General features: G+C 56.8%; 20 protein-coding genes, 1 long non-coding RNA gene and 2 other non-coding genes across 40 annotated transcripts; 10 read left to right on the top strand and 13 right to left on the bottom strand.

The window, feature by feature from the left end:
• Window positions 1-2139: 2139 nt before the first annotated feature.
• On the top strand, window positions 2140-47580 carry SBNO2 (strawberry notch homolog 2). Of its 4 annotated transcripts, XM_030466179.1 has the most exons (32): window positions 2140-2231; window positions 8951-9165; window positions 10212-10291; window positions 15755-15878; window positions 25705-25869; window positions 29036-29128; window positions 29714-29810; window positions 30131-30291; window positions 30667-30800; window positions 31330-31420; window positions 32642-32785; window positions 33250-33367; window positions 33535-33640; window positions 33821-33974; window positions 34353-34529; window positions 35064-35161; window positions 37256-37338; window positions 38291-38491; window positions 38760-38935; window positions 39758-39889; window positions 40138-40273; window positions 40851-40963; window positions 41482-41553; window positions 41836-41944; window positions 42053-42127; window positions 42449-42592; window positions 42806-42900; window positions 43215-43307; window positions 43489-43620; window positions 43836-43912; window positions 44041-44231; window positions 44603-47580. In XM_030466179.1, the coding sequence occupies exons 2-32, from the start codon at window positions 9043-9045 to the stop codon at window positions 45214-45216; spliced, it is 4308 nt and encodes a 1435-aa protein (XP_030322039.1). In that variant the 5' UTR covers window positions 2140-2231; window positions 8951-9042; the 3' UTR covers window positions 45217-47580. The 4 variants fall into 4 exon arrangements, with proteins under 4 accessions (XP_030322039.1, XP_030322041.1, XP_030322043.1 ...); XM_030466181.1 differs by lacking the exons at window positions 2140-2231; window positions 8951-9165; window positions 10212-10291 and adding an exon at window positions 12101-12119; XM_030466183.1 differs by lacking the exons at window positions 2140-2231; window positions 8951-9165; window positions 10212-10291; window positions 15755-15878 and adding an exon at window positions 17289-17451.
• Window positions 47581-48726: 1146 nt separating this feature from the next.
• On the bottom strand, window positions 48727-50563 carry GPX4 (glutathione peroxidase 4). Its single transcript, XM_030466340.1, has 7 exons — window positions 50480-50563; window positions 50190-50284; window positions 49807-49951; window positions 49549-49700; window positions 49402-49426; window positions 49071-49130; window positions 48727-48979 (listed from the first exon to the last, which is right to left on the bottom strand). The coding sequence occupies exons 1-7, from the start codon at window positions 50546-50548 to the stop codon at window positions 48947-48949; spliced, it is 579 nt and encodes a 192-aa protein (XP_030322200.1). The 5' UTR covers window positions 50549-50563; the 3' UTR covers window positions 48727-48946.
• Window positions 50564-50692: 129 nt separating this feature from the next.
• On the top strand, window positions 50693-52434 carry POLR2E (RNA polymerase II subunit E). Its single transcript, XM_008499190.2, has 7 exons — window positions 50693-50803; window positions 50957-51131; window positions 51247-51362; window positions 51501-51581; window positions 51738-51796; window positions 51919-51997; window positions 52123-52434. The coding sequence occupies exons 1-7, from the start codon at window positions 50747-50749 to the stop codon at window positions 52186-52188; spliced, it is 633 nt and encodes a 210-aa protein (XP_008497412.2). The 5' UTR covers window positions 50693-50746; the 3' UTR covers window positions 52189-52434.
• An 88-nt stretch (window positions 52435-52522) lies between these two features.
• ARHGAP45 (Rho GTPase activating protein 45) lies at window positions 52523-66409 on the bottom strand. 8 transcript variants are annotated; one of them, XM_030466188.1, is made up of 24 exons: window positions 66253-66409; window positions 65753-65995; window positions 64042-64372; window positions 62726-62869; window positions 61741-61825; window positions 61376-61448; window positions 61176-61254; window positions 60959-61096; window positions 60703-60767; window positions 60513-60623; window positions 60097-60177; window positions 59697-59876; window positions 59393-59530; window positions 58969-59159; window positions 58660-58805; window positions 58302-58379; window positions 57856-57954; window positions 57462-57625; window positions 57050-57238; window positions 56539-56676; window positions 55054-55292; window positions 54566-54827; window positions 54143-54245; window positions 52523-54048 (listed from the first exon to the last, which is right to left on the bottom strand). In XM_030466188.1, the coding sequence occupies exons 2-24, from the start codon at window positions 65840-65842 to the stop codon at window positions 53657-53659; spliced, it is 3516 nt and encodes a 1171-aa protein (XP_030322048.1). In that variant the 5' UTR covers window positions 65843-65995; window positions 66253-66409; the 3' UTR covers window positions 52523-53656. The 8 variants fall into 8 exon arrangements, with proteins under 8 accessions (XP_030322048.1, XP_030322053.1, XP_030322052.1 ...); XM_030466193.1 differs by lacking the exons at window positions 65753-65995; window positions 66253-66409 and adding an exon at window positions 65036-65241 and having other exon boundaries at window positions 52523-53545; window positions 53775-54048; XM_030466192.1 differs by lacking the exons at window positions 65753-65995; window positions 66253-66409 and adding an exon at window positions 65036-65241 and having other exon boundaries at window positions 52523-53262; window positions 53775-54048.
• Window positions 66410-66819: 410 nt separating this feature from the next.
• On the top strand, window positions 66820-70391 carry CNN2 (calponin 2). The gene is made up of 7 exons (XM_030466305.1): window positions 66820-66982; window positions 68463-68584; window positions 68860-68926; window positions 69015-69152; window positions 69303-69419; window positions 69709-69855; window positions 69932-70391. The coding sequence occupies exons 1-7, from the start codon at window positions 66920-66922 to the stop codon at window positions 70196-70198; spliced, it is 921 nt and encodes a 306-aa protein (XP_030322165.1). The 5' UTR covers window positions 66820-66919; the 3' UTR covers window positions 70199-70391.
• Window positions 70392-71757: 1366 nt separating this feature from the next.
• Window positions 71758-84240, top strand: ABCA7 (ATP binding cassette subfamily A member 7). The gene is given in 50 exon segments (XM_030466674.1): window positions 71758-71850; window positions 71933-72026; window positions 72254-72395; window positions 72476-72606; window positions 72672-72790; window positions 72862-73041; window positions 73161-73238; window positions 73363-73585; window positions 73717-73856; window positions 73928-74044; window positions 74190-74369; window positions 74443-74651; window positions 74821-74997; window positions 75090-75312; window positions 75402-75623; window positions 75721-75925; window positions 76001-76111; window positions 76266-76437; window positions 76603-76734; window positions 76808-76947; window positions 77033-77170; window positions 77312-77511; window positions 77606-77666; window positions 77892-78094; window positions 78209-78257; window positions 78449-78514; window positions 78624-78781; window positions 78872-78996; window positions 79095-79193; window positions 79397-79508; window positions 79510-79588; window positions 79699-79798; window positions 80014-80046; window positions 80259-80364; window positions 80465-80539; window positions 80643-80812; window positions 80904-81081; window positions 81169-81284; window positions 81488-81632; window positions 81720-81843; window positions 81941-82070; window positions 82157-82277; window positions 82403-82465; window positions 82569-82675; window positions 82856-82997; window positions 83071-83205; window positions 83277-83380; window positions 83464-83556; window positions 83652-83889; window positions 83970-84240. Coding segments are annotated over 50 exon segments (6705 nt in total). The 3' UTR covers window positions 84117-84240.
• A 176-nt stretch (window positions 84241-84416) lies between these two features.
• LOC115599851 lies at window positions 84417-84523 on the bottom strand. Its single transcript, XR_003988650.1, has one exon. It is a non-coding gene; the product is annotated as a U6 spliceosomal RNA (small nuclear RNA).
• Window positions 84524-84790: 267 nt separating this feature from the next.
• On the top strand, window positions 84791-94424 carry TMEM259 (transmembrane protein 259). The gene is given in 22 exon segments (XM_030466353.1): window positions 84791-85508; window positions 87071-87175; window positions 87177-87245; window positions 87247-87282; window positions 87285-87341; window positions 87641-87723; window positions 87725-87753; window positions 89050-89160; window positions 89659-89670; window positions 89673-89702; window positions 89705-89779; window positions 90117-90140; window positions 90143-90216; window positions 91043-91100; window positions 91392-91423; window positions 91945-92076; window positions 92078-92143; window positions 92145-92155; window positions 92515-92614; window positions 93396-93431; window positions 93433-93630; window positions 93632-94424. Coding segments are annotated over 22 exon segments (2190 nt in total). The 5' UTR covers window positions 84791-85274; the 3' UTR covers window positions 94250-94424.
• Window positions 94425-95890: 1466 nt separating this feature from the next.
• Window positions 95891-101558, bottom strand: GRIN3B (glutamate ionotropic receptor NMDA type subunit 3B). Its single transcript, XM_030466673.1, is given in 19 exon segments — window positions 95891-96099; window positions 96592-96704; window positions 96706-96752; window positions 96755-96885; window positions 96969-97036; window positions 97172-97336; window positions 97441-97592; window positions 97800-97915; window positions 98079-98224; window positions 98301-98317; window positions 98320-98794; window positions 98796-98944; window positions 98947-99140; window positions 99142-99229; window positions 99232-99338; window positions 99740-99790; window positions 99792-99993; window positions 99996-100338; window positions 100680-101558. Coding segments are annotated over 19 exon segments (3486 nt in total). The 3' UTR covers window positions 95891-96056.
• Window positions 101559-102477: 919 nt separating this feature from the next.
• Window positions 102478-109117, bottom strand: WDR18 (WD repeat domain 18). The gene is made up of 10 exons (XM_030466280.1): window positions 108853-109117; window positions 108227-108337; window positions 106942-107075; window positions 106426-106567; window positions 105772-105915; window positions 105493-105557; window positions 105253-105377; window positions 103864-104030; window positions 103549-103617; window positions 102478-103346 (listed from the first exon to the last, which is right to left on the bottom strand). The coding sequence occupies exons 1-10, from the start codon at window positions 109060-109062 to the stop codon at window positions 103215-103217; spliced, it is 1299 nt and encodes a 432-aa protein (XP_030322140.1). The 5' UTR covers window positions 109063-109117; the 3' UTR covers window positions 102478-103214.
• Window positions 109118-111521: 2404 nt separating this feature from the next.
• On the bottom strand, window positions 111522-129249 carry ARID3A (AT-rich interaction domain 3A). The gene is made up of 9 exons (XM_030466232.1): window positions 129124-129249; window positions 125921-126842; window positions 125008-125320; window positions 114489-114561; window positions 113484-113667; window positions 113135-113382; window positions 112598-112894; window positions 112421-112510; window positions 111522-112312 (listed from the first exon to the last, which is right to left on the bottom strand). The coding sequence occupies exons 2-9, from the start codon at window positions 126340-126342 to the stop codon at window positions 112113-112115; spliced, it is 1827 nt and encodes a 608-aa protein (XP_030322092.1). The 5' UTR covers window positions 126343-126842; window positions 129124-129249; the 3' UTR covers window positions 111522-112112.
• Window positions 129250-129601: 352 nt separating this feature from the next.
• Window positions 129602-135838, top strand: R3HDM4 (R3H domain containing 4). Its single transcript, XM_030466313.1, has 8 exons — window positions 129602-129701; window positions 131706-131860; window positions 131984-132102; window positions 132347-132470; window positions 132891-132982; window positions 133974-134059; window positions 134151-134206; window positions 134874-135838. Exons 1-8 carry the CDS (start codon window positions 129658-129660, stop codon window positions 134975-134977), a joined length of 780 nt encoding a protein of 259 aa, XP_030322173.1. The 5' UTR covers window positions 129602-129657; the 3' UTR covers window positions 134978-135838.
• A 114-nt stretch (window positions 135839-135952) lies between these two features.
• Window positions 135953-136059, bottom strand: LOC115599850. The gene has a single exon (XR_003988649.1). It is a non-coding gene; the product is annotated as a U6 spliceosomal RNA (small nuclear RNA).
• A 98-nt stretch (window positions 136060-136157) lies between these two features.
• On the top strand, window positions 136158-144413 carry MED16 (mediator complex subunit 16). The gene is made up of 14 exons (XM_008499191.2): window positions 136158-136734; window positions 137093-137200; window positions 137406-137575; window positions 138133-138564; window positions 139259-139364; window positions 140031-140186; window positions 140462-140673; window positions 140932-141138; window positions 141499-141709; window positions 141918-142051; window positions 142140-142332; window positions 142574-142790; window positions 143186-143269; window positions 143840-144413. The coding sequence occupies exons 1-14, from the start codon at window positions 136599-136601 to the stop codon at window positions 143964-143966; spliced, it is 2493 nt and encodes an 830-aa protein (XP_008497413.1). The 5' UTR covers window positions 136158-136598; the 3' UTR covers window positions 143967-144413.
• A 344-nt stretch (window positions 144414-144757) lies between these two features.
• On the bottom strand, window positions 144758-147198 carry LOC103533402 (complement factor D-like). Its single transcript, XM_030466281.1, has 5 exons — window positions 146679-147198; window positions 146327-146480; window positions 145975-146119; window positions 145384-145641; window positions 144758-145222 (listed from the first exon to the last, which is right to left on the bottom strand). The coding sequence occupies exons 1-5, from the start codon at window positions 147181-147183 to the stop codon at window positions 145046-145048; spliced, it is 1239 nt and encodes a 412-aa protein (XP_030322141.1). The 5' UTR covers window positions 147184-147198; the 3' UTR covers window positions 144758-145045.
• A 1486-nt stretch (window positions 147199-148684) lies between these two features.
• On the top strand, window positions 148685-152296 carry PLPPR3 (phospholipid phosphatase related 3). The gene is made up of 8 exons (XM_030466220.1): window positions 148685-148723; window positions 149399-149498; window positions 149658-149843; window positions 149935-150064; window positions 150252-150447; window positions 150534-150591; window positions 150795-150968; window positions 151046-152296. Exons 2-8 carry the CDS (start codon window positions 149424-149426, stop codon window positions 152294-152296), a joined length of 2070 nt encoding a protein of 689 aa, XP_030322080.1. The 5' UTR covers window positions 148685-148723; window positions 149399-149423.
• A 3070-nt stretch (window positions 152297-155366) lies between these two features.
• Window positions 155367-184047, bottom strand: PTBP1 (polypyrimidine tract binding protein 1). 6 transcript variants are annotated; one of them, XM_030466243.1, is made up of 16 exons: window positions 183883-183942; window positions 179625-179655; window positions 172570-172656; window positions 168977-169049; window positions 167880-168052; window positions 166708-166854; window positions 166198-166350; window positions 165384-165494; window positions 164927-165101; window positions 164231-164284; window positions 162871-163013; window positions 160134-160167; window positions 159517-159609; window positions 158972-159188; window positions 158665-158742; window positions 155367-158311 (listed from the first exon to the last, which is right to left on the bottom strand). In XM_030466243.1, exons 1-16 carry the CDS (start codon window positions 183888-183890, stop codon window positions 158179-158181), a joined length of 1710 nt encoding a protein of 569 aa, XP_030322103.1. In that variant the 5' UTR covers window positions 183891-183942; the 3' UTR covers window positions 155367-158178. The 6 variants fall into 6 exon arrangements, with proteins under 6 accessions (XP_030322103.1, XP_030322104.1, XP_030322101.1 ...); XM_030466244.1 differs by having other exon boundaries at window positions 164243-164284; XM_030466241.1 differs by having other exon boundaries at window positions 164231-164320; window positions 183883-183941.
• On the top strand, window positions 183162-204315 carry LOC103533404. Of its 2 annotated transcripts, XM_030466223.1 has the most exons (4): window positions 183162-183209; window positions 194090-194178; window positions 200427-201588; window positions 203117-204315. In XM_030466223.1, exons 2-4 carry the CDS (start codon window positions 194164-194166, stop codon window positions 203962-203964), a joined length of 2025 nt encoding a protein of 674 aa, XP_030322083.1. In that variant the 5' UTR covers window positions 183162-183209; window positions 194090-194163; the 3' UTR covers window positions 203965-204315. The 2 variants fall into 2 exon arrangements, with proteins under 2 accessions (XP_030322083.1, XP_030322084.1); XM_030466224.1 differs by lacking the exons at window positions 183162-183209; window positions 194090-194178 and adding an exon at window positions 200118-200155.
• LOC115599825 lies at window positions 197368-205201 on the bottom strand. Its single transcript, XR_003988630.1, has 3 exons — window positions 204824-205201; window positions 197690-197752; window positions 197368-197575 (listed from the first exon to the last, which is right to left on the bottom strand). It is a non-coding gene; the product is annotated as an uncharacterized LOC115599825 (long non-coding RNA).
• A 357-nt stretch (window positions 205202-205558) lies between these two features.
• MISP (mitotic spindle positioning) lies at window positions 205559-211705 on the bottom strand. 2 transcript variants are annotated; one of them, XM_030466226.1, is made up of 5 exons: window positions 211629-211705; window positions 207570-209698; window positions 206890-207101; window positions 206515-206553; window positions 205559-206206 (listed from the first exon to the last, which is right to left on the bottom strand). In XM_030466226.1, exons 2-5 carry the CDS (start codon window positions 209608-209610, stop codon window positions 206120-206122), a joined length of 2379 nt encoding a protein of 792 aa, XP_030322086.1. In that variant the 5' UTR covers window positions 209611-209698; window positions 211629-211705; the 3' UTR covers window positions 205559-206119. The 2 variants fall into 2 exon arrangements, with proteins under 2 accessions (XP_030322086.1, XP_030322085.1); XM_030466225.1 differs by lacking the exon at window positions 211629-211705 and adding an exon at window positions 210727-210827.
• A 1370-nt stretch (window positions 211706-213075) lies between these two features.
• Window positions 213076-225480, bottom strand: PALM (paralemmin). Its single transcript, XM_030466287.1, has 9 exons — window positions 225381-225480; window positions 219580-219628; window positions 218689-218769; window positions 218446-218576; window positions 217659-217782; window positions 217434-217455; window positions 217197-217259; window positions 216305-216436; window positions 213076-215370 (listed from the first exon to the last, which is right to left on the bottom strand). Exons 1-9 carry the CDS (start codon window positions 225383-225385, stop codon window positions 214790-214792), a joined length of 1188 nt encoding a protein of 395 aa, XP_030322147.1. The 5' UTR covers window positions 225386-225480; the 3' UTR covers window positions 213076-214789.
• A 944-nt stretch (window positions 225481-226424) lies between these two features.
• On the top strand, window positions 226425-228617 carry PRSS57 (serine protease 57). Its single transcript, XM_008499250.2, has 6 exons — window positions 226425-226564; window positions 226820-226973; window positions 227164-227308; window positions 227705-227965; window positions 228038-228246; window positions 228539-228617. The coding sequence occupies exons 1-6, from the start codon at window positions 226495-226497 to the stop codon at window positions 228615-228617; spliced, it is 918 nt and encodes a 305-aa protein (XP_008497472.2). The 5' UTR covers window positions 226425-226494.
• A 2078-nt stretch (window positions 228618-230695) lies between these two features.
• On the bottom strand, window positions 230696-238164 carry FSTL3 (follistatin like 3). Its single transcript, XM_030466323.1, has 5 exons — window positions 238065-238164; window positions 235924-236109; window positions 233068-233283; window positions 231909-232136; window positions 230696-231816 (listed from the first exon to the last, which is right to left on the bottom strand). Exons 1-5 carry the CDS (start codon window positions 238120-238122, stop codon window positions 231764-231766), a joined length of 741 nt encoding a protein of 246 aa, XP_030322183.1. The 5' UTR covers window positions 238123-238164; the 3' UTR covers window positions 230696-231763.
• Between the last annotated feature and the right edge of the window lie 3824 nt (window positions 238165-241988).

Genomic DNA, 241988 nt, shown 5'->3' with positions numbered 1-241988 from the left:
GTTTTGTCTGACACCGTTTCCAGCTCTCACCGTTTGCTTTTGGTCAGGACGTTACAAAACGAGGAGAAAACATCAGAGGAAACCTCCCTGAGAGTTCCTGGGGGATAAGCTGTGATTTGCTTCATTCTGAGCTTTGCACTGAGTGCTCTGCTAAGTCCCCAGGTAAAAAGCCTTTATTTTGAGGCAGAACGGGACAAATTTCTGAGCTTTGCCTTTTTCTGAACCCTGTGACTGCGGGAGGAGGTGGGGGTGGCTCTGAGGGCTGTGTCCCCCCGGGGTCTGCGTGTCCCCCCCTGTCCATCCCAGGCATTTCTCAGGATACATGGGACCCACTTGGGTCTTGGCACGGAACCCAGCGTGCTGGAAAGGCATCACCCAACTTCTGGGAAGCGCTGGGCTTCCCCTGCTTCCCCTTCCCGAGGGAGAGGGCTTCCCAGCAGCGGGAGGGAGGGAAGGATCGATGGGAAACCGGGGCAGGAGGCAGCTCCCGGCTCTTCCGTGGATCCGTCCCCAGGTCCCTGCCCCACGGCAGCAGCAGAACGGGATTCCCCGGAGCCGAAATCCTTCCCGAGCCCGCAGGAACGACCACGGAGCCAGCCGGGATCTCACTGCGGGAACTTTGGGGTGTCTGCTGTCCCCCTCGGATGTTCCAGCCCTGTCCCCCATCAAGTGGGGGCACATCTGAAGCCCCCAGCCCCAGGGCAGAGGGGGGGATGTTCTCCAACCTGGGATGGTTCTGCAGGACAATCCCACCCCATCCCTGCCTGGCCCAGCCCCACCACGGCACCCCCGGGATCCCCCGGTTCTTGGGGTGCTGCTGCTCTGTCCCGAAGCTGTGGGGAGGCTCTGGGACAGCCGGGAGCAGGGTTCCCACCAGTGGGAAGTCCGGGGATTTCCAGGCTGTGGAAAACAAAAACCAGAACAGGAACCGGTGGCATCAGCCCAGCTCAGCCCTTAGGGGTGACAGAGCTGCTCTGCAGCACCAGGGACCTCAAACTCCCATCTCTGTCCCTGTTTCCCTGGGATCTGCTGCCCCCCAGGGACCCGCCTGGCTGGGAAGGGGGTTTATCTTATTTTATTTTATTTTAAAAATTTATTTTAATTTTGTTTTATTTTTTATTTTATTTTCTATTTTATTTTCTATTTGTTTTATTTTTATTTTATTTAATTTCATTTTTTATTTTATTTCTTTTATTTTCTATTTTATTTTATATTATATTTTATATTTTTTATTTTATATTATATTTTATATTTTTTTATTTTTAATTAAATTTTATTTTATTTTCTATTTTATTTTATTTTAAAGCCCTTGAGGAGGGAGGAGGCAAAGACGAGGTGGGGTAAATGGTCCCGTGGAGGGGATGGGGCCAGCCCCGCAGGTTCGGCACGGCTGGATCAGGGCCCTCGGGGTGCAGGGGCAGTGCCAGGGGGGTTGTGGCCACGGCCAAAGCTCCTGCGTGACAAATCCCTGGGTGACAAATCCCTGCGTGACAAATCCCCCCATCCCTGCTACAGCCGCGGGGTCACCGCCTCCCCCTCGGGGCAGGGTCCCCCCCTTCCCTCCCACCCGGTGCCGGTGTTTTCCTTCTTGGGGATGAACCGAACCCAGGCACCACCCGGTGCTGAGGATACCAGAACAGAACCAGAACCACCGGGCTGGGCTTTTTGTTCTCATCCTGGGACTGAAAAGGGGGGAAAAAATAAATCCAACGGGAGATGAAAAATAAATAAATGCCATGGACAGGGAGGGAGTAGCGAGTGAGGGGTTCGGAAGGGTTCGGTTCTCAGCTCTGTGGCTCCGGGGGCAGCGGGTCGGGGTTCGGCTGTTCCCTTCTCGGCTCTCCCGGTTCCCCCGGGAGAAGGGCAGCAGGTCCGGAGGCAAAGGAGGCGGCAGTACCGGCCGAACCTGCCGGCTTCACCCATCTCCCTACGGGCACCAACAGCTCCCGATCGGCTGGACCGGGCCGGGATACGGCGGTACCGGAGCCCCGCAGGTCGGGAGGGTCCCCTCAGCTCCGGAGTCACTTCCCAAGGACGCGGGCTCCGCTTCCCGTCCACCGGCACCGGCACCGGCACCGGCACCGGCACCGGCACCGGCCCCGGCCCCTTCCGTGCCCCCCCGCCCACTTCCGCCCGGAAGTCCGTGTCCCCCCCAAGATGGCGGCGCAGAACGCGGAAGTGCCGAGAGGCGGCGGCCGCCGGGCGGGAGCCTGAGCCCCCCCGGGACGCAGGTAAGGGCCGCCCGCTGCCCGGCACGGCTCCCACGGGGCTCGGTCCCTTCGGCGGGCGCAGAGCTGCGGGTCCCGATCCGTGCGGGCCGGGCCGAACCGGGCTGAGGAGGCGGTGGGTGCGCGGAGGGACCCGAGCGCTGCTGCTGTGGGGCCGCGGGTGTTTCCCCACGCGTGTCCGGGAATGCCCGGGGGATGGCGGGGCTGCCGGTACCGCTCCTGCCGCCCGTCCCGGTCCAAAGCAAAGTTGGGACCCTCGGACTCTTCGGGCTCTCGGTTCCCACGCTCTCCCCTCGGGTCCGTTTGGGGCGAGCGCTGGAGCTGGGAAATCCCCCCGGGGTTCGGGTACCGAGTTCTGTCCGGTGCCGAGCGGGTCTTAATGGCCCAATTAAAGGTCCTCTGAAGATCAAAGCTCTGCTAACAGCCTCCTAACCCCGGTGCTGATAGCGGTCACCCCGTGCTCGGTTCTTTGGGTAATTAAATACTAATCAAGAGCTCGGGAAGTAACCGGGTCAGCACCGGAGCTGAGGCTTCAAACGAGCAGCTCCCAGTTCCCGTTAAACCGGGAAGGGCGAGTTCTGCAGGTTCGGCGCTGGGATCCCCACACCTGGGGGGGTTCCCGGGGCTCCCTGTGCTGGTGCTGCTGGGATTTTGGGGGGCAGGAGGGGAGCTGTGGGTGAGCCCGGGGTCCCCACGCGAACTGAGCTCTGTCTGACCTGCGTGGGTACAGCTGGTGCTGGGTTTTACCTGGAAAAGGATGCTGTGTGTCCAGGGAACACTCTGCATCCCGTGAAGTTGTTGCAGAGCTCATGGGATAGGCTGCCAGCTGGAGGCTTTGGGTGTCTGAATTCTGTCCTTATCTTTTTTTATTATTTTATTTTATTTTATTTTATTTTTACATTTGGGTGGAGGTTTAGCAGCTTAGTGTTTGCACCCTCCCTTCCCCAAAATAACATTTTACCTGGAGCAGCTCAGGGGAGCTGAAGCTGGGTTGGAACCCTCCTGTGAGTGCTGTGCCAGGAGGAACATCTGGATTCTCCAGGGGATGTTTTCAGTCATTTCCAGAGCTGCATCCTGAAAACATCAGAAATCCCAAAGCTTAGCACTGGGCTGGCTCTGCCACCTTGGAAAACGTTTGCTGCTGGAGCTCTCAGAGCTGTGGTGGGTGCTGGGGAGGGGGCTGTGTCCCAGTAACCAGGGGGGTTTAATCTGGGGCTGCTTCCCACACACCTCGAGGGTGTTTTGCCTGTTCTTGGATCCAAGCTCCTGCCTTTGCTGAGCTCTCAGCCCGGCTGAAAGGAGAATTTCCCTTTACAGAGGACAGTGTGGTGCTCAACCCCCAGACCTTGCAGGAGGTGGCGTGGCTGCTGCGTGTCACCACTTCTTTCTTAAACTATTTCACCTTGTTTGATTCTTTTCAAAGCATTCTGGAAGATTGCCCTCAGTCCCACGGGTTGATATTTATTTATTTTTTTTTCCTTTCTCACCTTTATCTCACTCACACCTTTTAAAACCCTAGAAATTCCTCACCTTTTGCTAAAGGCAGTTTCCCCTCAGACTTCACCTTTTTGGGGGGGGTCTTGCATCCTCACCTGCACGTGGGATCAGACTTCTGGAAACTCATTTGTCCCTCCCTGTAGCTGCCTGGATGCAGTGGGTCCCCCCATTAATCCCCCCCCCTGACTTTGGAACAGAACCAGCAGGAACAAGCATCACATTTTGTCATGTGCCAGACATGGGACAGGCTGAGCTGCCAGAGCAGACACTTGCTGGAAAGCTGCAGCTTTTCCATCACAGGTTTTTTAACACTGAAGTCTACACGGGCAGGAATAGTTTAATTTTGATTTCTTTTTATTATTTAAAGGAGCAGGCGTGTGGTGTGTGTGTGAGGGTGGTGTTTCCTGGCTCTGTAGGCATTTTTAATGGTGAAGTTACAGGTTTCTGAAATGGAAGGGCACAGAAAAATGCTGACAGGGATTTCAAGCTTTTGAAACTGTGACACTGTGCTAAAGAGCAGGCTGTGGAGTCACTGATTCCTGCTCTGTGGGTTTTTTTAGTCATGGGAGTCTGGATCTCTCAGGAAAGCTTTCCAGGCTTAATTAGGAGGTTTATATTCTCCCAAAACAGTTTTGGTTTTTTTTTTTTTCAGCTCAGAACTCTTCAGTCTTTTTTGGTAGCACGTTCAAGGTCTGTAAACACGTGGCTGTGGAAGGGGCTGATTCATACAGAAAGTGTGTGGGGATCCTGCTGAAGGTTTGCCAGGTGGGACTGGTGTGGATGTGCTGCCCAGCCCTGGGATGCCAGCCTTCCCTGGGTGGTTTTCCCACCATGAGCAGCTGCACATGAAGCTCAGCTCAGCTCCTCCTGACACATCCTGAGTGCCTTGGAGATTGGAGGGAGAGCAAACTGGAGGGCTGGGGAGCTGGGTTTTCCTCAGGCAGCCCAGTTCTTTGTGCTCTTCACCTGCAGTGCCTCCTTCCTGCTGTTTTGCACTCTGGGAGTGTTGGGGGGTGAGGTGCAGATTCCTTATTTCCTTATTTCCAGATTTCCACCTGAGTGTGCCCAGGGTTTTGTGTGCAGGGAGCTGGGTTTGCTCTGGCTGGGAATTGTCATACCTCTTCTGCCAGGGGGAAGAGCAGGGACTGATGCTTTGCTTGGACTCTGGGTCCCTCTTGGAGCAATATTTTGTTACCCAAAGCAGAAGATCTGAATGTGGAACAGGACCATTGGGGCAGCCTCTGTCTGCGTTACAGCTGCTTCCTTGTGGGCAAAACAGGGGAGCAGGGACCTGACAGCTCTGCTGCTGGAGAAAGAGTCCAGGGAAGCAGGAGAGGGAATGTTCTGGAGTCACCAGAGGCTGAATAAGTGGGAAGTGAGGGCAGTGTAGCAGGCAGCATCCCCAGTTAACTGGAATTGTGCAGCCTGGAGACAAAAGTCTCTGTGAAAGACTCCAGACAGTTTATATCAGAGGACAGAGGAATTAACTCTTCTCTCTGGTGTTGCTTGAGCTGCTGTGCCACAGAATTGCCTGAAATTAGTCCCTGGAAATGTAGGGAATGGCACATGAGAGCAGATGCCAGCAGCAAGGCTCCAGATGCAGCTTTTCCTCTCCCATCACCCAGTCTGATGATTTTGTGTGAGGATTGAGGCTGCTGTGGCTCCCAGGTATCCAGACAGCACCCAGGAGGGTGCAGCACAGCTCTGACTTACTGCCTGGGTGGGACGGCTCCTGTGTTCTTGTAAAGAGGATTTTTCCCCTCAAAAAGGTGTCTTTGATCTCGTTTCCTGTGATAAGGAGATAAAGCTCTTCCTTCTCCTTCTAGAAACACCACTGTCCTTGGAGGGCCAGTCTCATGTGTATTCTTCCTTTCTGTGTTTTTGTAGAGGTAAATGCTTGCAATCTGCATCCATCTCTTCTTAGATAGCTCCTGGTGAAGAGCAAACTTTGGGTTCTTTGGCTTTCAAGTGTAAATTCACCAATCTTGAGAGCAGAGACCTCGGGTGAGTCACCCGGGGTATTTTCTGTTTCTGCATAAACTTCTGCCTTCTTTGTAGGTTCACTTGAGTTTCCTTTTCCAGCTTCAGGCACAGGAACAAACAGTTTGTGTTGCTCTGCACAGAACCTGATCTCACGAAAAAGCCTGAAGTTGTGAGTAGTGGAGAAAAAGAATAAATGGGATTTCCATCCGTGTTTTGACTTCTCCGCAGTGCAGGAATGTGCTGCTTCTGCTTGGGGTGGCATTTTGTGCTCAGATCCTGCTTTTTTGTGTCTGCCAGCTGCTGCTGTAGCTATGCTGGAGCCTGGTGGCAGCCCCAGCAGGGCACCAGGGCTGTGTCAGAAGGGAGGTCCCAGCCTCCCTCCCTTGGTTTTCCTGTTCCATGGGCTGAGTCACTGCCGGTGACATCCAGCCCTCCCCTTCTCATCCCTGGAGGCAAAATATTGGTTGGTCTGAACCACCCAAAAATAGGGTGAGAAGAAGCAGTAAAGAGGAACTTGGAACTTGAGATATGAAAACAGCTTTGAGGAGTTCCTTAGTGTGAAGTTCCCACTTCTCTGGGCAGTTGCACACTGACTGTTCTGAAGAACTCCTTCCAGAGCTGCTCCCATGGGTGCCCAGCTGGTGGGTAACCAGGAGGGGACACAGGATGAAATACTCTGACAAAGGCTGAAGCCCAACAGGAGGAAGTGATTGCATTTACTGAGTGTACAATGAGTTATTTTCACCTCCTGGTTGCAGATTCCATCCATCCCATTGCTGCAGGACCTTTTATTGCTCATGAGGGTTACTTGTCTGTTATGCTGCTGGCCTGATAAATGTCTAAAAAGCTGTTACAAGTTGAAATTTGTGCTCTGTAACCTTTAGGTGTGGTGAATTCCAGAGCAACCTGGGCTGAATAGCAAAACCTTTCTGCAAACTGTTATTAACATTGAAACTGTTCCTATAGCTCAATCAGAAGAACTCCTGGTTTAATCAGTAATGATGACAGGGCATCATCAGGCTGTGCAGGGAGGCAGTTTTGTTATTAAACGTGGGGTGCTCAGCCCTAGAGGAGCAGATCCTGTGGGGTTTTCCCAGGATCAGGTAGGAGTTGCCTGCATGCCATCCCTCTGCAGCAGGGAGATGGCTTTGCAACCCCTGGGCCTCTGTGTTGGTCACTTGGGATTGTTCCAGGGTCAGGGGGGGATGTGGGAATGGGAGCCCTTGGGTTTGCAGGGAACTTGCTGATTTTCCAGGGTGTTCCGTGACGAGGCTGCTGGGAAGGAGGATGGTGAGTGTGTGCTGAAGGCTGTTTCCACTTCTCCTGCTAGCTGTGTTCCTGCCTTCCTCCAGCAGGCTATTCCAGCTTCCTTGTCTCCATGTTTGGGCTCCTGTTCAGGTGGTTTGTTCTGTGCCAGGCAGTGCTGATGGGGATGGTTCCATTTCACCAGGCACTCAGGTTCTCAGCAGCTCTATGACAATCCTGAGCTGGTCACTGAGCAGAACCCTCTTCTGGTTTGGGTTTCCCAGGGAATGTTGAGGGAACTTAATTAAGATGGTCTGAGATTCTGGCAGCTTGATCATCCTCCCAGGTACCTGGTGCTGCTTCTGCTGCTGCATAAACTTCACTCTGGGGAGGAGATGCTCCCCTGTGCTCTCCTAAGGAGATCACTCACACCTTGCTCACTCTTTTCTAACCAATATCTGAGGCTGCAGGGAAGAGGCAGAGATGGAGATGAGGCTGTGGCTTGTTGAACCTCAGGGGTGGCCACTCTGCTCCTGGGGGGCTCTGCAGCCCCATCTCAGCCTTCAGCCCCATGGATCCCCCTGGGGCTGCCTCTCCAGCTGGAAGAAAAGGGGGAAGACTTCCTTAGACTTCCTTAGCCCACAAAGTGGCCTCTGGAAAAAGGTTTAATTTCCTTTGGGAGGCTGTGTCTTGTGCAGGCATTTGTGTGCCCTCAGTTGGTGTAGAGGAGCAGAGGATGCAGATGCCACCAGGGAGGGAAGGAGTCCCTTTCAGAGTCCCTTTCATTTTCCTTTCCATTACAGATGCAGAAATAACGTTGTCCACTGAAAGGTCACTTATTTTTAAAGGGACTCTGACTCAGAAATGGCTTTTTGAAAATACTCCTTCTAGCCAAGAGGATCTTCCAAGTGCTCCAAGCTGGCATGTTTTAAACTGCAGCTTTTCTGCTCGTTCATGACTCTGCTCAGCTGTCATGCCACGGTGGCAGCTGGGGTCATGGGAGGCAGAGGAGGTGCAAGAAAAGATGCAGGGGAAGTAAAAACATCAGGGGTGCTTTTCTCTTGCTCCACTGGTTGCACAGGTTGCTTTCACCATCTCTTTTTTTTTTTTTTTTTTTTTTTAATCCACTAATCCAATTGGAAATTGGTGTCCTTTGGGGTTCTGGAGAATTTAGCAATAAGAAAATCAGGAGTTGCTCTTTGGAGGTTCTGACTGAAGCTGCACTGAAAGCAGTATCTAATAATGAGGTTAATCCCTGCCAGGATGGTCTATTGCTCCAGCAAGCATCACTCTGAAATCCCTTCTTGCTGGCAAGGCAGCTGCTAAGTCCTTACATTTCTTAGATTCATAATATTAATGCTGAAAATGAACTCTCTGGTTTGACCTTTGTGCCTAACAGTGGCAAAAGAATGTGTTGGTGCACACTGAGCATCTGCTGTGAAATTAGGGAGCCCGGGGGGGTGGGAGATGTGGGTGCCCTCTGCCCCCAGGGCTCAGCATCACCCTGAGCACCCCTGGAGCTGGGTTCCACCCGGAGCCTCTCCTCAGGAGAACTGGATTGCCATGGCTTTGCAGAGTAAAGTGCAGAATCTTTTTGCACATGGGACAAGGAAATTCCTCAAGCTAAAACCCATCTGTTTGTCTACTGCAAAAATCACAGAGGGGTGTGGGGATCTGCCAGACTTCCACAGTGAGGCAGGAGAGGTGTGTTTCATGTGAGTGTGCAGGTCTGGGTGAATTCCAGGTGTGGTGATATTTGAGAACTCTGTTTCCTAGTAAAAACCTCTCTTTTATAAAGAGGCAGCAGGCATTTTGCAGGCTGACATCTGTTTACTGATCTCTGAGCTACATTTGGTCTTGGAAGTGGTGGTGGGGGGGGTGTTGTGTTTTTTTTAATTTTATTATTTTTGCGTTTTGTGCTTTTGGTGGTTTTTTTTTGTTGTTTTTTTTTCCTCCCCTTCCATAAAATGTCACTGTGCATTTCTTTTCCACCTCAGGACATGGTGTGGGGTGAAGAGCACAGATAAGGAACCTTCCAGCACTCTCTGGCCTGTTCCACCTGCCCTGAGGACCTGCAGGATCCGGGCTGATGCCCTCAGCACACCCTGCCATGGACGGGGGGAAGAGCTACCAGCACCAGCACCAGCACTCAGGCAATGCCCTCTACAGCATCCCTGGGCTCTGCTCCCAGCTCCCTGGGCCAGGCATGGAGGTGAGAGCCCAGCAGCTCCCCTGGGAGGGTTGGGAGAGGCTGTGGTGGGGCTGAGCAGAACCATTCCAGCCTGGCAAATCCTGGGAGTCCTCGTGTGTGTTTGCAGGAGCTATTTACCAGACTTTCTAGGCAGCTGTCCAGGGGCATGAAGTATTGATTGGGAATGCTGGAGGGCTGAGGGGGAGAGGCTTTCTGCTGCCTTTGAAGTGGGAGGAGGAAAACAAGGCTGGGATGAAAACAGTGCCTCTCATAAAGGTGGAAGGTGCCAGGCTCCTCCAGAAAGGACTGAAAGGTTTACACAGAATTTCAGACTTTGTTTCTTCTCCCTGGGACATGCCAGTTCTATTGCTGGGCCCAGCTGTACCTTTTTTTGAGGGTGGCAGAGATGAATAGGGTTGTATTTGTCCTGATCTGGCTGCTGAAACTAGACCAGTTCCCTGATGGTCTCTCAACAGGGCAAAAAGCAGATCTCTACCCCAAAATACCTTACATGTCCCTGCAGTTTTCTGTTTATAACTCTTGTTTTTGTCACATATAGGAATACAGAGGTCCAGAGGTTTAAAAGAGGCCCGTTTAGCCAAGTGCATGTTGCTTCAAGCATGAGGTGTCAGTGCTCTGGGCACAAAAAAAAAGGCAGTGAAAGGCTGATCCCTAGCAGAGCAATGAGATTCTGTGTTCTTTCCATGATTGTATTGGTACGTGCTGAGCTAAAAGCTTCCTGTTAACTTACAGAGTGTTCAGGAAGGTGGGAAAACAAAAAAGAGAAGAACAATGTCTGGGGGTGTTTGCCTTCACAAGCTCATTCTGAGCCAATGGGTTGGTGCAGGGTTAAGGGGTTGGGAAAGGGGACTGACCCTGGGGTCCTTCTGGAGACAGGGAGAGGACAGGAGGTCCCCAAGGTGGGGTGTAGCACTCCATTTCTGAGAGATGGAGCCACTTCTGCTCCTGGAAGGTGCTGAGGAGACCTCAGTAATAGAAATAAACTAAAAAAATAATAATAAAAAAATAAAATAAGCTCCTGTAATGCTTCTGGTTTCTCCTTCCAGAATTCCGTCCTGGCCGCCGACTCCTGGAGTAGCTGCTACCCTGCCTCATTCCCAGCCTCATCTTTCCCAAGTGAAAACCAGTGAGTGTTGCTCCCCTTTGGATAATCCCCCTCTGCTCTTCCACATCCCCTGATTCAACTGTTTCTTTGCTGCTTTCCCTGTTTACTTTTGTTTCACCAACTGATGGGGAAATAATTGCATCACTCACAGATCTTGTGGCAAACTGCAACATCTTGGAAAAAAGCAACAAACAGCTTTTTTTTTTAACAATAACAACAAAAAAAAAGATAAAACCTTTGATTTCTGGTAAACCTGGAAGCTGCTATAAGGGAGGAACAGCTTTGGTTTATTCTGCATTTATTACACAGAGAGGTTTTAAAAACACCCCATTAGCACAATCGAGCTGGGCAAATGGGTCTCTAGCTTTCTAGAGGTGCAGGTAAGGGGAAGGTGTTCCTGGTGCCACCCAGGTGTTGGGTTTCTGAGAGAGGTGACTTGAAAATGTCACCTCTGTGTGTGTAGGTGGCTGGCAGGTGACTGGGTGCCACCATCTCATGGCTGCCCTGCAAACCAGCCCAGAGTTCAGCGAGAGTCGTGAGTTCTTCCTCTGCTTGTAGCTGATGTTCCCCACTGATAACCCCATCCCACGAGGTGTGAGGTGCTGAGAAAGGGCACGTGGGAGAAACTGTGGCTGATTTGTAAGTAAATTTGAAAGCACAGTCCAGGGCTGTGGAGCTGGGATGGGTTTCAGTAACCTTTGTGTAGTAACGGGGGGGCCCTGTCTGATGGGAGGGATAACACTGGCCTTGTGCTTTCTAGATTCAGTGCAAAACCTTTTCTAGGTTACATGTCCCCATTTTTTGAGGGATCTTTGCATTACAATAAATACTGTTCTGCCTTCTCCCTCTGGGCCCCCAGCCTGGATCAGAAGGTGAGATGTGACCAGAGATGTTCAGGCCAACATGGAGGGGTCTTGTGCTACCCCTGAGTGACTTGGATTAAAACTTTATTGGGCCTGGGAGATGCTGCTGGTTGGGAAGAAGGTTTGAAGGTTGATCAGCAGCTGCTTTGATCTCTTGGTGAATGCAGGGAGTGGCACAGATACACAGGATGTGTTTTTATTTAGGTCAGAGGTGGGAGGAAGGAAAAATAAAAACCAGAACTTAATATCGTGAGCTAGTGACTGGATTCCAGGTGCAGGAGGGTTTAGTTTAACCTCCTTCCTAAAGGGATTTTAGCATCTTTATGGAAAAAGAGAGAGATTCATGCTTGGGAGTGTCAGCCTGGCTGGCAGCAGTGAAGGTCAGCTCCTGTTTGGGGGGATGAGATGAGTTTTATCCCAGTGACAGGGGGGCTGGAACGGGGCAGATCTCCCCTCAGGTTTGCCAGGAATCCATCCTGCAGGTGCTGAGCCAGGGCTCTGCCTTGCTGGTTACTCCCCAAAGTGAGAACTGGAGAGGAGTTACCAGCTCAGTTCAGTCTCTCTGCTCTTAGCCAGCCTGTCTCTGCTTGGAAGAGGGTGTACTTTTTGAGCATGATTCCTGTAAATTACACTTTGTGAGTCCTCAAGAGAGCTATAACAGAATTTCTGTTTTGCTGTATTGAACCACAAGATTAGATTGTGTTTATCTATTGTGTTGTGTGTGGTGTATTTTTTTTTTTTCTTCTTCCTTTGACCATTTGTTCTGGTTTTGCCCCTCACTTTCTTCCTGTTTAGTGCTGCTCCTGTCAATTCTGCTGGAAAAGTTAAAGCCTTGGTCCTGCAAAGACATGCCTGTGCTTAACACAAATGTAAACTTGTTGACTTTGCCATAGTTACTTTTGGAAATGAGGCTCATTGAGGCAATTATTTGCTGGAGGATGATTTAACCAAGGCTCCACCTTGAGCTTCCTGTTTTTTGTATCCAGGTAATTGTAAAAATTACCTTTCAGGGGAAATTTTCTGGATCTCTGTTTCACAAAACCCAAACAAGTCTGTCCCTTTGTGTTTGAAAAGTGCAGGGCTGAGTCCTTCCTTCAGGTGAATTTCAGGTTAGGACATTAAAGGCAATGGAATCCCAGTAGGGGTGAAAACATGGGAAAAAGGGGATTTTAAAGGGAGTTAATTGTAGCCCATGTGTAAAGCAGGAAAATGCAGGTGGCATTAGAGTTAGTGCAAGTTCTCTTCAAAATCCTTACAAAAGAAATCTCATTTGCAAGTGGCTGTGTTTGAACATGGCTTATTCTCATAGCAACAGCTTTGTCCTGAAGCAGGTTTTTCCTGTTCCTTTTCAGTAGTTAACTTTCATGCTAGAGAAATTCTTTAAAAGCTACCAAAGCTGCCTCTTTGTTGCAGATTTTCTTAACCTGAAAAATGTAAACAGTGTCTTAAACCTGCTGAAAGAACAAATGAGGTTCAGGTCCCCTGAAGCTCAGTCCATTTCCAAGGCAATTATCCCTGCCGAGCTGGGCTGCTTCTGCAGCTCTGGGCTCAATGTATTCCTTGCTTCAGGGACATCTGGGTCAGTCCAGCTGGGCTGTTGGAAGTGGTGTCACACATCTGCAAAGAAGTATTTCTCAAAACCTGGAGCAAAGCTTTCTTCCCCAGTTTCCAAAACACACCCAGCCCCCTCTTGCTGTTTTCTTGCCCTTTTCCACTTTGCAACCAGTGCTTGGAGTATTGCTTGCTAAAATGCTAAAGTAGGCTTGGAAACACACAAACTGGTTCAGTGATGGGCAAGAAGAGTGGCAGAGGGATGTCTGGACAGCCTGACATTGCCCCTGATTTCCCCCTGGGATGTGGAGTTTGTGTCTTTGTGTGGAACGTCTGGGAAAAAATACAGAGGGGAGCTCTGCAGGGAAACTGCAACCTGGGCCCAGAAGGGCTTCAAATCCATGGGATGCACGGATGAGCAGCTGGAATGAAGCATGGGTGGCAGGCACAATGTCACAGCAGCCTAAACAAGTGTTCCTATAGCAAGCTGAAGCTGTCAGAATCTGGAGACCCTCCCGGGAGGGACGTGCACCCCAGCGCTCCCCTCCCAGATGTGGAGTCTTCTAAATTTCCTTTCTAAAATGATTTCTGGTTCTCTGGTGAACACCCTTGGTGTCTGAGGGGAGGCTCTTGACCCAGAGCAGCCTCTGTGGAGCAGTTAACCAGTAAGCAGCTCTTTAAGGGTGCTGAGCCCCTGGCCCAGGCTGCCCAGAGAAGCTGTGGCTGCCCCATCCCTGGCAGTGTAGAAGGTTGGATGGGGCTTGGAGCATCCTGGGCTGGGGGAAGTGTCCCTGACCATGGGGTTGGAACTGGATGAACTTTAAGGTCCCTTCTAATCCAAACCATTCTATGATTCTATGAGCTAAACCAGCAGGTATGTGTGGGGCAGCCTTGCTGTGAGGCTGTTTTCCCATCTTTGCTGTTTTCTCATCTGTGCTCTGCAGTACAGCAAGGTTCACAGTCTTGTTTGTTCCATCTAACACTTTTTTTTTCCCCAGTTCATTTTAAGCTAACTTGTCAGAGGCTTTATGCCAGCTCTTCAAATGAGGCTGGATATCTTTTAAGTTCTTATGGAAAAACAAAGGGTAAAGCACAGCACCAGAGATCCTGAAAGGACTGTGCCAGATGCTGCATGCTTGTTGGCTCTCCTGAGAGGGTCTCAGGGCAGTGCACTGAGTTGCTTTGAGCCTGGAAGAGGAAAGCACATCTCACTTTCACAGATTTGAAAACCAAGATTAAAGGAAGCAAAATAAGATCCCAGAGCTGGTCATTCCACAGCAGCTCAGGCCAGGGACTTTGGAGCTGTCTTGGTCTCCTTCCTGTTACCTTAGCTGACTCTTGTCCAGCCCCAGGACTGGTGTAATAGGAGACAGTGTTCACTTTTCTGGTAAAAATAATTTTCCTCTTCCCTGGGTAGTTTGTTAGTGCTGGCTGAGCTCTGTCCTCATGCAAGAGAGACCACAGTGGTTTCAACTTGAAAGCCATTTAAACAAGCTTTTCCCTGTCTGCAAATACAGTGATTCCCAGAATTTAAGCAAGGAATTTCATGTGCTTGAATAGCTGAGGAGGAACTGCAAGGCCCTGCTGCATTGCCAGGGTGGTTCTGTGCAGGTGCTGAGCCCACTTGTGGCTTCCCCCATCCCTGGGTGCAGAAAGGAGGGAAATGGGAATAGAGCTGCTGTTCCTTTCTGAGGGGGTTATCTTTAGTGATGAAAAAAGAGGAGGGAAAGATGTGTTTAGCAAAGTGAGATAACTGTGTTTGCACATAAATATGGATGCAAACGCTGGGCTATTAATGAGCTCCCAGCCACACGTGGCATTTTAATTGCTCAGTAATACTTTGGCAGCACGGCCCTCCCCCAGCTCCACTCCTGGGTTCTTTTTAAATCCTCTTTCTCCCCTCACCCCAGTGCTTCATTTAAGGTTTATTGCTGTGGGTTCTGTAACCCTGGCATGGGGCAGAATGTCCAAGTTGCCCCCAGAGGAAAGCAGTCAGATGGGGGAAGCGTTCTGGTGGTTCCAGCAGCAGCGTGTTGGGTGGCGATTGCCCAAGAGCCCTGACGGGAAGGATTACAAAGCACATTCCTTGCTCCTGCAGGAGAGGGAAAAGGCTTGTGTGTGGAACAGCAGGACCAGCAGGGCTGTAATGCAGGCCAGAGGCTACTCCTGGGAAGGAGGAAGGGAATTGTCTCCTCTTTTGCAGTTCTCACCTCCTCTCTGCTCGGAGGAAGCTGGTGCTGGGGATGTCAGGAGGAAGTGGTGGTGTCTGCCCAGCCCAGGAGGGAGCAGTGGGGAGACCTTTGCTTTTTTTTGTGCTTGTTAGTTCAGCAGAGATCTTGCTTTGTAACAGGGTCTGACCACGTCCATCCATAATTAATCTCTGGGCTAAGAGCTCTGTCTAGGGTTGCATGTCCCTAACCCTTCCCCTTTTATCTCTCTTTAAGCTGAGAGCTCTGAGCAGCAGACCCACGCCAGGGGTGTGCAGAGGAGGGGAGTTTCCTTCCCTGGGTTTCCTTCCCTGGGTTTCCTTCCCTGGGTTTCTTTTCCCTGGGTTTCTTTTCCTGGGTTTCCTTCCCTGGGTTTCCTTCCCTGCCTCTGCTCCCTTGCTGGGCTGTTTCTGGTTTATGGCCCAAACTAGAGCTCAGGTGTGAGATTTCTGTGAAACTTGATGCTTGTCCTTAGGTAGTGGGATGGTCAGGTTCCATCACACCCATCAAATGCTTGGTGCTGGGATATCTCAGGGGCTCAATTTTGCTTTGTTGTCAGGACTGAAATATTAGTTATCCTGCAGGCCATTTTTAAATCCATTCAGTCCTTCCCAGTTTACACAAATTGCTGAGAACTGAATTCTTAACACAGCTTCCCAGGCTCTGGCACTACTTGGGAAGTAGGATATAACTGGTAGGGTTATTATTTTTTGCTGGGACATCTCTTCCGGATCAGCACAGCTTTTCTTGATCTCCTGGATGTGTCATCCCATTGTTGCAGCTTCACTGATGGTGGAGTCTGAAGCAACCTGAGAAATACTCAGCACCAACAGGGAGTAACTGCTTTTCCCATTTCCTTACAGGCAATATTTTAATTCCCCTCATGGTTGTTACATGAATTCCATCAGCAGACCACTTTTCTTGGAAACAAACTATGCATCTGTGGACCCCACTGACTTCTTACCAAAAAATGGTGATTTTCCTCAGGTAAGTCCATAGCTACTGAGGGCTTTGGGGCAGGCTGGTGCTCAGTGCTGATGGGTTTCATCTTTTAGGATTGCCTTATTGAGGGCAAAGGAAGAGTCAGGTCATTATCTTACATTTGTGTGCAATTGGGGTGGATTCTCTGACAGCAGCAATTCAGAAGCTGTCCATGTGCTTGGTAGGACATTAACTGTGGTGAAATTGGTTCTGTCTTTCAAAGTGCTGTTTAGCATCAGCACTGGAGGTGCAGAGGAATCCCCTTTGCTGAAGGGAAAGTGTGACCCAGCCTGGAAGAGCTGATTTTTGGGCAGCTGTTGTGAAAAGGAGACGCTTCCTGGTGTCAGCTAGGTGATAAAAGGGCAGGAGACAAGCCAGGCATAAATGAGCTCAGATGCTTTCCAGAACTAGAAATAATTCTTGTGCCTTTTGGAGAGGAAGTGGTGGCTGGGAGGGAGGTGATCATGAGCAGTTCTGCTTCTGCTTGGATCTTTCTTTCCAAACCAACTCACAACGTTTTGCAGTTGTTGTACTTCAAGTATAGAAACAATAAAGTTTCCTTCTCTGAATCCAACACAGCCAAGCCAGTTCTTTTTACTTGGGTATTGGAGCAGCAGATAGTGCCACCTGCATTCCCATGGGGAACAGAGCATTTGTAGGGGTGCTTCTCTGTCCTGCTTGGTGGTTGTCTGGAAGCCTTTGCTGCTTGGGGCTTTCTGGAGGTTCCCAGAGATAACCCAAGGCAGTGCTGTGTCACTGTGTGTGTGCTCTGAAACTGAGAAACACTGAGTAAGATCTTTGTTAGAGCTTTGGGTTCCAATTTGAAACTGGTGTGGTGGAGCTGGTGCCTCAGAGGGATGGTGCCCAGAATCTGCCCCAGGGCAGGCATCTCGTGTGACATTATCAGAGTGAAATGACACTGGTGGGGAGCTCTGTGGGCTCTGGGAGAGGAGTTCCAGTCTTTAATCACCCTCCAGCTCAAATGGGTTGTTCTGCTGGAGGATGGAGCCAGAGCAGCCTCTCTGATCACTTGGCTTTTGATTTCTGAGGTTTCTACATGGCTTGCCCCTGGTGCTCTCATCTATTGGAACACAGTGAGCACTGACCTGGAAATCCATTGATAAAACCCAGGGCTTTCTGAACTGCTGGTGTTGCTCATCCAAAGAAAAGCTGATGGTTTTTTCACAGGAGCCAGAATTAGAGCCTGAATCTGGTAGAGCAGAAAGCACTTAAGTGAAGGCAGTGGCATCACTCTGGAGTCATCCGGGAGTGTCCTGGAACTTTTCCATCCCTTGCTGCAGCAATATTTTCCACTTTCCTGATGACTTGCTGTCCCAGATGCCGAACTGTTAAATATTAACAATCTGCTTGGGAAGCTGGAACATGCCATTCAGAATGTGTGGGAGCAGCCTAGGTGGTGGTTGCATCTTCCCAGGTGTAGGAAAGCACCTCTCTTTTCCACACTTTCCTGGTGCTGGGGTAGGAGTGGCAAGTCCTGGCAGACTTTGTGCTGCTACAACCATGCCAAAGAGAGGAGTGAAACACAAGAGAGAAGATGAGGAGTTTGCTCCATGCTTTGGTAAGAGATTCTTGACTGAATCTGTGGCAGACAAGGTAGATTGGGAGATTTCTGCCTGTATGGTGCTGTGTGTGCAGGGGCAGAACAGCCTGATGTGAACTTGAGCTGGTTTCCTCCACAATATTTTTGGGTTTTTGGCTTGCTTTTGGGTGATTCATCCTTGCCATTCTATTGGCATTCTTTTTATAAACAAGTGGATTAAACGGAGGTTTGGAAATAGTTATGTGAGGCCGTGCTGGGGTCTGATAGCATTTCTTGACCTTGGAAACTGTTGTCTTAAGCTGAAGTCTTGGCCAGACCCTGTGGTGTTGTCTCCACATGTAGAAAGTCAACTGACTGCAGAGGCCTTAGAAATCAGAGCCCTGAAGAGAAGGAGGTTTGGGGTTCCTCACTTCCTGCTGTTTCTTCCTTCAGCCTCAGGTGCTGGTGAGTTGGAATCCAGTGCCTGGGTGCAGCCAGTCTGCTCCAAAGGCATTTTTATTTTATTGGTGCTAAAGAGGAGTTGAAATTAACCTACTCAAAAAAAAAAAACAAAAAAACCCCACTAATTTTTAAAAGTGCCTCAGTGCACAGAGCTGTGGTGATTTAAGAGAAATCAATGATAGAGTTATTAAATTCTGTGAAAGACTTGGTTCTGGCTGAAATGAAGAGTTTCCTGGAATAGGAAACATCCTGGAGAGCTCCTATTGCTGTCCTGGAGTTATAACTACTGGGAACCCAGAGATTAAAATCAGTTTGAAGGTAGGGAACTGGCTCTGGTGCCTTTGAAGCATTTAGTGACCAAGTTGCTGTACCTGCTCACCCCTGTGTTTGGCACTCCAGGGTTGGGGTTTTGCCTGACACGATTCCACTTCAGTAACTCTGTGGGTGAGATGCCTGATGCTTCCTTCAGCCCTTGGCTGAGATAAATGAGGGCTGTGAGGGCTCATCCCACCTGGTTACAGTCAGCTCCCAGGACACCTCACCCACCAAGGGCTCGTTTTGCTCTGACTTTCTGACTGAACTGCTCTGAGCTGTTCCTGAGGAGCAGGAGACACATCTGGGGTGCTGCTGGCATCATGCTAAAGCAACATCTCCTATTGATTGGGTGAACTGGGCTTTAGGAGTAAATCTGCTGCTTCTGTGTGTAACAAAGAGCTCCTGACACTAACTCTGGTGGAGATAGCTGTGGTTAAATGAGAGTAATTCTGCTTCTGAAGCATCATTTTATGCTTGGCTGTGGATTGCAGCAGCCAGCTGAGATGCCCATGGCCCTAGGGAGGGGTACAAGGGCCTGGGGGGCTCTGGCATCTTCCCTGTTCCAGATTTGTTATTTTTCACCTGTATTGCTACCTTCAAATGGCCACCTCTGGGCAGGGGAGGGCTCAGGAGGTATTGGGGAGGTAATTCAGGCCTTCTGAAGTGCTTGGCAAGCACCATTCCCTCCTCCCCTTCATGCAGCCAGGAAAAGTCCTGGTCTGAAACACAGAGTGCCCTGAAAAAATGCTGGTAATATAATTTAATAGCAGAGCAGTGGGAGACGTTTTAAAATAGATATTTTAATTGAAAGCAGAATTGGTCTGAGTCAGTCTGATGGAGTGAGGTTCCCAGTCTCCAGATGTGCTGGTGGTCACTGCACGTCCTCATCCCCAGTGCTGTGTAAACACCCCCAGGACCCTGCCCCCAGCACCAGCACCTTTTCATTTTTTCTTTTCTTGTCCTCATACATTTGCTATCCCACAAGTTCCTTTATGTCTCCTGAGTTTCCCTGATTCCTCCCAGCCTGAGAGCTCCCCTGGGTGCTTGCTCAGGACCAGGCTGTCTCCTGGTCCTCTCCCCATTCCTTAACCAGCACCTATTGCCTTCCAGATTTCCAGCCCTCAAGGAACTGATCCAAACACACCCCTTGCACACACCAAATATCAGGGCTGGTTATAAAATACCTACCAGCTGCTTCATTCTCCTTCCTCTGAGTGTCTGCTTGAAAAATAAACCATTGTGTGGTCCCAGCCTGGCCAAGGTTCTCTGTGCAGCCAAGCTGGAAGCCACCTTGCTTCCTCTTGCTCCCTTTTGCAGCCTGAGCAGAGGTTCCTGTGTGTGGCAGGAAAGGTTTCTGGTTCTCCAGGCAGCCCAAAATGCAAAGCAAAAGGCCAGGTCCCTCCCTGCAGCAGGCTCTGCCTGGCTGGGTTGGTATCTCTGCTTTCCTAGAAGCTCAGGAAGCTGTTCTGCAGCACGGAGGGGATGCTGTGGAGGTTACAAGCAAAGGAACTAAGTGGGTTGGTTACACCTTTCAGGTTTTCCTGGAAGATGTGAATGCTGGGATAATTCTCCTTCCCTGACCCTGCCTGTTGGGGAGTGTTGTGGAGAGCAGAAGTGCTGTGGCACACCTCCTCCTCCCCTAGGACCATTCCATGTGGTGGTTTTGCAGGGTTTTTTAATCTCATCTTCTGTGATTATATTACTGTGGTCTTGCAAAATCAATTTAGCAGTCCTTGTTATCTAGAACAGTGTCATACCTCTTGCTTCCCTTTGGCAGGCCACTTTTGCTGCCTACATTTTGCCCCATTTGTCCACTACCAGAGAAGGAAGAGGAAATAAACCACCTGCTTTTGGGAGGTTGGATAAATACCAAGACCTTGGGAGTCTTAGGTGAGAGTCGGTGGTTTAATCAAGGTCACACAGCAAGGCAGTCACCAGCATGTCACTAATTAAGACATATTAAAAATTTATTTGGTCTCTTCACTTCGAATGTCTCATTAAAGCACCTATCCCAAGCTCCAGGGCACTTCCAGCTCATTAAGCACAAACTCAGATAAAAGCAGCCCTGAAACCCCACTGCTTTTCTCTACCCCAAGCCCACGGAAACCCAAAGCTTCATTTCCAGCCCAGTTCCTGCAGAACCTCCTCTGGAGCAGCTCTGAGCAGCTCAGGATGCCAGAGGTGTCCTTCCTTCCCTCCTGCCCATGGCACCAGCATCCCAGGCACTGCCTGGGGAAAGGTCTTTTCCTTGCTCATTTGCTTCCTGAAAAAACCCTCTCCTGGACCTGGTGTTTTGCAGGATGGGGCACAGGTGGATCCTGGTTCCTATGAATGTGTTAATCCTGCAGTGGGTTGTGCCATGGACCCTTGGAAGCCAGCCCAGTCCTGGGGTCAGAGAATCACAGAATGTTTTAGGTTGAAAGAGACCTCCAAGCTCATCCAGTCCAACCTTTGACCAACACCAGAAGCAAACTACCAAACCCTGTCCCCAGGGTTGATGTCCTGGGGGTGATTTGCAGTCCTGCTCCTCCCTGCTCATCCCCTGTCCCAAACCAAAACCACCCCCTGCCTTTTGTGTCTCCTGATGCTCAGAAGCCTTGGACATCACCTCTTTTTCTGCTCCCATCTCCTGCAGGCCTGCTGGGGGCTTTGCTGTCTTCTCTCCCTCCAAAGTTGTTTTAAAACATTTTATTTAAGAAGTGCCTCCCAACCGTGGGGTTTTCCAACACTTCCCTAGGGCTCCTGGAGCACTGGCAGGACCATGACCTGCAGCCACCTCTCCTGTCCCTGCCAGGTCCCTGCTGTCCCCTGAGCCTGGCACTGGGGCTGCTGTGGAGATCCAGAGGGGGGGAACCTTTTATACCCAAAGCCAGCAGAGGAGGTCCCATGGCTTTTTTTTCTGCAGGGTGGGCAAATTCTGGCAAATTTTTTCCTTGGGGTGCACTGGAGCAAATTTGGCTTAAACTTAAAACAAACAAACCCCTTTCAAATGTCCCTTTTTTGTTTTTTGGTGGCTTTTTCCCTTCCCCACTAAGAAATTTTGCTTATTTTTGTTCCTAAAACTCTGAAAGTTGTAAAGTCTTGGAGAAAGAAGGCAATGCTCCTGGACACTGAGAAAAAAACAATCTAGAGAAAAAAAAAAGTTAAGAAAATGACTACTCTAGTTTATTTTCTAATTGCAATATTTGGGGTGGGGCAGATACCAAACTGCAAGCACATGGCTCTGGGGGTGGGGAGGGGGCAGAAACTTGTGAATACTTTTCCTAGGTTTTTTTTCAGCTGGGTTTCATCATCTGAGCCCCTGGCAGGAGCAGGGCAGGACCCCCCCAGCCCAGAGCAGGAGGTGTTCTGGGGGGGCTGCTGCTGGGGGAAGGGGGGGAGCTGAGCTCCTGCCCAGCCCCATCCTGCCCCGCTCCCTGCAGCCCCGTTTTGTTTACAGTGGAGCTGTGGTTGAATTACACCACATACAGTAATTCTCATTGCACTGCCAGTAATTTCACTGACTTACCAAGCAGGCATCATTTCCTGAAAGTCAGCCCTTGGACTTAGAGGAAGTCGGAGCTCTCTCCTTCATGACTAAACACTCTATGCAAATTTCCCCAGGCTCAGGACAGCCTCACTCCATGGCTCTCCTTTTTTCCTCCATTTTCACTCCTTTCTTCTCCGTGGTATTTCTGACAAACCCTCGCTGAGCTCTCTCCCTGGCTCTTGCTGTCATGAATGAGGACCTTTCTCCATTATATCCTGAAAAATCTCACTTCCCTGCTTCATCCACCTCCTGCTCTGCCGACAGCAAACTGAACGCTGCTTTAAAATGTCCCAAATGCAGTTCTGGCTAAAGTTCCCATCTCTCTACAAGGTAATGCCTGATTTGATTTGATTTTTCAATTTATTTATTTTTTTCCTTCCCTCCCTCCCTCCCCCTTCCCTTTTGCAATACCCAGATTGTTTTATTTGCTCAGGCTTCTGTGTCCCCTGAATTTCCTGCACTGGCAGCAGAGGTTTAGGAGTGAGGGTTCCCGAGGTGGTGGGAGCTCTGATTGTGTTTTGTGTCCTCCTGTGGTACTTGAGACTGTTCCTGTCCGTCAGAACTTGGTCTCTAACTGCAAAGCTTGGAGCAAGTGGAGCAGCGTGGAGAACTGATCCGAGTGTTTCTGGGTCGTTTTCACAGCTTTCAGGACTTTTATTTTTAAAGCAGATGCTGGGTGCAGAAAAGCAAGGGGGATGCTTCCCAGGCAGAGCTCTGCAAGTTTATTGCCCCCTATTTAGAAAGTTTTGGGGTTTTGGCAGCTAAAAGATTTTCTCTTAGTGATGGAGTGCTCATTTTGCATCTGATAATTCTGGGTTCTGTCTTTCCTGCAACTCACCTGTCAGTGGGGCTGTGTTCCCATATCTGTGGTTTTATGTGCACTTGTATATATGTTTTATACAAACTCCCTCTGAACTCCCTGCTCTGCAGTGATCCCTTGCTGCTGTGCAGAAGTGTTTGTTTCCTCCGTGTCTGGATTGTGAGCAAATAAACCACTTATATTGATGGCTTCATAGCCAAAAATATTTTCAGGGTGTATTCTCCCTCTGGATTTAGACTTCACCTGTTCTTTCATTATTTTTAACAAAGAACTTATTTTGACTGAGGGGTCAGAAGTGTTTCCAGCAGCTGGGAGAAAGAGATCCAGTGTTTGGGTTGTTTTACCCTGACTTTTTTTCTGATCTTTTCTTAGGTTTTGATAACTTTTCAGACTTTTCTGGGGCACTGATAGAAATACTGTGTGCTGCAGTAGCATCGACTGGCGATCCGTTTGTCCTCCCAGTTCAGAAGCCCAGCAGATGATTGTCACTGATTTATCAAGCCACTCTCTAGAGCATCTTCTGAGCTGGAGACCAGACCCTGATTTCTGATCCTCTCTCTCCCATCCTGCTAGGTTGATGTAAGAAAAGAAGGTGCTGTGAGGCCCCAGCCAGCAGCCTGGTGTGGAATGGCCCTTTCTCCATTTTGTAGCAGGCTCCTGGGAACTTCATCTCCAACTTGAGGAGTGAGTTCTGAGCTGGGTTTTCACAGCAGACTTCAAGCTCTCTGCTTCTCTTGGTCCAGGGCTGGGATCTCCCAGCTTCTCCATGTTCACTCCCTTGGGGGAGGCTGAAGGAGCTGCTCCTGGTGGCTCCATGTCCATATAATCTGCTGGAGTAATTAGTCAAGGCAAGGTTTATAATGACACAGGTTGCAGTTATCAGTCTGGCCATGTATTAAACAATTACAGAGCAGTTTGTGCATAAGAAATTCTAATTTACTGGGGTTGCACTGTGCACTCCTCAGGGCGGGGATCACTCTCTTAGTGCTGTTAAGACAATGTAATTAGGTAAAAGACAAATGGGAGCCTCTTTTAAGTTAGTGACTAATGCATTGCAAATACTGCAAGAGGATGGGCTCCCCGAAGTCATTTCCAGGACTAATATTATCCTCCCTCTGCCTTGGAGGCTGATTTCCTCTTCCCTGTTTCAGCCTGGTGCCCCAGGCAGAGGGGAGAGGTGCTGGAGGTGGATCTGAAGAGGGGTGGCAGCCCAGGAGTGCAGGCTCTGGGGACAATCCAGAGGCTGCTGAACTCCTGTTCCTGGGATCTGGAGTCCAGAGGAGGAAGCAGGAGAGTGGTGATGAGCCAAGGGGAGGTGGTGGCTGGTTTGAGGTGGTTCAAGGTTACCAGAAAGCGTCTCTGCAGAGGACGTGGAAGGTTGAGAGAGGCTGCAGACCTTGGGAGGTAGGAGTTAGTGGAAAAAAATTCTCCACAGCCTGAGCAATGTTAGTGAATCCCACACCCAGAGTGCCTGCACAGCACCCAGAGCTGTGGGCTGGATGATCCAGGATGCTCTGGCCACGAAATGCCATATTTAACCCAAGTGTTCTTCTGCTTTCTGCGGTGTGAAACACAGCCCCATTCCCACAGGTCACTTAATTCCGAGATGATAAATCCAGTGCCTGCTTCAGTCTCATGGTTTCTGGGTAATCCTAAAATAGCCACAGAGATATCAGGAGCACGGAGCTGCAGAGGCAGCGCTGCCCCTCTGCCGCGGGGCTGGTGGCACTCGTGTCACACAGCAGCACGAGGAGCTGGCACTGGCAGGAGGCACAGCAGGAGTCCTGGCAGCACAGCCAGTTCCCCTTCAGCTTTTGGGTCCCCCCCATGTGGCTTCTGACAAACACAAAGGTTGCTCAGTCTCTGGCCATGCCTGCCCTGTGCACCAGCCCTCTGGCTCCTGGGGGGTGGCTCTCATCCCAGGCACCAAACGAGTCACATCTGGGGAGAAGGTGAAGGGAAGGTGTCCCGATGGCTCCAAACACTGCAAAACCATAACTTTTGCTAGCAGGGGGGGAGGTCTGACCCTGCTCTTGGCCTGGAGCCCTTAGGAACCACACGAGCGGCTCCGCTCTTCATGATTTGATGTCGGGCAGGGTTAAGTGACTTTAAAAAAAAATCTTTGGCTCTCTTTCTGCCTTGTAGTAGGAAATTGGCCCTTGACTGGAAATGAACAGTGACTTCTCCTCGTATCAGACAGCGTGGCTCTCCTGGCAGCCCTGCTGTGGTATCGCTGTGCCCCCGTGGTTATCTGTCCCAGCAGAGCTGGGCTGGCCCTGTGCTGCCAGCCCTGAGCCCTGAGCCTGCTGAGGAGCTGCAAATCTGGGTGGCAGAGTCCTCTGGGGCACCAAGGAAGAGCTGCTGGTCCCCCGGGACAGGGACACATCTCCAGCAGGACCTGTGTGCTGGAGCTTGGTGTTACTGCTGCTCCTCAGTAAACAGCAGGCAAAGTTTTTCTGCTTTGGGAAAGTTTGGAAGTGGATTTGGTGTGGAAGGAGAGCTGGGATGTGCTGGAGCCAGGGAAGGTGCCAGGGTGTGCTGGAGCTAAGGACATAGAGCAAGAAGTGCTTTTGGGCTATCAGTTCTTGCCACCAGACAAGGAACTGATGGCAGGGAGGGTATTGAAGGCTCTGAGCTGCAGCCTGTGTGACTCAAACCAACCTCATCACTGGGTTGGCACAAAAGCAAACAATGGTAATCCAGCTCAGCACAGGCTCTGGAAAAGGAGCAAGGGCAGAGCCCGATCCTTGTCACCAGAACACATTCCCTTCTTGTCCAGACTGAGAAAGGTTGGCAGATTTGATAAGGTTTATCTGGATGCACACCCGGATGACAGCAGGGCTCCTTCCCCTTACTCCTGGCAGCCTCTTTTTGTGCAGAACCTGGCGTGAGGAGGCTGATTTTTTCCAAAGCCTCCAGGTGTGGCTGTGCAATCACAACTGAACATCTGTGTCCTTGCTGGGTGTTGCTGGTACCCTGTGGGCTCCTGTGCATAAAGGCCATACTGGTGTGCACTGGTGTCCTGTGGTGTCAGGCTGAGGACGTTGCACTCCTCAGCTCACTCTGCCATCACACACAAAGTGGAGGTGGCTGCTGGATGAGCAGAAGGGAGCTCTCTGGTCTTCTCCTCCTGCCCCCTCTCACTATGGACATTTCTCCATTCCAGGATTCTTCATACCTCGATGAGCTCCCCAACAGCAATTCCCTCTTCTCCTCCCCTGCGGATTCCCTCTCGGACATCGCGGATCCCAAGGATTTCCTGCCTGCTGACAGCCTGACCCATGTGCCAACACTATGGGATGTAAACACCCCACAGCAGAACCAAATAGAGGTATGGGCTGCTCCTCATCCATCCTCCCATCAGACATTCCTCCCTCCAGGGGGGAAGCTGCAGTGTGGTGCTGATGTTTTGTGGCTGCAAACATGACTGGAGAAGGGAAAGGGTGACATGGTTACACATCCTTGGGTGTCCTGGAAGCAGAAGAGAACCTGGGCATCCTCAGAGGGTTGTGTGCTCTCTGGGAGTGCTGTGCAGGCTCTTGCTCTTTCCCTGATGGCTGTGGCAGGTGATGTATCCTGAAATATTCAGGATATTCAGGTTTCAGTTCAGGTTAAATTCAGTCCCAGAGCGGCCTGTGGCAGGAGATGGACTCCAGCAAAAACACCACTCCATGGGTCCTTAGCTGTCCCCAGCAGGAGCCACCACCACTTGTTTATTCTCCATGGCAAATATTTTAGTAACAATGACTAAAAACCCAAACTCTGCCTCAGCTGAAGGCTAACACTTTGTGTTTACTTTGTGAGTCCAAGTCCCCCCAAGCTTTTGCATCCCTGAGTTTTCCCGGGCGTGCGATCTCCTGGCAGTCCCGTGGCAACATGTGGTTCTGTGCATTTTTACCAGCCTCCTGCCATCTGGTTTCCCTCATCTGTTGGGACTGATTACTCACTATTGCACAACCTGGTATCACTCACTGTGGGCAGCCAGCAGCTTTGTTGGTGCTGGGAACGTTATCAAACACATTGCTGCAGCTCTGGGTCTCCTCTCTGGCGGCCCTGCTGTTTTCCTTTGTAGGTTTTGTGAAGGCTGGGGGGGGAAAAGCCTTCAACGTGACTGCCCAGGAGGCAATCTGGGCTGCCTGTGCTTTAGTCAGTGTTGTATTTGAGGTTCTGTGGTGTTTAGAGGCTGTGATTTGTAACTAGCAGAGTGTCAGACTGTATTTCCGTGATGCTGCTGTCACCGCTTGGGATGGGATCCTGACTCTGCAGCACTTCTGCTCTGCTGCTGCTGCTCTGTGCCTTGGTGACAGGCTGGCATTGAAGGAGTGTGGCTTGGTGACAGGCTGGCATTGAAGGAATGTGGCTTGGTGGTCCCTGGGACTTGGGAGATCAGAGCTCCTGCCTTGCTGAGGCTCTCTCTGAGATCTCAGGGCACTGTGCAGCCCTCAGTCACCCGAGCTCTTGCTGATCTCTGAGATTTGATCTCAGTGGGAAGAGATGAACAGTCTGAACAAAAGGATTGGCTGAAGACATCACAGGCTCATAAACTGGATGATTAAATAGAAGACAGCTACATCCCCCAAGACAGAGGAGGCATGTGCCTTATCACTCCTGGTCTCCTGTTACTGTTGGTTTTTTACGTAGGGGCCTTTAAATCACTGCAGAAATTGTTCTGTGGTGTCCTGCCCAGGTGGGCTCTGGTTGAGATACTCCATGCCTAAACAAGCTTGTAGCTTTGCATCTGTGGAGTACAGAAAAAACCTTACAGCAGCAAGCTGTCCTAAGTGCAGGAATGGCAGTGAGAACCAGGTACAGGACATGGACGTGTGAGGCTGGCAGAGCAGCTCCCTGAGCTCTTTCCATGCTGTTCCTCACGTCCTGCCCTCGCCCCTTCTTGTCCTCCAGAGCACTTAGGTTCAGATAAGGCCAATTAACTCCTTGGAATTCCGTTTATAAATTACTTCCTTTTGAAAAGAATCTCAAGCTATTTTAAACATTGTCTTATCTGTGTGTTTGCTGCAAACAGAAGTGGATGGGGGGTCCGTTTGGGTGGGATTTTTTTGTTTCTCTTTTTTAATTTGTTTGGCATTTCCTGGCATTAAGTACATCTTTGTCCTGAGATTTCAGTTTCAGCTTTGCATGGGAGGTGGTGGCTCCCAGGATAAATGGATTGCTGGGCTGCCTGATGATTGGCAGCTGCTTTATTAATGTGAATTTCAAGTATGGATTTTTTCTGGCTGTTAAAGGGGACAAACAATCTGTTGCAAAATCTCCAGGCAGTGAGCAAAACTGGAGACAACCATCACAGTGAGACTCTGCAGGGCTGCACATTTCCAGCTGACTCAGGAAGCCTTATCTGGGGTGTCCAGTGCTGCAGCTTTAGGTGGGGTGTTGGTGATGGAGAGGAAGTGGCCAGGCAGAGCTGCCCCTGCCCAGTTATCTGTAAAGAAAGGAGATAAATATCATGTGTGAGCTCTGTTTCCCATGTCAGGAATGGCTGTGGGGGGAAGAGCTACTCCACTGTTCATTTGTTTTTTGCAGGGCTTAGCAGACAAAACACACTTGGCTTCATTTGTAATGAAGTTGTGAAATTTTAAAAATAGTTCCTGGGATCCCTTCTGTCTTCTCACAGCTGTCTCAAGAGTTTTGCTTTTTGTGACACCCGAGGTGAGGCTGTGCCCAAGCTGAGCTGGGCTAGCCAGGATCTGTACTTGGACAAGGGCAGTGCAGCATGTCCTGCCCTCCCAGCACATCTGGGCCTTTCTCTTGACTGAGAAGAAACTTCTGCAGAGCTCAGATTTGTAGGTGGAGATGTTTCACCTGCTCTCCAGATTTGTTGGCACTGAAAATAGCTCTTCCATCCAGCTTCCTTCTGGTAATTCTGACTCAGGCTTCCAGTAATGGAGGGTGTTTTTTTCTTCTTTTTATTTTTTTTTTTTAATTAAAAAAAAAAAAAAGGAAATAATCAGTGTTTATGCTTAAGAACTTCCCATCTTTCACTTCTGGTGGAGTGTGGGTCTTAAAGTCTGGCACTTTAAGCTTGGAGTGGTGCTGCTCCAGGAGATGCTGATGGCTTTGGATGCCCTGAGCTGCTGGGGTCACCTCTCTCCCTGGTGGGAAATGTCAGTGGGATTTTGTTTGCATAGGGGCAGACAAAGAATCTCCTCCATGGTGCCTTCATCTTCATCTTGGAAGCCCTCCTAACTGCCTGGATGATCCAAAGCCCTGAGCTGGTTCCTGGGGAGACCCAGGGAGACCCCAGCCCTGCCAGCCTGATGGGGTCTGGGTGCAGCTGGAGCTCCTCCTGGGTCTTGGGGCTGGGATCCTCATCTCTGTAGATTTCTTAGTTTCCAGAATTATTGCTCAGGGCTTTTCACTCCCAAACAGAACATGCTCAAGTCCACTGGCACCACCAGGGTGGAAGAGCACAGGTATCTTTTCTGTTGGGGTTGGAGGGTGAGGGTTAGACTGATTCCTCACCTCTGCCCTTTCTGTTCCAGCTCTTCTCACCCAGTGGATCCTTCACTGGCTTAAACAACTTGAATGACCACGTTCCTGCTGTCCCCAACACCCCACTCCTCATAAGCTACCAGGTGAGAGCAGTGGTTGCCTGGGGGGGAATTGGCCTCCAGGCTCTTAAGGTCTCAGTGTGGGGCATCACCAGGGACAGACAAGTCCCTGCCCCTTCCCTCAAGCCTCTGACACCTCCCTTGCTGGAACCTCCCTGTCCTAGAGGATGGTTTGGGCTTTCTCCCCAGCTAAACCAGCACAGTGTATCCAGGCTGCTCTTCCTGGAACTGCAGGACTTTGCTGTAATCTGCTGAGTTTGTCCCATGCTGAGTTTGGAGCTGGTTCTGGTTCCTTACACTGGGCCAAATCAGGGCACAGTGGGGCAGAATTTGGGGCTTAGCCCACAGCTCCTCTGGAGAGGGCTGGAAACATCTGTCCCTAATTTGTGTGCACCAGACATTGAAAGTTGCTCTTCAAGCCCTGGCTGGTCCCTGGGGTGGGCTCTCAGATGGTTTCCTTGTGTCCCTGTAGGCTATAAATGAGATTAATTGTGTTTGGAGGGTCTGTGGGTTTGCATAGGGGAGGTTTAAATGGGACTTTCTGGCACTGTGTGTGTCAGGAGCTCAGGCAGAACATTAACATTTGGTCAATGCTGTGGTTCTTCTCAGTCTCAGGCTACTGCAGAGGAGGAAGATGAAGCTGAGGAGGAAGAAACAGAAGAGTTGGGGCAAACGGAGACCTATGCAGAATATGTCCCTTCAAAGTGTGAGTCCCTCCTAACAGTGGACCAGGCTGATCACCTGCTCCTCTTTTTTACCTGTGCATGGCTTGTGATTTCCTGGAGGAACTGTGCCAGTGCACTGATCCTTTGCTCATGCTGTGGTAATTTAACAGCACACTTTCCTGGTGCTTGCTTTTGGGGCTGTTTCTGGCAGTCTGGAATCAGGGAAAAGCAAAGAGCAGGGCTTGGGTTCATCTCTTCTGCTGCTCCTGAGCTCCAGCCTGTCCATGGGAAGGCTGCAATCCTTCTGGAGGTGCCTCGTGGGACTGAAGGACTTGAGCTGTCTGTTTTCTGTCTCCTTTAGCCAAGATTGGGAAGCACCATCCTGACCTGGTGGTTGAGACAAGCACTCTGTCCAGTGTCCCCCCTCCTGACATCACCTACAGCCTCTCCCTGCCCCGCTCCGTGGCTGACAAAGGTTCCCTCTCTGCACTACAGCTGGAAGCCATCATCTATGCCTGCCAGGTACAGGGCCACCTCCTCTGTCTTAAGCTAGAGAGAAACTGCCTTTTGTTTGTTCTGGTGTGTTTTAAAACAATCTGGGATGTAGGTGATGGAGCTTTGGTGTCTGGCATTTTAAATGCCTTCTGAAATGGTTCTTTGAAGCTGGGGGACTTCTCTAGGGTGTATTTCCCCAGGAAGGCAGAACTCTTGGCTTTTGTTACATTTCCCACTTGGCTGCAGCACTTGCTCATTCCTGCTGTTGTTTATCTGAGCAGGAAGTGCCCTGGCACGGATGGGATATGTGAAAGGGTTAAGTGAGGCTCTTACAAGCTCTCATTAAAGCTGTTAGCAAAGGCAAATTGAGTTTAATTTCCAGTTCTGTTCTTGATTTTGCAGCAACATGAAGTTTTATTACCCAATGGGCAGCGAGCTGGATTCCTCATTGGGGATGGTGCTGGAGTTGGAAAGGGCAGGACAGTTGCAGGCATCATCTTTGAAAATTATCTTAAAGGGAGGAAAAAGGCCCTGTGGTAAGTGGTTGTGTTTTGGGGTTTTTTTTTTCACTTCTCTTTTCCCGTAAGACCTTGGAGTTAGTTTGGGTCTGGGAGTAAGGAATTCCTTAGTGCTGATGTTGGCTCTGTAGCTGACTCATGCCTGGGTAAGTCGTTTCCACCTCTTGGTGCCTGTTTGGTGGTGTGGAATGGGAATATTTCTCCTGCAGTGGTGATGGAGAATGAATCACTGTGAGCCAGCAGATTGTGTCCCCCTTGGAGTGCAGCACTGAGCCTCCCTTGCTCTCTTTGAAGCTGGTGGAATTCTATTCCTGGACTTCCCAGGGGTGTTTGTGGGCTTCCCAGGTGCTGGCTCAAGCCCTTGGAGTGTTGGGGTTTTTACTGCAGAGCAGACAGAGCTCGTCCTGAGTGGCAGCCTGGGGCCTGCAGTTGGATCTGTAGGGTGGGCAGTGGGCACTGCCCCTCCTCCTGCTGCCTCAGTCAGAGCTGCTCATCCCTGGGTGTGCCCCAGCCCTGGAGATAACCAGCCCCACGGCTTGCTTTGCAGGTTCAGTGTCTCCAATGATCTCAAGTATGATGCTGAGAGAGACCTGAAGGACATTGAGGCCTCCCACATCCCTGTGCATGCTTTGAATAAGGTAGGGAGGGAAGCTGTGGAGGTGTTCAGCAGGTGGATGGATGGATGGATGGATGGATCTGCTTCAGCAGGGGAACCAACCCCCCCTCCTGCCTGCTCCTGGCTGGTGGCCCTGCCAGCAGCACACAGCAAACTCTTTGCTCTTCCCTTCCCTCAGCTCCTGCTTCCCACTCTGCACTCCTGCTATTTGTGTGTCCTCTGCAGAGCTCTGCAGGGACCATGAAGCTGGATCCTGCAGGCAGTGAGAGACCCCCCAGGGGAGTGCAGAGTACAGCAGGATCTAAACCTTTCTCAGAGTTCCTGAGGAGTCGTGTGGAGGGAACAGCCCCTGTTAGATGTTGGATGTTGGCTCTCCTGGGCTAACATTTCCCAGCTCTGGTTTCAGGGAATCTCTTTTCATGCATGTGGAAGGTACAGATTGGTGTCTGGCAGGGGCTATGGGTAGGTGGTGCCATGGCTGAGCACATCAGGAGGTTTTCAGACTTTATTCCAGCTATTCAGGGATGAGGATGAAGTATTTCTCAAAAGAAAAGAGCAGCAGTTGTGTCCACTGCACTCCTGCCTGCTGCACTGAAACCTTCTCTGGTTTTCAGTGTTCTGAACAACCACCTCATACCAAGGCAGTGGAAACCACATGGATCCAACACCTCTGAATGCACTCCATTAAGGGCCTGAAAGGAATGTTTGTTTTCAGACCCAAAAAGGCTATAAATGGAACTTTCTTCAGATTGAGACCATGGGGTTTTTTGCCTTTACCTTTTATTTTGTTACAGGTGGGACCCGTGACAGTCAGATAGGCAACAATCTCACCTGGTCCAAGAGAAAATTATTTTCTGGAAGTAATTAAAACAGATGGGAGAGCTCCAAACAAATAAACATTCTGAACTGTTGCTTAAAAAAGCAAAGTGACTTTGGTTAGCCAGGGAAGGGAAGTCCTAGCACGGTCTCCACATTTCTCTGTGTGTGTCCAGATGTGCTGACACATTGCTCAGTGGAACTTCTCCAGACCTTTGAAGTCCCTGTCATCACCACATCCCAGTGCCAAATAGAAGTGCTAAAGACATCAGCTACCCACAGCCTTGGTCCCTTCTGCTCTCAGCCTGGGTTTTGTTCTTGCAGGCAGGAGTGTGTGTCCTGCAGAGCCACAGCACACTCAGCAGAATTGATTGTGGGCAAAGAAGAGTCATGGATGTGTGTGCTCTTGTTCTTCCTCTTCCTGCAGATTAAATATGGTGACACAGCTACCTCAGAAGGAGTCCTCTTTGCCACTTATTCTGCACTGATTGGTGAGAGCCAGGCAGGTGGGCAGCACAGGACACGATTAAAGCAGATTTTGGACTGGTGCAGAGAAAACTTTGATGGAGTTGTATCCTTTAATAAAAAAACCTCAAACCGACAGCCAACAAACCCAAAAAGGCTGAAGAGAGAAGAGCTGCATGATTGTGAGTGTGTTTCACCAAGGAACAAAGAGCTTGGGGCCACCTGAAGGCACTGGGAGCAGCCTGGTGCCTGGGGTGGATGTTTCAGTGCTGTGAGCTCACAGATCCCCCCCAGGCTCCTCTCTCCTCCTCCAGGTAGTGGGAAGAATGCAGCTGGGGTTAACTCTTCAGGGTTTCTTCCTCAGCATTACAAGACACACCTTGGGCTTGAAGGGGGAGGGAAGTGACTTTGGGCTCTGAGGAGCACAGGACCAGGCAAACCCAGCAGCTTTCAGGCAGTGTGTGGGACAGGTCAGTCCTGTTGGTGCTGGGCTGGGTTGTATTTTCTGTCTGCTCCCATCCTCTGGGGATGAAAACAGATCTGTTCTCCTTAACTGAGATTCCCCTCCAGATTGTCTTTGATGAATGCCACAAAGCCAAAAATGCCAATTCTACCAAAATGGGCAAAGCAGTGCTGGACCTGCAGAACAAGCTGCCTCAAGCAAGGGTTGTTTATGCCAGTGCCACAGGTGAGCTGCTGACAGCACTTCTGATCTGAGGGATGCCCTTGAGATGTGAGCACAGAGGCCTCTGAGGCACGAGGCCAAATGACTCTGCTCTTAAGAGTTCCCTTTACTTGGGTCAGAACCATTCATGACCTCTGTGGTTTTGTTGACAGTGAGTTCTGTCCCCACAGGTGCCTCTGAGCCAAAAAACATGATTTACATGAGCCGCCTGGGGATCTGGGGGGAGGGCACCCCCTTCAGAGCATTTGATGAGTTCCTGCATGCAATTGAAAAGAGGTGAGTCCCACTCTGCCTCCCTTTCCACGTGGTGTGGGGTTTGTGGCAGCCTTTGGAAGTGGTTGTGATGCCCGAGGACAATATCTGAGGGCAGCTCAAGCCAGAGGGTTCTGCAGAAACCCCTTCCTGGTGCTGCCCTGCAGCAGAGAAAGGGTTTCAGAGCTGTCCTTCCTCTTCCAGGGGAGTTGGTGCAATGGAGATTGTGGCAATGGACATGAAGGTCAGTGGGATGTACATTGCCAGGCAGCTCAGTTTCACTGGAGTGACCTTCAGGATCGAGGAGATCCTGCTGGATGAGCAGTACAAGATTGTCTACGACAAGGCAGCCAAGTTGGTGAGCTGGTCCTGCTGCAGGGATGTTTCCTTGTGCTTTGGGGATGGCCACTTCTGTGTGGGAGGGTTTGAGGACTGTTAACATGGCAACAACTACAAACTGAGCTTGTTCAAAAGGAAGAAAACAGGCACACACACACTCAGCTTATGTAAAAAAAAAAAAAAAAGAAGCATCTTCTACTTTCTTGCTTCTATTTTAAAGTTCCACATTTGCAAAGCAGAGCTTGCAACATGATGCTAATGCAGAGAGAATGACCAGGCTGTTCACCCAGCCCAGCACAGGGGCACAAACACTGATGTGAAATCAGATTATCAGCCTTCTGCACAGCAGGGATGAAAATGAAGACATTAACTCAGCCTTTCTTGGTGTTGTCTGCAGTGGGCAGAGGCCTTGCTGGTGTTCCAGCAGGCAGCTGACTGGATCGGGTTGGAGTCTCGGAAGTCCTTGTGGGGTCAGTTCTGGTCAGCCCACCAGCGCTTCTTCAAATATCTCTGCATTGCTGCTAAAGTCGAGCGACTCGTTGAGCTGGCCAAGGATGAGCTAGCCAAGGACAAGGTGTGGTAGCCCAACCTGCCTGCACTGCCAGCAGCCACCACTCACACTTGAAAAGTGATTTTTTTGTTTGTTTTTTGTCGTGGGCAGCCAAGGGGAGTTAATCAGTGCCCAGCAGTTTCAAACCTCCCTGAGGGTGACTTTCTCTCCACGTTACCCAGTGAGGTGCAGGGTCCTGAGAACATTCACGGGCAGTTAAAATGGCCCTGTCCCCCCAGGCAGCACCCACTGCTCATTTGTGAATACTGAAACAGTATTTGGGGTCACACTGAAGCTAGAAGAGGTGCCAGATCCTTCATCTTAAGCACAGCTCTGGCCTCCTATCCATCTGGGTGTAACTTGGGAATTTTAGGCAGAAACAACCTAGCAGAGGCAGTCAGCTTCTGGAGTGATCCCTCCGGAGGCGTGGGGTTTGGATGCTGAGAGGTTTGGGATGGTTCTTGCTCAGGGGCTGTGCTACAGGCCCAGCAGATACCTGGGGCAGGGTCCAATGTCCAGCTGGTGAGCAGCAGTTTGTCCTCCCTTGTGTCCCTGCAGTGTGTTGTCATCGGGCTGCAGTCCACCGGGGAGGCTCGGACCAGAGAAGTCTTGGATGAGAACGATGGGCACCTGAATTGTTTTGTCTCTGCTGCAGAGTGAGTTCAGATCCCTCTTCTTCTGCTGGGGGGGATGCACGGGAGGCTGGAGGTGTGCTCAGGAGAGCCCTGCCCTGGGGCCACGTCCCACTTGTAGTTCTGGAAATGCAGTTTCATGAGGCCTCACCCTGTGCAAGCTTTAAAAGGAGAGGACACACAGCTGGAGCCTTCAGGCAGTTTCCTCACCTAGAGACTGGATTTTGAAGTTCCCCTTGGTCCAACCCTGTGTGAACAACCTGATCCATCTCCCTACACACATAAAAGAATGAGCAGGTGTAGGAGAGCCAGAAATGTGAGCTCAGATGGTGTTTGTGTGGGCCTGACTCTGGAAAATGAAGAAATGAGCAGGAGAGTCACAGAGGCTGAGGGGAGGATGTGAGGCAGGTGGGGCAGGGGGGTTCAGTTCACCAGTGTTGGCTCAGAGCAGGGTGTGCAAGGCAGCACCAGTGTCCTGGTGGTGTTGGAGCTGAGGGATGGGGTGGTTGTGGCTGTGCTGTGCCAGCAGCAGGACTCGTCCTCCCTTTCAGCAGAGAGTGAGGCTGATGCTCCCCCTTGTTCCTGCACCTCTCAGGAGCATCAGCCATGGCCGTGGGTGCTCCTGCATGATGGGGGGGTTGGGTTGAGTTGCATTTTCTCTGTTCTGCAGGCAACAGGGCTGTTTGTGTTTCCTTTTCAAGTGACTTGAACACAGGTGATGCCAGAGGCTCTGTGTGTGTGTGTGTGTGTGTCCCTTCTTGGGGGGGCCTTGTGTAGGTCTGTGTCACTCTGCTGTCTCCAGTCCATGACTAAAGCCAAATACCAGCTTGGTGACAGTGCATGAGGCGAGTCTGACAGCTGCTTGGATTGATTTGGTCTCTTGGATTGCTTTCTGCATCACAGAATTCAGAGGAATTGAGTCCAGGGGACCTTGTGGTCCCTTTGGGCCTCGCTCAGCTGCCCAAGGAGGAGGAGGCTGTTGGTGCTCATGGACCCTGCTCAATCCTGTCCCCTGAGTGAGAGGCAAGAGCTCTGTGTGTGTGGCTCCTGGTGTCTGCTCAGCCCCCAAGGCAGTGTCCTGGTTTTACAGCACTTTAGGGGATTTCTGGAGAGGAGCGTGCTGGGAAGCAGCAGTTGTTTAAAAGATGCCGAGAATCGGGGTTAAAAATAAAAATCCATTCATTTATCAGTGAGTGGATACCAGCCCAGCCCTTGGAAGGGAAGGAGGGGAGTGCAAATGTTGGGAATCTGAGCCAGATTTCATGGCAGGGAGGCTGCAGGCCTGAGAGTGAGTCCTTGTGGTTAGAGCCCGGGACAAAAGGGCCCCACAATCCCAGCACAGGGCTCAGCCCCTTCAGGGAGCAACACTCCCTGTCTGCAGCCCCTCAGAGTTCCCTCCCTGCTTCCCAAGACTCCCTTTTTCTCTCAGGGACAAGCTGTCATGTCCATACCTCTCAGCTTTTCATTTCAACATTTTTTTTTTTCCAACCAGAGCTCATCCAGCACAACCTCCTCATTGCACTGAGGTTCACCCCCACCCAGCAGCCAGCATTTAAGCATTTGCTCTTTTTATTTGCAGAGCAGCCCACAGACACATTTGCTTTCCACCTCTTATGATTTTTTTTCCATCACCTGAAACCACTATGGATCTGTGTTTTGCCACTTTTCTCTTTTTGGTGGGCAAGCAGGACCCCTTCCTCTCAACCACAGGACTTGGTGGAGCACCAGCTGCTGGTGGGCTCTGCTGCCAGAGCATGGAGAGGGACTGGGATACTGAGACTTACTGGGTTTTCCAGTAGTGATGCAACAGCTTCCCAGTGTAGTGTTTCCCATTTAAAACTCCCTCTTAGTTGCTCCATGAAGCTCTTGCAACTTTGCTTGCCGTGGGGCAGGGCAGGTGGGACCAGGGCTTTTTCTGGTGTTGCACAGCCCTCAGCACCTTCTTTTCCATGTTCCATTTCCACACTGTGGCTGGCTGGTCATGCAGCAGTAACTGTGGTGCAGGATTCAACCCTCTCTCCTGACCTGTGGGGCTGTCACAACTACACGTTGCTACGTGATAACCAGCAGATGTTCCTACTCCTGGTAGCTGGAATAAATTTTGCATCTTACTTTCAGAGGCGTCTTTCTATCACTAATTCAGAAGCACTTTCCTTCAACCAAAAGAAAGAGAGAAAAAGGAACTGGCATTAAAAGAAAACGTAAGAGCACACTCCACTGCCCAGCATCTGACCTCCTGCCTTGCTGCTTCACCCCAGACACTCAGCTTTTTCTTTTTCTTTTTCCCTTCTCCCTACTTCACGCCTTTTGCTGCTCTGCCCTGGTTTTGGTTTGCCCTCCCACACATCTCCTCTCGCTCTCTCTCATCTGGAGGATGTAGATCCTCACCTCCACCATTGCCCAGGAGCTTTGCCCCTCTCCCAGCTGCTTTCTCACCCGGACTGGTGGGCAGATGCCCCAAGTCCCAGCTGCCTGTCTGCAGCAGGGGGTTGGTTCTCCACTACCCCTGACTTATCGAATGGCAGGTGTCCTAGGGGAAAAAAAACCAACCAAAAACCTCTTCTCTGCCAAATTCTTGGCTGTAGCTGCAGGTAAGAAGAGTTTGGGGATTTCTCCTCCAGTGGGATGTGGGAAAAGGGGTAAGAGGGGACAGCAGCACTGGCAGATTGTGGAGGTTGTCCTGACTGGCTGCAGTTGCAGAGCAGCCTGGGCAAGCTGCTTTGTGAACCCTCTCACATGGCAGGGGCATGTCTTCCCATGCTTGGTAGTAAGCAGCATCCCAAAACACCAGCACATTCCTGTGTCCTGCACACTGCTCCAGGGACAGTCAGACCTGGAGGCTTCTGCCCCTGAGGAGCCAGCACTGCTCAGAGCCAGCCATGTGCTCATCCTGACGTCTGCAAACAGCTTCAGCCCCGGCACAGACTGCCTCCTCCTTCCTTTCTCTCTCTTCCTTTTTCTTACTCTCCCCCTTCCCCTCTCACCCTCCTGTAGTTCTGCCCCTACCCAAGAGGCTCTGGCTTTCCAAGATCAGCTTTTCATTTGGGGTGATCTGCCCTGGTTGGTGTTTTCTCCTCCCCAGCTGGTGCTTTGCTCATTGCTGTGCCGCAGGAACCCGGGGTCTCTCCTGATTCCATTTGCTCTGCCTTGCAGGGAAGCAGAGGGGCCGCTGCCCCAAGGCTCTGAAGGGCCTGTGTGACCCCATGGGTGTCATCAAGATCAGTGATGACAGCAGCACTGACTCTGACCTGGGGCTCGACAGTGACTTCAACTCCTCCCCGGAGTCAGTGTTTGAGACGGACGATGTCATCTTCGTCGAGCACACCTACAATGGCTTCAGCAGTGAGGACAGGGGTAAGAGCAGAGCAGGGGGTGAAGGAAGGGGCTGCAGGCAGTGAGCTGATGTGCTCAGTGTCCTGCTGTCACCAGCGAGCAGGAGGGGATCTGCCCTGCCTGCTCCTTTCCCCAGCAGAACAAGGGGAAGCACAGAGGGAACTCGCTCAGCAGCATTTATTGCAGGTCATGGTGTCTTCTCCCGCTCAGAAGCCCTTTGGCACTTTTATTTCCCCCCTCTGTTTTGCAATCACCAGGTAACACTAAGCTTTTGCACTTTATGTTGCAGGTAATTTTCACATGCTGCCTTCTCAGAAAGAGCTGCATGGCCTGAGAGAAGTAGAACATGTGGAAAAGATGAAGCAGGACCTTCTAGCAAAAGTGAAAGCACTGGGCAAAGACCTACCTCGTAATACCTTGGATGAACTCATCAATAAGCTCGGGGGCCCAGAGCATGTGGCTGAGGTACCCCTCACTATCTGGAGTGTGTTTTGGTGGCACTGGGAGACAGGAAGAGGGGGCCAGCAAAGGGGGTTTCTGCTGGACCTGGGTTTCTTCTCCTTCCCCGCAATCTGAAAAAGCTGTTGAGAAATGACTGATGAAAAGTTCAACATGAGCCATCAGGGTTCACTTGCAGCCCAAAAAGCTAACCAGATCCTGAGCTGCATCAGGAGAAGTGTGGCCAGCAGCTCAAGGGAGGGGATTCTGCTCTGGTGAGACCCCACCTGGAGTCCTGCATCCAGTTCTGGAGCCCCTGTTAGAGGAGGGACATGGAGGTGCTGGAGGGTCTTCAGAGAAGGGCCATGAGGATGATCAGAGGGCTGGAGCAGCTCTGCTGGGAAGACACAGAGAGTTGGGGTTATTCAGTCTGGAGAGGAGGAGGCTCTGAGGAGACCTTATTGGAGCCTTCCAGGGTCTGAAGGGGCTGCAAGAAAGCTGGGGAGGGACTGGGATGTCAGTAGTGATAGGACATGGGGAATGGATTCAAACTGGAGGAGGGGAGATTGAGATTGGAAGTTAGGAAGAAGTTCTTCCCCATGAGGGTGGTGAGAGCCTGGCACAGGTTGCCCAGAGAGGTGGTGGAAGCCCCATCCATCCCTGGAGGATTTTAAGGTCAGGCTGGATGGGGCTCTGAGCAACCTGAGCTGTGGGAGGTGTCCCTGGGCATGGCAGGAACTGGGTGAGCTGAAAGGTCCCTTCCAACCCTGACACTTGTATGGTTCTCTGAGCTTCCTTGCTGCTCAGGCAGGTCTCTCCCAGCTGTAATCAGCCTCTCTCCTGGTGCAGATGACGGGGAGGAAAGGCCGGGTGGTGCGCAGGCCCGACGGCTCCGTCACCTTCGAGTCTCGGGCAGAGCAAGGGCTCTCCATAGACCACATCAACCTGAAGGAGAAGGAGCATTTCATGAAAGGGGAAAAGGTGAGTCGGGTTGGAGCTGAGGAAACCTCCACACGGCTGGGGAAACCTCCACCCAGAGAGGGAAAGGAGAGGGGGTGTCCTGCCAGCCTCGGGCCAGCGCTGCCCTGCGGGGTTCTGACTGTGCTGGAAGGTGACAAGGAGCCCCGAGCCCCCCTCCCAGACTTGTCCTGTGGGCTGTTTCTTGAAGCAGTTTTGGAGGTGTCCAGGAGCCCCCCTCCCCTTTTTCACCTGCTGTCTCTCTCCCTTAGCTTGTAGCAATAATCTCAGAGGCCTCCAGCTCAGGGATCTCTCTCCAAGCAGACAGACGGGTGAAAAACCAGAAGCGCCGGGTGCACATGACACTGGAGCTGCCCTGGAGTGCAGACAGGGCCATACAGCAGTTTGGTGAGGACTGAGTCTTCTTGGTCACTGTCCCCTACCCCTGAACGTGGCTCAGCTGGCAAAGCTGTGAGTAGCCCTGGGAAGGGACAGGGCTGGTGACAGTGTTTGGCTGCTGAGCTGTGGCACCTTGGGAACACACCAGGGTGGGCACAAAGCAGTGGGGGAAGTTTCTGTGGACTTGAGGAGTGACTTGTAGTGTGGGAAGGGGGAACACTCCCATTCCTGGCAGCCCTGTCCTCGTCAAACATCCCGTGGGTGCCAGGGGATTTCTGTTCCACCCAAGGGAGGCTCCGCAGGGTGGGGAGGGACATTTTGTGAGCAGCAAAGATAGAATGCACATTCTGGCCTAAACTGGGGGGCCAATCCTCAGCCCCAGAGGGTCAGGGCTATAAACACGACTCTGCCAAGGCCTCAGGGCGATGAATGTGACTGTGACCTTGTCCTTTTCCCTCAAAGAGAGATCTTTGAAAACCAGCATGATGTGGAAAGTTGTCTCAGCTCTCTCAGCTCCTGCTCAGCTTCCCTGCCTGTACCAGACCAGCTCTACCAACCTCTCCTTTCACTTCTCACCTCCCTCTAGGTCGAACACACCGATCAAACCAGGTTTCTGCTCCTGAGTATGTGTTCCTCATCTCTGAGCTGGCAGGGGAGAGGAGGTTTGCATCCATCGTAGCCAAACGCCTGGAGAGCCTGGTAAGTGCTCTGCAGCATAGACTCATGTGCCAGTGCCAGTTCTCTCTGCAAAACTTCCATTTTGGGACCATTTTGGTGTTCTTACCAGCATGGCCAGTATGACCAGTACAGGGGATTGGGTCACCCCTGGCTGAAGGCATTGAAGAAGGCCTTTAGCATCCTGGGTGTTGGGAAAGGAAGGGAAGAATACATAACCAAGGCATCAGGAGGAATTTCAGGGAAGCAGAACCCAATTCCAGATGCTGGAATTCCCCCACTCTTAAAAGAGTGTAAAACCATCTGTTTTCAGAAAGCTGATGAAAATAATTAATGGAATAATTGATTTGTCTGTGTTCAGTTTTTGTTCACTTTCGATAAATCCCCCAAATCCTTGGTTGAAGTGTCCATATTCCAGAGGATCACTGCCTTCCCCAGCACGCTCTTATGCTGGCCTTGTGCAAGAGGGGGCTTTGCCCCTCCTCCTCTGGTGTTTTGCAACAGCTAAAAGTGAGAACTTCTTCTTTGCTCTCTCTTCTTAGGGTGCCTTAACTCACGGAGACCGCCGGGCCACTGAATCCCGAGACCTCAGCAAATACAACTTTGAGAATAAGGTAATTTGGGGCTTTTCTGCAGGAGGCTCAGCCAAAGAGGGGTTGGAGGAGTTGGCAAATGCCTCCAGTGGGAGACAGAGCCTGGAGAAGATCATTGCTGGCATCTACAGGCAGGACCTGGCCTAGCACTCAACTCCCTGCCTGGGCAGCATCCAGAGCTGGGATCCGAGCTGGGCTGTGCTCCCAGGGGGCTGGGAAGGGCACCCAGGGGGGCAGGGGACAGCACCAAGGGGTGGAGGTGAGGGTTCCCATCCCATGGGTGACTCCTGTCTCCTTTCCCAGTATGGGGCCAAGGCTCTGGACCGAGTTCTCTCCACGATCCTCAACCACACTGAGAACAGAGTTCCTGTGCCCAAGGGCTATGAAACAAGGGAGGCAGCATTTTTCCATGGTAAGAGCATTGCTGGCTCAGGGGGTTCTGCTGGAGGAGAAGGAGCCCTGCAAGATGCTGAGGGGAGCCTGAAGCCAAAAGTGACCAGGTTGTCTTTTGCTGTTCCAGAAATGAAGCAAGGTCTCATCTCTGTGGGGATCTGCTGCAATCAGATGAAGTATGGCACTGTCTCAGTGGAGAAGGGTATGTGTCAAGCTTTTCCTGCCCAGAGCAGGGGAGAAATGAAAGAGGTGGGGGTGCCATGGCCCACCCACTCTGCCTGCCTGCCTGGGGGCACAGCCTGGAGGGGTTTCTGTGCTGCTGGGCAGGAGGGGTGCTCTGGGATGCTGCAGATCCCATTTCCCTGCAGCAGCCTTGGGGAACAGTCCTGGGATTTCTCTGTGCTGTGCTGCCCTCAGGAAAGGCACCTGGGGTGGTGGCCTGTGGGGTGGCTCTCTGTGGGAGCAAGCTGGTGGGTGCTGTGCCACATCCCTGCCACATCCCCTCACCCACCCACTCTTGCAGACTGCTCCATCACCAAGTTCCTGAACCGCATCCTGGGGCTGGAGGTGGACAAGCAGAACATGCTCTTCCAGTATTTTTCTGACACCTTTGACTATCTGATTGAAAAGGACAAGAAGGAGGGCAAATATGACATGGGCATCCTAGGTAAGGAGAAGGAAGGGGGGCCAGACCTCCCCCTGCTGCACCCCTCAGGTTCTCTGCACCTCCCTGTGCTGAGTGATGGTGGCACAGGGGCCACCTTGGCCACTGTGGTGTCCCCACACAGCAGAGATCTTGAGGCTTTTGCAGGGGGAGGAGGTGGGACAGGAATGCACACAACACTTTTCCCTTCACAGCAGACTTTTTCCCCTCCTACAGATTTAGCTCCAGGAGTGGATGAGATCTATGAGGAGAGCAAGGAGGTCTTCCTGACCCCGGGACACCCACAGGATGGGCAGGTTGTGTTTTACAAGGTAGGCAGCCTGCTATCTCTGCAGACCAGTCTTCTCCAGTGCTTCCCATTCTGGGGCTGAGAGCTGCTGGGTCCCTCTCCGTGGCTTTGTGCCATGTTTGTGTCACTTCTGCCTTGGCCATCAGCAAGCAGCTGATGCTGGGAGTGACACAGAGGAGCCAAAGGGGACCCTGGGCTCAGGGCTGCTGTACCCAGTCTGGCTCTGCCTGTGTCTTGTCTGCAGCAAGTCTGTGTTGAGGGTGGGATTTGTGAGACAGAACACAGATTCTGCCCTCTGAAGTCACAGAATAATCCCTTTGTTTGCCCTTGTTTTAGATCAGTGTTGACAGAGGCTTGAAGTGGGAGGAAGCCTATGAGAAGTCCCTCAAACTGACAGGATCCTTTGATGGGTTCTACCTCTCCTACAAGGTGGGTCCCTGGGCTCCCCCAGGCTGGCACCTCCGAGTGGGAGAAGGTCTGACCTCCTGCTGGGGGCTGGGAGATGCCTCCAGGAATCCATCCAGAGGGAAGGGGCTTGGTTTAGGGAAATATGGGCTTTGGGGGGGGGAGGAAGAGTCTGTGACTGTAACCATCAGCTGTACCCTGACAGATGAGAGGCTGCAAACACACCTGCCTGCTGGCAGAGCAGAGCCGGGGGAAGAACTTCATCCTCTACAAGCCAAATATTGGGAAGCAGAGCCAGCCTGAGAGCCTGGACAGCCTGCAGAAGAAGTACCGACGGGTAGGTGGGAGCTGCAGCCCCTGGGTGGGGAGAGGGAAGAACTTCTCTGAGCAGGGGTGGCTTTGGGGGAGGACTGGGACCCCTTTGTGGTTCCTCTTACCCCGTGGTGGGGTTGGGCTGAGCTGATGGCAGCACCCCAGAGTCCCAGCCTTGGTCTCAAGTCTCAGCTGCATCTCGGGCAGGGGCAGATCCCTGATGTTGTGTTTCCTCTGCAGGTGCTGCCCGAGGAGGCCAAGGAGCACTGGGAGAGCTGTTACCTCTTCTCCCTGACCAACTGCAACCACGCTGTCTGGTGAGGCCACCACATCCCCAACCTGCCCTGCTCCTTGGGGAGGGGTCTCTGGAGGGGGGGGAAGGGTTAGAAGCTTCCAGTGGGGGATCCTCTGCTGATTTGGGGGGGTTCTCCTGTTGGAACTGCAGGAACAGGAGCTGCAAGCTGATCCAGGAGGGGAAGGAATGCTTCCAGGGCATGCGCCTGAGGCACTACTACATGTTGTGTGGGGCCCTGCTGCGGGTCTGGAGCAGGATTGCCAGCATCATGGCAGACATCACCAACACCAGCTACCTGCAGATCGTCCGCCTCAAGACCAAGGAGCAGAAGAAACAAGTTGGTGGGTGAAAAATGCTTGGAAAGGGAGCAGGGTGTTGGAGGAGAGGGGAGGAAGGGATCTGACAGCCCTGTGCTGAGGGATTTGTTCTGTCCTGGTGCTTGGGTGGCCCCATGGGTGTTGGGGCTGCCCTGGGGTGTGCTCAGGCACCAGGCAGGGGGGGAGCCAGGCCTGAGCTGTCCCCTCCATGCCCACGGGAAGCTGTGCTGCTGCTGCCTGTTCTGGGCTAGCCTCAGAGCTGCTTCTGCTCTCCAGCTGCAGCTCCTCTCCCTGGGCTTGATCCACGGGCTCCAGTCCTGCTGCCACCCCTGTCCCCACAGTGCCCCATCCCTTCCCCAAGTGCTCTGGGGACTGATGCACGTTCCTCCCCCCAGGGATCAAGATCCCCGAGAGCTGTGTCCGTAAGGTGCTGGAGGAGCTGAAGCAGATGGATGAGAACGTGAAGAGGAAGCACAGCCGCCTCCTCCAGACCCAGGAGCAGAGCCCACACTTCCCACTGCCACTGCCCCTCCTGCCACAACCCCTGGACCTCACACAGACCGGGCCTGGGGTCTCCTCCCTGCGTCAGGACGAGATCCTGGACTTGACCTACAGCCCTCCCAGCAGCAGCAGCATCCCTGACGTGGTGATGAACCCCGAGCCTGGCGTGCTCTGCTTCCCCCCAGAGCCCCCCCTCCAGCCACACCAGCAGCACAGGGTGCCCTGCAGCTTCAGCCACCCCCCAGCCTTCAAGAGCTCAGCCCCTGTCCTGCAGGGGAACGTGGCCCTGAGCTCCTCGCTGCAGGACCCTCTGCCTGGGCCTCCCCCGGGACCCCTGCAGGCACTCCCACAGCAGCAGGAAGATTTTGTCCAACAGGATGGGAATATCAACTTCCGAGAGATCCTGGAGGAGATGATCAGGACGTTAAATGGGGCCCCCCAGGAGAACCTGCTCCCCCAGGAGCGCCAGAGCGTGATCCAGTTCAGTGGCCCCTTCCCTGAGTTCTGAGAGCCACACGCTGCCCATCCACGTCCTCTGGCACAGAGGTGAGAGCTGGGGAGCCCTGGTTTGGACTGACCCTTTTCTGTTTTTAAGGGAAGAAAAAAAAACCAAAACCAAACGATCCCTCCAGTTCCTTAAAGCAAAGTTTATTTATCTATAAGATAGAGTCAGACATGTACAGGTTGGTATCTAATGAGCCCCCCAGGCTGGATGGGGCTCTGAGCAACCTGAGCTGTGGGAGGTGGAACTGGATGAGCTTAAAGGTCCCTTCCAACCCTGAAAATTTGATGATTTTAAGTGCTGGGGAGGCACTGAGTGCTTCCAGATTCAGCTGATCTGGACTGATGCTCTCTGCTGTGCTGGAGTCGGTGTGGGACCCTGGTCCTGCCTCCCCCAGCACCCCCCAAGAGCTGGTGCCCCCCTGGGGGTGACCAAACTGTGGCTGCAGCCCCTGCTGCCACCTTCCCTGGGGGCTGCCCCTGCCCTGGACCTCAGGGCTGCTCTGGAGGTCTGGGTCAGGAGGTGGGGATGGAGGAGAGGGAATCCTGACCCAGAGGGGTCGGGAGCCCCTGGAGTGTCCCCCTGTGCAGGGCTGAGCAGGCATTGCTGAGCAGTGAAGCTGATGGTGCCTGCTCTGCCCTCCAGGAGGGGACACCCCCACTTCTGGGGCTGCCAGAGCTCCATGGGAGGGGACAGGAGCTGCACCCACACCTTGGGTGTCAGTGTCACAGCAGAGCTGATGAGTTTGTCAGAGCTCAGCCAGGCCAGGACGAGGGAGGGGAGGGGGATTCCCTGGAGCAGAAGGGCTCCACATCCCTCAGCCCCACCAGGTTGCTGTGCCTGGCCCTGCTTTCTTCCTGCTGTCACCTTGCTGTCCTCTCCCCCGGCCACCTCACCAGTTCTGCCCCGTGGGGCTTTGTCCTTGGCTGGGCCATGGACTCGTGTGTTCAGATCCTGATCCCTGCCCACCCTGCTCAGAGCTGACCCGGGACACAGGGGGAGCTCCCTGGGACACACAGGGATCACTGCTCCTGCTGCAAACTCCTCCAGTACCAAAGAGCAAAGGTGGCTTTGCACAGCACTGCCCCAGAGCACCCCCTGCCCCCCTCCAGCTGCTGCTCCCAGGACACCTCTGCCACCCCCCTGTCCCAGCACCATCTCCCCTCGGCAGGTCCCGGGGAAACTCTCCCTTCTTTTCTCTCCTTGATCCAAGGAATCTGGCAGAAGCTGCCTGCTGGCAGGAAGGCTCCAGCCCCAGCAGCTCCTCCACAAGCCCCCCCTCTGCTCTCCCTTTGCTCAGCCTCCAGGCACCGAGGTGTTCAGGAGGGTGTCAGACCCCCCCTGGCTGCCCCATCCCATCCCTGGGGAGGAGCTGGGCAAGGGGGTGCAGCTGGAAGAGGCTCTGCTGAGGTCTCCCTGCCCTGACAGGTCAGCACGGGGGGGCTGGAGCTCTGCAGTGCCTGGTGGAGACCCCTCCTCCAGGGAGAGAGCCCCAACCCCTCCTTGTCCCCCCTCCCCAGGGCTTGGGGAATGGCTCAGCACCCCCCAGGGAAGGGCTTTGGGTTGGTGCCTGCAGCATTCCTGCTCCTCCCAAGATGGGATCTGCCCTCCCCATGAACACTCTGCACCAGTGGGATCAGTTTTGGGGTTGCTTTGCTCCCTGCCCTTTGTTTGGGGGGGGTCTCCTCCTTCCCCCCCAGGCTCACCCTCCATCCAGGGCCACGTTCACAAAAATCTCCTTACCTCAAAGTCAACACCAAAGATGGGGGGAGCCCCATGTGCCCCCACCCTGGGGGATCTCCAGGTTCTGGGGGTCCCACAGCAGCCTTTCCCTTGTCCTGCACGGAGCCAGGCCTCCCCCCTATTCCCCCCCCCCTTTATTTAAGGTGTCCCCCAGCCCCTCCGCTCCCTCCTGGTCCGGTCGCTGGGCGCCTGCTGAATTCTCAGCAAGGAGAGGAAAGGGCTCTGGGAAAACCCATTTCAGAGAGGCTGAAACTCAGGAACAGCAGGAGGGAGGAATCCTCCACCGGGAGCCTCCCCCCTGGCTTTAAAGCTGAGATTTTAAAATATGCAATTCTCCCTCCCCCATCTCTGGCCAGACAGAGAGCACCTTCGAGGAAGCCCTTCCCTGCCCCCTTCCTGTGTTTTTGTCAGGGTTAATAACAATACCTTTTAACTAAATTATTATGCAGTTGTCCTACTGATTGTATGTATTTTTTAAATGAGTCCCTTTTTTTCTTCCCTTTACACCTTTTTGTTAGCACTTTTTAATCTGCTTGTTGTTTGCCTTTGTTTTTCTATGTGTATTTATAATTAATTGAGATGTACATATGTAAAGAAATTTTTTTTTTTTTAGAATATGTGCCTTTGACTAATAATTCCTGAATTTTCTACTTGCCTCAGAAGGGTAATTTTTCATTCTGCTCAGTAAAAATGGAAAGGAAGCCACCTATGAGATTTCTGCAAGTTCCAGCTCTCTGTGTCTCTCTCTCTCTCTCTGGAGGTGTGGACCTGACCCAGGATCCCATGGGGGAACTTGGGGTCCAGGGTTCCCTTGAGCTTTTCTCCTGTGTCACCAGCTGGGTGGCAGCTGAGGGCTGCTGTCCCCAGCCCCCCCCTGCTCCCTGGGTGTTGCTGGGCTCTGGCCTTGGCTGAGGCTGCTCCTCCCCCAGCTCTGCTGTGGAAAACACAGATAAAGGATCCACTGTTCCTCAGGGTTCCTCCAGCAGGAGCTGGCACATCTTTCCCAGGCACTGCCAGCCCCACTTTGTCCCCGTGGGAGGTGTGGGACAGGGTCAGCTGTGGGTGCTGGGAATGGAGGAGCAGCTCCCCCCTCACCTTGTGCAGCCAGGATGCCTGGGAAGGCTGGATCAGGATCCTCCAGGATGGAGCAGGAGCTTCCCGGCATCTTTGATGTGTTTGGATCAGACCTGGGGAGCTCCTCCCACCTCCACCCTTGGCCCCAGTGCAAGGACAAGGGGAGGTGGGGTGGGTGGGGGCTGTGGGTGCCAAAGGGAGACTCAGCACTCAGCCCAGGCTCTGGGAAAAAGAGGGAAAGCACCTGGGAAGCACCAGCAATCCCCTGCAGAATTCCTGAGCAGGATGGGAGTGCTGCAGTCCCACTCCCTCTGTCTGGACGAGCTCCCTGAGGTATTTCCCTGTGTCCCAAACACAATCTGGTTTTGTTTTGGGGAGGTGTCAGCTCCCGGGGTGCTGCTCAGCCCCCAGACTTCTCCTGTAGGGTGACAAACAACCCCATTGCCTCATCGGGGCAGAGCCCTGTGGGGTCAGGGCCAGGGAGGCTCCAGCCCCAGGGGGTACCCACACACCTTCCTCTGGATTTTTCCCCAATAAATCCCCAGGGGATTTCTGTGCAATCCCCTCTCAGCACTAATGAGGATTACGGGCTCAGGAGTTGTGTAAGGTCCTGGCTCCCCTGCAGAGCTCTCTCCGAGTTCTCACCCAGCACCCCACAGCCCCCACCCCCCCTCTGCCACACAGGGACACAAAACCAGCTGACTTCTAACACATTTATTGCAAGGGGACGCCAAGATCCTGCTCCCTGCCCCCCAGGAAAGGGGCTGCCCGGCAGCATGGAGCCTCTCCCAGCAGGAGCACGCCAGAGGATCAGCTCTGCCTCACCAGGGAGCTGGGTTGAAGGCAGAACATCATGGGGCTGGGGGGGGCTCCACGAGCAGCAGGGGGGCTGGGACCCTGGGGCAGGGGGAGAGCAGCTCTACAGGTAGGCAGGAAGATCCTTCTCAATCACCTGGGAGGAGAAAGGGAGCAGGTGCTGTGAGGACATCACTGCCCCCCAAAACTGAGCCCCAACCCCCCTTGTCCCCCCCAGCAGCACTCACGTAGGGATCATCCATGGGGCTGTACCTCTTCACCACTTGGCCCTCCCGGTTGATGAGGAACTACAGAGGTGAAGCAGCCCCAGGTGAGCAGCCCCAGCCCACCCAGACCTGCAGCACCACGAGGGGGACAGAGCAGCCCCAGGCCCAGGGCTTCAGGGGGCTCCAGGACAGGGCTGGAGCCTCTCAGGGTGCTCCCACCCCAACACCCAGGGCAAGGGGACAGGGCAGAGCCAGTGTGTGAGGATCCCTGCTCCCCACAATACCCCAGGGATGCCCCCACACCCCCCTAAAGGGTGAGGCTGCAGCCTGGGGGAAGGCAGCTGTGCCTTACCTTGGTGAAGTTCCACTTTATTGCACTAAGAGAGGAAAAAACAAGCGTGTGATTGCAGCAGAAAACATTCTTCCCCTTGCTGCAGCCAGTCCCCCCCCCTCCCTGCCCCTGGGGCAGCCTCCACCCCGCTCCCCTGCCCACACTCACTTGCCCAGGGTGCCCCTTCCCTTGGGTTGGTCTTTCAGCCACTTCCAGAGGGGGTGAGCATCGTCCCCATTGACGTCGATCTTGCTGAACATGTCAAACTTCACACCGTAGCTTGCAGCAAATGCTTTAATCTGAGCTTCATCCCCGGGCTCCTGGAGAAGGCAGGAGGAGGGGGGGGACAACCCGGTGAGTGCCCCGGGGCTGGGAGGGTGGGGAAGGGACAGGCAAAGGGCAGCCCAGCCCTGCCCCCCCTCATACCTGCTTTCCAAACTGGTTGCAGGGAAAGCCCAGGATCCGTAAACCCCTCTCAGCGTATCGGGCGTGCATGTCAACAAGCTGAGTGTAGTTTACAGGGGTTTTGCCTCATTTCGAGGCCACGTTCGTGATGATGCAGACGTAGCCTCTGCAAGAATAAGGGAAGGTGAATCGGGAGGAGCGGGGAGAGGCTCCACACCCCCCCGGGCGAGGCGGGAAGGAGCCGGTAAACAAAGCCCTTGTGCGGGGTTATGCAATGGGCTGTGTCCCATCTGCGGCTTCACCACCTCGGACCTGCAACCCCCGGGGCCCCGTTCCCGCAACCCCCGGGGCCTCGGTCCCGCAACCCCCCCAGGCCGAGCAGGCCCCGTCCCTGCCATCCTTACCGGTACTTCTCCAAGGAAACCTCGTTACCGTCGATGTCTCGGGCGTGGAAATCGTAAATGGCCTTGGCCGAGCGCCAGTCCTCCGCCTGGGCACACTGCGGGAGGGGAGAGAACAAACCCCTCGGCACCGACCCCCCCGCACCGGGGGGACCCCGCAGGCTCCTCGGGGAGGGGGCTCGTCCGGCCCCGGCCCACCCAGGCCTCACCCCCTACCCCCGAGGGTCTCCCCCGTCGCCGTGTGCCCTCCCGGTACCCCCGTTGCGGGGCAGCCCCCCCGCTCCCGCACTCACCATGCTCCTTCCCGCTGCCCGCACCGCGGTTGCCGCCGCCCCGCACCAGAGCGCCCGACCCCATCCCATGGCTCTGCCCCGCCCGCCGCCTCGCAGCCAATCAGCGGACGGCATGCCCGGGAAGACACCGCCTCTTTCGGCGTCACAGCCAATCAGCGACACGAAAAGGTGATGGATGGGGAGGTGGACCAATAAGAGAGCGAGGAGGGAGGGTGGACTACAACTCCCAGGAGCCCCCCGCGGCGGCCTGAGGTGGCGGGCGGCGACATGGACGACGAGGAGGAGACGTATCGGCTGTGGAAGATCCGTAAAACCATCATGCAGGTGCGGGAGAGCGGCAACGGGACCGAGAACCGTGAGGGAACGAGTCCCGGGGGGGGGGTAGGAAGCGGTTGGAGGTGCGGGGAGGGAGGCGCGGTGATTGGCGGCCCGGCCCGGCCTGGCGGTGAGGCCTAAAACTGGGGGTGGTCCCGACAGCTCTGTCACGATCGGGGCTACCTGGTGACACAGGATGAGCTGGACCAGACGCTGGAGGAGTTCAAGGCGCAGTTCGGTGATAAACCTAGCGAAGGGAGACCCCGCCGCACCGACCTGACGGTGCTGGTGGCTCACAACGATGACCCCACCGACCAGATGTTCGTCTTCTTCCCCGGTGAGCACAGCCTGGGGCATGGGGAGGGGGCTGGGGGGGTGTCTGAGGGGTTTTGGTTCCTTGGGGTTTAATAGAAGGAGAAAAGAGACTTTGTAAGCTTTGTCTCCCTCCCCAGAGGAGCCCAAGGTGGGAATTAAGACGATCAAGATGTACTGCCAGAGGATGCAGGAGGAGAACATCACCCGAGCCCTGATTGTGGTGCAGCAAGGAATGACCCCATCGGCCAAGCAGGTGCAAAGGGATGGAAAAAACCCCCTCCAAGTCAGGGGTTGTTGTGGACACTGCTGGGTGTTCTGGCAGCAGTGGATCTGAGCACAGGTAGAGCTGTCCCGGGGCAGTGCTGCTGCCTGACACCCTTTCCCTTTCCAGTCCCTGGTGGATATGGCTCCCAAATACATCCTGGAGCAGTTCCTGCAGCAAGAACTGCTGATCAACATCACAGAACACGAGGTGAGCAGTGCTGGGCAGCAGAGCGAGGGCAGGAGGAGCCATTTCCTGTGCTGAGCTGCAGCTCTGCCTGCTCCTGGAGGCTTCCATTGCTTCTCCCACTGCTCTGAGGATCCTCTGCCTTTCCCACCTCCCCATTTCTCTCCCTTTCTGCTGCAGTTGGTCCCAGAGCACGTTGTCATGACAAAGGAGGAGGTGACAGAGCTGCTGGCCAGATAGTATCCTTTTGGTTGTTCCTGCTGGAGGTGACACCTCTGTGTGAGGGTTTGCTGCTTCCCTCAGGGGCTCTGCTAACCAGGGGGGGTTCTGTGGGGCAGCTTCTCCTTGACTGCTGGCCCAGTAAGCTGAGGGAGAACCAGCTGCCCCGGATCCAGGCCGGGGATCCCGTGGCCCGGTACTTCGGGATCAAGCGTGGTCAGGTAAGGGGGAGGCAGCCCCAGGCACAGCTCCCTGCAGGGACAGCAGGGACAGGGAAGGGGTCTGTGCTGCTGAGGAATGGGTCTGTGTGCTGGGCTGGCACAGAACCCTCCCCATCTCCCTGCAGGTGGTGAAGATCATCAGACCCAGCGAGACCGCGGGCCGGTACATCACCTACAGACTGGTGCAGTGAGCAGAGCCCTGGGGGTGCTCTGAGCCCTCTGCATCCTCACCCCTGCCCAAGGACGTTCCCTCAGTTCTGGAGCTTGGCCCAATTCCCTGGCTCCAGCCCAGGTTCTGCTGCAGCTCCGGCCTCAGGACCCGCAGGGGTTCAGCAGCACCCGGGCACTGCAGGGAGGAGCAGGGAGCACGAGGCCTTTGCTTCCCTGTTTTATTTTTATAGGAGTTTGTCTTCAATAAAGGTTTGTGCTCAGAGTTCTCACTGCTATCAGCCTCTCCTTGTCCCAGAGACTCCTGGACTGGGACAGTGCCCACGTTTCTTGCCCCTGATCCAGCTCTTGTGGGTGGTTCTGACGCTGTGGTTCAGACTTGACCTCATTGGTTGCCTCTGTCCTGCCCTCTGGCCCTTGTTTTGAGACTTTGGCTTTCGGGGTGTTGCCCAATCACTTCATTTTCACCTGTTCAAGGTGTCCTGAGGGGTTTTAAAGTTCAGTTTCCTTCCTAGAAATACCAGGAGTGCTTCCTGAGAGTGCCTGCCCTCCTGCAGCCACCCGGGGCTGGAGGTCTCTGCTCTCCAGGATGGACACGAGTTGGAATACACAGATTTTATTATTTTTTTCTGGAAGCATCTCAGCCTGAACGAGGCAAAACACGTAACACAGCTCCACACAGCAGCACAGGCACATCAGAACAACCACAATTCACTCTGAGTTCACACACAGAAGCTCCAGCCCAGCTCCTGCCCCTTCCCACACTCACACCTGGTACCGCCCTGGGAAGGACCTGCTGGAAAAGTCCAACTGTCCTGGGAAGAGCTGGGGAGCAGAACATCTCACAGGTACCTCGAGCTCTTCTCTGGCTCAGTTATAAACCATGAACTGGAAATGATCTTTGGGGTTTGTACCTTGAACCTGCTGGGCTGGGAGGGCTCTGGGGAAGTCCCCGTGTGCCAGAGCCTCATCCCAAGCTCCTGGTCCAGTGGCAGGAGCACAGCCCGGGTACAGGCAGGGGAACAGCAGGAATCAGCTTTTCCTAAGCTTGAAATCTACTTTGTTTCTCTGTGCTTCAGTGCAGAAAAGTCTCGTGGCTTTAAAAAAAAAAAAATCCCTTGGCTCTCCGTGTTTGAACCTTCCAGTTCCTGTGCCAGAGGGAACGGGGCCGTGCTGAAGGTTCTCTCTACAACGCAGCCTCTCACACTGGGGGGGATTCGGGGAGGGGGGATCAGGCCGGGGGTCCCAGGGAGGAGGAAGCAGCTCCCTGGTGACTGCTCCTACATTGAGTCCTGGAGTTCCTTTGGTCACCAGCCCTGGTTTCATTCCCAGTCCCCAGCAGGGGAGGGGTCTGCCCGGCTTCAGCTCCAGGGATGTGCTCTAGGGGGGCTCGGGGGGGTTCAGTGTGAGAGCTGCAGCCACGACCCGCACGGCCCCGCCTGCGGCTGCCACACCAACCCCCGGCCCGAGGCTGCTCCCGCTCGGGGTCTGTCACTGCGTTCCCCCTCCCTGCTCCCGGGGGGGTCCTGGCTTTTGTCCCTTTGCCCCATCCCTGTCCCCAGGGTGGTTTTGTTCGGTGAAGCGGGGCTGCTGCGGGGCTGGCAGGGACCTGGCGGTGGCTGTCGGGGGGTAGTTGTTGTTGGACTGGTTGGTGTTGCGGGGGGTCCTGGCAGCGGGGGGGCTCTCGGGGGGCTCCTCTGCATCGCTTTGCTCCTCTCCAGGGGCTCTGCACTCCGGCTCCGACTGCCCCGCGCTGCAGCTGCGGTTCCGCTGCCCCCGGGGCTCCTCGGTGCTGGTCTCGCTCTCCCGTTTCTCCATCCGGGCTCGGGGCTCCCCTCCCTCCTCCAGCTCCGAGTCGGAGTCGACGGAGCGGTCACCAAGCTCTGGGGGACAGAGGGAGCCCCGTCTGATGCTCCCGCCCAGCCAGGGTGGTCCCACTGCCACCCGTGTCCCCGGGAGGAGCCATCCCCCACCCACCTGCGAACGAGTCGGTGCCGGGAGCCAAATTCCCCTTCTCGGGAGGCAGCTCCAGGAAGGGGACGGGGCTGGAAGGAGCCGTGGGCTTGGAGCTCGCGTGTGCCTGGGAGGGAGAGGAGCAGCGTGAGGGAACATTCCCGGAACGTTCAGTGGAGAAACGAGACCCGGGTAAAGCAGCTGAGCTGAGCTGAGCCGAGCATCCTCCCCACCCCCCGGGCTGTCTCCCCCGAGGCTGTTTTGGGGCAGAAAATGACTCGTGAGTGGAGCAGGGACACAAGTGGGGCTGTGCTAAAGCTCAGTGGGTGTCCACGGGCATGGGCTGGGGGCAGCGTTCCCCAGTGGGGTGTGGGTGTTGGGGCTGCAGCAGGGGCTGTGCTGGGGTCCAAGCATGACTCAGCCCAACACCCCCCCAGGGACTCCTACCCGACCCAAGCAGCCGACCACCTCCTCCTCGCTGTCTGCAGTGTCCCTGCTGGGGGGGGCTGGCATTGCTGCCTCCTTGTTCTCAAAGATGGTTGAGTAGAAGATGATGAGTGCCTCGATGATGCGAGCTTGGTGGGGGTAATCAACCAGTGAGGACAAGGAGATGGTGGCATCCGTGGGCCTTGGGCGCATCAGGGTTGGCCCAAAGACGATGCCCAGGTTGCTCGAGGTCATCTTGTTGTCCTGTTCCACCTCCACGATCCTGGGAAGAAGGAGCAGAAGGAACTTGGAGGGAGAAGGGAGACCAGATGCATGTCCAGGCTGGAGGGGCTGGCAGTGCCCGGGTCCTCTCTTGGGGCACACACCAGTTTTGTGAGCAGCAGAGAAGGAGCTTCAGCCCTGGGTCTGCCTCCCTGCTCCCATAGAGGGCTGTGCTGTTCCCACCAGCAGCTCAGGGATGCACAGGAGCTTTGGAGCTGCCTTCTCACCTTCTCAGGTGCTGCAGGAGGTACTGGAGCGTGGCCATGTTCTCCCAGGGAAGGTCCCTCAGCAGCTCCTTCAGCTTCAGCACCAGGCTCACCACCACCTTGTCTGTGTCAGCTCCTTTGTCCACCAGCTCAGGGCCACCCTTCCCACTCCTGCCCTTGGCCTCTCCACCCTGCAGGCTCTCCTTGGCCAGCCCCATCAGCTCGTTGTACATGCGGAAGGGCATGAGGGGCTCTGGCAGCTGCAAGCAAGAAGAGCAGGGGAGAAGCTGTGGCTGGAGCTCTGCCTCTGCTCCTGGAGACCTCAACTCACTCCTTGCTGCTCAGCTGAGGAAACCTGGGACTTTTCAGCAGCAAGAATCCCACCTGCAGCTTGTCAGCCAGCAAGCTGTGCCCAGAGGGGGTGTTTGTTTATCCATCTCCTAAACCCAGCCTCGTTTGTCCCAGCCAATTTGTACCCCTGAAGTCCAATCAAAAAGCTGTGTTTGAGCACCCTGTGAGCACTCTCTGCAGGGTCAAGGTTCAGGCAGGCTCTTTTTTTCCCTAGAAAAGCCCCTGCCTGGGGTGGGCAGAGCAGCAGCTTCCCTGGAGATGATCAGAAGGAGGAGAGGATGGAGAGGCCGGGCAGGGATGGCTGCAGGGCAGAGCGGGCAGGATGCAGCCAAGGTGGGGCTGTGGTTGGGTGGAAACTCTTGCTTTGAAGTTTGCACAAAGCAACCGAGCAGCGTGCTAACAAATTGGTGGTTTTGCACTAAACAGATGGCCTGGGGACAGGCAGAGTGGGTTTGCTCCCCATCTGGCCCTTTACAGAGGGACTTAAAACCAAGTTCTCTGCAGTGAGAGGCCAGGCTGGGGCTGGGGATGTATTTCTTCCTCTTTCCACTCCACTTTTCTGAGGAGAAACCACAGAGGCAGCTCAGAGCCCGATGGTTACACACAGGAGCCCCCCCAGAGCAGCAGCACCGAGGAGTTAACGGGGAGGCTGCCAAGGAGAAGCCGCTTCCCCTCCTCTGCCTCTGCCGGAGGCTGCGGGATGTGCGGGATTATTTGCATGGCCGCGTTTTGAGTTCTCGTGTTGGCTTTTGGGGGTGGAGAAACGCGGGGAGCCGGGCACAGCCCCCGGGAGAGCCCAGCAAGGGGAACAGCCCTGAGCAGCTCCCAGGGGATGGGAGTGACCTTCACCCATCACTTCCCTTTTCCTCTGCCTGGTTCCCCAATTCACGGGGCGGGAGCATCCGTGCTCCCACGCGTTGTTCCGCGGCTCTGAGCTCTGCCGGGAGCAGCAACCGCAGCTCCTGGCTCTTCCCCACCCCTGCCCCGGGTCACATCTCCACCCCGGACTTACTCCCAGCCGAGGGGACCCCTCACATTTTCCCCCCACACGGCTCCTAAGTTCAGAATTGCTCCTCCCAGAGAGGGTTCGGTGGAGCCGGGTTTGCGTTTGGGAAGTCCCTGTGGCTGCAGCAGGAGGCAGCACCAGCACCTCACCTGCCGCAGGTAGAGCTTCAAGACGTTGCTGATATCGTGAGGGGAGGCCTGGGACAGCTCCACCAGCTCCTTCCCGTTCTCAAAAGCTTGGCAAAGCTTCTCCACACGGGTCTTGACTCCATTAACCCGGTAGATGCCCTGTGCAGGACAGAGAAGTGGAAGAGAAGAGAGACATTTCTTTACAAGTTTGCAGATGACAGTGAGCTCCCAGCTCCCACCCTCTCCTTTTGGGGCTGAAATCCCTCTCAGCAGCCGTTCTGGGACATCCCCTTCCAGCTCAGACCTTTCTGTCATTCCTGCTTCAAAGAAGGAAGCAACAGAAGTGAGTTTCCTAGGTCAAGGTTTGGGGTACCGGGGCCAAATTTATCACCTGGGGCTTTCGTGGTTTCTGCCTCCAGAAATCTGAAAACTGAGTCTGTTGGGGTTCCTGCCCAGGCAGACAGAGGTGGAGGAGGTGCTGGTGCAGAGCCAGGCACCAGCCCAGCAGCAGAGGGAAGGGAGAGGGTTTCACCTTGGTTTTCAGTGCCCGCTTCTCAATCTCAGAAATGCACTTCCTGACGATGAAGGGGATGCCATCCGGGCTGCCCCGGGAGGCTTTGGTGAAGTCTTGCCCAAAAAGCTGCAGCTTCCCTTGGAGCTTCTTGTGCCCGCACTGGATGGCCAAGGTTTCCAGACACTTCTTGTGGCAGGCCAGGTAGCACTGGAGAAGATGGAGAAGTGTGTGGAGGTGGGAGAGAGCCCTGAGAGCACGGAGAGCGTTGAGCAGGAGGAGCAGAGGGGAAAACGCCTTTGATGGAGCCCCACAGGAGCAGGGGAGAACACGTGGAGAGGGAACCACTGGAGTATGTGCAGTGTCACTTCATGGGATGTGTCCTGCACCTCTTCCACCTGCCCAGCTCTCTTTCCACTTGTCCCAACTTTACCTCCTCACATTCTGCTCCCTGGAAGTAAACGTAGCTGTTGCACTCCCGGCACTTGGAAGGGGCCCGGAGCTTCCTCAGCCGGTGGGTCTGGGCAGCCTTGGACAAACCAACGTTTCTGAAGGGCCCTGTTGGAGCCGTCAGCTCTGGGGTGATCTCAGTGATGTCTGGGAGCAGAACACAAGGAAATGCAGCTGCATCCCTGCTCCAGAGGAGGGGAGGGTCAGCAGGACTCCAGCAGGAGGGTGGCTGCCACTGAGAGGACAATGCTGGGTGCTCTGGTTCTCCAGCAAAGCCACACAGTGTCTGCACAGCCCTGGATCAGCTGTCCCCACCACTCTGAGCTTATTCCTTGGAAAAGGAAATGCCGTTGGGCTCCTCCAGCTCGGCCACATACCCTGCTCAAAGGTGGTGGTGGTCTCATCCTTCTCCAGCTCATCGCTGGAGGACATGGGGCCATTGGAAGACACTGACTGGGTTCTGGGGCTGAAGTCACCTGCCAAAGGAAAGCCCATGAGTGGTGAGGTGACTGGTGAAGTTGTGTCCCCTGAGTGTGCCCTGGTGCCTGTGGCTGATGCCCACAGCCAGGAGCCTTGTGCCCAGCACAGCCAGGGCAGCTCTGGAGACACCGAGAACCTGGGAGAGGGCAGGGGCTGTGGGGGGCCCTGGAGGGGGTGGGATGCACAGTGCAGAGGTCCCATCCCATCCCAACACATCCCAACCCTGTTTTCCAGTGAAACAGGGTTTTTCCAGTGGTTTTGCAAGGCAGACACAAGGAGCACTGACAGGTCCTGCCTGACTTGATTCTGGTTGTCCATTGCCTGCCCCATCCTTGGGATCTACCTGTGTTTGAACCTGGGCTGCTGTCACCTTCTGTGACAGAGGTTGGCCAGGATTTATGGACCTGGTGTCCCCTCCCACCTGCAGAGGAAAACACAAAGATCCATTTTTAAATGACCACAGGAAGCTGCCTGGTTTGCTGTGGACAGTCTGGGGCAGGGGCTGGTGGGGCTGTGATGCCCTCAGTCATGCATCCAGCAGGAAGAAGAGAGATGGGAGGATGAGCAGGGGCTGTAAGGTAGTTCTAGCAAAGGCAAAAAACCCCGTGGAATGGAGAGGGTGACCCACAGACACCCCCTTGGTGCCCATGGGGTCCTGCTTTGCTCCTGATGTGGGGACAGCAGGGCCACCTCGGGCTCACCTCTGCGCTCAGCTGCCCCGGCCCCGCTGGGCTGCTCCCTGGCTGCTGCCTCCCCATCCCTGGGCAGCCCCGACCCCTCTGAGCCCGTGCCTGGGGGGAAGTCACCGGTGCTGAAGCTGCCTTTCCGTGTGCGAGCAAAGGGGGACCTGGAGGGCAGAAGGAAAGAGGAAAGGGAACATCCAAGTGGGCGAGAAGGAAGGGCACGGGCAAAGTTCTTCCTGGCTGCTCTCTGCCTGGCTCGGGATGCAGAGGGAATATTGGAGAGGAGAGGGCAGAGGAGCCCAGCCCTGCAGTGACTGCTGTCCCTACCAGGCGTTGTGTGACACGTAGGGCTCGAAGTCGTACTGAGTGTCGGGCTCGTCCCCGCGCTGCAGCTGCCGGACGTGGGACGCGTACTGCTGCCCCGGGTCGTACAGCTTGCTGCTCTCACACAGCGTCTGGAAGTTGACAGGCAGTGGGGCTGTCTGCATGTGCATGATCTGGTAGAAGGAGATTGTGGCCTAAAAAAAAGACACCAAGAAAACCAAAGGTGACCTTTGTGTGGTGGCAGAGGTGGGAGAGGTGGGGGCTCAGGAGCAGCCCTGAGACTCAGCTTTTCAGAGCCTGAGAGAGTGGGGAGAGCTTCGTGTCCTCCTGGACCTCCTTAGAAATGGGGGTGGCCAAGCCTGGTCTGCTGAGGGACAGCTCTGCCCCTCTCCTGAGCAGGGTCCGGCCACCCCCCCACCCCGCTCACCGTCTTGATGACCTGGTCACTCTGTTTGATGACTTCGTGGATCTGTCTCAGGGCGTTCACCTTGGTGTCCTCCAGCTCCTGCTTCTGGGTGTTGGCATCTGCGACGCAGGTCCGGTACGTGGCCATGGCCTCCTCTGCCTGAGCAGTGGGAGAAGAAGAGGTGGAAACGACTCAGAGGTGAGGAGGACAAGGAGAACCTGCGCTTGGACCCTGCTCCTCCAGCTCCAAGGATCCGTGGGGAACTCAGGGCTGTCCCCAGGTGTGGGGAGGTTCTCGCCCAAGTCCAGAGCTGTCGTGTCCCTACCTTGTTTTTGGTTTCCTCCTCCAGTCGCCGCCTCTTGTCCAGGGTTTTGGTGGTGATGCTGCCCGTGGTGTTCTGCTGCTCTTCCTCTGCTTTCACAGCCATGTACTTGGCCTTGTCGTGCTCCTCGCTGCGCTGCATGTAGCTCTGCTTGGCCTTGCGCAGGTTCCCCTCTGCCTCTTGCTGCCAGACAGAGAAGTGACCCAGGGTGAGTTCTGAGCTCTGCGAGGGGCCACCCCCCCCCTGAGCTCCCAGGGACCCTCTCCTGGCCCCATGTTTCCCTGGTGTCCCCCAGCATAGGACAAGCATCCTGGGACAAAGCACCAGATGCTCTCGGAGAGGGGCAGGGATCCAGCTGTGCCCCAGGGGTGCCCAGGGGTGCCCAGGCTGGGCTGTCCCTCACCAGCTTCCTCTGTGCCCGGTGCCACTGCTCCTTCAGCTCCTTCCGACGCTTCTCGTGCTCCAGGCGCCTCAGAGCCAGAGGCTGAATCAGGAGGGAGAAAGAACCCCCGTGGGGTGGGGGGACTGAGGTCAACCCTGGCTGCAAGGAGCTTTGCAAGGAGAAGTTCCCCGTGGGGGTTGTGATGGTTCCCCAGCACATCTGGGCTGGGTTAGGGGCAGGGTTTGTGTCATGGCCAAAAATCCACAGCCTGGGAAGCCCCAGGCAGTTTCCCCCACAGGAGATCCAGCAGGAGCTGCTGGTTTTTTCCCAACCTGGAGGGTTTCTCCTACACCCTCCACCTAACCCCTTGAAGGACCCAGCAAATGACAGAGCCCACCACGGGGCAGATCCATTGGGGTGGCTTCTTGTCCTCTCACCTGCAGGAAGGTTTGGTTCTGCAGGGTGGTGGCTGCCTGCAGGACCGATGTCCCATGCTCCATGTCCTGCTCCAGGGCCAGCAGGTAGATGGACAGGAAAGGCATATTGGTCTGAGAAGGAGAAAACACCCCCCTGAGCCCTGCACTGACAGCCAGGACATGGGGTGGCTTTAGGGACATGTGGCCTCACCTCCTGACTGAGGGTTTGCTTGCAGCTGTTTGCCATCTTCTGAAGCCCTTTGGCAAACTCCATCTCTGGAAGAAAAAGGTGGGAAGTGAAAACCAAATGAAACACCAGGATTTCCCCACGGGTTGGGTTCAGTTCACCACTGTCCTCCCAGCACCTGAGTCCCTCAGAGCCCTGCTGATCGCCGAGGACCTGGACCTGCCCTGAGGGGCTCAGCCCTGCGCTCCAGAGGACCCCCCCAGCTCTCCCCCCATCTCACCCAGCGTGGTCCTTTTCTCCAGGTACCCGATGAGGTCCTTCATGTACTTGGAGATGTTCTTGGCGTACTGGAGGGCAGCATCGACCCCTCCCTCGCAGCGCTGCAGCATCACATCCACCTCCTCAGCCAGAAGATGGCCTGAGAGGGAACAGGAGAGACACTGAGTGTGCCATGGCCACCCTGTCCACCAAACCCTGCACCCGGAGCTCCTGCTTACCCATCTCATAGCTTTCCATGCCCAAAGATGTGCTGCCTCCTCCAGGCCCCGGGATCCCTCCGTAGAGGCTCTCCATGGTCTTTGGGAATTAGAGAAGAAAAGGGACTGATCAGAGATGAGGATGAGGAGCAGATGGAAGCCCAGGAGTCTTCCAGAGAGGCTCTGGGTTTCTGCCTCCTCCATCCATGGACATCACTCACCTGGTTCTGGTCACTGGGTGGGATGGAGAGGATGGTGCTGCTGTCCACTTCACCCATGAGGAACTCGGACACGCTGTGATGAGAGGAGAGTGGGTGAGCTCAGAGGGGAGGATGGACAGTGACAACGTGGGCTGACACCCCACAGCACCTGACCCTCATCAGAGGGACTGGGCAAGGGCTGGGGCTGTGGGAGCTGGAGAAATTGGCAGCAGGAGAGAATCTGCCCAACCCAGGAGACCACCCCAGGACCCAAACCCAATCAGCCCCCACTTAGGGCTGTGCGTGGGCAAGGGGTGGCCAACGTGTCCTGGCTGGGGACCACTTGGGGACCTTCTCCAAGGGACAACTGGCCAAAAGTCCCTTACGTGCTGCTGAAGGACACAGCAATGGTCTCCACAGCCTTCTCAAACTCCCGTTTGTCCGTCTCGTTGTTGGATTCATAATGGAAACCTGGAAATGAGGGGATGGGGACGCCCTGTTACCACCAGCCTGTCCCTGTCTCAGGCAGAAGGACCTGGGGCTCCTGTCAGGGTCTGGATCAGACTCAAGGGAGCAGTGGGTGGAAGGGACCATCCCAAGGGATGATGGACTTTCTCTAGCACAGTGTCTCTGCCCCTCATTTCTCCTGGGACTGACTTTCCTGCCAGCACTGCTGGGATGATGTTTCCCTTTACTGCCATTACCCAGAGCTGTCCCAAACCACCTCTGAACGGACCCATTCCCCCACCTCCCCTGTCCTACAGCCCCTCTGGACCCTGCTCTCCTGTGGGATGGCTGCTTTTGGGGGGGGGGGTGTCACCCATGGCCAAAAGAGGAACCAGTGGGAGCAGAAGGAACCGGCCCAGACGGCGTTTGGCAAACACCCAGGCCCAGGGCTGCTGGATGGCAGAGCCCCCCACCTGCCCCCCACCCCACCTGGGGACAGACTTGGCTCTGTCCCATCTCCTCGTGGGGCTGACCCCACGGCAGAGCTCCTGCCACCCTCCACCAGGCTTCCTGTCCCCACGGTTGCTGCTCTGTGTCCAGGAAGCAGCGCGGTGACGCAGAATGTTGTGCTCTGCCTGTGGTTAGCACAGCGGGCAGGAGGTGGTGCCCTGGTGGGATCTCCACAGACCATAAACACCAGGCCCTGCCAGGATCCCGTTATTTAAGTGTTTTTCCAGTAGCTGCACTTGGAAACCCCCGGGCAGGGTTCTGGGCTCTGTCACTTCTGACACTACAACATCCTTGGCACCAAACCAGACAGCTGCTGCCTTCACCCTCCTGCCTGGCTCTGGGGCAGCTCTGTGCTCAGCAGCCCCCCCGTGTCCCCCCCTGGGGTAGGAGGAGCTGCCAGCCCCTCCATCTCACCCTTGACTTTGGAGATGAGGGTCCCAGCAGCCGTCAGGGTCTCCAGGGTGTTGAGCAGGGGGTACTTGTTGATGACCTGGCGCAGGATGCGCAGCGTCTCACCCAGGCACTCATGGGCCAGTGGCCTCTGGGGCTCCGTGGGGTCTGCAAGAGAGAAGGCTGAAAGGCTGCCCCATGTCCCTACCCCCTGCTCCGTGTCCCTACCCCCTGCTCCATGTCCCTGCTCTCCGGAGCCTCCTGTCTCCCCACAGCACATCCCAGACAGGATTCTGCCAGGCTCCCAGGCCGTGCAGCCCCATTCCCTCATCTTCAGGGCTCCAACCCGGCTGAATGCAGCAGCCCCGACCTTTGAGGGATTTTTTCCTCAGCAGTAACTTTTTCCCTTGAAAGCAGCTTGGGAATTTCCTCCCCGTTTCCTTCCCTCCCTCTCCCCCAGGCATTCCCAGCTGCTGGCAGGGATGCAGTCGGTCAGTCCAGTCACCATGTCCCGTCCGTGGGGTCATTCCTCAGAAATAGACCCCTTTGTGGGCTCCAGCCACCACCCCAGGGATCTGGCCGGGTTCCCCCCCAAAATCAGGGCTGTGTCCTGCAAGTCAGCCCCAGCCTCTCCCCCTCTCGTTACCGTCTCGGGGGCGGCACCTGCGGACTCTGAGTGGGGACAGCAGCGGGACTGTCACCGTCCGGCTCGGGGCTATTCCCTCCCTGCCCAGCAGAGCCCAAACCCTGGAGGGGATCTGGATGCATCGTCCCCTCCGGCTGCCACCCCCGCCCCATGTTCCCACCGGCACAGCATGGGTACCACTGTCGGGACTGGGCTCTGCCGCTTCCCACGGGGATGCGACAGACAACGTGTTTATGAAGCCTGCGCCAACACCACGGCCTCGTGTGCCCCCTCCCCAGCCCCGCCCCGTCCTGGGGACCGCGCCACCGGTGCTGTCCCCTTGGTCCCCGCGGGCAGGGACACCTGACTGCAGCCCACCGGCCCCATCCGGCGAGGGTGGCCCAGGGGATGGGGGGCCCCGGGGGGCCGTGCCCCCTGTCCCACGGGGTTGGGGGGCCCTGGCAGGCAGCTGGCACCGCTGCACTGTAAACAGGAAAGCGAGCGGATGAAAATAGCTCGCAGGCAGGAAGCTGCGTTATCCCGGCTCCGGGCTCCCGGCACCCACCCGCTGCTTCTGCCCACCGCCCGCACGGCCCCCCGGGGGTCCTGCTCCTCTCCTGGCCCCAGACCCCCCCGACCTGCGGACCGGGGATGCTCCCGTGCTGTCCCCGCAGAGGCTGCGGGGCTGTCGGGACCGGGGAAAGCCGGCACTCACCGTCCCGCAGCACCACGTCCCGCAGGTTCTCCAGGGCCTCGGCGAAGCGGGCCACGAACGCCAGCAGCTGGGAGATGTCCTCGGGGTCGATGAAGGGGCCCTCCCCCCCCTCCATGGGGCTGTAAGACGTGGGGGTCCTGTGGCCCTTGGGCACGGCCCTGGGGCCGGCGGTGGGGAGGGGGAAGCCAGCGGCGCTGGCATGGCGGCTGAGGTTGCTGGGACGCTTGAGGGTCCCCACGGCGCTGGGACTGGTGCTGAGCTTGGAGCTGGCGGGGGGCACCTCCCCCGGGCCGGAACCGGGTGTCTCCAGGCACTCCTTGCGGGAGAGATCCTGGGGAACAGGGAGAAACATGAGGTGTGGGTCAGGCACAGCACCCTGGAGCCCTCTGTCCCATCACTCAGCTGCGGTCTGGGGGCTGCAGCTCCACGTGCCGGGGGGGGCTGCAGCCCCTGCATGGCCAAGTGATAGCAGGATCCGGCCCCATGTCCCTTCCTCTTTTTCATCCTGTCCCTTTCACGGCCCCCACCCTGCCAGGGATGGGGTAGGGAGGGGGACACACCCTACGCTGTTTTTGGAGGGCTTTGCAGATGTTTTACAGATAGAGGGAGCCCCACATTTCCAGGGTTAAAATTGTCCCAAAGGGAGGGGCTGGTACCGGCACCCTCTGGGTCAGAGCACCGGCCCAGCGAGGGTACCCAAAGCATGGGGAGGGGTCCCACCATCACCCCTCCAGCAGCTCCCACGAGTGCACTGGGTCTCAGCATTCCTGGACTGATGCTGCCAGAACCATTTTTGCCACTGATGGGGCTGAGACCGAGACAGCCCATGAGGGTGCCCAGGGCCAGAGCGATGGGGGCAGCTCAGCCCCATGCTGCCCCTTGGGGCTGCCAGGACCACTGAGGGGCTAAAGGCCTTCACCCCAAAACCTCTTCCCATCCTCCCTGGGGTGCAGCAGCCCTGGAGACCCCCCCGGTCCCTCCCCACGGGCCGTACCGTCAGCCGCACAGCGGGTGCGTGGGGCAGCGAGTCCAGGCAGCCCTTGGGGGAGCTGTTGTGCCCGGTCCAGCGGCGCCTGGCCCCGCCGGGGCTGTAGCTGTTCTTCCCGGCTGCCCGGCTGAGCATCCCTCTGCCCACCACCCCATAGACCCCTCTGGGGGGTCAGGGACAGGGACGGTGCCGCTGGCCGAGGTGCGGCGGGCGGGTTCTTGGGGCGCAGGCGCGGGGCGGGCAGTGCAGGGAGCCCCGGCTGGCCCCGCAAGGGGGAAATGCTTCCCCCTGCACCCCTCCAGTGCCCAGGGTGTCCCACAAGTAAATAAATACATGACAGAGCCCAGGCACCGGGGCTAACTGAGCCCAGAGGTTCCCCAGCTCCTGCCCCTGTCCCCTGGACACTTTGGGGTTTCTCTGCCCTCCCCATACCCTTGGCTGCTGCCCCCCGTTTCCTCCCCCGCCCCGTGTTGCAGCCTCCTCTTTCCTCATTGGCCCTGTTTGCCCTTTGCTTCCCCCCCAGGGCAGCTGGGGACAAAATCCCCCCCAGGCCCAGTGACCAAGGTCCTTCCTCGGCTCCCTCCTCTTCCTCACTGCCCCCTGGCCGTGCCCATCTCCCCCTTCCCACCCTGCAGCTCTTCCCAGAAGCTTCATGAGCACCGTGACCCCGCAGCCCTCTGTATCCCCCACCCACCCACCAGAGGGGGGACAAGGGACACTCACCGGCAGGGTCTGCGGGACAGGGCTTCCTGCACGGCTCTTCTTGGAGATGGAGGGGGTCTTGATCAGCTCTCGCTTCTTCCGGGAGAACATGATTCCCGGGGGGGGGACCCGGCCCCTGCCCTGGGTGCCCCTGGTCCTGCTGCCAGTGCTCTCCTCACCGTCTCTGCCACATTGGTGGGGGCCCAACTGTCAGGAGGCCGCGTGTGACGCCGCCTTATTTCCTCATCGGCTCCGCAGACAAACCTGAAACAGGAAAAGCCAAATGCGCACCCAGGGCGTGAGGCTGGGGGGCAATGGGGACCCCGGCTGCCCCTCAGGTGGGCTCGGGTGCGTCACCAGCCTTGTGGGGGGTGACCAAGGAGCCCCTGGTGCTCCTGGGGGAGGTGGGGTCACGGTGGCTGTTTGTGGGGGGGTTTTGGTGCTGCATCCCACAGTTGCACTGAGGGGGCTGCAGGAGTGGGGCTGACCCCCACAGGACCTCAGGCCTCTGTGGGATTTACCCCTGATCTTGGGGTGTCTGTTGGTCCATGGAGGAAAAGCCTCATCCTGCAGGGCATCTCTGGAGGCCTTGGGGGAGTGGGGGGCAAGTGGGATGCTAGGCTCCAGGCTCACCCCTATGGGATGTTCCCCCCAGTGGGATGCTCCTGGCCCTGCCTCCCCCGTGGGCTCTTTGGGGGTGCCAGGATGGCCCCGGCCCCAGCTCCCCCCCTGAAGTCACTGCCAGGTCCCCCCTCTCGTGACTCCCCCCGTGGGATGACGCAGGGTGGATCCCGGTTCTGCCCGTGGGTCGGGGTGCACGCGTCCCCGTGTGCATGTGGATGGGGTGATGCACACGTGCGTGCCCGTCTATAGGTGCTTGCGTGTGTCCGTGGGGTGCTCGTGTCGCCAGCAGCCAGGCTGTGTTCCCGAGACGGCTCCATCCCCGAACCGCTCCCCCGACCCCAAGTGCCCCCCGGGTCCCCTCCGGGTCCCGGTATCGGGGTGAGGGACCCCCCCGCGATCCGGCCACTCCTGCCCTTATTTGGACATTTCATCCCCGTCCAATCAGCGCGGGGGGGCCGGGCCCGACACCCTTCCCCCTGCCCCGCCCGGTCCCGCTGCCGCTCCCTTCTCCGGTACCGGCTCCGCACCCCTCACCCCGCTCCGGTACCGGCTCCGGTTCCCGCTATGAATGGCTCCCAGTTCAACAAGGGACCGTCCTACGGCCTCTCCGCCGAGGTCAAGAACCGGGTGAGTGGCGGCTGGGGACGGGGGGGTTCGGTGCCACCGGGCAGGGGCGAGTCAGGGGTCGGAGGCTACCGGGACCACCGGGCGCTGCGGTTCCCGGTGCTCCTGGGGGCCCGGGGAGCCGAGAATCCCGGTGCCGCTGGCGGGTCCCGGTTGCATCCCAGGGTCCCGGAGAGCCGGGAGATCCCGCGCAGCCGGGGGCTCTGAGCGATGGGAGGTGCCGGGGCTGAGTTACCGGTCTCGGGGTGCCCTGGCCCTCTCCAAGGGGTCCCGAGGAGATGTCTGTGGGTACCGGGGCTGGGAGGGGTCCCGGGCATCAGCTGCCGCCCCCACCTCGCCCCAGTCCGTCCTGTGGCTGCTGTCGGTTCCAGCAACCCCCGGAACACCGTTCCCGTCCGCAGCTGGGGCGGGGGGCGATGGCCGCGGCCCCTCCCGCCTACCCGGGCAGGTGACATCTCCCCTCGCCCAGACGGCTGAGGATGGGGCTGGGGACACACACTGTCCCCAGTGCCACCATCCCGGCCCTCCTGTGCCCTGGCAGGGCTCTGCTGCTGTGCTGAGGGGCTATGGCACCATGGGCACAGGGGTCCCGCCGGGACACGGCTGGGAGGACACAGCAGCCCCTTCACGGGGCTGTTCTGGGCTCTAGGGACCGCTGTGGCCCCGGGCGAGCAGAGGTTGAGCTGTGGTCACCGGTGGCCCTGCCCGGTGGCCCCGCGTGGCTGCAGGGCTGTGGCTGTGTCTGGTCCCGGCTCTCCGTGCCCATCCTCGCAGGGGATTTACGTTTCATCCCGGAGCTCAGACGGGTCCCTGCTTGCACCGGGGCTGTGCCAGCGCCGAGCGGGTGGACACGCGCCTGGGCCATGCCGCTGCCTGCTCGGGGCGTTTGATTCAGCAAGACTTGAGCCAGTTGGGCTGCCCCGCTGCGTCTGCCGGGAGCTGACATCACCGACTGGGAACCAGTTAAACCAGTGGCAGCCTCCCGGTCCCTGCAAGCCCTTGCAAACCGGGCACTACGGATCCCACTACGCAGGCACGGCCGGTGTCTGCTCACCAAGCAGCGGGGCTGCATCGTGCCCATCCTGCTGGGCACAGGGAGAGGCTGCCGGGCCGGGGGATGCTGCCGGGGACGCTGCTGGCCGGGGCAGCTGCTCTCCATTTGGGAGGAGGCGTCCGCATTCCTGGCATAGTCGCGGTGACCGAGGAATCCGCGCACTCGGCCCCGCCGGAGGGGAGAGCACAGCGTGGCCGCGGGGATCCCCGGAGCTCGGGGCCGGGTTTGGGGGTTTGCTCCACCACCCTGCAGAGCCTGGGGACCAGCCGGTGTCCCCAAGGCTTCCCGGGAATGTTGCTCGGGATGGGGCTGCTGTCCCCAGCCCTTGCTGCAGTTCTAAGCCCGGGATGGGGAGCCATCCCCCTCCAGGGTTTGGTGTGCACACTGGGGTCTTGTCTGAGCTTCTCCCTTGCTGTCCTCCCCTCCCAGCTTGCCCAGAAGTACGACCCCCAGAAGGAGGCCGAGCTGAGGACATGGATTGAGAGCGTGACGGGGCAGCAGATCGGGCCTGACTTCCAGAAGGGGCTGAAGGATGGGGTGATCCTCTGCGAGTGAGTCCCATACGGTGCTGGGGGCAGCCCTGTGGCCCCCCACTCCCTTTGGATGGTGACAGAGGAGGCCTCTTAGGGACCCCCCCAGCCCTTGGCCTGGGTAGGGTGAGCTGGATCCAGCCATGCCCTCTCTGGGGGGATCCACTGGCTCCTAGGAGCTGGGGGTTTCCTCTGGGGCATTGCTTGGGTCACCCCCAAAGTTCCTGTGTTGGGGGGAGCACTGGGAGGCTGGCAGGCATCTGGGGGTGGGAATCACCTTCCCTTCCCCCCTCCAGGCTGATGAACAAGCTGCAGCCCAACTCGGTGAGGAAGATCAACCGCTCGGCTCAGAACTGGCACCAGGTATGCGGGGACAGCCCTGCCACTCACCCTGCCCCAGCCCCTCCACTGCCACCCCCTGGGCTCTTACCCCTCTGCCCCTCACCCCTAGCTCGAGAACCTCTCCAACTTCATCAAGGCCATGGCCACCTACGGCATGAACCCCGTGGACCTCTTTGAAGCCAATGACCTCTTTGAGAGTGGGAACCTGACACAGGTGCAGGTGTCCCTGCTGGCACTGGCGGGCATGGTGAGTGCCTTGGGAGGGGGCACAGCCCCCGGGGACCACCTGGGCTGACCCCCATCTTGGGGTGCTGCTTGAGGAGCCCTATGGGTCCCCCCGAAGAGGGTGAGAGGAACTGGGACTCTTGTGTCCTTCTTCACTGTACCTCCCCGGCAGGCAAAGACAAAGGGGATGCAGAGCGGTGTGGACATCGGTGTGAAGTACTCAGAGAAGCAGCAGAGGAACTTTGATGAGGCCAAGATGAAGGCTGGGCAGTGCGTGATCGGGCTGCAGGTGGGATGGGGTGCCAGGTGACAGGGGCCCAGTGTTATGAGACCATCAGCACCACCACAACTCCAGTCATGGCTGGGGAGACCCAAGGCTCAAGGTACCCCAAGTGTCTTGAGTATCTGGGACCATCTTGGTTCCATGTCCAGGACTTGATGTCCAGGACCCTGGAGAGGTGGTGACTGGACTGGGTCAGGGGGTGCTGGCTGAGCCCCTCGGGCTGTGGGGGGATGGAGAGGGAGGGTAAAGGGCACGTGTGGGGTGGCACTCAGTCCTCACCAGAACCCCGTGTCAGATGGGCACAAACAAGTGTGCCAGCCAGTCCGGCATGACAGCGTATGGCACCAGGAGGCACCTCTACGACCCCAAGAACCAGATCCTGCCTCCCATGGACCACTCCACCATCAGCCTCCAGATGGGCACCAACAAGTGTGCCAGCCAGGTGAGCCACTGCAGCCATGGTGGGGAGGGACATGGGGGGGACTGTGGCCAAGCCCTGCTCCATCCTGTCCTTCCAGGTGGGCATGACAGCACCCGGCACCAGGAGACACATCTACGATGCCAAGATGGGGACAGAGAAGTGTGACAACTCCTCCATGTCGCTGCAGATGGGCTCCAACCAGGGTGCCAACCAGAGCGGGCAGGTCTTTGGCCTCGGCCGCCAAATCTACGACCCCAAATATTGCCCACAGGGCAGCCAGGGCGAGGTGGCCAATGCTGCCTGTGACCAGAGTGGGGACCCCCCCAGATACCACTACTACTGCGAGGAGGAGGAGGGCTACTGAGCAGGATGTTGCCCAGCCCCACATGGCGCCATCTCATGTACAGACCCTGCTGCCAGCCACATTCCAGCCTCTACTTCTGACATTCCCTCTTTTCAAACTCTTTTTTTCTTTCTATTTTAAATTTTAAAATTAATTTTATTTTTCTGAGCAAGAAAATAAAGACGCCATTTCTAGAGAAGAGACCAGCCAGTTCCTGCAGAGACTGGGGCTGCTTCTTGTCCCCGTGCTGGTGGCACCCAGCTCAGCCCCATAGAGGAGAGGGTGTGGGGTCAGTGCTGGGAGAGACCCCCAGGCATGGGGGAGCCCAGGGTGCTGCTGGACGGGGGACAGGGATTTTGTGTGGGATTCTGTGTGATTGAACCTCCCACAGCCCCACGTAGTGGTGTGACCTGGAAAAGCCAAACTGGAAATGCCTTTTTTGCAGAACTCACAGGGACCAAGTTCCAGAGGCTGCGGTGGTGGCCGTGGCGCTGGGCAGGGACGTGGCAGCCGTGTCTGCAGCTCCCGGAGCCACAGTGAGGGGGTGGCTGGGGCAGTGCTGGCTGCAGTGGCCACATCCAGCACCTCGGGGGGATGCCCGGTGCCCGGCACAGCCCCTCTGCTGCTTTGCCTCCCGGGGAGGGGTTTAATGTGGATGCTTTTTATTGAAACCTTTTTAAAAACCTTTTTAACAGAAGCAGGAGGCAGTTTCTGGTGCAGTCTCCATGTGTTGGGGTTCAGGCTGGGTCCCTCTGGGAGGGTGGGAGCTGCCGCAGACCCCTGAGCCCCGGGGCAGTGGGGGGGTTGAGAGTCGGGAGGCACCGAGAACCGGCTTGGGGGGGGGGTCAGGGGGTGGTAAACGGTGCTGCTGTGTGCCGATCCTCACGGTGGGCAATAAAAAAACTTCCCAACAGATGGGGGGTGCCGCGTCGTCCAGAGTTTTTGGGGTAAAAGACCACAATTCAGAGAGCCGGGAGGGATGCCAAGGGCACCCAACCTCAGGGTGGGGCAGGGCGGAGCAGGGCGGGGGGTGTTGAGATGAGGCGGTGTGTGTGGGTGTATGTAAAAGGGTGTGGTGGGGGTGTAGGTGACAGGGTGTGGGGGGTGTGAGCGGGTGTAGGTGACAGGGTGTGTGGGGGTGTAGGTGACAGGGTGTGGGGGGTGTGAGTGGGTGTGACGGGTATGGGGAGGTGTGGCAGGTCGCCCGGGGAGGTCCAAAGTCAACAACGGAAGCGGGGCCGCGTTCCTCCCCCCCGCCCCCAGAGCCCTTAAGCCCCTCCCGCTGTGACGGAACCGCAGCCGTTCCGCGGTTGCTGCGACGCGCGGGGAGCGGTGCGGGTGGCGAGGCGGGAGTGTGGCCCTGTCCCCATCCCTGTCCCCCTCCCTCGGAGCCCAGGAGGTCTCTTAAAGGGGCAGTGCGGGGGCGGCGAGAGCACTATCGGGGCTCCCGGTTCGGGGGCTGCTGCTGGACTGGGCGCAACTCCGTGTCCCCATTACCCCCAGAGCTGTCCCCATCGTTTAACAAGAAAGGGGGTGGGGGGGCTTAGCTGCGGGAAAGGGCGAGCCGGGTCCGGGGGGCAATGGGGAGCCCCAACCGGCCCCGTGTCCCCGCCGTGGTCACCCAGCTGGGGCTGCTGCTCTGGAAGAACTTCACATACCGCTGGAGGCGGCGGGTGAGCGGGCAGAAGGGTGGGAGGATCCCGGGGGCTGGAGGAGAGCAGGACCCACCCCCCAACCCCCCTCTGTCTCCCCCAGAGCCAGCTGGCCATCGAGATCCTGTGGCCCCTCTTCCTCTTCCTCATCCTCATCTCGGTGCGGAGGTCCCGCCCACCCTTCAAGCAGGATCAGTGTGAGTGTCCTGTGCCCTGGGGGTGCCGGCCCAGACCTTCCAGGGAACCCCCCCATGCTTGGGAGCGCTGTGGGGTGACACCACCCAGCCCTGGGTGACACCAGGGAAGGCAAAACTGGGAGGTGGATATGAGCTGGGGGCTCACTGGCATTTCCCTGCTGGGGGGTGTGTAGGACCCCGGGGGTCCCGTGCTGCCCTCCCCGGACCTGAATCTCCCTCTCCTGCAGGCCATTTCCTCAACAAGGCTCTGCCCTCAGCCGGGCTTGTGCCCTGGTTCCAGGGTTTTGTCTGCAACATGAGGAACCCCTGCTTTCCACACCCCACGGAGGGAGAGACCCCTGGCCTGGTGAACAACTTCAACAGCTCCCTGTGAGTGGCAGGGCTGGGGGACAGCAGGCAGAGGCAGGCAGTGGGGCTGGGGTCTCACTGCCCACCCCGTGTCCCCACAGGCTCTCCAATCTGCTGTCCGAAACCCATGACTTTTTGCACAGAAACGATGGGCTGCAGCTCCTGCAAAGCTTCAATCGTGCTCAGCCCATCCTGATACAGCTCTGGGAGGGCTCAGGGGACGTGGCCAAGGGTGAGCACAGGAACTGGGGGGTGCTGGGGCAGTGAGACCCCCCTGACTGACCCCTGCTTCCTCAGTGCCGTTGGACTTACACATGCCAAAAAGGGAGAAGGTCTTGAAGTTCCTAGAGAACAAAGTTTCTCTGTCACGGGTGGTGGCAGAAATCCTGCTGAAGTCTTCAGTCAACCTCCGCATCGTGAGTATCGGGGTGCTCCCTCCTCCCCGGTCTGCTGGGGGCTGTGGTGTGACCAACCCCCGTCCCGACAGCTCGAGATGAAGGGGCCCACGCTGAAGAGCTTGTTCTGCAACATTTCCAACCTGATGCGGGGGGGCGATCAGGCTCTCAGGGATGAAATACAGACAAACCTCTGTAACATGTCCTACCGCCAGCTCAACGCCATGGTGCACATCTTCCTCACCGAGACCAACATCCCCGGCCTCCTGGCGGTGAGCCCCCAGCCCAGCTGGGTGCTGAGACCCATGGGGTGCTGGTGGAACAGGGGCAGAGACCCCCATTCTTCCTAGTAGGGTTGTGACCCCCTTCCCTTCCCTTGCTCTCCCTGTAGGACCGGATGAACTCAAAGGAGCACTTGATGAAACCCTTGGCCAGATTCCTGCAGGACTCAGCATTCATGTTGGAGGAGGTAGCACCCCAGCCCCCTGCCCCTGCCCAAGTGCATCCCCCCCACTCCGTGCACCCCAGCAGTGCCCCATTCCCTGCTGTGTCCCTTGGTGTCCTGTGCCCCCTTCCCGTCCCCCTGTCCCCAGATCTTATCCATGTACAGCAAGTTTAAACGGGAGGAGTACGCCCGGGCTCTGAGGTCCCCTGGGGCCAGCACCTTGGATGCCCTGCAGCTCATCATCTGTGGGAGAGCTGGGGGCACGGGGCCGCCTGCCCCCTCCCTCAACTGGTACCAGTACAGTGACATCAAAGCTCTCCTGAAAAGCAGCAGCAAGAGGCAGAGACCCAGGAATCGGGATGAGGCCAGCAGTGAGTCGGCTGCGGGGGGCTTGGCTGGGGGCTCGCTGGGCACAGGGCTGGGGCAGCGGTGGGGAGAGGGTAGTGGTGGTGAGGCAGTGGGGAGGGGGCAGTGGTGAGGGCTGCTCTCTGTGCACACCCAGGTCCCTTCTGCAGAGAGCTGTTCCAGAAGCTGGAGTCCAGCCCGTTCTCCAGCATCATCTGGCAGGCGGTCAAACCCATCATCTTTGGGAAGATCCTGTACACCCCCCCCGGCCCTGGCCCTGACAGCATCATGGCCGAGGTGAGCAGGGGGCTGTGGGGGGGACTGGGGGGCTCAGCCCTGCCCTGCCTCACCCCCACCCCTACCCCCAGGTGAACCGGACCTTCCAGAGGCTGATGGCACTGGAAGAGGTGGGAGACAACTGGAAGTCCCTGGGACCCAGCACCTTCTCCTTCTTCAGTGACAGCCTGGAGATGAAGATCCTAAGGGTGCGTGGACTCCAGACCCCTCCTGAGCAGGGGATGAGCTGTGGCGGGATGGGGGTGCCATGAGGTGCAAGGTGGGGGTGTGGTGGTGGGGTGTATGCAGAGCGGGGTGGGCTGCGTTGCCCCCCCAGCTCCCTGATGTTTGCAGAACCTGCTGTTGTCCCCGCGCACGGCACAACTCCTGTCCAAGTTCTTCAGCAGCAGCTCCGTGAATCTGCCCGCGCTGGCCAGGTTCCTGGGGGTGCCGGCGAAGGCCTCAGGAATCACCTGGAAGGAGGTGTTCACCGATGTTAATGCCATCCTGAGCACCCTTCCAGAGTTCTTGAGGGTACGTGTGGCCCTGGCTGCCTGGGTGGGTCAGCTCCCTGAGCCCCACTGATCCCTGCCTGCCCTGCCTGCAGTGTGCCCGCCTCAACAAGATCGAGGCGGTGGCCACCGAGAAGCAGCTGGTGGCCCGGGCCATGGAGCTGCTGGAGATGCAGCAGTTTTGGGCAGCTGTGGTCTTCCAGCCCCCCATCAATGCCACGGCCCCCAAGTTGCCCCCCCATGTCCACTACAAGATCCGCATGAACATCGACAGCGTCATGAGGACTGATGAAATCAGGGACAGGTTGGGAGACATCTTTCCCTTCCCTTCTCTTCCCTTCCCTTCTCTTCCCTTCCCTTCCCTTCCCTTCCCTGCCCTGCCCTGCCCTGCCCTTCCCTGCCCTTCCTTTCCCTTCCTTGCCCTTCCCATGACTCTGGGGGTCCCTCCTCCCAGCACCACACTCTGCCCTCAGGTTTTGGAAGCCAAGCCCCAGTGCTGACCCCTTTGGTGACATGCGCTACGTCTGGGGTGGCTTTGCCTACCTGCAGGACCTGGTGGAGCAGGCGGTGGTGCGGGTGCAGACCGGGACTCGCCCGCAGATCGGGGTCTACCTGCAGCAAATGCCTCACCCCTGCTATGTGGATGACATGTGAGTGGGTGGGGGGTGTGGTGCCCCAACCCTCCTAGGACCCTCTCAGGTGGCCAGGATGGAGGTGGAAGGGTCGGTGCCATCTCCCTCAGGTTCCTCCATCGGCTGAGCCGCTCGCTGCCCCTCTTCATGATGCTGGCCTGGATCTACTCGGTGGCCATGATCATCAAGGGGGTGGTGCACGAGAAGGAGACACGTGTCAAGGAGACAATGAAGACCATGGGGCTGAGCAACGGGATCCTCTGGCTCAGCTGGTTCCTCAGCAGCTTTATCCTTTTCCTCCTCAGCTCTGCCTTCCTTGTCTTCATCCTCAAGGCAGGTTGCAGGACGCGGGGAAGAGAGGGGGATGGCGTGGGGAGCTTGCACAGGGGGCTCCGCCATCTCCAACCTGCCTCTGTCTGCAGGTGGGAAACATCCTGCCCTACAGTAACCCAGCCACCATCTACCTCTTCATCAACACCTTCTTGGTGGCCACCATCAGCCAGTGCTTCCTCATCAGCACCTTCTTCTTCTGCTCCAACCTGGCCGCAGCTTGTGGTGGCATCATCTACTTCTCCCTCTACCTGCCCTACGTGCTGTGTGCTGCCTGGCAGGACTACGTCACCTTCCCAGTGCGCATCCTTGTGGTGAGTGGGTATGGTTCCCCCTCCTCAATGCCCCTCGGGTGCCTTGGGCTGGGGGTTTCTGGGCTGAACCCCCCTGGGCTGGTCTCACCACCCCCAGAGCCTGATGTCACCGGTGGCCTTCAGCTTCGGCTGTCAGTACTTCTCCCTCTACGAGGATCAGGGGGTGGGCAGCCAGTGGCACAACATGGGCAGCAGCCCCCTGCCCGGAGACCGCTACAGCCCTGCCACAGCCATGGGGCTGCTGCTGCTGGATGCTGCTCTCTATGGCCTGGCCACCTGGTACATCGAGGGCATCTTCCCAGGTAAGCACAACCCCCGCCCCACAAGTCCCTCACACCCCCTCAGCCCTGACCCCACTCAACCCCTGTCTGCTGCAGGTCAGTATGGGATCCCCAAACCCTGGAATTTCCCCTTCCTGAAGAGCTATTGGGTTGGAGAGCCAGATGAGAAGCCCCCACTCCACACCATCCCCCTCACTGCTCCTCGAGGTGAGCCCCTTCCCGTCCCAGAGCCATGTGGCCAAGGGCTGGCAATCCTGGAGCAGGGCATGTGCCCCCCACCCCAGGCTTTACCCTCCCCATGAGTGGTTCTGCCCCATGGCAGAGGGTCCTGCCTGGGATGTGACCCTCTGGTTGTTTCCAGCACTTGTGGAGAAGCCCCCTGCCCATCTCCAGCCCAGCGTCTCCATCCGCAACCTGGTGAAGGTTTACCCGGGCAGCAGCCATGTGACTGTCAACAGGCTGAGCCTGGACTTCTATGAGGGGCAGATCACCTCCTTCCTGGGCCACAATGGGGCTGGCAAGACCACCACCATGTGAGATGGGGGCCAGGGGGGGACGGGAGCTGACCCTGGCTCTGCCCCAGTGTGGCCACATTCCCATCCCACCTGTGCTGACCCGGGCTCTGAGTACTGGGTGTAGGATGAAGCACCCCAGCCCTGCTCTCCTTGACCCCCTTTCCCCACCCTGACCCCCTCCAGATCCATCCTGACGGGCCTCCTGCCCCCCACCTCGGGCACTGCCCACATCCTGGGCCGGGACATCCGCTCCGAGATGGAGAGCATCCGCAAGACCATGGGGGTCTGTCCCCAGCACAACGTGCTCTTCGACATGTAGGCAGGGGCAGGGTGGGCAGGGTGGGCAGGGGGAGCAAGACAGCCCCCCAGCTCACCCCTCCTGCCCCAGTCTGACAGTGGAGGAGCACGTCTGGTTCTACGGGCGGCTGAAGGGGCTCTCGGAGGAGCAGGTGAAGGCGGAGATGAAGCAGCTGATCCAGGACACGGGGCTGCTCCACAAGTGCCGGGAGCCCACCAAGAACCTCTCGGGTGGGTGCTGGAGGCAGGAGTGGCTCCCGAGCAGGGGGTCCTCAGCCCTGGCTCCCCCCCTGATGCTGTCCCTCCTGCCCAGCAGCTGGGATGCAGCGGAGGCTCTCGGTGGCCATCGCCTTCGTGGGGGGCTCCCGGGTGATCATCCTGGATGAGCCCACAGCCGGGGTCGACCCCTACTCACGCCGCAGGATCTGGGAGCTGCTGCTCAAGTACCGCAGAGGTCAGGGCTGGGAGGGTTGGGGGGACCCCGCTTTCCCCTCTGTGTGTCTGAGCCCCCCCAGCCCCTGAGAACTGGTGGGTGATGCCCGCAAAGGAGGGGTCAGTGAGGGGGCTGGGGTCCCAGCCTTCTGCCCGCCCCCAGGCCGCACCATCATCCTCTCCACCCACTACATGGATGAGGCGGAGCTGCTGGGGAACCGCACGGCCATCATCTCCCAGGGACGGCTCTGCTGCTGTGGGACCCCCCTCTTCCTCAAGGCCAAGCTTGGCACGGGCTACCACCTCACCCTGGTGATGCGCAAGCCGGGCAGGATGGGTGGCAGCACCAGGATCACCAGAAAGGTGAAGCCCTCGGCCCCCTGGCTGTGGGGGAATCCCCAGGTTTGGGGCCAGGTCCTGCTGCATGGTGCCAGCCTCCCGCTGCTCTTCCCCATAGGACTGGATCAACTTGGACAAGAGCAGAGACCTGGAGCCAGGCATCGAGGCCAGCACCCCTGGTGAGGGTCCCTTCCTGCACACTCAGTGCTGTGGCACCCCCTGGGTGCTCCCCACACACTCCCCATCAGCTGTGGGGGTTGGGGGTCCATCCAGCCCCACACCTGGCTCTCAGCCCCCCTGCACCGGTGGGGAAAGGGTGCAGGGCTTGTGCCAGCTTTGTCCAGTTCATGCAGGAGCCACCAGCTCCTTTCTCTGGTCCCCAGACTTCTCCCTTCTCCCCTCAGATGTGGCCCAGGTATTGGCACTGGTCCAGGAACTGGTCCCTGGCTCCCGGCTGGTGGAGGACATCGGGCACGAGTTGCTCTTCATCCTGCCCTACAGCGGGGCCAGGGATGGGGCATTTGTCAGACTCTTCCGCAGGCTGGAAGCTGGCAAGGACCCGCTGGGTATCTCCACCTACAGCATCTCTGACACCACCCTGGAGGAGGTACCTGGAGAAGCTGCAGCTCTTGTGGTGCCCACACTGCCTGGAGCTCAGCCCAGAGCTGCCTGACCTGGGGGTTTGGCCTCAAGTTTAACCCCAGCCTCCTCCCACCCTCAGGTCTTCCTGAAGGTGACCCAGAACACAGAGCTGGGTGCTGGCACTGCAGGTAAAGGATGGAGCTGAGCACTGTGAGGAGACGCTTAACACCCCTGGAGCAGAAGGGGTGTCCCCAGCACCCCACGTGTCCCTCGCCCTTCCCGGGTCTGGGGTCCCTGCTGGGAGCATCCAAGGGTGCAGGGAGGTGTCACGGGCTGTGGCCTCAGTCCCACCCTCGTGGTCTCACCCCCCTTTTGTCAGATACCAAGAGAGAAGCAGCAGCCCCCAGCAAGGAGAAGGATGTGGAAGCAGAGGAAATAAAGCTGGGTAAGGAGGGGTGGGGGGACGGACACCCCGCCAGCCCCCCGCCCCCTGTGCCCCCCGCACCAGCTCCTCCCCGCCGGGGCCGGGGCCAGTCCCGTCTCTGCCCTTGCAGTGGAGGAGCCCCCGGCCCCGGCCCCGCGGGGGGACTGGGGGCTGCAGCAGCCGTGGGGAAAGGTGAGGGGGGGAGCTCTCCACTGGCAGCAGCTCCGGGCGCTCTTCATCAAGAGGATGCTGCACGCCCGGCGCAGCACCCGCGGCTTCTTCGCGCAGGTACCGCCCCGGGGGTGGTGGAGAGGGGCTGGGGCAGGAGGGTGAGGAGCCCCTCCTGACCCCCGGCTTCCCCCCTACACCTCCCCACAGATCATTCTGCCTGTTGTCTTCGTCTGCTTCGCCCTGTTGTTCAGCCTCATCATACCCCCCTTCCAGAAGTACCCACCCCTGCTGCTCCAGCCCGGGATGTATGGGAAGCAGTTCACCTTCTTCAGGTGAGTCTCCATCCCTGTGCCCATGTGCCCTCTGTGTCACCCACCCCCGTGTCCCTGTGTCCTCTGCTGCTGCTGCCATCTCCCCCTTCTCCTGGCAGCAACGACCTCCTGGGGAACAACGACATGGAGCAGCTCCTGGACGCGCTCCTGGACGAGCCAGGATTTGGCACCATGTGCATGAAGGATGCTGGGATGGGGTGAGCAGCTCCTCCCTGGGACGGGGGGGCTGGTGGGACCTCATCCTCCACCTCTCCCCTGGGAGCAGCCCTGAGATGTGCTGGACCCCCAAGCCTGCCCGTGACGGGGGGTGGTGGCAGATCCTGATGGCTCTGTCTTGCTCCAGGTGTAATGGGGGTCTCCTCTCTCTCTCTCTCTCCCCCCACATGGTGCCGGTGGCCAGGAAGAGGCCGTGCCCCCCAGCTTCCCATCCTGATGGCTTCGTGGTCCCCTCGGTCCCCCCGGCCCTGCTGGCAGCTTTGCAGACACACAGATGGACACCAGCTAACCCGTCCCCCCCCCTGCCGGTGCAGTGAGCTCTGGACTCAATGGGTGTTGCCCACCTGCCCCGAGGGGGCTGGGGGGTTCCCACCGCCCCAGTAACCCCAAACCCCCAGCAGGGCTGGCCCCGGGGCACTGGGTGCAGGGGATGCTGTGGGATGGCCAGCGGGGCTGCGTGTCCATCCAGCCCCTCTATCTGTCCCACCCAGATGGAAAGGGGCACGGGTGACATCCTGCTGAACCTGACAGGCAGGAACATCTCTGACTACCTGGTGAAGACCTACCCCCAGATCATCCGTGAGGAGTGAGTGCTGGGGCCAGGGACACCCTGGGGACATGGTGGGGAGGACTTTGGCATGAGCTGCCACTGCAGCAGGGACAGGGAGGGACACTGGGGACCAAACCCAAACAGGGTCCACAAGGTAAGGGAGGAAAGCAGGGGGTGTTGGCTGGTTGTCAAGGTGCTGCTGTAACATCTCCTGTGGGGTGGGGGTTCTCTCCCCACCCCATTTTTTTCAGACGGAAGGAGAAGACGTGGGTGAGCGAGCAGAGGTGAGCCTGGGGAGGGGCTGGAGCCTTGAACGGGGAGGGGGGGGAGCAGGAGGGTCTCCTGTGGGGTCAGTAAGAGCCCGACAGATCCATCTATGGGCAACCTCATCCCTTGGCTGCTTGCCCCTCACTGTGGTGTCTGGGCAGAAGGGTGCTCAGGGCCAGGAGGGTCTCCCCGGGATGGTGGGTTTGGAAGTGCTGGTCTTTTCCCCCAGGTATGGGGGCTTCTCTCTGGGCTCCAGAAGCAGCCAGGACATCCTGGTGCAGGAAGAGGTTGACAAAATGGTGCTGGAGATCCGGGACATTTTCAACATCACTCCGGTATGGCCGGGGCTCTGCCCCCCTCAGCTCAGCTCCAGCATCCCAGTGCTGAGAGGGCTCTGGCCCGAGCCCACTCCTCACTCCATGTTCCCATCCCCAGGGCAGCCACTCAGAAAAGCTCCTGCTCAACTTCAGCCACTTTGTCCTGGACTCAGCAGCTCAAAACACCATTAAGGTGTGCCTGGGGATGAGGGTCCCACAGGGAGAGGGCCATGGAGGCAGTAGGGTGCAGTGGTGGGACTGGGGAGTCTGAGCCCCTGGGCTCCCCTGTGCCACAGGTCTGGTTCAACAACAAGGGCTGGCACTCCATGGTCTCCTTCATCAACGTGGCCCACAATGGGCTGCTGCGAGGCTGGCTGCCCCCCGGCACTGACCCCACACTCTACGGCATCACTGTCACCAACCACCCCCTCGACCTCAACAAGCAGCAGCTCTCAGAGCACTCCCTGTGAGTGCTGGGGACGGGGTCCCATGGGGCTCAGCTGGGGACACGGGGCTCATCCCCCAATCCTGGCTAAGCCCACCCCACTCTGTGGCAGGTTGCCCACCCGAGTGGATCTGCTGGTCTCCATCTGCGTGATGTTTGCCATGTCCTTCATCCCAGCCAGCTTTGTGCTCTTCCTCATCGAGGAGAGGGTCAGCAAGGCCAAGCACCTGCAGTTTGTCAGTGGGATGAAGCCCACCACGTACTGGTTGGGCAACTTCGCCTGGGACATGGTGCGGGACGGGGACAGGGATGGGGTGCAACTCCCGTGGGGCCAAGTCCCACTCATGAACCCCTCCTTGGCTTCTCTGTGCCCACAGTGCAACTACCTGGTCCCTGCTCTGCTGGTCATCCTCATCTTCCTCTGCTTCCAGCAGCAGTCCTACGTGTCCTCAGCCAACCTGCCCGCCCTGGTGCTGCTGCTGCTGCTCTACGGGTGAAGGGACAGTGGAACCCCGGGGGAGGAGGGGGCTCAGCCCCCTGGCTGGACCCTGGGATGGGGAGAAGGGGGTCTGAGTGGGGCTGGGGGCAGCCCTGGCTGTGGGGTGGTAGTGAAGGGGGGGTAGGGTGCTTGTTCCTCCGCTGTGCCCCTGGACAGGGGGTGCACCCTGACCAGCCCGTCCCTCCCTGCCCCTCTAGGTGGTCCATTACCCCCCTGATGTACCCAGCCTCCTTCTTCTTCAGCACCCCCAGTACTGCCTACGTGGCCCTGACCTGCATCAACCTCTTCATCGGCATCAACAGCAGCATTGCCACCTTCATGCTGGATCTCTCCTTAGACCATGTGAGCCCTGGTCTGCCTCGGACCCCTCTCACATCCCTGCTGGGCCAGCGTCAGGTCCCCCTAACCCTCTGCTCTTCACCCCAACAGAAACTCCATGACATCAACAGAATCCTGAAGAAACTTTTCCTCATCTTCCCACACTTCTGCCTGGCTCGAGGCCTCATGGACATGGCAAGGAACCAGGCGATGGCTGATGCCTTCAAGAGGTTTGGTGAGTGTTGAGGCTGCTCCCCTTCCCCAAAGCCCGGGCAGTGCAGGGCCCTGTCCCAGTGTCCCCTCACTCCTACAGCCCCTCTTGCTGCTTACAGGGAACAAAGGCTTCGTGTCCCCCCTGTCCTGGAATCTGGCAGGAGCAAACATGTTTGCCATGGCCATTGAGGGCATCATCTTCTTTCTCTTCACCCTCTTGCTGCAGTACCGCTTCTCCCCGCGGCCCAAGTGAGGAGCAGCCGTGGGGCAGCCGTGGGGCAGCCGTGGGGCAGGTGGGTAGCCCCTGGAATTGCCCCTGCTGCTCTTGTCCCCAGGTCACAGACTCTGCGGCTTCCCCGGCTGTGGAAGGAGGACAGGGATGTGGCCAGGGAGCGGGCAAGGGTGCAGAGCATGGCCCCGCAGAGCTCCCTCCTGCTGCTGAAGGACCTGACCAAGGTTTGTGCCGTGGGGCCGGGCCCTGCCGCATCCCTCGCCGCGGGGCTGCAGCCTCTGCCGGAGCTCCCGGTGCCACCGGCAGGGACGGGGGGAGCACCTGGTACCACCCGGGCTCTGCCACGCAGGTGTACCGGCACAGGAAGGTTCCGGCGGTGGAGCGGCTCTGCTTGGCCATCCCCCCCGGGGAGGTGAGTGCCGGACAGACAGACGGACAGACAGACAGACGGACAGACAGACGGGCAGAGCCGGGGGCGGGACCGGGGCTGCCCTGAGCGCGGTCTGTGCCCGTAGTGCTTCGGTCTCCTGGGAGTGAACGGCGCGGGGAAGACCAGCACCTTCAGGATGCTGACTGGGGACACTGGGGTGACACTGGGGTGTGCCTGGCTGAAAGGTTACAGGTGGGTGAGACGAGGGGGACCCCGCGGCTGCTTGTCACACAGCACGGGTACCATCACCCCGTGCCCGTGTCCCAGCTGCCTGCTTGCTCTGGGCTGGTCCCTGCTGCGTGCTCATCCCACAGCCTGCTCAGCCTTGTCACCTTGCCCAGTCTGTGCTCAGCTTTGTCCCTGTCCCCACAGCGTGCTCACCAGCCTGCAGCTTGTCCAGCAGCACATCGGTTACTGCCCTCAGTTCAACGCCATCACGGAGCTGCTGACGGGCCGGGAGAACCTGGAGTTCTACAGCCGCCTGCGAGGCATCTCTGAGCAGGACACCCCCAAGGTAGAGTGCGTCCCCCTCCCGACCCCCCCGGCCCAAGGGAACCCCCCCCTCATCTCCTCTGTGTCTCTGGCAGGTGGTTCAGTGGGGCCTCACCAAGCTGGGGCTGGAGCTGCAGGCGGACCAGCTGGTGGGCAAGTACAGCAGGGGCAACAAGCGCAAGCTCTCCACAGCCATAGCCCTGCTCAGCTCCCCACCCATCGTCTTCCTGGTGAGTGGGGGCAGCGGGAGGGTCCTGTGGCAGCACTGCCCGGGCTGGTACCACCTCCAGGGCCGTTGCAGGATGAGCCCACGACGGGGGTGGACCCTCACGCCCGCCGGTTCCTATGGGACTGCATCCTCAGCGTCATCCGGGACGGCAGGTCCGTGGTTCTCACATCCCACAGGTGAGTTCCCAGGGTCCCGGGACCACCTTGGAGGGGAGGCCCCCCCCCTCTGGGGAGTCCCCCTGACTCCTCGCCCCTGGCAGCATGGAGGAGTGTGAGGCACTGTGCACTCGGATGGCCATCATGGTCAATGGGCGCTTCCGTTGTCTGGGCAGCATCCAGCATCTCAAGACCAGGTAATGGGGCTGGGGGCTTGGGGAGGGGTCCGGCAGCCGCCCTTCAGGGATGGGGAAAGGGTCGGGCCCTGCAGTGATGCCCCTCTCCCTGGCAGGTTTGGGGATGGCTACACGGTGCTGGTGCGGGTGGGTCTCCCGCAGGCACAGCGGGTGCACCGGCTGCTGCGGGCGCTGTTCCCCGGCATCGCCCTGAAGGAGCAGCACGGGGGGGTCCTGCACTACCACCTCCCCTCTCGTGTCACCTCCCTGGCCAGAGTCTTCAGCGTCCTGTCAGACTACCGCAGCCGATACGACATCGAGGATTTCTCCGTGTCCCAAACCACCCTTGATCAGGTGACGGGAGGGAAGCGGGGCAGGAGGGTGCAGACACCGGGGTCCCGCGGCGCTGCCCCTCACCCTGCCCTTCCCCACAGGTCTTCCTGCGTTTCGCCAGGGAGCAGACTGAGGAGGAACCCCAGGATGCCAGCACCCCAGAGGACAAATTCCCAGGGATGCTCAGACGCTGGAGGAGGTGGATAACATTCCTGAAGGGCAACACCTCCAAGAACGTCATCGTCTGAGCAGGGACACAGTGCCCCGCAGACCCCTCCCAGGCCATCACTGGGGGTCTTGGGGCTCCGTGGCACCCAGCGGGCACGGGGCTCACTGCTTGCTGTAGAAGAGCAATGAAATAAAATCCTGTTACCGCATGGGGAGGCTCCATCGCTCTAGGGCACACGTGGGATAAGAGAACCCCACGCAGGGGCAGCAGTGGCCACACCGGTCCCATCTCTCCCTTCCCCCGTTGCGGGGGGCGGTGCGGGAGTTCAAGCCGTTCAGCCTGGGGGGTTCCTCCCGAGGCGGGGGTGGGGTTCGGGGAAAAAAATATGGAACGCTTCACGAATTTGCGTGTCATCCTTGCGCAGGGGCCATGCTAATCTTCTCTGTATCGTTCCAATTTTAGTATATGTGCTGCCGAAGCGAGCACGAACTGCAAGGCGGCGCTACAGGTATTTAAACCTCCATCCAGACGTAATTTTATAGACACGGCGGGCAGCCAGCCGCCTGGCTTTTGCCTCACGAATCCACCCCTTCAACAGACCTCGGTCTGTATTTTTGTCTTAACCTTAAATCGTCCTTTTTGTCACAAAGTCTTCGGCGCTTTAGGGAGGAGCGGTGCATGCCGGGAACTCCCCTCATTTGCATGGGAGGGCGGGGCCGGCGAGCGGCCGCCACCGTCCCGGCGTTCCCCGCGGCGTTCGCGCAGGCGCGTTCCCGCCCCGCTGGTGCCGGCGGAGGAAGATGGCGGCGGGGCGGTGAGGGGACGGTACCGACACCGACACCGATACCGGCACCGGGCCGTGCCGACACAGCCCAGCCGCGCTCCGGGACGCGCCGCCCCGGTGACAGACCCGATCCCTTCCCCCTCCATGGCCGCGGGGCCGGCCCAGGAGCCGCGTCCACGTCGGGCCTGCTCGGGCCCCGCCGCTCCCGGGCCCCGCCGAGGCAGCAGCCCGCAAAGCCACGCAGCCTGGCCCGGGCCCCGCCAGGACTGACCCGACCTCCGCTCCGGAGGCGTCCGAGGCCGAGCCGGGGCGGCCACCCCTGAGGAGAGCGGGACGGGGGCAGCTCCTGCCCGGACCCCCGCACCGAGCGGCCCCGGGCCCCTCGCCCCGCATCTCCCCCCCGGTCCGGAACGGCACCGCCAGCGCCCTTCGGCTGCCGGCACAGGGGTCAGGATGTCTGAGAACCAGCCGAACGCCAACAACCACCACCCGGCTAACAACAACGGGGGCGGTGGAGCTGCCGGGGGCAACAACCGCGGGGTCCGCAACCCCAACCTCAACCAGAACCCGCTGATCAATGTGCGGGATCGCCTCTTCCACGCGCTCTTCTTCAAGATGGCAGTGACCTACGCTCGCCTCTTCCCACCCTCCTTCCGACGCGTCTTCGAGTTTTTCGTCCTCCTCAAGGTGAGGGGCAGCGTTTCAGGGAGCAGCGGGCGTTCCTCTGCCCTGACCTTTCATCCCACAAACGCCGGAAAGTTTGGCTCTGCTGGAGGCCGCCGGGCTGAGCTCTGGGGGCTGTTTGTCTGCCAGAAAGATGGGATCCCTGGGGTGCCCACAGCACCAGAGAGCAGGGCTGAAGTTAAGAAGCAATCCCTGGGATGCTTACCAGGCTGGGGAGGGTCAGGCCCAGGGATGTGAGGGGTTTCTGTTTCCATTTTCAAGCAGTCACTGGTTTTGGATGTGTTTCAAACATGAGATATTTAACTGTAGTGTTTTGTGGGAGTCTTTTCTAGAACCCACAACCCCGTTTGAACTTCCTTTCTTTTTGGCCATCAGCACCCCTGGCTGTGCCTGCACAGCGTCCCAGTGCCACACAACAAGGTTTTAACATCTCTTTTTGCTTTTTTTTTCTCTCCCCTGTTGTATAGCTGGGGCCAGGCTGGTGCTGAGGCTGTGGGGCAGAGTGAGTGGTCTGCCTGGCAGTGGTTCTTGCTGCTGGTGATCAGAGCACTCCCAAGGAAGTGAGAGCATTCCCAGGGCCCCCGTGCTGTGCTCAGGGTGAGGTCTGGTTCAGAGCTCTGCTGCCCACCCAGCCCTGACACAGCTCCTGCTTCTGCCAGCTCCCTCGTGGCTCCTCCTGCCACCAGGGAGGTGTTGGGTTTACTTTCCTGTGCAGCTCCTCTGCAGATGTGGTGTTTACCAAGTTGTTTATTCGTAGCAAATAGGTCAGGAGCAACCTTTAGAGAGGAGAAGTGTGTTTGGTTAGGAACCAGCCCTTGGTGCAGGTGGGAGGTCTGAGTGCTGCCTGCTGCTTCTTGGAGCTTCCAGCTGGGAACTTTGGGCAGCTGTGGGGAATGTCCCTCTGGGTTCACCACCTGCACTGTAGGGAACAGATTTTATGAGTCTGGTTTTGGTGTGGCTCTGGAGCTGTCCCTTGGAGCAAGGAGTGGGGATGTTCTCCCAGCTCCACCTCCTCGCAGTGCTGGCTCAGATGTAGAGCTGCTGGTTCTGCCCTGGGCTTGTGCCTCTCCTCCTCCCTGATTGTTGAGGTTTGTTTATTTTTGCCTTTGTCAAGCTGGGCAGGCTGCTCCAGGCTGCATCAGGAAGGTTTTGTGTTGGGGAGGGAGTGGTTGGGAGCCACGGGTGTGTTCCTGGTTTTCTCAGCATGCTTTGGAGCCTCCTGCCCGAGGTGTGGTTGTCTGGGGACAGTGCTGGTTTGTGGGGACCTCACATGGTGCTGGGACACGTGCTGGTGGCAGCTCTGCTCAGAAAGAGGAGAGGAGATTGGGTTTTGCAGCAGTGCTGAAGCTGCCTGATGCTGGGAGCAGTGGGGTTGGAAGGCATAAAAACCTTCACCCAGTTGCAAACCTGTTTGTCTTGAGGTGATGTGGGACCTTTCCACTCGAGGTGATGTGGGACCTTTGCAGGGCCAAGAAGAGGTGGTTAAAAGTGAGGGGTGTGTGTGTGAGGAGGCTGTGAAGGGGTGTTTGGGCTGATGGTCTCTGGTTTCTCCTGGCTGGCTCTAGGCTCTCTTCGTGCTCTTCATCCTGGCGTACATCCACATCCGCCTTTTCCCCGCTCTCCCATCAAACTGCCTGGAGCACGTGAGGGACAAGTGGCCCCGGGATGGCAATCCTGAGGGTGGAGATACAGCGTAACTCCAGCAGAGCCCCCATCATCCTGCAGTTCTGTGGTGTGGAGAACGTTCCCAGGAATGGTGGTTGAACCCACAGCTGAGGAGAGGAGGAGGAAGAGGAGGAAATGACTGTGGATATGTTTGAAAACAGCTCTGTCAAGGTGAAAGAGGAGTTCCTGGGTGTGTGGAGGGAGGGGTTGGTTGGTTGGTTGGTTAGTTGCAGTCATCTTATGTAACACCATGTCCTGCTGTGGTCCCTCGGTCACCTGGAGCAGGGTGTGCTCCTTGGCTCCTCCTGGGTCTCCACGTTAGCCTCTGGTGTTTACTACAGAGAGTAAAGTCTGAGGAAAGTGGCCTCTTGTCCTCCTCCTGGAGGTGAGGTCTGGGCCAGGGGGTGTGGCAGAGAGGGACAAGAAGGGGAAGGTGCTGGTGTGACATTCCTGCTGCCTTTTCCCAACAGTTTGAGCTGGATATCGAGCCCAAGGTGTTCTCAAGCCCTCCCAGGTGAGCAGCACTGAGGCCCTGCCCCCACAATGAACTCAGGAGTGTCATTTAGTGAAGCAGCCACTAAAGGTATGCAGCCTCTGCGGGAGACTGTGTCCGAGTTTGAGATGCTAGCCAGAGCAGGTAAAGACCCCTCACTGCTGTCTGTCCTCCCCTGTCCCTGTCTCTTCCCTGCCCATCTCCTTCCTCCTGCAGTCACCTGAAATGTCTCCCCTGGGGCATTTTCCTTTGGGTGTTGTCTGGGTTATAAAATCAGCCTTGGGCTCTGTCTCAGCACTTGGTGTCTCAGCTGAATGTCACCATCCTCTGGAGGTCTGCAGGGATCCCCACACTGACAGTGCACGTGCCTCCTCCTCCTCACAGGGTTTTGGGGTGGATTTTGGGTCCCTGAGTCAATGCTGCTCCTTCAAACAGTGCATTAATCCTGCAAGCCACCCAGCAGGTTGTGGTGGATTGGGAGGTGCAGCCCCACATCACTCAGGAGATCACCCTGCTCTGTCCTGCCCCTTCTGCAGCTGCTGATGGCTCCTGAGCTCCAGAGGGACATTTAGTGGCTTTGTTTTATTGAAAATGAAATTCTGGTGTTGGAAAACATCTGTTTCTGATGGTTAGGGAAGGAAATCTATTTTTAAAAATCCATCTTTTCAAATGGGTCCCAGATAACCTTAGGTTTTTTTCCCAGGTTTCTGGGGCTTTGAGGAACTTGGCCTGGTGAGAGGTGTCCCTGCCCATGCAGGAGGGTTAGAACCAGGTGATTTTTAAGGTCCCTTCCAGCCCAAACCATCCTGTGGCTGTGTGCACACCTCATTTGGTGTTTGGGCAGACTGTTTCCTTGGAAAAAACGTGTTATGATGCAAAAGGAATGATCATGGTGTTTGCTCTTTAACTGGTTTTGTTCCCAGTTGAGCTTGAATTTGTTCTGTAGTGGGAAACAGAAGATGAAAGCAGGCACAGAGGGCAGTGGGGGCTGGGTGTCAGCCCTCAGTGAGGTGGCTCTGTCAGGCAGTGTCCTGTGTCACTGTCACTCTGGTTACCTCAGCGGGTGCAAAGTGCCTTTTCCTGACGTTTTCCCAAACAATCTGGAAAGCAAGAAATGAGAACAGGAACTGAGTGGTCTGGGGGTTGTCAGAGAGGTGGGCAGGGTTGGACAACCCTCTGCCCTGAGGCTTCCCTGGAGGTTCCAGGGGAAGGGGCTGCAGGTTTGGGGGCATTTGTGTGCGATTTGGTTTAAATTGGAACCCTGGAGTCCGCTGCTGGTTCTTCTTGCCAGAAGGGGGAGAGGAGGAGGAGGAGGAGGGAGGGTTGTGGGTGCTGTTTTCTCTCTGTAACTTTGCCCAGCCTGCAGCTGAGCCCCCTCCCCCTCAGTGTGGCCACAGGAGGAGTACATCGTGGAGTACTCCCTGGAGTACGGGTTCCTGCGCCTCTCCCAGAGCACCCGGCAGCGCCTCAGCATCCCCGTCATGGTGGTCACCCTGGGTGAGTCTGGCACTGAGCCTGCTGGGGGAAGTGGTGGTGGTGAGCCCTGGTGAGCCCCTCCAGAGGGGTTGTCCCCTCTCCAGCCCTGCAGTGGCAGTCACTGGCAGCTGATGGCGCTCATTTTCCACTCAGGAGAGTGGCGTGGGTGAGTGGGATGCTGCCCGAGTGGGAGCTTGTCACAGCCCAGTTTCCTGACTGAGGAGGGAAGAGGTTGGTGGTGCTGTGACAGGGGTGACACTGAGATCTGCTGGCACTCTCTGGTTTCTCTCCTGAGATTTGCTCCCTTGGAACCCATCCCAGTCAGAAGTAAAGTCTTCATTTCTGTGAGCTGGTGCAGCAGGCTGGGTGTCACTACCACTGCCAGTCACACTGGAGTGCAGCTGGGCTGGAGGCTCTGCTGGCACATGGGGGAATGAGGAGAAGCCTCTGCTGGCCACACCACCCCTGTGTTCTGAGGTGTGGATGTTCTGAATGGCTTTTTTTTTGTCTTCTCTCTAGATCCTACCAGGGATCATGCTTTGGGGACAGGTTCAGTCGCCTGTTGCTGACGAGTTCCTGGGTTATGATGACATCCTGATGTCAAGTGTCAAAGCTTTAGCTGAAAACGAGGAAAACAAAGGTAAGGCTTCCAGCAGCTGTGCAGAGCAGTTGGGATGTTTTGTTCTGTGGATACACAAACGTCATCTTCTGACTATTGATTAACCTCCAGAGCAGGGAAACAGATCCCCTGTGTTTGTCTAGAAGATGTGATTGCCAAGGACCAGAACGAAACAAGGAGGGGAGAGGTGGCTTGCTAACGTCATTTCCCACCACCTATTGCATGCACAGCACTCAGGGTGCTGCTCTGAGGAGGTGTTTCAAATCCTTTTCCTTCAGAAGGCACTGGAAAGCTTGTTTCCTGCTTGGTGGGCTCCTCAGACCAAGCTGCTGTGTTTGTGTTTGGTTTCTGTCTCCAGGTTTCCTTCGCAATGTGGTGTCTGGGAGCACTACCGCTTCGTCAGCATGTGGATGGCCAGGACATCCTACCTGGCAGCCTTTGTCATCATGGTCATATTTGTAAGTCAGCAGGAGCTGAGCAGTGCCTGGACTGCATGTGTGTGAGCTGTGACAGCCAGGCCTTGAGCTCTTATCTGTTTGTAGAGCCCAGGGAGTACCAGGTTCTACTCTGGGTTCATTTTGTTTATTTTAATGTAGGCTCTTAAAATTCCTAGCAGTGAAAACAGGCAGAGGAGCAGGAATAGGCTGAAGTGGTGGTTTTGTTTTCAGAGAGGAGATTCATGAGTCTCTGAGTGTGGTTAAACACTCGGGCTGCCGAGGCACAGGGTGTAGATTTTGGTCCTGTGAGACTTTTAAGAACAGCCCTTGCTAAGTCACCAGGAGTGATGAAGATAAAACTCCTGTGGCTGTGTGAGGTGAGGTGGTTGCACGAGACAAGATCCTAAGAGATACCTCAGCCCGTGTTCAGTCTTGGGTGTCTGTCCCTGTGTCTGTCTGTCCTACTGCAGCAGAGCTGAGGGTTCTGGGGAGGTGTGAACTGCTGGGAGGAGCACAGAGCAGGACAGGAAGAATCCCAGATCCAGCTTTTGCTGCTGCTGTTTGGTTTGGCCCCTGCTCAAACATTCCAAATCTGCCTCTTTACAAACAAATTACTGTCTGTTTCACCTGCAGTAATACAAAGATTAATTGCTGTTTGTGAAGTCCTAATTGCTCTTTGGGAAGTGGGTGTGTGTTGGCTCAGATGAAGGAGCGTGGGCAGTGCTCAGCTCACTGTGGAACACAGCAAGTCCCAGTCTGCCTGTGCTTGGTCTCTGCCCTGGCCTGGTGCTGAGGGGTCTCCCCAGACCCCCCCAGCTCTAACACTGCCTCTCCTCTCCCCTGCAAGACACTCTCTGTTTCCATGCTCCTGCGTTACTCACACCACCAGATCTTTGTCTTTCATAGGTAAGGATTTCCTAAGGGGCTGAGGGTGTGCTGGGCACTCTGCCTGCTCCAGCACTCTGTAGCCCATGGCTGTTGCTGTCTGAAGGGTCTGGGTGTCACTGCAGAGGGAATACATCCCCCTGTGCCCCTCTCATTGCCCCCTAGAGATAATCTGTCCTCCTGACAAGTGTTGGGGGCAGTGGACTTCACTGCAGGTTGCTGTGCTTAGAATGGGGGGTAACCTGGGGGGTGGGAGAGTTCCTTGGCCCACAGCCAACTCAGTGTCACTCTGTGTTTTCCCTTCCTGCAGTTTGACCTCTTACAGATGCTGGAAATGAACATGGCAACTTGCACTTCCCCCTGGCAGCTTCCCTCCTCGCACTGTCTATTCTGGAGCCCTAGTAAGCGTAAGGACAGTGAAGTCTCTTCTTTGTCCATGCTGTCAGCCAAGTCCCTTCGGGACCTGTAGAATAATCCAGTTTTCCTGTTGGACGCTGGCATGGGCAGGGTGGTTGGTGGTGTCAGCTCACCAACAAGGGGGATAGGCTCTGGAATTTGGCTGTCCACAGTGAGGCTTGCATTGTTCCTGCTGGGTGCCCCTGGAAATAAGCAAGGCTCATTTGGGAAACCACACAGAACTGGTAGCTTTGTCACCTTGAGTTTTGTTTCAGATTTATCAACTTCTGTGACCACAATTACATTGGTGCAGCTCAAATTAAAAAAAATAAGCAACAGAGCCACCCAACTGTGCTTTCAGAGCCAGCTGATCCCCTGGCCATGGCTGTCAGCAGTGAGACAGCTGTTTTGCTCTCAGCCAATTCCTCCTCTGTGGTCTCTGCTGTGTCCCCAGCTCTGGAGTGACAGAGCTCCTTCCCTGCCTCCCCGTGGCTGAGCTGGTTCACCCTGTGCCCTGCTGACATCAGTCCCCTCTGTCCCCAGGCATGGAAGCCATCATGTCACGAGTTCTTCAATGACACCACCACTGCGTTTTACATCTATCCTGATCGTGTGGCTGGCTGACCAGTACGATGCCATCTGCTGCCACACCAACACCAGCAAGAGGGCACTGGCTCAGGTACCAGGGGGCTGGGGCCTCATTCCCACCTTGTCTCCTCTCCAGTGGGAGGAGCGCAGCTTCAGATCTGTGCCAGCCTCCCAGGCAGGAGGGACTTCTGCTCTCCAGGTCACCTTGGGGACCTGCCTGCACTCACATGGCCCAGAGTGTGATTGCTCCACCTGGGTTGTGCCTGGGGTGTCAAGAGTTGCCTCAGGCCTCCTCCTGCCCCTTGGTTTACCTTGTTCATAGCCAGGCAGTTTTATTACCTGTTAATCTGGAGCCTGCACACCCTGTGCAGAGTGCCCCAGCTCACAACCAAACCCAATCTTTTGTCCTTCCTGCTGCCCTGCCCTGATGTTTGTTGCCTTCCTGTCCAGGTTCTTCTATCTGTACCACTTTGCCTTCTATGCCTACCACTACCGCTTCAACGGGCAGTACAGCAGCCTGGCACTTGTCACCTCCTGGCTCTTCATCCAGGTGAGTGGATGTCACTATTTGTGCTGCATGTCAGTGCCACTGTGTGGGCTCAGTCACTTCTCCTGCCCCAGAGGCTCTGGCTTGCCTGTGGCTGAGCTCAGGCATTGCTGATGTTACAGCACTGCCAGTGGGAGCACAGGGGAGGAAATCACCTGCAGTTTGGGCTTGATCAAGCTTCGTGTCCAGCTGAGTCTGGGCAGCAATCTTTATTTATGTGAGAGATGGAAATAAGCCCTGGTTTGGAAGTGGAACAGCAGCAGGAGGCTGTTGAGCAGCAGGGCTGTGTGGTCACTGGCTCCAGAGCAGCTGTGTGACTGACAGCAGGCTGATGCTGAGTGAGTTTTGGAAGGTGTTAGGGGAGGATTTCCATCCTGTCCTGCTGGCAGGAAACCCATGGAGGATCCTCCTGTGCAGAGGCTGAAGAGAGAGGCTCAGGTCTGTGCAGGGAAGGTGCTGGCCAAGCCTGCTCCAAATGGACATCTCCAGGATCCTGGTTCAGGATCCTCTGTGGGTCTGTCCTGTTCTCTGTGGAAGGGGTGGAGCAGGGACCCTGACCATGAGCTACCTGAGCTCTCCTTGTTTCTCAGCCCAGAACTGACAGCAGCTTGCAGGAGGTCATAGCAGAAGGGCATAAATCTTTCCAAACTTTGGGATATACCTCGGGCTCTCTGAGCAGCCCAGTTCTCCCCCACCTCCTTGACAGCCAGAGGACAGCAGAGGTTTCCCCAGGCAGGCCCACAGCCCACCCCAGGAGTGACTCCTTTCCCTTTGCCTTCTCCAGCACTCAATGATTTACTTCTTCCACCACTACGAGCTGCCCCGCCATCCTCCAGCAGATCAGGATCCAGGAGATGCTGCTGCAGAACCAGCAGGTGGGGCAGGGGACACAGACCACGCCCAGGGACAACCTCAACAAACAACACCACAGCTGCCCCCCGTCGAGGCTGGGGACGCAGGGCCCCCTGACCCCGGGCCCCCGGGACAGCAGTGGCCCTGCTGCCCTGGCTCCTGCCGAGGCCCTCCAGCGTCATCGCCGCCGCCGCCTCCGTGGGCAGCGACCTCAGCTGGGTGGCCGAGACCGCGGCCATCGTCACCTGAAGCCTCCTTCTCTCTGACCTGAGCTCCAGCCTCCTGGAGCCCGCCGTGGTGCACGAAGCCGTGGCCAACGGGAGCCCCAGGATGCCACCCTCCTCGGGTTTTGGTTGCCCGCATCAGGGTCAGCAGCGGACCAACCCCGAAGCGCCCGTGGGCTCCATCACCATCGAAGTCACCTCAGCCCCCGTGGTGGCTGCGGAGGGGGCTCCATCCGGCACCCCCCAGCCCTTCCCTCCCCAGCAGACTGTGTCTGTCGAGGGCTCGGGTGGCCAAGCAAGGCCTAGTGACAAGGACAAGGTGACAGGGAGCCCCCCAGCCCCTGCCCAGGACACTGCTCGGGACAGGCACCCCGGGGAAGCGGGGACAGAGCAGCCCCTGCCCAGCCCCAGCAGAGAGCAGCACACCTGGCTCCAGACCGTGCTCGGAGCCGGACTCGAGGAGCCTGTCCTGAGTCTCTGTGACTTCTCTGGACTGCCAGGAAGACGTTTGGATTTCCTTTGTTTCTATTTCCTCACTTCACCATCATCCTTAACCCATTAATTCCTCTTCGCAGCAGCAGAGTGGCTGGACTGGAATCGCAGCTGCAGGAGAGCCACGGGAGAAACTTGGAGCTTCCTTGCTCCTTGAGGGGAACGAGGAGCTTATGACCCTCCCCAGACACTAGATCTGCTTCATGCCAGAGCAAAGTTGCCAATAACCAAAGCAGAAACCACAAGTTTGACCCACATCTTTTTTCTCCCCTGTCTCAGTCAGTGGGTTTGGGGGGGTGGGAGCTGCCATCTCTGGGTTAGAGCTTCCATCCCTGGGCTGAGTCCTGTGCTGGCAGCCCCGGGGAGGAGCTCTCCTGGGGGGGGCTGTGGGGTTTTAGCCTCTCTTGGATGTGTGAGGCAGAAAGAAATGGGGGCTCCTGGCCACAGGCAAAGGGTCTTAAGTGACATCTGCTGGGAAGGGGACAGGTGACTGTGGGAAGGGGACACGGCAGCAGCTCTGCCTTGCACCAAGGCTGCTGTGGGTGACCTGGTTGGGTTTTCAGTGCCTTGTCCCTCTTGGGGGACAGCTCAGCCCCAGCCTAGAGGAGAGAGGAGCTTCCCCTGGCCTCAGCCTGTGCATGAGAGGGTTCAGCAAGGATCCAAAACACTAAAGCCAAGACATTTCAGCCAATTTTTCCCTGGCAGTAGAGGGGCAGCTGGCTGTGCCAGCCCCTCAGCCAGGGGGGTGGGAATGGGGAGCAGCTCCCCGGGGGGCTTCTGGGTGGGTTTACACTTGGAGTGGAGAGGTGTGGGAGTGGGCTGGGAGGAGAGTGATGCTCGGGGAGGGAGGGGGGAGCATAGTGGACATGGGTAGGGCTGGGAGGTGAGGTGGGGGGACGGGGGCACAGCAGAAGGGTCCCTGACTTCAGCCTTGTCCCCCCACCACCAACAATGTCTCCCTGAGTCCCTCGGGGGGCTCCTTTGTGCATTTGTGGTTTCCATATCAGCACCCCAGCAGCTCGCAGCCCCTCACTTCACTTTTCTCTGCATTCCCAGCCAGGTGCCCCATTTTTTTTTTTTTTTCCCTTGTCTCTCTTTATCTCGGAGCCCCGGGTGTTGCTCTGGGGCACGGGAGAGCTGCTTGTGACCAGCGTGTCCCATCCTGCCACCGCCCTTCCGGGAAGGGGCTCGGAGCCCCGGTGCTGCCTCCGGGGATGGGCCAGGGAGTGCAGAATAAATCGTAGGCTTTTCAGAGGAGTGGGTGGGTGGGGGGGGAGGAAGGGGGTGTGGGGGGAACAAACCAAATGATTTGATGAATGAAGAGTAGAGTTCATTCTATTTAATTAATGTACAAAAATGTGTTTGTATATAATAATAAATATTACCTCTAAGGGCTGCTGTGGTGTCCTGCGGGGAACGAGGATCCTGGGGAGGGGAGGAGAGGGGTGGGCAGAGCCAGTCCAGCTCTCAAGGGTCTGCTGCCCCCCTGGGGGTCACCCCCTGTCCCCCCTCACACCTCGCAGGGGGGTGGCAGTGCGCGTGTCACCGCTGTGTCACTGGAGGGGCTGGCACTGCCCTCCCCCCGGCCCTGTCCCTGGGTGCTGAATTCCGGGGCTGTTGGGGGGATCTTGAGTTCCCAACGCTGAATTCCCGAGGGGCTTTTCCACGCTCGGTGGGGGCCCAGCCACGGGCCGGTGCCGGTGCCGGTGTCGGTACTGGTGCCGCCCATCTCACCACCTGGCCCAGGAGGGCTCCTTGGAGCTGGCTCTGGGATCAGCCTGGCTTTGCCACCCTGTCCTGCTGCCACATCCGTGTGGGCTGGGGGCTGCTCACCTTCCTCCTCTTCATCTTCATCATCATCATCATCCTCCTCACCGTTACTGCTGTGCCGCACCTGGGCAGGGCTGGGCTGGGGGGTCCCTGTGTGGAGGGAGGGGAAGGGTTACACCCCAAGCCTTGCTGCACTTTGGGTACAGCTGGAAGAGAAACCTCAGACTGATTGGGTTGGGTTGGTTTTGGATTTTTGTTGTTTGGTTGGGTTTTTGTTTGCTTGTTTTTCCTTCCTCCTTTTTTTCCCTTTCTCGTCTCCATCTTTTTTTATTTACCTGGTTTAAAAAGCACAGCCTGGCTGGAGGCACTGCCTGCTGCAGTGTGTCCTGTTCTGTAGGGCCCCCCCAAAATAACCCCCTACACTTTGAGCCCCCCAGCACCTGCAGGAGGGAGCAGGGGGGCTGAGGAGGAGCTGAAGGCCCAGGACCCCCTTCAGCCACTCCAGGGCCATTTTCCCTCCCATCCCTCATCCCTTTGCACCTGATCCCACCACAGCTGGGCCGGAGGTTCTGCTCTACCCGGTTCACAGGGATATTTGGGGGGGCTGCCAGCCCCTTCTCAACCCCCCTGCCCCGTGTCAACCTCTGCTCCCGGGGCTCCTCGGGGCCACTCCTGGCAGTGCCCAGCGCAGCCACCAGCTCGCTCCGCCGCAGCAGAGCCGCCCGCAGCTGCTCCCGCATCTCCTGGATCTTCCCCCTCCAGCTCCCGCAGTTCGCTCTCTCCCGCTGCCCTGTCGCGGGCCTGCTTGTCCCAGGGGTCTGTGGGGACCCCTCAACCTGGGGGGGGACTTTGTCGAGCTGGAAGCGCACTCGCCTTCCCTCCTTCCGCAGGGTGCTCCAGGGCTGCCCGCCGCCTGCCCCGGCTGGAGGGTGGCACCTTTTGGGGAGGGGGCAAGAGGGTTGAGCTGGGGAGTCCCTCTGTGCCCCCAGGAAGAGGGGAGGGGAGGCACCCAGCCCTACCTCTGCTCCAAGCTCAGCTGCCGGCTCTTCTGCTCCTCCGTGCCCGTGTTCAGAGCCCGGTGGATTTTCTGTAGGGCACATGGGAAGGATGAGATGGATGGGATGCGGCTTGGGGGCCACCGGGGGGACTGTGACAGCCCAGAGGTTGTGCAAGGGAAGTGGGAGCAGCAGCCCTGGGGGGGTCTCTGGGGCAGCAGCCCCACCTGGCTGGTGTGCAGCCAGTAGTTGAATTTCTTCTTGCGCTTGATGCGGGGCAGGACGAGGCGGTAGAAGATGTGTTCACCCAGCGAGGTGAGCAGGGACCCGCTCAGCCCGATGCAGAGCAGCACGAACAGCCCCGAGAAGTGGTAAATGCCCATCTGCAGGGTCTGGGGGGGATATGGGGGGTATCAGACAGGCTTAGGGGAGGGAAGGGAAGGAGAGGTCAGCATTCCCCAGAGCGTCCCCGAGCAGGGGCCGGGGCTGCCCGCACCTCGGTGACGGCGAAGACGCGCTTGCCGCAGGGCACCATCTTGTACCATTTGTCGTGCAGGGAGGTCGATGAACCCCGAGGACTTGTAGCGCTGATGAACTCGGAGATGTTGGAGGTCAGCGGCGAGTTCTGGGGGAGGCCAATGCCATAACCTGGGCCCGGTGAGGGGAAAGAGAGAGGCCAGAGCTGGGGCAGAGGGGTACAGACTCCCCCCTCAGTATCCCCAGGGCATGGGACCCTCCCCACCCTGCACGGCCCCAGCTGCAAGCAGAGCACACACGTGTGTACACACACTCACACCCATGCAGGTACACGTACAGACACCCCCCTACCCTGCTGCAGCCCCCCCTCCTCCCAACCTTCAATGGCGAAGGGTTTGCCCACGGTGAGCAGTTTGCAGTCGGAGTCGATGGACACCTCATAGTCCAGCAGTGACTTGTCCATGATGAAGGCGTTGAGCTTGGGGGGCTCCGTCCTGCACCAGCACGGGGGCACCCTCAGGGAGGGGGCTGCTCCCCGCTTCCCAAGGGAGCCCCCAGCCTGAGCCCCTTCACTGGGGTGGGGTGGTGGAAGTGGGGTGCAGGTGCACAGGCTGCAGGGAAGGACACCCTCCCTCTTGTGACCTCCCCACCCCTCACTTGAGCATAGTGACACCGGCAGGGGTGGTGGGGACGCTGTGGCGCCGCATGTACTCGTGCATCTCGGGGAAGCTCTTCTTGATGTACTCCTCAGCACTGCTCTCCCAGACCGTGCCAAAGCGGAAGCCCCGTGAGGGGTGATGGAGCTGGAAGGGGACACCAGAGCATCAGCACCCCCCAGCCCCACCTCACCCCCTTGAACGCAGCTGGACACCCTCCTACCTTTGGGTCGTGAATGCTGAGAGCTCCTCAAAGGTCTTGTCCCCCACCATGACGGCTGCCAGGTTGGCAGTGTAGCTGGAGAGCACCAGGAGGCAGAAGATGGCCCAGAGGTTCATGAGGAAGCGGCCGGTGCAGCATTTGGGCGTCTTGCTGGACACGGTGCGCCCAAAGAGGATGGCATAGCAGAGATTGAGGGCTGAGGAGTAGGAGAAGATCTTCATGCGGTTGCGGCCGTGGGGGGTCATGCCGTAGGGGCTCTTCCACTCGTAGAGGGTGAGGAAGAGTGCTGTGGTGTGCAGGGCAACGAAGATGCCCACCCACATGGTCCAGTGCAATGGCCACATGAAGGCCCCGATGGGCGACGCCGTGTCCTTGGTTCTCACCAGGATGCCCAAGCTGGTGGAGAAGAAGGGGCTGGTGAAGTCGATGACTTTGCTCCGTGCTGAGTTGATGCTGAAGGAGGTGACGGCCATGTGGGCCGTGCCACTGAGCAGGGTCCCCCACCAGCCCTGTCCAGCGCCCGTTCTTCCAGGCCCCGTATTTCCCATCGCCAACAATGTAGAGCTCAAAGTCAAAGGCCATGTCCTCAGCCAGCTTCTCCAACAGGTCAATGCAGTACCCGTAGCAGCACTTCTTGTACTCCTGGGCACTGAGCCGTTCTCAGCACCGAGCTCCTCAAAGAGGGCGTCCAACACAGCGGAGTCGTTGGTGCCAGGGTCCAGGCAGAGCTGCCCGGCGGGCAGCTCCATCCTCATCCACTCCCTGGTGAAGACAAAGGGATGCTCCACCAGCGTCACCACCCGCAGCTGGCACGGGGGCCCTTCACCAGGGCTCTGGTGTTTGCGGTGGCTCTTGCCAGGCACCCTGCTCCAGCTCCAGGGTGCCGTGGTGCCAGGTGCCCACTGTCACCCAGGTGGGGTCCCCCGTGAGTCCCTCCGCAGGCTCCAGATCCGGTAGAGCCGCTCCGGCCGCACCAGGGTCGCGTTCTCCACACGCAGGGGCCCCGTCCGGCCCTGGAAGGAGGTGTTGGCCATGACCCTGGTGGGAGGGAGCAGGTCAGAGCTCCAGCATCACCAGGGATTGGCCAGGGGGGAGTAAGGGACAGGGAGCAGAAGGTTCCAGAGATGGGCCCAGCAAAGGGCAGGGAGGAGGAGCAGGAAGAGGCCCTTACACCCTGCAGCTAGAGGTGTTAATATTTATAGAGCTAACTGTGCTCGGGCAGGGTTAGGGAGATGTGAAGTGACACATCTGCCCCCCACAGGCAGCACAAACCATGTCCGGGGGGCAGTGGGGACCAGAGAGGGGGGCGGGCTGAGCCCCACGGTGGGGGCCGCACATGGGCTCTGCACACTCGTACCCCCAACTCTGCCCTCGACCCCTTCCGGTGGCACCCTGAAGATGGTGGAGCAGGAAAGGGGCACCCACAGCACCTTCCTTACCGGGAGAGGAGGAGCCCCGGGGTCTCGCCGCCCGCCCGCCGCCGGTCGGTGCAGGGTCAGGGGTGTGGGCAGCAGGGACAGCTCGGGGTGGACGCGGGCAGCGCTGGCGATGGCCCTGGCCACCAGCTCCACCGCGTCCTGCAGGAAGAGCTCCAGCGGCGGGGCGGCTGACCTCGCCGAAGGCCAGCAGCCCAGGGGCAGCCCCTCGGTTTGCAGCTCGCCGGCGCTGAGCGGGGAGCCCAGCATCCAGTGGACTCCTGCGGCAGCAGCCCCGACTCCTCGGCCGCCTGGAAGATGAACCGAGCCCGCCGCAGGTCACAGCCGAGCAGCAGCACGGGGCTGGAGAGGGACCTGAACCGCTCCCGGTGCTGCCGGAGGGAGCGGGCGGCTCCGGGCTCCTCCAGGTAGCCGAGGTCCAGGACGGTGCGGAGGAAGAGCCGGGAACGGCGGGTCCAGAGGCCGAGGAAGCCGGAGACATCCCAGGGGTGGCAGAACACCAGGTTGGTCTCCTGCCAGTCGCTAGCCTGCAGGACGCTCACCAGCACGTCCACCAGCGTCTCCTGCGAACTCTGCCGCTCCATTTGGAAGTGGAGAGGGCTCTGCCGACACAGAGGGGTGGTGGCTGGCCCCCTGCCCGTGGGAAGGGTCCGCAGGCAGCAGCAGAAAGGGTGCCCCCCGCCCCGGAGCCTCCCTGTGCTCCCAGCTCCGTCCCACCCGAGGTTCCCCTCACCCAACACCCACCCGTGAGCAGAGGGGTGCTCAGGGACCAGCCCGAGAAGGAGACCCCGGGGGGCTACTGGAAGAGCAGGGAAGTTGCCTTGGAGGGGATTGGGTTGGGATAAAGCTGTGGTGGGGGTGGGATGGAGCCGGGACGGGAGCAAGAACGGAGCCGGCCAGAGCAGTCATGGGGGGCGGGGAGGGGGAGCGGTGCGGGTCTCACCTGTGCTCGGAAGGGCAGCGACCCGCGGGTCTCCGGGAGGCTGACGATAGGGACCTGGAGGGCAGTAGCCAGGAAATCGAGCTGCAGCAGCTCCCGGCGGGACCGCGGCAGCGCCAGCACCGCGACCACCCCGCGCCCCGCCACCGCCCAGCACAGCCACCGCGCCAGCGAGCCCGGGTCCCGCGTCGCCGGACCGCCCGCCACCACCTCCAGGCTGAGGTTATGGGGCAGCTCCGCCCCCCCGAGACGCCCCCCGGGGCCGGGGGTCCCGCCGGTGCCGGCGGCTGCGGCCAAGGCTGCGCGGAGGCGGGGGGGGACGGCGGGCGGCAACAGAGCCCCCACGCTCACGGCGGGGCCGGCGGCGGGGTCGTTGCGGGCCGGGACGCGGCAGGGCTGGGGGTGCCCCCCCGCCGCCCCCAGCACCGCCGCCAGCAGCCAGAGCGCCCGCAGCCCCCCATGCCCGCACAGGCTCCGCCGCTCTGCTCCCCGATGGGGCGGGCCGGGGCGGGCCGGCAGCCCCCACCCCCGGTTCTCGCCAGCCCCGTCCCCGAGCGGAGCGGGAGGGTCCGGAGGGGCCGCCCCGGACTCGTGCTGCCTTGCGAGGCACCCCAGGTCCAGCAAAGGAACCCCCGCTCTTGCCGGGGGTCCCCGCTGGCCTTTGGACCACCGGGACCTTCCTCCTCCTCCTCCTTCGGGCAGGCGCCCACGGACAGCGCTGAGCTGTTGCTTGAGCCGGCCCGGAGCCGTAAATTCTCCTCCCTCCCGGTAAATGCCCTGACCCGCCCCTCCATCCCTCCGCAATCGGAGCCGCAGCCACAAAACCGGGGGTGCCGAGGGGTCCGGTCCCTCAGGGTGGGGAGGGGGCGGGTGGCTGGACATGCAGCAGCTTCGCAGCAGGGATGGACGGGAAGGGGGGGATCATCCTCCTCATCTGCACTGAGGAAACTGAGGCACAGCACGGCCCGGGGGGGCTCCCCGGCACCAGCAGGACTGTGAGCTGCAGAGGGACGGAGCCGCCGGGAAATTAATAAGCAAGAGGAAGCGACCGGTGGAGCCAAAACCAGCTGGCAAAAGATATTGATCCCTGAGAAATGTAATGAGTCACAGCTAATGAATTCCCCTGCGGAGATGGGCTGGGGGTGGGGGGCAGAGGGAATCCTGCCAGGGCAGGGGAAGCGCTGGAAGCCTCATTTTGGGGGTGCTGGTCCCCCCCTGGAGCAGGGTCCCCATCCCCAAGCCCCCAGCAGCTCCTTTCCCAGTAGCTCTGCACCCCCTCGTAGCTGAGTGCTGCCTCCTGCCATGAAACAGCCCCCCCCAGACCCTGACCCAGCTGCAGCAGAGGAGGGGGAGCCCCCATCCTCCTGTTCTGCCCCCACCCAGCATCCCAACACCATTAGGAGACACTGAGACAAACTGGGAAGGATGGGCTAGGCCTGGGGGGGGGACATAGGGAAAGGACAGGCTCACTCTGCAGCCCCCGGCCCGGGCTGAGGTCCCACAGCAGGAGGGTGGGGGGGTTGCTGGGGTGGGAGCAGTGGAGTGAGTGGCTCATTAGGATAAAAGCATCGGCAGGAGCTGGCAGGAGCCTGTCCTGCACCAGGCAGCCAATTAAACTGCACCTTAAATCAGCTCATTAGAACAGCTCCGAGGCTGCTGCTGTACAGAACAGGGCAGGGGGGGTTCTATCCAAGGGTTCCCTCCAACACGAAGTCGCTGCCCTGCTCCCTGCCAGGTGGGTCACTGAGCTCCACCCCCCAGCAGGGATTGAAGAAAAACCTCAGGCGTCTTTCACTATAAAAACCAAGTCTTTTTTTATGTAAAAAATAAACCTAAACAAAACCCACAACCCCCACTGCCAGGCTTGTGACAATACAAAAGGCCCAGTCCACAGAACACCGTGAAAACCAAGTAGCTGGATCCAAATATATATAAACTGTGAATTTAGGAGATTGGAAATAGCACCTTGCTGCCCCCCTGACCCTCCCCGAAGTCAGGCCAGTGCCCCAAAACCAGCACAGGGAACCCCCACCCTGTCCCCAGCAGCACCCACCCTGCTCTGGGCACCCCCAGGAGCTGCTCAGCCCCTGCTGTCCCGGGACAGAACAATCCCACAGCAGGATCTGGGCTGGGAGGGATCCTCTGGAGCTGAGCAGCATTCCCAGAGCAGGACAGGCAGAAGGGATCTCCCAAAATCCAATCTCAAACCGGTATTGAGAGAAAAAAAAAACCAAAAAACCAACACTTTTCTGTCTGCACTGCAGGGTCAAGTAAGGAAAAAAAATAAACGAATAAAAGGGGGCGAGGAAGAGACAGGAAAAGAGCAGGAGCTGCCTCCTGAGCCCCTCCTCGGAGCCGTCTGCTCCCAGCAGCGAATCGGGGTGGGAAGGGTCCCTGTGCCCCCCGCAGGCAGCAGCCCCCGCGGGTCCCGCTCCCGTGTCACCGGGCAGAGGCTCCGGCGCCGTCACCTCCTGGCGTGGGGGTGGGCTCCTCCCCAGGGAGGGGCAGGGAGAGGCGGAGAGGGCGGGGGCTGCCTCTTCATTTGGCTGGTTTGGTGATGATGCGAGCAGAGAAGTCGAAGAGGTTCTTGTTGATCTTCCGGAGGGTGCTCACCTCCTCCTCCAGCTCGCTCACCTGGATCGTCAGGTGCTCCTGGTCTCCCACCAGATTCTGTGGCAGAAAAACACCATGGAAAAGGTTCAGGCACGGGGATCCCACATCAGTGAGGAGGCAAGTGATCCCTTGGACACAGCGAAGCCCAAACCCTTTTGTCCTCTCCCTCCTCCAAGTGCAGCCCCTCTGCTGCCAACCCCAGGGCTCATTCCTCCCCCAGGGCTTCACACATCATCCCCAGCCCAGGAGCAGCTCTCACCTTTTCCCTTGTGGAGTACATCTGTGAGTACATCCTCTCTGCCTTCTCCAGGTAGCTCTCCCCAGAGTCCTGCAGGGACCAGACAGGAAACATGGATGCAGAAGACCTGGGGGCTGGAGGAGGCAAAGAAACCCCCAGCCCTGTGTGCTGCTCTCCCTGGCACTGTGCTGTGAGTAGAGGAACCCCGTGGACATTTTCCACAGCAGCAACGAGGCAGCCCCAGCAGTGGGGCAGCATGGAGGGGAAGTTTTGCACCCTCCAGCCCACACCACCCCCACCTGCCCCCCATCTCCCCCTCCTCTGCCATCCCCATACCTGCTGGTGGAGCCCCAGGCGCAGTGTCACCCCCTCAGTCCCCTGCTCGTCGTTGCTCTCAGTGCCCTGGAGGTGTTTGCTGAATTTGGGGAGGGGGACACTGGGCTTCCCATCTGGGTTGAACATGTTGGCTGGAGCCAGCACGATGAAGGCGTTTGTGACCGGACCTGGAAGAGACAAGACAAGGGGATGGGTCAGACTCCCCCCACCCCAGCAGGGTCATCTTGTGCCTGGCACCTGGGAAGCAGAGGGTACAGGGAGCTGCCAGACCCCCTGCCACCCCCCCAGCTGCTGGGCAGAGCCTGAGCCCCTGCAGCTCCACAGCCTGGGCTGCACATCAGCAGTGGCCACTCTCCTCACTGTCTCCTGCAATGATCCATCACACACTCTCGTTTGCCAGAGCTAATGAGTGCTTTAATTACTGCATTTACCCACACAGGCTGCTGCTTTCCATCATGCAGCCTCCTCTGACCCCCTCCCTTCCAAACTCCTGCTCAATGGAGAAACCCCACTGCTGCCTCCCACCCCCCAAACCTCTCCCTATCGGACACAACCCCCTCCCAGCCCCCCAAAACCTCCCACGCTGCCTGCAGACCCCTCCAGCAGCCTTGAGTGTGAGCAGAGCAGCTCTGTCACCATTAATAAATCCCCAACCATCCATCTTCCCCTGGACAAACTCGACAGTGTGAAGGGAAAGGTTAAAAGGATCCAGATGCACCTGAGCTGCTGCAGAGGGAAAGGTGCAGAAGGAGGGAGGAGGGGCTGGAGCCACCCAAGGCTCTCAGTCTTTGCAGAGAGGAGGGACAAAAACACCTCTGAGGCAGACAAAAGCTCCTGTTCCATCACCTCCCTCTCCAGCTAGTGCTGAGCTCAACCCTCCCAGGGTGAATCCCCCCCCTGCTCTGCTCTCCCCACCCTGGGTTGCTGGGCTGAGCCTGTGCAGGTTTGTTTGTAGGGTTCACCTGAGCCATTAGGCTGAGCTCACAGATCTCAGCTTATATTGGATTCACTTCAGGGCTAACGAGCTCACTGGGGTCACGGGCTCAGGCCCTTCTCCAGACACAGCCTCACAGGGCACTCGGGTGCATGTGGGGCAACTGCTCCCTGAGGAAAACAAGGAGGAGGATCCTGGATGTCCTCAGCGACAGGGTGAGATCCATGAGTCACTCCCCAGCAGCACAGAGGGGGTTTGGGTTGTCAGCAGACATGGGTAAGGTCAAAACATTCCTCCAGACAGGGAGGGAGTCCCTAAACGCCTCTGCCCTTCCTGGAGGTGTGAAGTAAGCGGCAGAGAGAGTGCCCAGGGCAGCATCAGGGCAGCTGAAGTGAGACAGCATTGGCCCTGGGCACGCCAGGAGGAATGGATCCCAAAGATAAGGACATGCCTACCTTTGTGATTCATTGTCCTCAGGCACTGCTTGCTCTGGATGTCCCACAGCCGGACTGTTTCGTCGTGTGAGCCCGAGAGCAGGAGGCTGCCATCCGTGGAGACAGACAGACACGTCACCTGGTTCCTGGAATGGGGAAGAGGAACTTTAAAATCAGGATGACCCCCCCCAGGACTGACAGAAACTGGTGAAGGGGCAGACAGGGCAGAGAAGGGCTTGGCAGGTATGTCTGCTCCCTCACCTGTGCCCTTTGAAGACCTTCCCGTTCTCCCGCTCCGTCTGGAAGGTCCGGTCCCTTTGGACCGGCTTCAGGAATGGAGGAAGGAAGGAAGGAAGGGAAAGAGCTGTTTAGAGTCAGAAGTCTGAAGCCAGCAGGTCCATCCCTGTGTCTGGAGGGGGCAGAGGAGCACAGGGGAACCCAGGCCCTCCCACGCCGCCCCAGGCCACACGGGTCACGTAGGTGGGGAGGTGACAATGGCCAAGGGTGGCAGGGAGCAGATCCACAGCCCCACACACTCACCCAGGCACAGAGGTCAACCTGGAAGATGGAGCCATCCATGCCCCCACAGAACATGTGGTACTCAGAGAGGTCCAGGGTCACAGCCATGATCCCCACGTCGAAGAGGACGGAAAGCAGGAGCTCCCCAGAGGAGACTTCCCAGAGCTGGAGGGAGAGGGGGAAGGAGAAGATCAGGATCAGGAGATCAGAAGATCAGGAAGGAGATCAGGGGCTCAATATCACCCTGGACCAACACCCTGAGGTGGGCTGCCAGGTGGTACCAGCAGAACCATGGCAGAACCATGGCAGGGCCCAGATCAGCCTCCTCGTGACCTGGAGATAAGTTTCCCAGGCAGCTCCAGAACAGCCCTGTCAGGGCAGGAGCAGACTGCAGGCTCCACTCCCTATCCCTGGGGACTGCAGGACATCAGGGAGGGGATCAGAGGAGCTGACCCCAACATTCCCAGGGCAGAGGGACTGCAGAGCAAGCCCAGCCCCAGCCCTGGGGCAGGTGCAGGGAAGCTGCCGGGGGTTTGGAGAGGCGAAGCCATTAGGTCTGGCAGCTCTGAGTCATCGAGGAGGCAGCCAAGAAATTCAGCTACTGCAGCCCTCCCTCCCTCCTCCCCTCCTTCCTTCCCTCCCCCCAGAGCTCTGCAGCCCAACCCTGCTCCCTACCTTGGCTGTCTGGTCGAGGGAAGCTGTGGCAGCCCGTGCCAGGGGCCCCCCAAAGCCACAGCAGAGGTCGGTGATGGGGAGGCTGTGCCGGGACCAGACGTGCCGGGGGTCAGGGATCTGGGAGGGCTCTGCCTGCAGCACACTGGGGGTGACAGAGAGGGGGGGCTGGAGCAGGGTGGGTGTCAGGAGGTGGCCAAGGCTCTGCCTCCACGGGAGCCACCAGCAGCACTGAGGACAGAGGCCACTGCTGAGCCTGCTGTCCCAGAGGAGGGGACACAACCCGCTCTGCCAAGCAGGGAAGAAGTCAGAGCCAGATGCCTCAGCATGAGAAAAAAAAGATGAGACACCAGGAAAAACCTCCCTGGATAACAACAGGGCACAGGCTCCTCACCACCAGCTCAGGCAGAGCTGATTCTGCCTCCAGGAAGTGGTGGCTGATCTCTTCTTCTGATGTTCCTCACCCAGATGGTCCCTGTCCCTGTCCCTGGGCAGAGACCTCCCCACCAGCAGTGTTACCTGTAGAGGTTCCACACCAGGGCCAGGCAGTCTTTTGCCCCCGAGAGAAAGTGGCTGCTGTCATCAGTGAAGCAGAGGCATGTGAGGTCCTGGTAGTGTCTGTTCAGGATGGCCAGGAGGTTCCCATTGGAGACCTACAGGGAGGAAAGGGCAGGAGGATACTCAGGAAGAAGCACTGAGACTCCCCAGAACACCACAGCACAGTTTGAGGAGGTTCTGCCCCTTGTTAACCCCAATGATGCCAGTGCCATTTCTCTGGTCAGGGCACAAAGCTGCAGCAGGGATTCCCTGTTCACTGCCACATTACTCTGATGGCTTCTTCCAACCTCCCACAGCTCAGGTGGTGGCTGTGGGGCTGATAAAAGCCATGCTCAGCCAGAGACTGTGTCCCTGTTTGCATGGTCTGGGGTCAACAAAGATTTTAAGGTGGGCGAGGAGGTCCCTAAAAGTGAAGCTGTTCTTGTTGAAAGGCAGCACTGAGGTTAGGGAGGGAAGAAGGAGGCAGGGAAGGAGCCCTGTGTCAAGTAACAGAATCAACTCCCTCTCATTGCCTGAATTGTGCCTAAAAATAAACCCCAGCTGCAGCTCAGTGCAGAAAAGTGGTGTCAGAGGGAAGGCACAAAACGAGGGCTCAGGGGATCCTCTCCAGTTCTGTGGTTTCCAAACAGACTCTCCAAGGCTCCCTCTACCCAGGCAGCTGCTGGCAAGGCTGGGGGCAGGCAGCAAGGGCCAAGCAGAGCCCAGAACCCCCCCACACTGCAGCCCCCACCCTGCATTCCTCACAAGGACTTTTCTTCCAACCTTGCCACCAAAGAAAAACCTGACAAATCACCACAGAGCCACCCAGGTCACAAGGCTCAGAAACACCCCAGGACAGAGCTCTCTGGGTGTGACATTGTGGTGCTTAATCCTGGGGGTCAGACTGAGCCTGCTCCTTCACTGAAGTGCTCAGGATGAGGTGCACTCCCCATATCAAACCAGCACTAATTAAGAACAGAAAGACTGATGACCAGAGCCCAGCACTCTCTGCAGAATCTAGATCACAAGCTGCACACAGATATTAGGTTAAAGTGTGCAAGAGGTGCTCAAGGGAATCTCCTTCAGCTCCTGCCTCCCACAGTGGTTTGGCCACAGAAGGAACAAAAAGCTCTAAACCTCACCCAGCACCTCCTGGGAGAGCTTTGGGGAGCTGCCCCATCACCTGTACACCCATGAGGCCACCAAGCAGCCAGCCCCAGCCCAGGTAACTGGGGTTTACAGACCCAGCCAGCAGCCCCCTCCTCACCTCCCACAGGTAAATGCTCTCAGCAACCCCTGCCAGGATGTAGAGCCCATTGGGAGAAGCTGTCAGGCAGGTCACAGGCCCGGGGCAGATGATCTTCTGCTGGAGCTGGTCCTGGGGGCAGAAAGAACAGAGAGACCCTTGAGTGCAGGCTGAGGCAGGGGAGGGGAAACGAGACCCTGGGGAAGGCAGTGTGTGAGCCGTGTCCTCAGAGTGTCCCAAGTGTCCCCAGAGTGTCCCCAGAGTGTCCCCAGAGTGTCCCCAGCCCACACTGGCACCACCACAGCTCAGGGTCGATGCTGAAGAGGAGGAGGATGGAGGAGCCAAATGGGTGTGTGCAAACCCCACGGAGGGAGGTGGGAGCTGAGGGGTCTCCCCGGGAGGGCTCCGTGAAGGGAGGGGGGGGACATCTGACCACGGCGATGGGGGGGTTGGGAGAGGGCATGGAGAAAGGGGCCCGGGGGGGTCTGTCCGGAGACAGGGGGGGGTCGGTATGGGGAGAGACTCCTCCCCCACCCTGAGACAGAGGCTCTGCAGGGAGCGAACCCCGGCGCATCCCTTCAGAGCCGGGGAGGTCTCTCCGCGGGGCCCGGGGCCACCCCCCGAGCCGAGGCCTCCCGGGCCGGTACCTTCCTCTGCAGCTCCCAGACGTTGATGTAGCTCTTGCCGAGCTGGGCCCCCAGCAGGTGCTCGCCGCCCAGCAGCGCCAGCCCGCGGGGGCCGCTGTTACCGCCGCGGTACCCGGGCAGGGCCGAGCCCGAGTGCAGCTCCCAGACGGAGCAGTTGCAGAGCGGCCCCGCCGCGTCCGACACCAGCGCCACCTCCATGGGCGCCGCCATCTTCGCGGTCCGCCAGGGCCAGAGAGAGCGCGGCCACCGCCAAGAGCGCCGCCCCGAGCCCCGCCCTCCCCGGCCCCCAACAACCGCCCAGAGCGCCGCCCCCGCCCGGCGGGAAGAGCAGCGCGACCCCCCCCGGCCTGGCGGTCCCACCGGCCCTGGGGCACCGCGCAGCCCCCCCGGGACCCCCGCAGCGTGGGGGGGACCCTCTGAGCACCCCATGGACACCTCATGGACACCCCATGGACACCCCATGGACACCACGGAGCTCTGTGCGCACCCCACAGCCACAGGGACCCCCACAGGGGCCCCATAAAGACTCCATGAACACCCCTACAGGGACCCCATGGAGCCCCCCATAGGGACCCCCATAGGGACCCCATGGACACCCCTACAGGGACCCCATGGAGACCCCCACAGGGACCCCCCATAAGGACTCCATGAACACCTCTACAGGGACCCCCCGGACCCCCCCACAGGGACCCCCATAGGGACCCCCCGGACGCCCCCACAGGGACCCCATGGACCCCCCCACAGGGACCCCATGAACCCACCCATAGGGACCCCCTCATAAGGACTCCATGAACACCCCTATAGGGACCCCATGGAGCCCCCCATAGGGACCTCCCGGACCCCCCCATAGGGACCCCCCGGCCCCCCCCACAGGGACCCCATGGACCCCCCATAAGGACTACATGAACACCCCCATAGGGACCCCCATGCACTCCCCATAGGGACCCCCCAGACCCCCCACAGGGACCCCATGGACTCCCCACAGTGGCCCCCCACAAGGACCCCATGAACACCCCCATAAGGACTCCATGGACCCCCCCCCCACAAGGACCCCATAGACCCCCCCCAGGGACCCCATGGCACCCTAAAGCCCTATAGGCACTGCATAGGGACCCCATGGACACCCCAAGACTCACCCTACAGGCACCCCCAGCCCCAGGGGGGGGTCACCTCATAGCCCTACAGGCACTGTGTGGGCACCCCCCAACTCCAGAGACACCCCCAGGACAGAAACTCCAGACCACAACACTTTTTTTTTTTTTTTTTTTTTTTTTTCCTTTTTTAATATTTCCTCAACTTTACAGGGTTACAATTGTCTTAAATATTCTGCAGTTTAAATACAATCTGTATAATAATGTTATTATAAAATGTAAACTTTCAGTGTTTTTATTTTATTTTATCTTCTTTTTTTTTTTTTTTTCTTTTTTTTTTTTTTTTTTTTTTTTTTTAATAATAATCAAAAGTTTCAATACCTGAATGTTTGCAAAACTGAAATATTTCACTGGGGGCCCCGGGTGCACCCAAGGCCGCCGCTCTCAGAGGTAGAATGTGGTTTTTATTCTTTTTCTTTTTTTTTTTTTAAATCTTTTGTGGTTTTTTTGTCTTTTTCTTTCTTTACCTGAGTTAAGATATGCACGCTGGGTCAATGCAGCTGCAGCTGTGTCCGGTCCTTTTCTTTCTTTCCAAAACCCCAAAGAAACTGATTTAAGCTTTTTTTTTTTTTTTTTTTAATTATTTTTTCTTTTTAAATCGATATGCAAAAAAAGAAAAAAAGAGGTGGGGGGTAATATGCTGTCAAAAAAAAAAAAAAAAAAAAAAAAGGGGGAGGGAGGGGGAGAAGGAAGAGGAAAGGAATAAAAATAATTAGAAAATAAAAAAACAACCAACCAACCCAAACCAGTGACTGTACAAATGCAAAAACTCACTAAGAAAATCTAATGCCCACCCCGGGCATGAGAAATCATCCATCCCCCACAGCAAAATCTCTCCTTGTGGGGAGCTGAGCTGGATCCTAACAGCAGGAGCCCCCCCCCTAAAACCCATCCCATGGGCTCCTGGAGCTTTTCCAGCTCTGGAGAGTGTGAGAAAAGGCTGAAAAAAAAAAAAAAAAAAAATTCAGAAAGGCTGAAAAAAAAAACCCCCAAATCCCCTGAGATCACCCTGCCCCAAGTTTAAAATAAAATAAAATAAAATAAAATGAAGGGGGGGTGTTTTATCAGCATGGGACCCCCCCCCCCCTTTAAGCACCTGGGGAAGGGGGAAAAAAAAAAAAAAATCAAAAAAAAAAACAAACCCCTGTGCTTGAGGTGAAAACCTGAGGAATTGAGATACCGAGTTTGGGGGGAAGGTTTCGGTATCAGGTCGTGATTGTGTCTCACGCAGATGTGGGCAAGGAGAAATATAGAAATGGGGAAAAAAAAATGAAATTAATCAGAATCTGGCTGGAAGGAGGGAGAATGATGCTGAGAAAATAAATCCATGGGGCTGGGGGATGCTCCGGGGGTCCCGAAGGACGCGGATGCGTCCTTCGGGACCCCGGAGCATCCCCCAGCCCCCCTGAGATTCCCCAACGAGAGGAGGAAGGAGGTGAGGCAGTTCCCAAGCTCCTGTTTCCCTGATGAACACTCAATATTTAACATTCTGCATGTTAAAAGTTGGATTTTTCTGGGTTTTTTTTTTTTCCCAGAGAATAAAATAGAAGCTATTTACAACCAAAGGACAAGCTCTGAACAAAAAAACACCAACCCGGGAGAGTGAGGAGAGAGTCCTCAAAATAAAGGGGAAAAAAATAAAATATCTCCCGATTTCCAATTATTATTATTATTATTTTTATGCTTTTTGAGTGCTGGGGAAGGGGGGGGTTTCACTAAAGCTCGCGTTGGCAGGCGTCCGTGCGTCTGTCTGGAGGTAACACGAGTTAAAAAAAAAAAAAAAAAAAAAATAATAATAATAATTATTAATAAATGTACAGTGCAAAGTGTGATGTGAGTGAGGTAAAACGGTCCCGGACCGGCGCGGCGCAACGGGACAGCCGGCGGCTCCGGCAAAACCCCCCTGGGCTAAAGCTTTTCTGCCTGGCAAAGGAAAAACCAAGAGGAGAACAAGGGCAGAACCCAACCAGAGCTTGGGGAGAACCCAGTGAGACTCTTGCAAGACCCCAACCAGACCCTGCGGAGACCCCAGCCAGACCCCGGCCCCCTGAGCGCTGCCCGGTGCTGCTGGGGGAAGGGTCTGGGGGTTCTGGGGTTGGGGAGGGGGGATTAAGGCGAAACGTTGTTGGAGGTAGAGCTGGGGGGCACGGCCAGGCTGGCCGGGGTGGTGGGGGGCACGGTGCCACCGCCGGTCCCCACCGCGCTGCTGCTGCTCCGGCTGCCACCACCGTTGCCTTTGGTGTAGGCAGAGGAGGGCAGCGAGGAGGAGGAGGAGGAGGAAGGTCCAGGGGTCTGGGCAAACAGCACACCTGGGGAGAGAGCAGAGGGGCTGAGGGGTTGAGCCGGGGGGCTGTGCCCACACTGCGGCTGAAATTGGGGTGGGGGGAGGCTGGGGGGAGAAGCCCCCAGCCCCTCACCTGTGTAGACGATCCCGTTGATCTCCACGGACATGCTGATGCTGTTGGTGCCGTTGCTGCCCGCGCCGGCGGCCGAGTCCTGGCGGTTCTCTGCCGGGGGAGAGCCGGGTGACCGAGCCCGCCGGGGCCAGGGCCCGCGGTGGCTCTGCGGGGCGGGGGGACGGCGCCGGCACTGACCTGGCGAGCGGGTGCCCTGGCTGTTGATGCGGATGCTCATGGGCAGCTGGGCAGTCATGGCCAGCAGGTTCTGCTGGAGCGCCCGCTGCATCAGCCGCTGCTGCTCGTCCGTCACCAGCGCCAGCTTCTTCTCCGGGGGCTCTCCCGATTCCAGCTTCTCCCGCAGCTGCTCCAGGGCCACGGCTTGGGCGGCCGCTGCCACCTGCACCGCGGCCGCCTGGGCTGCCACCACGGGGTGTCCAGCCAGCGAGACGGGCAGCCGGCTGGGCATGGAGATGGGGATGGGAGAGTCTTCTTCTGCGGGGCAGAGCAGGAGGTCAGGGACGCTCTGGATGGGGACCACTGGGTGCCACCACCCAGAGGTGTCTCCAGTCCCGGCACAACAGCTCCCGTCTGCCTCCTGCCCCCCACATGCCAGAGCCAGGTGACTGGAACTGGGGTCCCTGAAGCCAGCCGTGTGCCCAGAGCCTGGGCAGGGGACAGGACGGTGACCCCTGTGGGGCTGTGACCCCGGTGCTGGGAGGAGGCAGCCATTACCTTTCTTGATCTTCTGGACGGGAGCGATGGAGCCTCCGTTGGTGGCTGAGGCCAGACCCAGTGCCGGCACCGGCAGCTTGGGGGAGGAGAGGAGGCCATGGGTGCCACTGGGCGAGTAGGTGAAGAGGGAGCTGCCGAAGCCCTGCCGGCGGCCTTCCCGCCGGTTGCTGTCGATGGCTGCCTGCAGCTCGTTGGGGTTGCTCAGTCCCCGCTTCTCACATTCGTAGGGGTACAGGTACTTCATGTACCTGCCAGCAGACAGGAGAGGGTGATGGGGCCGTGGCGGTGCCGCCCCCTCCTCAGTCCCCCTCCCCGTCCCCCCCAGTCCCGCCGCGGCCCCGCTGCTCACTGGGTGCGCAGGGTGAAGGCAGCGCTGGTGATGGAGGTGGGGAGGTTCAGTCCCTTGGTGATCTCTCTCCACAGCTTCTTGTTGATCACCTCCACCAGGCCGCCCTTCTCTGTCACCAGCGTGTACAGCATGTACAGATCCAGCACCTGCTTGGCCATGATGGGGATCCTGTTCACGGGGGTCCCTGGGGAGGACAGAGCGGGTCCGGGTGCTGCCTTCTCACTCCCCAGGCAAAGCAGGGAGGGGGGCAGCCAGCGAGACCCTCGAATGGCACAGGGGCCGGGAGGCTGCTGCTCCTCCCTCCCTTCGGGATCCCCCATCTCACCCCAGACACAAAGGAAACAGAAACTCGCTGTTTTCAGCTGCAGCCCCCGAAACAGGGCCGAGGGCGGTTTCGCAGGCTGAGTTATTAATAACAGCACTGGCGCTTCCCGGCGCGAGGGTCACCCGGGGGGGGGGGTCACCCCTCCAGCCATGGGGAAGGGGCTGTGGCATCTTCCCCCTCCTGGGGGTCTCTGCTCTCCTCCTTCCAGGCGTGGGGCTTGGGGGGACCCCAGACAGCTCCAGCCAGCAGGCCCCAGCCCCCCCGTGCCCACGCTCATGCTTCCCCCAGCACTTCCAGCTCTTCTCTACGCAGGAACTGGACCCTCAGCTGGGCAAATGCTTTGTTTTCAGTCCCTCCCACCCCCTACCCCCACCCCGTGCCCACTCCCCAGCCTGGGCCAGGAGGCAGTGGGGGGGATTCACTGCGAGGGGGTGAAGCAAAGGGAGGGCTGTTGGGAAGGGGCTGCGGGTGCCGGATGCGGTGGGGAGCGGGGCTGGAGCGGGGGAGGGATGCGGGCACCAGATCCAGCCCAGCAGGTTTGACCCTGCTGTGCAAAGAGGTTAAAAATTAACCAGTGGCCGGGACAGAGCAGTGACCTCAGGGCTGTAATGAGGGGCGAGGAAATGAGACCCCAGCCCCGGGGGAGCGGGGTGGGTACAGAGGGCTGGGGGGGGGCTCACCTCGCTTCTGCATGAAGCTGAAGAGGTCGTCCAGGAACTCCTTCCTCCTGGGGTCACCATCCAGCTCATACAGCTGCACAATGAGAGGAGAGAAGTGCTCAACAAAACTCCTGATCCTGTCCCCTGAGCCTCGAGCCCCCCCAAAGCAGAATCCCTGGGGTTTGTGCCCCCAGCCTGAGCGGGTCAGCTCAGGGGGTGCCCTGCATGGGGCCAGGGGATTCTGAGGGTCCCTGCTCTGGTGGCTGACCAGGCCGTGCTCCATCAGGAACCCCAGGACAGTGGAGCATTCCCCCTGCCCCTCTTGGAGCTGGGCCCCAAAACACCGGTGCTGAAATTGCAGCCCTGCCCCTCACCTCACCCTGCAAGGCCCCCGGCTCCTCCTGGGAACACCAATCCCAGTTATTTTTAGCATCCACCATGTGCTTGGCACGGAGTGGAGCAATGCTCCAGCACGATCCATCCTCTGCACCTGCAGCGCCGGAGGGAACCGGTGCTGGGAGCTGGTGAGCTCCATGGCGTGCCATGGTGTGAGCTCGTGCCTGCTGCGGTGTGCTCAAAGGGGGTCCCTGGGGGTACAGCCCTGGCAAATGGGGTCTAATGAGGGTGCTGAGCTGCACCCAGCTGCAGGATGCCCTCCCAGCCGCAGGGCACCGCTGGCTGCCACGCTGCCCAGCAGAGCCTGGTCCCCTCTGCATGGCACAGCCAGCACCGAGCGTGGCGGGGCACAGCGAGGCTTGGTGCCCATGGGTCAGCAGCCGTGGGGCTGGCAGCCTCTGCTCCTGCAAGAGCATCTCATGGCACCACTGCCAGAGCAGACCCGGCGGGACGGGCCGCATCAGGCAGCCGGGACGAGGCCTCTGGCAGAGCCGCGCCTCGAGCACCCGGTTCTGCCGGGGCAGCTTTTGTTGGGACCCCACCCCGTGCCCGACAGTCCGGCACATTCCTGACTGATTTATGGCAGCAGGATCGGCCGGCCCGAGCACCGGCATGCCACACCACGCCACGCCACACCACGCCACGCCACGCCACGCCGGCTCTGCCTCGCCCCGGTGCTGGCAGCCCGAGCCCAGCGCAGTTTCAGCCGAGAGGCGGGGGGATGGTGGATAATCCTGCCCACCCTGCAGGGGTGTCAGGGCTTCCCAGACATGGTGGGGATGGACACCACAGCCCCAGCCCCATTTTTTTCAATGACAACTTTGAACAACTGCCAGCGGAGCCGCGGTGGCCGGGAGGGGCTATAAATATTGCCACATAACTCGCCAGGCATGCGGCACGGGGCCTGCACTGTCACCATGTCACCGGCTGGCACACGGGCACGGCCCACCCCAGCTTGGCCGTCACCCCAGCTGTGAGTGGGGGGGTCTGAGACACTCCCCCCACAGCCCCCAGAGAGGATCCGGACCCCTCAGGGCCAAGCTCCTGCCCAGCCGGCGCCAATCAAAGGGATCAGTGTGGCTGCACTGATAAGAGGGGCAGGGCGCTGCCGGAAAGCCATAAACCCCCAGTTCCCCTGGAAACCTCACCCGGCCCCTGCAAACCCCCAGGGAAGGGGCCCGAGCCACTGTCAGCATGGCCAGACCCCTCAGAGACTCTCTCCCACTCCAGCAACTGGTCTGGGGGTCTGGTGGGACCCCAGGACAGGGGGAGCAGAATGGTTTCCCCCCCGGCAGGGCAAGGCTGGGACGCGGCACCACGGGCACCACAGTGTTTTTTGGGCTGTCCCTGACTGGCTGAAGGATGTTGGGCCAGTGCCAATCCAGCCTCCCCCGTTTCCTCCAGCAGCTCTGAAATCCGGAGAAAGGGCTTCCCTGGTGCTCAATCCTGCTGGGTCCTGAGCCTTCCTCCCTACCCTCAGCACTCTGTGGTTCACCCCCAGCCCCTTTAACCCCGCTGGTAGCACCGGGAGCAGGAGGGGGGACGGGGGGGGTCACACACAGCCTATTAACCCACGGAGCTCTAAAAATCGATGAGCTGCTGTAAAAACGTCAGTTCATTCAATTTTTATAACGCCAGCTCTTAAATAACACCGCTCTGCCCCCGCTGCCGGCGGGAGCTGCGCCTGCATTTTGGGAAGCACAAATGTGTCGGTTCATTTACTGCCGTGACCCCCCCAGCCGTGAGCCCCTTCCCCACCCCCTCCCCACACCGGCTCAGTCCCGAGGGGAACGGACACGTTTAAGAGGATGAAAGAAAATTAACCATCAGCTGAGGAAAGCGTGCGCCGGCCGGGCCGCGGGGATTAGCAGCAGCAGGCGGGGGGCTGCCCCTGCCCCCGCGGCCCCGGTGGTCCCGCACCAAACCCCGGTCACGCTCCCGACACCGGGACAGAGCCACGGGGGTCGCCGGGTTGGCCAGGCTCATGGCCTCCAGGCCCTGCCGGCACACCCGGTGTGGCTGCCGGGCAAAGGACGTTTTGCAAGAGGCCGCTTGTGGTTCCTGGACGGATTTCGACAGCTCGGCCGCTGCTCAGCAGCCTCTGCTGCCGGGCAAGGACGTGGCCACCACGGCTGGGACGTGCCCTGGCTGCACCCAGCAGCACCCGCCGAGCTGCCCCGTGCCCCCTCGCTCCCTGGCACAGACAGGGACATGGAAAAGGACAGATGAGTGACTTCCAGCAGCCCCTCGCAGGATTTCCTTGCACTGAGGGGCTGTGTGGCCCGCAGACGCTGAGGAGCAGCGTGGGGGAAAGGTCACACGTTGGGGCTTAAAATAAAAATTGAGGAACAGAAACGCGTTCTTGTTTCGTCAGAGTGTGAAACTGAGAGCGCAGCCGGGCTCGGCTGCCACCGGCATCACCGGACCGAAATCAGCAGGTGCCCATGGCCGGCCGGTGCCAACGCTTTGCCCGCTCCAGCACGGCTTCGGCTCAGCACCCAGCGTGGTACCACATGGGCTCAGTATAAAGGTGACACCGGCTGCCTGGCAGTGAGCTGAGGAGAGGCTGCGTGGCTGCCACCGACTCCATCAATTTCCATTTCGTAATTAGGGAGGCCGAGGGGAGGTGGAAACGACTTAATCTGTAACACAGCTGCCCCGAGAATATCCTCTTACCACCCAGCAAGAGAGCGTGGTGCCAAGGGATGCCGCGGCATGGCCAACCCCAGCCCGGTAGCCAAGGGATGCCCCTGATCTCTCCAGGAGCCCCCATGACTGGGGGACGTGACCCCATGCACCCGGTGCTCCCCCAGCATGGGGCAAACATCCGGTGCCACTGGCACAGCCGCGGTGCTGAACCCGCCTCACCGCCAGCACGACCCCCGGTGAGGTCCAGCCCCACGTCCTTGCGGGCGGCTGGGGACGAGGTGCCAGATGGCTGTTGCCAGCAGATATATAATTAAGTGGAAGAGGAATTAGGAAGGCGTCGGGCGGGTGGGCGGCGCTGACCTCGCCCCCCAGCACCCCGGCAGGATGCTGGCCCGGCGTTTGGTGTGGATGACCGGATTAACGTTGCAAACCAGATCAGGGGAAAATCCCAAGCCCCGTTGGCTTCCAAAGGGCTGGCGGGGAAGGTGGCCCCTCGGCAATGACAGGAATGCGGGAGAGCCCTCGGCACGGGCGCGGTGCGTGCCGGGGGTCCGCAGCGATAACACCCCCCAAGCAACCCCCCCTCCCTGCCCCCAGCCCCTGGCAAGGAGCACAATTAAAGCAGGGAGGGGAAGCGCCATTTAAAGAGGCTCCAAGCGCACGGTCCTGGCAGGGGACTCCCTGTTGGCTCCCGTGCTAGGGCCAGGGGGTCTCCCCAGCTCAGGAGACCTCGCCTGCCCCACCAGGAACCTCAGGGACCCCCAACCAGAGCAGGGTGCATGGGGCAAGCTCTGCAGAGACATCCCGCGTCCGAGTTCAAAACAACCCCCCCCACAGCTCGGTTCCGGGTTTTCAGGCCTCGGGGAATAATTTTCAAGTTTCTTTTCCATCGCCAGGAAGTCACGACGCTTGTGGCTTTCCTTCTTTCTCCTTGAAACCGGTTTGGGTCGGGCATGCTGTGCACGGGGGAGGGACAGACCCCCAAGCACCACAGCTGGGAGGGCAGGGGGGGGGAAGACCCCCTCCCAGGGACTGAATTTCTGTATTTTGGGGGAAAATAGGTAGGGAGAGCCCACCCTGGCAAAGCACTGGTGACAGGTACTAGGGCAAGTGTCTGCTCTGCTTGATTCCAGCCCGGGGTGGTGGTGGGGGCACACGCATTTGGGGGCTCTTTCTCTCTTTCGTTTCTTCCTTCCTTCCTCCAAGTGTCCCCTGGGGACTGTCCCTTTGTCCTGCTGACAACCCAGGGGCTATGCTGGAGGGGGCGGGGGGGTGAGACCGCGCACACTAATGAGTTATTTAACGAAGAATAAACAGGCGGGCGGTGTTTCCTGTCCTGCTCCTGGCCCAGCACACAGCCCCCCAGCCCCCCCACCATCAACAGCGTGCCAGGACCCACAGCCAGGGCTGGAGGGGGCATTTCTTCAGAAAAATAATGTAATTGGTTAAAAGCAGAGTGAAGGGCTGATGGGGAACCCAAAGCAAAGGCTGCGGGTGACACCAGCGTGGTGGTTTCCTGCAAGATGGTGGCTGAGGCCACACAGCCCCTTCCCCGGGCAGGGTCCCCCCAGCGTGGGGGGACGGGGTGTGCCGGGGCAATCACTCCCAGCAAAGGGCAAAGGAGAGTCTGGCTCCGATCCTGCCATAGATAAAGCGCTCAGTTTAGGGACGGGTCACCTCCTGACATCCCCATCCCTAATCCCTGGTGAGCCCCCCCAGAGCACAGCCTTTGGGAAGGGGCAGCAGGGGTGTGTGCCCCCCGCAAAACATCCAGGGCCTCCCCCCAGCACTCCCCAGCTGGGAGGGGGCTGGGACACGGCTAAGCCCACTGACCGGCCCGGTGGGATTCCTGCGGCCGGGGCGCCCGGGGCGTGGGCAGCCGGGGAGGGGGCTGAGGGGCTCAGGCCCTTGCTCCCGCACTTCCCGTCGGCACTATTGTTCTCGCTGGTTCCCAGCATTGTCCCCTTGCACAGGCTGGGACGTGGCCGTGCTGCAGGTGCCTGTTGCCACCAGTGCCCCCTCCTCGGGTTGGGGGCTGTGGCACCCCACGACCAGCAGATCCTGCAGCAGAGGGACAAGCCCAGTCCTGATCCCCGGCCACCACGCCAAAGGTCTGGGGGTCCCAGGACCCCCTTGTTGTCTGGCAGAATCAGGGCAGGGAGTGTCCCCCCACCAAAGGGGGCCCTCCTTGCCATCCCCCAGACCGGGCAGGCGGGAGCAGCCGCACGGGTGACCTGGGAGGACACAGGCCAGCGCCGACACGGCGGGTGTCACCGCGCCGCAGAGGGGGACCTTGAATGGGCGAATTAGTCGCCGTTTAACCTCCCTGACCCGCCATTGTCCGTGTGCCGTCGGCCGCGCTCCCCGCCAGGCCACGGCTGCTCCTCCTGGCCCGACGGCAGCCGCCGGGACACCACGCATGGAGCTGTGGACCGGAGCCACCCGGTGCGGGGAGCTGCGGGGTCTGGACTGACACCGGCTGCCAGGATGGCTGCACCATGGCTGCTTTTCCCCTTCCCGCAGAGGAGGAAGTGAATCCTGCTGCAACCACGCTTCCAGCAGTGGTTTCAGGGGCACGGCGTGCCAGGATCCGGCTGAAATAAAAACCTGTCCCAGCACCAACACACGGAAGAGCTGCCTAGTGGGGGGGCTGGGGATCTGTGCCCCCCACCACGCCAGGGCTGGTGCAGGGGGTCCAGCCTGGCAGCAGCACGGTGGTGTCTGTGGCCTCGCTGTGTCTGTGCATGCCCTTGGCGCTGCCTCGCTATCACTCTGGACCTTGTGCAAATATTAATTCAGTGGAGCTGGGCGGTGTTGAGAAAGCTCAAACCCAGGAGCAACACCCAGGGCCTGGCTGGCAGCTCCACACAGCACCGAACCGGGGAAACCGCGGCTGGAGAAGCAAAGCTTTTCCTAACAGAAAAACGATAAAAAAACTTGGGGTGCCCAGCAAACCCCCGCCTGGGCTGTCCCCCCATCCTCTTCATGCCCTCAGAGCTGGTGAAGCCCCACAGGGCAGGGGGGGATCGAGACCCCCGAGTGAGGACCAAGCGTGGGTGCGGTGGTGCGGGAGGGAGCGGCGGCTTCGTGAGAGCCCAGCCCGGGTTTAAATTCCACCATATGTAAATGATCGTCTTAGCAAGGGGATCGCTGAGAGCAGGAGCAGATGAGTCACCGGCACCGGGGCTTCCACCGCCGGGATTTGTCTAATTGCAAATCTGTTCCTCAAATGCTGGGTCCCACACCTCCGGCTGGCCCCAAGGCTGGGGGGGGGGGGTCCAGGAAAGGACCCGCCGGGGGCTCTCCCCAACCCCCAACCAACACCTGCCCCTCACCCTGGCCCCCGATTGCGGCACCTCCGGCCGGGCCCCAGGACCTGCTGCCATTTCTCCTGCGGTTTGGGCCAGAAATAGGGCAATGGAGCAACGCTGCGGCCTTGCCCAACCGCTGGGCTGCCGGGCGGCTGTTTGCTTTGCTGACAAAGGACTTGCTCTCGTCTCTGCTCTTTTTTTTTTTTTTTTTAAACTTCTTTTAAATAAAGCCTCATTCCTGTTAGTTCAGCTGTGCCGGAGCTGGGAGGTGGCCACCTCCGCTGCAGCCCTTGAGGCAGCCTGGGGGGCTGGGGACTCCAGAGGCAATGCCCAGGCTGGAGGGACCAGAGCAGAAGGAGCCAGTCACCTACCTGGGGGTCAGCCAAAATCAGCCAGGCTGAGCACCCGGGCAGGAGGGACATGTCCCCTGTCCCCTGCCTTGTTAATTATCCCAGGTCTCATTGGGAGCTTCTCACACGGACACCCAGGAGTTGGGCTGGGGGAGGCACTCAGCGGTTAAGCTGCTCTCACCAAGAAGTCCCTGACCCCCAGCCGGGGCTCCAGTGGGATTAGGGCTCCGGGAAGGCTCCCTGAGCACCATGAGCCGATTACCCTCCTGGATCCTTGGCCAGGAACACCCTTCAGCGAGTTGAAGGCATGGGACAAGATGGGCAATGGTTGCTTTTGGGAGGGGTCCAGCTGCAACCTGCCCGCTGCCCCCCAGCCCCTCAGCCTGCTCCAGTCCCCTCCTCACCCTGTTATCTGCCGCCAGCCCATCCAGCTGCTGCAATCACCTCATCCCGGCACCCGGCCCGGGGCCCCAGGGTGCTGCTCTTTATCTGTGCCCCTGCAGCACCGGCCGGAGCAAAACCGCCTTTGGGGTGGGGGGACGGCAGCCCCCAGCCGGAGATGCCTCCCCGGTGCCCCTCTCCCCACGCTGGGGCCCCTCACCCTCCCCGGGGGCGGCTCATCCGCTCGGCTGGCTAATGCAATAAAGCCCTAATCAATATTTTAAAGAAAGTAAATGGACCCTCCCGCCCTCGTTAAGAGGCCACAGGGCCCCTGCTCCCCGCCCCGCTCCCCCGGCCAGCTTTGGGCTATTTAAATACAAATAATCCACAGGAGAAAGGGGTCCAGGGCCTCAAGCCAGGGGGGACACCGAGGGCAGAGGGAATCCCTCGCCCCTCAACCCGAGGTTTCTGCATCAGTCCCTGGGGGTTCTGAGGAGAAATGGGCTTTTCCTCAGACACTCCAGTGTTTCCCCAGGAAAATCCCGGGAAGTGCTGGAGTCCAGCTTCACCCTCGCTGAGGTGGCCAGGTTGCTTTCGGTTTATTTTTATTTTCCCTCCAGCCATTGCCCTTTGAAACACCGTATCTCAGGGAACGCTGCCCGGCACCAGATAAGGGCTGAGGTTTTTGCCCCTGAGGAGGCTCAGGCGTCCCCAGTTGGGACAGCTTAAAAATCTCCCAACCCCCCCAAAATCTGGCACCAGGACCACCCCACTGGCCTGCCTCCCCCCAGCATTGCACCAGCTCCCTACAGCCACTGAAACTTCTAGAGAGGGAGAACAGAGATGGGGGGTCTGACACCAGCCTGTGGTGCCCCCAGTGGGAGACCCCGCTCTGACAGGACACGGTGCTGTGGGGTGCACATTCCCCAGGGAGTGCAGGAAACTCCAAAAAGGGGCAGGAAACTCTGCTGCCCTCACCCAGCACTCCTGGTATTAGTCGGGCACAGTAATATGGGTAACGAAACAGAAAGGTGGGGAGGAGAGTTCTCCAGGGGCAAAGGCAGAGCCCCCCCCAGCCTGGGGCAGTTTTTTCCCCAAGGCCAGCATTACACAGCAGGTTTTTGCAGCACACAGTCTGGCAGAGGTTGGCTGATCCCCTTGTGCTCTGGTGGCTGGTCAAAGCTTGGCTGCGCCGCCAGCAACACCACGGCAGGAGAGCAAACATCAGCACCAGAGCTCCAGGTTGGGTGTCCCACCAGACCCCCTCCTCCCATGGCCAACGGCAGGGACACAGCAGCCCAAGAATCCAAATGAAGCAAGACAGAAGCACGGGGGGACAACATGATGGCATCTCCCCACAGGAGCCCCCTCCCATGCCAAAAATTTCCTTTTTTCTCCACCCGAGGAGCCACCGTGCCTTCAGCAGCCACTGTCCCCCAAGCCCCCCACCGTGCCGGGGGTTCCTTTGTTCTGCCGGCGCGGGCAGCCCCCGGGTCAGGGGGTGAGGTGACCTCTGCCTGCGCAGTAGCTGTCCCCAGGGACGGGGAGGTGCCACGCGCCGGCTCCCTAACCTCCATCACCTCCATAACTCTTCCTCACGCCCTCCCCCCTCAACTGGGCCCCCTCCTCCCCCGGCCCCCCGCAGTTCAAGCTGGCCCAGCCCTGGTTTGCAGGAATCTGTCCCAGATGGGTCAATAAAAAACCCTGTGGTGGAGGATGAGGCACCCAGGGTTTGGGGGACCGGTCGGTCCACCAGCTCTGCACTGCCCGTGGGGACCCCAACCTGCTGGGATGTGGGGAGGGAGAAAGCAGAGTTCCCCTCCTGCCCACGCAGGTGCAGTTCAGCCCTGGGAGGTGCAGGGGGCCACACACTCCCCATGAGCTCGTGGAGAGTAGAGATGGTCCCAGCACCATGGAGCTCCTCTGCAGAGGAAGAGGAACCCCAAAACAGCCCCTTCCTCACCGCAGCAGAAGGCACAGCCATGCTCACAGCACCACCAGATCTCCTTTGCGGGGGGTCCCAGATGCGGTGCCCCAGCCTCCCATGCTGCGGGGGGTCCCCCTAAGGTGCCTCTGCCCCGGGGAAGGGGCAGCAGAGGGGCAGGGAAGGGGTGACCCGCTGGCCGCAGTGGCTGCCTCGCGGCGGCTCTCCCTGTTTACATTCCTGCTGCTCCTTCCCAAGCCTGGCTGCGCCAGCTGGGACAGGGCTGGAGCGGGCGGCACGCGCTGGAGGGTGGCCAGAGGAGCTCCCGGCCAGCACCGTGCCGAGCCAGCCCCTGGCCTGGGTCCAGCGGCCGCGATCCAAGCGCCGGCGTTGACATGCCGGGGAAAGCCTCTCCCGGCTGAGCGCTTCGCCTCCACTCCTACACCCCCGGCACAGCAGTGGCAGCCGCTTTCCTCACCCCGCCAGCTGTTTCCACAATTACCCACCCTGCTGGGCTCCCCCCACAGACCCCAGCAAGCTTTCTGCTGGGAAAGGGGTAGGGAGGCAGGCAGGGGGTCGGTCCCTTCTGCCGGCACGGGCTGGAGGGGCTGAGGATGCGCCACAACTCGCGCTGGTGTCCCCGAGCACTGTGACTGCAGCAGGGACCTGGCAGAGCCTCTGGCACGGGTACAGACTGCTGTGCCAGCGTGGCACGTGTCTGACCACCCAGCCCCAGATTTTCCTGTTGGATCCTGAGGGCTGGGAGCGATCGCTGAGCCTGCGGGCCCGGTACGGCACCGAGACGGTGACAAACAGGAAGATCACGGCTGTGGTATCGGAAAAGCCTTTTCATAGATACGCGATCGAGTCCCCTGGCCTCTCGCTCCCCGAGGGCAGGAAGCACAAAAGAGGGAAACCACAAGATGAGAAGGAGGTGGTGTGGGCGCCAGGGTGCAGGGACACGGGGCAGAACCATCCCTCCTCCCCACAGCCTGGCCGGAGTGCGCCGGGGAGAGTGGCTGCACGCTCCTCCTGCCCCTGTGCGGGGCCACCACATCCAAATGTGCCACCAGACTGCAACAGCCCCTTCCCCCTTTTGGGAGAGATGTGGTGGGCCAAAGGGAAAGGGGCAGGGGCCGTTGCATCCCTCCCAAAAGGCCACGGTGCCCCGGCTGCTCCATCTGGGTCCCATCTGCTGCTGTTGGCTCCCGCCCCTTCCCCCAGCACTAAACTCAGATGTATTTAAACACACACATCAAAGGGGCCGGGCAGCCCCCGGGGAGCCCCAGCACGCAGCACATTTCCTTCTATTAGCCAAAAGCGGGGAGCAGGCAGCTCCAGCGCCAGGGGCCAGGCTGAGCCCAGGCACTAAAACCCCACAGAAATCCCTCATTTTCTTAGTGGCAACAACAGCAGCATGACCCGAGGACCCTGCTGGAGGCCGTGCTGCTGGTAGGACACGGGAATGGGTGGCAGAGCCAGGAAGGGACGGGCACAATGGGGGCACACGCGTCTCAGCGAGCACCTACTTGCTTGAACTGCTCCTCGTAGGTCCAGTCACCGTGGTCAGGTGCCGGTGGGGGGGGCTGTGCCTGGCCCGGTCCAGGGGGCAGCCGCTCCGGTCCCCCCGGCAGCCGCTGCTGCTCGCCCCGGTAGTGCTGCGGTGCCAGGGGCTTGCGAAGCAGCAGGGATCCCGCTCCTGCTCGCACTGCCTCAGCTGAGCTCAGCCCTTCCTCTCCCATGTCTTCCTCCTCCTCGTAATCTTCCTCTTCCTCCTCCTCCTCTTCCTCCTCCTCCTCACCCAGGTCTTCTTCAAAGTCGTCTTCATCCCACTTGCCCTTCCTAGAGCAGGGAGAGAGGAGAGATTTGGTCCCACATCAGGCCGGGACTGGGTTCCTAAGCCAATCCCTGTTCTCCTCCTGCCTGCCCCACAGCCACCCCAGTGCTGTGGAGCTGGGACCACCCTGTTGGTGGGTGGCAGTCCTGGGAGGCACCACTGGCATCCCGGCCGTGGCTCTGGCAGCAAGCAGGGCTCTGCCAGATGGCTCCCAGCCCATTCCCTGTCCCAGCAAGGATGTGGGCAGGGAGAGCCAGCCATGAGGGCTGTGAATAATTCAAAGCACAACCAGGATCCTCTGTCATGGCCTGGGCTCCCTGGGCAGGAATGAAATGTCACCCCATGCCAGCCCGGCACAAGGAATCACGGCTCCTGAGCCGAGCTGCTCTTGGAGCCTCCTGCTCTGGGGTGTCCTGGCAGCTCTAATCCCCCTCCCCACGCTGAGATCTACTCAGCACAGCCCCAGCAGCCTCCCCTGCCACTCCCCTGACCCAAAGGAGAGCCCACATTCCCAGCTGGCTGTGCCAAAGCCCACCAGGGCGACTACGTCCCTTCCCGTTCCCCAAAACCACGAGAACGGCTGCTCTGGACCAGTGCGTACTCACAGATCCTCCTCCTCGGAGCCCATCTCCTGCTGGAACCCACCATCTTCCTCCTCCCCACGCTCCCCCTCTTCCTCCTCTTCCTCCTCCTCCTCGGAGGCCTGGCTCTCATCCGACAGCCCCGGGCTGGACGAGTGGCTGAGGCCGGCGGCCGCTGCCCGCATGGCAGCCAGGGCAGCCATCTGTGCCCGCTGGATGTGCGCACTCTCGGGCTCTGCTCCCTCCTCTGAGGGTGCTGGGGCCGGGTCCTGGCCGCGGCTGCGGGCTGGGATGCTGGTGAGGGTCTGTCCCGGGGCTGGAGGGGGCTGCGCCGGGGGTGGTGGTGTCGAGTGCTGCTGCTGCTCCTGCTGCCGCGCTTCCAGCGCCTGCTGCAGCCGTGCGCGCTGCTGCCGCTGCAGGTTCTCCATCACTGCCTGCAGCTTCATGGCTCTGCCGGCGGCCGCTGGGTCCCCGGGAGGGCTGGGGGCAATGCACCCGGGGGGCAATGCCCGGGAGGGGCTGGGGACAGGGCCTGGCAGGCTGCCGCGCTCCAGTGGAGAGGGGGAGCGTCAGGGGGGCTGCGGGGCCCGGGTTGGGGGTGTGAGGGGAGCCGAGGGTCTGCAATGCTGTTGGGTGTCAGAGCAGGAACTGCCACCAGGTCAGGGCAGAGGGATGTGCTCCCCAGCTCCCTCAGGCTTGTCCTGACGTCTCTTTTGCTCAAGGGCTCCAGCGGGAGACGTGGGCACGTCGGGATCAGGGTACTGCTGCCAGGCAGGTGCTGACACCTCCGAAGGCTCAACAGGCAGCGAGTGCAGCCCAGCACATCGCCCCTTCCCGGGCACCTTCCGGGGGGCGGCAGCCTCGGGGTCAGCGTGGTGTCCCCCACTCGGGGCCAGGTGTCTCTAGTCCTCAGCCCACTTGGCGTCTGGCAGAAATCGGTGCAAACCTGCCAGGAGAAGCAGAGAGAGGGTCAGCGGGACTGGCAAGCAGGAAGGGGTTAAAGACAGCACAGGAGCCTCATTAATCTCGAGCTAATGAGATAGGGAGGCCGGGCTCTGCTGCTGGAGGGGGAAGGGGCCTGCAGGACCCGATAGTCCTGCCCGGCCCTGCAGGCAGCGGATACCGGGGTACGGGGCACCAGCACCCACCGATAACAGAGCAGTGAGCCCCCCACCAGGGACACAGCACATCCCCACCCAGGGACACAGGGAAGCTTGGTCACCCTCATGGCAGGAGCAGGCAGCTGCCAGGCCAGTGCTCAGCACATGTGGTACCGGGGCTCACACCACACACCCCAGCCGAGGGGATCCAAAGCAGTGAGGGTCCCTGTATCCCCATATCAGCCTCCCCCAAGATGGGCAGGCAGACCTCAGACCCATGGCAAGCAGGATGCCACCACCTCCATGTCTCCCCATCTCAGGGGGCTGCAAACTGCTCAACTCTGCTTCACCCCACCAGCACCCCCAGCCTGGAGCCCCCGCGAGTCCCAGCCCCAGTCAGGGCTCTACCTGCAACTCCTTCACCGTGACCTCTTGGGTCTGAAGGCAGCTCGCTGTGCCACGGTGGCTGTGCCACGTACGGGCACAGTCTCAGCAGGGAAAACACCCCATTCCTGCCACCCCAGGGGCCAGTGGAGTGGCACAACCAGGACAACCTGGTGGACACTGGCAGCCCCCACCGTGGGACGGGCCAGCTGGTGGCAGGTGGGGACCAGCAGCTATGGCACAATCCCACGGGTTCTGGGAAGGGGAACCCACTTCCAGCACGGTGCGGTACCGCTGCCGATTGGGTGGCCGGGTCACAGCTGCTTCCCCCACGCCTCGCTGCGGCCACCGCATCCGCTCCCGGCCCCACCACGCTCAGCTCACACCACGGACCTGATGCCACCGCGGGGGGACCCAGACTGCTGCCCCCTCCCAGAAGAGGTACAGCTGGTTGTCTGCTCAGTTTCTCCTTCTCTAGCCTGGCCACCTCCATCTTGGCTTCGGAGGGGAGGCGTTGGGGCACGGGGCTGTCCCCACGCCACGGCCACTCGCCGGCTGTGGCCGCGCAGCCATCCCACGCCATGTCTGAGTTCCGTCCCCCGCGCCTACAAGAGCCGCGAGCAAAACCGGAGCGAAACTCGTCCCCGGCACGTGCTCCCCCCGCAGCCAGCCCCGCCACGAGTCGCCAAATCACCCAACGTGGGCACCGGAGCCGGGAGCAGCGCTGGCTCCACCAGCACTCCGGGCCGTGGCCACGCTGCCGTGTCCCAGGGCAGCCGGAACCTGCCGGGGTGGTGAAGTCGGAGCCCCGGGGACCGTCCCTTGGCGAGGAGCTGCGGCACGAAGGCCCGGTGACCTTGAGCTGTGCCCCTTTGTCCGTCCCGGTGGCTCGGGACAGGGGGAGCTCGGGGTCTCCCCGGTGTGCGGCCGCGCTGGGTGGCAGGCGGGGGATTTCGGGAGGCAGCACCCGCGTCCCGGGGGCAGGTGCTCGAGAGCGACAGCGGCTAAAAATACACGATGGGGGGCGGGGGTGTGAGGGACGGGGCCTTTGTGCCACCGGGGCCGGGCCTGGCCACCGCCGGACCCCACCGGACCCTGATCTGGCTCAGGCCACCCGCGGGGAGGGGGCTCCGGGGACGGCACCAGGATTGCGGGGAATGGGAGAGCGGGGAGCCCGCCCCAGGATGGACGGCACCGGGGAGGCGCTGCGGGAGGGACCCCTGGGCCGTGCGGGAGACTGAGCTCGTCCCCGCTCCCGGCCGCACGTGGCATCGGCTGCGCCTCGCCCGGTGCTGGGACCGGCGGCCCCCCCAGCTGAACCGGGGCACGGGAAGGGCCCCGAGAACTGGTGGGGGAGAGCGGGGAGACGGAACCGGGTTCGGCCCGCAGGTTTCACCCAGCGTAGCAGAGCCCGTCCCTGGAGCACCGGGGGGCTCAGGACGGCTGTGGCCCCAGCCCATCTCCCCGGTCGCGGGCCGGAGAGCCCGGGAACGGCCCCGCACGGGTGAAAGCGACCGGTAACCGTCCGCTAAGGAATGCAGGGGTAGAGCTGTTCCTGCCCAGCAGCCGACCAAGGGGATCCCACTTCCCGCAGGGGCCGCAACACCTGATCCCAAGCTCCCCGAATGCGCGGTGGAAGACCCAACCACCGTTACCGGGGGAGAAAGTGGGGGGGGGGGGAGGGGGGAGCATTCCGGTACCGTCTGTGAGGACGGGTCGGTGTGGCGTCGCGTCCCCACTTACCCGGTGGAGGTCGAACGCCGCGAAGCCGCATAGCAGCCACGGACCGCCCGGGGCTCGGGCTGCGGCGGGGCAGGGGCTGCGATCACTCCCGCACGACAGCAGCGGCGGTGGCGGCGGCTGCGGCGGCTCCTGCTCTGCCCGGCCCCGGGGCTGAATGCCCCGCCCCTTTCTTCCGATTGGCTAGCCACGCCCCGTGTTGCCACGCCCCTTCCCTTCTATTGGTTTTCCACGCCCCGCTCTGCCCCGCCTCGCCACGCGATTGGTCGGATGGTGCCGCCGCATGCAAATGTGGGAAACAGCGCCGCCAGGCGGGCGGGAGGGGAAATGGCGGGGCGGGGGGGGACGCGGCCCCTTTAAGGGTCCCGAGGCGGCGGAGCCCTTAAAGGGACCGCGCCCCCCGGTGGCTACCGAGTCCCGGTGCATATGTGTGTGAGTCCCGTCCCCCCCCCGTCCCAATAACCCCGCCCCGGGACTCCCGTGCAGCCCCACCCCTCTGACGCCACTTCCTGCAGGGAGTCTCCGGTAAACCGGACCATGGTGGTGCTGCGGGGCGATGCGGGGTCGGAGGAGCCTTACCCGTGAGTGGGGGGCTCCGGTTGGATGGGTCGGGCGGTGTCTAGGGGTCGTAAGGGGCGGCCCGGTGGGCTCAGCCCCTCTCGCATCTCCCCCCCCCTCAGAGGGTTCCGGTTGTCCCGAGGGGAACGGGTGACTGCGCTGCCCCGGGAGAGATTTTACCCCCTCGGCTCGGTGCAGGAACGCGCCTGGTGGTGTCAGAGGCTTGAGGCCGTGATTAGGATAATTGCTAATTAGTGTTTACCCCGCTGAAGGTCACAGGCGCTCTCTGGGGCTGGAGAGGCAGGGTGGAACCGGGCCCGGGGCTGCATCCACTGGTGTTGGTGAGGGTCGGGACGGGGCTATCGGGAGCCTGGGGGGCTCTGCCCCGGTCCCTGCCCGGCATCTGGAGCTTTGCTTCGAGCATCGGTCCCTTGTGCTGAACGATAAATAACAAGAACTGGTTAAACCCTTGGCAGAGAACAGGGGGCTGGGGGGCTCTTGCCTGGAGCAGAGGAAAACCTGCTGGAGTTTCTGTGCAGTGGTCCCAAAGGTGCTGGACCCCTCCCTGGGTCCCCTGGGGTGCGGGGGACCCCCTGCACTCGCATGGGGAGGGGTCTGTTTCTGAGGGTCCTGGTGAGGGGCCCAACGTGGGGCTGTGCTGTGCTGCACAGGATGAAGGTCACTGTCATCTGTGAGTCCCCTGAGCTGGGAACGAGTCCCGAGGCTCTGCCCCATGGCAGACGTGGCAGTGCCGGGATGGGTGCCAGCCCCTGAGCCAGCACCAGCACGGCCCCAGAGGCTTCACTGAGCTGGGGCTGTGCCTCTCCCCAGGCCCAATCCGGGGGTCCCCTGATGTGTCCCCCGGTGGCACTCATACAGCTGGTTTTATCACCATTTCCCCCCCCCTTTTGTGTCACCTGGAGGACAAGCCCTCCTCCCCACCCTGCTGCCCCACGGTGATGAAAGCACAGGGAACATTTTCCAGCATTTGCTTGGTCTCTGGCTCGGTGCTGGGTTTTTCTGTGGCACAACCATCCTGGGGCCACGCACGGTGATGGCTCCGGGGAGCGCTGGGCTCACAGCTGCAGAGCTCCCTGCACTCACAGCAGGGTAAGGTGACTCCTGCTATTATTGTTGGGGTTTTATCCACCTTTGTATCAAATCCCAGTCCACCAGTGCTGCCTGCTCTGTTTGCAGCTTGGGTTACAGCTCCCCACCCCTCTGTCAGCCACCCCTGGGGATACGTGTGTCCCTTTTATTGCTTCCAAGGCTGCCTCTGCTGCTGTTTTCTCTGGTTTTGGGGGGGTGGTGTGTTTTGGGAGAGTTTTTGTGTTTTGGGGAGCTGAAGAAAACCCGAGTAGAGCAGAAGGGGAAGCAGCGATGCAGAGCTCAGAAAGCAAGAGAGAAGAGAGTGAAGCTTCCTGTCTTGGCAGGGTTGGGTGAACTTTGAAACCAAAGCAGTTGCGTTTGGTGCCCGGTGAGCTCAGTTTAATTGCCACATGAAATCATCTCAGTTTTAGGATAGTTCCTAGATTGCACGCATGTCTGAGTAACGCCCTGGCTACAGGATTGTTATTGACAGAAGCCAAATGCCTCTGAGCCTACCTGGGAGCAGGGTTCTTCTCCTGGGGGGGGCTGCAGCTTGGTGGCAGCAAAGGCTCCTGCAGCTAGGTGGCTAGGGTCAGCTCCAGGAGGATGGTCACGTCCCTGGAGGATGGTCACATCCCTGGAGGATGGAGAACCAGCAAACCCAACCTTTGGTTGGGGCAGGGTGTAGTGGGGAGCAGCGTAACAGTCCAGAGGGAAGAGCTGGCATCAGGAGTGAGTGTCACTGCTGCTGGCCATGATGGGGTGTCAGGGCCCAACCACAGCCGTGGCCACGTGCCAGCTTTGGTGATGGCAAACGTGAGGTGTGGGGGGTGTCTGGCTCTGGGGGGACCCATGGTGCTGGTGGGGTTGGTCACCCAGAATGCCCCCAGCCCAGGGTCTGGGGTGGGCTCAGTTCCATGTACTGCCTGTCCCCGCAGGAGGATCGAGGACTGCCTGCCCCCCCTGGAGGACTCCCCCGTCCAAGAGGTTCTCCCCTCCAAGAGGAAGCAGTACTACATCAACAAGGCCATCCGCAACTCCGACCTCATCCCCAGGGCCAAGGGCCGCAAGAGCTTGCAGAGGCTGGAGAACAGTAAAGAACCAGGGCTGGGTCTTCCCAGGGTGGGCAGCCCCTGCTCCAAACCCTCTGCTGTGGGAAGAGGGGGTGCTGGGGGCTCAGCCCCCTCTCAGGAGTTTTGCTTTTTTCTCCTCCCAGCTCGTTTCCTGATGACGCTTCTGGAGCGAGATGAATGTGGGAGCGATGAGGGTGAGCTCGCCCCCTCTGCCCCCCCGAGCATCTTCACTGAGGCCTGTAACAACGAGACCTACGTGGAGGTGGGCACAGACACCCCCTGCCCGGGTCTGGGGGGGAGCCCTGGACCAGTCCGTGTGGCTTTGGTGGGACCCGGTGTCTGTACCTCCAACCCAGCACCCTCTGCCTCCAGTCTGAGCTGCTGCTCCTGGGCTGTCCCTGGGGTGGGTGGGTGAGGAGGGGGCTCCTGGGGTGCCAGGGAGTGGCCATGCAGTGAGTGGTGGGGGGCTCCCAGGACACCTCTGCAGTGTGGCCTTGTCTCGTCAGATCTGGAACGACTTCATGAACCGGTCAGGAGAAGAGCAGGAGCGAGTTCTGCTCTACCTGGAGGAGGAGGCTGGGAGGAAGCACAGGAGGAAGCTGCCGGGCAAGAGCAGGGACAAGTGGAAAGGTGCTGGGAGGGGACACTGGGTGGGGACAGCCTCTCCCTTCCCTCCCATGTGTTTTGGGGACACATCCTGCTCCCTGTGCCCTCCGCAGGGCATCCTGCACCTCCCCCGGTGCAGCCAGGGGGCTGATGGAGGCAACCCCTCAGATGCTGCAGCCAGGGGGGATTATGCCCAGCAGACCCCCCCCCTTCCATGAACCCAGGAAAGTTGGTGGGGGTTGGGAATGGCTGGGGTGATGGGCACAGACCCCCAAATCTCCAACACCCTCCTTGGCTGGGGAGGGTGGTGATGCTCCCAGGGTGATTCTGTGCAGATGCAGGAGCACAGGGGGAGGCAGCTGGGGTGCTGGGGGGACATTGGGGTTCTTCTGAGAGGTACTGCTGTGCAGGGATGTGATCTGTGCCCTTCTGTCCCCTCCCCAGCTGCAGAGCACCCCACAGACACCCCCCAGGAGTGTTTCCAGCGCATCAGCCGCCGCCTCCGTGCTACCCTGAAGCGGGGCCGGATCCCCATGGTGAGCTGGGGGGGGCTCTGGGGAGTGGGCAGGGCTCTGGCCATGTCCCACAGGCTGCCTTGACCTCAGAGCTGGACAAGGGCTGAATTTCAGATGAGCTGCTGGGGAATGTGCTCCAGTTCCCGTTTGAGCTCTGCAGCTGGGGCTGACTGCAGACAGACATTCTGCTCCCTCTGTGCACGGCTTCTCCTGCCTCAGTTCAGATTTTTCTGGTAGTTACAGGACACCTCTGCCTGGTTGTGTCCCCATCTCTGCTGGGTGTACAGCAGGTGATGGGTAACCCAGCGTGTTCACCCACAGGGGTAGCAGAGGAGCCTTTGCATGACAGCCTGCATGAGGCTATTTGGGCAGAATTTCAGTGTGTTTTGAAAGGGATCAAACTGCATAAACTGATGAACAGGGAAGCCAGCACATCCTGGTACCACCTGGCTCGGGGACCTGAGCTGCCACGTGCTGGGCTGCTGGCCCCAGGGGTGCCTGGCTCCCTGCCCCCTCCTTGCAACGGGGCTGTTTTCCTGCTCTGTTTGTTTTCCTGGTTCTAATTAGTCTCTTAAAGCAGCCCAGGCTCTTCTTGCCCACTGGCTTCTGCTCAGTTTGTTCTCAAATGAGACTCAGTTCTGCTGCTTGTCCCGGGGGTCACGGTGCTCCGGGGAGCTGCACAGAGCTGAGCGTGTCCTGTTGGGAGAGAAGGAGCTGCGTGGCACGAGGTGTTCCTTGGCACTCCAAGGGCAGGGCTGGCAGGGGATGGGTTCTTCCCCACCTTGAAGGGTGGAGAAGGGGACATGTCCCCTTTCCAGAGCTGTCCCACAAGCAGATGGTGTTCCTGGGGCAGCAGCTCCTCAAGGCAGAACACGGGCACTGCGGGGAGCACGGAGCTGTGTGGAGTTGGAGGGCTGTGCCTATCTCCCCCTGCCTGGCTCCCTGCTTTCTCCCAGTCTGGGGGGGTCCAGCGCTGCCCCCCTTGCTGACAGCCCCAGCCCTCTCCTTGCAGGGGACACTGGAGGGTCTGGAGGAGGAGCTCCTGGCTTTCTTCTCTGTCACCCCTCGCTCCGTCTACACCGCGCTGATGGACAACAGGTATCTGCCCCCCAGGGGAGTGGGGTCCCCACTGTGTGCACCCCATGTGTGGCCTTCCCTGAGCCCTAACTCTGTCCCCATCTTCCCCCAGCTTTGAGCGGCTCCTGCTCCACGCGCTCTGCCAGTACATGGACCTCATCTCTGCCAGTAAGAGCCTCCTGTTTGTTTGGTTTGTTTGGTGATTTGTTTGGTTGCTTGTTTGGTTGTTTGTTTGGTTGTTTTTGGGGGTGGTTGTTGATTTTCCCTTCTCTCCCTCACTATCTCTGCTCTCCAGCTCGGCTTCTTCCTTCCCCCAGCCCCACCTTGTGCTGCAGCTCACAGATAACCAGCTTGGGTGTTGGGTGGCCAGGGATGAAACCCAGCAGCCAGGGTGATGGCCAGGCCCTGCTCTGCCTGCAGGGTGTCCCATTCACAGCCATTTCTCCTCTTGGTTTTGGGTCTGGATGTCTCAAAGCACGAGGCTGCTCGTGGGGCTCCAACCCCTGCAGCTGCTGCCTCCTCCCACACGGAGCAGCCGAGGCCACACCATGCCCATGGGTTTCCCTGGAAGGTTTTGTTGCCAAGGAAGGGGAGGAGAGGCAGTGGGCTCTGTCCCTGTGGAGGAGGCTTTGCTGCTGAGCGTTTCATTAGCAGCTGGTTGTCGAAAACAGCACGAGAGCACTAATGATGTTGAGCCTGGGGTGCGAGCAGGGGTGTGCAGAGGGGACGGGGGCACAGAGCACAGGGGAGGAGGGGAGGCAGCAGGGCTGGGGACACAGTGTTTGGAATCCGTGGGGGGACAGGGCCATTGCTAACTGCTCCCTTTGGCCCCCAGGTTCCAACATCGAAGGGAAACGTCAAATGAAAGTGAGCAACAAACACCACGTCTTCCTGCCCCCCGAGCTCCTGCTCTCAGACTACCTGGAGCAGATGAGCTGATGCCCCAAGATCCTGCCTGCTCCTTACTTCCTCCACCTGCCCCCAGCCCCTCGCAGCCTCCCTGGGGGGCTCATCCTTTTCGCCCCCCCTCCAGGAGCAGGTGTTGGGGTGCAATGCTGTGACTCAGGGGTGAAGCAGGTGCCCATCTGCTGCTTGCCCTGTCCCTGGGGTTCAGCTCTGTGTCCCGGCTGGAGCTGCTCTCCCTGGAACTGTTTGTGTGTCTATTTATAACCCGGGTGCTTTTAAAAATAATCGGGCTGGGCCAAACCCACCGACGCTCCTGGGGTGATTTCAGTCCAGATTTTTCTGCGGTGAAACAGCTCCTGGCAGCTGCTGAGCAAACGCTGAAGCAGCGGAAGAGCCCCAGGGCTGGCGCGTTCCCAGGCTGCGTCCGGCTCTGCGCCCACCCTGGGGTGATGCGTGGGGGTCTCGGCCCCTTCGGGCAGGGTGCAGGCTCCTGGGTGCTCTCACCTGCCAGCATTTTGGCTACACCCCGTTCCCTGCAACACTGCCTGCACCGCGTGAGGTGTTTTTAAATGTAACATAGCCTGTGTTTTTTAAAGTGTGTGTAAATATGTTGTGTGTGTGTGTGTGTGTGTGTGTGCTGGACCCTGCGGCTGCCGGGGGGGCAGTTTAAGGGGCTCCCTGTGTCCCCAGCACACGTCAAGGGCTGCATGCAGGGGGTCGCTGGGGAGCTGTGTCTCAGCCTGCTGCAGCTGCACCCCCTGCTCCTGGGAAGGTCTTTGCGGGGTTGCGTGAAGACACCAACTGCCACCAAGGGAGGGGACCCCCAGGGGCAGGGGGACCCCTCCTCGTGCCTCCTGTGCTTGTCTTGATAGAACAATAAAGCACGGTGCTCCCCAGCGCTGCCTGTGTCTGTGTTTGGGGAGGGGGAACGGGCTCGGAGGGATCGGGCGGGCATGGGAGGGGTGGGAGGCGTCTCCAGAGCACGGCCTGGAGAAGGAGGTGGGAGAAAAAAATATGGAACGCTTCACGAATTTGCGTGTCATCCTTGCGCAGGGGCCATGCTAATCTTCTCTGTATCGTTCCAATTTTAGTATATGTGCTGCCGAAGCGAGCACGAGCTACGCTGCTACCCCGCAGGTATATAACATCCTACAATAAAATGATAGCCGAGATAGGGTGAGCGCACTTCCCTGTGTAGGTTAACGCACTATGAGCTCCCCCAAAGAATCCCCACCTGGAACCATCTCGCCGCTGCGATTTTGCCACAATTTTCCCCCAAATTCTCCCAAACTCTTTCCGCCGCTGTGTTTGTGGGTAAGCGTTCATGCAAATGAGAGACACGCTGAGTGGCACCATCCCTCCCCGCCCTGCCCGGGCTGCCCGTGCCGGTGCCTGACTGCGGGGCGGGGAGCAGCCCGACGGGGCGAGGAACCGGGACCCTCCTCCCGAACCCCATTCCTTGTTGGGGGGCTCGGGCACCCCCGTCCCCAGGGGCCGTTACCCGCTCCCTCATCGCCCCGTGAGGGACCCGGCCCTGTGTCCCTGCACCCCCGGCGTGAGGCCCTTTCCCCGCCGCGGGCTCGGCCTCTGCCGCCCGTGAGCTGCCGGTGCTGCCGGGGAGGAACGGGCGCCCCGCGGGGTCCCGGGTCCGGCCATGGACTTGGCCTACGTCTGCGAGTGGGAGAAAAAGCCGAAGAGCAACCACTGCCCTTCCATCCCCTTGGTGTGCGCCTGGTCCTGCCGAAACCTCATCGCCTTCACCACCGACCTCCGGAACGAGGAGGAGAAAGGTTCGGTGGGTTGGGGGGCGGCTGGGGGAGTCCTGCCCTGGGGAGCCGCTGGTGCCCTGTGCTCTGCCTTGGCACAGGAACCTCTCACCAGCACTGAGCCCTCTCTTTTCCCTCCATTCCTGTGGTTTTGGGGGATATTAAGCTTGCTGGGGAGTGGTTCTCACTGCCAGCCCAGGGCAAGCTCTGCCCTGCTGTCTGGTACCTCACCTGAGAGCCCCAGCACAGTTGTTTCCCTTCCTAAAACTGCTCAGTGGAAAAAAACCATTTTGTGTCTTCCCCGGCATCCTCTGAGGCCCTGTGGGTTTAGAAGCACGAGCGGAGTAACAAGGGACAGGGATTCACTTCTCTTTTCCTGTAGATCTCACCCACATGGTCCACATCATAGACACTGAGCATCCCTGGGATGTCTATTCTGTCAACTCTGGCCACACAGAGGTCATCACATGCTTGGAATGGGATCAATCAGGTGAGCTTGGAGCCCCTCTCCCTACCCCTGTGTCCCGCTGTCCCTATGTCTGTGTTTCCCAAAACAAATCCTCATGGGGAGGGAGGGAGGAAGGGAGATTTCCTGTCACCATGAGTTGTCTCCCTTGGAGCTGTGCTGACGGGGTTTGATGTCCTGGTGGATTTGTGGCTGTCCCCCTGGTTCTGACACGGTGCCGGTGCCGTAGGCTCCCGGCTGCTCTCAGCAGATGCAGATGGACACATCAAGTGCTGGAGCATGACTGACCACCTGGCCAACAGCTGGGAGAACACGGTGGGCAGCGTGGTGGAAGGGGACCCGGTGGTGGCCCTGTCCTGGCTGCACAACGGCGTGAAGCTGGCACTGCACGTGGAGAAGGTTTGTCCCAGGAAGGCTGGCTCAGCCTGCTAACAGAGGGCTGGGGAAACCCCTGGCTGTGGTTCTGCTCTGGGCTCCTGGGGCAAGTCGAGTAGGGGAATTTTTCCAGTCAGCTTCCTCCTTCCTGCTGGATTTCAGCAGGGGAAGGATCCCTCCTTTCTTTCGACACTTTAACTGTGTCCTTAGCCTGGTGCTTCCATTTCCTTGGCCGTAAGATGGAGATAAAAGATGGATGGGTTTGATGCAGGGTTTTGGGAACAGGAGCTAAGCTACTTGTTTAGAAATGTCCAATTCTGTCAGACCCAAAAGGAGAAACTTTACCAAGTCCAAGTTCCCTACTTAGATTATTTTTTAAAATGTTAACTCTTGGAGTGTGCCCCCAAGAGGAGCCTTGCTCTCTCTTTGGGGCTGGAGAGCCCGAGGCACAGGGGGTCGGGGTCAGAGCTGGGTTTGGCCTCAGGAAGGGAGAGGGGAGGTCAGTGGGAGGGCTGGGGTGGGTGAGCTGGGGCCCAGGAGCACCACACACCTCTCCTGTTGCTGTTGATCTTCACCCACAGTCTGGAGCATCCAACTTTGGGGAGAAGTTCTCCCGGGTGAAGTTCTCCCCGTCGCTGACGCTGTTTGGGGGGAAGCCCATGGAGGGCTGGATCGCTGTCACCATCAGCGGGCTGGTCACCGTCTCCCTCCTCAAGCCCAACGGGCAGGTCCTGACCTCCACCGAGAGCCTCTGCCGCCTGCGCTGCCGCGTGGCCCTGGCAGACGTGGCCTTCACGGGTGGGGGGAACATCGTGGTGGCCACGTCCGATGGCAGCAGCACCTCCCCGGTCCAGTTCTACAAAGTCTGTGTCAGCGTGGTGAACGAGAAGTGCAAAATCGACACCGAGATCCTGCCCTCCCTCTTCATGCGCTGCACCACAGACCCTGCCCGCAAGGACAAGTACCCAGCAATCACCCACCTCAAATTCCTGGCACGGGACATGTCCGAGCAGGTGAGGGAGGAGCCTGCAGCCTCTCTGCTTCCCCAGAGCTCTGGAGGTGAACACTCGTGTCCTGCAATGCCCTGGGTCTTCCTGGCTGCTGGTTCTGGGGGTGCCACGAGTCCAGCTGGCACACAGGCAGCGCCTAGGAGGGATGGGGGTGTCCTAGCTGAGCCCTGGTTCGTGGAAAAGCAGCCTGAAAAGCCCTGTCCTTCTTTAGGCTGATTACACTTTGTTTGTTTCCCAGCTCTGGCAGGGGCTGTCAGGGGAGCTCTGCAAGCTGCCAGCAGGCTCAGGGAGGTGAAGCCTTTCATCTGTGGCTCTCAGATTGAAAGCAGCTCTCTCCAGAACACTTGGAGCTCTGGGTCTGTCTTAATTTAGTAGCATAGCTCTATTTGCTGATAATCCCACTCTGTATTAAGTGACTCCATGCAGCCTGACCTCCCTTCTCCTGCCAGGATGGAGAAGGCAGATTCTGCTCTCACTTTGGAGCCCTGTCAGTTCCTGCCCTTTAGGTTTAGTTCACCTGAGTGACATCAGGCTGTAAGAGATGAGGTTGTTCAGGAAGAAGCTCTGCCTCTTCTTCTAGCTGAGACTAAGGAGTTGGGCAATAATTAGCAGAAGGAGCCTCAAAATGGAGGAGGGAGGGAAATGCAATGGGGTGGTTGTCAGGTTTGGTGTCACAGTACAGGTTTCTGTTCTGCAGGTGCTGCTTTGTGCTTCCAACCAAAACAGCAGCATCGTGGAGTGCTGGTCCCTGCGGAAAGAGGGCTTGCCAGTCAATAACATCTTCCAGCAAATCTCCCCTGTGGGTGAGTTTCTGCTCCTGATAGTTGGCAAAACAGGAGCCAGGTCTAAGTGAAAATGCAAGACAGGTTCTCAGATGTGTTGTTGCATGTATAGCATAATCTAGAATGCTGTATTTACTTTTCAGGTGTTCTCGGTCTCGTGCTCTATTCTGTTTGTGTCTTAGGCAACAAATTGCAGGTTTCCAGGAAGTGTTTTGATTGTTACTTTCACTCAATAAAAGCCATTTTCTCTGCCATGCTGTGCAGCCACTCTTCCCACTGGGAGCAGGGCGAGCTGAGCCTTCCAAAGCAAAAAGATGGTGCAGCAGAGCTGGTTTCATCGAGCTCCCCGGGCTGCACGATTTCCCACCTTACTTCAGCTAGAACCAAATGAAATAATGCAGTTTGTTCCAGGGAAATGCAGAAGGATTAGTATACATCGGGATTTTTTAATCTCACCAGCAGCAGAGTCTTCCATCAAAAGAGACTTGGCAAAAGAGTTTGTTGTTTCTGCAGTTGCTGAGATCAGAACAAAATAGCAGGGAAATAAGAGAGAAATAAACAGGGCTGGTGGGATGAGTACCTGATCAGTGCTTGGTCGGGAGCAGGGGCAGAACTTGAGGAGTGAGTGAGTGTGTTTTCTGATCAATTTGTGGAGAGGTTTCTCACTTATTTACTTCCTACTCCAAGTTGGAGACAAGCAGCCCATGATCCTGAAGTGGAGGATCCTCTCTGCCACCAACGACCTGGAGCGGGTGTCGGCCGTAGCGCTGCCCAAGCTGCCCATCTCCCTGACCAACACTGACCTGAAGGTGGCCAATGACACCAAGTTCTTCCCCGGGTTGGGTAAGGACCTGCTGAGCTGCAGCTGCAGCACGAATTGAGAACAAACTGTATGGAAATGCTGAGTGGAAAACTTTGCCAGAGATGGCCTCTCCCTGGCCATCCCCTACGTTTTTTCCGTGGAGGGAGGTGTTCCCTCTGTGACACACTGCGTGGCTTCAGGGTACAAGTGTGCCCGTGACCTTTTGGGTGCTGCCTGGTTGCCCCGTGGGCTTTTGGTGGTGGAGATGTGTCCCAGGAGGTGTCCCTTGCTCAGCCTCAGTTCTCTGCTCTCCCAGGTCTGGCTCTGGCGTTCCATGATGGCAGTGTCCACATCGTTCACCGCCTGTCCCTGCAGATGATGGCTATCTTCTACAGCTCCTCCTCCCAGCGCCCCGTGGACGAGCAGACCATCAAAAGGCAGAGAACTGCTGCTCCCCTGGTGCACTTCAAAGCCATGCAGCTCTCCTGGACCTCTCTGGCCTTGGCTGGCATCGACAGTCACGGGAAGGTATTATGTTCTGTTGTGGGGGGTTGTGAGTTGTTCAGGTTCTCTCTAGGAGGTGATGGATCACTCAGAAAAATGCAGGGAATGTTACTTCCAGCTGTGTGATCCGCGTTAAACAAGTAGGGATGTATCCCTTTACTGCTGGAGCTGTGTCTTTGGGTCAGGAGTGGGCTGCAGTTGGCCCTGTGCCCTGTTCCAGCTTTGCAGAATGTTTTCAGTCTGGTTCTTGACAGGGATTTTCCTTTGCCTCCTCCCATTCAGCTGAGCATGCTCCGCATCTCCCCCTCCATGGGCCACGTGCTGGACATGAACATGTCCCTCCGTCACTTGCTGTTCCTGCTGGAGTACTGCATGGTCACTGGCTACGACTGGTGGGACATCCTGCTCCACGTCCAACCCAACATGGTCCAGAACCTGGTGGAGAAGCTGCACGAAGAGTACATGAGGCAGAACGCGGCCCTGCAGCAGGTCAGAGGGGCTGCAGGTCCCTGGGGACAGGGATGGGGACAGGGACAGACAGCTCCCACTGCCTGGCTGGGCTGTCTCTGGGCAGTCCTTGGTGTGGGAGGAACCTCTCTTTAAGTAGGTTCCATTTTCACTGACATTAATGGGTCTCTACCTGCTGAAACCTCGTGGTGAGGTGGTGGAGTCTATTTTTGGCAGAGATCCTGGGCACAGCAGCACCATTTGTGCCTGTGCAGAGCAGCATTCACTGTTCCTGTCATTCATGTGGCAGAAACAGAGTAGAGAAGAAAGCAGCTTGCATTAATGAGCTTATTCTAATTCTGCCTTTACTTCTGCACTGCTCCTGGTGCCTCTGTTGCTCAGGTCCTCTCCACACGCATCGTGGCCATGAAGGCTTCTCTCTGCAAGCTCTCCTCCAGCACCATTGCCCGGGTGTGTGATTACCATGCCAAGCTCTTCCTCATTGCCATCAGCTGCACCCTGAAGTCTCTGCTGCGCCCACACTTCCTCAACACCCCGGACAAGAGTCCCGGGGACCGGCTCACCGAGATCTGCTCCAAGATCACAGACATAGGTACTGGCTGCTCATCACATCAGGCACTGATTTCTGGGTGTTTTGTGTCAGACCCTTCCCCTGTTAGTTCTTTGTAAAGTGCCATGGCTTCACGGTGACTCCCTGGGTTTGAGGAAGAGGAGGGTGACCTCCCTTGGCACCACGGGGACAGGGGGTGAGGTTGGGATCTTATCTTCCTGAGCCAAGAGTTGTCTTGCTTCTGTTTCAGACATTGACAAAGTGATGATTAACCTGAAGACAGAGGAGTTTGTCCTGGAGATGACCACCTTGCAATCGCTGCAGCAGCTCATCCAGTGGGTGGGAGATTTTGTGCTCTACCTGCTGGCCAGCCTTCCCAACCAGGTGAGAGCTCAGGAGCTGTCTGAACCTGGGGCTGTGGTGGTCTCAGCTGGCTGCCTGCTCATCCCACTCCCCCTTGATTTTCCCTCAGGGCTCTCCCGTGCGCCCTGGGCACAGCTTCCTGCGGGATGGAGCCTCCCTGGGAATGTTCAGGGAGCTGATGGTGGTGATCCGTATCTGGGGGCTGCTGAAGCCCAGCTGCCTGCCCGTCTACACAGCCACCTCTGACACCCAGGACAGCATGTCCCTCCTTTTCAGGCTCCTCACCAAGCTCTGGCTCTGCTGTGAGTGTTTGCCCTGAACAAAAGGATCCTCCTTGCTGGGGATGGTGGGGGGAACGAGTAATTGTTGGGAATGACTTGTGAGTGGGTCTGTGTGCTGGGGAAGGGCAAGTGAGCTGCCAGGGGTATTGTTTTCTGTGCTGGGTTGGCGGGTGGAGGAGGAAACCACATGCAGCTCTTTCAGTCTTGAAAGGAAAAGTTTAAAGATCACGCTGGTTCTCTCTCTGCTTTGTTTTCCGTATAGGTCGTGAGGAAAATCACATAACTGAGCCAGATGACACCCTGATAGATGAATGTTGTCTCCTGCCCAGCCAGTTGCTCATTCCCAACATTGACTGGCTGCCCATCAACGATGGCATTATCAGCAAGCTGCAGAACAAGCAGCTCGTCAGGCTGCAGTTTGGGAAAGCTCCCGGGCTCGTTGGTCACACAGTGTCCTCACAGTTTGATGCCTTTGTCAGGTGCAGAGCCCCCAACCAACCAGTGTGGTGAGGGGGGGGCTTTGGGGTCTCTTTCCAGCTCTGAGGGGTCAGTGGGCTCGGGGGCAGCCATGGCTTTTGGCTCATGCACATGCTGGTGTTGCCCAAGAGCAGTTTGTTCTCTCTGCTTGAATTGATTTCTTAACTTGCAGTGGGCTGAGAGAATGAAGTGCTGAAAAGAGGTGTCAAATGGAGGGGAAATACCCAAGAGTTTGTGATCAGACCCATGGCAGTGTGTGTGGCCTCCATCCCCATGGCACTCTGGCCCAGGCAGTCAAAGCCTCTGTCCTGGTAGCCACTGAAGTGCAGTTTGCTGTCCTGGAAACAGCTTTTAGAAAGTGACATTCTAGAAAAGTTCCTGTTCTTCTTCCTACCAGGGCCCCTGGACAGCCCAAAATCGACCACCTGAGGCGGCTTCACCTCGGGGCATATCCAACAGAGGAGTGCAAGTCCTGCACCAGGTGAGTGCTGAGGGAGCAGCCTCTCCTGCACAGGGGAGGTCTGGGCAGACACTCAAACCTTTCTTTAGTTGCTTAGAAGCTCTTTCAGTCTCATTTCCCCTCCCAGCCAGAGTCCTGGTAGCATTTCACCTTCACTGTGTCTGCAGGAGGAAATGCTGCTTCAAGTGCCCTTGTGCTGCCCCCTTCATCCACCCCCACCAAAGAGCCTGGCTTTCAAAATAATGGTGTGGGGAGCAAACAGGCATCTGATCATGTGTTTGAATTAGCTTTAATTACTGGTTTTAATAGTCTCTGTAGCAGATCATTTTTACAAGGTGATTGTCTGCTGTTTGATGTATAAAGAGCTACTGGGGGCTGTTGCCTTGAGGCAGCCTCTGTTCCAGATAACCTCCTCCCTTCAGATAATTGCTGGCAGGGTTTGAGCTGCTTTTAACCCTCACAAACATCACCTGCAGATGGTGAAATTTCCACCTCAGCCTCCCCTGATCCCGTGCAGACACCCCAGCCCTGCTGGCTTTGTCCTGGCCTCCTGTCCCCTGGGCCTGGTGCCACCTCTCTGCTCCTTTCCAGGTGTGGTTGTGTCACCATGCTGAAGTCACCCAACAAGGTGACAGCAGTGAAGCAGTGGGAGCAGCGCTGGATCAAGAACTGCCTCTGTGGGGGGCTGTGGAGGAGGATGCCCCTCAGCTACTCCTGAGCCCCCCCTGACCACCCGCCTGCCCTGGAGGTGTGTGGGACAAAGGGACAGCAGCTGCTGCCTGCAGGGATCTTTCTGCCAGGGAGAGGGGAGGGAGAGGTCTTGACAAGGAAGAGCCAGAAGGCTTTTCCATCACTGCCTTGGGGAGGGCACTCACCTGGTGTCCCCGGGTGCCCTGGTGTCCCCAGGCTGAGCTACCAGCTCAGCCCTTGCCTGGGGAGGGGGTGGTGATGGGGGGGCTGTGGGTCAGCAACATCCCTGGCAAATGGGGACCAAATACCAGCTCCTTCCCCTAAACTCCCCTGGGAGGGAGGGAGTCTTCACCCTCACCCCGGGCTGGGTTTGAGCAGAACTGTCCCCTCCTGGGATGGGAGTGTGGAGCAAACCCCTGCTCAGATCTCACTGAACCAGCAGCGGTTTTGTAAATAAAAGTTTCTTTGTTTTGTACAAAATCTTGGCTGTTGTCACCCAGGGCCTGGCCAGGGCTGGGGCAGGAGGGTGGAGCTCTGCACCCCGCAGGCCTGCAGGATGTGGCCCCTGAGGCACGGGGCTGTTTGGCCATGGGGTACACACAGTGGGGTGTGGAGGGGGTGCTGAGGGGTCGGTGGGATCCACCTGCCCCCCGAGTGCCCCACACTGGTACCAAGTGAGTATGGGGGGGGCTCTCAGCATCCAGTCAACACAAAGGAGGGGATTTGGCTCAGCCTCTGCATCTCTCCCCCCTTCCCCCCAGTACTGCCTGCAGCCCCCCCAAGCAGGGGGTCCCACAAACCCCCTCCAGCCCCAGCAGCTCTGCAGGAATATTCGTGGCTTTATTGCAGTGCAGTCGTGGCAGTGGTTGGGCAGCGTTCAGCAAAGCCTCTGGCCTGCACCAGCTAAAGGGGGGCTGTGACCCCCTGGCTGGGCCCCGTGCTTGACCGGGGACCCCCTGCCCTTTTTTTTTTCCTGGTGGTCCCCTGGCCCACCCTCCTCCCCACACAGGGGGATGCTCTGCGAGTCCCCAGTCCCCCAGCAGCAGTGCAGGCTCTCTGCCCATGCTGGCAGCAGCAAGCTGTGGCGTGGACACCCGTGGGGGTGTCTCAGGGAGCGTCCCCCTCCCCAGCAGCAGCGGCGGCCATGACACTGTCGATCCAGGCGGCGTAGGGGGCGATGCGGGTGTAGATTGCCGGCTTCCTGTAGTTTCCGCAGACGCGGGCTCCAGCTGTGACCACCCCCTCGGCCACCCCCCCGCAGACCAGGGGACCGCCGGAATCACCCTGTGGGATCTGGAGTCAGCAGCACTGCGGGGGGGGGGTCACTGCCCAGTCCCCAGCCCCCGAGCTGGGGGGTCCCTGCAGCCCCATCACCTCTCCCAGGCTGCGGGGATCCGCCCCGCTCCCAGCCCCCGCACCGTTCCCGGGTGCGGCCGCGGCGGTACCTTGCAGCTGTCCTTCCTGCGGGAGTCGGTGCACATCATCTTCTCGGTGATGGTGCCGTCGTGGAGGGTTCGGTGGTTGCAGACGTCGCGGCTGATCACCGGCCGCTCCACTTGGTAGAGTTTATCGGGCCGGCGGCCGCTGTGGCTGATGGTGCCCCAGCCCGCCACGTCGCACACGGTGTCAGCGGCCACGTCCCGGTCCTCCCGCTGGAACGGCAGCACCCGCACGTGCTCGTTCAGCTCCGCTTTCTCCTCCAGCTGCCACGAAGCAAAAGGGGATCCGGGTCAATGGGACCTGGGCCCAGGTGTCCATGGGGAGCCCAGCCCCGGGGCTTCATGCTCCACCTGCAGCTCCCAGGACGCAGCCTGAGTGAGCCACAAGGATGGTGGGGAAAGTGCAGGAAGGAGGCACTTGGATAGCACCCAAAAGTCTTTGGTGGGGGAAAAGGGGATGGTCCCACAGGACAGGGCAAGGGGGACCGAGCAGTCCCAGCCCGGCCTTGAGGGTTTCAGTCAGTGACCCCACCCACAGGGTCCCGAGGGTCCATGCCTGGTGGGGCAGGAGGAGGGTCCTGGCAGCCCCCAGCCCACCTGTAGGAGCAGGAGGTCGTCCTTGTTGTTGTGGATGTTGCTGCCGGGGTGGGGGATCTGGGTGCGCACCCGGTAGAGGCGTTTGTGGGGCTCTGGCTGTGTGAGAGAGTGGGCACCCAGGAGGACCTGGAAGGCTTTGCCATCCCTGGAAAAGAGACAGCATGTGGAGCAGGGGTTCTGCCTCCCAGGGCTGCCACAGCTCCTAGGGGTCACTGCAGGTGGGAGCAGAGTCCTGGTGCTTCCACGCTGAGGTCTGGGCTATGGACCAGGATTTGGCCTGAGGCCAGCAGCCTCCCCCCATCCCCCCCCAGCAGGGAGCAGCCCCCACGCTGACCCCCTCCCCATCACTCACGTCTCCTCGGTGCAGTGGGCAGCGCTCAGCACCCACTGCTCAGCGATCAGGAAGCCCCCACAGATGTGCCTCCCATCCAGCTGCAGCGAGGCCATGTATGGCCGCAGGTGGGGCTTGGCCTCTGAGCCCCCCAGGATCCGGCCCCGGGGCTGCCCTGGTGCAGGTGGGAGAGAGGATGGGTCAGCCAGGCCGGGACCCCCAGCAGTCCCTTCCTGGTGTCCCTGTACACCCCCAGTGGGCTGTGGCAGCACTTGGCTACAGAATCGGGGGGGGCAGGACCCCCACCCCGTGCTGGGGACATCGCTGCCCAGTCTGCCCCCTCAGGGGTCGCAGGGGGTGTGGGTGCACTCACCATTCACTGTAGCCCCCAGCAGCAGAGCGAGGACAAGGACCGGAGTGGGACTTGGCCCCATGGCCGAGGTGGAGCCCGGAGGTGCCGCAGGGTGCGGGGTCTGCGGGGCGGATGCTGCTCGGCGGGGCTCGGGCTGGTTTTTAAGTCCAGCTTTGGGGCGGCGGCAGGGCAGGAAGGCGGAGGGGAGGGGGGGGGATGTTTCCGTGGCGTGGGCCGAGTGTTTTATAAAAGGGGTCAAGAGTTCCCAGCGCAAACAGCGCGGGAGGGAGGAAACAGCCCGTCCCAGCTGCCGAACCTGGCACCCGCTGCCGGGGATTTCTGGGCTGTTGTTTGCGGTTTGGCTCCTGATGCGCGAAGGCTCCGGCACATGCGGCAGCGCCTGGGCCTGGTCCCAGCCCCCCGGACCAGGGACCCCCGCCCGGCTGCCTGGGGAGGGGGGGTGGTGTGTATTGTGGGTGCTGGGGAGCTCGGTGGGTGCCCAGGGTTGTGGATTCGACCTGAGCATCTCCCGTGAGTTGGTCCTGGAGGCTGGCGAGGGCGAGGACAGTGGGGTCGGGACCACCAGCGCCTTGGGGGGTGTCCACAGGGGGGCTCTCTGCCCTAAGGAGCTCCTGTGAGGGCTGGCGGCAGCGGTGGTGGAGATGGCGGTGTCGGTGATGGCGGTGGCAGCCCCGCTCCTCTCTGCCTTTCTCCCCGGTGCCACTAAGCGGAGCCACCGCCTCGGCTCGCCCCCCATCCCGGCGCATCCCCGAGCTCCGGAGCCGCCCGTCCCCCCCAGCCCAGGCTCGTCCCCAGAGCCCCTCACCCTGCCTCGGGCCTCGCCGAGCAGCGGCCGGGCCGGGGCCAGCGGCTGGATCCCACCCGCCTTCTCCTCCCCTTTCTCCTCCTCCTCCTCCCGCTCCGCCGGGTCCCTTTGTCCGGCTGGGTAGACCCCAGCCCCCCCGCCATCAACCCCCCGCCCCAAGGACCCCCCGACCCCGGCCGCGGACACAGGCCAGGCGGATTCTGGAGGTTCCCGGAGCGGGGGGGATCCCCTGTGAGGGGCTTCAACATCCTGCCCTGCCTCGGGTAGCACATGGCGGACGGGGTCAGACCATGAGGTTGGAGCGTCGCGACATGGTGTCGTGACACGGCCAGCTCTAGAGGCGGCCGAGCCCGGCTCAACCCGGAGTGGGGGGGTCTGCAGGGAGAGCGGCTTAATGGCAGCTTCCAGGGATTCAGGATTTAGACGTTAAATACGCCAGGAGATTTCTGTTCACTTAGGGTCAAAAATGGAACAAGGGCAAGGCCGGTGCCGTGGCGGGGGGTGTGCAGAGCCTGGAAGGAACGCGAGTGGGTGGGCGGTGGGGGCTGGGGTGGTCAGGGGGAGACAGGGGGGCACAGGGTAGGAGCTCCGGCTTGGTTGGGTCTGGGCACCACGGCAAGCGTGGGGCAGCCAGGGTGCAGGAGGACAGGGCGGGGGGCTTCATCCTCCATCAAGAGAGTCCGTAGTCCCCAGGGGGCAAAGGGAGCTGCACGCACCCCTGAGTTTGGGGACGTTGACTTTTGGTAGCCCCCGGGTCAACCGGGGAGGGAGGGGGCTCTGCGGGGCAGGAGGGTCCCCGGGGCGTGATCCCCACTCCCCGCAGCACACGGGGGGAAAGGGCTGACCCGGAGAAGTACAGAGTCCCGGCGAGGGGTGGGACGGAGCCCTGGGACCCCCCAGTGCAGAGCCCAGGGTGCGGAGCAGCTTTAGGGGGTGCAGAGCAGGGCGGGGGGGGCGGTCCTGCTCTCTGCCTCTGGCCCCGCCCGGCCCTTTGTCTCGCCCCCGACCCCCCAGACCTCCATTCCCGGGCCCGGCGGGGGGCTTAGAGCCCCGGTGGGGATCCGAGAGGGGCGGAGCTGGGGGTGGTGGGGACGAGGGGGCGGAGGAGGAGGTGGTGGGGGCGGAGGAAGCCGCCGCTCCCCGCGCTCGGCCGAGCCAAGAGCATCCCGGCTCCGGGGAGCCCCGCCGATCCCCTGCCGCCTCCCCCGCCGCCCCCGGCCCCGCTCCGGCCGCAGCAGAGGTGAGTGGGGGGCGGGAGGGCGGCCGCGGGCTGCACAAAGGGACGCTTTCCCCTCCCCGCCCCGGCCCGACCCCCGCCCGCGGCTGCGGCACGGCCGGGAGCGCCCACCCCCCGGTCCCCATCCCCCGCCGTGGGATCCCCCTCCTGCTCCTTGTTTCCTCCCCCGTTAATAACCTCCGTTAATACCTCCCCGTTACTGCCCCTCCCGCTATTGCCCCCTTTGCTCCATCCCCATTATCCCTGCGTGTGCCCCCCCACCTCCTTTTTGCAGCCGGGCTCGGTAGCAGTTTCAGGGCCTGGGCCCGGGGGCGTTCCCGGGGTCCCCCCATCCTTGGCTCGGCTCTGCGGGCGGCACACCCCCTCCCCACGCCCTCCGCAGCAGCCTCGCCGCCAGTCGCGGTAGCGGCCGCTTGTCGCGACAGCCGAGCCTCCGCCCCACCTGTTGTCACAGCCCCCGGCTCGGCCGGACCCCCCCCCGGGTGCTGGGAGTCTCCTGGGCGGGATACTGTGACACCCCCGTCCCGTCCCGACTGAGCCCATGGCGGTCCTGGTGGGACCAGCCCCTGGGGACTGACATCTTCTCCCTGGTGGGCACCTGCAGGGGGGGGCAGGGGGAGTGAGCCTGGGGCTGCCTGGCCCCCCAAGAACTGGGGGTGATGCTGGTGTCCCTTGTAGGGCCCCTGGCACCTAGCCCAGGACCATGATCCCCCCCAAGGAGAAGGCCAGAGCCCCCAAGGACAGCATGACACTCCTGCCCTGCTTCTACTTTGTGGAGGTGGGTGTGGGGGCCCGAGCCAGGGGGGTCTTTCCCTGGGCTCTGGTTCTGCCGTGGCACGGAGGGGATGGGGTCTTTGCCCCTTTCCATCAGGGCCACGCAGTGCTGGTGCCTGTGGTACCGGGTGGCCCAAGGGTCCTGACACTCTCGCCCCCCCAGTTGCCCATCGTGGCCTCCTCCATCGTGACGCTCTATTTCCTGGAGCTGACGGACCTCTTCAAGCCAGCCAAGGTGGGCTTCCAGTGCCACGACCGGGCCCTCTCCATGCCCTACGTGGAGACCAACGAGGAGCTCATCCCTCTGCTGATGCTGCTCAGCTTGGCCTTCGCCGCGCCCGCCGCCTCGGTGCGTCCCAGGGTGTAAAGCCAGGGCCTGGGGTCCCCGTGCCGGGGTGCTGGGGGCCCGGCAATGCCCTGAGCTGCTGGTTCCTCCCCAGATCATGGTTGGGGAGGGGATGGTTTACTGCCTGCAGTCCCGGCTGAAGGGCCGTGCCGGGGCCGAAGGCAGCATCAACGCTGGCGGCTGCAACTTCAACTCCTTCCTGCGCCGGACCGTAAGGTTTGTGGGTACGTTGTGCCACCGCCCAGGCCAGGGCTGGGGAGGACGTGAAGGCACCCCCAGTGCATTTTCAGGAATGAGCCCGGACCCCAGAAACTGCTCAGGATCTATCCCAACACCTGCAGGTGCCCCAGGGTTGGGTGGGCCCTGGGTGGGACAGGGACTGACCCGCCGGCCTGCTCTGGCCATCCCCAGGTGTCCACGTGTTTGGGCTCTGTGCCACGGCCCTGGTGACAGATGTGATCCAGCTGGCCACTGGCTACCACGCCCCTTTCTTCCTCACCGTCTGCAAACCCAACTACACGCTGCTGGGCACCCCCTGTGACGCCAACCCCTACATCACTCAGGACATCTGCTCAGGCACTGACAAGCACGCCATCCTCTCTGCCAGGTACGTGTGGAGGGCGAGACCCTGCGCCTCAATGCCACCCCCCTGCCCCATCCCAACCCATCCCTCCTGTCCCCCCCTTCCCGCAGGAAGACGTTCCCCTCCCAACACGCGACGCTCTCGGCTTTCGCTGCCGTCTACGTGTCGGTGAGTTCCCGGCACTGCCTGGCACACGTGTGGTAGCACCATCCCTCCCCTTTGGCACATGTACCTTTGGCACATGTACCTTTGGCACCTGCAGCCCCACAGCACCAGGAGCTCCACCAGGGGAGGCTGCGGTGCTGTGATGGCAGCGGGTGCCAGTGCCACCAGCCATGAGTAACAGCCTGTTCCTGCCCCCTTGTCACCAGATGTATTTCAATTCCATCATCTCGGACAGCACCAAACTCCTCAAGCCCATCCTGGTCTTCGCCTTTGCCATTGCTGCCGGCATCTGCGGCCTGACCCAGATCACCCAGTACCGCAGCCACCCCACCGATGTCTACGTGGGATTCCTGATCGGCTCCGGCATCGCCGCCTACCTGGTGGGTGTTGGTCCCCACCCCAGGTGCGGGCAGGGGTCCCCAGGGTGGTCGCTGACCCTGCGCTCCCCCTCTCACAGGCTTTTCACGCCGTCGGCAACTTCCGCGCCCCAAAGGAGAGGGTCCCAGTGCCGGCGCCGGCCAAGGACGCGCTGCGGGCACTGACCCAGCGTGGCCACGACTCCGTGTACCACCAGAACAAGTCTGTGAGCACCGACGAGCTGAACCCAGAGACTCAGATGGAGGAGGCGGCGCGGCCGGTGCCGCGGGAGAAGAACTCTCTGGGCAGCCTGAAGCGGGCAAGTGTGGACGTGGACCTGCTGGCCCCCCGCAGCCCCATGGGCAAGGAGAACATGGTGACCTTCAGCAACACCCTGCCCCGCGTCAACACCCCCTCCATGGATGACCCCGCGCGGCGCCACATGACCATCCACGTCCCCGTGGATGCCTCCCGCTCCAAGCAGCTCATCACCGAGTGGAAGCAGAAATCCCTGGAGGGCCGGAGCATGACCCTGGCAGAGGACCCCACACAGGGCCGGGGCGCTGGGGACGCTGGCGAGGACGTTCCCCCCTCTCTCTACCCCACGGTGCAGGCGCGGGCGGCCGAGCGGGCGGGCGTGGGGCCCCGTGTCCTCATCCAGCCCCGGGCGGGCACCTCGCCCCTGGTGCACATCCCCGAGGAGAGCCAGGCGAGTGCTGGCAGCACGGCCAGTGGCGGGGCGGCTGTGAGGGCCAAGTGGGTGATGGTGGCAGAGAAAGGGGGTGCGCAGCGGGTGGCCAACCCCCCGCGCCTGATGCAGGTCATCGCCATGTCCAAGCAGCAGAGCATGGTCTCTGTCACCCCCAAGCACTCGGAGACGTCCTCGTCCTCCACCAGCTCTGACTCCTCGCAGTACCGCTCGCCCTCGGAGCGGGACAGCTCCAGCATCATCACCATCGATGCCCACGCTCCCCACCACCCCGTCGTCCACCTCTCCGCCGGCAACGGGCCCTGGGAGTGGAAGTCGGGGCCGAAGGGGCCGGAGGGGCCGGACGCCTACGAGCTGGGGGAGATGGGGAAGGATTTCCGCAGCTTCCACCCGGCCAAGAGTGCTGGCGTCTCCCCCGGCTCCTCCATCAGCGACATGGAGCAGGAGGAGCCGCGTTACGGCAGCCTGGCTGCCATCCCGGGGGCGGCGGGGGGCTGCGGGGACCCCCCCGAGGGGCTGCTGGGCACAGCTAGCCGCGAGTCCACGCTGCGGAGGAAGCCGTCGGAGAGGGAGGGGCAGGCGGACAGCGAGGTGGAGCACTACTACAAGAAGATGCAAGCCGGGAGGAGGTTTAAGGACTGAGGCCTCCCCCGTGTCTGGCCCTGGCTCAGGAGGGGTCTGTGACACCGGGGTCCCTCTGCTGGGGGTGTCAGGACGGGGCTGTCTTTGGGGTGATGAGAGGACACGGCAGAGCACGGTCACACCAACCCAGCAGAGATGTGTGTGGGACCCCCCCCATGCAGGGTCCTGCTGCCACCCAGGCAGCTGTGAGGTGCTCGGGGGGCTCTGATCTGCCTGGCCCTCAGGGTTGAGCCAGTCCAGGCACTTTTGACTTTTTTCTCTCTAACAGAGGTGCTGACATGTCTGAGGGGTTGATTTATTCTGGCTCTGGAAGTGACTGTCTGGTGGGGGGGGTGGGCAAATGGTGCTGAAGGGCTTGGGGGGGCTGGATTGAGGGGTCTCTAGGGGAAGGGGGCTGCAGTGGGACAATGGTTGTGTAGGGATTTGTGGATGCTGGGGGGTTATGTGAGGATAGCAAGGGAGGGGTCAGCACAGACCCCCATCCCACACCACTGGGGTGTGTTAGGGAGGATGAGGGGGGATGGTGCTGGGGGCTGCAGGGGGGCATTTGCCCGGGGCTCTGGGCAGATGAAGGCTGTAAATACTACAGGGGTGAAGCAGAGGGTGGGGGTGGGGTCCCAGGGTCCGGGCACTGCTGGGGCCTGCAAAGGGGAAACTGAGGCCCAGCATCATTCCCAGGAGCAGCAGCCCTGGGCTGGGGACCGAGGAGTGAGGGGCTGGGGAGGGGTCTGCAGGCTGTGAATGTGTCTGTCGGGCAATGGCTGGAACTGCTGTGGTATGAAAAGCAAATAAAGATGTGGATGTTCCCTGGCTGGGCTCCTTCACCAGGGTGGGGGGGCTGCTGGGGGCAGGATGGGGCTCACCAGTGTCTGGGGGGGGCTGCTCTGGACAGGCGAGAGCTGAGGGGATGGAGGGGCCCAGGGTACTGAGACCCCCTGAGACCCCCTCACCATCCTCCCGTGCTGATGCCACCGATGCAGTTTTCCACCACGTCGCCGTGGCAACACAGGATCCAGCACCGCGTGGGCTCCCACGCGTCACCACCAGCAGTGGCACAGCCACGAGGCCGGGTGACACGAGGCAGAGCCCCATCCTCCATCACAGCAGAGGATGGCAGCCCACAGCACAGGAGGGACACTGGGAGATGTCCTTTGGTGTCCTGCCTGACACCGCCTCCCCCAGCCCCACGGGGGGTCCCTTTTGTCACGGCTCCTCCATCACCCCCGGGGTGTGGTGGCCACCACCCACAGAGCCATCCCTGGGCACAGGGACAGCCCAGGGTACAGGGCAGGGGTATCTCGTGTGTCGTCGTCCCCCCCCCCCCCAGAAATGGGGTGAAGTGAGGGTGGCACCGAACTGGCACTGCCAATTGGATTAGCTGTGGATATCCCCAAGCCTCTGCCTGGCAAACATATGGATTATCCAGCATAACGCTGGCACGGTGCTGGAAAAGCCACCCGGGGATTAGGGGGAGGATTGCTGGCAGCAGCTCGGGGTGCGGGGGCTGCAGGAGGGGACCTGCCCGGGTAAGGGGTCGGTGACCGGGGTCCAACACCGGCCGGTGGCAGCGGAAGAGTCACAGCTGCAGGTGACCTCGTCTCACCTGGGTCTCACCTGGGTGCAGGTGGCCCAAGAAGGTGACACGGAGCCGCTGGAGACGGCTGAGGCCGGTGGGGACAGCTGTCCTGGGTGGGGGTCTCACAGCCCCCACCCCGCCCGGCTCCATGCGATGAGCGATGGCGTCACTCGCCGCTTCCCGCTGCCTCTGACCCGGCGTTTCCATGGCAACCGCCATCCCCGCAGCCCCCGGTGGCCCCCCAGCCACCGCCACCCCAGCGCTTGGGGACCCACAGGAGCCCCAGGAGCTTCATCCTCCTCCTCCTCCTCCTCACCCGGCCTCCATTCAGGGTCACAGGGAGCAGAACCGGGACCTCCCCGGCCCAGGTCAGGGCTGGCTCTGGGGTGCAGGAGCAGCCCCGTTCCTGCCCTGGGCAGGCAGGGAGGGGACACTGGAGGCTCCGGCACTCCCGGCAGCTGCCGCCATCTCCATGGCCACGCAGCCCGTCCCGCACGCACCCCACAATCGGTATTTGCTTTGCCTGCAGCCAGAGCTGGGAGGCCGTAATTACTGCACCAGGCAGCTAATTAGCAATTCCTGACTCGTCCGAGGGGGACAGGGCTGTGCAGAGGACGCTGCTGGAGGCCTCGCACCTTCCCCAGGGCGCAGGAGGAATGGTGGCTGCAGCTTTGCCACCACCCCGTGAGGCTCCGGAGACACCGGGCCCAGGTTGGGAGATGCTGGGGACACCCCCGGTTCTCCAACCCCCTTTCTGGAAGGTCAGGTTGCAACCTGGCTCTTACAAATTGCTTTGTCCTTTCCCTGCAAGCACCCAACTCCCTCCCTTCCTTGCCCCAAGGGAGCAGAAGCCCCACAGCACCCCAACAACGCCCAGGGGTTCAGGTCCTCACCCAAAAACCAGGACTTTTGGAAAATAGCAAAGGATCCTTCTCTTCAGGGAGCAAAGGGCCAGCCCGGTGTGCCCAGCACAGCTCAGGGTTTGCACATGGGAGTAACCCATGAGTAAGGTAGGAGTTGGAGCAGGAATCCGACCATGGATGTGGAAGGGCAGCACATCCAGTGAGCTGCAACACATCTAAAGCACAGAGTATGACTTGTGTGAGGTGAGAGGGGGTTATGTCATGGACATTAGCTAGAATACATGGAAAGTTTAGGAACATGAAGTAAAAAAAGTGTTGGAGTGTGACAAAGGCAGAGTATCAGTGTGAGGGGCCAGGTCCTTGTCACCACCCCACGCCCCACAGAGACACTGAGAGGGACAAACACTCTGCCAGCCCAGAGGGATGGGAGGAATCAAAAGTTATGTAAAACGAGGCAGCTGAAATTACATTAGAAGGAAAAATCAGAAGCAAAATAGGCACAATAAAAAGATAGGAAAATCAGAAGCGAAGAATACAGAAGAAATTTATTGAAAGCACAAGTACAGACTGGCCAATAACTGCTTTCTACAATCTGAACAGTAAATAATGGAGCTACAGAAAGGTACAAAGGTTGTTATAAAATAGTTTTAATTTCATTTCTTTTTGCATTACAAACATTCTTTGAAAGAGGCAATGGAATTCTGATGTTGTGTATGCTTACCCTCCCCACCCCACCTTCCACAATACTGAACCTGTAATAGCTGTTATCAAAATATACAATACATCTGTTCACCATAAAAAACTGGGTTTTGCTGCCCCCTCATGTCTTACAACAGGTATAAAAAAATTATAAATATGTACACCCTTTTGTTACTCACATTCTTTACATGCAAACACAGGGATCCAAAGGAAAAAACCCACAATTGCCTGGGTTTGGGGTTACCTCAATTAATTTGCTTACATTTTGCAAATTACATCTAGCCTGTGGGTTGACCAAATCCATGTTGAAGGCCACCAGACAGGTTTCACTCCAATGAACCTCTCCCCAGTGCCCCGGGGGAGGCCGATTGAACACATTTAACACAAACCACAGCGGTTCCGCTCGGGTTGCCTGGGGATCCTCAGCCAGGGCCTCCCCAAACCTTCCCCTGGGGAGGGAGAACAGCAAACTGACAGCTACCCAGACCCCTGGATCCACCCTCTGGAGAGGGAAGAGTTGGGAAAAACACCTGGACCTCTCCGGAGGGGTGAAGGGTTGGGAAAAACACCCGGAGCTCTCTGGTGAGCTCGGGGCTGCCGTGACCAAGCTCACCAGAGGTCACCAACTTCTCCCTGCTCCACAGACCCGAGATGGAGCCTCTGGAAGGCAGGGATCAGACCAACCTCATCCCAGCAACCCGAGCTGGACCCTCACTCAGACTCCACACACTTCTCCAGCATAATTCACATCCTCGAGTTCAGGGAGGAACTATGAAAAGTTAAGACTTTTCCAAACACTCAGTGCTAGACAAGTCAAGAGCTCCCACACTAAGCAAGGAAATCGTAACTTGCAACACTAAGACGATTAAAAAACAAACTTTGGTCCACAATTTGCAGAAAAACCCTGAAAAAAAGTACAAGATTCTTTTGTTATTTTGCATCCGAACAGGTTGCAGGTTAGAGGGAAATGTAAGGCAACATCGGATTACACACAAGAGAAGGCAGAATGGCCTGGGAAAGAGTTGTAAGCCAGAAACAAAACAAAATGGTTGTATCACTGAGAAAACAACAACCTGATGCATTCTACTTTCATTTGCCTTCCTATAATTTAAAAGATTTGGGCTTACAGGTTAAAAAAAGTAAAAACTTTAGCCTGGGTCCTTTTAATTCAATTCACAAGCTACTCGTGCTTGTTATCTCCAACACTTTGCTTACCACGTTTTATTGGTTTCATTACATTACTCACCCTCAGTCATGACCTCAGCCTGGTAACTAGATTCCTGCACTACAGTTTCAATTACAAAAAAAAAAAGAAAAGAAAAAAAAAAAAAGAAAAAAAAAAGAAAGTACAGTATACAAGGGTAATACCACAAAGGAGTAAATTTAGATTACGTTTATACCATCTTATCATTCTATAAAAAGGTACTTAAACTATTTCTTTTGCATATAAAGAGATTAGAATATTTGGTCAACTGGAAATATTGCTAGGCACAGATGACAGCAACGGCATCAAAAAGTATAATACAAGAATTAAAACAAAAAGCTCAACTGCTGAAGACATGCTATAAGAATGATGGCAGAGCTACACTGGTCTTGTTAATCTCAAATTAGGGGCACGAAGGTGACTCACATGAACACCTTTCTAAATGTGGGATATCCAATAATTCTCCAAATCCTAGCCAAGTATTTAGATATATATATATACACACACACAATTTTGACAAACTCTTAATGATTCGTCTTCACAAGTGTCCAACAGTGGTTAATTTCATCTCTTGATCAATGCTCTCGTGAAGGGCAGAGCCTGGTGACTCACGGGGACAATGGAATGTGATTTGTCCTGGGAACCCTTCCCCACCCAGACCTTTCTGCTCAGCCTGAATGTTAGGGACAGAGAGAGGATCTCACACGACTCCCACCTGATGGTGAGAAACCCCACGCAGCCTCAGGAGTGGCATGAAGACCCAGGGTACTACTGTGCAGGTTGGGACATCTCAGAGGCAGTGGGATACAACTGCCTCAAGAGTCAAAGCCCAATATTTTCTTTATCCACTTTGCCAGCTTCACTTGTCCTTCACCACAGGCAGCGAGCCAGAGCTCACTCATTTCCCCTCAGCTCTCCCAATCCACTCCCTGCAGGTTCAGATGTTTTCCCCAAAGCAGTGAAGGGCTTAAGGCACAGGACAGCAGATGCACAGTTAAGGTAAGATCAATGCAACTTATTTTTGTGCTGAGTGAGTTGGGAGCTCCTACACACCATGCACTTTGCAAAATCCTGACTCGAAGGCGCTCAAGTGAATTTTACACAGTGGTTTTAGGTCTTTCAAGGCATGGATGGGTAAAGAAAATAAAAAAGGCATCAATGTGAAACCTGATAAACTTGTTAGGATCTGCTTTTTTTGAGGGAGGAGGAGCAGGAGGGGAGGGGAAATTTCCCAGAGCAGGTTCCAAAGTGTAAACTTCAACTTGTGATTTTTATTTGAACAGTCAAGATTGTTACCCATCACCGCAAGGTTAGCAATATGAATTAGATTTAATTTTTTTTTTTTAAAAACCGGTAAACTGATTTATCTTTAAAAAAATAAAATCTCTGGTCTTTTAAGGTCACTTCAGCTGCATTTTTAAAGTGGCTTTTTTTTCTGGAATGATGGAAGTTGAAACCCTAGTGTTCAGCCTTTAAAAGGTCAAGGCTGAACCCAAGAGGTTTTAAGTCAAGTCCATTTTGTCTCAGGCCTTCCAAAGCTTTAAATGGTGGACTTTGAGAAGGACACACGCAGGTGATGATTCTCACCCAGGTCATGATTGTGGAGGTCAATGAGTGACTGAATGGCTTCTTCCACAGAGCCCATCTGGATCAGAGCCATCTTACGGTCCTTCCTGACAAGACACAACAACTCACACTCAGATCTGCTGCATGCAGAGTCCCCAGCTCCATCCAAGGTTTCTTCTTAACAAGGCCAGCACAAAACTACCCAATTATTGCAATTAATACTTTATTTTTATACAAAGGAGTGTATCTGTATGATAAACATACACATACAAACCCCTCACTGCCTTTGTTTTCAACTCATTCTCACCAGGCACCCAAGTCCAGGGTCACTCTGCAGCTTTTTATTCCAGACTCTGTGTTAGTAATAATCCTGTTTACCCTGACTTGAAACTCAAGCTGAACTAAGTACTTCTACCCTTCTCATCCAGTGTAAGAGAAAAAAAAAGTCCCAAATACTTACTGGAAGAATTTGAATCCTTTGACCATGCCACCATTGCTTGAAAATAACATCTTAAGGTCTTCTTCAGTTATTGAAGGCCTGAAATGGAAGTTTTTCCAGTCAAATATACACTTAATCTCTAAACAATTAAAAACCAGCTCTGAGCCTTTTCTCAGTTCTCTTCCAGTAGTTTGAGGACTGAGAGAACCACAGAAAGAAGGGCAAACTCTCTTCCTCTCAGCCAGTAACAGACCCTATTTACTCCCCCACCACATTTACAAGCACTTTTATACACAGCCATCCAGGAACTCCCCATGCAGATACTCACGGGATATTGGACAGATGAAGAGTGGCAGAAGGGGGAAAGATATTTTGGAAATTTTTAGAGCCTGGTTTCTTGAAACGATGTAGAGGAGAATTCCCATAGTCCTTGGTCAGACCATTGTCCTCCTGTCCATCTCTGGGAAGCTGCACTGTCTGGTGCTTGGACAACGTGATACGGATTGGCTTCCCCAGGAGCTTCTGACCATTCAAGTGGCTCATGGCTGCAAGGGTGAGAGACAGCACTGGCTACAAGGGTGTTTCATGGGCTTGTTCACACCAACTTCATCCCTAAGCAGACACCACGTCCTCCAGGAACTGCACAACAGGCACCACTGCTCAGTTCTTCCACTGCTTGTTGTGTTTGCCCTCTAGATGACCCTGCACAAACCAACCTCAGCTTCCCTGGAGCTGCCCCAAGTCCACACTACAACTATGCAGATAATTAAATGCATGGACACATTCAGAAGAGAAGGGGATGCTGATATTAACACTTTAATTAACCACCAGGTCCCTTCGTGCTAACAGTCTGATGCTTTTAATCTTGCTTACCAAGCTGGGCCTGGTTCCCATCAGTCATCTGAACTAGGGCATTCTCTTTCTTTTTAAATAAAATCTTCACCCTCTGCACATCACCATAGACTCCTTTAAAAAGTGAGGAAACAAGAACAGTCTTAGGCAGGGGAAAAAAATAAGAAGTCTCATTCAACTTAATATCAGCTAATCAATCCAACAGCAAAAACATTCATTCACAACCAGAACTGATCTCATTCCAACCATGGCTACTTATTCTGCTCTAATTAAGGAAAATTCTTATGTAGCAGAATAATAATGGAACAATACATTAAAGAAAAGACACTGGGTTTCAGCAAAAAGCAAAAAAATCTTACTGCCAGAAGACTGGACAATTTAGCATGCTATCACAATTTAAAATTTTTTATAAAAAGGCATGCAAAGCAATAAACCATGCATAACTGAACATAAAATAAAGGCAAAACTAAATTAAATGGCAAACTAAGTAAACAACGTAAAAACAAAATTATGCATTCAAAACAAAACAAAAGGCAAACTGCAAACTGTACATTTCTGAAGTATCAAAAAAAAAAATAAAAAAAAAATCTCAAATAAATGAAAAAACAAGGTAATAAAAAGTGTGAATAATAACATACCGAAAAGAATAAAGAGGCATTGGGGTGTAACTCTCTTTAGAGAACAGCAGAGCAAGGCAGCGGAGGGACAGGGAAGAGGTAAGGAATCGAAGGGGAGAGCGAGGTTGCACAAATCGTCCACAACGAGGAAGGGCAGAGTCCCCGCAGGAAATGGCGAAATTGGTTGATGGATGATGAAGTTTTCAAGATGGTTAATATTGAAGGGCAGGTTGGTTTCCGAAGAGCAGGGTTTTTTGGTTTTTTTTTAATATATATTTTTATTTTTTTGGGTCGGTTTTGTGGTGTTTTGTTTTTTTTTTTTGGAAAGGGAATGTTGTTTTTTTTTATTTATTATTATTATATTTTTTTTTTTTCAAGCAACAACAGGAAGCAGAAGTACCGTGCAGTCAGTTGGCAAAGAAATTCCGGATCAGGGGAAGAAAAAAAATTCAGGGATGGGGAGAAAAGAAAAAAGTAGCAAAAAACACAGGTCAGTAAATACATAAGGAAATATGTAGTGTTCCATCAGTCAGATTTATAGAATTCTACATACAATAACTTGTTTACAGAAACAGTTAATAGGTTTTACCTAGTGGAACACAATGATAAAGAAAAGGCATTTTTACTTAAGATATACAAAGAAGTAAGAGACAGTATCATAGGAGTGACTGCTACAGGCTTTAACACTCCATTAAATTGCAATGGAATTCCTTAAAATTTGACTGATTTTCTCTGATTACAAGAACTTTAGAAGAAATTCCTTCCTGGGCCATGTCAAACCCAGCTGTATATTTGCTGCTTTGGGACCAGTGATTCCAGAAAGCAATCCACACTGCAACACTTGGCTGTACCAGACCAAGGAAAGTCCAATTTAGGTACCAATCAGCCCCTGACAGCAAAACACGATCTGGATGAGCAGCTGTGTCTCTACAAAATGCCCCAGAGATGTGCCACAAGTGCTCACTATAACAGAGGTTGGTATTTCACTTGTAGCAGAGGTCTCTTCCCCTGGGCAGGGGGGAACCCACCCTGTGCAGAACCCCAAAACTGATCCTGAAAGGCAGAAGCTCTGCTCCCCTGTCTGCAGGCAAAGCAAAAGTCAGAGCAAGCTGAGACACTTCCCCTCATCACAAAAAAGGAGAAGTGGAGTAATTACAATTTCTGTGATTCTGATTAAGAAAAAAAGAAAAAAAAAAAGTTGTGTTAAGGGCAGAGCAGTCACTCCAGAGAAATACTGTCTCCTAATTAACTGGTTGTGGCACAGGTAAGTTTCTACAACACTGATTATACAGGCAATGGAAAAAGTTTCAGGTCTGTTAGTTCACAGCTTCAGTACAAGTATCAAAGTCTCTCTAGCCCAAAGATAAGCTGGATGGATAGTGAAGAGCTCTTCAAAACCCACAAGGCATGAAATAACTGCTTGTTCTGACCAACCAAGAGCTGTGCACACCCTCCAGACACTGCTCAGAGCTACTGCACAGCTCTTTGTCCTGTCACTGCCATCCAGACAATGCAAAACCATCCCCAGAAACACACACTTGGCAGTGTTACACTGGCCAAAAGCAACTTATGCCAGCTCTTAATGTTGAAGACTTCTGTTTGAACAGCAAGTCATTGAGAGCAAGGCAGAGCTGACAGTTCCTGGAATGGCAGGGAGTTCTGAGGTGGAAAGAGTCATTCATCCAAAGCTGTGTCACAGACCCTGCCATTATTTCATGCCCTGGAGAAAAGAGTCATGACAGATAAAAAGAGCAATCCAAACTACTGAATTAATTGGTTTATCTCATCAAAAGTTAAATATTTTGATCATTCATCACATCCAGGCTTCCCCTTTGAAGCAAAAGAGGTTTTGTGGTTACTCTGACACCACTGGTAAGTTTCACAGCTTTGCAAAGTAGTATTAACTTGTGTGCACAGTCCCAATAGTTAAAAATGCTTTTCAGCAGAGACTCATCATACTCAGCTGCACACACTGAAAGATTCTACACTTTCAATCCAACAAAGAGCCAAAAGCTGACTGAAAAAAAATCCAAGATACCCATTATCAAATTCCCTTATGATGCTGTCTTTCATTGAAGACAACTATTGTTCCAATACCACTTCCTTTATTTTTTAAAATACCCAAATATTTCAACTCACTAAGCAGAATTGAAAATGTAAACTGTGAGTTAAGGGGTTTAGCTAAGGAAAAACTTCCAGGAATCTTGGAAAGGGAAAATGTGCAAGCACATGGCAGAGGAAATACTGCACAGGTAACAAGGTCAAGCTGGCAGGGGTCCAGACACTATACACAGAAAGAGCAAAGGTCAGAACAAACTCTCTCTGTAGTTCTGAATTAATATATTAAGAACTAGAACATGCTAAGGAAAAAGAAAGAATGGACATGACTATTCTGTGACCCAAATGACACTATTTCATGGGAATGGCAGGGAGACTCCAAATAAAAAAAGAGGGAGGAAGGGACAGGCGTTGTAGTCTTTATGGGACAAAAGCAGGTAGGCAGCATCCTTGGCTTTGAACCAAAGAAGAGCAAGATTTTAATTTGAGATGGACTTTCTCATTTCCCTTCAGGAACTAGAGTACTGATCTGCTTTGATTTTAGAGCTGACAGAGCACATCATCTCCTTTTTCTAGTTCTGCCGTTTCCTTTAGGATACAGTAAGATTTCACTTTCAATGAGTTTCAGCACAATGTTCAGAAAGTGAAAGCAAAGGTAACAGAAGGAGAAAAAAAAGAGTAAAGTTAGGACTCCACTAACCTCAGAATTCAGATTGCTAACCAGCAGAACAGGGTTCCCTGCCCCAGTGAGGCCGGGAATGGCAATCCGTCCTGCTGCAGCCGCTGCAGCTGCTGGGATAGCCAAAGGAGGTAGTGCTCCATGAACATTGGGAATTGTCAGGCCTGGAAATTAAAGAGTATTAACCAGCAGAGAAATCAACAGCACGTACTCTAGTGTGTTTGCTGCACCAGAAGGGAGAACAGAATGGTTTCTGTCACGTGCACATCCACATTCAGAACACAGTGACCACGAATGCCAAGAGGAGGCTCCGGTTCTGGTGCTGCAGGGAACGTTGCTGGGTCTCATTTTGCTCTTGCAGTGCCTGGTGCTTAGCAGGTGCCTTGCAGCACTTCATTTCAGACTACAATATTTTGCACGTTTCACAAGAAGCAGAATCAGCACAAAGCCTTGGCTCTGGTGGTGCAGGGAAGGCATCACAAACAGTGCATCTGTAAGGGTCTTTCAATCAGAGCATGCCAAAAATGCTGCGTTTTTAAACCATGCAGATCACAATCAGGTACCATCAGCTACACCTCTTCTTCTGCACAGAAACATTTCAGTTTTATTTCTAGACATTTCTCACAATAACAGCTGGCACCTGGCTGTATGAGCCCTCCTCCAAAGGGAAGAGCTTGAAAGTTTAAGAAACAATTGCTAGCAATCAATAACATTAAGTTCTCCCCATTTCCCAGACTGGACAGTAACAAAATATCAGTGGTTCAACAGTTTGATCTGTGCTTGTTTGTCATAAGCAAGGAAACTCCAGAAAGTTACAAAGAAGTCAATATAGCTTGCTAGAATATGGAAAACAAAGCAAAAATTGTTTAGTCTAGCACTCCAGGGAGTGTATTCACAGGAAAAACCCCAGGCTTTAATCTCAGGCACTTGGCTACTTCTGTAAGTAGCAAGAAGTTGTTTCTTAGGAGCTGTAAACTTCACCCTGCAACTGCAGCAGTGAGGTGCATGTTCAAATCCTAACTATACTAAAAATATTGAGGGGAAAATGGACAAAGGTTCCTTGCTTTTGGCCACATGTGCAGCTGTCAACCTGAGTTCCCAACCTCTGCAACCACATGAGGAAATTACAAAAAGAAAAATGTCTCCTACCCCAATTTCAAGTACTGCCTTTACTGCCTCTCCCATCCTGCTACTCCTATTTTCCTCTTGTCACTGGGACACTGCCTAGTCAGAGGTGCTACAGCTGCAGAGCCCCATTCCTAGCTGAGATTTCATACTGGTTTAGAAGCTATAGGACTAACTCCAACAAAAATATCACTACTTAGCTTTAAAACATGAAGATTCTTCAGCAACAGAAAACCTATATTAAATTTCAACTTACGAAATACAGTACCTGCAGCCTGAGGAATTGCAAAGGTAGGAGGAAATCCAGCTCCTGCATATGGAGAAGGAGAGATTATTCCTGGGGCACCTGGGAAAGACAGATACATTATACAAAAACACTAGCAAAAGAACTCTCTGTTTAGCTGGAATATCTTCATCTGTCCTTCAACATAACCATTTAGTTGGAAGCTAAACCCTAAAACAAACAGTAATTCACAAATGCTTCTAAAGTAAGATTAAACTTCAGGAAATGACAAAACTATTCCTCCTCTATCTCTGCTTTTCTGGAACCACCATCAGAACACAGCTGTTGACCAGAACACAAGCCAGCAGCTTTTTAACCACTGAAGCTGTTTAACCACAGCTCAGTTTTCAAAGCACCCCTTCCAACACCCAGATGATGGGATCCCACCCTGAGGGCAAGACAGCAGATGGCACCAGCAGCACAGCTGGAAACCTGCAGCAGCCCTTACCCAGCAGGAGGGGGACAACCCACAGCAGCAGGCACCCACCCACCCACCCACCTCCCCCAGCTCTTGCTAGGATTTTGCACCAGCCTGATTCAGTGGTTCCTCCATTTCTGTTAAGTCATGTTGAATTCCAGAAGTTTGTACAACCTGATTATGTCCCATCCCCTTTCCCAACCACACACACACAGCACTTATTCGTCCTGCTTTCCTTCAAGAAATCTCACCAAAAGCAGCTGCCATGGTCTGATCCAGAGTGGGCTGGTTATCCCCAGAAGGTAGGTCAGGTCGGGTGTAATCTCTGCTCTTGTCATTATTGTATTTTACATTGAGACTCGTGAGCTTGGAGAAATCTATACGCAGCGTGCAGCAGGCATTGTAGATGTTCTGCCCATCCAGAGACTGCAAGGAAACAAACCACCCTTCACCCACCAAGCATTCATACCAACAAACCTCAGAGAAGCTGTGGCACAACACCCCAGGCACCAGCATGTCCCTGGCAGATGCAGCAGGGAAGGAACTGCTTCCTTCTGCCTCCTCAGCATTCGGCCACACTGCTCTGGGGGGAAACATCCCATTCACCTGAGCCCAACACCAAATCCCCCAGCAGGCTGCAGTTTCTAAGCAAGCCTTAAAGTTACAACAGTTCAGGTGTTCAGCACTGCAAGCACACTCACTACTCACCAGCTTGGCATGCTGAGCACTCAGAGGGTCAGCATATTGTAACAGGGCCTGAAACTGGTGGTTCTTCGTGAACATAATTATTTTCAGCACTGTACCAAATTTGGAAAAAATCTGCAAGATAACATTTACATATTTTGTTATCTCATTCCCAGTCAGTTAAGTTCTTCTTGATCTCTGTTATTAGAAGCAGAAACAACAGAAGTCACCCTCTCACCTTTTTAGCTTCCCAACTTAAACATTTAAGGTTTTAAACTTCACAGTGGATACTGGTTAACTTGTGCCATGGCATCAGATGAGAAAAACACCAGGGGGATTGAACTGCCACCCCCTTGCTGCAGTTTGTTATGAATTCTTACACGGGAAGATTCTCATGCACCTCCAAGAACTGGAGCCTTTCCAAGAACTTCATGGATTCATAAATGCAGCCAAGCTTGTATTTTAAACACAACAAAGATTAAGTTAAGCAACCACAGCAGATAGCAGGAGCTTTCCAGACTGCTGCCTAAAGGACACCTGGACACTGTGTGCTTCCTCCTACCCTTGAAAAAGGACATGTGGCAGCTACGTCTGCTAAACCCTTATCAGATCCTGAAGAGCTGCCTTGAAAACAAGTATTTGTCCCTTGCACTGTATTAGACTGTAATCCAACCAAAATGGATTGGCTATCAAATATCTGGAAATTAAACTCCAGCCAGACTGGGAGCAAACCCAGAAATCATGCAGGTGTCAGGGTCTCCAGAAAGTAGAAATCTGATAGCTCTGTTCAGAACTTCCTCCAGGTCAAACTTCAAGAAGCTGTCATGACATATTTTACCTGATGCAGAACATCTAGAGCAACAGGATAGAAGAGATTCTCAATGATGATCCTCAGGACAGGGCTCTGGCCAGCCATGGCCATTCCTGCATCCACAGCTGCAGGGGCTGCATTCTGAACAGCAGTCACTGCTTGCAGAGCTGCTTGGGCACGCTGCAGAACCAAACCTTCTGTTAGACCCACACTTTCACTTACAAAAATACACATTCAGCTTTTCTTGAGCTTCTTATCTGCAAACTACTACCAGAACTCAACAGTTAGCAGACCGTGAAAAAGCAATTTAGTGCTCCCAAGGCTGGATGGGCAGCTCATTTAACAGTCTGCAAGACTCTGGAAAAAAGCCCTTATAGGAGACTTTATTCCAAAAGTCAGAAGCTGGTGTTTAGCACTTCGATAGTTACACCAGATCTCAAAACCCTCCCAGACCTACACCAGCCCTGCAATCAAAACTGCAGCAGAGAGCTGTCTGTCCCTCCCACCAGCATGACCATGTGAAGAAGAAAAACTAACTGCTTGGTTTGGAGAGTTGTCTGTCTTCAGCTCCTTGTGGTTGGAAAACTGAATGTAGATGGGCTGGTTCCGAAGGACTGGAGTGACTGTGGTGTAGTAGTTTACCATGGTGTTGGCTGCCTCCTCTGTGTTCATTTCTATGAAAGCCTGCACAAAGTCAAAGCCAACAGTGACATTTTACCAAACAGCTCACACGAGGAGACAGCATTAACACTGAACAGCACCCTGCCATCAAGACCCTCAGGAGGAACTTCCAGTTAAACTGTAATTGGATTTGGTTTTTATAACTGCTTTTACATGCAAGTTTTTGAACAAAGAATTAACAACAAAATGCACAACAAGTTGGGATCTTCCCTGTCCAGATTAAGTTAACACATGTACTATTTCAGCCCTGCCCCAAGATCTCCATGCTACATATATTTAGGAAACTGGCAGTGACAGAAGTGTCTGCAAGAACACAGCAATAATCCAGGTTCTTAACATGTGGATGAAGCAACTTCCCATGCTTCTCCTCTGAGCAGTAAGCCCATTTCCTTCTGTACCTTTATAGCCTCCTCTCTACTTCAAAACAAAAATGTAAGGGATTGTAGCAAGCCAGGACATGAAGTACTTACATATAATCACACCATGCAATGTATCAGAGGCACATTTCCATATTAAGATTAAAGCCATAGTATTTTAAGCAATGATTAAAGCTGGCTTGCTTTTTTTACTTCCTAATTTGCAAGACAATTTTAGTTACTGAATTAGTGCACACCTTCTCCATTGCCCAAGAGTGTTTCAGCTTTACACAGCTAATTTCTTGTATCTGCAAAGATGTCCTTAACACGCAGAGTTACACTGCTGGTTACTCAACTGTCAAGCCAGCTGGAGTGAAAAAGGCCAACTCATGTCACTGCTGTCCAAATAATTTACCTGGTCTGTAATTTAAAAACCAGGCATAATGCTAATTATAAGTGACAACCTATAATTATGGGCTTAGCTCCTTGTAGAGCCTGAAAATAGTATTTTCTACAGCTCATGGGATAATCATGGAAAAGTAAAGTAATAGTATGCAGAAGTTATTGACTCCTAATACATGGCAGTTGTTTAAACAACGTGGATCTTGTTTACTGATGACAAACTCATCAAGCCTTTGACACAAGCCCTGCTTTCAATTACAGAAACAATACCTGATTTTTTCCTTTCAACATCAGAAGATTGGTGATCTTGCCAAAAGGTAAGCCCAAAGAAATGACCTCTGCCTCCGTGACGTCACTGGGGAGCTTACGGACATGGATCACCCGGGAGGTCACCCCAGCAATTCTATTATCACCTTTGAATTTTTTGCTGTCGTTTCCATTAGCTGTAAAAAATGAAGAGTTGCTGCTTACTAATAGTTTGAAAGGAAGCTTATTAGGGTTTGAAAGAACACACGCACAAGTTTTGACACACAGTTTGTGCTCCCCATCCAGTTATTACTCTATTACAGAGAAATTCCATACTTCAATTTTAAAGACACATGGTTTTACTCTTTTTTTTTTTTTTTGTAAATTACACACTGTGAGTGACGTAGCTGAATGCCACTGCAGTGGAATCAACTTTCAGTGGCCATTTCACAGCTTGGTTACAGCACACACGTCCCCAGGTTTCTGCTTTGTGTGGGTCTGAGCCACTAGTTCTAGATCACTGCTTTACTCCTTGTCACTTGGGCTGTGGCATTCTTGGCCATGAAGCAGTGTAAAGGGGACATCTTAATGCAAGCAGGATTAAAACAAAAACCAACGTGCAACTTTAGATTAATTGGATGACATATGGCAAAAACTCTCCCCAAAGACATGATCTGCCCCAGCCTGTAAGGCCACAGATTGAAGACAGTGGAAACTCAGAGACAATTTAAGGCACTGACCAGCACACCAAGGGCAAAATTCTGGCCTGAACCCCTAGGGATGGCATCCTGGGTGGGATTACTAACCTCTAGATTCCCAAATAGCAGTAAACTACTGCATGCAGGCAAAATAACCCCATATGAAGTTCAACTGTGTGTAACAGTTAACAGTAAATCCTGCATGTTCTGTGAAGTCATTTTAGCAACTGTCCTGCAACAGTTCTATTCAGTCCACTCCACTTTTAAGGGTATGGGGCAGACATTTATTATTATCAACTCCTACAAAAAGATCAATAAATACTGAAAACAAAGACATTTGAAAATTAAGACTAAGTGGGGGAAAGCAGATGTCCTCCCAGTATTTGAAGCAGTTACAAAGAGGTATTTTATAAGCAACATTACCTGCAGAAGAGTTGCCGCTCATGATAAAGGGTCCGTTAGTAACACAAGCAGTGAAAAGCTCCTCAGCTCCCCGCTGGAAAAGAAAAGATGAAAGGTAAACTGACAACATATTGACTAAATTCTATTCAGGTACTCCTAAAGCAGAATCATTGAGGTTAAGCTGTAAAGAAGCTGAACAGAAGTGTAAGTGAAAACATACTGACGGTGGGCAGTGAACCTCACCTCCATAAATTAAATATAAGAAAGATCCAATTTAGTAATTGAGCAGCACTGTGCAATATCTCTTTTCAGCTAAGCATTAGGAATCTTAGGAGTTGAAGCATTGCTGAGTTGCCTGAAGCCACTAAATGTCACATCGTGCATCCTGTTGTACCTCACAAAACTGATTTCTGACTCCTCAGAGCAGACAAAATTGTCATTCTTTCAGGTTAAGCTAGAACAATACCGTAGCTGATCATGAACAGCAAAACAGAAATGCATCCAGGCATGCATCAAGACAGATTATTTCACAGTGGGTTACCAGCAGCAAGGAAGTCTTAAGCAAAAGACGAGTTACCAAGAAGCTGGTCAAAACTGTTAGTTTATGACTTGGTTATTATAAACCAAAGATGTGGATTTTCCAGACACAAGCAGAAGATGTAACTTGAAGAAAATGAGACCAGAAATAAACTAAGCTCTCTTCCCCTCATTCCTCTAAAAAAGGGGCAGATGAGAAAGAAAACCTACTGGCAAAAAGCTCCTTTTTAAATTTCACAACAGAACTAGGTTCACATATAATTAGGATTCTAGCACAACAGTCTGAACTGCTTTGCTGTCTTCTAGCCACAACCCCCAGAACGGCAGCAACAGCTTCAAGGACAACGGTACCAGGAGGTCTCAGTAAATGCATTAAAGTCAAAAGATGTCTGTCTGACTGTCTCTGAATCCTGGAGCAGAGAAACCCGAGCACCACCAGCACAAAACCTCTGTAATCCCATCCTCTGCTGCCTGCCACACTATTTGTTCTACATTCAGACCAACACAGCTACTGGCAAAACAAGAAGCTGTGAGTAGCACAGCACAGCCCAACACCTTGATTCTTTTGTTCTTCTTACTGCAGCTCTGTGCATTTCAACTCAATGAAGGAAGAAAACAACAGAAAACTCTAAAATTAACTCCTATGAGAGCTGAGACTATCTAATCAAACTGGAATTGCAGAATTACAGAACTGCACTTAATTCTAGGCTTTTTAGGAGCTGCAAGTATAATTCCATCTATTCACACAACGTTCCTGTACACAATGCATGTGTTCCAGGTCCATATAACATTCCCTGTAAAGCCATCCATATCACCTCACCTGACCAAGACTAGTCTAATCCTAGTAGGAGGTACAAAAAACTACCAAGATAAAACAAGTTACTTCCCAGCTCTAACTATACTTACTTAAATAATACAGCTTAAAATCAGTACTTCTGATTTTCAAACAAGTTGAACACAGGACCTCAAATCCCACTGCAGACTGTGAGCAAAGATGATGACAGAAACTGAAAATATTACAGCTCTTTCTCACCATCATCTGCACTGCTCTTACACTGAAATGCCACCCTGAGAGGCCTTCATCAACAGACAGAAAAGAGAACAGAGCTCATCCCTGCCTTGGCTGACCACCCCCGACCTCGATGGAAACATACCCTGCTCCACAGCGTGGCCACCAGAAACTCTACCTGCCACCACTCCTGGTATCTGGTGGCACCTGCAGAAACAGTATCTGCAGGACAACAAAAGCTCTCTGCTTGCTTCCCCAGCAAACAGCCTGGAAAAGTAGGTCAGAGCGAGCCCCACCATGCTGAATTACAGACAGCTTCAGGTTTGGTTTTTTTTTATTCTTTCCCCACTCAAATCTTGAATTTCTTGTTTGACTACTCACTGCTAGCTCTTCAAAGACGGGCTCAAGGACTTTGATGTTCTGAACAGGAGAAATTAGGCCAGGTTCCAAAGCTGGGGTTGGTTGTGCTGCTGCTGGTCACCTACAAGCACTGACCAGGTCCAGGGGCTGCAGGCAGCCAGCGAGGGCTCCTCCTGACAGGGTGACTTAATTAGGAATAGGCCTTTTAACAGCTGGTCTAATTAGCACTTGGATTCAAGTACAGCGAGAGGCAAGCTAGTCTGGGAGGCTATTAGATTGTGATCCCATCCTTTTGATGACTCAAATTAATGCATAATTCCAAGGCTTAAAAAAATAAAAAAATAAATCCACCAGTTTGCTCTTGTGCTTGAGCTGCTGCAAAGACTTCAGGTCTGGGTGCTCTTCACCAGCAAGCAACAGCCTGACCAATGCAGACAGGGGTTTATTGGTCTCATGAAACACCCTGCAGCCAGCCCCAGTGGGCCACAAGCTTTTCAAAGTGTTCTTAAGTAGCAGGTTGGAAATCTGTGCACACGCAGAACTCCAGCACTCCCAGTAGGGATTGGTGTCCTGGTGCAAGCACACTCGGGCAGCCCTTGCACTCCATCATGGAAAGGCCCTGAACAAGCCACATATTTGGCTCTCACGGAAATGATAAACTGGAAAAACAAACATTTATACTATTATGGAAAGAATTTAAATTCTCTGAATTTTAACTTTCCTAATGGCTTGTTTATTTTAAACATTTTCTCACATATTTGAAAATTTACTTGCAGGGCAATCTGACAAGGAATGCTCAGGGCTGCTGGGATTCTTTAATGAGAGAGCAATTTCAAACCCACTCCCCTCTTATCTTGCAGACAGTCTTCACTGCCAGCTGTGACCAGAGCCAGGAGGCAGAGGGGAATGACTGTTCCACATCAAAAGAAGCAGCAGTCAATTTGTAAGCTTCCCAGCTGGAAGTACATGCAAACGAAGAGGGAAGACTGCAGCAGTTGGGAAACTGCAATGATTCAAGGTATTTTCTCTAAACAAGGAATTTTATAGACAGTACATACACAGTACTGTCAAGTTATACCAAAAATTATTCCAGACTCCCTTTAAAAGAATGGCTTTAAAGAAGAAACCTAGGAGAACCACACCAGGTTTGGTGCTGCCACCCTCAGTGGGCATAGACCACGCTGCCTCCAGCACGAAGGAGCTTCATCCAGGGGGACTTTCTCATCAGTGCTTGGTTTTTCTCCATTACTGTTGGAGCTGATTTTGGATGACCAGGAGAAATCTCATTTTGAGATTTGCATTTAGGAGTGACCCAACCTGAGCCTCTACCTGTGGCCTGTCCTTAAACTTGCAGTGATTCCCACCATCTCTTTCCTGACTAAAGAGATGTTGCTTTCCTCTTCTAAGCTCTGAATAAGGTTTAAAACCACGTCAGAAATTCCAAATTCTGCTCCATACCAAACAGCCTAATTCAACACAACCAGAGGAACCAAAACAAGCCTGGTTGCTTTGAAGAGCTTCCCAACCAGGTATCCATCAGGTGTTTTAAACTCTACCATAAAACCCAGTAGAAGAGCTGCTGATTCTGAAGTGTTGCATTATTTTATTGAAGTTGAAAACTATGCAGACCCAGGGAAGGGGAGGAGGCAAGCACAGGGCTGTGTGGGTGCTCAGCTGCTGATATCAACCCAGAACACTACTTTTCTACCTTTTTTATTCTCCGACCACCACGGGGAGGGCCCGGCTGTGCAGCGCTTCGTTCGAGACCGTTCTTCAGACTCTGAAGTTCACATCCCTGCTCACAAGAGGCATTAATTTACGTTGACATTTCTGTTGAGCTAATTCTTGTGCAGCTGGTATTTTTTTTTATATGACGAGATTAACAGAAGCAACAGTGTGCTAGTGGTAACACAGCACTACAAAAAAAAATGGTTTATTTTTACAAAAACAGATCTCCTCTTTCCTGTTAAAGAGAAAAACAAATACCACTTTTGGAATGACACTGCCCAAACCCTACCTAGACCAGGGTAAGGCTGTTGCTGCCAGCAGGATCACCAGGCAGCACACACACTGCCAGGTGAAGCACTGCCTGGGAGTGTTTCTATGACAGCAGCCTCCTCCTGTCTGCCACACTCCTGGCTACAAAAGGTCTGGTGCTCAAAGCTGCATTAACTTCATAAAACACCCATGCTTCCTGCAATCTTGCTATCAGTAATTCTTCAGTTCCCCTTTTCTAAAACAGGGAGAGGAAGTTGAATTAGTCCAGGCTTTCAGAGCTTAAAAAGCAACTGCTAACTTGTACAGTAATTCTAAATTGTCTCTTTTTTGCTGGGTTTCACCCCATACTTTGGAACGAAGCCAGAGACTCTCATCTCCTACCAGTACCCCTACAAATACTACAGAAATTCTCAGCTGCCCTGGGTAATATTTTACCTACTTAAGAACCAGTCACTTATTTTAAACAGATTACAATAAATCAGCTGCATTCTGCCTCTGCAAAAGGCTAGAAACAAACTAAATTGCCATAAAAATACACATTTCAGTGCAAATAGGTGATACTACATGGTAACAATCAATTTTCAGAATGCAGCAAGTGCTACAGGAGGAAAGCAAAAATTAAAGCAAAGGCAAAAAGGGCACATGGGAAGGAAGAGCAGTATGAGAAAGGCCAGCAAGCTACAGGCTAGCCAAGCCTAAGAGCTGAGAAAAAACATTTCTTTCCTTGGCTCATGGGGGAAATGCTACAGAGCAGCAGCATTCTCTTTCCTTTGGATATGGAGCATCTTAGACTGCCCTAACAATTTTACAAGGATGGCAGTGTCCCTCCTCTGTGAGAGGGAGAAGGCTTTGGTCTGTTTCCAAGGAGAAATTAAAAAACCAACCAAACAAAAAACCACCATGTCTGATATTCTTCTGCTCCCCTCTGCCTACACTTGTAAAGGCATTTTGGACCCAGTAAGACGACCATAATATTTTACACACAAATTGACATACAGATCACTGAGAAGCTCAAAGCCATTGCTCAAAGCAGCAAAAATTTTCCTGGAGCACAGAAAGAACTGAGTGTCTCTGAAGTTTGGGTCAAGGGCTCTGTATGAGTTCAGACCCAGAGGAATGGAAGAATGTGCTTTGATACTTCAGTTCACAGCTCAAACCACTTTGTGAAGGAACCAGTAAGAGAAATCCAGTCTGGTGACATCACCATTCATGCTCATGTTACATTCCAACATTTTTCTGCTGAGAGATTCAAGAGCTAGGAATGGAACTAAATTTAAACTACTAGGAAGAGGGATGCCAGTTTTCCTTGTCTTCCACAGGAGGCTCAGCTCTCTGCTGCACCCTGTTTGAGACCCAGCATTTACAATCTGATCAGAACCAACAGCAAGAGGTGGGGGGTGGGAATCTTTTTAATTCACTGAATTGCTCACTGCACCCCTGTATCATTCTTCAAATTCAGTCCAACCCAGCAGTCAGCATATTGCACTGAGAAAACAAACCTGTGGTGGAGGCATCAGCCTATTTGCAGGCTTTGAGTACACTTTGGATTTTAAACCATGCTCTATTCAGCTGGGGCCAGCAAGCAACTGTCCCCACCACTTCAGGCTTTTTGTTATAACCTCAGTCTTGCCTGGACAAGATTGGGTCTATTATCTTTACAAAAGGGCCAGCATGCTCAGCTTCTCACCAAGGTACACATTAGCACCCTGGATACACACACAAACATTTTTAGAATCTTTTAAACTGGGTTAGTTGGTCAGAGCACTGCAAAGGCTTTGGTGTGCACTGGAAAAATCACCTTCCTACCATACATGTGCCACAAGAGCTGGTACTGATCCTATGGTACACAGATTTTTGGCTAAAAGACACTATAAACCTGAGCTTTACAGGAACTGCTGACACATCCTGATGTGAGGTTCTGCAATGAGGGTTTGCAGTGCAGCTCCAGCAGAGGCTGGAGTCAGCAGAGCCAGATCCTCACCCACTCATCTCACCAGCCCCTCCCGGACTTTCTTTCTCAGTCTTTGCTACTATGGAGACAGCCTGTGAAACAAACCTGCCCTTTGAGCAAATAAAAGGTGTGGCCATTCTAAATAGCCCAAAATTCCCCAACTCCAAAGTGCTGCAGTAATGCAGTCATTCTGGCTTTGTAGGGTAGCACACACCCAGGCTTTATGATACACTGCTCCCAAGTTGAAACTTAACCAGTAGTCAACCTTGAGCTTTGTAAATCACTGCAGAGGAGCAGCCAGGTCCTTGGGAGAGCTGAATACAAACATTATCAGCAAAAAAAATACTGCTGGGTGAGTCACTGGGAGAAAATGGAACCTACGAAAGAACATTTTGTGCCCAAATCTGTAAAATGGCAAACTGACCATGGGGGTCTAGGAGGAACTCCATGATAATTCAATCTCATCTAAACTGCAGTTGTGTAATAACTGCAATCTGCTTTAGCAAACATGGAGCAATTGGTACTCAGGGATTTCCAATACACACTTGCTGAACTCAGCACAGTATCCAACAAGTTCCCCTATGAAGCTTGAAAGACAACCTTACTGGAACCAGGTACAATTTGAAATTAAATAATGCTTACTCTGGGAGATGGCAACACCCGTGGCAGCAGCACATTGCCATTTTATAATCTGACCCTAGGGGAAACAGATGGAAGTGACCCAGAGACCAATGTGGGATTAAAAAGATAAAGTTGAATAAATTAATGTATATTACATTTTAAAATAATCAGAGGGCAAAGCAGGCCTGGTACAGCATTTTCTACAACCATTTTATTGAGTGATTTTCATCTGCAACAGGATTCACAGCTTATATAATTTCCAACTCCAAGTAATGTGAGCTCTCTTCCTCATCAAATTGGTGTAGATGTGATGGAGAAAATCCTCTGAACAGATGACATAGCTGATAAGCCTTTGGCAGCAATCTTGCTTAGCACCTGTGCTTCAACCAATACCTTCAATTCCTGTTAAACTTCACATCTATTTAAACAGTTCTCATAATCCAAGCAGGGGCATTACCAGTTCCCTGCAGAGGTGTTACCTACAAACTGGAGACACGGGGTGCACAAATCTGTGTGCAGCACACATTAAGCTGGGTGCTTCACCCAACCAGCTGGCAGGCTGCTTCCCAAAGGCCACACGTGTCCCTGGCTGCTGACATGTGTCTGACATGTGTGATCATGCCTGTTGCAGAGCCACAGGAGTCAGCTTGTTGCAGCCTCTAACTAAAGCCATAGGAGAGGACAGGAATTTCATCACAACATTCTTGGCCTGTTGCCTGAAGCCATAATTACTGTTCCCATGGCAAAGATCCTGGCTTGATCACAAATCACTTCTCTGCAGACAGCCCCTATCACACTCCAGCAACCCCTGTTTTAAAAATTAACTTCTCAAATGCCACAAGTGTGGAGGTTTTTTGTTTTGTTTTGTTTTCTTTTTCCTGGAAGCACTGCCTTTCAGAGTGCACAACCTAATCTAGAAACTACAAGACTTTTCAGCACCTAAACTCTCCTGAGACTGTATCTATCACTTAAATGCCACTTTACAGAGTGCCAACACAACTTCATACTCTTTCTAGTAAGTCAGTCCTACCCAGAGACCATTACACCCTGGAGACATAATGGTATCTCAGCAAACTACAGAAAGGGAAAGGAGGCAGAGTGGTCTTGATCAAATTACTTATAAGAGGCAACTGCAGGGGTCAGACCCAGTACCTTAAGAACACACGTACAGTGCCTCCATCTTAAGGCCATGCTTCCTTCCTTCAAATGTCCTTGACAGACAGCCATGAAATTATGGGAAGAAATGTCTTAAATTATGTGTTTCTCATCTGCAGGACATTCCAGAAGGTTGTGCATCAAGAGCCCCATACCAGAATTGTGATGAGCTTCCTAAACAAGTTCACACACTTCAAACTGAAGAGCCTGGGGACTAGGTTGGATGTGAAGCCCAGGAACAGCTACTACAATTACCTGATTAAAAACAAGACCATCAGGCAGCAGCATAAGCCATGAGAACATCCTGGGGACTTAATTTACAGAAGGCATCCCAAAGAGCTCAGAACAATCACTAGAACTGGGATGGAGTACCATTCCTACCTTCTCTGTACACCATGGCAAGAATGATTAGGTTTACACCTCTGATTATGAACATTTTTCCAGCTGAAATTTTCCTGTCTAATCTAGCAGCTCAGCCAGAAAGCTCTCCTGCAAGCACAGTTCTCAGCACAGACACTCACAGAGCAGCCCCATCTCCACCTGCACTCATTTTTATGAATGTTTTATGAAGTCAGTACATCACAAAACTGGAGCTCCACAGGATGAAGTTATCAAGCAATTACAGAGAATATCTGCTTCTGAAGGGGGGGATCAGTTAATCCTTGAAGTGATCTGAGTGATGCCCCAGGGATCAAACAAATGCTGATGGATGGACAGAGCTCTATCACTGGAGTTATTTCAGCAAAGACAAGACTGAAATGGTTCTGTGGTATTTCAGAAACTGCTGCAGTCCCTTCACACTACTTATTGGAAAACCAAAGGAGGAGAGATGGAAGTAACACACAGAAGCATCAACAAAACTTCAGAAGGGCTGCAGCCAATGAGAGTTTACACTCACCACAGAGAGAAGTCTTTTTAAGAAGCCATCAGCTACAGTGTTTTGAAGCAGGGCTGCCTGTACCTCTGTGCATGAGTTCTAGAGTCAGAGATCTGTAGTTCAGAAGCAGCAGAGAATGGGGAAGCTGTCTGGATGTAGCAGCCCTGCACACAGCTGCAGAGTGCAGGCTAAGAGAAGCCTTCATTTTGGTTCTAGCTGTGCAGCAGACAAGATTCTGACTTACCTAAGCAAATCTACACCACCTATAACATGTTACACCATCACATTTTAAGAATGTACTTCTACTGCATGATCTACACTGGCATTTCAATGTCTTATTTCAACATCATCAGATAACATGGCTATGTCAAAAATAATTTTTAAACTTACCTTCATCAAGATGATACAACCTCCCTTTTTGCTTCTGCCACTCTTAAGTTTTGAGTCAACTTTTTTAAAACCTGCCTGGTCTAACTTGACAAGAAACCTCATTTCTATGCACACTTGTGTCTCACACTGCACAACTGGCATAACTGTTGATGCAGCTCTGTGCTAGAAGTGAAAGCACCTGCATGGGATTCCTCCCACCCTCAATTTAGACATCTCACTGTACTGCACTGAAATCACCCCCAAGATGAGAGTGATGAGGCATATGCAATACCACATCCTGAAGCTTTTCAAGACTCACTGAGGACTACAATTACAGTTTTAGAAGCTTCCTGGTCAAGTTGTTATGTAAAACCACTTCTTAAAGCTGCAGAAAGGTAAAGTTGTAAATTACACATAGTTAAAATTGGGAAGACTTCTGTCTAGATTAGCAGTGCTCTGGAAGATCTTGTATCAAACTACCCTACAGCAGCTAAGGGATGACTGACTCCATTTTTTATTATGGCTATGAACTAGTAACCAGCCTTATTGTCCAGGCCCAAGCCTTTTATCCTCCTCCTCTGAGGGCAAACTGAACTCCTTGCAGCAGACAGCATTCTCAAACAGAACCAGACACTATCATGGCACTGCAATTAAATCCAATATCAGATTCTCCTGTGAGAAAAGGTAGAATAACCTTTCCCCTACAGCCATTAACAGAGCTCTTCCATGCATTCAGTGTTTCCCAGAAACCCCAGAGCACTAGCAAACATCCCTGTACTTAACAGCAGTGATCTCATTTTGTACTTTCAATTAAAAAAAAAAAAAATCTATTTGCTGTCTAGGAGCAAATTCACTCTTAATGTCCCTACTTTGTTTCTGTAGACCCAACAGAGCTCACACTACACAACTCAGCTCTGCTATCACACACTTCATCACTTCACCAGCCTGCTCAAGTTGCCACATGCAACTCAATTTCTTAGTTAATAATGAAGACACTAACACCACGTTATTCAGGCTATTAAAAAAAAGCTGTTGGATTGCTCCTCTGAGGGCCAACATTCACACACACTATCTACTAAAGAGAACTTGCAGGGCTGAACTTACTGTAATTCTGATTCTAGAGCACTGGCTGCAATGCTCATTGAGTAAAAGGAAAAAGCCCTCAACACATGCAGGAGTGCCAGTCCATCCTTCACATTCCAGTTTAACATTTCACAGCTTTTATCCTGTGATCACAGCAGCCCATTACCATGCACAGCAGATAAGGAGGCTCCTGTCAGCACTTTGAGTTTCAGGGCTAAGTCTGCACTTTCAAAACCTGAGACTAGAAGGGTAAAGGTCATATTTACTGTACTTGCAAGAGATAAAAATCAGCAGCTGAACACTCATCTTTTTTTTGTGGTTGAGGATTTCTGACATATAACTGAACAGGAATTCATATAAACAAAGGAAATCAAGTTCTCAAAAGAAAAAGGACCAATTTCTGCCTTGAGAAGCATTGCCTAGCACAAATAACAAGTGTGGCTTGATATTTTAGTAGGGGTAAGGGCTGGTTCTAAATGCAATGAAGTTCTTTTCTGACAGTTGATAATCAATATCCAAATGCCAAGAGCTAAATGCTGAGTCATAACAAAAGTCTTAAATGCACAGAAACTACATTACCTTCTGGTTAAAGCCAATTAACGTGGTACCAGAAACAACCCTTTAAAGCTAGAGATCTACATTTGGTGAGGCTAAAACTAAGTCAGATGCTGAGCAGTGTAAAAAGAGAGAAAAAGTGAGAAGTGCCTACCTTTGTACCAACTGTTATATCTTGGACAATGCTGTAGAAAAAAGAAAGAAAAGGATTAAAAAAGTTAGATAGGTTTGCCACAAATATCCAGCATAGTTTACAGTAGTAAGAAAAAAAGCAAGTCAAAGTGCACAGTTGTCTTTGCAAGTGAGCCAAGGACAGTTTATACAAAGAAAAATTATTAGATGGTGATGGTGGAGACCCAAGACCCAGCAGTGCTAGAAAACTGCAGCTTTTCCACTCCCTACAGCAGAGCTTGCTCTTTTTGCAAGGGTACCATGGGGAGTGGGGGGAGTCAAGACCACAAACCCACTGTGAAGCCAGCCTAGCATTCTGTACAGGAGAGCCATGCAATTCCAACACACCCCTGACTAAACCAAGAGGAAAAAGTGCCCAGAGTCAACTCCATCATCCATATTCACTTCTGGAATTATTAACCACCTCCTGTTCCAAGGAGTGAGCTCTGCTGGGCTGTGAAGAGGCTCTGCCTAGTGAGTTTAGTGAGTCAGTGGTGAAGATACTAAGGCTGGAGCTGCAGTGGTACCACAGCAGCCAAGCACACCCCAAGCTGGGTCAGAGCTGCTCTCCCAGCCCAGCCAGGCAGCAGAGCACAATCAGAGAGCAGTGAGGAGGTCCAGGCAGCTGCCAGACTGGGCTACACCTCTGCACAAGACTGCTATCTCGATTCTTTTCTACTTAGGGAGACAAACAGTGTCTTTAACCAACACAGAGCTGAAGGAAAAAACGGTTATTAAAATCTGCTGTATACACTTAAATCACATAAAATCAGACTTCCTGATTAACTTAGGGTGAAAAGTAGTGGTAACTCCTGCTGGCTCTTGTCAGCAGTGAACATTATGCACCCCATCACACATCTACTTCCAGCAACTTATTTCATGGATGCAAACAGAATGACTTGTCTACGGCTTGGTTTACTGCACCTGGGTAACTTTCCAGAGTACTACAGCACCTACACGCTCCTCTTGTTTTGTGGGAGTGCTCAAGACAGCCTACAGATTTCAGCTATACCCTTGCACTGAAGATCATCTTTTCTTACGAACTCCAAAACCACTGTAAAGCAGCAACATAAAACTGAAAGCAGAAACGGTCCTTTTAGACTGATACATAGGCAACATGGTTTCATCTCCTTTTTCAAATAGCTGACCATAATTAGAAGTAAAGGACCCAGGAGTGGCTGGCCAGGAGACCTGCAGCATCTTTAAGGGAAGATGGCAGAGAAGCAGAAGGCGGGGCAGTCCCATGTGCACAGCAATATGTGATCCAAACTATCCAAGAACAATTTAATGTGATTTAATGCTAGAGACTTGCATTTACTGGTTCTTCCCTCCGTACATCCCTACAGCAATTCATGACTTTTCAGGGAATTCCATGCTGGTTGATCTTCCTGAGTCCTTCATGTTTCCCCAGCTCCACCAGCACGCCGTAACACAAATATCAGCCAGCTCAGCTCCTCACTTCCTCCTCAAACCCGACCTGCCATGTCATCAGAACCCAGCACTTTACAGCTGGAGCTGCAGCTTGATCCAATGGCCGCCACCAGGAAGCCACGCGAGACTTTTTTTTCTTCTTTTTTTTTTTTCTTTTTTTAAGTGAACTCGTTAAAGAGTCTGAGACCGCGGGGCCTGCACCCCCCTGGTGTCTGCTCCCCGACCAGGACAGATGGGTTTGCTGCACTTCGAGGCCCAGCAGTAATGAACTAATTAAACCCATCTGCACCTCAGAGTTTAAATCATCACAGTCACCCCGGCAGAATTACTCAACGTGAGTCCACGTTTCTCCAGTTAAAATCCATCCCTTATCCCAGGGATTTTCATAACCGTATTTCCAGCAAAGCAAAGTAAGGACAGGGAATCTCCCAAATTCCCAAAACTCTCGAATTAACCCCAGAGCCATTTATCTTACTTCCTGTTCCTCCTGTGGGCCTCACACACAGGAAATGTTTTTACATAAAGTAGCCTTAGCAGGGGATAGTATTTAAAACTACCCAACAGGAAGAGCCGTTTTATTTGCCAAGAATTATCGATTCCTAGAATATTGTTGTAACTCCTTTGGTAACAGACACCACATCAAACAAGCACCGAGAGTAATCAAGAATTCGTATTTTAAAAATGTGCAGTATACCTCCAGTTCTCAGACACACACCCTCAATACATTATCATATCTTAAGCTTCATTCTCTTGCCCTACGTCAGAACATTAAGTCGAGGATTAAAGCTTCCAAAAGAAGAGGCAATAAAGCCTTTCATAAAAATTACTTTTGACGTGGAGTGTGAATTCCTATGCAATTAAGGGAAAAAAAAAAATCAGCAGCACCAGTAAAACCGCTAGCTCATTTCCCAGAGCTGCCTCTCCCGTGCTGCGTGCTTCAACAAAGCCACTTATTCAAACGGGATCATTTGAAAAGCAAAGCTACGGATCGGTTGAGGTGGGAAAGGAGTCGGAAGCAGCCTGGAGCCAGAGAGGAACAAACATAAAAACCATTTTCAGAAGCAGCTTTTAAAGTTACAACAGGAGAGACTCTCGGGGGGGGTGGGGAGGGTAAAACAGAACACGCACCAAGATCTTCGGAAGATAATGGATAATTAAGACTCGCACAAAAACTTCTGTAGCAAACCAACACCTCAACGTACAGACAATCAGCTTCCCTAGGTGTTAGGGTGAAGACAGCTGATAACAAACTGATTTCTGCTATCAGCGGGTATGACCTCACATGCTGAAGATTTTTCTCCTTTAAACATCATTCAACATGATGAACAACTTGTTGAAAAAACCCGGCAACCCTGGCTGTGAGAATCGGTAAGATACACGATATTTTATGCTGTTTTGTGGGGTTGTTTTTTTTCTTTTCAGATGAAAACAACACTCGGATACCACCTTTTCAGTGCGTAAAAAAAACCCCAGACATGTGACTCCGCCTAATTCTCACCAGACCAGTGTTCCGAGGCAAGAAGCGAGGAGGCACTAATTTGGGCTTCCCGTACTTAAGGCTCTGGAAAAACAAACTGCTTACTCGGAGGCCTTTGGATGTATTTTAGCTACTGCGTTCTATCTAGAAGAAACAAAAATCGGCTCGCTAAAGAGGAAAAATACGCCATACGTGACCAAGGGAAACGCGGAGACCTCACTTCTGACAGAGGTGCCGTGATAAACCAGTTTTAGAGCAAACATTCTGAAGCCAGACACCGGATGAGGTGGTGATTAAAGTGAAATCGATGCTGCCCGAGTCTTACGCTCCAGAAAATAAGAAAAAAAAACACTAAAAATGAGCAATCCCTAGAGGAACCCAAAGGGAAGTTTCCTCCCGGCTGAGGTGGGAAGCGGACAATGAAGGGGGGGGAGCAGGCGGAGCCGCCGTACCTACGGCTCTCAGGTAACCGCAACAGGAACCGCTCAGCTCCGCGGGGGGCGATGCCGAACTCGTGCTGATCCAAACACCGATCACAAAAGACGAACCAGCGAGAAACCCCCCCCCCCCTCGCCCTGCCCCTCTTGCGAAAGCGCCAGACAATAGGAGCAAGGCCCCGGTGTGAATCAGCTCCTGCCCCACCCCGCCTCTCCCCGCCAGGTGCGACCACTCCCTACACACCGATATTCCCCCCTTCCCTAGCCCCCCTGGGACTCCCCTCTCCAGGTGTGTCCGCTCCCGGCACCCCGAGTCCCCCCCTCGCCCTCCCCCCGGTCCCGGCCCGCCCCTCGGCCGCGCCCCGTTCCCCCCACCCCCGCACGCCCACGCGGCGCTCGCAGCCGGACGGGCCCCAGGAGAGGAGAAACCACCCCCCTCTCCTGCCCCGTTCAGTCCCCGGGGGAACCATGCGGCCTCCCCTGGACCGAACTTTCCCCCCCCCCCCCCCCTCCGGTGCGGGGTGGGCGGCGGGAGCGAGCGCGGGGGACGAGAAGCACGAGGCGCCGGGGCGGCGGCCGCAGAGCAGGGGCCACCCCCGCCCCCGGGCCGGCGCTGCCCCCGCGGTGAGGGGCTCCGGAAGGGCGGCCGACGGACGAGACCCCCTCCCGCACCGCCGGGATCACTCCTTCCCCTTCCCGCCTCGCCTCCGCAGGCGGCCCGGCCGCGCCCTCGGTGCCCCCCCTCCCCCCAGGTAACGCCCCAGCCCCCAGCGCGGGACCCGAACCTCCACCGCCTTCTGCCCCTCGCCCGCACCCTGGGAAGGGTCGGGCAACGCTGCTTCCCAGCCCTTGGCCCGGTGCCGCCCGTGCCGAGGAGCGGGCCGGCGGGGACTCACCCGTCCATTGCATACGGAGGAGACCCGTCGGGAACGGAGTGGAGGCGCCGGAATAACAGGAACGAACCAACCGCTCCGTGTTATAGACTCACAAAATGGCGGCGGCGCTCGGCCCGCCTCACCCGCGCCAACGCCCCATTGGCTGCCGGAGCTGTCACCTTGATGTGAGGGGCGGGGACATCCCTCCTCCGGGGGTTGGCGCCTCGACGAGCCTCGCGGAGCCCATTGGCTGAGGGGAGAGCGGTGGGCGGGGCCGAGCGGCGGTGCGCGGCGCGATTCGGTAGGCGGCGGGAGAGCGGTGGGAAGAGCCAGGCGGGGAGCGGGAAGGGCGCCACACGAGTCCGCCATCTTGAGTGGGGGCAGGGCAGGGAGCAGCGCGCCGGGCGCCATCTTGAATACGGGCAAAGGTCCCGGGCGGGCTCGTTGTGCGGTCACCCGCGGGCGCCATGTTGGGTGCGGGCGGGGAAGCCGCTCGGCGGGGCCATCGCCAGTAAGGGAGAGCGGGATCCTCGCCGAAATTAGGTTAATTGTTTAGCACCGCCAGTCGGGGGATTCTTAATGACGGTACTTAAAAGTTTTATTTAAGTTTCATCAAAAATATTAATTCCGGTTAGTGTCTTATGGATAAAGATTAGCCAGAGAAACAGAGAAGTTGTGAGGTAAGACATGACACCTCCCTGCTCCTCTCAGGCATCAGGGTAATATTTTTCCTAAGTTGTAGTCCTGGCACCGTTTGCTGGCCAAAAGAGTTATTTTTGCAGTCAGGTGGACCTCGGTGGTTAATTAGATAAGATTGTTTCACTCCTAATGTGTACAGTGGCATTGCCTGTAGGCCTTGCTTCTCCAGAAATGCACATATCTCCTATCTTTGGGGATCTTCAAACCTCTAGAAGATTTCCTTTTCAGGTGTTGGGTCATTTATCGTAAATATAAGCTTCCTACAATGGGCTTACTTGTGTTAGATCCTTCCTGTGGCTCCCTTCAAAATGATTGTCAAGCTCGTTCGTGTGCTACAAGATGAAAGCCCCTAAAAATAAAAATAAGGGAGAAGGGAGTGTTGGACAGGTTCCTGCTGTAGATGAAGCTGGTGCAGGAACAGGCACAGGGGGACTGGGAAGCTTGATGGAAATCTTGGGATTTTCCTCCCATCCACTAGGATGCTGCTGGTGCCTCTCCTCTAACATCATTCCCTAAAGGAGTTGGCTTCCGTAGAGCAAATGCTGCATGACTTGCTTTAAATATAGACAATATTTGCCCACTGGGAATTCTACTAGCAATTAGTAATTTTTTTGCCTTGCTTGTCATAACCCTCTTGTTGACTGCTGCACAAGAATTAATTGTCCCAGACCTCCCTACGAGCCCCTTGTGTAGCATTGAATCAAATATCAAATGTCCAGTCCACATTGATCTTGGTTTCATTAGCTGCAACCTTGTTTTGAGAGTTTCTAGGCAACATAATACTGGTCTTACTGTAGAAAGGATCCTTCCTACCTCTCCAGCACACCCACTTTTGACATTTTTGTGAAAACATTTGTACAATCCTGCCAATCCCTCTCTGGTGGTGGTGGTAAACAGCAGAGCAGTGGTTCAGATCAGTGCCACGGATGGGAATACCTGAGCTGTGTAACACAGCCCTGTCACTGGTACCTATCAGAAGGTCCAGAAAAAGGTTTTTTAACCCTGGTTCAAATGAAATTCAGAATCTTATCCTTGGGCAGTGTTTCTGCTTAGTGTCAGGCAACACTGACAGGTACAGACATGCATTTTCTCCTTTCTGAAGCATACACCAGATGCATGAATAAGGGAAAAAAAAAAAAAAAAGTGAAACCTTCTGTTGTATTTTCCCAAACATACTCCAGTGTTGGTTCCTAGAAGCCTTATTTCTCAGAGAGTGGGGTAATGCTCAGCTATTTTGTTGGCTGGGACCAGACATCAACTTAATGCCTCAGTAAAATGCAAGAGCTTCCATTGAGCTTTGACCTCAGAGGAGCTGATAACTCTTAATTTCTGTATCTCTGCTTGATTGGGCTCCCTGGCCATTCCCTTGCTCCAGCACTGACATCTAAATGGAGAAAACAACTTCCCTCTTGCCAGAGGCAACTGAGGGGCCCAGCTGAAACCAAAGTTATTTCACCAGGTACTGCATATGAAAGCTCAGCTTCTGCCACAGATAAGAGATTTACAACTTAGATTAGGCAAAGAATGGGAAAATGATGGGATTATGTGACCCACTTCAGAGCTGCTGAGCTGAGGGCCAGAGAGATAAAGTGATTTGATCAAAGCAGAGCAAGAACTTAACTCCCATCTCAGTCCACAGTGCACTTTCTTGAACTTTATCTGCTCTAAACTCTGGTTCTCTGGTTCCCATGGAGGTGTTTCACTTCATCTTCCCCTCAGAATAATCTGGTTTGTGTAATGTAAGTAAGAAATCCCTCCAGAATAGAGAATGGTATGAAGGCAGAATTTAATTTTTTTTTTTAATCTGGGATAATTCAGTCCACTTGTCTGTACTCCAAAGAAGGGTACACTGAACACCATGCAAAGAATATTTAAAAATCATGAATGCTAGATAGTGGTCACTTGCAAGAACAAAATCTGATTTTCTAGTGGTTTTTCACATTAGTCTCTTGCATGTGCAGACACTTCAACCCAAACCATTCTATATCCCAGCTGCTTTTCTGGTACCTCTGGAAAAGCAAACACAGGTGGATGCCATCAAAGAATTACTCCTTTTCAAAGACCTCTCCTGTGCAATTTGTGGTGTAACTTGAAAGACTTTTTTAAGGTTGCTGCAAGCTCACACAGATTTTTCCATCGTTCTAGCAGGATTGCTGATGGTGCAACATTTTATCAGCCATTTCCCTATAATATCAACAGAATTGTTTAGAAAGCATGTTTTCAGATGCTGTGGTAGCAAGCTGAGTAGTGACACTATTGGTCAATGCAGAGTCTCTCCCGGGGCAAAACAGGAAAATGGACTTGAGAACAAAATAATACTTGAAACAACAACAACAGAAAAGCAGCTATGAGAAAGACCTGCCTCTGTACATCTGTGCTGAAAAAAGAAACCCTCATGAAAATGGTGTGTGGAAAAAAGAAAAAAAAAAAAAAGAGGAGGGAGAAGGGGAAAACTATGAATCAGCTTCTTTTGTACAATCCAGCAAGATGGTCCCACCCTGCCCCGGGCTCTGGTTACTCACTTGCTAGAAAGGCTTTGGCAGGACACACCCAGCTGCTTCTCTTTTTAAACCCTTCCTGCCTGGGTTATCTCTTCACATTTAACTTACCATGCCGGGAAGAAAAATCCTCTGAAATAAAACCGACCCTTTTCCTGCCTTTTTTTCCCCTTTGCATTTCTGAAGTAGCTCTGAAGCCTGTGCTGCATTCAAAGGACACTTCTCTAGAAACTACTGCTCCTTTGCAAACTAAGTTGTTTCGGTTTTTTTTTTCCCCTTCTTCCACTTCCACGCCGATGTTTCCATCAGCAACTTGAAAACAAAAGCCCTCCTCAAATGCCTCCTCTGCTCAGGAGCCTGACCTGCTGTGCATAACCGTGGATCTTTGATACTGCTTTTTATGACAATTGTTTCCCTGCAACATCTCCTCCTCCCCCATTGTTCACAGGACCCTGCAAATCCTCAGCCAGGAAACTCTTCCATCTCTGACTTTGCTCCCAGTATATCCCAGTGAAACCTGGGGGCGTTTCAAAGAATTTGCTTCTTTTTGTTGCTTTTCTTAATTTTAGAGCCCTTTCAATTAAGATGGCTCTGTTGTTTGAAAAGGAGCATTTGCAGCTTTAGCAACGGATCCCGGGATGCCAGAACATTCCTTTGTGCATCATTCCTGGTGCCACATCACAGGTCTGGAAATGGTTAGTCTGGAGCTAGCAGAGAGGCAGCAAACTCATTGCTCAGCCCCCAGGGATGTCTGACGGGCCACTCAGTCCACCAGAGGTCAGGAACTGTCCCTAAGAATTTGGCAGTGCAAAGTATTATCACAAAGCATACTGGCAGGGAACTGATAAATAAAATAGTTTGTAATTCCCTTCCAAAGAAATAAATATACCTTTAGCATTGTTTCTCACCAGTTTACACGTTCCCTAAGCTGCATCCTTATGCCCCCACAGCAACTTGAGGCCTTCCCTCCAGACACAAAGTTGAAAAGCATTTTCAAAAAAAGTGCTCCATAAAAGCAAGTTTATCTGCACTTGGAACTTCTGCTAGTGTTGCCACTGTGCCTTTTAACAGGACTGCCAAACTGTACAGGTACTTTTTGTGCTGCAAGTGGTAATATCAACTCCAAATTTTACATATAATCACAAGAGCTCTTCCTTTCTTTCTAATCTGAGCCAAAATGAAAGACTTATCTGTACACTTTATTCTGCTGCTATCAGCCCATGTTATTTCAGCACTTCCCTGTCTTCTCTGCTCCTCCCCATGCCTTCGGGTGACTCATTTCCTGTGGAGGATGAACCAGCCATTTCCTGGCTCTTCAACACTGGACTTTTTCTTCTTGTCTGTGTTGGAGTGGTGAGGATTAACCTGTGGTTAATCCATTATACCCCCTGCAGCTCTTCTCTGCAGCCTTCTCAGATAATGCACTCTCAGCACCTGTTGCTTAGGGATCGTGGTGTGCCCCTGCTTAGCTGAGCCATAGTGATTTGGGGGATGTGGAATTAAAATAATTACATATCTAAGCCCAGGATTTTTGAATTATCAAATAAGTGCTGCTGAGGTTGCATATTGGCATTTGAGAAATGCAGGAAATACCCATATTGGTCTCTGTTAGACACAGGTCCCTGCGAGTGGCTCAGTCTCTGTGTTGATTCTGTGCCCCTGATTCCAGCTCTTTCCTCCAACCTGTGTTTCCAGTTTCCTGAGCCACTATTTATTCACACATCACATTAAGAGTCTGACTGCTGGGGACAACACAGCACCAGGCTGAAATACTGCCTGACCATTGTAATGCCAGCCTGAGGTGTATCACCTCTTGCAAGCAGCTTTTTACTGCTGTGGTCTAAATGACTCTTTTATCTTCTTTCCCATAATTTCATTTGAATATTTAGATTCAGTAGCCTGTCACACATCTATAATATTTGGGAAGAACCCCCCCCATAATAGACACTGCCTCTTGACTCTCAATGTGCCACATGTTGTAGGGATGATCACTGAATAATTCATACCCTTCATGATTTATTCATGCCCCAAAGCTGGATACCTCCTCCCTGACTTTCCATTATCTCCAGGAGAACACAAGTTCCTACAGAGCTCTGCTCACCATGGCAGTGCCAGCAGCAGCCCTGCACCAGGGCAAAGCAGAGCAGGTGGGCACTGGAAACCCCTCCCTCATGAGGCTGCTGAAACATTTCTTCTCAGCCACAAATGGGAAACTTTTGCCATTCCCATAAGGATCACCCTCGACACAGAAAATGAAATGCAGGTGCCTTTTTTTTACATGTTCTTTGGAAAGGCAGGAGGGCAGGGAAGAGCTGAGCTCTTTCCCACTGGTGCACACAGGGAGTGAGATGCTGCAGGATGTTCTGAGCATGGGAAACAGCCAGGCAGGCCTTGACTCCCTGATTTGATACAGTACAGCTGAGCTTGTTCTCCAGGAGATACTTCAGTTTTATTTTCCCGTGAAAAGCTACAGATTCTGAGACAATTCCTACAAACATAGCAAGATTGTTTCTTACCCTCTGAGGAAACCCTGCAGGAAAAGCCTGGACAATCAGCAGCAGACTCACCTCTTTCCTGTCTCGTGGGGGCTATCTAAAATTACACCTTTGCTCAAAGATTGTAAGACCACAACCAGGGCCTCCTGACCTGGGTGAAGGTTTTGCAAGACATTCAAATTCCATCTGTCTAGAAAGTATGAAAGATGATTCTGTGTTTCAGCAAAGTCTCCAGGCCCACAGGCAGCACTACCCCTACCCGACTGCTGTGAAATTTCCTAACTATTTATCCTGTAATCCTGACTTCTTTTGTCCTTGGAATAGGCTCTACATCAGCATAATTAAAAATGTCAAACACGCTTGAGAAACTCCCCAAGTTGCTAAAAATGAATGTGAATTTCCTCCCCACAACCTCGCTCCATCTCTCCCTTTCTCTGGCCTCAGCTTTACAAAGTGGTCTGTTTCCAGCCCTTCAGCATACTTTGCATTCCACTGCCAAGAATGAACATTTATTTATACAAACAACCGCCCTCACAAGCACATCTCCCCGTGCTGTCCTAGGCCAGGGAAATAAACATCATTTCTCTTCTGTTTCAGCTCCACGTTTCTTTCCTTTCTTATCTTTCTTTCTTTGGTGGTTTTTTTTGCAATGAAAGACTAGCACGGTTCAGTCACTTTCCCCTGCCACAAATCTGCTCAGAAATGGGCTGGAATGCTCTTTCATTTCCTTACAATGATTTTATTTTGTTGCCCTCTAATGTTGGTTCCAGTTTCCTGATAAATCCCTGAGGGGGTTTTGGAGAGGTCTCTCTCAGCCCAGAGGGCTCTGCCAGGCTCCCAGGTGCCCGTTTCTCTCCCAAGCACACCAGTACCCTGCTTTTCCCCAGGTTTGCTCTCCCACCAATCCTCCCAGCAGTGCAGCTGCCCCTGTAAGAGAGATGGGTGCTAAAGGACAGGGCAGGGACACAGAGCTCCTGAATTATTGCTAAAGTGTCCCCATTGCTCACCTGCCAGGCCTGGTATTATTCACTGAAACGCCAGCTCCTCACCTGTGTGCTGTCCTTGGGTTGTCTCCTGTTGCAGCTGCCATTTCAATGGGTAGAACACAGATGCTAGGTGATTGCAGACAGGGAGTAGCATCATCTGAGCATGGTTGATTGAAGTGAAAAAAAAAAAAAAAAAAAAAAGGGGGCCCTAAAAGAGAGAGAGCTGCACACACAGAGCTAAAATCCATCACTGGATGTGTGTCTGCTCACTCGCTGAGTGTGTGGGTTCAGCTGTGTGCAGGCTACCTTCCATTTCTCAGATGATATAATTGTTTATTATATTAATAATATTATTAAATATATTATAAAGATAAGTATAGTAACCACAATAATATTAAATATTATAGTAATCTAATATTTAGATTGATACTCTTTGCAATAAAGTGGTTTTGGGAACTCTCTTACTTGCAACCTTCTAATAAATGAAGCATTTAAGTAGTTTTTCAAGGATCCAGGGGAATACTTAAAAAAAAAACCCAAAAAACAGCAAGATGATATTTTAGCATATGGTCCCAGTGCTCTTTTTAGGATAAAACACAGCTTCTCTAACTGTATTGCCAAACCAAAGTCAGTGAACTACAGCAAATGAATGGATTAGGAACTTTTAGTGACTGCTTTCCATGAATCATTACTGAATATTTTATGGTTCTTACTGCTTTCTCAGTAAGCCTACTGCTGCAAAGTTTGCAAAGATATATTTACTTCTGCCTCAGTGTAAGGTGTCAGTCTTTCTTCAATCTTCAGCCCAGCAGAGGGCTGATGTCCGTTAAGTGCATCCCCATAACATGCCCATTATGTGCTCAGGTCTAACGAGGTATTGCTATATTCAGGAAGAGGAGCATAATTAAAATTAGGCCTATAAACTGATCAGTTTATACAGTATCATCACAACTAAGATCTAGCAGAAAAGAGAAACCTTACCCTGAAGATGCAGCTGGCAACATTCAACCCTAACCCCCTCGCCAGGCCTCCATTCAGAGCAGGATTTATTCTGACCCTGCAGGTTACAGGGGTGCTCACCTGGAGCACCCCAAAACGTATCCACACTGGAGTCTTCACACTGCTTTGAGTATTTTTCAAAGTTGTTCTGCCTCCCCCCTCTCCTGATAGCTTCTCCCTGCTGCCATGCCTGCAGTCCATAGGTGCCTCAGCAGAGGAGGAGAATTAAACCCCTTGTTCCCAGACTGGTTCCAGAACAAATCTGTGCAGATGCCTCCGAGGGAGCAGGAGGCTGGGACACCCAACCCTGTGTGCTGCATGAGGGCACATTGTCATACAGGCTGATAAAGACATCATTTGCCCAGGGCTTCAACTCTATTAAATACAAAGCTCCAAATGATTTCCTACTTGGATCAAAGATGTGTTTGTTCCAGTGCCACTTAAGTTTAAAAGGCAATGCTGGGAATGAATGAAACCTCCCCAGTGGCAGCTGCTGAGGTTCAATTGGTTTGTCAGAGCCATAATTATGCAGCAGACGTCTTCTGTTTGCTGGCCCACATGTTCCTGAAGGATGTTCTGCAATAGAAACAGCACGGGGAAGCCTTGCTCCCAAACTGAGGGGCTTTGGCTTTTGTGGTGTTAAGACTTGCTTGTGTTTCAGATGGTGGAAATGTTCAGAAATCTCATCTTCTCAGCTCAGACTTAAAACCAGAGCTGCTCTTCTTTGATTAGATGTAGTAAAAGAAATGGGGGCCCACATCCAGCATCCCAGAACTGATGTTTTCATATGGAGATTGGCCACTTCTAAAAATTCATTATATGGCTACAGCTTGTCTCAGAAGGTGAGTGTTCTCACTTGCTAAGGTGAGGAGCTGTTGCTGATCAGGGTTTGGTGTGACCCTTGGTCCTGTCCAGCCAGTCATCACTGTGCCCTTCCCCACAGCACTTCTGGGTGCTGATGACACGTGTCTGCTCATTAAATATCTGTCTCCTTCTCTGCTAGATTGTACACCAAATTTTATGTGTAACAGACATGAATATGTGGTAGGGACTCTAGAGTATTAAATTAAGCATTAAAAGAACATTAAGACATGAACCTGCAAAATGTGAAGTCAGGGAGAACTGAGAGCACTCGAGCTCAGTTGCCAGAGGAACAAAAGAAACACAATATCCTTTAGAGCCTTTAATATTTAATTTGCTAAGATGCTCAGATACTGGGGCAGTGAATGCAGGGGGTGATGACAGCGAGGAGCCTGTGAGGGTGCCTCATGTCAGCCACAGGGCCTCAATGGGTGTCCAAAAGCACAGCCACAAAGAGCTCCTTGTTTGCACAACTGTCAGGGATGTGCAGAGCTACCTGGGCTGCACACACACGTTGTGCAGTTTCTGAACACCATTTAATTCACACGTGATCCTGTGAGGAGCACAGCATCAAGGTTGTACCAAAGAGACTCCCAACAACAGGGCTGGTTAGGAAGGAAAGAGCCAGTGGCCCATCTGACACACTGCAGACCTGTCACTGACTGACCTGCTCTTCATGTCCTGCAAGCACCTAAAGCCAACAGGAGGATTTTCATAAACCCAAACAGTCTTCTTACAGGGCTAAGTTTCACTCCCAGGGGCACCTTTAGCTAAATGTTCTTGTTTTAAGGTCACGGCTTAAAGAATAAGTGATAATGAGTGGTACTGCATTTACAGGGAAGATAATTTCAAACTGTGTGCTGACCAGTTGCTTCTGCAGCAACCAGAAGTCAGCCAGCTTGTCGTGAGGACTGAAGTGCAGAGGTGGTCACCAAAGGAACAAAAGAGGATCTTGGGCAAACAGAACAGCACAGCCAGCACTCGGAGCTCAGCCCTGCACTGATCACTGTTTGGAGAACCCAGCAGCCCTCGTGATTTTCTCAGGAGCATTCACTGGTGCCTCAGCCATCTGAGAGCTGCAAGGTCCAAGCAGGGACAGCTGGGTTGGTGGTGCAGGCTTGGAGGAAGTTCCCAAAGGGTGTTTTCAGATGTGCCTTTTGTGCACTCAGGACAATTTCAGTAGAGGATTCCAGTTCCCAACCCATTGCTGGCTCAACTTTGGCTTGAATCTGTGGAGTGGGCTTAATGGTTTGCTCTTGCTCACACATTGGCAAGTGTGCTATCACTGCTGTAGGACAGGGGTTGGCAGCCTCTTAGGGATACTGTGCCAGAGTGTGTTTTTCTTCTCCAAAGTAGCAGCTAGGTGTGCCAATGCTGGGTTTTTCTGCCTCTCCAGGAGGCAAGATGCCATCCATCTGGGGTGTTTTCATCTACGAGGTCCTCAGCTTCTGCTGAATGCACCACTCAAGATGTGGAAAACAAACTGGGAGCCACTGCCTCTTACTGGTGCCTCTGCAGATGCTGCCAGTTGCAGCTCTCCTCAAGCATGCCATTCAGAACCTGTAAAACTGAGGGCTCTCAGGGCAGAGCCTTCTGCTCATTGCTTCCATCCCATACAAGGGATCTTCAGCCTGGTTTAAGATCATTTTCCTAAATAACTAATGCCTTCTCTCTCTCCCATCTCTCCTAGGCTTTTCTGTCCTCCAGGAACCAGTGAAATTCTATCCCTCCACAGACTGCTGTGCTCCTTGGGAGACTTCCTGAATGACCTTGGAGCAGGTAAGGGTGCTTCAAAACAAGGAAAACAGGAGAACCTTAAAGAGGAGCAAAGGCTGCAAAGGTGGGAATCCTGCAAGGCTCCAAATGTCCTGTCAGGATGTCCAGGTATCATGACATAATGAATTTGCCTGCAGCCAAAACCCTCTAGGTGCTGCTGGGTAAGATGTGTCTGTGAAGGACAAGTCCCTTTCCTTTCCACAGGCTGTGGGCATCTGCATCTGCCTGGGACACCCCAGTGGAAACTGTAAAAGTAATCCCACCCCACAGAGGGAACTTTCCCTCCTCTTTGCCTACCAACTACTTCCAGGAGCCATTTCCCATCACATCCTCAGCAAACCCTGATAAACACAGGAGCTGTAAACATGGGAGCTCTTTGCCTGTTGCTAGCCAGGCTGACTTCTGCCTCCACCCCCAGGCTGAGTCACCACGGATTTAAAGTGCTTCTAAAAGGTGAAATCCTCAAGCCTGGGAATGAGTTGAGGTGTCACTTGTTAAAATTGGTCTGAATTGTGAAAAAGTAGGTTACTACATCTCATGGTGAACAATCTTGTGTAATTACAAGTCAGGGATTCACCTCAAATACTCTTTAATATTCTACCATGCTTCATCCAGAGTGTGTTACAAGTGGCACGTTACCTCTGCTTTGGGGTAGGTGATGCAAGGAAAGAGTGTTTTGGGTCAGATGAAACAAAGAGGAATGGGTGCCAGGCCCTGACTCAGAGTTCAGTGTTTGGAACTGTGGGTGATGTGGCCTCCAGCTCCCTCACAGTACTCAGGATTTCATTTCAGTTTAGCAGATGGCAGAAAACATGGCGTGTGCCACACCAGGCCTCTACTTAAACTTTAAAAGGCTGCTCAGAAATACATAAAACTGCAATAAACACTTTGTCAGTACAATTAAACAAACAAGGCCTGCAACTTCCCCCTAGCAAACTCCCAAGCAGGATGTTAATTTTTGCTCTTTGGTATAAAACCAACTCCCTTAACAGAACAGAAATTGAAAGACCCCGTGACAGCCTGGTCCCTGCTGCAAGGGCTGGGAAGGGAGAAGTTTCTGTGCTTGGCCTTATCAGTCAGCATTTTTATGCTGTATTTTTAGCAGTAAGATAGCAAGTTTCCTATAAAGTTGGCACACCAAGAGGTCAGTAAATCTGTGCTGAGAGTTCTGCACCGAAGTTTTGCCGTTTCCTTTCTCTGGAGGCACAAAGTTCTCGGGCAGGAATAAGGAAGTGCATCGGGATGCTGCTCCGCCGTCAATATGAATGTCAGAGGACCTTGACCCCTCTCTTCAGAGTCAGATTTATTCCGCCTTGGGTCAGGGGCAGGGCTGGGCTGGGCGAGTGAACGCTGCTTTGGGCCAGCGCCGGCCCGGGGCGAGGGCTGCAGCTATCCGGGGGCCGAGCACCCTCTGCCGGGGAGCGGCCACAAACCAACACCCGCTGCGGGATCTGCAGTCCCTGTTCTCTGCCTGAGCCGGCTCCACGACACCCGGAGGATTAAAAGTGATTTTTTATAGAAGATGGCGATGTTACCCCACCACTGGCGATGCTTTATGAAAATACCACAAACAGCGAGAGAAGCAATTAAGAGCAGCAAACATTCCTACAAGTGCCTTCTTGCCAACATTCATCTTCTTCCATTAATTAAGTGAAAGAAGGTAATTTTAATACAAATGGCTCTTGGGGAGCAAAGTTCCCACAGTCGGGGCTGTGCTGATACAATTAAATACTCATCCATAGCATGGGACTGAAAATTAATAATCCCAGGAAAAGTAAAGCAGCCTGCAAATAGAATTGTTAGAGAAAATAAGGGCACCAGCCCTAAGCAAGAAGCTGCTCACAAGCAGCAGCCTGAACAGGGTAACTCACACAGTAATTACTGATGTTGCACCATTTTCTGCCCAAGTAACAGATTTGCCCTCCTCTAATTTCACCTTTGCCATTTCTTCCAGGGCAAGTACAATACCAGGTCCTATTTATAGAAGTTCATGGGTTTGAATTGGTTTTGGTTTTGTTTGTTTTTTTTTTCCTTTTTCCTTTACTACAGCTGGTTTTAGTGGTTGATTACTGTTTGTTGGACCAGACAACCCTTTGCCATCTGGCTGCAGCTTTTATTAGCTCTTGAAGCAAGACTTGATTTAGAGTTCACAGTTAACATTACAAGGACAGCAGCTCTGCCACACAGACCCTCAAGAGAAGAGGGTCATTTGTCATTAAGACTCATGGCAAAAATTGTGTTTGATTCTTTGAACAAAAACCCTGTTGTTTAAGGAATGTGGTGCTGTAGGCTAATACTTAACAGCAGGCTCTCTCCTCTGGCCCAGGGCTGGTGAGTGCAATTAGAGCCAGCCCTCCATCAGATATACTGGATGTAATTCTCTGGGAGCATCTCTCAAAATGGAGGAATGCTGCCCCGTGGCAAGTACAGAATGTTTCCTGGGGATTGTATTTCTGCAGGCAAGGCAGGACGTGGTGAAGCAGGAAAAGAGATGAAGAGGTGCTGAGAAGGCTCGTGTACAGGGGAGGGGGAGGAGAGAAACAAACATTGCAGAGAACAGGAAAAACGATGTGCTGGGAAATGATTAATCCACCCCAAAGGCCCTGGCTAAGAAGTGGTGGGACAAGCTCAATGATTTTTGGCAGCCATGAGCTACTTCTGCTCTGCTCTCAGCTCCTGTCTTGCAGCCAGATGTGTTCAAGTAGAGCTTCATCCCATTCCTGCTACAGACACCACGTCCCCCCAGTGCCCCTCATTCCTGGCAGCTCCTGGGCAATCCCACCCCCCTTATCTGTGGATTTTACCCCTTTCCCTTGTCCTTCCAACAAGTGTTTCTCACGTGAATCCATGCTGGGGGAAGGGAGCAGGAGACAAGTTTAGGAACTGCTGCTCTGTATCCTGTTGTTTTTCTCCCGGGATTGTTCCAGTTTCCTGCACTCTTATCTGGAGCTGAAAAGCCAAAGCTCTCATATTTACATGCTTTGTGCATGCCTCAGGTTTTTAATCTGTGACACAGACATTCAGAGAAACGTAGGGAGGACCACGAGAGGGTGGAGGAACAGGAACAAAGTGGTTGAAGGGTGTTCAGTGCCTATACAATTAGTTTCTTTATTTAGTTATCCTGCTCGAGGCTTTCAGAGAACCTTCAGCAGACCATAAAGCTGCACAGAGTCCACTGAAATGTAAAGAGAGGAAGGTTCAGATGTTACATTCCCAGGTGTACATTCCAGGTACCTGTGTTTGACAGCCCTTACAGAGGAATCACTTTCAGAAAGTGCTGAGTATGTTTTCTCCCAGCCCTTGGCACAGCAAAGTCTTAGAAGAAGCATTTCAGTGCTTCAGTTCTAGGAGCTTCACTCAAGTGCTGTAAAATTCTTTGAAATTATTTGGCCACGTTTTCCTGAACACAGAGGTAAAACAAGCATAAACTGTGCTGACGTTTTGAGAGCTCACAATGTAGACCAGATGCATGAGAAAGCAAAATCTTGTAGAGTATTAAAAAAAAAATCCAAACCTTGTTTTCCTTCAGTGAGCATGAATTCAGTTGGCTATAGGTTCTGTTAGTCCACTGAATTCCCTATGGGGTAAAAAAAAAAAAGAAAAGAAAAAGAAAACGTTTACCATACAGCTTTGGAATGTCCTGTTTTTCTGCACAAAGGTGCAGGTCCTGCATGCACAGTGACCATTATCAGATGGGAGCCTCTCCTGGAAAGATAATTAAAGCTCTGCATCAGTCACAACCAGGCTAATGCTGAACCAGACACAAGGTTTCAAAACAAAACTCAGCTCCAGAACCTTCCCCCAGAGGGAGCCTGGTTTTGTTGGAAGCAGGTAAAAATTGCAGGGATGATCAAGATGTATTTTTATTAATCAGAGAGATGAGAAATATGCCAGTTCACCCTTTGTGGGTAAATACAGATTTAATTTCTTTTTCTACTCAGCTGTAACTGTAAATTCAGACTAATCCCACTTGACAGTTTCTTTGGAGGTGGCTCCCAATTGATGTAAATACAAGAGCAGGAGTGGGCTGGAGACCTATCCTTAGCTGATTACTGGAGCCTTTATTTGGACCTAAATATCAAGAGAAAAATGGCTTTTTTTTCAAAGAGATCAGGAAAAGGAAGACATGTGCTCAGAGATAAGGAAAGATAAAAGCATTCCATTTAAAGAGCCCTGTGATAAAAATCAAGATGTTCATCTGCCAAGTCAGTAATTTTGTGGCCTTTTGACCATGCAGAGCTTCCGTTTCTGTTACCTTTTCCCACACTAACTGTAAGCACCAAATTATTGGCATGGAAGTTCCTTTTAGTTTGTCCAAGCAGCTCAGCCCTTTAGGGAGGAATTCCACAGGTTGCAGATAAAACTCTCTTTGGCTTCAGAAGGGAAAAATGGTTCTCCCATAAATTTATCTTCAGCTTTGAGGCCCAGGAACAGTCTGTGAGCTCCCATCCTTCGAAGGGCTGGAGATAGGTTGACCAACACCTCTGGAGAAGCTTGGGCAGAGCTGATTTCCTGTGAGGACAGCTGGCATGGCTGTTTGATGTGACTTCCAGCCCTGATTTCTGTGTGATCACGGTGACAGATCCCATGCAATGCCCAGATTAAGAGGTCAAGATCTCCAAATGCATTTGCAGCTTTAAAACGGGTGGGTTTGTCTGGTTTTTTGTTTAAAGCAAGCAATGATTTCAGTAAAAAACAATAAAAATCTTTGCAAATCCTATCTTTGCTTGTTTCACAGGGATGTTTAGTTCCCTGACCCATCTCCTGAGGTTAGATTGGGCTCTTCTAGGAGGTTTTGCTTTTGTTTGTTTCCTTTCCTCTTCCCCTTGTGCTCTGCCAGACTACCAAAGGCTGTTGGGTGTTTAATTGTTCTGGGGGTGTTTGTTGATCTCTGCTGTCCTGGCCCAGCCTGGCTCAGGCTGCAGACTGGTGCTGGGCAGCCTGGAAGCCCACACACCACTTGCACAGCTTTTTGTTTTTTCCCCTTCCTGCTTGGAACAATTCAAGTTTTGTTTGAGGATTTTGCATGCATTGGAGGTTGAGGGTTGGGGCCTTCCACTGCCTGCTTTCCACATCCCCACCTCATGTCACAGGCTTCAGCCAGAGCTGCTCAAGAAACAAGTCCAGGCAACATTCCTGTGGCCTGTGTTTTCACTGGCATCTTCTACCACCACTAAATGCAAAGCTTTTAATTAACAATAGAGAAAGATGCCCATGGCACTGACTGCCATTTCCAGCTGTACACACAGGTGGTGTCAGCCTTAAGACTTCTCAGCTCTTGCATTGTGCACAGTAAGTTATCTGACTGATGGTTCTCTGACCTCTTAGGCACAAATGGTGATGACTTCTTAGGCTACCACATAGAATATTTCCAGAAAGATGGGAGAATTTCAGATCTGGTCCCTAGGAAATATAAGTTACCCATGCCACGTTCTGCTTTAGTTTGGAAACTTATTTGAAAAGTCAGATAATGTCAGAATCTGAATTCACATCACTATTTCTGGTACTTCTGTTTCTGCAGTTCACTATGTGGAGAACTAAAGATTGCTAACCACAGCCTGCAGCCAGAGTGCCAGTGCTGAAAGGAACATCTCACAGAGTCTGGTTTGCAAAATTCTATTCCCAATATTTATATTTTGTTTCAACTTTGATCAGTACAGTGTAGAGGCTAATCCTGCAAATATTTACACAAGTCAAGCTTTCTATATGTAGCTCATCAGAGCTCAACAGGATCTCACCTTGATGAGAGCAAATGTTCTGCAGGAGCATTTATTTTGGACTGATCATGGAAAAATGCAGTTGCATCTGCTAAGCAGATTTTTTTGGTAAGACATATATATATATACACACAGACAGACACATAGACACACACATGTGTGATGATTGTTTTAGGTTCTGAGAGAGAAAAGAAGGGACATTCAAACAGTCACATACTGATCCCCACCTGAGAAGGCTCAGTGAGATAGAAAACAGCAACATGGTGAGTATTCTTTTACAGCAGAAATGATACCACAGACAGCTGTTTCTAACAGAAGCAATTCTAGCATTAAAAAATGTAGATTTTTGAAGAACAAGTTTTAGCTGTGTGGATGCAAGGTCCACTTTTTAGTTTCTGAAAAGCATCCCCCAAACAACTTCATATATCCAATGGCTCTCTGAGGCAGGGGGCTCTGAGCCACTCTGAGGCTAGAAGCAGCCCCCAGGACTATTTTATGCACATCCTCTGACTTATCTCCAACACGTTTTTCCAGAGTGAGGGTGCTGGTGATGGGAGGTGCAGTGATGCCAGCTCACTTCGCAGGGATCTTACCAACCTGGTGACCTGGGCACACAGTCATGGCACCATTTGTAACCAAATCCCAGCCTTGGACATGGTGCAGAGCACAGGTCAGCCTAGCAGGGACAATTCTCTTCTGTGGATATGTGGAGCTGGACATGCCTACCACTGGCACTGTGGAAAATTAGACCTCAGAAGCAGAGCAGAGAATGAAGCTGTAGAAAAGAGAAAGAGGTTGGTATCATCTGAGGCTTCACCAAGGAAGGATAATTCAGATGAAAAGAGGAAGAGGATGACCAAATCCTCTGAGAGGTCTAAAGCAGACACAGGATCACATGGCAGATCCTCAGGGGTCACCCAGCAGAAAGACAGAGTCTACATAATGCACAGTGACCCCAGAGAACACCAACAGAACAGCAGAGCCATGAAATCATGTCCTGCAGCAGAGCAGCATTTGTCAGTGTCTGGTGGTGAAGTCAAAGCTGACAGACACCAGGTGAAGAGAGAAATGGATGAAGATCTCCTCGTCATCTCTGATGAAGAGCAGTGCACACCAGATGAAGGTGACCAAGGAGACAGGCTCCACCAGAATCTTCTGTCAGAATCACTCACTGCAGCTGCTGAGGAGGATTTGCAGACACAGCACAGTGAGAAGATGGCATTTAACAAGCCAACAGCCACTCAGGCATCTGGCTTTGCCCCCATAGGAAAGCCACCCCTAACTCTTTCCTGGGGGATTCCAGAATCCCCCATCAGCCATCACGAGAGCCTGGACAGCAGCTTTTTGAAGTTAAATCCTGCTGAGTCCATAACAGAAACTTCTAGAGGAAGAAATTCCTTTGGCTCAGCAATACCCAAACAACATCCAAAATCTGTCCCTGCCTTCAGCATTGAGCCAAAGGCCCAACTTGAGTCATCCACCCCTGTGACTTTCTTTGAATTGGAAGCCAGTGTAGATGACCAGCTGCAACTCCAGCTGAGCCCTCCTGATCATGGCACAACAGGAATGGGCTTTGGTGGGAATGTTACTGAAAGTTCCCTTGAGGAGAGAGAACTGTCAAGGTCTGGGCGTCCTTCAGCCTCCCCAAGTCCAGAGAGTGAGAACACAGACCATCCATCTGCACCCTCAAACCAATGTAAGTCTGGAGTTTTATTCCTGGTGGATGTGTGGGTATGTTCTATTAATCATTTCCCTATATATTACAGATGGCTGTGTTCATCTAGCTGCCAAAATCAGTGTTGTAAATAAATGCCTCTGATTTGGGGCTCTCTGTTTCTACTAAAAGGAGGAAAAAAGTTCCTACCTGAGGCCATCAGCTGGAATTCTGGCTGCACCAGAGTTGTTTTTCATCCAGTGCATTAATACATTGGCTCCATCTGACTGAGAAGCAGCTCCTCACCACACGTGTCTCCCTTCCACACCCTCAGGCTGAGAATCCCATTTCACATTCCCCAAATCCTGTCCTCTCCTCACAGTCCAGCCCCGTGGCCTCATCCGTGGCACGCTGGGCACCCAGCCTGGCAGAGCTGCTGCAGTGCTGCCCCTGCCATGCAGGGTGCTTCAAACCACCACAGTTGGGTTTGGTGAACATTGTGCCACTATTTTTGTAACTGACAACATTCATCATCAGAAGGGGCTGGGAATTCACCTGGGGGTGTCTGGGCCAGAGCCACTTCTGCCAAGACAAATGGTTCAAGTGAGGCCTCTGTGTGTGTTAATTACAAGCCATCCATCTCCCCACTCAGAGCAGGCAGTAACAAAACAAGCAAAAAAACCCCAAAACAGCAGCACAGGGATTAGTAGAATCCACCTCAATCCAGCCACAGCACGTTAAGGTAACATCTGAGTGTGCATAAAATAACTGTGTGTGGGAAAGGGGATTTCTGGCTGTTGGCTCTGGAGCCCTTTCCTATCTGCCCCTCTCCAGCCCTGGAAAAGTCACAGGAGAGCAGATGGAGCTTTTCAGCAATCCAAAGAATTAATTTCTCATGCTAGATCAAACTAGGTAGAGGTGGAATTGCCATAGCAACTTGAGAGAGAACCCAACTGGAATCTTGGCAATCCTTTTAAAAAAATAAAACAACCCCCCTCCAAAACAAAAAAACAAAAAAACCCCTTTACTCCTTTTTGTTCTTCCTCACTATCTACCCCTAGCTCTCAGTTAATGGTTTTATTTCACAACAAAAGTTCTCCTGCCTGAAGAAATTTTTGTAAGGAAGAAGAAAGCTTTGGAATACATTTTGCATTATTAAGTGTTGTGTTGTACAACACTTTGAGCTTATGAAGTGGAAGCAGAGGCACACCTACAAGGCCCAACTCCCATCTCATCTCACAGAGTGGAGTGTGGCCCTTGCAAGTCACCAGAGTAGCTGCACGTTGGTGAAGATTTCTCCAGTCCAGCTGCAGCTGCTGGAGCCAGCACTGCTCACACAGTTGGTTCCACCAGCATGGTCCTGGGAGTGAGGAAGGGCCAGAAAGGAGAGAGTCTTTTCCCTGCCAGGTGGTTGTGGGCACAGATCTAAACCAAAGCTTTAAAAAGGGAGGAGTCTGTGAAAGTTCCATCATCTCTGATTTACCTTTAGAGGGAAGGTGAATGTTGTTCTGTATCTCCTTGTATTGCACTTGTAAGTTCTTGCTGCCCACAAAGCTGTCTTATTTTTCAGATGTGTTGAAGAAGTGGGAGAAAAAGAAAACTCGTAACCCTGGTGATATAAAGGTTTTAAAAGACTGGCTGGTTTTACACTACCCCACTGAGACACGGGAGATCTACGAGCTGCCACCTGAAGACCTGGATCATTACCTGGCCTCCTTCTACAGCTCTGCAAAGAGACAGGATGGCAGGGAGTTCTCTGCCACTTCTTTTCACTTCTTTCAGGGCAACATAGAGCGGTACCTCAAGGGTCACAATTATGAGTACAGTGTGATTAGAGGCTTGGAGTTCAGAGGGTCCCAGGAAGCTCTGAAATCAAAGCATCACCAGCTAGCTCAAAAAGAGAGAGAGGAAGAGTGGAGTGTTTTGGAGAACTTGACGGATGAAGATGTGGCAAATCTCCGTAAGAGTGGGCTTTTGAGCAGGAGTAACCCTCAGGGCTTTTTGCACCTCATTTTCATAAATACAGTTAGGGGGTTTGGGGCAAGGACACACAGTCAGAGCCACAGTCTGTACTGGGGGCAGCTGGTGCTGAAAGAGACCGAGGAAGAGCTGGAGTACTTGGAGTGGGTGGATGATTTCAGAGCTGCGGGAAGCACAGGGGCAGCAGGTCCACGGCTCTTTGCCCAGCCTGACAGCCCAGAGACCTGCCCAGTGGAGGACTACAAGGAGTACAGCAAGAGGAGGCCACCAGACACCCTGAACGACTGCCAACCCCTGTACCTGGCTCCCAGACCTCAGTTCTCCATGTGGGACCAGGTGTGGTTCTGCCGAAAGTCACTGGCCAAAGCCAAATTAGAAAAGATGCTGAAAGTTATCATCCAGCAACTCAAAATACACGTGAAGAATTCCAAGCAGTAAAGGGATCCGTGTCATTCCTGCTGCACCACGTTTTGTTAGGAGTGTGTTTCAGAGCAGGCTTTGAAAGGTTTTCATGGCAATAGGACAGGTTGAGAGCATTCTCTTAGGTTACACCTCAGAAGGTTTGCACCACCTTAGCCTTCAGGTGAACTGCAAAACTTTTCTTGTTCTTTCTGTTAGTGGAATTGATCGTTGAGCAAGTTAAATAAATATGAGAATCCTAGGTTTCACATTTTTAAAACAAGTTAATATTCTATTATTAAAGACATGATAAAATAGATAATGCTATCAGAGAGAGGGCTTGGCAGCTGGATGGCTGCACTTGTTTAGAGAGCTGACACCTGTGAATAGCCTTTAGTCTATGGGATATGCCTGTTGTAAAAAGATAAGTAAAGTAAAAAGATAAGGTAACAGGAGTTAGGAGTTGGAGTTAGGAGTTAGTTCCGGGTTGGAAGGAGAACAATGAAATCCCATCTTCATCAAGTGCCAACCCCTGCCTCACAGGAACGTTGTCAGCAAGGTTTATCTCATTCTTCTTAGTGAAAGATTTGTAGATTTAAGAAGTTGTGACCGTGTTTTCAAGAGTTGTGTAAAATGGCTGACACTGTTGAAAGATTTTCTGGCAACTGTTTTCCTCAGACTGCTAAATACAGCCACAGAAATCCCCTTTGGTTCACGTTGTCTGCTTTGTTCAGCTGTGTGAGCACTGCACAGTCACTGTGTCACAGCACACACCCCTCTGTGGTCAAACCCTTTGCCAGAATCAGTCCCGATTAAGCAACATGTAGAACCATCAAGTAACTTACAGATGTTTAAAGAGCCATAAAAAAATTAAAAAAAAAAACCAAAACAAACTCACTTACTCAGGTGCTTGTTCCAGCTTCCTCACACTGCAGCACGGATGGTGTTTGGGACCCCAAACCCCACAGGAATCCCCCCGGGGGGGTGGGCTTTGCTTTGCTCTCTGCTCATCCCTTTTTCCCAGAGCTCGGTGAGGACACTCAGGAGGGACCCTGAGCCCCAGCAGTGGCAGCACCTGAGCACCCCCTGCTTGATAAGCTCAGTTCCCAGTTAATTGCACTTCAGGCAAACGAGCAGCACCGGGGGCAAGGGCTGAGAGCTCCCACCGACCCCTGATCAGGGTGTTCGGAGAGCCCCGGGGCGGTGGGTGCTGCCCGGGCCCCTCCGGAGAGGCTGGAGGTGTTTCCCGGGGGTCCAGCCCGGGGCGAGGGAGCGAAGGGATCGCCGAGAAGCGGCTGCAAAACCCTTTTCTTGCCTCTTTTTGCACAGGGTCTGCCTGGCGGTGCCGGCTCGGGGGGGGGCTCTGCCGGTCGCCATCATCCCGGTGCTGCTGGCCCCGCTGCTGTGCGCTCGCCGGGAGCCACCTAGCGACAGCGGGGGGGGTGGGGGGGACAACGGGGCCGGTGCTTCCCCTGCTGCCCCCGGCCGCAGGAGCATCCCCGGGAGCCGCAACCATTCCATTCCGTTCCGTCCGTCCCCCCAGGGGTTGGCCCCGGAGATGAGCTCTAGGGCTCACCTGAAACTCCTGCTGCAAACCCGAGTGAGCACAGAGACAAAACGGACCAGGCAGCTCGGTGGGAGAGCAAAGACTCTTTAATAAATTAGCAAAATAAACAGCATTTATACATAATATATGTCCCATTGCTGCATCTCTGCAGGCCACAGGAGTTAAGCAGAAACGTTGATTTCCTGGCTTGGTGCTGATGCTGATCCCAGCCCAGGCTCCCTCCCAGGCTGTGCCTGAGGTTGTGGAACTTAGAAACCTAAAACCACTTAGAAATAAAATAGCTTTTTGTAAGCCAGAGACACAGCTTCCAATGGGAAAGCAGTGAAATTACCGTATGATTTCATCTAGCTCTCTCCTCACAGAAGTGATTGAAAGTGATCCAAATTTTTCCCAACTCTTAAGACAAAAAAAGGATTCCCTCAGCTGGCAGGGAGGGGGAAGGACTGAGCTCACCTGCTGCATGGGAAGGATCATCTATTACATTAAAATCAGGTGTGATTTGCAGTTTATGAGTCTGATTCTGCTAGTAACTGGTACCAGGAGCTGAACTGGCCTGGTACTCGGGTCGTGTGTCAGTCGGTCCCAAAGAGGACAAGGACATCCCCAAGCCCAGTGGCCCCATCCTCCTCAGTCCTCATCCCTGACGTACTGCCCGGCCTCCCAGCGCTGGGCCATGGTGCTCTTGTGGCGAATCACTCTGGTGCTTTCCACAACCTAAGCACACCCGAGGCACAGCAGCTTCTTAGAAAGATGATATTTGCAGAAACAATCCTTTTCTTGCACCACTTGCCCACCCAGACAGAAGCTGTGTCATCCATCCACACACCCCTGCACCCTCCCCTGCTATTTTGGGGTTAAATCCACCTGGCAGCACCCACAGCACCTGCTGCCCAACACAACACTCACCCCCACCATGCCCATGACCCTGCAGGAGCCCAGACCCCCACCCATCCCCTCAGCCCCCCAGCAGGGAGCAAAGTCAGGGCAGTGCAAGCAGAGCTCCCAAGTTCCCAAACCTTTACCTCCGTGTTGATCTTGTCAATGGGTTCAATGCCAGCATACTGTGGGAATGGGAGAGAAAAGGCTTCAGACATTGGCAACTTCACAGGGAAATAGCCAGAGGCAGCTGGATTGGGGAATGGGGGGTTCAGGCTGCCAGACAGTGAGGAGACAGTGCATGCAGTCCTGCCCTCCCTGCAGTTTGGGCCAGGACCCCTCTTCCAGGAGGAAGCTGCAGCTCCTCTCTAGGCCCACCCAGCAGCAGGGCCCTTGCTGGAGCCTCCACTCCAGGTCTCCCATCAAGCCCAGCGACTGGACCTCCAGCTCTGGGTGGGAGCAGTGCACAGCCCCCTCCAGCCACCTCCTCTCCTAGGCTCCATTATCCCCAGCACAGTCACCTTTCCGTCCTCCTTCACCCTCTTCCTCTGCTCCTCGAAGGGACTGGAACGTGCAGAGTTGGGGGTGAGGGTCTCGGTGCTGCCCGGGGAGGGACCACCCACTCGCAGCGGGGTGAAGGACGACATCAGCCCCAGGACCCCTGCCCGCTGAGGGGCAGGAGTGGAATCTGGAGACCTGGACACCGAGTAGCTGCCACTGGCACCTGAGGAAGCTTCAAGAGAAAGAGGGTCAGGGGGTGAGGGGGGTGAGGGACACCAGGGCTGCTCCCAGGGGTGGGTGCCCACAGGAGAGCAAGGCTCCTGCCCCACACCTGCAGGGTCAGAGGATTTGGTGGTGCTGGGACCCTATGTCTGGGTCAGCCAGGGATTGTCAGGAGCAATGGGAGGGAAACCCACGAGCTGGGCATTTCTAGACCCTTCCAGCACAGCTTTCTGCAGTAATGTGACACAAAATCACCAAAATCTGATCAGAAGCTGTGCTGCTCTCTGGGCAGTTCCCATAGGTGGGAGCAGCACCCAGCTGCCTGAGCTGGATGGTCCTTGGGGACAGGCACCCCACAGTGCCACCTCTGTGCCCTCTGATGTCTCCTCCTGAGACCCAGAGCCACCAGCAACAGGAGGGCAGGAGCGATGGCCCCGGGACTGACCCCTGGCCCAGCCCACCGTCCTCCCGTCCTTACCAGAGCTGTGTCGGGAGCGGGAGCCCTCCTGGGGAACGCCATCAGAGCTGACCAGGGAGCTGCCGTCCATCAGCTGCCGCTGCCGGCGCCTCTGCTCCTGCAGCTCCTCTTCCCTCTGCAGGTCGCTCCGGATCTCCTCCTCGATCAGCGACGACGTCTGGGCCTTCCAGGTCCTCAGCTTGTACTGCTCCTCCCGGCCATCCTCCCTCCTCAGAGGGCTCTGCGTCCCCATCTCGTCGACGAAAGAGACTTTGGGCTTCCAGAAGGGCAAGGAGAAGTACTCTTTGGGCACGACAGCCGAGTGGTCGGGGCTCGGGGTGGAGCCGGGAAGCCTCGTCCCCCCCCAGGGATCTTCACTCCCCCATTTGCTGGCGCTGACGGAAACGCGCTGGGACACCCGGCTCTGGTCTTGGCTCTTGCTGGTGGCGGAGCGTGGGGTGGGCAGCTGGAAGGTGCTGGTGCTGGTGTAGGTGGAAAGGGTCGTCCCACCCCTGGTGTCTTCTGTGGGGTGGGGGCTGTGGTTCACGGGCTCCGTCACGAAGTCATGGACCCAGCTCCTCCGCTCATCTGCCTTCCTCACAGGGGGGGTTTTCTGGGGGGGAGGCTCCTCCCGCTCAAACACCCTCCGGCGCTCGTCCAGCTCCTGCTGTGTCCCCTTGTCGTAGGTCCCCAGCAGCCTCCCTTGCCTCTTCAGATCTTCCTCGCGCTTGGTTTCCTGCTCTATTTCCCTCTGGACGTAAAGGGAAGCGCGGCCTTTGTCCGTTCCTTTCCTGCCCGGGCCGGGAGAGGTGTGCATGGAGAGCAGAGGCTTGGTCTGGATCTCCACCAGCTCGCTGCTGGAGGTCAGCCGCTGGATCCCTCTCTCTTTCCAGAGGTTCTCCTCCCTCTCCATCGCCATGCGGATCTCCCGCTCGATGGGAGTCTCATTGCTGACCTTTGTATCCTTGCCCAGGCCATTGCTGCTGGTCCTCAGCTCCACGAGGCCATTGAGGAGCTCGTTAGATGTGCTTCCATCACTGGCATAGCCTGCGCTGACTTCATTGTACATCTCACCCAAGCCAGAGTCCAGGTCCTCTCTGGAAGATGCTTTAGTCAAGCTGAACGTTTTCCCAGTGGGATATGATCTTTCCGTATCTGCCCTTCTGTGAGCATAAATCTCCTTCACAGGCATCTTGTAGGACACGTTATAAACCTGGTAAACGCTCTTGTCCGTCCTGCCCTGGCTGGATGCACCGGCACTACCGTAACCTCTCACAGCCTTCGTGGTCATCTCAGGACTATGCCACCCTTGCTGAGAGACTTTTGTCATCGACTCTGGCTTTGGAGACACGACCTGTTGTTCTGGGCTGAAAAAAGAGCCCGGGTTGGTCTTCTCCAGCATCAGGAACTGCTGCCGAGCAGCTGAGAAGTTGATCTGCTCCGTGTCAATATTTTCAGGGTCAACTGGTGTCACTGCACCCCCCGAGGAAGGTTTGTCAAAGGATACTGCGAAGCTGGTGGAGAAGCTGCTCGTTCTGCTCTCTCCCGGGCTGCCTCTGCTGGTGTTTATGGAGCTGAGCTCATCCATGGAGCTCCACCGCTCCGCTATGGTGGAGCTCTTCCTCATCGCCTGGCTCCGGATGACCTCCCTTCTCTCATCCTCCAGCTCCCTGGCTTTCTCTGGTGAGATGTGTGGTGGAGGGACTCTGTATTGTTCCTCCTCATCCTCATCATACAGCTTCGAGGGTTTCCTCTCACCTTTGTAAGCCCTGAGGTCATACAGACTTCCTGACCTCACCACCTCCAGCTTGGACTCTCTGTCTGGGGATGGGGTCCAGATATCTTTTCCACCACTGGGGAAAGAAGAGGGTGACTTCGACCTCGTTCTCCATCCATAGCCATATTCCACTCTCTGGCTGCTGTGTTGAGCCAAGCCAAACACATCCTCATCACTGTCAGCCCTCTTCTCTGCCAGCGAGCTGCCCTGCTGAGCGTCGTGGTAGTCGTGCCTGTGTGAGGTCTGTGGGAGCTGGAAGACCAGGTGCCTGGTGACCCTGTCCATGTCCAGGGAAGAGTCAGCACTTGGCCTGGTGACGTTGCTTGGGTTTGTGCTCAGGCTCCGGCTCACCTGTGGCAGAACCTGGCTGGCTCTGCAGGAGGGAGAGCAGTTGTTAGGAGCAGGAGCAGGGCTGGGATGTGCAGCTCCTGTCCTAACTTGGCACAACTGTCCTTGCTTGGCCAGTGACCAAGAAGGGCCCCGGCCCCCAGGGACAGACACTAACACCAACCAGCTGTGCCATTCACTCCCAAAACCCACCAGGTTGTGGGGCTGAAGCAGTCAGAGTACCAAGCACCACTCCCAACAGGAGCTGCCCTGAAGCCAGTGCCCCCGTTCCACCTCCATCCCAGCCCCATTGTGTCCTGAGCCTAAAGCAAAGCCCAGCCTGCTACTGGCTACCAGCATCACCCACACTGCTGAGGGCAGTGCCCCAGAACAGCCACTCTCATGCTTCACCACACACTGGGACCACCAGGAGGGGTCCCTGGCCACCAGGGCCACCACCTCAGGGCAGGGAGAGGCGGTGGCAGCTCCAGGCCCAGCTCTGCCTGGAATTACTCCTTGCAGGTTTATGGGAAAGAGGCTCCAAACAGCCAAGCTATTGAAACAACAGGGACCATAAATGTGGTTTCATGTCCCATAAAAAGGAGAGGACTTTAACCCCTGTGTGATGCAAAGCGGGAATGAACCTCCCCAGTCTCCTGTGCCAGCTGGGCCATAACTGGGTGGGATGGCAGCACCGGGGCCGGGAGGGGCAGCATCTCCCCCCACAGCACAAACACCATCCCCAGCCCAGCCCTGGAGACAGACAGACAGACAGACATAACCCCGGGTGTGCCCACAGGCACCTCCTCAACCTTCTGTTTGCTGAGGCACAGCCACAACTCTGCCAGCACTGCTCCTGGCCCACTGAGCCCCACCAGGTCAGGGCTGCCCCAGGACCAGGCACCACTCCAGGGAGTGGGAGAAACCGGGAGTGAGACCACAGAGACGCTGGAGCAGCCAGGGCCTGGGTGATACCCTGGGGTCAGGTTCCCCTGGATGCAGAACCCTCCCTAAGGCTGTGCCCTCGATGTGGCTCCATCCCTGCAGGCACCTGGTGACAGCCCCTGTGCTCACCTCCTTCTTCCAGGGGCAAAACTGCAACTGCAGAGAAAGTTAAAGCCTTTCCTGGGATGGGGACAGTTAGGGCTCACTGGGGGTAGCTGTGGCTTTTTGGATGCAATTAGGGCTCATTGGGGGCAGCTGGGTGGTCCCTGGGCAATGCCAGCCCCCAGCCCAGCCGGGTGGTTCAGCCCCATTGCCCGTCTGCCGAATTCCCGTAACCTCTTCCTGCTCCTACCTGGAATTCATTCCTGCTCTTTTATAGTCCCCGATGACCCAGGCAGTGAAAACTCTCTGCCCACCCCTCTTATCGTGCTGGGAGGGGTCAGAGGTTCCTCTCTGGAGATCCCTGGAGCGGGAACCGGGAAACCAGCCGGGCTGTTATCGGGGCTCACGGCCCCACGCTACGCAGCACGGCCCCTCCCAAAGCAGCACCCAAAACCACCCCCAAAGCAGCACCCAAAACCATCCCGCTGGGCTGGGGCCTTGCTTCCTGACACTCCAGGAGTGCAGGGGTCGTGGGTTCACCCCCCTGTGCCGGGCTGCCCCCAGCCCAGCGCCGCGGGGAGTTGCTGTGCAGAGCCAGTGGTTGGCAGCATCCTCCAGCCTGGCTGGGCCCACACACACACAGAGAAAGGGGTAGGGAGTTTTCCAGGGTCCCCCCCATCCTGGGGGGTCCAGTGGCCCCGCAGTGCACCCATCCCCCCATGCAAACAGCCACAGGTGCTCCCCGACTCGCCAATGTGCGAGGTGTGCACCGGCTGCAGGAGTGCCACCAGCCTGTCACCTCCAGCCTGTCACCACCAGCAACAGAGCCACCACCTCCCTCGCCGCATCCAGACCCCGCATGGGCTCTGGACCCTCGGGGCCTTTGGGAAGATCAGCCCTCGCCCCAGCCCCAACCGCGCAGCACTTACTGTCCAGGGAGCTGTCGGGGTGGGGGTCCCCTGGGGGCTCCCAGCTGAGCCGTGTCTGCTGGGGAGCGGTGGGGCGGGCAGTGGTGGGGCGTGGGGGCCGTGGGGCAGGCAGGGCTGCAGGGCCCTGATAAGGGCTCAGCTGGAGCCTGCGGGGAATTCCAAGAACTGCGCTGGGCTCAGTGCTGGCTGCGGTTCAATGGCCCATTCCCGACCCCCCCGCACCACCCTCACACTGCTCCCACGGGGGAGGGCTGCCCTTGGCCCCTGGCCCACGGCACGTGCCCGTCCCCCAACGTGCTGATGCACCAAAGGGCCAAGGAGCTGATGCACCAACGTGCTGGAACATCCACCAGTGCCCCCTGGCTCTTCCCCAGTTCTGCCCACCAGGGCATCCTGTCACCCAACTGGAACCCAAACAGGGGCACGGCCACCCCTGAAGATGCTGGAGCTTCCCCTAGGGATGGGGGTCAGCCCAGGAGGGCACAGCCAGTTGTCCCCCCATGTCCTTCCAGCCCCCCAAGTCTGCACCAGGCAGCCCAGGGCAGAACCCCTGTCCCCAGGGACATGGTGGTGCCACTGAGGATCCTGTGGGGCTTAAGGCAGCAGCCGTGCCAGTCCCCGTGCTCCTGGTTACACCACAGGGCCTCTCCCAGCCCAGCTGCCCCATAATCCAGTGTTTGCACAGGCCGGACTGGGGGCAGCTGCTGTGGCAGCCCTGGCTCTGCCGTGACCACCATGGTGGCCATGGGCACCTCCTGGTGCTGCCCGGCACAGGCCATGGCTGCTGGACCCGGCAGAGCGGGCAGCACCACTGGCACCCAGAGCTGTCCCACCTCATGCCATGGGTGATGCTGTGGGGGAGGAGGTCCCTGTCCTCCTCCTGTGACAGCACTGTGTCCCTGCAGCCCACTCCTGCCCTACAGCCCCTCCCAGCCCCCTGCCACTTGCCGTGGCCCCAGCCCGGTGGCAGTGCCAGACCCCGGCTGGCCCCGCGGGGTCCCGGTTACCCCCTACCTGGCCCTTGGTGCCCCAGGCCCCGCTCTGGCTGCCGGCTCTGGCGCTCGCTGGCGTGGGGACAGTGGCTTCGCTGTGGTTACCAGGTGGCTCTGTGGTTTTGGGCAGGTACACGGAGCCGGTTTTACCGCAGGGCTGAGACAAAGTCCACGGGCGATGCCGGGAGCCGGGAGCTCACCACGCCTGCTGCAGGGTGTGGGCTCGGATCCCGAGGCTGGCAATGGGCACAGCCAGGGCCCCCCAGGAAGGATCCATCACTGGTGATGGGGCCTGGGCAGGAGCACTGGGCAGCATGGGAAACCTGTGTCACCACCAGTGACAGCGCAAATGCCCCTACACGTGGCTCTTGGGCACATCCCCGTCACCCCCAGCATCCCCCTTCTTATCCCACCCCCTCCCACCCGCCGGTCGGAGGCTCCAGGCTGGTCGGTCACACTGTTTATTTGCTCAGTTCGGGTCTTACAAACAACGGGGGTGGGGGGTTCGGGGAGGGAGAAAACTTCAAACGGCTTCGGCACAAGTGAGAAGCTCAGGAGCGGGAAGTGCACTTCAGCGGGGCCGGGCAGGGGGCGGCGGGGGCTGCCGAGGGGGCGGGTGGGATGTGCTGGGCTCTGCTCAGTGCCGGCGGGGCTGGACCCCCTCCCCCGGGGGTGGGGGGTGGGCTGGCAAGGCAGCACTGCCAGCCCCCCCCCCCCCTGCATCCCCCACCCATCCCTGTCCCTGCCCTGGAGGGAGAACTGAAGCCCGGGTGGTAACTGAGGGCAACTGGGATGTCCCGGGTGGGGGTCACGGCTCACACGAAAGGGGCTGGGGGGAAGGGAGGGCAATGGGGGGAGATGTGCCAGCTGCTGCGGCAGAAGCACCCAGGGTTTGAGCAGGGCTCAGCACCCACGGGTCCTACTGAGGGGTCCCCGCACTCCCCGCTGCCCCGGAGGGTCTCAGTGGGGACGAAACGCTGGTGCTGGTGGTGAAACCCCGGCTGAAGGGCCAGGACATGGGGTGGGGGAGCGGGGAAGATGCTGGCAGTCCTGGAATGGACACAGTGTCATGGGGACACCCTCCCTGGGCCACTGGACCCTCAGCAACTCCCAGTCCCAATGCTGGGGGTGACCTGGGCTGCCCCACTCACCTGGGGGGACCCGATGCTGCAGCCTGGGGTCCCAAAAAGCAGCTCTGCAAAGCTGTGACCGCAGGCACAGGGGAGGCCCCAGCTCCCCCCGCCTCACTGCCACTGCCACCCACATCACCCGAGGACAGGGAAACCTGGCCCGGCCCAGCCCCGCCCAGCCCCATCCAGCCCCCTCGGCTGGCAGAGCCCGTGATGCTGTTGTGGCAGCTGAGAGGAGGAACGGCCGTGCCAGAGCCTGTGGCAGCCACCAGTGCCAGAGCCTGGGTGCTGGGTCCCACACGGGGGGCCGGGCAGGGTCTCCCACTCGCAGCCATGGGGACAGGCTGGGGCTGACCCCACGGAGCACGTGTGGCCCACGTCTCCCTTTGAGCTCCTGACGGTGGCTGAGCACCAAGAGGGGAGCACTGCCCTCAAGGCCCTTCCCTCACCCTGATGTGCTCCATCCCCAAGGGGCTCACGGCTTGGGGAGCCCGGGGGGCACAGGATGGAGAGGGGACATCTGTGGACAGCCGGGGAGGGACAGCCCAGGGCCGTTTCCCGCAGGACAAGCGGATGATGGAGGTGTGGAGAGGGACTGGCCCCGTGCCTGCCACCGGCTGGGCCAGGCATGGGTCCCACTGACCGCCGGCGCCCCGGGAGTCCTCTACAGACACAGCGGAGTCCTCCGATCCCCGGCCTGGCCGGCTCTGTCCCGAGGGAGGGTGGGAAGTTGCCGGTGAGAGGAGGGAAAGGCTCCAGCATCGGCTGCATGAGGGCTCCAGCACAGGGCAGGGGTGGGCAGCCCGTGGGGTGAGGGTGTCTCTAATAAATACGAGCGGCAGCGCTGGTGGGGTGGGCGCAGGCAGATGGGGTGAGGGGAGCCGTGGTTCACTGCTGCCTGCGGCCGTGTTGGATTTCCCCAGTTCTGCAGAAGGAGGGTCCATGTCCGGTGGGGGAGGGAGCCCGGCATGCCGGGACGGTGGGCCTGGCTAGCGGGGGGCCGGGGCGGAGGGGTCTCGGCGGGGGCAGTCGGTGGGGCTCACATCACCGTGCAGCACTTGCAGCGCTGCTTCTTCGTGTCTGTCTCCTGCTCGGCCTCCTTGGTGTCCGCGGCGTTGCCGCTTGGCTTCTGCCCACCCGGGGTCTCCTCTGCCGGTGCCGGGGCAGCCACGGGCTCCAGCGCCGTGCCGTTGGGTGGAGCGTGGTCCTTACGCGCCAGCTCCGGCTTGCTCTCGGCATCCTCGATCACCACCAGCTCGGCCTTGATGGTGCCCTCCAGCCCCAGCACCTTCTTGGTCTCATCCTCGTCCTCCACGTTCTGGTAGCCCATGAAGATCATGGTGACGGGCTGCTCCCGGCTTGGCTCCGTCCCCTCGCCCGGTGCCGTGCTGCTTTCCCGTGCCTTGGCTTGCAGCCCCGTGATTTCCCGCCGCGGCGTTGGCTTCTGGCTGCCCGGGGTACTGCCGGGCTCCTTGCCGGCCTTGGCCGGGGTCTCACGCCCGGCAGCTTCGCTCAGGGTAGCCTCGTCCGCCTTGTGCAGGAGCTCGTCAACCTCGGAGGAGCTGAGGGGGTGGGCTCCGTTCTGCAGGACCCCGTCCTCGGCGCCCACTGCATGCACCACTGCAGAGATAAGAGGAGGGAGGTGAAGGGGGGACTCAGCGTGGGGGGGACAATCCGACCTGGGAAAGCTCCCGGTGGCACAGCCCACTCGAACATGGCTCCTGTGAGGGTGGGAGCTGCAGCCTCCCCTCCCCAAAGGCGCTGGCACCATGGACACAGCCCCCTGAGATCCCCCCTCAGCCGGGACCCCCAGCCCTGCCCAATAGCAGACAGGGAGGCTGGAAAAAAAGCACAATGTGAAGAGCCATCCTCGGCCCTTGGCACCTCCAGCACCTCAAACTGTGAGCCCTTTGGGAGCTGCAGCCATCTGCCAAGTCACTGGCAGCTTGACAAGCTGGCCACACTGGCCACAGCAGGCTGGCACCCAGCTCACCAGGCCAGCAGGATGCTCTGCAGCAGATGACTGCTGCCATCTGCAAGACCCCAGCGAGGGCTCAGCAGGTGCTGCCACACAACATCCCACCGTGTCCTGCTGCCCATGGCACCCCACCGCGCTGTGCTGGGAGGGCACAGGACTCTTCTGCCGCTGCTTTGCCACCAGCTCATCATGTTTTCCACTTGCCCTGGCGGCATCCCACGATGATCAGCCTCCATGGACAGCCAGCCCAGCCCAGGCAAGGCCAGCAGGCCCAGGACCAACAGCAGCCTGCCCCAGGCCAGGTGCTGCTGCGGTGGCTCCTTGGACCATCCATGGAGACAGGGGTCCCAGAGCAGGTCGGGATGAGCCAGGCAGCTGGTGGTGGTGAAGCCAGCCCTGGCATGGCCATGGGTGTTGGATGGCACCGGCTGCTGGTGCAGCACCATTTCCTTGGGAAGTTGGTCCACTCTGCCACCACTCGGCTCCACATCTTCTCTGCTCTCCAGCACGCTGTGCAAACCAGGGACCGTCTGCCCCAGGCTGCAGGGGGGCCCCGTGGGCAGGGCCAGGCCATACCTTTCAGCTCATCCTCGTACACTTTGACCCCCTGTGGACAGTGGGTCTGGGGGAGCAGTGTGGTGCTGGACAGGACCTTGGTCTCCCCAGTCACTCTGTCCTTCTCCACCGTGATCTCCACCGAGTACATGGCTGGGACACAAACACAGCGTGTTACGGCAGCCCTGGCCCTCCCCAGCCCCTGCTCGGCGGGCAGGTGCGGTGCAGCAGGGTGCGGTGGCAGCGGTGTTAGCGAGGCAGCAGCAGTCAGTGGCGAATGGCAGAGGTGGGTGTAACATCCCAGGCACAGCCCTACTGGGACCCGGGGGGCCGTCACCGTCCCAACGCTGCCAGCAGCACCTCACCCCCACGGCTTCTGCCTCCCCCGGGCACCCTGGCAAGCGTCCGTCTGTCTGTCTGGTCAGCAGTGCCGGCCACGGGGCGCTGGGCTGGAGCCAGGCTGGTGGCTGCAGGAGGCAGCATCCTCCAGTGAGAGTCCTGGTGCTGGAGCAGCCCCCTCGGGGGGGGTTGGTCCTCGGCATCTCTGTCATTCCCAGGCCGGTCCCCGCCAGCACCGGGGTGGCCTCAGCCCGGTGTCACTTTGCTCCGAGGACCCACGGCAGCCACGCCGCAGCCGGCGCTCTGCTCCCTCCCGTGCGCTGAGAAGCCGCAAACAGAGCGAGAGGAGAAGGATGAACCAGAGCAGAGACACGGAATGGGGGGAGCCCCCTAACCAGCCACGGGGGCCAAAGCGCAAACAAACCCTCTGACTGCAAAGAACTGATCTGTGCCTTGGGCCTGGAAAGCCATCGAGCGGTGGAGCGGTGGCGGCAGAGCTGCGGGGGCAGCGAGCCAGGGGGAGGGGGAAGCCAGCGGGGAGGGGGGAGCAAGAGCTCCTCCAGGCAGCACCTACCTGCCTTCAGCATGTCAGTGCCCTCCATCACCTTCATGGGGCTGCTGGAGACTTTCTTCTCAGCTGGGGACAGAGAAGAGAGGAGACTGCCTGAGCCAGGACAGAAGCTTCACCCACCACTGCCTGGGGGGACAGGAACGGGGGATGTGGCTGCCCCGGCTCCCCCCACCCATCCATCCCAGCTCTGGGGCAGAAGGAGGGGGGGAGGTCACCATGGCTGAGCTGAGGGTCACCTACCCTTGACTGTGCCCAGGGGACTCTGCAAAACAGAAGGGAGAAGTTAGGAGCTGCCAAGCACCCAGCACCCCCCCAAGACCCGCTGGCAGAGGGCGGGCAGGGCAAAGGCTCTGGGGGGTGGCAGGGACACACAGGGGGCCAACTTGAGCACTGCAGCTGTGTTGGTGCCCTGGTGCAACCCAGTCACCCCCAGAGACCCCCTCTGCAGGCAGTGGCTGTGCCCACCTTCTGTGTGTTGGGGACAGCCTCAGTCTTCTCCTCCTTGGCCAGTGCTGCCACCTCCACCAGGTTCTCCTTGGTGGAAGCTGCTGAGCTGCTGTTCTCCAGTGTCTCCAGCTCCTTCTCCAGCCTGCAGGAAGAGACTGGACTGAGAGGCCATGGGCAGCCCTGAGGCAGCAACACGGCACAGGGGCAAGGCTTAAATCAGCTCTGGGGCTCAGGAGGCACAGGGATGGACAGGCAGAGCTCAGCCAAGGGGATGGGAGAAGATCCCCCATGGACATTGGGACAAACCCCACACGTGACCGCCCCTCCAGCTCACCGTCCCCATGCAGTGACCCCTGGGCCTGCCACACACTGCCCAGTGCCTTGGCTCAGTGGCACAGAGCCAGGCCGTGCCACCACTGCTCTGCTCCCGTGTGTCCCGGGGGTCAGTGTCAGGGATGGCTCCCGGTCGGCACGGTGCCCCCCGGCAGAGCCCCCCTCGCTGCCGTGCCCCGCCAGGCACCAGCAGAGGAATGCACCGCGCCATTAGGCTCACACAAAGGCCCCTTCGTGCCTGACCCCTCTCTGCACCAGCACTCGGCAATTAACGGCACAGCCATGACTGATGGCATTCCTGCCGGCTGGGAGGGCTGCCGGGACATCTCCCTGGTGCCCCCAGCCCCCTCCCACTTTTGGCAGCCCCAGCACGAGGGGGCTGGGCAGGGGCTGAGGTGTTTCCCCCTGAGCCGTCTCCTGCCTGCTCGGGGGTCTCTGTGGAGCACGCCCCAGCCCCACACGTCCCTGTTACCTCTGGATGGTCTCCTCCAGCTCCTTGGTCTTCACCTCATCCTCCTGCATCTGCTTTTTCATGGCCTCATCCTCCTCGGAGCCGGAGGCCGGGGCCCCCTCCAGCAGCCATCTCTCCCGCAGCGCCTTGGACTGGGGAGCAGGGGCAGGGGGGTGTATGTCTGTCACGTTCTGCCATCCCACAGCCGGGGGGGGGTGTCCCGGAGCAGGGGCAACCCGGGGGGGAGGGTCAGGGGGCCCTCACCTTGAGATGCTGGAGCTGCCGCCTGTCATCCTCCAGCTGCCGCCTTTTGTTCTCGATCTCTGTCTGACGTTTCCGCTTCTCCTGCAGGGACAGAGAAGGGGTCGGTGTGGGGAGGGGGTGAGTGCTGGGCACTGCCGGGGTGGGGGCACCTCCCTCCCGGCCAGGGCAGCATCCCCGAAGGGGGTGGGGGAGCAAGGCCCGGGGCGAGGGGCTCCCACGGGGTCTGACACAGGGACACGAGCCATGCCGCAGGATGCGAGAGTGGCTTGGGAGACAGCCACCTCCTGGGACCTTCCCAGCCCCACGTCACCTTCCTGTCCTCACTTGGGGAAACTGAGGCACCGAGAGCGCAGGGAAATTAGGGCAGAGCCTGGACTCTGCTCACCGTCTCAAATTGTCACCGTCCCCTCGGCCGGCCCCGCGGAGCGAACTGCCAGGGCGGGAGGAACCGGTCCCCCCGGGGGAAACCAACACCCCCCCGGCGCGGGTCCTGGGGCCGCTCCAGATCGGGCCCGGCCCGGGAACAATTCGCTCTTTGTGCGGCGGCGATCGGCGGCAGCGGGAACTGCTCTGGGGTTTAAACCAGCCCGACGCCCCCCTGATCGCTAATTAATATAATTACTAAAGCCCATAGCGGGCAGAGACAGATCCTGCACCCTCCCTTTCCCTGGGAAAGGCTAGGGAGGAATCATCACTCACTTCCCTCTCACTTGGGGCTCATTAAGTCACTGCTTCGTTAATTAAACCTCCCGGCCCCGCCCCTCTTCCAGCAACGCGGCCAAACCGCGGGGCCGGACACCCCGGCACGACTCCCGCCGGTCCTTGTCCGGCTGATGGAGACACGGGGACATGGGGACACGGCTCCGGGCCCGCTGCACGCCGGGGACTCACCGCGATGGCCTGGAGCCGCTCCTGCTGAAGGGTGGTGGCTTCCACAGCCCTGCAAAAGAGCGGGGAGAACGTGAGGAGCCCAGCTAAGGCTGAGCGGGGACGTGGTGCCACCAGCACCGAGCCGGACACCCCACCTGCCCCTCGCCGCCCCGGAGCCGGGTGCCCCTCACCCGCAGAGCTCCCCCAGTTCCCAAATCCCCAGGACAGGCACCCTGTCCCAGACCGGAGGTGACCCTGTGCGACCGGACCCGCTTCTCCCGCCGCGCAGATGGAACCGGTGACCACGGAGGGGCTGGAGTGGGACGGTTCTGGCTCCCCTGCGGTTCCGTCTGGCTCACACTTCCCATTCCAAGGCCATTCCTTGGCTGCAGACGCTTTTCCCAGACAGTGACCTTTTGGGCTGCGCTCAGGCACACGCACGGACACGTGCGCGGACACACGGACACGCACAGACATCCCTACCCTGTCCGGGGCTCGTGCTCCCGGGCCTGGATCCAGACCCCGAACCGCCGTCCCCAGCCTGTGGATGCTGGACCCCGGTGTGCTGCGAGGAGGAGGTGGCCCGACCACCCCCATCCCCGGTTTTCTCCGTCCCACCCCGCCCCACGGATCTGTCCCCTTCTCCCGGGGACACAGGCTGCAGATGGCCCCGGGCGGGGGGCGGCGGGGGCGGGAGGTCATTAAGGGCTTATTCCAAAGATGGTTTTACACACGGGGTGGGCACGGGCTGCTGCGTCCCCCACACGGCACCCCCTGGGCTGGGCTCCTGTGTCCCCACACTCTCTTGTGCCCCGGCAGGACCCCGCCACGTGGAGGGACAGGATCTGGGCTCTTGGCAAATTAGACAGACTCTACTGGGACGACGGGACCCCCGGGGACCCCCTCCCCCGTCCTCCAAGGCAGCAATTACACGAAAGCCGCTCAGCGCCGCCCTCCCCTCACCCCGGGATCCCGGCAGACCGTGAAATCCCGGCCAGCAAAACAACCCGGGGAGGTGCTGCTCCTGTACCCGTTATTTTGGGACTGTTTGCAGTGACGCTGTGGATGTTTCACAGGTGCAGCTGCACACCGGCTGCTCCCGTGTCCCCCCAGTGCCCCCCGGGCTGCCCCAAGCCCCACGGGCTCCCCCCAGCCCAACCCTTGGCACCCCACACTCGGAGACCTTTGAGCCAGTTTCTCTCCTGGATCTTGCCCCATTCACAGCTCCAAACTTTCCTAAAATGTTGTGTTCTGGTTTTCCTCCCTCCTCAGTCCCCTTTATTTTCCATTATTTGCCACAGTCTCTGCATTCCCGGGTCGAAAGCCAGGAATCTTCCTGGCCCGGGGAGAGAGACACAAAACCGGCTGGATGCCCCTCGCTGCACCCCCTGCTCCAGCAGCCTGAGAGCCCCAGCCCTGCTCTGGAGCCCAAACCCCACTCGGGCGGGCTCACCCCCAGACCCTGCTGAGAGGGAGGCCAGGTCCCAGCCCACGGGGACAGGCGGAGGGGTCCCAGGCCCCCAGACAGCCTCGGTCCCTCCGTGCCCTGTCCCTGGGGATCCGATGGGGCCCCGCATCCCCCTGCCCCGGTGACTGATGGCTCTGCCGAGCCGGGAGGCGGTTCCCTGGCAACGGCACCATGGCAACGGCGCCATGGCAACGGCACCATGGCAACGGGGCGAGCCGCGGGGAGGGGGGATGCGCAGCGCAGGCGGAGGGGTCCCCCGAGGCCGGGACCACCATTCCTCGGGCCCAGCACCCTCGGGCCAAGGCCAGCAGAGCTTCCCCGGAGGGTTTGGCTTCTTCCAGCGTGATCTCTGGAGCCACCCCAGGTGTCAGGGCCACAGAGATCAGGACCACTGAGCTCCCCACAACCAGGACTCCAGGAACCCAAAGTCAGCCCCTCCTGCCCTCACTTCACCTGCTCTCACAAGCTCCGGGTAACAGCCTCCCATGTTTCCAGACGCTGTCCAAGGCACATGTGTCCCAGGCCCGCCTGTCCCAGGGCAGCTCCTCCAGCATGGTGGGGAGAGCCACAGGCTGAGATGCAGGTGGCACCGAGGGGGGGTGATGCCCAGGGTCCCCCTCTGCAGCCCCAGGACCCGGGGGTGGATCCACACACACGTGTGAGCTCACACACGCCCGGTGCCCGCGCTCCCCTGGGCTCTCCAGCCCTTTCCATCCCTGCTGATGCTGCCGTTTCCGACCATCACAAGGGAAGCCTGTGACCTTTTGTCTCTTCCCCGCCTGACATGAAACAATAATGTTTATTTGCCTTCCTCTGTTTTTTCCCATTAGCTCATCCAAATGTGCGAAGAGCCGTTTCACGCTGCTCCTCCGCTCCCCTGACCTCCAACCCCCTCCCACCCCCCCCAGCTCCCAGCCAGGGGGAGAGCAGGGACAGAGCCCCGGACTGGGAGGGCACTGCCACAGCCGAACCCCTGCACTGACACCACCAGCACGACCCTGGGAGACGGGCCCTGCTGCGAGCCCCAGAGCCCGTGTAAACGTCAGGGACTGGTGCTGATTTACACCCCCGTTTCCATGCCAGGAGCTGGGCCAGGAGTGACGCTGCGGTGGGGACCGCGCCTGCAAAGCTCCGTCATGAAGCCATTAGCAGCAGGGACGCTATCGAACGGCCTGGATGGCAGCAGGGGTAGAGGAGGGGGCTGCAGCAGAGGGGGGGCTGCACGCATCGCCTGCAAAGGCAAATCATCCAGGGGCTTGGGTGGGGATGGTCGGAGATCCACACTGACTGGGAGCCGAGCTGGGCCCAGCCCTGGTGTTGGGGGGGCTGCTCCTGCCCGGCTCTGGGTGCCCCCACCCCACCACTGGCTCCATCATCCCTCTCTGTGAGCCGTCCCCACACTGCCCTGGGAGGAGATGGGGACAGGGGGAGATGGGGGAGGCGGGAGGAGGAGACGCAGCCCCAGGCTCCTGAAAACGCAGGATGCATTAGAGCAAGAGGAGCTGCCTGATTGATTCTTCAGGCTGAGACGTGGGTTGGGAGTGCCAGGAGAAAATGGATCCCATGAATATTTGATGAACGAAGGCTTGGGGAGGGAGTTTGATTGGAAAATTACAGATCTTTCAAACAATGGTTCAAGTGCCCTCCAAACACTTGGGTTTCCAGCTCCCTTCCAGTTAGAGGAGCAAGGCTTCACCAGGAAACTCCCCCATGGTTTGTGAATGAGAGCAGAGCTGGCTGCTCCCCACGGCTGGGAGCACAGATGGGCCAGGATAGGCAGCCCCAGAGCCAGCCCAGGACATGGCACCCAGGTCCTCTTCACCCTGGGGTCCCTTCACACGAGGCAGCACAGCTCCCCCACACCAACAACATGAATGTGGACACACAGAAGGCTCTGAGGAGTCACCAGGAACGTCGATCCTGCCCACTCTCCTGCATCAAGGCATCCTTGACAGTCTCTGAGCTTGGTCCTTGGTGCTCAGATGAGAGTCTGGGCTCAGCCCACCTCCAGCCATGCTCCACCAGAACCAACTGGCTGGGGCAGGATCCGTCCTGGCTCCTCTTTCCGCTCCCGGGGTGCTCCAGGGCTCACCCTAACCCTGAGAGCAGCACATCTGGGGCCTGGGGGCTCACCTGCTTCCAGATGGAGTAAAGACAGACTTGGGAATGGGGGCCACGTGAACACCTCTGCCCCAGCCCTGAGCTTTGCACCTCTTCCTGACCCTCCCTAGCACACATCTCCTCCCTGGCCTTCATCCCGGCCCTTCCTCACTGCCAGTGCCAGAGATGGGCCCACACCACATCCCAGCTGAGCCCCAGCATGGCTCCCAGCACGGCTCAGACCCCACAGGGAGGGAGGCAGAGAGAGCCCAGCCTGGGGAGCTTCAGCTGAGCTTTGCTTCTCCCAGGGGCAGGCTGAGAGCAGAGGCCTGAGCCCCTTCCCAAAGGGGTCCCAGGTTGTGTCTCCCTCCTTCACCCAGGTGCAACTGTCAGCTTTCAATCAGGGATTGGACGGGTCAGGAGGACAGGACCAGGAGACTCCCAGGCCTAGGAGACCCCAGACCTGGAGGGGAGAACAGCAACATTCCCAGACAAACTACCAGAGCAGCCAGATGTGGAGATGGAAAATCTCCAGCTGCTCACGAGCATCAGTAGCAGCAGGAGCAGAGGACGGAGGACCAGCCCCGAAGAGACCAGCAGAACCTTGTTGAGCCTCTTTCAGCCAAACCTCCCTGGACACCAACAGCTCACAGCATCCAGGACCCCAGCCACCGCTGGTACCAGGGCCACCCAGGAGCTGAAGCTCTCCCATGGCTGGCAGCTGCTGCAGAGACAGGCCCACATCAGGGAGCACCTCACTGTGTGCCCCCCATCCTGGGACTCTCCTCAATCTCCAGCCCCATGACCAGGCTGTGATTCAAGGGAGAAAGACTGACAGGGCAGGGGCACTGAGGCTACAGATCCCCCCTGTAAACTTGGACCCACCTGGGGGAGCACGTTTGGGCATTTAAAACACCAACAACTTTTATACATTTATTCCAGCCCAAAAGCTCAGAAGCCTCTTCCCAAAGGGCTGCAGCTGGCTGAGCAGTGAGAGGGGTTGTGCTGGTGCCTCCTGTGCCACCCTCAGCCCTAAGCTTGCCAGAGCCCACCCCAACCCCTGGAGCCCATTCTCGTGACCCTTGCCTGCACCCTCAGCCCCACGGGGCTCCCCTGTTGGGAGGCAGACAGCGGAGGGCAGGACCTGTTGACACCCGGTGTCTGGCTAGCCAAGGACCAGTGGATGTGGACAAGGCAAAGAGCCGAGGGAGCTGCCCCAGGCTGGCTGGATGCCCCTGAGAAGCCACCGGTGCGAACCCCAGGAGATACTGGGAGGACCCTTGCTTGCCAGAGGGGGGAAGAAAAGGCCTGGGTGCCACAGGGCCAGCCCTGTCCTGGCCCACAAGCAGCCCTGTGCCCTCCCAGTACCCACGGGCTGCACGTGGGAGCCGCCGCTGTACCCAATCTTCAAAACCATCACGCCAGCAGGATGGTCCCCAGCTGCCCCCCTCCCAGCGGCCTCCACCTGCTTCCCCCTTTCCCAAGCCCAGCCCGGAGCCTTGCAGGGAGCGAGCGACCGGGCCGGGCCCCACCGCGGCACACAAAGGATGAGGCCGGGGCTGGGGAGCGTCCCCCCGGCAGGATCCCCTCGGGCAGCCGGGCCCCGCGGCCGAGGGCTGGGGGTGCGGGCGCAGGGAGGGGTCCGCAGTTCCCAGCCACCCACACGCAGCAGCAACAACAGGTTCAAAACACAAAAATAAACGCCCTTCCCACCCCACGCTTCCCGCACCGCTGCCAGCAGAGACTCGCCCCCCGCAGCCCCCGCTCCGGGCCCTCCGCCCCTGCACCCCGAGCCGGCACCCCTGGCAGGGCAGGGACCGGGGGGGCAGCACCTGCTGAGCAACATCGGGGGGACGGGAGGCCCCGGGAGCAGGGTTCCGAGCCCCGGCATTGGGGGGATGTGAGCCACCGGTACCGGGGTCCTGAGCCCCAGCATCTGGGGGGATATGAGCCCCTAGGTTTGGGGTCGCAAGCATCGGCATAGAAGGGGTGCGAGCTCTCGGGTTTGGGATCCTGAGTCCTCAGGTTTAGGGGGGTGCAAGGGGTTCCGAACCCCGACACCGGGGGGAACCCGAGCCCCCGGTATGGGCTCCGCCAGCCCGCGGTGAGAGGTTCCCGCATCCCCGGTGCGGGGGTCCCGAGCCCCTGCACTGTGGAGCCACCCCCCTCCCCCCCTCCCGGTACTGCGGTGCTCAGCCGGCGGCGCGGGGGGGCCGCGGCCCGGTACGGGGTCCCGGGGGTGGCCGGTACTCACTCCATCTTCCCGGTGGGGTCGGAGCAGAGCGGGGCCGGCGGCCGCCGGCGTCCCGGCGCTCAGGGCCCGGCGGGCGGCGGCATCCCCGGCGGGGCGGCGGGATGCGCAGGGACGTGGGGCCGCGCCGGTGCCGCCGCCTCCCGCCTCCCTCCTGCACAGCTCCGTCTGCCGGGCGCGGCCCGCCACTGCCACCGCCCCTCACCCGGCCTCGGGGCGCGGCCCCCCCCGCCCACCGCAGCCACCGCCCCTCACCCGTCCGGGGGGCGCGGAGGGGCCCCGAGGCGTATCCCGGCTGCGGGTCCCGGAGGGGGCGGGCTGAAGGGGCGCCGAGCAGCACGGGCCGTCCCGGAGGGTCCCCACCCCGGCTAAAGGCCGCCCACCCTGCCAGGGCCCCCGCGTACCCCCGGCGCCTGGCCCTGGGGGTGCGAAGGGCGGGGTGCGATGGGGAAGGGGGAGCGGGGTCCCCCCGCGCTGCTCCCCCATTTCCCAATGCAACGGCCACGTTGGGCAAACGCTGGCAAACCGACTCAGGAAGCCCCGAGCCGGCCTCTGGCACCCGCTGTTGGGAAACCCGCCCGCTGCAGGGCACCAGAGCGAGCCTGGCTCTGCTGGGAGGGTCACCCTGGCAATGAGACTCCTGCATCCCCACCCCAGGACACCCCGGGGAGTGCAGACCGGGGGGAGCAAACTGCCCCTCACCAGCAGCACTGTCGTAGAGCCAGGGGGAACTCCGGAGGGGCCAAAAGAGTTTCGGGTCCCAACACATCACAGGTCCAGCCCCAGGGACACTGCCACATCCTGCGATGTGCTAGGGCCCTGCTGCTCCCACGTCTCTGCCAAGAGGAGATGGGTTCATCCTGCACCCGAGGAGCCGGGCCTGCTTTCTCCCTTCCCCAATCCATTTCCTGCTCCGCTCCAGGAGAAGCCACAACGCTGCACGAACCCCCTGTGCTGCCCGTGCCCCCCACCCACAGGAATTGCAAAAGGCAGAGAGCAGGAAGGAGGAGGAGGAGGGTGATACCCACCAGCAGGGCCTCAGCCCGCCCTGGGCTATTTAAGCACCCCCAACCTGAGCAGTCGTGGGGGAGGTGGCAGTGTCCCGCTCTTCGACAGCATGGTCACAGCTGGGCTGTTCATCCTCAGCGTGGGGGGCATCGTCCTGCTCCCAGCACTGGCCCCGACAGGTAACGGGAGAGGGGGTCTGGTCCCCATGGCCGGGGTGGGAGAGGGAGAGCCCGGGCTGCAGCACCACTGGGCACAGGGGGCTTTGCCCTGACACCCTCAGCCCCCCTCAGCCAGAGCTGATGCTCAGCTGCTCCCTGGGACTCATGGGTGCTGCTGGGAAGCTTGGGACACGCAGCCAGGAGCAGGAAAGACACAGGCAAGGGCTATTCCCCGGGGTCTGCGGCAACTGGTGACCACCTGCACCCACCCACCAGGCGCCCAGGGCAGCCAGATCATCGGGGGGAAGGCAGTGGCACCCCACTCCCGGCCCTTCATTGCCTCCATCCAGATGGACGGGCAGCACGTCTGTGGGGGCTTCCTGGTGTGGCCCAAGTGGGTGATGACAGCAGCCCACTGCCTCATTCCTAGGTGAGTCTATCCCCCACACACACCTGTGGGACACAGCACCCCTTCAAACAAGTATCCCTATCCCAGGGATTACACAGTCCTGGGGTACCCCCTTTTGCCCACCCGTACTTCTGAGCCCACCTCGCCAGGCCCTTCCTCCCCCTCTCCAGTAGCCCCCGACTTCACCCTCTCAGGGCCCCCACTCCCACAGGCGCAGCCCCTCGGTGCGCGTGGTGCTGGGCGCCCACCGCCTGGAGGAGCCCGAGGGGTCCCAGCAGATCTTCAGCGTCACCGAATCCATCGCCCACCCGCACTACAGCCCCGCCTTGGTGGACAACGACATCCGCCTGCTCAGGGTGAGACCACCTCCGGGATGGGTGCCCCACGGGAAGGAAATGGGGCTCCCCCCACCCCGTGGGGTGCTGGAGGGCAGTGGGGTGCTCCAGGCCGGCCGAGCAGACACTAGGTGTCAGTGCTTCTCCGGGAGAAGCAGGACTGGCCGTGGGGTGCGATGGAGGCGGCCGAGGACACACCAGTCCCGGCAGGCCAGTCTCCAGAGCAGACTGGGACCAGTACCAGAATGGCAGGGGGTCCCGGCCTCTGGAGAGGGAAGGGCAGGGCTGGGCGGGGTTGGCAGCAGAGAGCTGGGTAGGAGGTGATGGGGCACAGGGGGTCGGGTTGCCAGGCAGAAGCAGCTTGTGGAGGGGCTCAGCCCCATGGCGAAGCCCCCCACACCTCGGCCCTCCACCCAGCTCAACAGGTCGGCCACCCTGAACAAGTTCGTGAAGCGGATCCGCCTGCCCCGACCCGGCGTTGACCTGAAGCCTGGCACCATCTGCCACGTCGTGGGCTGGGGGGACACCTCCAACTATGGTGACCGGCCCAGTGAGCTGATGGAGACCGGCACCACCATCGTCAAGCGGAGCCTCTGCAGAACACTGTGGAGGGGCAAGGTCTCCCCCAACATGCTGTGCGGGGCCAGCCCCAACACCACCCTGCAGGGCGTCTGCGCCGTGAGTGTCCTCCCCGACCCCTGCCCACAGCCGCCCCCCAGGAGAACTCCCTCCCACTTCCTTGATTTGAAGGGTGACTCCGGGGGACCCCTGATCTTCAAGGGAAAGGTCTACGGCATCGTCTCCTTCTCTGGGCAGCGGTGTGGGGACCGCCGGTACCCCGACATCTACACCAAGATCTCCAACTACATCGCCTGGGTGCACCACACCCTGCGAAGGCAGCACCGGCAGAAGAGGCTGCCAAAGCCCTCGCCGGGGCTGGGAGGGGGTCCTGGGGGCAGGTGGGCTGTGGGGAGAGGGGCTGAGGTGTCTTAGCAGCCCCAGGAGGGGGAGAGGGCAGGAGCTCCCAGGTCCTCCCAGCTGTGGGGGTTTGGGAATTGGCGCTCAGGGCTCCTCACCCCAGGGCAGGGCAGGAGAGCAGCTGCGGGTTGGGGGTGGGAGGTGCATCCCCCCCAGGCTCTAGCATCTCTCTCAGCTACTTGCAGCAGCAGCGCTTTCCTTCCTCAATAAAACTTCCGTCCTACACCTCTGTCCATTTGCTTTCCTTCTGCCCACCCTGCTTCCCTCTTTCAGGGGGGCCACAGCCCCCCAGCTCTGGGGCAGACACGAGTTCCAGGGACCTTCATCACCCACCAGCCCCTGCCCACCTTGATCCCCCTCTCTGGCTGTCCCACTGTGCTGGGGTCCCAGCCAGACCCCTGGTGCGGGTGGATGGAGCCCGGGGGTGCAGGGCCGGGGGGGAAAGAGCCAGCCCCTACTCAGGACCAGGCCCTGTCGCGGGGAGCTGGGATCCACATCCAGGTGCTGCCACCCCTGAGCATCCCCAGGAGCGCTGGAGCTGCCTTCCCGACGGGGTGGGGCTCCCCGTTATCCCACCCCATTGCACTTCGTCCCGTCCCATACAATCCTACACCGCATCCCGCTCTTCAGGACCTCCCAAACTGGGGCGCCCCAGCCTCGGGTCGAGGCCTCCACCGTCTCCTTGCAGGGACCGGGGTGGCCGCATTACATGTGCTGAGCTGCTGCTGGGTCTCAGCTGGGGCATGCACACTGCCTGCGGCTTTGCCAGGCGTCGCCGCCGTCTCTGGGGACAGACCCAGACGTCCCCGGCTCCTGCTTGTTTGTTTTATCTGCAAATTGCCGCACGCCGCGGGGCAGCCGCTTCCTCCCCTCCCCATAAAACCAGCAAGCTGACCGCAGCATCCAGCACGGGCCATCTCCAGGGGGCACAAGGGCCAGGGCCAGGCCAGCATGCCCAGGAGTCACCCTCACCTCTGCGGTCCCTGCGCTGGGGACCCCGAGGGGGCTTCGCCTGCCCCATCCCCCTCGAGAGCAGTCCCCGCTGCGGCGCTTTGCACGAGGTGAGGGGACACACGGATGGGGTGGCCTTGGGGACACAGGAGGATGCCCAGCAGAGCCCAGCTTCCTGCCAGCCACCGAGGAAGCCCCAAATCCTGGCAACGTGGGACACCCCCGCCCCCCGGGATGCCGGGGCAGAGCTGCCAGCCCCGGGGGCTCCTGCGCGCTGCCGGGAAGCCTGGGGAGCCGGCGCCAGTCCCGGCTTGTCCCAGACCACCCAAAAACCGGCGGGAAGCAGGCGCCTGACTCACGGCCGTGTTTTGGAACCCGAAATCTCCCGCTCATCGCCGGAGCTGACGTCGCTGCCGCAGCCGGTGCCCGCGGCTCGGCGTGGGGCTGAACAACGGGGGGGGGGGGGCCGAGACAGACCACCCCCGGCCGGGAGTTCTCGGAACAAACCCCCCCCGGTCGGGCTCGGCGCAGCTCCGGGGCGCAGGAGACGCCCGGGGTCAGCCCAGGCTGCAGCGCGGGTCGGATCCTGCGCGATACTCAGGGGGGGCTGTGGGGTGCCCCACGCTGGCAGAGCTCAGGGAGGGCGGGGGTCGCTGGGTGTCGGCAGGAGCGAAGGCCTCGTTTCCCCTCACCGCTTCACGGTTCCTCAGTTTCCCCCGTGCAAACCGGTCCAGGGCTGAGGGGGATTTTGGAGCCCTGGAGCTCGCCACTATTGCCGGGACTTCGCCGAATCCCATCCCCGCGGCGGGTCCTGAGCCGGGCTCGGGCTGTGGAGGGCTCGGCGGGGTCTGGGGGCTGCACCGTGCCGGCCCCCCGCACAGGGAACGCGGCCGAGGGGGAACCAGCGGCGGGTCCCGCTGAGCCCCGCTCCGCAGGCACCCGCCCGGGGGGGGCTTCGTACATCGGGACCCAATTAAAGGCGGGAATTGTTTTGTGAAATTCCAAACTCTCGTGGCACGGCCCGATATTGGGAACAGATTCATCTGCGCCGCTGTTCGCTCTTCCCCGCTCTCCCCGTTCCTCCCGCTGCTCAGAGCGGCTTCGACCGGGCTGGAAAAGCCCCAACGCGGAGCCCTGGAGCGGGCCCGAGCCCCCACCTGCCCAGGTGTCCCCCGACCGCCTGCCCACCCCTGCCTGGAGCCCTCGACCACGACGCGGGGATGCCGAGCAGTGATGCTGCAGGAGCCAGCCCACGGGGACACAGCCACCTCCAGAACCTGCAGAACAAAACCGGACCCGCAGCATTGTTTATTTGTTTGGGGGTTTTGTTGTTTTGTTTTCTTTCTTTTTAAAAAAAAATTCAAATAGCAACACATCTGTAAAATGCCCCTAACAATACCGAATAGGAAAGGTATGTGTTCCCAGAGCATCTGCCTCAGGAATCAGAACGCAATCATACAAAAATAGAAAATAGGTTATTTTTATACATATATTATATATATGATCTTTATATAAAGGCAATAACTTCTGGGTGTCAGAGATGAGATGGTATTTACAGAGGTGACAACACACAAAATAAGAAAAGTAAAAATAAATACAGACGGTGTCAACAGAGCAGAGGGGGTGGGAGGTGGGAGGGCAGAGACTTGCAGAGCTGAGGGGGAGCCAGACTGGGGGTCCCCAGGGGGCAACAGGGCTATCACCCACCTCCTGTCCCCCTCCCCACAGCCACCTCAGGGTACTGCATGGATGCTGTGCCCAGCAATGGCCCTGGAAATGCCCTGGGGGGCCACGGACCTCTCCTATGTCCTGGCTGCTTTAAAGTGGTTTTGGCAAAGAGGGTGTGGAGGGCACTAGGTGGTGGGCACTGGGTTCAGCTGGCCTGGGGGGATGGTTGTGCCCCCCATCAGGGACTGCCATGGCCACCTCCCAAGGCAGGTGGCGATCTGCTCTGAATGAGCCTGGCAAAACCCAAACTGAAATCTGTTTCAACATCCACATGCTAAAAATTGAGGAGAAAATAACATACACTTATATATGCATATATATATATATATATATATAAAAAAATATATCTCTCTCTGTCTCCAGTCCCATGCAGAGCTGTGTCGCCTTTCCTGCTGCTGGCAGCTGGGGCTGAGCCCCTCCGGGGAAGGCGAACGCACCGATTCCCTCCAGACCTCAGGGTCCCGGCCAGAAACGTCAGCAGAGTACCGAGAATTCAATCCAAAAATAAATAGGCCCAGGGCTGCCGGCCAAGGACACGTGTGGGGGCCCGAGGCACAGCAGCGTGGACACCCCCTCATCACTGGCCGAGAGCTCTGCCGGGCACCGCAGCCTCCCCAGGGCGCTCGGCATTGCGTGGGCTGGGATCACCTTCCCCTGTTCCCTGGCAGGCAGGACACAGAGCCGGGCCCCCTGTGGCTGCCTAACATACATGGGTATAAATAAGGATCTTTTTATCTTAATAAATATCAGGTATATGGTTTGTACAGTATACACATAATGCCCCTGTCTCCTGGGTCTGGCCTCACGCCGAGGGAGGATTCACACGTAGTTCTCTTCCGCGTTGTCTGTCTCCGAAGAGAATTTGGCTGCAGCTGGAATTGGAGCAGGAGAAGGGGGAGAAGAGGTGAGGGGCGGCGGGATGCTGTGGGTCCCAGCCCACGCCCCCCCAGGCCACCCCACTCACCCGTGCAGCTCCCGTAGTGGCGCACACCGATGGAGCGGCCGCGGTGGCAGGTGGCCCGCCGGAGGTGGCACGCCGAGGGGTAGGTGATGTTATTGTTGCCACAGAGAGCATGGTCCAGGCTGGTGGGCTCAGGGCAGGGGGCTGTCCGGCACATCACGCAGTGGGCGCTGCCTGTCTGGTCCACCACGCAGGTGTGGGTGCCGGGGCAAACCACACTGGAGCAGGACTCTGCGGGGAAGCACGGGTTGAGCGCCCCGGCTGGGGTGACCCCACAACACCAGCATCATCCCAGTAATACTTGGGCAGCTCTGCAACCCCCCATCCCCAGCAAAACCCCAGGGTCTGTGCAGCCTGCACCCCAGCACAGCCCCCCCGGCAGTGATAGGGGCACGGCTGGACTTGCTGTGCTCTGCCCAGACACCGTAAACACTTTGCAAGGCCATCCCTCCACCTCCCTCTCCTTCCCTCCGCATTGGAAGGAGTTTTGGCATCTGCAACTCCCCCACTCACAACTCCCATCTCCTGCCCCACGTTTCCTTGCACGGTCCAGAGCCTGACAGGCAAAGCCTTTCAGAGCAGAGGGCTGGCAAAAATAATCATAATAATTCTGACAGTTCTTGGCAGGGCAAGGAGGATTGCTGCTCTCTTAACAAAACAACAAAAAAAAGGGGCTTGATGTTCGTAAGTGACATTTTATGGACTGTTATTCTGCAGCCTGCGGTGAGGCTGAGCCCCCGGGGCACTGGCAGCTGTGCCAGCTCCACTGCCGTGTCCCTGCTGGGGTGGCAGGGCCATGGGTGGCCATGGGCAGGCATGTGCCAGCTCCAAGGGTGATGCTGAGGGAGGTGACGCCACGTGTGCCGGGAGCAATGGCTGCTCCCTGGGCAGAGAGTGGGGACAGACCTTCCCTCTGTGCCATGGCCATGCTGGTGGAGCCAGTGGTGCTCAGAGCAGGGACACACTGCCTGTGGGGCAAACAGGGGTAACAGAGGGGGGGGACATGCTGGCATGGGGACCTGTCCTCTGCACACGACAGTGGCCCAAGGTGAACTGGGGGCTGGTGTCCTGTGCTGCTGTCTGGACTAGTCCCACATGGAACTGGGAGCATGGGAGCCACGGGGACAGGGACACAGGACAGGACCCGGACGCCTGGACCTACTTTTGCATTTTCCCTGGTACATGACTTCAAGGTCGGGGTGGTCTCTGCACTTGGCTGTCAGGAGGTCGCACTCGTCACGGTAGGTGAAGCCGTCAGAGCCGCAGACCTGGAGCTTGCGGGGCAGGCTGGAGCAGTCCGGGGCACAGGCACACTGGGGACGCCCGTGCTTCATCTTGCAGACCTTGTCAGGGCCACACACCACACCCTCGCAGCTCTCTGGGGACAGAGGGGATCGGCACGTGAGGACACCAGGGGAGCACTGGCCCGGCTGGCACCCACCCCCACGGGGCCAGCATTGTCCCTCGGCGTCCCCAATCCCTGCAGGGTCACAACCCCAGTGCTGAGGCCAAGCTGCCCCAAGCAGCATCTGGATCTGCTCAGCTCAGCCAAGAAGCAGGTCGTTGGCTCAAGCTCTGCACAATCATCCAGTCCTCAGCCCAGCCAGAGCGTTCAGCACCAGCTAACGCATTTCCATCTATTTATTTTTTGGAAGGAAACACTTCTTTTTCTTGTGCAATGGAAAAATCTATCTCCGCAAGGCCCCAGCTCCTCCAGAAGGAACTGGGCTCCGTGAGTTGTCTGGGCAATCACGACTGCTGCTTCCACCAGACAATACCCAGCCCTGTTTCACTCAGGGCCTCCGTGACTCGAACCAGCCCAGGACCAGCGGCGGTGCCGGTCCCCAGACAGGCGGACGCTTTGTCCCCCGGGTCACCTCCCGGCCAGCACAGGGACTGGGGGCAGAGGGTCCTGCTGCCACCCCGGGAGGACAGAGAGGGGCCACAGGCACAAGCAGGGAGAAGCAAAAAGGTCAGCACATGGACCAGGGGGGCTCTGTCTGGGGCCCCTTTACCACTGAAACAGAACCACAGACCCCACCCCAAAAGGACCCTGAGCCTCTGAGTCCCCCAGGCCACACGGGGTGGGGGTGTGGGACCCACCAGAGCCTGCAGGGAGGCTGGAAGCTGCCTGAGATGGGGATTCACCCCCCAGCAGAAGGGATTCCCGAAAACAGGGTGTGTGCTGGGAGCTGTTGTGCTCAAGAGGGGGATTTCCCTGTGGAGATGGGTCACTCTGGGAGACAGCAGGGGGAGGAGGAGAAGGAAGGGGAAATTCCCTGACTGCCTGGCCTGGCTCTCCCCAGGGGAAATTCCCTGGTGGGAGACAGACAGTTTCCCAGTTTGCTCCCTGATTTCCATGGCTGGGCCTTGTCCAAGGGGAAAGTGACAGGCTGAGCCCTGGAAGCATCCCTGTGGAAAGCCACAGGGACACGACCCCAGGACAGAGTGACCTGGCCACAGGGACCCTCGTGGGGCCCTCATCAGCCTTCCCCCCTCAGGAGGCTGTCCCCATCACTGCATGGTCCATCCCTCTGGATGGTCCCACGGAGGGAAAGAAGCGGCTGCACCATCAGCCCATGACCCTGACCCCACAGCCTGGCTCTCCCCCCGGTGCTGGGTCCCTGTGGGGGACACCATGTCCCCAGCAGCTGGAGCCAGGAATTTCACCTCCCTATTGGAGACCCTCTGCAGAGCCCCCGGGGCTGGGCCAGCAGCGTCCCTCGGGGCTCAGCCGCCCCGGCTGCTGGCGCAGGGCTGGTGGCCACAGCTTGCTGTATCCTGGAGTAACCTCTGCCGGCCCCACCAGCCCGGGGAGCAGGAGCACAGCTCCTCTCTCTGCTCTTTTCCAAGGCCCCCAGCTCACTGGAGCCCGGTGGGGAGCAGCACCAGCTCCATCTGGATGGGACAGGCAGGGGCTTCCTGAAGGGTGGGGAGTTGCAGCGTCCGTGCCAGCCGGGCTCTCCAGCAGTTTCAGCAGCTCCACACCCCCAAGATCCACAGGCTGTGACCACTGGCAGTCCCCCATGTCCCCGTGGCAGAGGTGATGGAAGACTCCTGGGATGAAAGCTGCCTGCTCTCACTGCCCTGCCTTAGGCATGGGGGAGCTGAGATCCTCAGCCAGCTCTGGAGAGGGTTCTGATGGTCCTGGCACCTGGTCCCTGCCCAGCCATGGTGGGAGATGGGGCAGAAGCCAGGGCCAGGCTTTCAGTCAGCCTTTCACTGGCCCAGGGTGCAACCCTGAGCTGTGCCAAGATGAGCCAGGGAGCAGTGGGGGGATGCAGAGGGGCTGGAAGAAGCGGTTTGGTTTAGAACCTTTTTTTTCTCCTTTTAAGCAAATAACGAGGTGACCTTCCAAAGACCTGCTCCTGCCTACTGCGGTCAGCAGGTCCTCCAGCATGTTCTCACACAGCCACGCAAGTGCAACTGGGGGACCCGCGGCTCCAGCGCACGCCAAAACATCTGGCGGAGTTGGAACTCACAGCTGGAGAGTTTCCACTCCTGGAACTGCCCGTTACATAAAGGCATTTCTCACACACGCTGGGAGGAGGCAGGGGGAGCAGAGGGGAAGAAATAGATCTTTTTTTTCCTTAAAAAAAAAAACCAACAAAAACTCAAAAAAACCATAAGAAGTTTCCCTCCGAGTGGACCTGGCGAGGGCAAGGGAGGGAGGCCCAGCCCCAGCAGAGTTAACCCAGGAACGGGGAGCCCCAGCCTGGCTCCTCACGCTTGGGCTGCCCAGACCAGACCCAGCTCACACAAAATACCCACAGAATGGGAGCTGCCAGGGGGTGGTGGCTGTGCCACAAGCCCTGGCCCCACAGCTCCATCCATCCTGGAGCTGCTGGAGCTGGAGCTTGGGGTTGGTGGTCCCGCCTGCCTGGGGAGGGGCTGCCCAGCCCTATCAGTGTGGCTTCAGTGTGAGTTGTGGTCTCTAAGCATCCCCCCCAGAGCTCTGGGCAGCACCCAGAGTGGAGCTCAGCCCTGCCACAGCCCACCTGCCCATGGCCACACTCACCTTTGCAGGGGTGGCAGGTCACCAGCCCCAGGAAGCCCAGCAGGCTGATCTTGTTGCCGGGATAGGAGTAATTAGACCAGGCCACGTCCACGTTGCCATTGGCACAGCATTCCTCCCACGTCACACCCGTCTTCAGGATCATGGTGCACTTGGCCTCCTTCCCCTGCTGCAGCCAGCAGATCCCACCTGCGGAGAGGGCAGAGGCTGAGGGGTCCCTGCTGTCCCGGGCCACTGTGCAGCAAACCCCAACTGCGGGGCAGAGACGTGGGGATGGCATCAGTGCCCAGGAAGGGGCAGCGTGGGGTGAGTCGGGGAACCTCATGAGGCTCCGGGCTGGCTCTGGGCTCCCTGGTAGCACAAGGGCTGTCCTGGAGCAGATGTCCCCAGGATGCTGGCACTGCTGGACCAGCAAGCTCCAAACCTGGCACTGGGATCAGCACAGTTGGTGCTCTGAGAGATGCCTAGTGGTGAGGCAGGACAAGAGCTCACACTCACCCCCTGCCCTATCCTCCCTGCATTGCTGCCTGACTCCTGCAGGACCCCACAGTGGGGAGGCTCCAGCCCCCCCCCCAGGGACACCCAGAGCAGAGCCCGTGGGTGCTGGTGCTGCCAGGACTGGATCCCTGGTGTGGGGACGGGGACCCAACACTCACAGCCTTTGTCCCAAGCCACCATCTGGGGACAGGACATTTGACCCAGCTGTGGGATGGGGCCAGCCCAGCCCTGACTCAAAAGTCTGTGCCTCTACCCCACGAGCGAATCAGGGGGGTTTTTTGGGTTGGTTTTTTTTTGGTTGGTTTTGTTTTGGTTTGTTTTTTTGGTGAGTGATTCCTTTGCAATTTCCGCCTCTCTGAAGCAGCCTCTTCTGACGCTGATTTGGGTTTACACTCTCGTTAGCTTCATTTGAGGTTTGTTAAACGGCAAAAGATGTGAGGGAGGGGTGGGGGAAGGGACGGATCCTGCCGCTGCCGGGCTGGACTCGCTCTTCTCTAGAGCAGGGATTGCCCCTGCTCCGAGGTGGAGCCACCACCTGCCTCGGACCCCAGGGGTGTATCCTCACCCCCCCTCCCCATTCACCCGATTCTGGTTCAGCTAAAGGCACATGGGGCTTGACCGGGGTTCTGGCCTGTCTGTGGCCAGCAAAGCCCCGCGTGGTGGCCGTGAACGGAGCAGCCCCGGGGCTGTGGGACTCGGCACCTGGGGACCTCTGGAAGCACCAGCTGGGCAGCTCTGCCGTGGGGGGGACACGGGCTCTGGCCACAGGGGACACAGCTTGTCCCTGACAGGGGCCTTCCAGCACTTCTGCTAGACCCTGTGAAGCAGCAAGTGTAAGTCCCGCGGGATGGGGTGATGCCAAAGGCGGTCCCGGGGGCTGCAGGAGCTCGAAGGGCCTCTCCAGAGCCCGCCCCGTCCTCCCGGGACCCGGACCCGAACCCGCCGCTGTCCCGGGAGCGCAGCTCCTGCCCGCGCTGGCCCGGAGTGATGGAGACGGACGGGACCCTGCGAGGGGGAAGATGGAAACTCAAGAGCCGGCGCTGGCAGCAGCAGCCGCAGCTCCGCGGCGCTGGGACCGGCTGATGGAGCCCTGGCCCGGGGTCCCGGCCGGCCTGAGTGCCAGGGCGCCTTGCGATGGCTCCCAAAGGGCCCGAGCACCTCCCAAGCGCCCACGAAAGCTGCCAGCACCCTCAGCCGAACCGGGAGGGGTTGGAGCTGCAAACTCCACACCCAGACCAGGAACCAGCCGCCATCCCCGGTCCTTCCCACCCGGCTCACAAAGACCCGGAGCGCAGCTCTCCTGCCCCCCCAGCCTAGGGACAGAGACAGCCCCCCCCCCAGCCGTCCCGGGAGCCTGCGGGAGGGACAGCGGGGGGGGGCCGGGGCAACCAGAGCGGCACGGCGGGACACCGGGCACCGCTCGGTAAAGCGGGCTCCTGCCTCCGGGGGGCTGAGCCCCGCAGCCTGTACACACCCGGGGCGGCTGCCGGGAGGAATAGGGGGGGGGAGGGAGGACAGCGGCGCCCGGGGCGGGGTCACAGCCCGTTAACGGCACCGGGACCCCAGCCCGGGCCGCTCCTGCCCCAAGCACCTGCCAGTGGGGCCGGGCCGGGGAGCGGCGGCTCCGGTGCCCTCCCCGGTCTTACCGTGCGCGGCGGCGGGGCTGCAGAGGGCGAGCAGGCAGAGCGCCAGCCGCAGCGGCATGGCCGGGCCAGGCGGCGGGACGGGACTGGACGGGACGGGGCCGGGACGCTCCGGCGACCTGTTGCCTGTGAGGCGGCGGCGGGGCCGGCGGCGTTATAAAGCGGCGGGGCGGTGAATCACCGGGCGGGGCGGCGGCGGGGGGTGGCGGCGGGGCGGGGGCCGCGGCGGGGGGAAGGTGGGGGGCGAGGGGCGGGAGCGGGGAGCGGGGAGCGGGGGGCGAGGGGATGGGGCGGAGCGGGGGGGGCCGAGGGAGGGAATGGAGGCACAGGGCGGGTGGGGTGTCAGCTGGGTCTGCTCGGCCCCGCCTGCGGGTGCCGGGTAGGCGGGGGTGAGGGGTGGGGAGGTGTCCGTGTGTCCCCCGAACCGTGCTGGGCTGGAGATGGGGAGGGGGAGGTTTCGGGGTGCCTCCCGTGCTCGGGTGCGGCAGAGCCCAGCGACGGAGCGAAGGCCAGGGCAGAGATCACAGGAACGTGTCCCTGAGATCCTCATGAGGCAGAGGGAACACTGCCCAGCGCAGCCCCCCTACCCGACCCCGGCCGTCCCTCCCCACCCATCCATCCATCCTCGTGTGAACCCTCCGTCTCCCTCCTCCCGCCCTCCTCCTCCTCCCCGCAGCAAAGGTTTCGGGAGGTCTGTGTCATGCAGCTCCTTTCATCTCTGCTCCCTCAACACCAGCATCACCCACCGCCCACCCTGCCCTGCTGGGAAACTGAGACACTGCTGGCTCCCACAGCCTCACGCTGAGCCAAGCCCTGTCAGGTGAGGGGGGGGAAAGAGAAGAGCTGAGGAGGGATGTATCCCCTCTGGCACACACTGACACTGTCCTCCCCACATGTCCCGATTGTCACTAACGCTGCTCCATCCCAGCTCTGAATCTGTGCCAGACCCCACACGGCACTGCCTGGACTGGGGAACTGTGGCTGTGCCAGTGCTGCTGGACTTCGGGGGCAGGACTGGAGTGGGCACGGGGGCTGAAGGTAGCCCAGGGCCCCACATAGCCAGACCTCACTCCCTGCTTGGTGCCACCACATGGAGATCACCCACCACCTGCCAGGGGGGCCTGGGTGCAGGCAGGGCCCCCCAGTCCTATGCTGGGGACACAAGGCTCTCTTCCTGATCCCACTCCTCCCACTGCAGCCCAGGGCCTTGCTCCAGCCCCGTGAACATCCATGTCCATCTCCTGGCCGTTGCAGCTGAGGAACGTTTCACCCTTCACGCTGGCCTCAGCTGAGGTCATGTTTTCAGCAGAGCTGAGAGGGGCCCCGGCCGGAGCACCCCAGGGACCTTGCACCACCCCTCTGGCCCCCACGCTCTGAGCTGGTGCCAGCACAGCCAGAGCAGCTCAGTCTGGCTCAGGATGGGGCTGGATGCAGCTTCAGGGTTCAGGGAGGCAGGGAGCATCCAGGTCCTGGGGCCGGGGGAGCAGGTGCAGTGCCAGCAACCAGCAAGGGCAGAGAGCTGGCACCACCACATCCCCATCCCTCCCTAAGGACAGGTCCCAGGGAAGGGCTGTGGGATGGTCTCACCCCTGATGATCTCCCCCAGCTTCTCTCCATACTGCCCGTGGCACCCCTAGGGAGAGGGTGGATGGGGGGTGGGCTAGGTTCACCCCCAGGTGTCACTGGTGTAAACTGGTCTGCTGTGCTGGGGAGGAGGGATGGAGCCAGCAGCTCCCAGACTGGCAGTCCTACTCCTGTCCTCATCCCTGTCCCTGGCCAGTGTGACCCCTGGCTCGCTCTGCTGGCTTTGGAGTAATTGTCCATGTAAGGGCAGAGGAGCCAAATCCCCAGCCTGGACGTCAAGAAGTGAGCAGTGGTGATGCACTCACTCACATGCTCCAGGAGGGAAGCGGAGCTCCGGAGGCCAGGCAGGGATTTTCCCTGGCTGTGAGCAGCGTTGCACAACCAGCGGCTCTGGCAGGGAAGGGTCACACCTCTCTCCTGAGCAACATCTGGAGGGGAGCAGCCGGGCTCCCACTCCGCCTGACATGGGGCAGGAGAGGCCTGAGGGACAGCAGGGAAGTGGCCCCAGCTCCTTCTCCGAGCCAGCACGACTCAGGGCTGCCTGGAGAAGTCCAGCTGGTGCTGGGGGCTCACAGCCTCTCCAAGGTCACCCTGCTCCCAGCAAAGCCCTGCCAGGAGCCCTGCTCAGCCCCCCCTGCCCCAGCCTTGTCTCTGGCTGCTCTGGAAAGCAGAGCAGAGAAGTGACTTGCCCTTTGGGTGGTTCTCCAGCAAAGCAGGGAGCAAAACTCCGAGGACCAGCCTGCAGCACACAGGGTGATGTTGTGCCCACTACCACCAACGCCCGGGGCAAGCCCAGCCTGGCTGGGAACTGCGGAGCAGCCAGCCCTGCCCTGCACTCAGCAGAACCAAAGGGGCCCCCGGGGAGGGCAGGGAATGGGGGTGGCAGGAGGAGCAGGGACAAAGGGGCTCTTTGCTGCCCCAGTGAATGGCAGCCTCACATCTGACCTTTCCTGGGGTGCGGGGGCAGACGGCGGCCCCTCCGGCTCGGGCTGCGGAGAGGTTCGGGCAGAGGTTCAGGACCCAACCATCCTCCCCCCAAAACCCCAGGCTGCTTCGCTCTCCTCTGCTCTACCGGGCTCCCTCGAGGAGGGAATCTCGCTTCCCTCATCAGTTCAGGATAATTAAACCCTGCTAAACCAATTAGAGCTGCAATTTGTAACAAGACATTCAGCTCAGGAGCGTTTCTCACAGAGCCCAGGGTCAGGGCACGGGTGAAGGTGCAGAGGTTTCCTACAGACACCCCAGATCTGCCGGCAGGCGATGGGCAGGTCCCTGGGTGGCTTTGGCTCCCGTTTCCCACTCAGGGCACAGCGGTCCCGGCCCCGTTACGCTCCCAGTCACAGCCGGACTCCCGGATTTCTCCCACGCAGGTGGAGATGCTGGCCCGGGTCCTGCAGCCTGCAGTGCTGCCCCAGCTCAGCTGCGCAGAAGGTGCTGGTGATGGGAGCCCCTCTCTGCTGCTGATCTGCCAGGAGTTGGCACCAGCAGAGCCCCCAGGCTCATGGCCCCTCCGTCCTGGGCATGGATTTTCTTCGCTGTGTCCGTACGGCTCCAGCTGGGTAAATGGGAGAGATGATTATGGCTCACAGCTGCATCACCTGTGATGGGGAGAGAGTGGAGGCACAGCCTGAACCCCCACGGCCCGGCCAGCCACACTCCACCCCCAGCGCTGACACGCAGCTTCGCCCCACGCCCCGGGGCAGCGGCGTCACCGCTCTGTGCCTCAGTTTCCCCATCTGCTGTGGGGAGATAATGCTCCTCTGCTTGATCCTGCACTATCTCACAGGGAGGTTGCGGGGATTAGTTAGCTAATGTTTGCAAGGAGCTTTGAAGATGAAAAGCCGTGAACAAATGCCAAGAAGTGCTGAGCTGGATCCTCCTCGTCGAGTAATCGTTTCATGTTCCTGGGACACTTCTGCAGCTGAAGGAGGGCAGGGCTGGAGCTGGCATGCGGGGAGGGCAGGAGGTGGGAGGCTCACCCTGCTTCCCAAGGCCTGCCTCTCCAAATCTGATCCCTTGGCCTATTTGGCTCCTCAGCTCCCACGCTGACAGCACCCTGCAGATACCTGGACACACAAGCAGGACTGACAAGGCAGCTTCTGGCAGTGCTGCTGTTCCCTCCGATGGCTCTGGTCCCTCATGACAATTAATTAACACTTCCAGGCCACTGTCAGAAAAGGGGTTTAATGGGAGGCAGGATGAGGGAAAGCAGCAGCCTGGGGAGTCAGGACGCAGCAAGGATGCCCCATCCCATCCCATCCCATCCCATCCTGCAGGACCCTGCAGCACAGCCCAGGAGAGTCCTTCCAGAAGGAGCTGGGGCTGGTGAAGTGCATTTCCCCT

The sequence above is a fragment of the Calypte anna genome, chromosome 28 (assembly GCF_003957555.1).
Source record: "Calypte anna isolate BGI_N300 chromosome 28, bCalAnn1_v1.p, whole genome shotgun sequence".
NCBI lineage: Eukaryota > Metazoa > Chordata > Aves > Apodiformes > Trochilidae > Calypte > Calypte anna.
Note: the sequence above shows the minus strand (reverse complement) of the source record. Positions and strands in the feature narration are given on the sequence as shown.

What these genes read in the sequence shown, in the direction of transcription:
- SBNO2 (XM_030466179.1), top strand. Translation starts at nt 9,043, where the DNA reads ATGCCCTCAGCACACCCTGCCATGGACGGGGGGAAGAGCTACCAGCAC. An exon ending in CACTCCTCATAAGCTACCAG is followed by an intron (nt 29,129 to 29,713) that starts GTGAGAGCAGTG and finishes GGTTCTTCTCAG; the next exon opens with TCTCAGGCTACTGCAGAGGA. An exon ending in GGAGGCAGCATTTTTCCATG is followed by an intron (nt 41,945 to 42,052) that starts GTAAGAGCATTG and finishes TTGCTGTTCCAG; the next exon opens with AAATGAAGCAAGGTCTCATC.
- LOC103533402 (XM_030466281.1), bottom strand. Translation starts at nt 147,183, where the DNA reads ATGCTCAGGTCGAATCCACAACCCTGGGCACCCACCGAGCTCCCCAGC. An exon ending in GCCCACTGCACCGAGGAGAC is followed by an intron (nt 146,120 to 146,326) that starts GTGAGTGATGGG and finishes TCTCTTTTCCAG; the next exon opens with GGATGGCAAAGCCTTCCAGG. An exon ending in ACGACCTCCTGCTCCTACAG is followed by an intron (nt 145,642 to 145,974) that starts GTGGGCTGGGGG and finishes GCTTCGTGGCAG; the next exon opens with CTGGAGGAGAAAGCGGAGCT.
- MISP (XM_030466226.1), bottom strand. Translation starts at nt 209,610, where the DNA reads ATGGACAGGGTCACCAGGCACCTGGTCTTCCAGCTCCCACAGACCTCA. An exon ending in GGGTGAAGGAGGACGGAAAG is followed by an intron (nt 206,554 to 206,889) that starts GTGACTGTGCTG and finishes CCATTCCCACAG; the next exon opens with TATGCTGGCATTGAACCCAT. An exon ending in TTGACAAGATCAACACGGAG is followed by an intron (nt 206,207 to 206,514) that starts GTAAAGGTTTGG and finishes GGGTGTGCTTAG; the next exon opens with GTTGTGGAAAGCACCAGAGT.
- FSTL3 (XM_030466323.1), bottom strand. Translation starts at nt 238,122, where the DNA reads ATGCCGCTGCGGCTGGCGCTCTGCCTGCTCGCCCTCTGCAGCCCCGCC. An exon ending in GACCTGCCACCCCTGCAAAG is followed by an intron (nt 233,284 to 235,923) that starts GTGAGTGTGGCC and finishes CTCTGTCCCCAG; the next exon opens with AGAGCTGCGAGGGTGTGGTG. An exon ending in CCACTACGGGAGCTGCACGG is followed by an intron (nt 231,817 to 231,908) that starts GTGAGTGGGGTG and finishes CTCCAATTCCAG; the next exon opens with CTGCAGCCAAATTCTCTTCG.
- PLPPR3 (XM_030466220.1), top strand. Translation starts at nt 149,424, where the DNA reads ATGATCCCCCCCAAGGAGAAGGCCAGAGCCCCCAAGGACAGCATGACA. An exon ending in TCGCCGCGCCCGCCGCCTCG is followed by an intron (nt 149,844 to 149,934) that starts GTGCGTCCCAGG and finishes GTTCCTCCCCAG; the next exon opens with ATCATGGTTGGGGAGGGGAT. An exon ending in CCGGACCGTAAGGTTTGTGG is followed by an intron (nt 150,065 to 150,251) that starts GTACGTTGTGCC and finishes GGCCATCCCCAG; the next exon opens with GTGTCCACGTGTTTGGGCTC.
- PALM (XM_030466287.1), bottom strand. An exon ending in GGCAGCTCCAGCATCTCAAG is followed by an intron (nt 218,577 to 218,688) that starts GTGAGGGCCCCC and finishes CCTGCTCCCCAG; the next exon opens with TCCAAGGCGCTGCGGGAGAG. An exon ending in TCCCCTGGGCACAGTCAAGG is followed by an intron (nt 217,260 to 217,433) that starts GTAGGTGACCCT and finishes CTCTGTCCCCAG; the next exon opens with CTGAGAAGAAAGTCTCCAGC.
- PRSS57 (XM_008499250.2), top strand. Translation starts at nt 226,495, where the DNA reads ATGGTCACAGCTGGGCTGTTCATCCTCAGCGTGGGGGGCATCGTCCTG. An exon ending in GCCCACTGCCTCATTCCTAG is followed by an intron (nt 226,974 to 227,163) that starts GTGAGTCTATCC and finishes CCACTCCCACAG; the next exon opens with GCGCAGCCCCTCGGTGCGCG. An exon ending in ACGACATCCGCCTGCTCAGG is followed by an intron (nt 227,309 to 227,704) that starts GTGAGACCACCT and finishes CCCTCCACCCAG; the next exon opens with CTCAACAGGTCGGCCACCCT.
- PTBP1 (XM_030466241.1), bottom strand. An exon ending in CTTCATCTGTCCAATATCCC is followed by an intron (nt 158,743 to 158,971) that starts GTGAGTATCTGC and finishes CTTCCATTTCAG; the next exon opens with GCCTTCAATAACTGAAGAAG. An exon ending in AAAGGATTCAAATTCTTCCA is followed by an intron (nt 158,312 to 158,664) that starts GTAAGTATTTGG and finishes GTGTCTTGTCAG; the next exon opens with GAAGGACCGTAAGATGGCTC.
- R3HDM4 (XM_030466313.1), top strand. Translation starts at nt 129,658, where the DNA reads ATGGTGGTGCTGCGGGGCGATGCGGGGTCGGAGGAGCCTTACCC. An exon ending in ACAACGAGACCTACGTGGAG is followed by an intron (nt 132,103 to 132,346) that starts GTGGGCACAGAC and finishes TTGTCTCGTCAG; the next exon opens with ATCTGGAACGACTTCATGAA. An exon ending in GAGCAGGGACAAGTGGAAAG is followed by an intron (nt 132,471 to 132,890) that starts GTGCTGGGAGGG and finishes TCCCCTCCCCAG; the next exon opens with CTGCAGAGCACCCCACAGAC.
- LOC103533404 (XM_030466223.1), top strand. An exon ending in ATCTGCACCCTCAAACCAAT is followed by an intron (nt 201,589 to 203,116) that starts GTAAGTCTGGAG and finishes CTTATTTTTCAG; the next exon opens with ATGTGTTGAAGAAGTGGGAG.
- WDR18 (XM_030466280.1), bottom strand. Translation starts at nt 109,062, where the DNA reads ATGGCGGCGCCCATGGAGGTGGCGCTGGTGTCGGACGCGGCGGGGCCG. An exon ending in AGGTTGACCTCTGTGCCTGG is followed by an intron (nt 105,558 to 105,771) that starts GTGAGTGTGTGG and finishes CCATTCCTGAAG; the next exon opens with CCGGTCCAAAGGGACCGGAC. An exon ending in GAGGACAATGAATCACAAAG is followed by an intron (nt 104,031 to 105,252) that starts GTAGGCATGTCC and finishes TGTCTCTTCCAG; the next exon opens with GTCCGGTCACAAACGCCTTC.
- ARHGAP45 (XM_030466186.1), bottom strand. Translation starts at nt 65,164, where the DNA reads ATGCTCAGCCGGGCAGCCGGGAAGAACAGCTACAGCCCCGGCGGGGCC. An exon ending in GCTGTGTCCTTCAGCAGCAC is followed by an intron (nt 61,449 to 61,740) that starts GTAAGGGACTTT and finishes CTCTCATCACAG; the next exon opens with CGTGTCCGAGTTCCTCATGG. An exon ending in CGGGGCAGCTGAGCGCAGAG is followed by an intron (nt 58,380 to 58,659) that starts GTGAGCCCGAGG and finishes TTTCCTCTGCAG; the next exon opens with GTGGGAGGGGACACCAGGTC.
- MED16 (XM_008499191.2), top strand. Translation starts at nt 136,599, where the DNA reads ATGGACTTGGCCTACGTCTGCGAGTGGGAGAAAAAGCCGAAGAGCAAC. An exon ending in AGAACGCGGCCCTGCAGCAG is followed by an intron (nt 141,139 to 141,498) that starts GTCAGAGGGGCT and finishes TCTGTTGCTCAG; the next exon opens with GTCCTCTCCACACGCATCGT. An exon ending in CACCAAGCTCTGGCTCTGCT is followed by an intron (nt 142,333 to 142,573) that starts GTGAGTGTTTGC and finishes TTTTCCGTATAG; the next exon opens with GTCGTGAGGAAAATCACATA.
- ARID3A (XM_030466232.1), bottom strand. Translation starts at nt 126,342, where the DNA reads ATGAAGCTGCAGGCAGTGATGGAGAACCTGCAGCGGCAGCAGCGCGCA. An exon ending in GCCTTCACCCTGCGCACCCA is followed by an intron (nt 113,383 to 113,483) that starts GTGAGCAGCGGG and finishes GTCTGCTGGCAG; the next exon opens with GTACATGAAGTACCTGTACC. An exon ending in CGTCCAGAAGATCAAGAAAG is followed by an intron (nt 112,895 to 113,134) that starts GTAATGGCTGCC and finishes TCTGCCCCGCAG; the next exon opens with AAGAAGACTCTCCCATCCCC.
- POLR2E (XM_008499190.2), top strand. Translation starts at nt 50,747, where the DNA reads ATGGACGACGAGGAGGAGACGTATCGGCTGTGGAAGATCCGTAAAACC. An exon ending in TCCGTAAAACCATCATGCAG is followed by an intron (nt 50,804 to 50,956) that starts GTGCGGGAGAGC and finishes TGGTCCCGACAG; the next exon opens with CTCTGTCACGATCGGGGCTA. An exon ending in TGACCCCATCGGCCAAGCAG is followed by an intron (nt 51,363 to 51,500) that starts GTGCAAAGGGAT and finishes TTCCCTTTCCAG; the next exon opens with TCCCTGGTGGATATGGCTCC.
- CNN2 (XM_030466305.1), top strand. Translation starts at nt 66,920, where the DNA reads ATGAATGGCTCCCAGTTCAACAAGGGACCGTCCTACGGCCTCTCCGCC. An exon ending in CCGCCGAGGTCAAGAACCGG is followed by an intron (nt 66,983 to 68,462) that starts GTGAGTGGCGGC and finishes CTCCCCTCCCAG; the next exon opens with CTTGCCCAGAAGTACGACCC. An exon ending in GATGGGGTGATCCTCTGCGA is followed by an intron (nt 68,585 to 68,859) that starts GTGAGTCCCATA and finishes TCCCCCCTCCAG; the next exon opens with GCTGATGAACAAGCTGCAGC.